General features: G+C 42.7%; 6 protein-coding genes, 1 long non-coding RNA gene and 2 pseudogenes across 40 annotated transcripts; 4 read left to right on the top strand and 5 right to left on the bottom strand.

Moving 5' to 3' along the window:
• Positions 1–4,446: 4,446 nt before the first annotated feature.
• On the bottom strand, positions 4,447–112,380 carry LOC108168726. Its single transcript, XM_017319361.1, has 5 exons — positions 111,773–112,380; positions 34,542–34,599; positions 18,354–18,468; positions 11,651–11,852; positions 4,447–4,629 (listed from the first exon to the last, which is right to left on the bottom strand). The coding sequence occupies exons 1-5, from the start codon at positions 112,346–112,348 to the stop codon at positions 4,447–4,449; spliced, it is 1,134 nt and encodes a 377-aa protein (XP_017174850.1). The 5' UTR covers positions 112,349–112,380.
• Positions 131,629–132,086, bottom strand: Gm13182 (predicted gene 13182; annotated as a pseudogene).
• Gm13186 (predicted gene 13186) lies at positions 151,134–151,572 on the bottom strand (annotated as a pseudogene).
• Cdnf (cerebral dopamine neurotrophic factor) lies at positions 156,451–169,762 on the bottom strand. Its single transcript, NM_177647.4, has 4 exons — positions 169,586–169,762; positions 163,399–163,526; positions 161,670–161,811; positions 156,451–159,016 (listed from the first exon to the last, which is right to left on the bottom strand). The coding sequence occupies exons 1-4, from the start codon at positions 169,698–169,700 to the stop codon at positions 158,838–158,840; spliced, it is 564 nt and encodes a 187-aa protein (NP_808315.1). The 5' UTR covers positions 169,701–169,762; the 3' UTR covers positions 156,451–158,837.
• Positions 169,763–170,012: 250 nt separating this feature from the next.
• On the top strand, positions 170,013–193,973 carry Hspa14 (heat shock protein 14). Of its 4 annotated transcripts, NM_015765.2 has the most exons (14): positions 170,013–170,193; positions 171,573–171,653; positions 171,730–171,812; positions 180,042–180,090; positions 180,228–180,333; positions 181,689–181,779; positions 183,516–183,620; positions 184,644–184,805; positions 186,108–186,263; positions 188,227–188,329; positions 191,094–191,306; positions 191,717–191,890; positions 193,059–193,129; positions 193,758–193,973. In NM_015765.2, the coding sequence occupies exons 1-14, from the start codon at positions 170,137–170,139 to the stop codon at positions 193,834–193,836; spliced, it is 1,530 nt and encodes a 509-aa protein (NP_056580.2). In that variant the 5' UTR covers positions 170,013–170,136; the 3' UTR covers positions 193,837–193,973. The 4 variants fall into 4 exon arrangements, 2 of the variants coding, with proteins under 2 accessions (NP_056580.2, NP_001342326.1); NM_001355397.1 differs by lacking the exon at positions 171,730–171,812; NR_149715.1 differs by lacking the exons at positions 180,042–180,090; positions 180,228–180,333; positions 181,689–181,779; ... (6 more) ...; positions 193,059–193,129; positions 193,758–193,973 and adding exons at positions 173,807–174,534; positions 175,078–178,298.
• Positions 193,974–207,840: 13,867 nt separating this feature from the next.
• On the top strand, positions 207,841–227,012 carry Suv39h2 (suppressor of variegation 3-9 2). 2 transcript variants are annotated; one of them, NM_022724.4, is made up of 6 exons: positions 207,841–208,124; positions 210,180–210,325; positions 217,901–218,560; positions 220,200–220,346; positions 222,941–223,070; positions 224,098–227,012. In NM_022724.4, the coding sequence occupies exons 1-6, from the start codon at positions 207,881–207,883 to the stop codon at positions 224,202–224,204; spliced, it is 1,434 nt and encodes a 477-aa protein (NP_073561.2). In that variant the 5' UTR covers positions 207,841–207,880; the 3' UTR covers positions 224,205–227,012. The 2 variants fall into 2 exon arrangements, 1 of the variants encoding a protein (NP_073561.2); NR_027509.1 differs by lacking the exon at positions 210,180–210,325.
• Dclre1c (DNA cross-link repair 1C) lies at positions 208,616–258,766 on the bottom strand. 25 transcript variants are annotated; one of them, XM_006497453.4, is made up of 17 exons: positions 258,501–258,739; positions 257,412–257,463; positions 253,475–253,559; positions 249,021–249,080; positions 246,334–246,389; positions 245,737–245,838; positions 245,079–245,151; positions 244,735–244,875; positions 241,968–242,069; positions 239,037–239,173; positions 238,572–238,626; positions 235,665–235,753; positions 232,454–232,548; positions 229,629–229,979; positions 225,243–225,283; positions 224,038–224,136; positions 208,616–208,807 (listed from the first exon to the last, which is right to left on the bottom strand). In XM_006497453.4, the coding sequence occupies exons 1-17, from the start codon at positions 258,727–258,729 to the stop codon at positions 208,796–208,798; spliced, it is 1,779 nt and encodes a 592-aa protein (XP_006497516.3). In that variant the 5' UTR covers positions 258,730–258,739; the 3' UTR covers positions 208,616–208,795. The 25 variants fall into 25 exon arrangements, 24 of the variants coding, with proteins under 24 accessions (XP_006497516.3, NP_001349832.1, XP_006497517.3 ...); XM_006497454.4 differs by lacking the exon at positions 208,616–208,807 and adding an exon at positions 218,697–219,577 and having other exon boundaries at positions 258,501–258,737; NM_001362903.1 differs by lacking the exons at positions 208,616–208,807; positions 246,334–246,389 and adding an exon at positions 216,380–219,577 and having other exon boundaries at positions 258,501–258,696.
• A 1,412-nt stretch (positions 258,767–260,178) lies between these two features.
• Positions 260,179–273,784, top strand: Meig1 (meiosis expressed gene 1). 6 transcript variants are annotated; one of them, NM_001355205.1, is made up of 4 exons: positions 260,179–260,436; positions 269,321–269,466; positions 270,816–270,982; positions 273,504–273,784. In NM_001355205.1, the coding sequence occupies exons 3-4, from the start codon at positions 270,845–270,847 to the stop codon at positions 273,630–273,632; spliced, it is 267 nt and encodes an 88-aa protein (NP_001342134.1). In that variant the 5' UTR covers positions 260,179–260,436; positions 269,321–269,466; positions 270,816–270,844; the 3' UTR covers positions 273,633–273,784. The 6 variants fall into 6 exon arrangements, with proteins under 6 accessions (NP_001342134.1, NP_032605.1, NP_001342137.1 ...); NM_001355208.1 differs by lacking the exon at positions 260,179–260,436 and adding an exon at positions 263,698–263,856; NM_008579.4 differs by lacking the exon at positions 269,321–269,466.
• Positions 273,785–274,289: 505 nt separating this feature from the next.
• Gm39750 lies at positions 274,290–278,911 on the top strand. The gene is made up of 3 exons (XR_865936.1): positions 274,290–275,208; positions 276,798–276,989; positions 278,520–278,911. It is a non-coding gene; the product is annotated as a predicted gene, 39750 (long non-coding RNA).
• Positions 278,912–288,358: the final 9,447 nt, after the last annotated feature.

Here is a 288,358-nt window from a genome sequence, read left to right as displayed (position 1 = left end):
TTATCTCACCATCTGGAATGCTGGGATGACAGAGCTATGACTCTGCATCTGGCCTTTCAGGTCAGCTCCAGGGAAGCCAACTCAGGTCAACAGGTCAGTGTGTCTAGCACGTCTGCCCACTAAGCCATCTTCCCACTACCTATAAACTCTTGTCTTAAAATCCTGATTTTCTTCTGAACCTCTTGGCCATGGTCCCTGTTTTCATCAACCTCTCTCCCTTGACAGCGTGTTCCTAATTAGATCCAAGTAAGGCCTCAAAGCGAGCTAAGCCATTTACAAGGCAGACACCGGTGGGCCTGCTTCCTTCCAGGTACCAATTGCCACACAGGCAACTTAGGTAAATTGTCATGACTTGAACTGCAGAGTGTAAATTTTGTGAAATGACTAAAAAGGAAACTTTCCTAAATGAATGGTATTAATTCTTAAAACATCGCCACCTCATTGCTACCAAAGCATACCTTAATCACATTCCTGCTTACTGACATATCCCGCTCTGTTCAACATTAGACTGAAGGACTCCTGCAGGAGATAACAGAGGTCCTGAAAATGTTAATTAAAACGCCAGCTCATGTCTCCATAGAAAGAATGTAGAAAGAGCTCAGAATAGAAGCTAACATTTAAGTAGATTGAATCCATTTAGAGAGTTGAGCAAAGAGGGAGATGGTTTAGAGGGAAAGTCACATGATGCCACTTGCCCTAATTGTCAGAGGACAGAAACAGTTGACAGTCATGACAAAGAACAAGAGAGTAGGGAGGGTAGAGAATGTCCCAATGGTTAAGAGCATTTGTCGCTCTAGCAAAGGACCTGGTTTGGTTTCCAGCACCCATACAGCAGCATACAACCATCTTTAAATCCAGGTTTAGGGGCCTCATGTACAATTCTGACCTTCTTAGGCAACAGGGATGCACACAGTGCACATACATACATTCAGTCACACACTCATACACATAAGATAAAAATAAATAAGCTTTAAAAAAAAAAAACAAGAGAATGAATTCAGAAGACCTGGGACATCAGTTTGGAGTCTGAACCAATTTGATGTAAGCCATTGTTACTGAAGGCCCAACAGAGCAGGCTACTGGTGAGATGCTGCTGGCAGATAGTTCTACATTTCCCATCCATATCTGCCTCTTCCATTTATGTGCAACTTGGCCTGTGCAACGGTTTATCTTAATGTACTTGGGATGGGACTCTCATATTTACTGAAAAAATATCTCCACATTCCTTGGGAGATAAATGAATGAAAGTAGGACTATATAATTGCTTCCTCGATATATGTGTGTGTGTGTGTGTGTGTGTGTATGTATACACATATACATATATATGTATATATATAATCTTTTTGTTTTTTTATCAGTGCATACTAATTGCACAAAACAATGGGTTTTATTATATTTTTACAATGCATATAATATACTTTGAGCATATTCATTATTCCATTTAAAAAGTCATTTCTTAGTGATGAAATTAATTAACCAAGAGCACATAAAGATTTACTGTGTTTGTGTATCAAACTGTCAAATATATGAAATAAACACTGGGCAGAGCTAAGAGCAAAGCACAGTCTAGTTAATGAATCTGACATTTTTATTTCTAGTTTTAATTCCCATTTAAAAACAAAATTCCCTTCCCTGTGCTTATGTATTTTAATTTCAAAAAATTTAGAATTAAGTACAAATATGATTCAGTGAATAAAAATCATACTATTAATATTTTACATGTTAACATATGCAATACTTTGTGTGTTATATTTTTTGTATCATCCTAAGTAATTTGCTACAATAATAGACTTACACGCATGTTTTTAAGCTGACATAGTAAAGCCAATTTTCAAACAGTAATGAAAAGCTTAGGGAAATCTAAGATTTTGTACATCAGTACATGTGAATATATTATCTGTGTTAGCTTTATATTACAAGCCTTAGGAGACTTTTCTACAATATTTAAGGAGTTTAAATCTATAACTGTGACCAGTTATCAATGAAGAGCATAAAAGTAATTTTATGAATGTTTGTTAGCATGTTATGGAATATAATGAAATACACTTTTTAAAAAGTCATATTTTTTAATTTATTCTTTAATAATATGAATATGTTTTAAAACACCTAAGTCATGAAGATACAATCTTTGTTTGCACCAGAGACATGAACGATGTCTTCTTTGTGATTACATGCTAAATGAACTGTTTGCATCATAATAAAATACTACAACTGCTCTCTCCTCCAGCCGTGCAAGATGCCAAGGGGAAGAAGGCCAAGGGGAAGAAGGTGGCCCCAGCCCCTGCCGTCGTGAAGAAACAGGAGTCCAAAAAGGTAGTAAACCTTCATTTGAGAAAAGACCCACGAACGTCGGCATTGGGCAGGACATCCAACTTAAAAGAGATCTCACATGCTTCATCAAGTGGCCTGGCTACATCAGGCTGCAGCGGCAAAGAGCCATCCTCTATAAGCAGCTTAAAGTACCTCCTGCCATTAATCAGTTCACCCAGGCACTGAACAGGCAAAATCTACCCATCTGCTTTAGCTGGCGACAAGTACAGGCCAGAGTAGAAGCAAAGGCTACTGGCCTGTGCTGAGAAGAAAGCTGCTGGCAAAGGGGACGTCCCAGTGACGAGATCACCTGTTCTCTGAGCAGGAGTCAATACAGTCACCACCTTGGTGGAGAACAAGAAGGCTCAGCTGGTGGTGATTGCCCATGATGTAGACCCCAATGAGCTGGTGGTTTTCCTGCCTGCCCCGGTGTCAAAAGATAGGAGTGTGTGTTCTACTGCATCATCAAGAGAAAGGCCAGGCTCGGGGGCCTGGTCCACAGGAAGACATGAATCACTGTTGCCTTCACACAGGTTAACTCAGAAGACAAGAGTGCTCTGGCTAAGCTGGTAGGAGCTATTAGAACCAACTACAATCACAGATATGATGAGATCCGTCGCCACAGGGAGGCAACGTCCTGGGTCCTAAGTCTGTGGCTCACATTGCCAAGCTGGAAAAAGCAAAGGCTAAAGAACTCGCCACCAAACTGGGCTAAATGTACACTAAGTTTTCTGTACATAAATATAATTACAAAATTATCTTCCAAAAAGAAAGAAAGAAAGAAAGAAAGAAAAGAAAAGAAAAGAAAAGGAAAGAAAAAAAAAGAAAACAAAAGAAAAGAAAAACACTTCAATGGCGTTTAATCTCCTTCTACGGGTACTGGGCAGGAATAGTTTCCTTGGCTGAAGAATTTTATATCCTGAATTTTGAATCTCAGGACAATAATCAAAGCTTTTAAGAAAATATACTTTAACACTGTGCTCCAATGTAAGTCCTTTCTGTCCCATCTGCAATACTAACATGTGTTTGTAGTGTTTACTGATACTGTTATTGTTACTACAAGCCCTCCCTTCTTCCTTTTGGGAAAGTAAACCACACAAACAGGGAAAAATAGCTGAATTGTAATAATTACCACAGTAATCATTAGCAAAGGGGGGGGCTGTCCACAAATACTCACTGCTCACAAATCTACCAACAACTAAGAATTAAAATAATGCACTAAGATGTATTGAGCTCACATTTTCAAAACCATGATTTGAAAGTATTTCTCTTTCAGAGCAGTGGAATATGTATATACATAATAAAAAGAGGGCACTAACAAAGAGTCTTCAGATGCTATTGTTTGACTTATGTGAATTATAACAGTATCCGGTCTGTTTGGGATGCTCGAACTACAAGGATTTTATTACCATTTTATATTTACTTGGAGTCAACAAAACCATGACCATAAAGCCAACAGAAAGGCTTACAATAGTCATCTCCACTGGGCCCTCGTTCTCTTGTTTTGTTGCTTCCTGGATCAATAGACATGGTTTTCCAGGACAATATAATGGTCTCCTACGTTTCCCATGCTTCCTTCTTCTGCACGAATCTCACTGATTTCCTCATGCTCGGCTTGGCCACCGCTCAAGCCCCTCTTCAGCAGGCCTGCACTGCAGTCCTTTTCCAGGTTTACCAGAACTCCTTTCCTGAACCACCACCATAGTACTTCTTTATGGCGCATGTCCATGACAAGGATTCTTGCCACCCCAGGACGTGGTTACAAACAACCTTCCTGAGATAAAGATGTCTCTCTATATCAGGTATTCTGTTTCAATGGCAGAGATGGTCCAATGTGTAATTTCTGTGGTACAACTGTTAGAATCCATCTGTTTTTCAGCGACAGATTTCTTTCCTGGAGGTCAGCAGAAAATCCTCAAGAGTAGATTAGACTTGATTGTGCTTATTTAACATTTTTCTAATTTAATTACAAAAGAAGGCTGTCCTTGTAAGCCCAGGTCTGATCCTCTAATTAAAGGAGGTTATCAAGGAAAGAAGAAGCTATGGAAAGCTGACCCTCTACCTCTAACCTCTCATCCCAGTGACTGTCATTACCACGAATCCTTCTCTTTCCCTTCACAGTGAACTGTACATCTCTTAATTCTGGGCTATGGAGTCCAGTGTCAGAATGTTAGCCATTTCAACAAGGTCGCTGTATAAGCCAAAGTGGGCTCTTTCTGAGAATAAGTCTTTAGTACTGTTCCGAGTGTAACTGATGAAGGGAATCACAGGTTCCCGAACCATAGGAACCACTGGACTCCTGTGACTGGATTCGGAATTCTGAATTATGAGAATTATTATATATGAGAATTATTTCATGCAGGGATTGCAGAAGCAGCTTTTCTCAGGGACAAGGCAGATGTAAAGTAAGGCTGAGAGAAAAGGGGTAAAGTCTGAGGTAGGGACAAGGAAGGACAAGACCAAGATATACACAAGGACTGCAAGCCAGAAAGGCAGAAGACAGAGCCAAGGGGATGCAGGGGAAGAGGTACCAGATTATATGTCACATTAAAAGCATCTCCTTGAGGACCTAGGACCTAGGTCTTGCAGGTATGAGAACATGAGTTTGAGCCCCTAGGATGTACATTATAAAATCCACTGTGAGTCCCTACAGTCCCAGTCCTGGAGAGCCAGAGACAGGAGAATGCCTGTAATTGTTGTGCCCAGCTGGTCTAACCAAACTGGTGAGCTCTGGGTTCAATGAAAGACCCTGTCTCAAAAAAAAAAAAAAAAAAAAAAAAAAAAAAAGGAAGTGATGGACTTCTAACATTGACTTCTAGCTTTGACATGCATATATACATACGTGTACACACATCCACACAATATATATAATTGGGTGACGGCTTTTTTCAGGAGTTCATGTGTAATTTAAACATAAGTCTTTATTTGTGAAACTAATCAATAAAAACAAATTTACAAAATTCTTTAAGAGAATACATGAACTCCTGATTTTCAAATAATGCAAGATGGAAAGATTCCAAAGAGCAAACACAACTAAACTAATGCTCTAAGAGCTGTCCCAGGATTGTGAAGTGCCCTGAAATAATCATGAAAATCATGAGAAATGTAATGATAAATCAAATTATCTCATTGAGCTATACATAAATTAACTCAATTTGTGAACTAAATTAGTTTATTGATGAATGAGTGTATGAACACACCAGTTAATCCTAATGTACGGAATACTAAATTAGCTTTCCATTTAACAGTCTAAATATAATAATCTGTAATAGGTGATCTAACAAATATTTATTGAGCAAATGAACAAAGAGAAAATAAAAGCAAAATTTTTATTAACCCTCAGATTTCAGGAAGATGAAGCATGGCAAAGGAATTGCAAGGCTGGATCAACAGAACACAGGGCCAAGGAACTACAGTTTTCCAGCCTGAAACTTATGGCTTTTCTACACAGTATGCAAAGAAAATACCAATTCAACGGGTTTTCAGGATTAAGCTCATATCTCTCCTACTTCCAATATATCAAGAGATTTAGAATGTTTCTACTCAGTGGTCTCTGAATTTCGTGGAGCACAAGTTCAACTTAGGAAGGAGATGACACTACTTGTAACACCCACCAGCCATGTAAGAATGTTTTGACTGCGTGGATGTGTGTACCATGTGCTTGCCTCATGACTGAGGAGGTCAGAAGGTGTCAGATGTCCCGGGACTAGAGTTATGGATGATTGTGGGCCACTAAGAAGGTTGTGGGTGCTATACACTGAACCTGGATCCTCTCTAAAGGCAACAGATACTCTTAATTCTGAGTTACTCCAGCCCCAATTAGTACTGATTTTTTAAAGTGACATAAAATAGCTTTTAAAGATTTCAAAACAGGATTCACAAGATGGATCAGAGAGTAAAGGTGCTTGTCCCCAAAACTGACAGCCTGAGTTTGATATTCAGTGCCCACATGATGGAACAAGAGAAGTGACTCCCATGAGTTGTCGTTTTCTGACTTCCACACATGATGCGCTCATACACAATGAACCCCAGACATGACCCCATTGTTAGGACAAGAACATATAGCTAGACAAGTCATAGCCCTAACGCCTGGTAGTGAGAGTTTTAGTTTCTTTAAAAACCTAGTTATTTTAAGTGACTATTTGTTTTCATCTCAGGTGTTGGATAAGAAGCTACTTCATAGCAGGTGATTATGATTTACCTTGTGCACCAGCAAGGGCATGATCTCTGCCAGAAGAAAATAGTTTAAATTGGGGGACTCTGGAGAGGGTATAAGTTGGAGAACCTCGAGAGGGCCTGTGGTGCCTGCTGCTTCCCCTGATACTGTCCCAGCTGCTGCTGGTTCCCACTGCTGGGCTGGCTATTGTTAGGTTGCTGGTCTTCTGGATTACTGTATATTCTGACTACAGAGATTGGACTTGCCCTAGAAACCTGACATCCCTAATCAGCAAGAAGTAATCTAAAGAGGTCTATCTCCTTTTCCCCTCTAACCTTTCTCTCCTACCTAGTGTTGGGCTGGTGCTAGAAGGGATTAGGGTAGAATCAGAGTTGGAAAAGAGGTAGATATAAGCACCCAATAAAATAGTCCCTTCCCCCAAAGAGCACTAATGGAGCTACTACTATAATCTTCCTAAATATATCTAATTAGGAATATAGTATTAAACTAACTCCTAATTCTGACATCCTGCACCCCATTATCTAAAAAATAAAAATAAATAGCTAGCTTTGAAGGAATTTTAATTCAAAGTGACCCTTGACCTAGCACAATTACCTAAGGCTTCTACTTCCAAGCTGGCTGAGAGTCAAAGGATCTGTGGTGGTTCCCTACTGCCTTCCTAGATGAATGTGCCTCTGTCTCACAAAGAAAGGGATACTTGGCATTCCTAACCAACAGCTTTAGCAGAAGGGGAAAATGTGCTTCAGCCAAATTATGAAATAATGTAACTAACTATCAGCCAAGCCAACCAGACTCTAGTTTCTTCTCAGATAAATCGAAGAACCATATTGGCACTCTCTGTACCTAATGTATTCAATTACCAAGACGTGAGAAATGCCATTTTTTCTTTTCTTTTTCTTTCTTTTTATTTTTATTTTTGGTGGGGGGATGCTTTTTGAGATCAGGTTTCTTTGTGTAGCCCTGGCTGTTCTAGAATTTGCTCTGTAGACCACCCTGGCCTCAAACTCACCTGCCTCTATTTCCCAAGTGCTGGAACAAAAGGCAGAAATACCAGTTTTTGCAGATAGAGACATAAAACACATTTTAAGAATTTGGGGCCTCTCAGACTATGAGATTTTTGTTTGGGAAAATAAAAGTTGGTGCATTGAGCATTGTATGTGGGTTAAAGAAATAGATGTTAAACCAAGTTTAACTGGCTGATTGGCTGTCTTATTTCAGGCTTCCCCATGAAACTTGGTGTCTAGTTGGATCAAACCATAGACTCTTGTTTTCTGACAGCAAATTCCATGGCACCAGAGTTACAGGTGATTATGAACGGCCTAATGTGGGTGCTGGGACCAAATCCAGGTTCTCTGGAAGAGCATCAAGCATCCTCGCCCCATGAGCTATATCTCCAGCCTCAGCACTCTGTTCTTAAGAAGAAAACCCAAACGATACAGTGGATTACATTTCCCAAGCAAGTATAACACCTTCCAAGGGCAAAAACAAAATAAAAAATAAAAGATTATTAGATCATAAGGCTTGGAGTGCTCTTTGTGGCTCAGTGCTCCATCATCCAGCTTTAGTGCAGTTGCAACAATCCCCATGGTTCTAGTTTTTGTGCTTTTTCTTTGACACAGGTCCTGTCAGAAGTTCTTGCCACCCACAATGTTCCCCTGATTGACCCATTTCCAAAGTGCCTGACAGAGACCATAAGATCTGCTGAAATCAAGGCAGTAGCCATCAGCATAATTTTTTCCTGTTCTTGGTAAATAGTGAGTGCTTGTAGACAACTAGCTCTAACGCCTCATCTCATCAAACCTAAGAACCCAGTCTATAAGTGAAACCATTAGTCTTCTCTTTGGAACCCACTGTCTTTAGGAAGGTTAGACTGGATATCCCAGGTCTTCAAATTCTGGTTCTTTCTATCTTAAACACTTTCACTTCCATGCTTTTATATTTTACTATAAGAAACTGAGAAGAACTAAGTCCCCCCCCCCATTCAACAATTTGCTTAGAAGTTTATGCATTTGATTTCATTGTTCACAGTCTGTAGCTTCCACAAAATAGTAGAGTACAGCTCAGCCAAATTTATGAGGAGCATCTTTCCTCTGGTTTCCAATAACATGATAGATAGATAGATAGATAGATAGATAGATAGATAGATAGATAGATAGACAGAGATGTCATTGGAATATCCCCTGTGTCTGTACTTATAATAGGTTCCTCATAATTCTCCATGTCCATTAATTAACTAGTTCCACATTTTAGATGTATTTGTTACAACAGCCCCTTCAACTTAGTTCCAGAGATTTTGTTTGTCAGGTTTTTGCTGAGAAATGGAGCCAATTGGGGAGATATATGGGTAGACAGATGGATGGATGAAAAGGTAGATAATAAGTAAATAGATGGTAGATGGATGATAGATTAGATAGGTATATGGATAGACGATAGATAGATTAGATAGATAGATAGATAGATAGATAGATAGATAGATAGATAGATAGATAGACAGACAGACAGACAGTAGACAGACAAGATAGGTGGGTGAGATAGATAGTTAGATAGATAGATAGATAGATAGATAGATAGATAGATAGATAGATAGATAGATAGATAGATTAGATAGATAGATAGATAGATAGATAGATAGATAGATAGATTAGATAGATAGATAGATAGATAGATAGATAGATAGATAGATAGATAGATAGATGATAGATGATAGATGATAGATAGACAGATTTGTTGTAAGGAATATACTTGTATAATTATAGGGAACAACAACTTTCAAATCTATAATCATCATTATAGGGCGTCCATTTACCATGTCTTAGTAACAGTATAGTTCAAACCTGAAAGCTGACAGGCTTCAAGCTCAATAAAAGCCAGTTTCAAAGTCTGAGGTGGAAAAAAAGTCAATGTCTTGATTCTCTCTTACTTAGGTTAGGGGTGTTGTTTGTTTTGTTTTGTTTTTGGTAGGTTGGTTTTGTTGCTGTTGTTTTCCACAGTTCTTCAGTTGATTGGCTGAGGCCCAGCCACAATAGGGAGATCAATACATTTTATTCAGATATTAATTTCACCTAGAAACATCTTAACCAACACACACACCAAGTCACTAACCTGAATTGGACTATATCCTGAGCTATATCTACAACCCCAGAACGATATTTCACCAAGTGTCTGATAACCCCTGGCCCAGTAAAGTTAATAAATATTGACCCTTCAGGACATGAACTCTGTATTCAGCAGCAGCTGCAGGCTTCCGGATTAATTCTAGAGGAAAACTTAAGCAGCTTCAGGCTCAGCAAAAACATAAGAAAAACAGCTGATCAATGTGGGATTACTAACGTTGACTTGTATTATTTATTTACAAACTAACAGTGCTAGTAATATGGGGCTGTAGTATGAGATGGAGGTCTTTTTCTCACCCTGTTTATAGTTTTCTTCGCTTTGATTACTTCATCTTGTTGTTGCAGTAATGTAGCAGAGCTTTGTGAGACAAACTCTGAGATTGCATAATGATGTAGCAATAATAACATTAACAGATACCTACTCTGTTCCAGACACATCTCTAATTTTTAGTTCACTGTTTATCTTTTGCAGTGCCTAACACCGCACCTCCCATATAGTCTGCTTGCTATCCTCACTTCTACCTGATCAGGTAGATCTTATTATAGAGCTGAACTTTCCCAGTAAAACAAGTACACTTGAAGTGGGCGATGCATCAGGAAATGTGTGTCTTGGAAAAACATGTCCTATCTCTTGCATGCTACTTTTCACTACTGATGCTCATTAGTACTATGCTCATGAGCAAAATTAATACTGCGTCAGACAGTTTTCTTCTACATTAGACACCAGGAAGGGGGAATGTTGTTTTGGTTTTGCTTCTCACTTGCTTTCTGACCTTAAATACATCACTTGATATCACTATGACTCAGTTTTTTATTCTGTAAAGCAAAAGCTATACCTGTCCCACCTATGTTGGGGGATTTTAATGACAGATTCAAGTAAGATGATTATGAAGACATTTAGAAGATGCAGGTGCAGGTTCAGAGATAATTATGTTTTTTGTTTGTTTGTTTTTGTTTTTTGTTTTTTTTTTTTGTTTTTGGGGTTTTTTTTTTTTTTGGTAAAATACAGAAACCACCCTCTCTCTGTGTGACAGACAGGAGTTTTTCTTTGTGTTCCCACTAGCTCATCATCTTCATGCCCACATCTTCAAAGCAGAGAACAAACTTCTTGCTAATTATAGGAATACACACACACACACACACACACACACACACACACACACACCACGAAGGATGCCTGCTCTAGTAGATACTCAGGAAATACTAACACCCTTAGTTTGTGTGACAGAGCATAGGAAGCAAAGCCTGGTCTGCATCTGTCAAGTGTTATAGGGCGTCCATTTGCCATGTCTTAGAAATAATAATCAGCTATGAACTTTTAGTGTGGAATTAGATCCACAGTCAAGAATACAATTCAGGGTGGGAGGAGGAAACTGTGGAACCTGGGGAGATAGTCCTAATGGGGAGATGTCTGAGCATCCAAGCTCCATCCCCACATAACAGCCTGGATGTAGTACTGCGCATCTGTAATCCCAGCACCCCTATGATAACAGGAAGCCAAGACAGGAGAATCGTTCATAAGCTAGCAGGCCAGATAGCCTGGTGAACACTCACAAAAACAAGAGAGACGGCTTTAAAAATGAGGCAGAAAGATAAGGACCATAATCCCAAATGCCCTTTGACCTGTACATACACATGTGCATGCCCTGCACTTAAATATATATCACATACTCATGTGCACACAAGTATACCATACATACATAGCATGCATGTATACACACAGATAACATACAAACATACTGCACATACAATACACAAACACATATAGACCATATACTCATGGGAGAGAGGAAAGGAGGGAGGGAGGGAGGGAGGGAGGGAGGGAGGGAGGGAGGGAGGAAGGGAGGAAGGGAGGAAGGGAGGAAGGGAGGAAGGAAGGAAGATGAGTGGATGATAGATAGATAGATAGATAGATAGATAGATAGATAGATAGATAGATAGATAGATAGATAGATAGATAGATAGATGAAAGAGAAAGATGGTTAGTTATGCCAGAGTCCTAGCCTCAGGATTCAGAAGATAGGAAATCTTTTGGGAGGTGAAGCCTAACTGCCATTTCTGCCCTGGGGCACAAGCCATTTGCTTGGTTAGAGACCACTTTCATCAGCTGCCTCATATTCTCCACATCCTGAATCTTCACATGATCATGAGGCAGAGACAAAGTGATCAAGTCTGAAATGATCTCCCCAAGGCTTGTCACCTGGATGTCAACATCAGCCTTTAGTTTCTGCTTCCCTTTAGGCTGAGCAGACCTGAAAGGGGACACAGTGAGCTGTCTGACCTGGTCTTTTTTTCCCATGTATTTTCATTCATTGATAATTTTTTTACCTTTTCTTTTCTTTTTCTTTTTTCTGGCTTTCTGTGACCCCAATGGTTATGACTGTGACTGAGCAGTGTACTGGAAAGGCACCTCCATCCCTCTGAGAGATACAGCTAAAGAGGGAAGAGCTTGTTACTGGGGGATTAATTAGCTGCTTAGATACATTTATTTTTCCTTTTTTCACTAGAGGAAAATTATGTGGGGTGGTTGGGGGGAAGCATAGCTTAAACAGTAACAATTCAAATCCCACCCCAAGCTAGGATTCATTTTCTACTTTTTCCAGGTCGCAGATAAACGACTTCTGTTTTCTGTCACTTATGCTGACATATGTCACACTGATTAGAAACACTTCAGGAGGGTACAAACAGGACATCATGAGGCAGGGGGCTTACTGTTTTTTTATCTTGATTATTAAGAAGATAATAACAAGAGCTGGACTCACTGCATTAGAAATGAAGTCTTCTATCAACAATACAGACATAAAGCTCACACCTCTCTTCGTACTTCAGTTTGTTGGACCACTCTCAAAGAAAGGAGGTTTTATTCTAAATCACCACCATCACTTTTGCTAGGGCAGCGTGATGAAAGAGATACTTAACCCACAAGACTTACAGACAACACAGCACATTGTCTGTTTGAAACTGAGGTCTCTTCAAGGTCACGAATGGATGCGAATGAGAACATGACCCTCCTAGATATAGTTTTTGTTGTAGATATGAAGGAGAGAACAGCCAGAGACATCTGGAAGATCCCAGAGCAAGGAGAGAAAAAAGCAGATTGAACATAGCTAGCAAACCTGAACAGGGCCATGAGAGGAGAGAGAAGTCAGAGAGTGGAAGAGAAAGAAGAGAAAGAGACAAGAAAGAAGACCAAAAGAGAAGGAAGAGAGTCAAGAGAGCTCATGGCCAAAATGGCAGATTTATATATAGAATGGGAAGGCAGAAGGGGGCGGGGGGGAGCCTCTAGGCTGCAGAGCTTCAGGGTAGGAGGCTGGGCAAGAAGTGCTGGGAGGAGCCACAGGTACTGAGTGATCCTAAAAAGGCCAACGATGTGTTTTTGGCATGCTAATAGACACATCAGTTAGCCATTTATTTCTTTGGGACCTGAAAACCAACTGTGATGTTTTCATGCCCCACCCACCCACCAGACAGTACAGAGTCTCCCACTTAGGAGACACTCAGCTACCAATACTTGATAGTTGAAAGAGTAGATGGAGAGTCCACATTTAAGGGTATTAGCAGACTAGGATTCAGGATGCCATCAGTCTCAGTTACAACTAGCTACCAGCTGTCATTCAACAGCAGAAGTTGTTAAGTGCTGGGCAGATACATAGTCATCTCCTGTGAGTCTGGTGCTCTGCTGTGCAGTTGCTGTTTGAAAGTAAAACAAGGAATTTCCTGCCAGCAGGGTAAGGTATGTGTTAGAGTTCTGTGCTGTAATAGAATGCTAATATAGAAGGCTGGGGCTTCAGAAGGGACCGAACCAATGCCTCTGGTCAGGACTGTCTCTGGAACCCAAAGTAGTACAGCCAACACTCTCTAGGAGGACATTTTATCCTGTCCCATATATCTCGTGCATATTTACATTTTTATTAAGGTACTGATATAATTAAGGAATAAAAATATTTTTGGTATCAATAGAAAAATAGAATGAATGAGTGAGATAAGGATCGATCTTTTGGAGAGAACAAAAAAATATACTAAACCTTCTTAATAAATTTAGCCCTTCTTAATAAATTTAGCAAGTTTGGAAAATGTGCAATAAATATTCCAGTGTAGGAAAGCTTGGTTAAAGTTTTCTTGTCACCTCAGTCGTTTCCATTTTGGGTCAAAAGTTAAAGGGAGGAAGGAAGGAAGGAAGGTCTGAGGTAATTACAGTCTAACCAACAGCAAAATGGGCCCCAGATCGCACAAGGAAGCTGGACCCAAAGAGGAAGAAAGCCTTTGGCTTGGAAAAACTGAACCACCAGAATTTAACTGGCTAGTCTTCCCTCAGAGCATGCGCAGTCACTCTGGCCTGTTGCTGAGAGGCAACATGCAGGAGCAGGAACAAAAAGCCAGAGAAGTACTGGGCTAAGAGGCTTTCAGAGGCTGCTGTTGCTAGGGGACCACTTCCTCCTAGTTCCAAGGGCAGCTAACTCAGGCTATTCAGAAGTCCCTAGAACAACCTTTCTTAGGCTTCACCAGAGGCAGGAGGGAGAAAGACCAGCTCTCAAAGCACAGGCGTCATGGTTACCCTAAGCCAAGTTCGGCCTTTTCCAGCAGATGCCAAAGAGCTAGAGGTGCTGGGGTGAAAGGAGAAATAAACAGGTGTCTTGTTTTTGTGAAACCAGGAGACTGGCTTGTTCCCGCCTTGACCGATCTGAGTGTGCTAGGTGCAGTCAGCGACGTTCTCTTCCACTACTTTATTAACAACTCCTTGAAGTGACAATGTTTTTTTTTTCTTTTTTTCATCTTCAGATGCTCACAACTCCAACACAGTTGCACATAAATAGCTGTCCATGTTCCTTGTATTCAATGTCTCCATTCATTAAGACATACCAGGACTTGCTCAGCTCTGAGTTGGGTGCTCAGATGGAGATAAAAATACAAAGATGAGGCCAGGCATGCGGTGGCGCACGCCTTTAATACCAGCACTTGGGAGGCAGAGGCAGTCGGATTTCTGAGTTCGAGAACAGCCTGGTCTACAGAGTGAGTTCCAGGACAGCCAGGGCTATAGAGAAACCCTGTCTTGAAAAACAAACAAACAAACAAACAAACAAAAAACAAAAACAAAACAAAATACAAAGATGAGATCTTTCCTTCACTATGTCTCCAGACCTTTTGTGAAAAGCTATTCTTAGAGCATCAAAGCCATCCATCCTTCAGGAGAGCTGACTGTACAAAATAGGTCCTCGAGGCTGTCTTTTGAGGTTCCTTCATAGAAGGGGAGGATTGGGAAGGTCATTAGAGCCTCACCTAAGATTCCATTCCTTCCTTCCTACACAACCCATCCAGCTGTACATGACAGACTGAGTGTGGGAAACTTCCTTCTATACAACTATGGGGATGTCAGCATACATGCTAAGGTGAGATTTGGGGAGGGGGTGCAGCTGTTTGGGGATTACCTGTTCTCCTATAAGTAACCCCCTACACATGCAAGTAAGCCCAGTAAATTCATTGGACTTTGGGAGGTGAAATCATTACTTTGGTCCATCACTGGTCCTCTGTCTTGATTGAGTAAACATTTGTTTATATATCCCCCAGGAAGAGCTCACACAACAAGATCCTGTATAAGATACACAGTTAGGCCGGGCAGTGGTGGCGCACGCCTTTAATCCCAGCACTTGGGAGGCAGAGGCAGGAAGATTTCTGAGTTCGAGGCCAGCTTGGTCTACAGAGTGAGTTCCAGGACAGCCAGGGTTACACAGATAAACACTGCCTCAAAAAACAAAACAACAACAAAAAAGATGCACATTTAGGATTGGTTTAGCTGACAGTAGAATTAACAAGAAGCAGAAGGGTAAATGAAATGTAAGTTTCAGTTTGGGTTTCTTACACACAAGATAATACTACAAAAAGACAGACAGCTTGTCATTATTGCTTTCTGGTTATAAGAAAGGAAGATGTCTACACATTTTCTTCTCCATCTTCAGTACATGGGTTGATCTTTATGAGGTCCTGACATAGTCCCACCTGGCTGACAGGAAGGAGAATGTATGTCCCCTGAAGGAAGCATTCCAGAACCCTCAGTGTAGCAGACGATGTACCTCAGTGTAGCAGACGCGACATTAAAGGCTTTCTAAGAACAACGTTAAATCTATTTAGGAGTTATAAAATTTGTCATATCTGAATATTCTTCCCTTTTCTTCAGTTTAAGCTTGTGAAACCTCATTACCATGACCTTGGAACATTAGACACTAGTTCATCTCTAACTCCTACACTCATTTAGAAGCAGCATTCCCTGTCTACTTAGCATGCTGGGAGCTAAAGTTATAAAGGTAAGCATGTGATGTGAACACTCATTTCCTCACCTGGGCAAAGCTGGGCCTCATTCATTGTTTGTATTCTGCAGTTAATATCACAGCTCCAAATTAAACCTTACTTTTTCACTTAATATTAAATGTTTTTTTTGTTCATTTTTTGCTATGTTGATATGTTATGATATGTTATATTTTGATATGATGTTTTTGTTATAGATCACTATATATTTTAGAATAGTGTATGCTTATAGGAAAAATGAAAATAGTATTAAAAATCAAAGAAGCCACATTCCCTTGCTTACCATGCATCAGTCAAAATTTGGGAAAGGTTGGTTGTAAGTAGTAGGAACAGAAAAAAAATTGTCTGGCATTGTGGTGCATTGCAAAGTCCCCAGTACATGAAAATCCAAGTATCAATGTGATTCTTCTCTTAATAATCGTTTCTTAATAACCAACATTTGATTGGCAGTATCTCCCATGTTTTCTCATAGCTATTTCTTGTACTTGCTGATATTGATATCGTTTCCAAGCTAAAGAAGCCATATTAGAATCCCTGTATCAGGATCTCCTCACAGAGGACAAATGAAGACAAGCCTTGACAACTTGAGCTTACGTACCATTGGCCTGCCCTCTTCTGTGAAGGTGGTAGGAATGTAATTTTATAGATGAGACTGTGACCGCACACAGTGATATCAGTATTCTATGGCTACAGAAGAGAATACATATGAAGAAGAGTATGAATAATTGGCCCATCTCTGACACTGGCGATGGAACACATTCACAGTCATGAACGTCTGGAAGATACGGGCCATCCGAAGGGGTTATTGGGATTACGTCTTGCTTTATATTATCTTATCTCAGTGATACCAGAGAATCTAGCTTGGACTTTCCAGTCTGAGTGTAAGATTTTTATGGCTAAGTACATAGCAATGTGTGTAAGATTTATAAAAATAGGCAAAACTTGGACCCAAAAAGGTCAGTGATAAGCCAGGCAGTAGTTATCATTTTAAAGGCATATATATGTCTTTAGTCCCATACAGAGAGAAAAAGGCAAGTTCAGGGTGGTGGTGTATAGGGGTCTATTGCCTTTGCTTCTACTGATGTAAATATTATGTCCTGATAAAGTCAGAGTTAAACACCTACTCAAGTCCATCAAAGCTAAGTGGAAACATGATGTCTCATTTTTCTACTTTATCTTCATCAAAGCATGACATTGTTTGTCCAGAGAAGATTCTAAGAACCCACTAGACCTCAGAGTTCCCGCTTCATTGGGGGAAACTATGGGGTGGGGCTTTCTAAATGGCACCAGACCTAAAGTCTCTGCTGATAACTTTGCTAAATCAGAGGCATATAAAGCTAACCTTCTTGACGTGGTATTGATGAAACATTATCAAATCTGTCTAGAATACATACTGAATTTGAGACGCTATTAGAAAGGACAAGAGTTAAAATGCCTTTGGACTTAATCAGGCCTGGATCCTAGATTCATCCTGTTCTTGCTATGAGACCTTAGATAGAAGGACTTTTAAAGCTTGCTGAGTTATCTGCAAAGGAGAAACAAAATACCCCTATCTGTGTTACTAAGAGGATTAGATGGTCACTCTACCAAAGACATTGAGCAAGGTGCCTCACACATCCTAAGTATTCCAGGAGTGTTTTAGCTGTTGTTATTGTTGTCATGGACACCAGCTTGAGCACCTGTGCAGTCAGTCACAGTAAATCGGTTGTGATAACGCGATCCTGAAAATTAGCTGGTAGCTGGCCTCAGGATAATCAAAGGGCTAGCTGAGGAACTTGTAGTCACTTTAAGAAATTCATGTAATTGTCCACATTCTTTATGTCTTTCTGCATCATTGGAATAAACCACATACTATAGAAAAGGCATCTGTGAAAAGAATCCACATTGAAAATATTATGAAAGTTTATATAAAGTTCTGGATACATGAACTTTAAAGTTGCCAAGAATAATGGCTTTAAATGAACATAACATCAAGTATGTGAACCTGACGCCCCCGTCTTCACCCAACACTGAGCAAAGGCTCTGTAAATACTTAGGGAGCACATGGACAAGTTAAATATGTCCAGAATGGGCAGATGCCACCATATTACAACTAAGACAAATATTAGAACCAGGATTTGGTGAAATGTACATCTACTTGTTGAGTCTTTGATTCCATAGCTTGGAGGAAGCTAAGGGCAGTTTGTCCCTTTGTCTCCTTCTCCTTAGCATAACAAGCTGAAATTTTCCATGATTCCTACACACACTGGAATCGTACTTGATCAAAACTCCATCTGCAAGGTGCCAGGCACACGGCCAGATGGAAAAATTCTCCTGAGGCAATTTAACCTCATCAGCGTTTCCAAGCAAGAACAGAGGCAAGCAACTGCCACCCCAGTGCCCTCAGAAGTACGCAGGAGCCTCTCCCTTCTCTAGAGAAGCCCAGGTCCCAGGCTATCCCTGGTGACAGCTACTGCAGCATCATGATAGAGCTGGTTATTGCCAATGGTCCAGCCACACCACCCAGGATACGACTGCATTTCTCAGTGGTATCTTCAGAGTTGTGAAAGCTTTCGTAACCTTTCATCACTGAAACCAGGAAGAGCATTTACACAGTACAGTATTAGCCCCTCGTACCAAGTAACACACAACTGCAGGAAGCTGGGGAATTGCGCAAAGATCTCTGGCTTAGGTAAGCACTCACAGGCTTGGTACGGGCATTTCCTCTCCCATTTCCATAGCAACAGCCCCATACTGTCTTCTTGGATCCTTTGATAACAAAGCAGAAACTTTTACTAAAGGAGCAAAAACACACAACATGGTTCACAAAACACGTGGGAAGAGTTTCTTCTTGTCTGAAAAATGGCATGGCTTCTTATTTGTGTCTCTTCCTCAGCTCCTACTTCCTTTCACAACCTAAGCCTCTAAGCCAGGAGCTTAAGCTTCAGATGCCCTCGGCCTGGGCCTGGCAGGATACAGAGGGGCAGCTAGAGAGAGAGCACAACTGGAGTTTTCTTTAGGAACACAGGCCTGCTTCTCTTACTTGTTGCACTTTCTGTAGAAACTGGAACCTGGAAACTGAGCTTTTTTTTTGTTTTTTGTTTGTTTGTTTGTTTGTTTAAAGACTATGAGCAAACAAAAATCTACAATTAAATGGATGCGCCGGAGGGTGTTAGTCATGTAGTAAGGGTCTCTCTTTGGGGGATTTCAGAATTATTTTCTATTTTCTCAGTGGCTATGAGGAATATAGACATGCATTTCCTTTATTTACTAATTATAGCCAGAATCTGTTAATTTGCTGACAGGAAAACATTATTTCAGAACAGGCTTTAACACTTTGCTGTGTTTTATGTTCTCTTTCAACATTTGTATGAGGGATAAAGAGCCAGAGGTGTTCTTTCCCAAGCTGATTTTTTGCTGATTTTTTTCCCTCAAGAAAAGTTTACACAGAGCCAATGAGCAATTGAGATGAATACTGGGGTGCAGGTTTAGTACTGGGGTACAGGTTTAGTACTCAAAATTAAACTACACCATGATTTAAATTTATCCAAAGTCAGATCAAGCATACACAAATTGAGTTGAAATATGGGAACAGATATGCTTCAAGACAGTGAAATTAAAGATGAATAAATATCACTTCTTTTCACCAATCATCAAACATCTAACAGATAGATCAACTAGAACATTACAACTGCAAAAGACCATCAAGTATGAAATTTCGAGGCAAGCTATAATGCTGACCAATCGGGTATGAGTACTCTAAAGAACATACGTTAACTTATATTTAAACCTGTTACATGTCACAATTTTATTATTATCCAGTAGATGTTGGTCTCAAGGAAACCTGGGACAGGTCTCACTTACTACCTGTGGCTCCATTCCATCCCCTACCCTAAACCTCTCCTTCTCACAGGCTGAGCTTCTACTTCCCTTCCTCAAACCTGACGCCAATAGAACTCTGCCATTTTAGGCTATGCCAGTCTCCTGGCCCGGGTCACCTCTCTTGGTCATCAGCTCCTCTCTTGCTCTTCCTCCCTGTGTCTCCTCTCATTCCTCTGGTCTCCTCTCAAGGCCTGGTTTACTCTGCCAGCCATGTTCAGTATGGACTCTTCCCTCTGCCTGCCTTCTCCCTCATATCTACAATAGAAATCTCCACACTGTAGAAGAGTCGGGGCTTCCTCCTTCTCATCATTCCTCTGGTGCTGAAACCCGGGAGTGGTATGAAGGAGTCATTTTCCAAGAGACTCAGCCTCTCAGAACCAAGCTGCCGACTTGACTCTCCCAAGGTACACACAGATCATTTACTTCTGCTGATTTCTGCTACCCATCACATTAGATTCCATTTACTAGAATCCACCTCTTTAGCCGACTCTTCTCTCCACCCGTTCTAATCAACTGCCTCTCTTCACCTGTTCAGTAAGTGTTCTCTTTCAAATATGATACAGTAGTGTTTAATCCTTGAGTATGCTCAATGGACCCTCTCTTTTTAGGTCCTCTCAGAGCTGACCATGAGACAGACATATTGACCAGAGCAGTTGAGGCAAGAGTTGCTAGGTGTAGGGATAAGATAGGCAAGGGAAAGAATTGCCAGGGAGTTATATCCACCAGATACTCCTGAGGGTAGCACGGCTTCACTCTGCTGGGAAAACTGGGAGTGCAGAACATGCTATACCATCCTCTGCAAAAGGGAGAAAACTGTCATATTCATTCATTCATTAATTCATTCATTCATTCACTAAAGAGGAGCTGTTCTCAGAGGGGACCATTTCCAAGACAAGTAGGAAGAGACTCTGTGCAAAGGCATACAGGTGCTAGAAGTGGGGACAGTACATTGACAAGAAGGGAACATGGGCAGCTGAGATGGTTGGCCACACACCCAAACTTCATTGTTTGCCACTGCTATATTGAGGGCTCTGGAGAAACAGTGAGGACCAGTCTGAATCCCCCTGTGTAGCCATTGAGGAGATGGGTCTACTGACCCGCCTTGAGAGATCAAAACATCTGGTAAGATATCACATCTGCAAAACCGGTGGAACTAGAGTATGTATGAGAATAAATGAGCTGAATGTGGATGGCATGGTGGCACCTGTAATCCAAAATTTAGGAGGTGGTAGAAGCAGGAGGGTCAGGAGTTCAGGGTCACCTTCAGCCATGTAGAGAGTTCAACCTTTTATGAGGCCTTGTCTCAAGAAGGAAAAGGAGGAGGAGGAGGAGGAGGAGGAGGAGGAGGAGGAGGAGGAGGAGAAGAAGAAGAAGAAGAGGAGGAGGAGGAGGAGGAGGAGGAGGAGGAGGAGGAGGAGGAGGAGGAGGAGGAGGAGGAGGAAGGGACAAGAATAACCAGCAAAAATCACGGTATCCATGACTCTCTGAGATTTCTATCTTAGACATTCATGCTATTGCCCGCTAGAACTTCTAGATAATTTCTGCTCTCTGCATCCTGAGAATGGGAAGAAAGGAACACTCCAAAAAGGGAGCGAGTTAGGGGTTCAAACCCATACAGGGGGGAGTGAAAAGAGAAGTGGGCAGGACTTACAGGTTTTTCCAAGAGAAGCTTGGAGAGCCTGACTTCAGACTTCGTACGCAAATATCCCCTTCACAACACTTCCTCCTCCAAGAGTTCTTGGCCAAGAGACCACACTCAGTTTGAAGCATACAAAGAATATATTTTAAAAGGTAAAATTGGGGTCTGGAGATGGCTCAGTGGGTAAAAGTGCTTCCTGGGTAGCCTGGAAACCCAAGCTTGACCTCTGAATTTGGAAAGAGAGAAGCAATTCACAAAAGTGTCCTCTGACCTCCACATACACTTGCACACATGACTATATATATATATATATATATATATATATATATATATATATATATATATTGCATACGAACACAATAGTCACAATTAAAATCTAGAGTAGTATAGGTACAGATTTTGTGACATTAAAATTTCAGGCAGTTCAATTCTACAAATTACCATACTGAATATTTTACCCTAGATAACCAATATATCTTGTAGGTAAACTTCTGGAAATTTCCATGCCTCTACTTTCATTGTCTTAAGAGACATAGAGAATGTAGATTCATAAGAAACAGAGCCACCAGGGTATCTTCCTTGTGGACACAGTGTCAATCTCAGTTAAGGCCAAAGTGGAACCTCTAAGCCACTGTCTAGGACACAAATATCCAGTTAAGCAACCGCAGGTCAAATGGGAAAGCAGCTAAATGCAGAGGTCTAAGCCAAAGCCTCATTTTTATTATTCTTTGGCATTTTCTTATTCATGAACAATTAATGCCCCAGGGCATTTTCTGAATTAAGGAAAGCCAGTGTTTGTACAGAGGTTGCCATCTTGGTGAACTTTTTAAGTTTAGTTTAGCTAAAGAGGGGACTAAGAACTTAGAAATTCTGTGCCACTGGCTGACTCCCTTCTGGATACAAAATGGCAGTGGGCTAGAAGAATATTTCATATCATTTAAAGCAAACAAAGAAATCTCTTTCCATCCCAGACCCTGAAGGGACCATTGCTGCCTTCCTCTCCCCTGGAACATGTTACTCCCTTCTCTGGTCACTAGAGAAATGGTTCTTCTTTGTCTAAGGCAACCAGTGTAGAAGACACTAAGCAGTAATAATAATAATAATAATAATAATATGATAATAATAAACAATAATAATAATAAACAATTCTCTTCTATTTCCTATCTATATTTGACAATGCAGGATCAATAGTAAATTCAAGAAATGTTTCCTTATGAATTAGGTCAGAGTTCATGGCCTTCTGCCACATTTCACTTCCTTGAGACTGATTCCTCTTCCCACCTTTTCAGGAAGAGAGTGAAATCCAACCTCTAGTGTGTGAAACAAAGGCGAGTGGTTTGATATGTAGGCTAGAAGGTTAGATGATCAATTTTTTTCCCTTCACTCATTTGTTTGTTGAGATGCTGAGAGTTCAATGCAGAACCCAGAGCCTAGGCAAGCTCTCTACCACTGAACTACACCCCCAAGCCCTTGTTAAGACTCATAACTGCACTCAGGAAACCAGTCTTTGTTCGAAGTCATCTGAGATCCATGATAATTTTGTTTGTTGTTTGTTTTTCCTAGTAAAAGGCCTCAGAAACTGCCCTAGGTTTAAGCACATGGAAAGACAGTAAACTAGAGATAAAGGAAACATTTGGTTTCCTGGAGGCAGGATCCGAGTCTGACTCAGCTCTGACATCCTATGGAGCACCCTGAGTAACTTCTTGTTTACAGAATCCCCAAATGAGCAAAAGTCTTTACATCACTCTAATTGACTCAGTCCCTGGTTCATGATTCAGTGAGTTCTTACACATTCCAGGCATTGTGTGGGAAGCGGAAGGAAAACAACAAACAGAAGATAAAGCGTTTGGTTTCTGGCTCACCCACCTGAACTAATAGTTTAAGAGACTAGACAAACATCCCTACCTCATCCAGATACCTACTAAGCACCTGCTATGACCCAGGTTTCATTCAGGATGTTTGGCATGTTTTAGCACTCCGCCCAACCTGGCAATAGCCACGTACAAGCCTGGCTCACTGTATTAAAGGATTGTTCTGGTCTCTCTCCTCTCTCCTTTCCTCCCTCCCCTCTCTTTCTCCCCCTCCCCCTCCCCTCCCCTCCCCCTCTCCTCTCTCCTCTCTTACTCTCTCTCTCTCCTTCTCCCTTCCTCCCCCTCCCTCTCTTTCTCCCTCTCCCCTTGCTTGTAACAAATGAAGGTGGCATAGAGAAGCCCAGGGAGAACACAGTGCTGGTGTGCAGTGACGTCACAATCCATGCAAACCTAAGAGTCTTATGGATGAAGGAGTGGGGAGCAGGCAGATTTCCCTAGAAACTCACCACTAATCCCAGTAAAACCTCTTGTAAAAGGTTCGCCTAACCCTCCCTCCTAGTCCTGGGGATTAAAGCGGGAGCCTTGCACACCCAAGAGCACTAGCTAAGCAGCTGGGCTGCTACTAAGCTATAACCTCCTCCCCCCCTTTAACTCTATTTAAAACTCGGCTCTCCAGCCTCACTAAGTTGCCCAGCTGCCCTTGAACTCACCCTGTAGCCTATGTAGCTTTTGACTATGAGTTCCTATTTCCTCAGCCTCCCAAATAGCTGGAGTCACCTCTGCCACTTTACCTGTCTTTCCCCTCACCTTGGTGTGTGAGTAATTATCTACTCTCTGGCCAGAGCCTGGGGAGACTCTGGGTGGGCGACACATGAATCATTTGTGCCATCAAAGGGCATGTGTGTTTCAGATAGCTTATTTTAGTGGAGGGCTCACTTTAGACTGTTCTACAAGGAACGCAGAAAAGCTCCGCTGGGGAGGCGGCTCCATGGGCATGAGGAGAGACTCAGTAGGTAAAGTGTTGGCTACACATATGTAAAGGACAAGAGGTCAGGCCCAGAGCATACATGTAAACAGAAAGCCTAGCCTGGTGGCCTACTTATGTACTAGGGAGGCAGAGACAAGGGAACCATGGAGCCAGCTGTCTAGCTAGACCAGGCAAGCTCTGGTGGCTTCAATCAAAAGCCCCTGCCTCACTGTGTAAGTAGGAGAGTCACTGAGGAAGGCACTCCCTGCCATCCTCCAGACTCCACATATACCACACACGCATGTAAATATACATGCACACACACACACACAGAGGGAGGAGAGGGGGAGGGGAGGCGGAGGCGGAGGCAGAGGCAGAGGGGGAGGTAGGAGGGGGAAATGGGAGGGGAATAGAGGGAGGGAAGAGGAGGCAAAAAGAGAACCTGACATTTTATTTGTGTGAACAAACATGCCTTGCTATCTTTACCCAGGCAGAAGGCCTGACTCTAACCGCTGCCCAGATGGCCCTCCCCCAGGGCTAGCTTCATGTATGGAAAAACCAGGTTCTGCTCGCCAAGCCTTGGTCTCACTTCCTCCCAGGCTACAAACACCACAGAGCTTTGTCTCCTTGTGCTCACTGTGACCATTTTCGGTTGGAGAATTTTAACCGTTTGAGGTTTGTTACTTCACACTTAAGTAACCTACAAACCACAGGAAGTGAAAACTTGCCTAAACTGTGTCACCCTGCCAATTCTGAAAATTTGCTGGATCCCAATCAGCCCCAGGGGACCCTTGGCAAAAAGAGGGTGTACTCGCTAAACTCCACAGTTGCTTGGTAGCTCTAAGTTACACGGCTGACCCTGGGAATCTTTGCAACACTGACCAGAAGTAGTTGAGATCTGGATACAAGTTTAATTCGATAAGTAAAATTCCCTCTCTGCCTCTGTCTCTGTCTCTCTCCTATTTCTCACCCCCACCCCCACCCCCAGACCTCTACCCCACTATGCCCCCGGGTACTGGGAAAGAGGGGTGACGAATGACTCACTGGTTTAGAACACTTATTACTCATGGCCCTGGGATCAGTTCCCAGCCCCCACACGACTACTCACAAACACCTGTAACCCCATTTCAAAAGGATCTAACACCTTCTGACCTCTTCAGGGTCTAACACACAGGGAGTGCACGTATATGCATGCAGGCACACACATATGCACATAAAACAAATACATACATAAACCCAAAGAGTTGCTTTCTAAAATAAAATGTAAGATGAGCATAGAGGACTCAGAGGAAGGAACACGTTCCATGGACAGGCTAATAGGAAAGGAACCTACCCTGGGGAAAGTGTTCATTCTATGGGTGAACTTGACCAGGCCCAAGGCGCACAGGCTAATTTTAGGTATTTATGTCAGGATGTTTCCAGAAGGTGAGTATTAGGAAGGAGGGCTCTCAGTAAAGCCGTCTACCTGTGAAGTGGGAAAAATCATCTATGCTATAGAGAGTCGGAATGAAGCCAGAGGAGAAGCTTGTTTGCTCGGGTTGGGTGTTGAGATTTGAATATGGCTTACACGGGTACTTGTCTTAAACACTTGGTCCCCAGCTGGCGGTGATATTTGGGGAAGTTATGAAAACTTTAGACGGTAGGGATGGGTTGGAGGAAGTGAGGCACAGTCTGTAGAAAGGATTACATCTTAGTCAATGCTTCTCTCCTCCTTCTGCTCTTCCTCCTTCTCCTTCTTTGCTCCTATTCCTCCCCCTCTTCTCTCCTATTCATCCTCCTCCCCCTTCCTCCCTCCTTCCTCCTTTTCCTCCTTTTCCTCCTCTTCCTCCTTCTCTTCTTCTTCACCCTGACAGAAGGTCCTCTGCCACATAATTCTACCAGGATGAGGTTCTGCTCGAGTGTGTGGGGCCAATCAGTCACAAACCAGACCCTCTGAAACCCAGCCAGAGGCAACAGTTCTTCCATGAACATTTTTAGATGAGGTGTTTCGACATCGAGGCGAGAAGAACTGAGGCAGTGTGAAAACTCTTCCATTGACCTTGGGTTACGATTTGACACCAGTGGCTCCTTTGGTCTCAGGCCTTCAGACTTAGAGTTATACTACCAGCTTTCCTGGGGCTGAAGTTCACAGTGACAGAGCGCAGGCTATATTAGCCAGTCCCTCGTCAAACATCTCTTAATCTATAGCCTAGTGGCTCTGTTTCTCCACCCTGATTATTATAGTCAGAGAGGGCCTCGAGCATAGAAGTTTCTGAGAAGTGGGGTTGTTCTCAGAAAACAAGACATATGCAGGTTTGTCCCTGTTTTCGGCTGTTTCCAGTTATGGGCTTACCAGGCTGCCAAGCTTCAGGATGCACCTTTGTGCTGACAAATGGTTCTGTTTGGCATTGGGCCCCCTTCTTGTCACTATTAGTAAGGTAGCTCTGTCCTGCTGTCTATTAAACAACACAGTCTTGACTACAGCACAGAAGAGCATAAGTGTGGAGTATTTCCACTCACAAAGCCTCCACTGACATGCTGTGATTATTCACAAAACCAGAGTCTCAGTCTTTCTCTTCCCAGTGCATTTGTAAGCCCGATCTTACATCCTTCCCTTTATTTTCACACTGAGTACTCTGTCTAATAGATGTGATGCATCTTTGAAATTTCACCTTCCCACGGAGAATCTGACTTCATTTTTCCCTTCTTTTTAAAAGTTATGTGCATGCAAGCATGTGAGGGGCGTATTTGTGTGAAGTGAGTGTGCTTGCCCATGTTGTGAGGGATTGGGGGGGGGCAGTGCAAGCTAGAGGTTGACATCAGTAGGTCTGCATTGACAACTTGTCTACTTCATTTTTTTGAGATGGAGTCTTGCAGAGAACTTAGAACTGGCCATTTCAGCTGGGCTGGATGACCAACCAGCCCATGAGATATGCTTGGCTCAGCTTCCAACTGACACTTGCTGGCATGCTGGCCGTTGGTGTAGGTGTGGGCATTCAAACTCAGGTCCTCAAGCTTGCACAGCAAACACTTTGCTCACTGAGCTCAATCTCCCTTGGCTCTGGCTTCATCTTTGAACCGATGCAGTCTGCAGTGGTTTGAATGGCTTTGACTCCCACAGACTCTTGTGTCCGTGTCCGTGTCCGTGTCCGTGTCCGTGTGTGTGTGTGTGTGTGTGTATGTGTATGTGTGTGTGTGGTACTTGGCCCACGGGGAGTGGCAGTATTAGGAGGTGTGGCCTTGTTGAAGTAGGTGTGGCCTTGTTGGAGAAAGTGCGTCACTGTGGGAGCAGGCTTTGAGTCCTCATATGTTTGTGCTACTTGCCCTACTGTGGCACATGGTCCCCTTCTGCAGCCTGCAGATGAAGATGTAAAACCCTCGGCTCCTCAAGCTCCATGTCTGCATCAATGTTGCCATACTTCCTGCCATGGTGACAATGGAATATTCCTCTGAAACTCTAAGCAGAGCCCCAGTTAAATGTTTTCTTTTGTAAGAGTTTTCATGGTCATGGTGTTCCTTCATAGCGATGAAACCCTAACTAAGACACAGTCCACTGCTCTCAGGAAGCACACAGCCTAATGGAGCCTTTGGTGTGTTTGTCCGTGAATTTTGGTATTCCTGTGCTGGGGTAAAGAAAGGTATGGCCACGTGACAGAATTACCTCCAACAGTGTCTCCCCTACTCACCCTCCATTCCACCCACCCTTCTTTGCCTATGTGCTGATATTAAAAATAGCTTCCATAGGTTTTCATTCTCTGGGTAATTTTGAAATTTAAAATCCCACTGTAGTAATGGCTGTGTGCCTGACAGCCCACCCTTTGCTGTTCAAAAAGCTAGGAGCCAAACACTGAGGAGGAGGAGGTGATATGTGGTTGTGCTTCAGAAATAAGGCACCAGCAAAAGACTCTGTTCCAGGCAAGCTTGGTGAACCAGTGAGTTTAGTTGGAATTGCTTACAGAAGCAGGGGAATGGGGATTCACAAAAGCATGGTCAGCATATGGGCAATGATAGGAAACCTAAGTAAGAGTCTACCCACCTTGCTAAGTGTTGTGGAGGGGCATCATGTGCCCTCCATCCTTCAACAAGGGGATGTATTTATTTATTAATTTTTAAGCCAGCCTATGTGTTTCATTGCGGCATCTCCATACACGTGGCTCATTATGCTTTGTTCTCTTTGTTCTCCTTTGTCCCTGCCCTCTGTTGCCTTTCGCCTTAGGCTCTCTGCCTTTCTCTGGCTTGTTTCTTTCTTCTCGAAGACACTCTCCGCTTCCAGGTTAACATGGCATGGACTCAATTACCCTCTCTTTCCCTTTCTTCCTTAAGAGTTTCTCCTCTCGTGGTCTCCTTTCTACTCTGAGGAGCATATATGTTCCCACAAGAGAGGGTCTTGTGAGAAGACTACACCACACTGATGTGCTCCCAGCTGCTCTAGTTTCAAGATGTTGATGATCATGTGGTGGCTAAGTATACTGGGAGAAAGACCAGCAAAGAGGAAGGGGCATAAGAAGAGCTGGCTGGAGGTAAGAGTAATCAGTTATCTACCTGCAAGCCCCGCTCCATGTTCCCCTTGCTGAAAGGGAGCAGCAGTGGATAGCACTGAGCAATGCATCTCTGAGAAACAGATATTATATAAGGGGACACCTGTGTGCTAGCTAGATGTCCATGGAAGCTCAGGGAAATGACACCTGCTTCTAGGTAGGCACTGGGGTTCTGTCTACTACAGTCAAGAAACCCTTCAAGTGAGCATAAGCACTGTTGAAAACAGAGAACAATGACAGTAATTAGGATTAAACACACACACACACACACACACACACACACAGAACTGCCATTGCTTCCCAGGCGGCCCCTACACATATAGACTATAGATCTCAAGGCCAGATATAGTAACAGACACCTAAGGATTAGGTCATCAGTCCAAGAAAAGGTCTGATCTCCAAGTAGATATCACTGTGAGTAATATCGATTAAAGTAATTGGTTTTCACGTTATTAATGCCCCGGCTAATAATGTATATCTCTTGACAAACGAATTCTATATCCATCTTTGTAGCCTGCTTCATATATCATGTTCTCTGAGAAAAAATCCTGAATACCCCAGTTGGTCATGTCATCCCTTGAGAGTTCCAGTTGTCCTCTACTCTTGAGCATGTGTGCATGTGCTCATGTATGTGCACACATGTGCAAGCATGTGCATTTTTTTGTGTGTGTATAGGAGTGCCTGAAGGCACACACGTGCCAATCAGAAGACAACCTGGAGTTGTAAGCCCTCAGATACCATCCACTTTGATATTTTTGCTGTTGTTTTGACTTTTCTTTGTTTCATGTGCATGTATGTGTGGTGTGCATGTGTATGCATACATGTTCTCATGTGTATGAACACATATGTGGAGGTCCTAGGTTAGTACTGGGGATCTTCCTGTCTTGTTCTTCTACCTTGCCTTTTGAGGCAGAGTCTCACAATCAAGCACAGACTTCGTCAATACAACTACCCTGCCTCACTAACCTGCTCTGGCACAGTCCCCTACCTCTGCCTCCCAAGGCTAGAATTACAGGCAAGTGGCCAGGCCCACTAAACACTTACATGGGTTCTGGGAGCTTTGCTCTTCTTGCTTGCGTGGCAAATGCTTTAACCACTGAGTAATCTCTGCAGCTCCCTACGTTATTTTTGGACAGAATCATACTGATATGGAGCTTGACAAACAGAAGACTCTGGCTGACCAAGAAGAGCGGCTCTCTGTACCTCTGCAGCACTGGGGGTACGCACACACTCCACAATACCAGCTTTGGTTTTTGTTTTTATTTGTTAGTTTGAGTTGGGTTGGGTTGGGTTGGGTCGGGTTTGGGTTGCGTTTGGTTTTTCTAAATATGAATGCTGGGGATTGAACTCAGGTCCTTGTGCTTGCAAGGCAAACTCTTTACTGACTAAACTGTCTCCCTGGCCCTCTGTTTTTGTCTCTCATTGGACACATGCTATGTTCTGCTCTTGTTCTTGGTCCCCTGTCTCTATAAATTACAGGCTATGTTTGACTATAAGGCCCATGGCGACAAGGCTTCCTCAGCACTCTGGTTTCTCCATAATTTACATTTTACTTGTTTAAAGGTTATCATTTGTATAGTATATATTTCTTCTAATGTGTTTAATGGCTTCATTTCTTGTTGGTAGAGTGCTGTAATTATGCATTTAGCTGCCTAATATCTTCACACGATATCTGACACATAGTAGACATCCAATAAATTCTTCCTGATATTACACTTTCATAGTTTTGAAATAATTTAGCCAACACAACCTATCCACTTTGTACCTAACAGAATTTCAAAGAATGATTCACAAATATAGGATATCTCAAAGCTAAGCTAGAAATAGCCCTTCAGCAGTAAGCCCTGAATAAAGTTCTCTATAGTAAGCACGGACTGAGTAAATCCACAGAATTTTAGAAATGCTGAGACTCTGCAGCTGGAGAGATGGCTCTGGGTCCAGGGTGTCGCATCTGCTCTCGACCAGCAAGAAGGACACGACCACCAGTCCTTCTAACAGCAGTTTATTCAGCAAACTTCAGTCTTCATCTCTCTTGCTTCATCTTTCTCTCCCGAACCCTGGGCCTCTCATTCTTATATACTCTCAGTCCCCATCCACTCACAGCAGGCCGCGTCACCTCACCAGGCACGCAGCTTCAGCCAATCAGGGAGGCAGGGGCATGTCTCCACCAAATATGGACTTGTTTAAACCGCCAGCATCATGGTGCACCTGCGCAGCTCTCACGATGGTTGTGGCTTATTTTCAGGTGTATGAGGAAGTCAGGTGCAAGTCATAAGACTTAGCTGCAGTCCCTGGCGCCTTCTTGGGACTGCTGCCACACCCGCTCCTCACACCAGGGTACTTTTTTTCTTTCCCAGAGCATCTGGGTTTGGTTCCAGCACCTATACTGGGCAGGTAACAACTACACATAAAGCCAGCTACAGGAGATATGATGCCTCCTTCTGCTCACTTGTACAGAAAATCTCACACAGATGCACAAATAAATAAAACCTTAAATCTATAAATAAGTAGTAAGAGACTGTGTTTTTAGCTTGAAATTTCTACTTACAGAATAGAATTATTAGGTGGAATTTTAGGATAATAAGACAGAAGCCACGTATTCATATGTCCCAAATATAAATTGACAATAATAACAAAGAAATTGTGATTCTAAATTTCTTTCCTTTTTCCTTTCTTCTCTTTTTTTCTTCAGATAGTGTCTTACTCACTACATAGCCAAGGCTGGCTTCATGATCCTCTTGCTTCTGAATGCCAGGATGACTGGTGTGATGTACACCATGTTACCTGTCTTGGGATTCTAATTTTCAAACTAAGCATAGTTTCTCCTTTTCCACAGAAGTGTTTTTCCCAGCTGTGCTCTGAGTCCCAGTGTATTTGCTGAGAAGACTCTTATTAGGATGCCCGATTCCTAGTGACACCCTCAGAGGTCCTAAAGACCAGGACATTAGCAGAATGGAAACGAAATATTCTTCTCTCCCTAGGATGTCATGGAATTCAGTGGAGTCAATGGTATCCTTGAAAATCCTTGTACAGGGCTAGAGACATGGCCCTCTCGGTAAAATTCTTGCCATGCAGGCATGAGAACCTTAGTTCAATCCTCAGAACCCATTAAGAAAGCCAGTTCTAGGTCGGCACATAGGCAGAGCTTAGTCACTAACCAGTTGACCTAGGCAGTTTGGCAAGATCCAGGCCAGTGCAACACGCTGTCTCAAAAACAAACAAACAAATAAAAAACCAAGATGCAAATTTGGAAGAATGATTCTTGAAGTTGATCTTTGGCACCCACATGCACATGCCTGTGAATGCCTATAAACCCCTCTCACCTACATGTGTACACTCACGAAAGAAAAGCTTTTGAGTGTGGCAGTGCTTTCCCACACATATGAACAAATGCCCTCAAACTACAGTAGACACTCAGTGAACAAAGCAAATACCACTTCTACGCTCCTGGGCTCCTGATCTCCTCATTGGCTGATTTTGTGTGGTCCCAGCAATGAGCATTATCTGAGGAGTTGACAATCAAGGGCACAAGTACAAAGGGACACTTAGAGGCATTTTCCAGGACAAAGGGTGTGATGTCATCTCTGCCTTATGCCCCTCCTTTCCAACTCCAAGCATCATTGCAAGTGTCTTCAACCCCAAGGTTGACACTGCCTTCCTGGTCACAGTCCCCAGTGTGGACCAGCTGTCTCCTCTTCCCAGCAGCCAGCTGCACTTTGATGGCACTGTCATCTCATAGCATTTCTTGTGTTATAAACATATCTGTCTCTTCAACACGTTCTATTGTCACAACTACAAGCACCATGTCTGATTCTTTTTGTTTAATTGAAAAATCAAAGCCAAGCACAGAGATAGCCTTCACCAAACCATGTTCATCTCCTCACAGAAGAAAAACACTACCTTACACAAATGCACACAGGGGACTCACTACCAAGAGACTCCTAAGGGCTGAGATTGTAACTTAGGTGGAAGAGTGCTTGTCTACTATGCATAAGGCCCTTGGTTTAATCCCCAGCATCACATAAAGTGAGTATAGCAATACACAGCTGTAACCTCGGCACTTGGAGGTAGAGGCAGGAGGATTGAAATCACACTCCGATATCTAACAATTTCATTGGTAGGGGGAGACCTACCAATGACTGTTATATGTATGCTCTATGTTCCAAGTGTCCAAAAAGAAAGGCAGTAGGGTGAAAAGTGACACAGAGGAGTATGAAGTGATCAGGGAAGTTTTCTGGGGGAACAGTACATCAAAGCTAACATCTAACCAATGAGCAAGGAATACAGGGATCTGCAAGGGGAGCGTATCCTAGAAAGAGTCACTAAACCAAAGCAATGGTCATATTTGATGGGGATACAGGTATGGAAACAAGGGCTGAATAGCTGTAGAAGGAAACGGTATGCTACTGAGATAGCCCAATGCATAAACACTTGCTACCAAGCCTGAGTTCTATCCCCGAGACCTACATGGTAGATGCTGAGAACCAAGTCCTGCAAGCTGCACGCTGACCACCCCACATGCTCAATGACATGAACACATACATAAACAAATACATATAGTAGAAGATGCCATGGCTGGCTAATAGCTAACCTTTTCCTCCATCATGCCAAAGACGACTACTTTTCTTTTTCTGATTTTGCTTCATCTTTCCTTTATCATGTTGATTTTTGTAACCTTTACTGCCTGATTTCTACTAACTGATAAGCGTCTTCTAGCAACCTTCATATCTGGAGCCATCTTTCAATACTGAGTCATACAAAACACAGTGGTTGTTAGGAAACAAAGGCGGGGAGTCTTGAGAGTTAGCTTTTACTCTGTTTAAGTCTTCCCCACTAACGTTTATTTTTCCAACCATTGCTTCTCGTGATCATCACTGGCTACAGTCTGAAGTTATAAACTTTCTCATCATTTGTTTGTTTCCACATAAGCCCTGCCCATTATGAAATAAATAACTTCAGCAAAACTACAGGCTTAACTCCACACTAACATTTAGAAGAAAAACAGCCAAGGGATCCAAATAACATCTCCCAAGATAATTATAAGGATTTCAGTAAACAACTACTCTCCTTTTCTTTTTATTGAAAATAGGACCCCCCCCCAACACATGATTTATCCTGATTACATTTCTCTTCCCTCTACTCCGCCCAGTTCCTTCTCACACCCCTCTCATCCAGATCCACTCCCTTTCTATCTCTCACTAGAAAAACAAAGCAAGCTTCTAAGGGGTAACAATAAAATATAGCAAGATAAAACAAAAACTATCACATCGAAGTTGGACAAGACAAATAAAGAAAATAAAAGATCCCAAGAATCACTTGTTCCCACCCTTGGGGATCCCGTAGGAAACATTAGGTTGGATGCCGTCTTATATCCACAGAGGACCTGGTGCAGCCCTGTTCAGCCCCTATGCATGCTGCATCAGTCTCTGAGTTCATATGAGCATCAGTAATGTTGCTTTAGAGGGCCTTGTTTTCCCAGTGTCCTCCTTTCCCTCTGGATCTCACAGACTCCTTATCTTTATTCCTGACTCTGAAATCCTTCTTCACCACCATCTATACTATCACCATCATCACCACAGTCTCCCTTCTAAGTACCGCCTCATCCATAAATGTTACTAGTGCAAGAAAGAGGACAAGGATGGGGACAAGCTATTTTTGTAGTACGATGTGTTTTGTTGGCCAGGTGTTCTGCCTGGACCTCATCTCTAGTAACACTTCTAGCCTTGTTTCCAACCATCTGTAACAGGGAGATTTGCCTTTGTCACCCACAAATCTTTTGGCAGAGCCAAGCCCAGCTGTAAGTAACAGCAGCCAGCCGAAGACAAGCCACGATGACCGTACTGTACCTGATAGCATCTTCTGTTCCAACTCAGGACACTGGGGCTCTTGATGGGGTTCTTCTTCCTAAATTCCAGCCCCAGAAACAAAGCAGAGAGAATGTGAAGATACGAGTTAATTTACAGTGGCAAGTTTTTGTAAATCTGAATTCACATGAGATTAAAAGCAGAAACATTTAAACCAAGTCCTAAGTAATGGAGATTGGGCCCAGCATGGTGGCATACACCTTTAATCTCAGCAACTGAGCAGGCAGGATCTCTGTGAGTTCAAGGCCAACCTGGTCTACACAGTGAGCTCTTGGACAGCCAGGACTCTCAGGGAGATGCTATCTCAAAAAACCAAGGAGGGGAGAAGGTAAGAGCTGAGGTATGGAATTTATGTGTTCCTGTGTGTCCTGTATCTCTATGTACATGTGTTTGTGTTTATGTGTGTGGGTGCTGATGTGCATGTACTTGTGCAGGTGGGAGTGCATGGAGGCCAGAGGTCAACCTTGGATACTGTTCTTCCGGAGATAAACCTTGATTTTTTTTTGAGGAAGCTTCTCTCACTGACCTGGAGCTTGCCAGCTGGGCTAGGCTACTGGCCAACAAGCTCCAGGGATCTGCATGTCTCCACCTCCCCAGAACATGACAAGTTCACGTCTCCACATGGCTGTTTTGTGTAGTCTCTGTGGCTCATACTTAGTTCATGCTTGTAGCAAGCAAGCGCTGTATCAACTGAGCCATCTCCCCAGCTCCAGGGCTTGGGGTTTTAGATGGACAGATGTTGAGTAGGAACTCTGAGGGTGCTAGGCACCATGTCTCTGGGTGCCATTCATACCAGAGAGTCTTTGAGTGGCATGGTACAAGTCATGAGTCCCTCTGACTTAAGGTACCAACTACCTAGATGAAAGACTCATAAGTTTCTCCAGTATAGTAATTCTGGCAGTATAGTGGAACAAAGAAACTAGGCTCTATCTTTCCCAATGCTTAGTGCTGATCTTACATACTTTGGCCAAGTTCTAATCATTACTTTTTTGTCTGGGGAATGGGTATACACAATCTCCTCTGAATACTGGTTATCATAATAATGTCCTTTATTGATGATACTCTATTTTGATGAATGTGTATTAATGTTGCTCAGTGTGTTCTATTCAAGCCCAGCCTCCCTTTATCTACACTTCCTGGAGCTCTAATAGTCAATGTTCTACATGAAGCTGGCATTTTAGCTTCCAGCTATGAGAAGGAATATGTGGCATAATATATTCACTTTCTATCTCGCTGCAGACGGCAGGACATTATATCCATGGATGAATGGGACTTCTTTGTTTATGAATATCATATTTTCTTTACCATTCATCCACTGACAGGCCCTCAGGCTATTTCCATAGCTACTGAGAATAGTGTCACATGAACACAGCTATGCAGGTATGTTTTTAATATACTAATTTTTTTTGTCTTTGGGCTATGTAACCAGCAGTTGAATATAATAAATCATGATAGTTTGGTGCAGGTATGTTTTTAATATGCTAATTTCATCTCTTTAGGCTATGTCAGCAACGGTTGAATAACGATTCATGATAGTTCTGTTTTGGGTTTCTCTCTTTGAGGTGCATACATATTCTTCTCTGTGACAGTTGAACTAGCTTACACTCCCACCACACGTGTGTGAGTTTCTTTTCTGCCACATTTTAAAAATATTAACAGACACACTGAGATGAGATGGTGTCTCACTGCAGAGGCATCACAACACCTGATGCTTAAAGCATTACATGCATGTGTGGTGTGGTATGCGTGTGTTTGAGTGTAGAGGATGCCCATGGGTGTGAGTGCATGAGGAGGCCAGAGGTTAACATCAGATGTCTTCCTGCATCACAGAGGTTAACATCAGAAGTCTTCCTGTATCAGTCTCTACTTCTGAAGCAGAGTTCCTCACTGAATCTGGAAATCATCACTTCAGCAAGACTAGACAACAACATTGCAGACATCCTCCTGCCTCTGCCTTCCCAGTGCTGAACTAAGAGGCATGCACTGGTGGACTCAGCTCTTTTTATATGGCTGCTGGGAATCTGAACTCTGGTCCTCATGCTTTCCCCACTGAGCCATCTTCCCAGCCCTAAGGATTGATTTTTTTTGTTAATGAAAACAGTCCCAGTCCAGGGCCCACACCATTTCCAAAGGGTCGCTAGACTCCCCCATTGTTCAACTTTAAGACCCATAGAAGAGCATTGGATGGGTAACTTCAGGATACAAGATCCCTGCCCAGTTATCTCAAATTTATGTGTTGTAAGAAATTGGAGTGAAACCTCTTGCCGTTATCTTTCTATAAAGGGTATGAACTAACAATATAGGAAGTGGCATATGAATTATGCAATATAATCCCACCAACGCACAGCAACTCAACACAGCATATGAGTTCTTGTTTCCAAATGCCCAACAGAATTGTACATAATAAAAACAAGATGAGTTATAATATAACCACAGATCTTGCGAGATGCTAATATTATCCAAAGTCATTTCATAGATGAGACAATTCTTTCTCACTTAGTACCCATGAGACTGCTTGCTGTTTCTTGTTTTGTCTTGTTTTTTTTTTTTTTTCAAGACAGGTTTCTCTGTGTAGTTCTGGCTGTCCTGGAACTCTCTCTGTGTAGATCAGGCTGGCCCTTAACTCAGAGATCCACCTGCCTCTGTCTCCCAAGTGTGGGGATTAAAGGCATGTGCTACCCCTGCCTAGCTAGACTGCTTGCTTTTTATCGCTCTGACTTTCAGGAACATGAACAAACACAGCCCTTTCATTTCCCTCTGAACACACTCATTACACCATAATAAATGCCCCTAGCCCAGCTTCTCATTAAAGAAAATTGCTAAGCCCACAAGAATCCAGAGCAGGAGGGATGGCTGCAACCCTCTTGTCTGGGGAGTGCTCAGCACAAGCTAAACAAGCACCTGTCTTCAGTAGCATAGACGATGTTCTATTTAGAGAAAGAAGGCTGTATATTCATGCATCTCTTCTCTTGAGTGTGCCAGTGGCTGGCTTTCCCAGCAATGCTACCATGAAATGACAACAGCTCAATGGGAAGAATGTTGCAGATTTTGCTGCCTGGTATTCAGTGTGTGTCCCAATTCCCTCCTTAAGGGATCCTGTCCAGCTCTGAAGAAGCTGTGGATCCTGTGCCTCCCCTATGACTCAAGCCAAGGTTCAACAATCTATTGAACTCAGATGTCATTGATAGAGTAGCCATGTGATCCAATCAGAGCTAATGAAAAGTAACCAGGCCAGGGGAGGTAGCTCCAAGAGTAAAGTGTTTACTGTACAAAGGTGAGGGCCTGAGTTTGAATCCTGAGAGCCCATGTAAAAGCAAAGTGAGGTTTTGTGTGTGTGTGTGTGTGTGTGTGTGTGTGTGTGTGTGTGTGTGTGTGTAAAACCCCAGTAGATACAAACGAATCCCTGGTGCTAGCCAGCTAGACCAGTGAACAGGAGATCCTGTCTTAAACAATGTGGAAGAAAATTAAGCTTGTCCTTCAGCCTCCACACATATACTGTGGCATATATGACTACACACATTGACACCCAATAAATGCACATAAATCACACACAAATAAACAAAAAACAAACAAACACTATGTTTTTTAAAGTTAAAAGAGCCAAATTTTCTCTGTACTTCTGGAAATGTCTTAGACTTACCCACTGGCCCTGAAAGTGAAGGCCACTGTCCAGGTTGGAGCTGTTATTTATAGTTGCCATCCCATCATATGTATATATGAATATATGAATATTCATGTATATGTATGTATATATACATATATACATATGTATATTCTTTGAGAATTTCATGTGTATACAATGTACTTTGATTGTATCTACTTCCTACCCATCTTACAATTTCTCCCTCCTAGACCCCCTACCACAATATTCGTCTTCCCAATTTCATGTTCTTTTTATAATCAACTGGGTCCAATTAGTTGTGCCCATGGGGCATAGGCATTGAGCCATCTCTGAAGCATGAACACTTTACCAGTGGCCACAGCCTTGAAGAAAACTGACCCTCCCTCCCCCAAGATGCCATCAACAGCCAATTTCACCTCAGCTAGGGGCGGGGCTTTGTGAGTTCCTCCCCCATCCATGCTGGGATTTTGAGTAGCAAATACCCACAGTGTATATGTTTTCCTGCATGAAGTGCCCTGTCATGTCCAAAAGATGCTGTTTCTCAGATGTCCTCTTTCTGCTCCTTCTTCATAACGTCCCTTCTGTGTTCTCTCTTCATAATGTCCCATTGTACCGTCACATGTAGCTGAGACTGAGCCAAGAAATGGAAGGACACCTGCTGACATCAACTGACCTCCCAGTTCAACCATTCCTGAAGCAGGTTCAGGTCAGGGTTACGGGTTGAACATAAAATGCTCTCCATGGTCTGGTGTTTTGAATACTTGTCTCCTCACCCTGGGTAAAAAGGATAGGAGAAAGGACCGTCTGAAACTGTGAACCAGAATGAAGTTTTCAATTAAGTTGTTTCTGTCTGGCATTTGATCATAGTGATCTTGCTTCCTTCCCTTCCTCAAGTATTCATCCCAAGAACAGTCTGAGAAAGAGGACATCTGAGAAACAGCACCCGAATTGTCACCTGCTCCTCTCTACCCACGTGTAATGTGTTAGATTGTTGCTGTGAGGGACACCTAAGAGAGGTCACCTATGGGAGGAATGAGCCATTTGGGTTCACAGTTTTACAGGCTTTAGTCAACCGTCACTGGCTCCATGATTTCTAGGTCTGTGGAAGGGAGGACACCAGGGTAGGAGAGTATGAGGGGAGTCTAGTGTTATGCCATATCCACTGTGCTACCCCATGTCTCTCATCAGAATGCCACTAACATGGACATTTCTCTGTGAATGTACATCGATTGCAGTGAGTACAGCAGAAGGTTCAGGAAAGAGTATTTGGTGCGTGACCTCTAACTTTCTTTGTCCTGTGACTTCCACCCATGTGCCATAGCAGGTGCATACCTGCACATGCACTGTATTGACAGCTATGCTTAGCAAAAATGACTATAGAAGAGAGAACTCTGCAATGGAATGAACTATTGTTCCTCATTTTGGAAGGCTTCTTCAAAGAGAGATAACTGTATCTGGAGGTTTACAGAGCCCCAGGCCAAAAACACAAGACAAATAAATAGCTGTTATCACATGGTAGGACATTCAGGCACAGTTGCATGGTAAGGTTTGACAAATCCTTATGGCTCTTAGTACAAAGTACAAAGTCAAATAAGTAACCATGGCAACCAATGTTTGAATTAAACTAAACTTTCATCAAACTATTTGGGATTGGAGGAGGTAAGACACACTTACATTGTTGACTGTTCACCTGCATGGATGAATCTATAGATTCTATATGTATGTTGCACTCTGGATTATGAGAGAAAACCATGGGTTTTTCAGCTACTTATTATAACTTCTAACCTATCCATTACCCATGTATAAACACATGGACAGATGAAAATGTGAATTAATATTGTTTCAAAGAGGAAAAAGAAAAAGAAACCTTCCCTCTCAGAAATCTTCTTGCCTAACAGTGAAGAGCCAGGAAGCTATGTGTGCACACTGACTTGAGTCTGGAGTTGAGCACAGAGCTTGTCCTGCAAGGCAATATATATACAGTGTGAGAGTTGCATGGCTTAGCTCACTCAGGCTGCTGTAACAAAACACTATGGATTGGGTGGTTCTTACACAAAAGAAATATATTCTCATAGTTCAAGCTCCTGGGCATCCCAAGATGAAAGTAATGGTTTATTCTTTGTCTGGTAAAGACCCACTTCCTAGTTGGTAGATGTCATCTGCTCAGCTCCATCTCTACACGAGAAATGTAATGAGTGAGTTCCTTTGGGCCACTTTCATGACGGCACTAATCCCATTGTGATCACCCCACCCTGTAAGTTAATCTCCTAAACTTACATGTGCCTCACCCCCTAACTTCACCATCTCTTAAATTCACTCTGTGAATTATCATTTTAACATATGGATTTGGGAAAACAAAAACATTCAGACAAAGGATTATGTCAAATATTTCATAAATAATATGTGAATGAGAGAATGAAGACATTGAGGCACCATTTTTGTTCTATCTCCATATTGACTCAAGAGATAATACAATGTACTTATCTGATATTTCTCCATGTATACAATTGATACAATCAATAGTTTATTTGATTCCTTTAGTAACTATGTATGTATGGAAAGTGGAAGTCCCTGCTCCCTAAGTTTGTGCATGAGAGATATGAGTCCCACAGCCACATAATCTGGAAGAAATGCAAGGTCAATCCCTCTACGCACTGTCCATTGAAGGAGGTCAGTGAGGAGTCACAGAGCTGGCTCAACAGGTTAACACGATCAGTGCCATGCCTGATAACTGGAGTTCAATCCCACCATGCTCTACATAGTGGATGGAAAGAAGTAGGTCACTATTCAGTGATCTTCCCAAGTATAAGGTGGTATGGCTGCATCCATGAACACCTCCCACCACACACACACACACACACACACACACACACACACACACACACACACACACACACACACACACCTGCATACAATACACAGATGAATATAATAAAAAATTAACAACAACGACAAAGGAGTATGGTGAGATCGTCTCTATTGTGATTTGGGTATGAAGTATCTCGAAAAGGATTGTTTGTTGAGATTTTTTTTCTGGTCTAGTTGACCTCATTGGGAGCCAATAGAGACACGTGGGTGCATTGATTCACCGATGGGTTAATGATTTGATGGCATTATTGGGAAGTGTGGAAACTTAAATAGACCAGAGGGCATGGGACACTGAGGGTGTGTCCTGCCTGCCCCACCCCCACCTCCCCCACCCCACCCCCAACAGGGCCACCGTGAGGTGAGCTCTTCCATTACACACCTGCCACCAGGATGTTTGATCTTAGCACAGTCCAGCAGCAACAGAGCTAGCACACCAGGAGCCAAAGCAAAGCCTCTGTCCTTTAACACACTCTTCTCAGGCATCTGACAGCAGTGAGGCAGCTGACACCGCTTGCTATTGGTTCCTGTCATGTCAGCATGGAGAGTTCAGAAAGTAAGCCAAAGGGTATTGCCAGCTGCCTCAAACTTCCCCAGGGTGAGCACTCTCTCGAGGCTTTCCTAAGACTCTTAAAGATGATCCCAGACTGCTGCGTGCCACACCCTGCCCAGTCTCCCATTCAGAACTCAGTGCAAACCCTGTCATTTGCAGAAGCTGGAGTTATATCTGTCAGTAGGAGTCCCAGCCACAAGCAATAACACCCAAAACAACAGTGTTTGGTTTCTGACAGACTCTTCCAGAATAAATGAAACCTCATGGTGATTAGTTTTCCTTTAAACCTGAATTGTTCCAGCTCTTACTGAAGTTGAAGTTGTGGTGAAGTTCAGACTCCAGGTCTGGCACCCAAATACATGTCCTGAGTTTCAGTTGATAGGAAGTACAATTTGTAAATTGTCTACATGAATTTAAAGTATGATCTGAATTCATCCTGGAAGAAATCCTTAATTAAGATTCTCCAATGCCAATGCCAGTACTAGAGACGCTGGACAAGGAGGCAGAGTCTATTGTTTCCTGCCTACCCCAACACACAGGATCTTTGCTAAGCATACATCTTAAGTCAACTTGTAAGGCAATGTTATCTTGTATTTTAATTTAAAATCTGTTCTTTTAAAGACTTATTTTATTTCCTGCGTGAGTGTTTGAGGTACAAGTATAGATGCGCACCATGAGTATGCCTGGTGCCTATAGAGATCAGAAGAAGGCATCAGATTCCCTACAACCAGAATTATGGCTGGTCCTGAGGCACTGTAAGGTGCTGGGAATCCAACCCAAGTCCTCTGAAAAAGCAACAGGGGCTTTTAACTGCCGAGACATCTATTTGCCTCAACAATATTATTTTTAATGTAATTAATGTAATTTAACGTGATAGCTCTCTTAATTGCCTAATAACCATGTCGTGTAACTTGGGAATTTGCAAGAATTTAGAGTTTTGTGCTCATGACACCTGGTGAAGGTTCCCGGGATTTTAAGGCATCAATCAAATAAATGATGTATGTCCCACTAATCTTTATCAACGTTTTGTTTTATTATATCATATTTTATTGAGTTCTTGAGGTGGAGTCTTTGCATAGCCCAGGCTGGCCTGGAACTCACAATCCTCCTGCCTTAGCCTCATAAGTGCTGAGAGTACAGGCCTGGTAACCTCACTACAGAAAGACAGCATCACACAGAGGAGACTGAGAGGCAGAAGAGCCACATTTCCCCTCCAACATGGCTGAGTGAGCCTGACCAAACCTGTTCTTTCTTAGGCTTCACTTCTCCATAACAAAAATGAGGGTAACCATGGCTCTGGAACCTTGTGGGATATATCTCCAGATCAAATCCGTGGAAGAAGCATGAGACACATGCCGAGAACTCTAGTTTGGAAAGGCCATGAAGGTCAGTATCTATCTGATGGCGTTGGGAGAACTCAGAAATTCCTGAGCAGAAACCCCGAAATCAGCACAATGGACAGAATATCTGTCACTCAACACACAATGATCGCTCAGGCAATATGTACTGTTTGAGGGCTAGCCTAAGCATCCAGACAATGCCAAGAGCATGGAGAGCCTTGAGAAACTTATCGAGAAGCCAGTGGTGTTATGTGAGGAGAGGGGAAACATGACTGAAAAGTATGTCCAAGAGGTCCTGTTTTCTAGTTTGTGCTCTTTCCATCTGTGTTGCTGTGTCCAGTTCTTTTTCCTGGGTAGAACTTGACAGAGCCATTTCTAGACAATGAAGATGGAGGTGTGCCCCTCTCTCCCTTTTCATCTCCATCTCAGTCACCATCCCTGTCCTTGTCCCCCTGTTCCCATCCCCTTTCCACCTCCTCCCCTCTCTCTCTCTCTCTCTCTCTCTCTCTCTCTCTCTCTCTCTCTCTCTCTCGCACACAAACAAACATACACACTCAACACACAAACACACACCAATAGGCAACAAGCCCCAGAATGAGATTTTGATAGTTCAGCCCATTCTGGCATTGCCTCAGATCTTCCTAACAGGACACAAGCCTTTTGTCTCAGTTTCTCTTTCGTGAGAGCTTACAGTGAATTTGAGTATGGGTTTAGGAGTGTCCAGGGTTCTTTTATAATGAATCAGATGAAGTTTCCTTTCTGAAGGCATCTCCCCCTAGCCTGATCACCCTCTCCACCCACACCTTCCTGCTGGTTTGATGCTTCCCACCACCATGGCTAACATGCTCCAGATGTTCAAACCCATCAGTGTCCCTGAACAAATTCTGAACTTTAATCCAGAGAGGATTTTATTATAATCTACTGTCAACCTTTTGTCTCCAGGGAAACGTCATTCAAGCAATAAGCAGTGATATGATACCAACGCCACACTTGCTACTGAACTAGTATGAGGACCTGGTACATGGTCCTGTCTTCCAAGAGCCCCTTCAGAAGGAAAACAGTCACAGCATGAGAAGATGTGGTGCAGAGTTAAGAGCAAAGCACTTAGGGATACTGAGGGACACCTCCTCATCTGCAGCTCATGAGAGCTAAGTACCAGCACCTTGCTAACTAAGGCCAAAGTCTGACATTACCCCAAAGCCCTGGGCTTAGTGCAAAATGGCAGACTCCCTTTACTAGCAGGGCTTTTCCTTCTCTGACCTTGTCTGGGGAGTGCGAAACTCCCATACCCTCTACCTGCAGAATGCTGCATAGCCTTGGTTAGATCACAGATTTAGCTTCCTTTCTCCCAGTAAGAACCTGGTCAGCAAGCACCTGAGATTCCAGAAATGCCTTACTATGATAGTGAGGCATCTCAGCACCTTGGCCTTTGACCTTTGCCACCCTGGACATTTTTACCACTACCCAAAACTATATAACTAAGTATCAGGGCAGCCCAAGGCTGGTTTCAGAGTGAATGTCATCTTGCTACATGAGTCTAGACTATTCAATTAACTTCTCAGATACTTTATATGCCAAGTGAGAATAGAGTATGCGGCCAGTGACTTTTATGAACAATAACAAATGAAGTAGTTTACAGAGTTATAGATTTTAGAGCTAAAAATCACCTCAAAAGATCATTCCATGCAAGAGATCACTCAGGGCTCTAGAGAGCCATACAAAAGTCAGAGTGAAGCAGTCAATTTTGCCATGGTCCTCTGCAGTTTTAAAGAAATCTCTACTCCAAGGAAGCCCAGTAGTGGCTTGGTGACCCAAACCTTCTTTCTAGCAAGTGGAATTCTGTTCACCAGTTGGCCTCTGTCTCTTGAAAATTTTGTTGTACATTTAAGCAAACCTTAAAATTGTTTCGATAAATTTTAGCACTGAGAGATGGCTCCATGGGCTTGCTTCATAAGCATGAACTGAGCTTGAACAAAGCTGGGTGAGGCACACCTTTATAGTCCCAGTGCTGGGGATGCTTGGACAGGAGGAGCCCTGGGGCTCACTGGCCAGTCAGCCAAGGCTACTTAGTGTGTTCCAGGGCAGTCAGAAAATTTACCTAATTAAAAAGGAGGAGGAGGAGGAGGATAAGAAGAGAAAGAGAGAGAGAGAGAGAGAGAGAGAGAGAGAGAGAGAGAGAGAGAGAGAGAGAGAGAGAAAGAATTCTTAATTAGGTAAAAGGAAAATAAATGATGCTAAAAATTGTGAGTAGAGCCAAGGTAAACAAGAAAGGATTTTTAGAATACCTGTGTTCTTGAGATTTTTTTAAACAATCACTTATAAACACTCAGGTTAAACTATCATAGGTTTACATGCATACATGTGTTGTGCTGTACTGTTTGAAAAGTCATCTCATTTTATTTCACATGAGCTACACTGAGCCACGTAGCATCCCTTGAGGAAAATGCTGCCACACATGTCTTATTCTCTCCTTGCATGTGTTAGGACCTGTGTTAGTCTGTGTTCTCTCACTGTAACAAATGCCTGAGATCATCCACTTATAAAGATTAAAGGTTTCATGTGGCCCACAGTTTTAGATATTTCAGTCTATGACTTGCCTCATTTCTTGGGGCTTGAGGGGCATTGCACAAGGCAGTTTATCATAGGAGAAGCCCATAGTTCTATTTACCTCAGGACAGAGAATTAAGGAGCTATGGTCCTACTACCCCCTTCAGGGGTATGTCTCCAACAGTTAGAAAACCTCCCCCTAGACCTCACCTCTCAAAGGTTCTACCACATTTCACAAGTAACAAGCTAGGACCAAGGCTTGAACTCACAGGTCTTTGGGCAATGTTCTAAATCATAACTATAGCGGCCTCAATGAAGCAAGAGTGTGCAAGACTGGATGTTGATGCCTGCTCCAGCCCTGCCAATTGTCAGCATGGGACTAATAATACCAGCTCCAGGCCTGTCTGATCTCCAGCATGTGCTCGCTCTCTTGTATCCTTGCTGGCTTGTTGTGTCTACACCATGCAGAGCGTCAGTTCTCAGGAAACTAGGCTGGAGAGTGTCATGTCTTCGAGGCCAAGACAGACACATACAATTTGAACTACAAAGCATGCGTGTGGTCACCATAAAGATGCATTAGCTTATGTCACAGGCTGTGGAGTGTCAGAGAAAGGTATAGCTTAGCTGCCTGGGAGATGAGAAAATCTTCATGGCTCGTAATGGCAGGAAAGAGCTGTAGTGAAGCCATGGAAGCTGGGACCACTGTGAGCAGACAGAAGCAGGAGGTGCAAGGTGCACTGAACACTAAAGGGGAGTGTGAGAGAAAGCTAGGGATGTGTGGCACCCTGTGTAAACACTAAGCAATGGGCACTGGTCTTAGAGGAGGCATGGGGGAATAGTCTGACCCATACTGCATGTGTGTTGTCCAGAGAAACTCACCAGTTAATATTCTCACAGACTGACATACAGAGAGAGCTTTATTGTGATGGCTTAACTAAACAAGAAAATGCCCTCATAGCATGCCCAGAGACAGCTTTACCAGCAACCCTGGCATCCCTTAGTCCTGAGGAGGAGACACATAAATTAACTCTTGTGTATATTGTGGAGTATCTGATAGCCATGATGCAAACATTTACTTAATTCGTGAAGTTGTGTAAGCCTCTAGAGGGACTAAAAGTTGCCCATCCTGAAGATTTGTCTGGCAACAGTGTTGGGTCTGGATTAGGGTACTTTTTCCTGTAAGTAAAAGGATAATGGGATCACCTTAATGAGTGAACAAACAAACACAGAGATGGAACTGAAAATCATTATAAAAGTAATTCAGGCCCAGAAACCAAATATTACATTCACAAGTGGACCAGTGACTTTAATTCATGGTGTGTGTGTGTGTGTGTGTGTGTGTGTGTGTGTGTGTACATGTGAGTGTGTGTGTGTACATATGAATATGTGTATATACATGTAAATGTATGTGGACATATGAATACGTGTGTATATGTGTGTACATATGAATGTGTGTGTACATGTGTGTATGTTGTGTACATGTGAGTGTATGTGTGTACATGTGTGTATGTTGTGTACATGTGAGTGTATATGTGTGTATGTGTGTGTATGGGTGTGTATGTATGAGTATGTATGTATTGTGTGTATGTAAGTAAGGCAATAGGTTATGAAACTATAAAGCGGATTCTGAGAGATGGAAAAGAGGTCTTAAGAGGGTTGCAGGGGTGAGGGAGAGGTTACAGACATGGTATGTCATGAAGCAGAACAGAGGCTTCTGAGGAGGAGACCAGTGTGGGTGTGAATCAACAAAAACAAGGTATGAGACTGAAGAGATGCTCAGACAGTAAAGTGCTCACCACTCAAGCCTAAGGACTTGAGTTCAGTCTCCCAGAAGGCAGGTGAGAATGGCAGGCACTGGTGTGCACCTTTAGCCACAGTACCAGGATGCTACAGATGAGAGAACCCATCTGGCTTGCAGACCAACCAGCCTAGCCAAATCTGGGAGAGATTCAGCAAGAGACCCTGTCTGGTAAAAAAGTGTGGAAAGTGATAGAGAACGACCCAAAACCAACCCCTGGCTACCACATGCATGTATACACACGTGTTCACACATACTCATAGCCATACATGCATTTGCACACACAAAGGAAAGCTATATGTATGAACTATTATAATAAAACCTGTTACTTTGTATGCTATTTTTGTTGTTTAAGACAAGGTCTTGCTCCATAGCCTTGGCTGGCCTGGAACTCACAGAAATCTGCTTGCCTCTGTTACCCATGTGCTGGGATGAAAGGCTTATAGCACCTCAACAAGCTGCATACTAATTTAAAAAATAACAATTGTGGTGGTTTGAATAGGTTTGACCCCCACAGATTTTTGTGTTTAAATGCTTGGCTCATAGGGAGTGGCACTATTAGGAGCTGTGGTCTTATTGAAGTTAATATGACCTTGTTGGAGGAAGTGTGTCACTGTGGAGGCAGACTTTGTGGTCTCATATATAAGCCCAAGCTACATCCAGTGTCTCTTCTGCTGCCTACAGATTAAGAACTCTCAGCTCCTCTAGAACCATGTCTGCCTGCACACTGCCATGATGATAATGGACTGAATCTCTGAAACTGTAAGCCAGTCCCAGTTAAATGTTGTTCTTTGTAAGAGTTGCCTTGGTCATGGTATCTGTTCACAGCAATGAAACCATAACTAAGACAACAATAATAAATATTAAAGAAAACAATAAAGATCACTTTGATGCAGGGAAATCACTGACTGAAGTCAAACGCAATGCAGAAGAAAAAAAAAATCAGCTGCTGAGGAAAAATCCCAGAAGAAAGACTAGTCTTTGAAACTAAACCATTACTATAATAATATTATTTTATTTGGGGCAATTCATGGAACTTAAGAGTGTTGTTGTCATAGTGAAGGTGTCTTAAGACTGGCATTGTCTAGGGCACTTTGGGGGTTGAAAGAGCACCTGGCCCCGTTCCTCATAACTTTCTTTTTTTTTTTTTTGTTCTTGTTTTTTTTTTCCATTTTAAATTAGGTATTTAGCTCATTTACATTTCCAGTGCTATACCAAAAGTCCCCCATACCCACCCAGCCCCACTCCCCTACCCACCCACTCCCCCCTTTTGGCCCTGGCGTTCCCCTGTACTGGGGCATATAAAGTTTGCGTGTCCAATGGATCCACCCCATAATCAGCATCCAAACGCTGACACCATTGCATACACTAGCAAGATTTTATCAAAAGGACCCAGATGTAGCTGTCTCTTGTGAGACTATGCCGGGGCCTCATAACTTTCAAGACTCAAGAAATATGGAATGGAGGCTCAGTCCCTTACAGAAGCCTGAAGGCAACTGAGCGTCTATATCTGACTGGATGCAGGGAAAGGAACTAGTGATGACCTCAGAGGAAAGTCAATTTTTAAAAAGTATGTGTTCTGAGGCAATGACTCGCTGGTCAAAACGCAGGGATTGCTGCTCAGGTCCCCAGAACCCACCATATAAATGCCAGCCTAGGAAGTGGAGACGGGATTCCCAGAGCAACCTGGCTAACAAGACTGGACATGTGGGCAAGCTCTGGGTCTAACTGAAAGACCCTGCCTCAATAAATACGGTAGAAGAATGCTTTCGAATGGTTCTTACATCTCCTTCAGGCCCCCACATGCACACATGTGTACAAGCACCCACACATGAGTACCAGGTACATGTATAAGCGTGCACATAGGCACACATGAAAATGGAAAAAAGAAAAACAATTGGAGGTGCTGACTCAGACGTGGCAAACATGCTGGTTTGGTGGGAAGGAAGTTAAAGAAGCAGCCTCGTGTGTGTGTGTGTGTGTGTGTGTGTGTGTGTGTGTGTGTGTGTGTGTGTCCCGAGCTGAAGCATCGTGTGTAGAATGCTGGACTACCCAGAACATCCATCTTCTGCTGTGAGCAACAGTGACACACTCCTTCCCAGATGTTGAAACAGACTGAATAGCCATTTTCCGTTGGCAGCTCCAGCAGCCAAAGTCATATGAGTAGCACAGGCCTTAGGTACTCTACGGTCCCAGCTGGCACAGGCCTTAGACGAACTGTAGGCCCAGCTGGCCACTTGGAGGCTGATTGCAAAAAGAAAACGATGACAGAGAAAATACAGTCTTGATCTGGCTTCCCGGAAGGCACAGCACAGCAGCCAACATGCTGGGTGCACATTCGTCTCACGTCACCTGGAAGCTGGCTCCTGAGGCTCTGCAGGAGCAGGAGCTTCATCTTGACAGAAGGACCAGAGGCGGTTACAGTCATGTTTTCCCCCGGAAAAAAAGTCTCTGTATTTCTATCTTTTAATGAAGGTCTCTTGGAGTAAGAGGTTTATTCTCTGTCAGTCTGTTCTCTCTCTCTCTCTGTCTGTGTCTCTGTGTCTCTGTCTGTCTCTCTCTCTCTCTCTCTCTCTCTCTCTCTCTCTCTCTCTCTCTCTGCCTCTCTCTCTCTCTCTGTGCATGTTTTGTGTGTGTGCGGTTGGGTACACATATATGTTTGGGAGTGTGCATATGGAGGCCAGAGTCTATCCTCAAGTGTCTTACTCAATCACCCTCCTTTTAATTTTTTTTTGGGGGTGGGCACAAGGTCTCTGCTGAACCCAGAGTTCACTGACCTGGCTAGATTATCTGTCCAGCAAGTCCCTTCTCACGCCTCTACTTCCCCTGGACTGGGATTAAGGTTCACACTGCTGTTTCTGGTACTTTTAAATGGGCCTAGAGAACTGATCTCAGACCCACCCTTATGAGTCTGTGGCGAGCATTTTACCTACTGAGTCATATCTCTAGCCTGAGAAGTTCTTCAATGTTCTAATCTCACCTCAAGTTAAACAAAAGAGAGCATCCATCATCTGTTCGAAAACAGACTCTCAGGAATTCAGGGCTCCAGGCTGTGGCAATAGCTGCCCTCTTAATGGCACAAATAAAAACCCTTCTGCTTGTTTTATTTCCAATTCTCTTATGTAGAATGTTGCGTACATTTCAAGAATGTGTAGGGATTATAATCACTAAAATGATTTCGTACACATATTTCATGAAGTCCTCCTAAAAACAAAGAAAAACACAGAACTTACATACAAAACTATTATAAGGTTTGTGTCTGTCTGTCTCACTCTTTCTCTGTGTGTGTGTGTGGGGGGGGTTACACATACATGGCTATGCAGGTATGTGTGCACATTCATGGGGAAGCACACACAGGAACACACACACACACACACACACAGGAAGGCTATAAAATGAATGAACCCTAAAGATATAACACTAAGAGAAATCAAACATAACAAAGATAAATGCTGTACAGCTCTAGTCATGTGTGATACTTATATACAGACAGACAGACAGACAGAAAGTACAGAGGACCTAAGCCAGGGCTGGAGTAGACTGATTCACGGGAATAATTTAAGCTTTGAATTGAAAGAAGTTCTAGAGATGGGTAGTAGATATGATTGGAGTTACTGAACTACACCATTAAAAATGGCTAAAACATTTTATATTATGTATACACACATGGCTTGTGCATACACACACACACACACACACACACACACACACACACACACAAAGAGTTTGGTTCTCATTCACTCAGGGTCCCCCTCTCAAGTGATGCCGTAGGCTGCCATAACCACCTTTGACCTACTGTTCCATCAGGACATTCTCCTCAAGGACATAGAGAAGGACTTCCTCTACTCCTCTGCACTCAGACAGTATGTGTGTCCACATACCTGCCAAGAAGCTCTAGCTGGAACTGTGTCACCAGGATCAAAGGAATAATTATCCCCTGAAGGATGTCAAGAGACTGCAGAGGGGAAGCCCTTCCTGCAGAGAAGGAGGCTCTCCTCCTACAGCCGCGAGCTCAGCTCCAGGCATCTATTGACATTCAAGGATGCTGGTCTCATGGAGGACTAACCCTCTAGTGCCTTCAGAGGACTGTGGCAGCTAGGAGAAACTAATGGACCACTTTAGCACCTTAGCTGGGCAGTCCCCAGTGCTTTCTCTCCTTTTCTGTCTCATTCTTCAGTCTATTAAAAAAAAATCTCTTTTGCTGCTTCAGCCACAAGCATGGCTCTCACCCCTTACATCATCATATTGGTGAGATATGCAGACATTGTGAAATTTTATTTCAAAATACCTTTTAATAAGAAGTCATGAATCTCTTAGTGAGTCCCAGCATCTAGGGGCAAGCTCAAATTCATGAATAAAAATGTGCAAATCCAGACCTGGCTGTTGAAGGCACAGCATCCGTTAATAGTGACAAATGGCACAGCCTTTAGCTCCCAGTTACTGACAAGCCAGCCACCCTCGAACAGTCCCAATGCTGGCAGTTGCTCTAGCGTCTGCCCAGTCTCTTACTTTTAGGAAGTGTGAACCCCAGATCAACTTGACCATTTCCCTTTCGCTTGACTCCATGTGCATCTCAGACACACATCAGCCATGAAGACATGTCGGGGTGCTTCCCATTTATGACCAATGGTGTCAACATGCCCTGGGGAGCAGGCTTTGAGACCATTGGCAAGTAAAAGACACATTTAAACATTAGCTACCAGCCCTAGCAGTACATTTGATGAAAAAAATGAATTAATAAATTGGATTCTACTAAATTTTTCTTACTGTGTGTCCATGTCCATGTGGATTTGTGTGTGCCTGTGCCGGAGATTGGTATCAGAGGACTTCTTCAGTCACTCCTTCACTTAGGTTTTTGATACAGGATCTCACTGAACCTGGAGCCAAATGATTGAGTGGGTCTGTCTGGCCAGTGAGCCCCAGGAGATTGTCCTGTCTCCTTCCCCAGCCCTGGGGTTACAGACAAATGCTGGTGGTTTACCTGGGTATTTTATAAAGGTGACAGGAATAGAATCCCATTCTCCTTGCTTGTGCAGCAAGTACTTTGCCACCTGAGCCACCTCCCAGGCCCTAAAGTTAAAATTTTCTAACCTGTGAAAGACCCTGTTAAGAAGACGACAAGCCACAGACTGGAGGAAAATTTGCAAAACACACAGCAGGTAAAATTCTGGTGCTCAATATACATTTAAAAAAACTCTTAAAATATAACACCAATAAACACACTATTCAAAAATGGGCAGAAGACAGCGAGGCATGGTGGCGCACACCTTTAATCCCAGCACTCAGGAGGCAGAGGCAGGCAGATTTCTGAGTTAGAGGCCTGCCTGGTCTACAAAGTGAGTTCCAGGACAGCCAGCGCTACAGAGAAACCCTGTCTCAAACAAACAAACAAACAAACAAACAAACAAACAAACAAAAAATGGGCAGAAGACCTGAACAGACACTATGTCAAATAAAAAATCCAGGTAACGACCATGCAAATGGTCACTGGAGAATTGCAAATAAAACAACAATGAGATACTATGGAGGAGGGGGGCCTGGAGGGTTGGCTCGGTGGCGAGGAGCCCTAGCTCATCTTTCAGAGACCCAGAACCCACATTGGGCAAGTCACACCAGCCTGTAACTGTAACTCAATGCCCTCTGCTGGCCGATATGGGCACTGCACTGTCATACACAGATACCTACACACACACACACACACACACACACACACACACACGAGAGAGAGAAAGAGAGAGAGAGAGAGAGAGAGAGAGAGAGAGAGAGAGAGAGAGAGTTTGTTGTGTATTTTTTTAAAAACATAACACTTTAAACCTGTTAGAAGGGTTATAATCCCCCACACTGACAACACCGAGTGTTAGCAAAAACAAGAACAAGAAGAACTTTGAGTACTATTGGGAATGCAAAATGGTACAGCCACTTAACAAGACAGTTTGGCTGTTTCTTACAAAATCTACATAATCCTACAAAATCACATTTCATGTGATCCATCAACCTCACTCCTCAGTGTGCACCAAAAACAAGTGGTACCACGTCCTCACAAAACTCTGCCCATGGAGGAGACTTTACTCATAATTGCTAGACATTAGAGCCACCTAGATGGCCTTCAAAGGAAGAGTGGATAGCTTGTGGTTTCGTCACACAACGAATTATCATTTGGGAATTTAAAGTCATGAGAAAACAATGGGAAAATGCCAGCTGTAGATCAATATGTAACAAAGCTGCATGCTGTATGCCCCTAACCACGGCCAAGAATCTCTGAATGACAGGATGCGTGCCGAGAAAGTGTCACTGGGTGATGTTGTCACTGGAGAGCTGTCACAGAGTGTGCTCACATAATCCTAGGGGGTGCAGCCTGTTATACATCTAGGCTACATGGGATGGCTTTTGTTCCCAAGCCACAAAGTTGTGCAGCAAGTGCCGGTGACTGGACATGATTGTACAATGGTGTTTTGTATCTAAGCATAAGAAAGGTACAGTACGCATATAGAATAGGGGCTGGAAAGCTCAGTGGTCCAGGGCACTGTCTACTGTTTCAGAGAACCTGGATTTGATCTAAAGCTTATGCATGCCATCTCACACCATCTGTAACTCCAGTCGCAGGGAGATCTGATGCCCTTTTGTGGGCACTGGGCACACATATGGTATACAGACATACATGCAGGCAAAACACTGATATATAAAATATTAAAAGAAAACAGTACATGAGATTTTGTAAATGGTAAACTTGCATAAAATTCTTCCCACAACTAGAGCTTAAATTGGTGATGGAATATGTCACCACACACTCATTACACACACTCACACAGGCAGACATATACACAAAAATAATTTCTGTGGTGAATGTGTAGGTGAATGGAGAGTGTGAAACCCTGGACCACTGCTGTATTCTGTAGACTGTTGACCAAATTCATAGAAATTTTTTTTCAGTAGTAAATGAACCTGAACTAAGTATAAGATTTCATGTCACATACTTTTAAATTTTTAATGTTAAATTTTTTTAAAATCTCATCTATAGGTACTGCCTTTTCACTCCTCCTCTCCCACCTCTAACTCCTTCCACTTGTGTACCTTCAATTTCACATTTTAACCCTTTTGTAATAACCATTTCAAATATATCTGTATATTTTGTTTTCATATTCTATCACCATATTATTCTGAAAGTGTTTTACTTTTTAATTAAAATACAATTAATCATTTTTCCTCTTTCTTTTGTTCCCTCTGGTTTCTCCCAAATACCTTTCTCCCTTACTCCCTCTTGAAATTATTACCTCTCTTTCTTGTTAATGTTTTACACACACACACATTGTCTATATATGTGAATATATATGCATATATACGTATATATATATAATCTTCAGTGCTTTCTAAGCACTAGGAACAGTGATTGTGTTGTAGACATGTCAAAAGATAGTGTTGCATCTGAGCGGGACTATTGGTTGCTTCCTTGCTTAGAAGCTTACATAGCACCTTCCAGAACTGTGAAAGCTAGTCTTTGGGGAGGTAGATTCTTTTTTAAAGTATGTTCAGGGCTAGAGAGATGGCTCATCAGTTAAGAGCACTGGCTGCTCTTCTAGCATCCACATGGCAGCTCACCTCTAGTTCCCAGGATCCTATGTTCTCTGTGGCAACAAGCATGCATGTGGTGTACTGGTTTACAGGTAGACAAAACCCCCAATGCACATTTTTAAAAATTACAACAACAAATACGAATAGTTTTCTAGTTTTTAAGCCTTTTAAAATAAAATCTCTCTCTCTCTCTCTCTCTCTCTCTCTCTCTCTCTCACACACACACACACACACACACACACACACACACACACACACACACGACAGCATGTATCTCTCTTCTTCCTTCACAGTACACTGAGAGATCCTCAAGGATAATGAAACTCATCTCTGAGGTGACAAGGTCTTTTCCTAGCTCCCTCCAGAGTTTGTGCTTGGAGCGCTATTGAAGAATTATCATTCTGTTCAGAGATATGCCTGCAGTGGATTACTTTGCTATTTTCTGGTTTTTGTGGTTGAACTGTTTATAAGCAGACAGAGGACCATAAACATTCGATAAACACTCTTCTCAATAAGTAAAACCTTTCTGGATTGAGATGAATGTTTTCAAACTGTGTTTTAAGATTTCTTTATACTTATTTTATGTGTACAGGTGTTTTACATGACATGGGCATGTAGTGCTGAGGAGGCGAGAGGAGGGCAGAGATGCACTAGAACCAGGGTTATGGGTGTCTGTGGGCTACTGCATGAGTGCTAGGAAATGAACTCTGGCCCTCTGCAAGAGAAGCACATGGGCCATTAGCTTCTGAGCCATCTCTTTAGCCTCCCCATCTTCAAACTTTGTAAAGTATTTGAGGTCTTTAAAAATCAGCTAAGCCCTTCACTGTGGGTTTTCTTGGAAGCTCTTTTTCTTCTCCCTCAAATCTCACTTTTCCCTTGCTTTACTACACAGTTACAGTTCTAACAATGTCAGTCAGTCATCCAAAATCACCTCTCAGGGCTCCTCAATGTCATCCTGTCCACTAAAATTGCTCATCATCTCAGCCACAGCTCTGTTGAGTTTTGCAAATGTGTCTTCATCAAGTAATTCTTGAATGCCTCCTCAAGATGCCTCTCACATACTCCCTGATGACATTACCTCAATCCCAGGCAAGGCACTGAGTGTTGTCATAGATTCTGTTATTCTTCCAGAATTAATCAATGTCTTCTGAGCGTCTGCCTCACTTGTAAAAATAGCCGTAATGAAGGTTCTCCCCATGTAGCCAACCTTCAAAGCTGCTATGATTCCTCAGCCCATTGTTTGGATCAAAGAGCTATTGTTAAATGGGGAAGCTACTAGATCCTTGGAATGAAGATCATTAGTAAGAGGAGACTATGCTGGAGCATTTTTAACAACAAGCACATCTTGAAGAACATGTTGCTCTCCAAACATTCTTTCTCCATTTTTCTGCTATGGCAATTTAAGGAGAGTGTGGGCTTCTTGGAAGACATGCTGGACCAGCCCTGATTTCTTATTGCTCCACTAGTAGTGTGAGCTACTAATCTGGGGTAGAGGAGTCCACATTCTCATTAAGCCAGATCACAAAATCTCTCTATCTAGCCTGTTACATCATGCCTATTATGGTCTGGTCATGAAGTGTCTGTCCTCCTAAAAGGCTCATGCCCCTGATGCAAGCAGAGTTCAGAAGTGGCATTTGGGAAAATGATTGGCTCATGAGGATTCTGACTTCATTAATGGATAAACACAATATGGTTACTTGGGCATTTGTTACAGCGATGAAAAAAACCTGAATAGCATAGCTCGCAAGCAAGACTGTGTCTTTGTCTCTAAATCTTTTAAACCTACATTGGCTGAACCCCTTATAGATGAAAGCCCTTTCAAGCATCTCTTCACAGCATAGGAGGCTTCTCCCCAATGAAGACTGTGCTGCTCAGCCATCTTCCCACCTTCAACTCCTGGAGAGGTTCCAGATTTTCTTTAGCTGCCTTCCTGTCAGCACTTGCAGACTTGGGGAGACCCTCACTAAATCACTCTCCCTTTACACAATGAAGAATGATCCTTCAATCACTTGAGCTACCCAGAGTTAGTTGGAAAGGTAGCATCATAGCTGGGTGCAGCTGTTTCTGTCGATATCACAAACGAGCATTTCGATTTGGCTGTGTTCATCGCCATGTTGATGAGATGCTGTTTAGTCCTAAATGCAAGTCTCTAGAAGTTTCTTCATATCCTTGAATTTCTGCCAGTCTCATTGCTTTCAATGAAGCAAATCCTTTCTCACAGCTTCTATTACTTGGCTTTTGCTCTTCAGGATCACAGCTCTGGTGGGGTGGGGCATACCTGACTGGACAGGACCCACAGCTGCTTTTCCACTTTCATAGTCCTTGATCAATGTTAGCTTCATTTGCAGGTGAGCCACTCAGTGCCAGCTCATACTGGCAACACTAGTGCTGGAGATTTGGTGCTTAAGGGTCACGATGAGCAGAAAGGTATAAGATTAAAGCAATCCCAAGAGAAAAATGAAGCCATCGAGATACCCAATCAATAGGAGACACACGAAGCTGTTGCCAGCATAGCACCGCAGAGTATCCCATAATAAACATTTTGTTAAACAGGAGTGCACCCAAGAAAGGCAGTGCAAACAGATAGCATAACAAGTACATACCCAGCCGTACAGTCTGTATCATGATCAAGCATCATTTATTACACATAACTGTGTATGCTGTGCCATTTCTCTATCCCCACATGAAGCTTTATTCACCAGCATCACCACAAGCGTATGTGAAACAGATCTCACAAAGACTGTAATGGCTGTGGTGCACTGGGTAATGTGAACTCTAAGACTGTGTATGTCTAGTCCCTTGTCCACTGAAATACTATGCTTCACATGACCTTATATACAAAATTGGAAAGGAAAAAACAAATAGGTGTTACCGTAGCCTTGAAGGCAGGTGTGAGGAATCAAATGGGTGGGGAACAGGAGAATTTTAAAGCAGCTAAATTATCCAACACAATCCCATGAATTTACATTGTGTTGCTATCAAAAGCACACAGAAGAGGGCTCAATAGATGGCTGATGGCCCAGATGTTAAGAGTACATACCACTACTGTAGAGGACCTGAGCTCAGCTTCTAAGACATCTGCCTATAACTTCAGCTATAGAGGATCCAGTGCCCTTTTCTAGCTTCTGAGAGTGCTATACTCTGTATACAAACCCACACGCGGACTCATATGCAACTAAAAAATCCCACCCAGAGAAGCTTTTGACAATTGGGTTACTGGGGGAGGTCGAGTCAGTTTTCCTTGGGAATGTGGGCTGTTGGACTAGTAGGTGCTCCTATACCCACAAGCACACATAGGCAGCACTATGTGGACTCAGTGAGTTGTTCTTTGTTTCTAAGAGCCATGAAATTGGTAGGTGAAAGGTATGTAGTGGATATATAAAGAAGGAGTCAGAAGAAAGATAATAGCGATAGATTAATCAAAACACATTAAATTCAGGGATAAAATTCCCAAAACAATCAAAAAGAGATTTAAAAAAAAAACAACTTTTTTGAAGACTAGACACAGAAAATAGGCTCCTCCGAGTGAGTTCTAAAACAGTCTGGACTTTAGCCAGCCCTACTGTATCTGCACTGCTCATGGATCATTACGGGAAACGTACCCTCTGTTCACTCAAGATTTCTCTAAAAGTCTATACATTTAAAGAACTTACAGAGGAATCCATAAACAGTACTGAAGCCTAGGCCCCACCTCAGATTCTGATTAGTTTCTAGTGGCCACATGGGTTCTCCTGAGGAAGTCTGATGCTTAAATTCACAAATTATTGACAAAGAGTATGAAATCCCTACCAACACCCACTTCTGTGTTTACCGAGTTAAGAAACAAGACTTTGAACCCTTAGTTGGTCAGCATTACCTAAGCGCACAGACTCGGGCTGGAGAGGTGGCTTAGTGACTGCAACACTTACCTTGCAAGTTTGAGAACTGGAGTTTGGGTCCCTAGCACTCATTTAAATGCCTGTCTAGCATGATAGACCACCTGTAACCCCAGCATTTGGGGAGGTAAGTCAGAGGACCCTTAAGACAAGCTGGCTAGGTTAAGATTAGCAAGGTCCAAGAGCTCTGGCTTTCTGCAAGATCGTGCCTTAGACAATGAAGTTGAAAGTGTTATCTCAGAAGACACCCATCGACAACCTCTGGCCTACACAAACATGTGCACATGCACACAGAACAGAAAAATGTACAACCATAATACATACACACTTATGCAGAGCTCCACAGACTTATTTTACTAATAAAAGGTCAAAGAAGTACAAATGAAATGACTAGAAGCTAAGATCATTGGCACAGGATCTAAGGTTTAATGAGTTACCTAACTGGTCGCAACATTGCTGAAAAAGGCTTAGGGTGCAAAACTGTCAGAGATGCTGAGGGGTGTGTGTGTGTGTGTGTGTGTGTGTGTGTGTGTGTGTGTGTGTGTATGTGTGTGTGTGCATGCTCGCATACCTTGAAGTTATTTTTATTGGCGTGATCAGAAAGAACTTGAACCCAAGTAAGGGTTTGTTTGGCAATCTTGCTTTAAGCAATTTCCTTAAGAGCGGTGGTCACTAAAAACTGTGTTCAGTGGGCATCTTAGGGAAGTGGTTCCCAACCTGTGGGTCACAACATGAGGAACTGTATTAAAGGGCCACCGCATTAGGAAGGTTGAGAACCACAGCCTCAAGGCTTCCTATCTTTTTCCTGCACTTTCTTTCCTGTCTTCTGGATTTCTGCTACAGCCCAGTCCTAGGAAATGGAGTTTCAGGGTGGTCTTGTTTCTCCATGTCATCTCCCCAACACCAATCCCCTGCTATGATTTGCCTCAGTGTACAGGTTTAGGGTTTCATTACAATCCATGTTCTCACCTGGCTAATTGGGTTAAGCAAACCACATTAGGGTAATGGAAGATAATGGATTATTGTGTTACCCTTCTCTGCAACTGACAACATGCATCAAATGTCTGCACAATGCTTCTGTCCATGGCCCAGGGATTCCACAGAAGTCTGCAAGCTTTCTCTATAAGTGTGTTTGCTTTATAGTATGGACAGTGTAACACAGAAAGCAGGTGATTCCTCACACAAAAAGGTTACTGTAATCATGCGCCATTCTGGCTCCAAGGTGAGGGTTGAGGGTGCCCACTGAAATACAGAGGGCAGGGCTCATGCTGATCCCTTGCTGTTTCTACAATGAGAAAGTGGGGTACAGGGAAAGTCAGGCTTCATGCTGGTTTTCCCTGTTCCATATCAACTCTTTGGAAACACAACATGTTAAAAGTTAAAAAAAAAAAAGAAGAAGAAGAAGAAGAAAGGAAGGAAGAAAGGAGGAGAGGGAGAGGGAGGGAGGAAGGAAGGAAGGAAGGAAGGAAGGAAGGAGCACATCCCAGGACCAAGAATCTGAGGCAAGTAGATCTCTGTAAGTTCAAGGTCAGCCTGTTCGATAATGAGTTCCAGGCCGACTAGCTCTACATAATGAAACCCTCTATGGGAGGAAGGAAAAGAGGAAAGAAGGAAGGAAGGAAGGAAGGAAGGAAGGAAGGAAGGAAGGAAGGAATTAAAAAGAGGAAGAAATGATGGTGGAGAAGAAGGAAGGGGAAGAGGGGTGAGGAAGGGAGGGGAGGGAAGAAGAAAAGAGGAAATGATGGCTGGTAGAGATCTTGACTCAGAATGAATTAGTAGCTAGAATTTTAAAACAAGATAAAAGTGGCTGGGACTATAAAACCCAGGCTAGGGTGGCTCAAAAATCCCTTCTGTCACACCTCAGTGGTCTATGACATCCAGCCTGGCGGTCTTTGATAGAAGGCAGAGGAAATTCAGATGGTGTCACAGGGAACTCACAGCCTTGAACCAGCACCACAATCCTACCTGAACATCAGACTCACTCCCAGGATGGGGAGTTGGGGAAAATAAGGCAAATTTGAAACATTGAACATTTATCCAAACAAACCGACTTTAAAGACTATTTTGACTGCAAAAATCTGGGAAATGTTTCCTTTCCATCTCAAAATAGTGTTAGAGGTCAGAGGAATACGATTATAGCAGTCCTTGAAAATAAACTCTGTTTTATGACTTCTCCTTGGTAGATATGTTCACGACAGACCAAAGAACTGATTCTGTCCAAGTCCAGGGAAGTGATGAGTCTGTTGGGTTAACTTTCAGGAAAATGAGTAAGGAGTTACTCACAAGAAGATGGGTGACTCGAAGACAACCGCAGCACCTAAAAGGCTGGCTGATAACTCACAACAGCTGAGGCCCTAGAGCTCTGTCCTGCAGGCAGCTCCACAAAAGATTAGCATCGTCTTGAACAACTGTGAAGGGTTCCCTGATAGGCCCGACACAGCAAGCATGGAGTTGGCAGGTCTTCTCTTTTCCCCTTCCCTCTTCCGTGCTAATCAGTCAAGATTCCATTCCTAAAGCTAGCCCCCAAGGTCCATTTCCTTATTTTGGCCACTTCCTTATTCCTAACACTCCAAGGTCCAGCTATCAAGATTCATATTTTGATTATACTGGCTAAACAGGACTTACAAACTTACCCTAGCACAGACTTCCCTTTTCTCCTTAAAAAACTCACTGCTTGAAAAAACAAACAAACAAACAAACAACAACAACCCTGCTGCTTGCTGTCTGCTTGCTGTCTGCCTTTGCCTGTCCCAGAGGCAGAGCCCAAACTTGTACCAACTGCCCTGCTTGCCTCTCCAGGGTAATAAATCTCACTTGTGCTTAGAACTTGGTGGCTGGAAGTATTCTGAGCTGCTGAAGTATAGATCAGTATCATCCCTTCAAACCATGTGCTACTTTTATAAACTTAGGGCATACCCTTGTGAATCCTGTTACCTTCATGGAGTTCCTGAACTTCCTAAACTTCCTGAGCTTCCTGGAAGGGATCCTTTTGGCTTCCTGGTACTTCTGCACCTTCACCCTCCTTCCACAAAGGAGTGCTTCACTTTGGAGGAACTAGCTATAAATTCCTCTCTCTTCCTTCAATTGAGGGGTGCAGTGTTACATTTCCATGGTCATCAGATTATTCACACATGTGGCCAAGTTCTTCCTCAAGAGTGAATGAAGGATCCTTTCACAGAGCTAAACCAGAGAAAAGACCGGCAACCATTGCTGATGGATGGTTACAGTAGGAAGGCCTCTGTGTGCCCATCATCCGACTGTAACATCATAAATAAGTAGGCACACCCTAGAATTCCCAGTCTCTGTTTTTGCCTCTTCTCTTAAGGGTGAAAGCTAGGACCAACAGACACTTGACATGGCTTTGGACACAAGAGAAAAGGGAGACATGGGACTCAAAAAGACCCAGATGATCTAAGGAATCAGATGTGGGGAAATATTAAAGATTTGGTAATACCTTCAGGGAGAAGTCTCAAACCAAGGAGAGGTGACCTACCAATAAACAACCAACTGAAGAGCACCTTTAGAAAATAAAAGTCGTTGAAGTTAAAATTAAATGGGGAGATTAAAAGAAAAAAATAAGAAATAAGAGAAAGGGATAGAGAAGAGAGGAGAAGAGACGAAGACAAAGATTTGGTAGGTCATCTAACACTGAGCTAGATGCTTCCTGTGCGGACTGTTCAGAATGGTAGTGAAGACTCTGGCTTCCCCATGGGTCACTTCTTGGCTCACTGGTAGAAGGAGGCCCTTGTCCCCCATTGTATGTGTCTCTCCAAGAGCTGGCTGTGTGTTCTCCTGACCCAGCAGCTGGCCTCTCCCAGAGAAAGCAGTCTGAGAGAGAGCAGAGAGAAAGACTTCATGTTTTGTGCTATCGTCTGATATATGTAAAATATCAGGTCTGGCCCAAGGAGAAGGGTCAAGAAAGATTTCACTGTAGGGAGTCAGCTCACAATGGTGCCAGACGCCTAATGTGCTAAGGTAGGAAGAGTAGAAAATCTGGAATCAAAAAAATCAGGGTTTGACTCTTGGCTCCTCTACAGACCATTTAACCCCTTCCGTGGTTTCCTTCTCTGTAAAGTGTGGTGCACCTGTCATTGCTCACAACTCCTTTGAATGCAGATTATTTAAAAATGACTGTTCATGGAGACACCAGTAAATCGCAGTTGTCATTAATACTGAGAAGGCTTTTGGTACAGTATGTGGTTTATCCTGCAGATCTGGCAAACCAGAATTCAGCAAGATCCACTTAACAGTCCCAGGAACAGACAGCTAAGCAATTGGAACACAGTGCCCTGTCACTTTTGAATGACAAATGAGTGTTTGCTTATAGTCCAGAGAAATCTGGAATGCAAATTTTAGGAACTTAGAGGAGATGGAGAGCTAAGAAAAGCCTGTTGTAATTTTGATTTCTAGCTTTTTTTTTTTTTTTTTTTTTTTGAAGCCTTTGCCCAAATCCAGGAAAACAAACACATTGGAGCGTCCAGTCTCACAGTCTCATCAACGGCCTGAATTAGTGAGTGTTGAGACGAGGCAGCCTCACATCAAGACTTCGCTAATAGTACAGCATCCAGGGGAAGCAGATGCCATATGAAGAAGTGAGTCTCCCTGGGTGTGGTGGCTCACTTGTACCCCACATCTGGGGAAGAGGAGCCGGAGGTTGTTCTGACAAGCACGTCATGAGACCCTATCCCAAGACGCAAAGAATGCATCCCTTATTTATCGTCTACCTGCCTTCTATAAAGCAGGTGCTATAACTACGAACACCCTGTGGGACGGCTCCCTACTGATCTTACTAACTGTGGCTACAGTTGAATAAGAAATAAAATAAAATAAAATGAGTCCAATGCTGACCATTAGGCATCAATTTGTTTTAGCATCTAACATCTCCCTCCTTCAGCTTTTCTTACTTTTGACAAACTTTAAATACTTACTTAGAACTGATCTATAGTAAATATCCCAGAGTCGTTTTTAAGGAATAAAAACCAAATCGATACCTCACAAAAGTGCTTCATAACCTTGCATAGGGGTCCATGTTAACTGGAGATGTTACTAATGCTAACATTTATGTATAACTTTATGCAGGAATATATTACAGTGATATGTGCTTACATGACTCTTCCTTGCCCACAGAGGAGTTATCTATCCTTTAATTATATACTGCTCACGTGCCTATGATATGTCACACACTGGGCACAAACACAACACAAACACAAAACATTCCTTAGCAATATGGAGGTCACAGAGGCTAGTGGTCTGCTTATACAGGCTTTCTATATGTACATATGGCTTATCTACTAGTGTGACATTAAAAAAAAAAACATCTCTACTGTAGCAATGATCAGCACTAGCCGCTGTCTAAAGTGTGCACCCACAATTTTGCTTGTAAGAAGAGAACATTTTCTAGCAGGACTTTAGATCAGAGTCTTCAAAGTGTAAGACCAAAAGTCAATCTGTAAGCCCCACCTGCCCAAGGACCAGGTAACTTCCTGGAATGCTGGGAGTTGTAGTTCTTGAAAAATAACACCACATTGGAAAATGCCATGGCCAAATAGTTTTGTCCTTAATAAAACCCTACAATATGTGTCACATTGCCACTCATAGGAATTCCAGAGAGTGGTCCTGACCAAAGTTCCTCCTGGTCAGGAATTAAAGCTTGCTTCAAATTTGGCTCAGAATTGTGGAACTGGTTTTTCTCTTGCAAATCTCAGGAATAACAGAAGGTAAAAAACCAGACCCAAGCAAACTTTATACAAATCCCCCAGAGCCCAGTCACAGAACACGCAAGAAGAAAGCCGAGGGAGAGCAGAAACCTATGCCCCAGGAAAAGTGATGTGCCCAGGCCATGAGACTCCACTGTCTTCTGCGGCACAGTCACTGGTTGCAAGACAGAATAAGAGCCTTTCTAGATCTCATTTGGGATAAAGCTAGAAAATAAACGTTTGCAGAGTCACCCATAAAGCTCCCTTAACTTCAAAAGACTGCAAGAGAGCAGCATCCCTTGAATTCCATGTCAGAGTCAGACACGCAGGATTCAGATTTCATGAACATAAACACAACCCCACGGGGGAAGAGAAGCGGCACCTGAGGGCCAGATGCCCTCGGGGGAAGCCATGTGTTTATAAACTCTCGAGCCTGCAGGAACTGTTGAGGCCCTCAACTCCCCCACCCCAGTCTCTCATCCATCTCACGGCAGAGCCAGGTTAACGAGGATGGTTTGAGAGCTTGGCTGGTTTCAGAAAAACTAGACTCTACTTGCAATCAGAGACACAGGGAGTCATATCGGAGGGGAACAGAAGGGAAGGGGAAGGGCAGGGGAACGGAGAGGAAAAGGAGGAGAGGGAGGGCAAGAAGAGAATGGGGGGAGAGGATATGAAGGGGGAAGGGAAGGGGAGGGAAGGAGAGAACAAGGGAAAAGAGAGGGATGCAAGAAGAAATTGGGCTTTCTCCTCAAAAGGTAAGCGCTATGAACTCCGGACTCCATGTTCAACTAAAGTGTCTAGCTTAGTCAATTTGGGCTATGGAATCAAATATTCCTTAGGCTAGGTGACTTAAACACCAAACGCGTATTTCTCAGAGTACTGGAGGCTGTGGCAGACTTCCTTCTGCTTTGTAGATGGTTTTCCTCTCACTGAACCTCACAAAGCAAAGACAGACTTTCTACTGGAGTTATAAGGACACAGTCTCTTCATGGGGGCTCCACCACCATGACCTCAGCTGATGCTAATGACCTCCAACAGATCCAACTTCCAAATACCATTACATGACATCTAGGCTTAGGGGAAACACAGTCATATCTGAAGAACAAGAATGCCCAATGATGCTAAGCAAGAGCCCTCTGTTGTATCTGGTACACCGGTTTAGTTTGTGAGCAAGGTGGGGAGTGGGGGGCAGGGGGCAGTGGGAGGTTGGACCTGTAGCATAAGACAATAGACAGCCAGACTCTAAAGACACAAGGGGTTCTTTGAGGGTGACAGTGGGTGAGTAACATCCCAAGGTTAGGGGTAATAGCATCACACTTCCCCTAGAAGTCACTCCTTGCCACATGGTAGCTAGAGATTTGCACTTCCAATTTCCAACTCTGCACAAGAAATACTGCCCCAGAGGACCTGGGCCAATCACCTCTCTCAAATTTCAGTTTCTATCTGTCTTCTTTTATAAATGAATCATTTATATTCTTTCTTTAATGTTCAAAACCAGGTATGTGTCATTCTACAAACCGTATGTTGGGGCTACACATACTTTGGTAACACTGCCCAAGCCATGAATACGGTATCTTGTTCTTGTCTGTTAGGAAGTGTTCCAGGATGGGCTTCCAGGTATCATCTGAGGCTCCTTATATCAGAGGGCTTCTGAATCAAGAAAGATGGCTGCCTGGCACCCTGCAGGCTGATGGGGTAATTATCACCTCACAGTCCCCCACTGTTGCCCCTTAGGATCAGGTATATAAAAGCCCACCCTCTCACCCTCCAGCTGGATACCTCCAGGAGGTGCCACCATGGTATTACACCAGTTATCTATTGTGCCAGTTCCCTGTCACCAAATTCCTTGAGAACTTGAAAGGGAGAAATTTGTTACTTTGGATGGTGGAGATGCCAGTCCATCATAGTAAGGAAACTGTGGCAGAGCTGAACCGTCCAAGCTGTGACAAGCAGAAGGAGAGGGCGGTATCACCTTCATTCTTGTCCATCTGTCTGAGAGCCCAGCTGGCCAGCTGGTGTCACCTCCTCAGACGACCCTCTTTAGTAGCACACAGATACACCCAGAGATTTGCCTCTCTGATCTCCTAGGTGATTCTAGATGCAGTCAAGTTACCAATGGAGATGGACCACCACAGCCACTGTGAGAAGTGATTTCATAACAGGTTTCCTCCATGGGTCACAGTCCTTCTCCTACTGAGCCTTTTGGAGAAACTCACAATAAAACAGATACTCAGAGGTCAGCAAGATGGCTCAGCAGGTGAAGTTGCCTGTGGGCTAAAGCTAACACCCTGAGCTCAATTCCTTGACACATATGGTGGAAGAACAGGAACAATTCCTACAGGGAGTCTTCTGACTTTCATGCACATGCCATGCCCTCCCCCCAAATAAATAAATACATTAAGAAAAACATACTTGAATGCTAAGCTAACGCTTCATACTTGAACAGTCACCTCTCTTCCTAATAATTTTAGGCAAGAAGATGTAAAAGACCAATTTTAGGTAGTTATCTGTAAATTTTCAAAGTTGTAAACAGATGCAAAAGGGATGAAATAGCCCTAGCAGCAAGCTCTTAATTCCCGAGCACAAGCGCCTGGACTGGGCTAAGCGTGATAGTCACTGTCATCTTCACAGACTGCTGTCCCCTCACTTCACCCCCTCTGCCTCTGTCTCTGTCTCTCATTCACTGTCACCCAGCCTCGTGTATTTATGGGGAAGCCTAATGAGCAGGTCAAAAAGTAAGACAGAATACCCTGACAGCAGAATGTGAGTTAGTGGGTGGTCTGAGACCTGGGCTTAAAGCCATGGCTCAGGTCATATTTGAATTTTTAAGATGAATTGCATCTGAGTCATTTTCTTTATCCAAAGTTTTTCACTGATCAGACTTTGCTTTAAGACATCAAGTTTCTAGAAAAAAATAAAAATAAAAAGGTAAAAAAAGTATCTGTCCCCCATTTCAATTAATTTTTGATAGTATGATGTATATGAGTGTCTGTGTGTGTGTGTGTGTGTGTGTGTGTGTGTTGTGATAAAAGTCATAATTTTTAGTAGTCAAGTCATTGAGAAAAAGAGAAAGCAGACCACAGTCAAGGAAAGGCTAACAAGATCTGCCCCCTGGGTATGGACCCTGGGCCAGCAGGGGTAATTTATGTGAGCTTGCATGGAGATGACCCCATTCCTTCCTCTTTGTCAGTTGCTTTCCTGCCCCATATTTCCTTATGGACCAGAGAGGGAGGTCTGTATTTGCTGCCTGATGATTTCTTTGCAAAACTCTTAGTCTTGGCTAGGCTTGCAAAGCCATCAGCAAACACCACTGAAACTCATCTCCAGTCTACCTCTGAGCATGGTGAGCCATGAGCTCTGACCTCTGAGCACTGGTGAACAGTGAGCTCTGACCTCTGAGCATGGTGAACAGTGAGCTCTGACCTCTGAGCACTGGTGAACAGTGAGCTCTGACCTCTGAGCACTGGTGAACAGTGAGCTCTGACCTCTGAGCACTGGTGAACAGTGAGCTCTGACCTCTGAGCACTGGTGAACAGTGAGCTCTGACCTCTGAGCACTGGTGAACAGTGAGCTCTGACCTCTGAGCACTGGTGAACAGTGAGCTCTGACCTCTGAGCACTGGTGAACAGTGAGCTCTGACCTCTGAGCACTGGTGAACAGTGAGCTCTGACCTCTGAGCACTGGTGAACAGTGAGCTCTGACCTCTGAGCACTGGTGAACAGTGAGCTCTGACCTCTGAGCACTGGTGAACAGTGAGCTCTGACCTCTGAGCACTGGTGAACAGTGAGCTCTGACCTCTGAGCACTGGTGAACAGTGAGCTCTGACCTCTGAGCACTGGTGAACAGTGAGCTTTGACTTCTGAGCACTGGTGAGCCGTGAGCCGTGAGCTTTGATTTAGACTTTCTGCATGGCAGTAAAGCAAGTTAGTAGCCATCCTAGTCCAACTCACTCTTGAGAACTAGGTTAACCTCATTTGTTTCAGGAACATTTAAGTAAGGAAAACACTAATTAAACTATAGACAGGCAGGCAGACAGACTGATGCACCTCAAAAATAAATATAGGGTTGGGGGGTCTCAAAAACTAACTAAAGGAGAGGTGATGAATTAACTGGGGGACATGGAAGGAGTTAGAGAGGGGGAAAGCATCCCTCTTATTTTTGACAAGAGGCTTGGTGAATATTTGGATATGGCTTGAGTCCCCAAATGCATGCAGAGTTTAAACCCCAACTATTATGTCAATAGTATTATCTACGATTGTGCAAAACAGCACAAGGAGTAAGGGCCCTTCCCCTAGACTTCACAACCTGGTTTGTCTTCCTCTAACCTTCTCACATGGTGGCATGAATGTACCCTCACCCACATAAAATAAATAAATAAATGTAAAAATAAATTTAATACTATTAAGATTGAGACTCAGTTTGCTGTGGTAGTTGGGGGGGAGGGTGGGTGATGTGGAAACTTACAAGAAACTTCTTTGGAAAGTCCTTGGATGATGTTTTGCTGGGGCAAACCCATGAAGGAGAACTTAGCTGATGTGGACACAGGTCTACCTTACATTGTGTAGTTGAGAGAGAAATACACCAAAAACCTTCTAGTGGTGTGCTGCAGTTTCTTGCTGCTTTAGCAGACTCAGGCTGATTGGCAGAGTGATGTCAACTGATGCGGATATAAGACACACGTTGAGGCAAGATATTTAAAGAGTGTACTAGCTAGTTTTGTGTCAACTTGACACAGCTGGAGTTATCACAGAGAAAGGAGCTTCAGTTGGAGAAATGCCTCCATGAGATCCAGTTGTAAGGCATTTCCTCAATTAGTGATCAAAGGGGAAAGGCCCCTTGTGGGTGGGACCATCTCTGGGCTGGTAATCTTGGGTTCTATAAGAGAGCAGGCTGAGCAAGCCAGGTGAGGCAAGCCAGTAAGGAACATCCCTCCATGGCCTCTGCATCAGCTCCTGCTTCCTCACCTGCTTGAGTTCCAGTCCTGACTTCCTTGGTGATGAACAGCAGTATGGAAGTGTAAGCCGAATAAACCCTTTCCTCTCCAATTTGTTTCTTGGTCATGATGTTTGTGCAGGAATAGAAACCCTGACTAAGACAAAGAGAGTATAAAAAGGACTCAACAGACAGTGGTAAAGGTTGAGCTTGACTTGCTTATAGAGCTAGCTGTGCAATGCTTGTGGGTTTCACATCTTCGTTGATCTTCTCTTCCCTGAACACCCGGCCAAAGAACCTTTCTAAACATGTCCACTCCACCCACCCCCCACCACCCTTTCTTTTCCACCACCTCTGGTGGGTGGTGAGCTACAAGAGAGGTTAAAGCATTTAAAAGCCATCATTAAAAATCAACTTTGAAGCCGGGCGTGGTGGTGCACACCTTTAATCCCAGCACTTGGGAGGCAGAGGCAGGCGGATTTCTGAGTTCGAAGCCAGCATGGTCTACAAAGTGAGTTCCAGGACAGCCAGGGATATACAGAGAAACCCTGTCTTGAAAAACCAAAAAAAAAAAAAAAATCGACTTTGAAAAAAAATTAAAGTTATAGGTACATGCTTTGAGAAGTGATTAAAGTCATTGGGCTGGAACCCCATACATCCTGGTAGCTTTATGGGGATAAAGAGGCCACATGATATGCAATGCACACATGCCTCTGCCATGAGATAGCTCAAAGGTGCTTTGCTAGAGCCTATATAGCATTGTTTGGACTTTGTGACTCTAGAGCTATGATCCAAGGCAACCTTTTTGTCTTTATAAAGGAACCTGCTTCAGGCATTTCACTATAGCAATGAAGCAATAACTAATATAATGGAGCAAGGTCAGGAATATCCTCTCTTGCTTATCTGTCCCCAAATTAACCAGAGAAGTGCAAGCCAGGCACATGTGATGCTAATGTTTAACTCTCTGGGATGTGGAGCAATGAAGCCTCTTGTGGGAGGGATAAAAACAGCGCCATACTAAGATCAAAAATTCAGGTGACAGCAGATGCTGGCGTGGATGTGGAGAAAGAGGAACACTCCTCCATTGTTGGTGGGATTGCAGGCTTGTACAACCACTCTGGAAATCAGTCTGGCGGTTCCTCAGAAAATTGGACATAGTACTACCGGAGGATCCAGCAATACCTCTCCAGGGCATATATCCAGAAGATGCCCCAACGGGTAAGAAGGACACATGCTCCACTATGTTCATAGCAGCCTTATTTATAATAGCCAGAAGCTGGAAAGAACCCAGATGCCCCTCAACAGAGGAATGGATACAGAAAATGTGGTACATCTACACAATGGAGTACTACTCAGCTATTAAAAAGAATGAATTTATGAAATTCCTAGCCAAATGGATGGACCTGGAGGGCATCATCCTGAGTGAGGTAACACATTCACAAAGGAACTCACACAATATGTACTCACTGATAAGTGGATATTAGCCCAAAACCTAGGATACCCAAGATATAAGATACAATTTGCTAAACACATGAAACTCAAGAAAAATGAAGACTGAAGTGTGGACACTATGCCCCTCCTTAGAAGTGGGAACAAAACACCCTTGGAAGGAGTTACAGAGACAAAGTTTGGAGCTGAGATGAAAGGATGGACCATGTAGAGACTGCCATATCCAGGGATCCACCCCATAATCAGCATCCAAACGCTGACACCATTGCATACACTAGCAAGATTTTATCGAAAGGACCCAGATGTAGCTGTCTCTTGTGAGACTATGCCGGGGCCTAGCAAACACAGAAGTGGATGCTCACAGTCACCTAATGGATGGATCACAGGGCTCCCAATGGAGGAGCTAGAGAAAGTAGCCAAGGAGCTAAAGGGATAGGTGGAACAACATTATGAACTAACCAGTACCCCGGAGCTCTTGACTCTAGCTGCATATATATCAAAAGATGGCCTAGTCGGCCATCACTGGAAAGAGAAGCCCATTGGACTTGCAAACTTTATATGCCCCAGTACAGGGGAACGCCAGGGCCAAAAAGGGGGAGTGGGTGGGCAGGGGAGTGGGGGTGGGTGGGTATGGGGGACTTTTGGGATAGCATTGAAAATGTAAATGAGCTAAATACCTAATAAAAAATGGAAAAAAAAAAAACAGCGCCATAGGGAATAGGGAGAACCATACGATCAGGAGCTTCGCTCTAGACTGCACAATAATCAGCTTTAACTGCAATGCCTCGGAGTTTAGAGATGGATAAAAATGCTTGCTGTATAAATTCGAATTCCAGTACCCGCATATTAAAGGCTGGGCATGACCACGAGAACATCCATAACTCCAGCACTGTGCAGGGTGGAATGAGACAGAAGGATTGCTGGGGTCAGTGAGGGACCCTGCCTCAATGTACTAAGACAAAGAGTGCTACAGTAGACCCCTAGCATCCTCCTTCAGATTATATACATGTATATCTTCACATTCATGCACATACCACACACGTATATCACACACGTGCTCACAAGTTCTATAATGCTCGGTCTCATAGACAGACAGGAAATGGGTTGACACAGCACGGATGTAAGGAACTTTTAAAGATTTCCAGGTGATTCTACCACAACATAAATCTGAGAGCCACCGAGCTATAATAAAGCCACCTGGGACCAGTGACTCATACCACACAGAAGTCTTAGGTATGGTTTTGAAGGGAAAATTATAGGCTGAAGATATAGTTAAATGGAAGAGTGTTTGCATAGCACGCATGAGGCCGAGTTTGGTCCCTATAGTCATACTGTGACTGCATAGTAAACCAACACAATTCATAAGCAGTGATCTCATTGTATGACAGCCTAGAGAGTAGAACATATACTGTGTTTGGGGACATCAAGAAACCAGGGGAGCAGGCAAGGACAAGGCTGGTGGTGAGAGCCAGATCAACGTGGTAGTTTGTTGAAGGATTTTCACCAGAAACAGGATCTGGTTCTCGCTCACAGAGAGTATTTTGGCAACTCTGTTGGAATAGACTGTAGGAAACCAAACGAGAGGTGAAGACGCTTCTCCCAAACACCAGGCAAGAAGTTACCTGGTCTTACCTAAGGTGGCCTGCCTCCGCAGCTTGCCTGGAAGTGTCCCGACCTTTGCATTTAAGTTCTGGTCTCAGGCAAACAAGAACAGTGTAACTATGGGTTTTCTACCTGGGCCCCAGTTCCTGAATATCGACCTGACTAGCTCATAACTTAATTATCCTATTTATACTATTCTATGTCTGCCATATGGCTGGTTATTTCTCTGCAGCTTCATATATCCAACTTCCTCAGTATCTCAATGTCTCGATGGTGAATAGTCAGGTAGTCCTCCCTGACTACCTGACTATTTCCCAGAGTTCTCTTGTTCTCTCTCTCTCTCTCTCTCTTTGTGTGTGTGTGTGTGTGTGTGTGTGTGTGTGTGTGTGTCTTTGTCTCTCTGTCTCTGTCTCTCTCCCTCCCCTCCATGTCCCTCCTTCTAATATTGGCCATCACATTTTTATTGACAGGTGACGCTTCCACGCCATACACAAGAGATTGTCCCTGCAGGACAGTCAAGGCCTTCCTTGCAGGTCGTCCATGAAGACCATAACAGTAGTAGCAGAAATGAGCCAAAGATTCATGAATAGGATTTAGAGATGTAAAAAGTTAATTGGCTTGAAGAGTAAGAGTTCAGAGAAAGGAGAAGATAAAACAAGGAGAAGGAGGGGGAGGGGGAGAAGGGGGAAGAAGGGGAGGAAGAGGAGGGGAAAGAGAGGAAACAGCAGTGTCAGCAGCAGCAGTAATGCTGACTCCCCAGTTCTAAGCATGGCAACTGATAAATGATTTCTCACCACGGCAGGGACAGGGGGTGAGGGAGGAGGTTTAGTAGGTCCAGGTGCTATTTTAGGCTTTGTTTTAAACCTGCTCATTTTGTGGCATCTAAGCAACAACAGAGCAGACTCACAGCATTTAAATGTCAATGAATATACCAATTCACTCACTGAGCACTTACCAGGCACCAGGAAGTGAAAAGGTAAAGGTGTGCTTGCCTTAGGGAGCACTAACTCCATGGGAGAGGAGGAAGCTGATGAGTCCATCACGGTTTCCTTTTAATTTCCCATATTCACCTTGGTTCTTGCTGTTTTCTTTTCCTGTCCTAATACTACCACGTACAGAATGACCAAACACCTGCTCTCCCTGGGGAGGTACCAATTCACACCTGCTGTCTCCGAGTAATTTTAAGTAACGTCCCTTCTCCCTCATGGGAGCATCCGGTTAAAGTGTGTACTGAGCTAACTCTCACCAGCCTCTCTGTATCAGTTCTAGCATGCTATTGATTTTCTGTGTTCATTTTCTGACAATAGCTCTCTTTCTGCACAGATGCCTTTGTTCAGCAGGTATTGATTGCACTCTGAAGAGCACGGCTGAGGAAATGAAGCAAATCTCTCTCTCCACTCTATAAAGCATTCTCACCCAGAGACTGACAATTAATCAGCCTGCCAGGGAGCTGGCTCTGGGCAGTGGGAAGATACTGATTGGCAGAAGGCAAAGCTATGCCAGTGTGGTTTTACCAGTCAGGATGACGTCATTCATCTATTAGAGTTTCAATAAATGGCCTTATTTTCTGAGTGGATAATAATATCTGCCTAGACTACTTTAGAGTATTTTCAGAAGCAAATTTTGGAAAGTTTTCCAAATTTTAAAATGCCATATAAATATTATAAATTCTTTTTCTTTCAGTACTGAGTTTAAAAGAGGAATTCTACACATAAAAATAAAAGCATAAGCCGGGCGGTGGTATTGCACGCCTTTAATCCCAGCACTCGGGAGGCAGAGGCAGGCAGATTTTGGAGTTCCAGGCCAGCCTGGTCTACAAAGTGAGTTCCAGGACAGCCAGGGCTATACAGAGAAACCCTGTCTCAAAAAAAACAAAAAAACAAAATAAATAAAATAAAATAAAAGCATATGTGCAGGTGGGTGAGATGGCTCAGCAGGTAAAAGTGCTTGCTATTCAAACCCAACACCCTGAGTTTCATTTCCAGTAGGATGAATGAACCAGCCCCAATCCCAAGTTGTCCTCTGGCTTCTACATGCATGCTTGTGGGTAGTGGACGCATGCGAGTAGGTAACAATAAATGAAATAGTCATATAAAAATTTAATGCACTTGAGAATCCATTTATGATTGCATTGTAAATGCAAAATGTAACTCTTGATGATAGCAATATATAATGTGCATGCAAAGTACATACATTGTGGGCCAGGGAAATTATTTAGCCATGCACACATGAGGACCTGAATTCAGAGTCCCCAACAGCCATGTAAAAGGCCAAGTGGAACGGCACGTACATGTGGGCCTAATGCTGGGGAGGCAGGAGCAGGAGGATCCCTGGGACTTGCCGATCAGTCTAGCTGCTCAGGACAAGACTCATCATCAGTCTCCCTATGCATGTACACAGAGCATCCTCACACACAAATATGTGCTCACATGAACTTTAAAGCACAGAAGCATAAAAGCCATATGTACTAATGCTTTATCAGCATTAGTTAGTGGTATGACATATGACATTAGATGTTGTGGGAAATATTAAAATAGATGACAGCATTTTCCTGTGCTTCACCCAGCTACTCTCAGCCCCCCGCAGTCTCACTGGCCAGTTCTTTTTTCTTTCTTTTTTTTTTTTTTTACTTTCTTCTTCTTCTTTTTTTATTAGATATTTTCTTTATTTACATTACAAATGTTATCCCCTTTCCTAGTTTCCCCTCCAAAACTCCCCTATCCTCTGCTCCCTCCCCTTGCTCCCCAACCCACCCACTCCTGCTTCCTGGCTCAGGCATTCCCCTATACTGGGCCATAGAGCCTCCCCTCCCATTGATGACCAACTAGGCCATCCTCAGCTACATATGCAGATGGAGCCATGAGCCTCTCTCCTTGTGTTTTCTTTGATTGGTGGTTTAGTCCCAGGGAGCTCTGGGGTTACTGGTTAGTTCATATTGTTGTTTCTCCAAGGGGGCTGCAAACCCCTTCAGCTTCTTGGGTCCTTTCTCTAGCTCCTTAATTGGGGACTCCATGCTCCATCTAATGGAGACTGTGAGCATCCACTTCTGTATTAGTCAGGCACTGGCAGAGCCTCTCAGGAGACAGCTATATCAGGCTCCCGTCAGCAAGCTCTTGTTGGCATCTGCAATAGTGTCTGGGTTTGGTGGTTGTTTATAGGATGGATCCCCAGGTGGGGCAGTCTCTGGACGGTCCTTCCTTCAGTCTCTGCTCTGAACTTTGTCTCTGTAACTCCTTCCATGGGTATTTTGTTCTCCCTTCTAAGAAGGAACGAAGTATCCACACTTTGGTCTTCCTTCTACTTGAGTTTCATGTGTTTTGCAAATTGTATCATGGGTATTCTGAGCTTCTGGGATAATACCCACTTATCAGTGAGTGCATATCATGTGTGTTCTTTTGTAATTGGGTTACCTCACTTCCGATGATATCCTCCAGATCCATCCATTTATCTAAGAATTTCATGAATTCATTGTTTTTAATAGCTGAGTAGTACTCCATTGAGTAAATATACCACATTTTCTGTATCCATTCCTCTGTTGAGGGACATCTGGGTTCTTTCCAGCTTCTGGCTATTATAGATAAGGCTGCTATGAACATAGTGGAGCATGGGTCCTTATTACAGGTTGAAGCATCTTCTGGGTATATGCCTAGGAGTGGTATTGCTGGATCTTCCGGTAGAATTATGTCCAGTTTTCTAAGGAACTGCCAGACTGATTTCCAGAGTGGTTGTACCAGCTTGCAATCCCACCAGCAATGGAGGAGTGTTCCTCTTTCTCCACATCCTTGCTAGCATCTGCTGTCACCTGAATTTTTAATCTTAGCCACTCTGACTGGTGTGAGATGGAATCTCAGTGTTGTTTTGATTTGCATTTCCCTGATGATTAAGGATGTTGAACATTTTTTCAGGTGCTTCTCAGCCATTCGGTTTTCCTCAGTTGAGAATTCTTTGTTTAGCTCTGTACCCCATTTTTAAATAGGGTTATTTGGTTTTCTGGAGTCCAACTTCTTGAGTTATTTATATATATTGGATATTAGCCCCCTATCAGATTTAGGATTGGTAAAGATCTTTTCCCATTCTGTTGGTTGCTATTATGTGTTATTGACAGTGTCCTTTGCCTTACAGAAGCTTTGCAATTTTATGAGGTCCCATTTGTCAATTCTTGATCTTTCAGCTCAGGCCAGTGCTGTTCTGTTCAGGATTTTTTCCCCTGTGCCCATATCTTCTAGGCTTTTCCCCACTTTCTCCTCTATAAGTTTCAGTGTCTCTGGTTTTATGTGGAGGTCTTTGATCCACTTAGACTTGAGCTTTGTACAAGGAGATAAGAATGGATCAATTTGCATTCTTCTACATGATAACTGCCAGTTGAGCCTCACTGGCCAGTTCTTATCTTCAGGAGACTCTGACTCAGAGCTCCAAAATCTCTCCACCCAGTAAAAATTCCCACTGGTGGGTTATTACCATGCCAGCCCCATGCTTCAAAACCTATGGCCTTTATGGTACACATCTGGCAAACCCACGCTTTCCTGCCATACCTTTCTCTCTTGAATCTAGTCGAACAGCCCCACGAAGAAAAACACCACGAAAACTTAGTTCAGAAACAATGGTAACTCAGTCGCTGGGTGCAACAAATAGAATGTTATTCTTGTAAGGCATATTAACTCTAAATCCTCTGGTGGTGAGTCCTGGAGGATTTGCCATTTAAGCCAGGAGACACTAGTAGCTACATCTTACCATCTTGTTATCCCCATCCAAAAGGCCCCTAACTCTCCTCTTCCCCTCTTCCCCTCTTCCTCTCTTCCTCTCTTCCTCTCTTCCTCTCTTCCTCTCTTCCTCTCTTCCTCTCTTCCTCTCTTCCTCTCTTCCTCTCTTCCTCTCTTCCTCTCTTCCTTTCTTCCTCTCTTCCTCTCTTCCTCCATTCAACCCAGAAGTCTCGCCTACTTGCCCGGTCATTGGTCCCTTTATTCATTTGAGAAAAGGTTCATGAGAAGTCACCTGAGAATGTAACTTATTCCTTTTTCCAGACAACCCCTCTTGGGAAGCAGAATTAACATCAAAATTCAGGCATCACCAGGACCATTCACAATAATTAGAGACTACTTTTATAAATATTTTATGTAATACTATCTAACAGAACATTACATGTAATAACATAGGTTATTCAAATTATCCACAGCATTTGGACTAGCCTCCATCACTCTTGATTGCCATCATGGTGAAGAAAATGAGCTGTGGTCCATCAGCCAACCCCTCCCCCACCCCACCTCTCCCCCGCCCCACCCCCATCCACACACACACACCCCTTTTAAACAGCAAACAACCCCAGAGACAACATGAATTACCTGATTCAGTTTTGCCAACAGACATTGTGTTTAATTTCAAGTTTGTCAACTTTGTATGAAAAGAGCACTCTGTATTTTGCTAGTAAAATCTCCTTGTATTTCATGTAAGCCTGATAAAAGTTACTTTAAGAAGAGATGATATTTAGAAAAAAATAGTATTATTTTATCTATGACCACAAACAAGTCTTTTAGTATAGAATAGTGGGAAAACAGCGTGTCTCGTGTTTAGGAAATTAAACTGGAAAATAATATATTTATCACTTGGCTCTAGAAGGAAACTTTAAACTAGATATACACAGCCCTTGAGAAATTCCCAACATAGTAATAATATTAATTATCTATAATAATGAAAGGCTCCTATCACCTAACCTGTTTACCACACAAGTCAATGAGTCACATTTCATAATTTCTACTTAGCAATAAGAAATCTGGACTCGGGCTGGTGAGATGGCTCAGAGGGTAAAAGTGCTGACTGCTCTTCCAAAGGTCATGAGTTCAAATCCCAGCAACCACATGGTGGCTTACAACTACCCGTAATGAGATCTGATGCCCTCTTCTGGTGTGTCTGAAGACAGCTACAGTGTACATATGTATAATAATAAATAAATCTTTAAAAGGAAAAGAAAGAAAAAAAGAAATCTGGACCTGGGAAGATGGCTCAGTGAATAAAGTGTAAACGTGAGCATGAGGACCAGAATTTGGGTCTCCAAAATTCATGTAAAGGGCCAATGGGCTCCATGGCCTGCCTGTGATATGATCAGGAGGCAGAAATAAGGAACCCATAGTGCAAGCTGGCTAGCTCAAGCTTCAACATGAGATCCTGGCTCAAGGTAAAGTGGAGAGCCATTGAAGAAGACATCTAACATCAGCCTTGGGCCTACACACATACACACACACACACACACACACACACACACACACACACAAGAAATCAGTGTCTCAGAGAACCTATGCAATTTGCCCAAGAACAAATAGCAAGCTAGTAGCTAAGACCCAGGTTCAGAGTCAAGTCTAACTCCAGAATTCCTGTGTTTTTTGTTTTTGTTTTTGTTTTTATTTTTTTTATTTATTTTTTTATTTTTTTGAGGACAGTCATTTCACTTGCCAGCATTTTCTTCAATCGATTTCCTTTTTATTATTATTAACTTATTATTATTTTCCTTTTATTGAAAATAGATTTTTTTTCTCACATAATATATCTCAATTACAGTTTCTCCTCCTTCTGAGCCTCCCAGTTCCTCCCCACCTCCCCTTCCATTCAGATCCATTCCCTTTCTGTCTCTCATTAGAAAAGAATGGGTTTCTATGAGATAATATTAAAATATAACCAATTAAAATATACTAAGGTAAAGGAAAAACTAGCACATCGAAGTTGGACCAGACAAACCAACAGAGGGAAAGGGCCCACGAGAAGGTACAAGACTCAGAAACTCACCTGTTAGCACACTCAGGAATCCCATAACAACACTGAACTGCAATCCATAATGTTTATGCAGGTGTCCTGGTGCAGACCTGTGCAGACCCCGTGCTTGCTACCTCATGAACTCCTCTCATGCGTCAACAGGTTTCTAATCTGTCAATGTTAGCAGTGTAAATCTATGAGGTATCATTTCAGTGAATATCCTTGGTGAGAGTGTCTAGTCACTTTGTGTTTAGAGATGACTCTGTGAGGACTGGTGCCAACCAGTGTTGGCACTGGCCAAGCTCCTAAAGTGAATAAAAGAACTGCTGACTAGGACCACGTGTTCTTCAATGGAGAATTCTTCCGTGAAATGACACCAATGATTTGAAGTAAGCCGAAAATGTTGAGTTAGCAAGGAGACTAAATACCCTGCTATACATGAATCAGAGGTCAAGGGTCAAATTGAGTCAAGGGGCAGGCTGAAATCCCTGAGAATGAGTGGCATGCTCACCAACACCAACATCTTTCTACCCAAGCTGTGCCCCTATAACACGGCCTTTATATGGACCCATCTTGACCTATGGGACTGAAAAGTATCTACAGGATGGCTATAAGCATGATTATTAAGAATTTGCAGACTCTGTGCTCCAAAGCTTAGGACATGTCCCCATAGCTCAAGGTGCATGACAATTCATGTATATAAACCCAGTATTCCTGGCGTTTCCGTATTGCTCTGTGCTTTTGAACACTTTATTTGTCAAGACCTTGGCAGTGAAATGAGGAGGGCACAGTTTTTATAAATCTGTCGAAGAAAACAAATGAATGTACCTAATCTCCTCTGGCAGCACACAGATGCCCATCTGTTCCTGGTTAACCTGCCAAGTTAGCAGAGTCTCAGACCAGCCCTTTTTGGCTCCCACACCTGCTGGTGTCCAGTGAGATGTCACCCACACACTCTCTTGAGGTAGGCTTCCATTGCAAAATTGGACTGTATTTTAGCATTCCACACTCTGAGCCCTATGCAACCTCAAAGTAAAATTAAGTAGAACTGGTCCCCCAAGGGGTGATGGTCCTGTGTGATAGGTCAGATACACATCATTCTGAGGCATGTCATGGTAGCCTTGGCTGAAAGCAAGGAGGGTAAGGCGTTCAGAAGGTCTGCCTTCCCAGGAAGTAAGGGCCTTATATTCAGATCCATTTTGTTGTGATGTATCTTTAGTGCATCAGTAAGATAATTTAGGGCAACAAGATAGGATGCTCTAGAATTCCTCAACTGTAGGGGATAAGGCACGGGAGTATTCGCTGGGGACATGGGAACCACTGCCTTTCAAAGCATTTAAAGCACAGGGGTTGAGGGCATGAATTTAAGGGCCTTCCAAATTCACTTCTACAGATGAGAGCTTGTCCCCACTTCACCAAGTGGACTTAGAATTCCTGCCTAGAAAATGTTGCCATATTAAAGCCTAATATTTAATATTGCTCTAAAATTTCCTAGAATGTTAATCCATCCCTCATATCAAATATTGTTTAATTTGCACATATCCTAGAAATCATGAATCCTATTTCAGCATTACAAGAAGTCATTGAGGAAGTGGGACATGACTACAGGCTCCGGGTGATAAATTACACAGGAGGCTTTGTTTAAGGTGCCTGCGGAAGGAAGAGCTAAGGGACAAGTAGGGAGCAGACAGTTGTCCTCAAAGAAAGTTCCTCTATATGGCAAAACTTCTAGAACATTCTGTGAGGAACAGCCTTAAAATGGGCATGCTCAATGGGGTCTGGATATATCAACCAAGCTAAATCTCTAGTACTTGAGTGAAGAAACAAGCTCACTGATTGGAAGTGAGAAGGTCAAGTTCATACATCAAGAGAAAGAGTGAAGGCTGGAAGATACAGCTCAATTAGCAGATCATTTGCCTAGCACACATGAGACCCTGAGTTCAAGCAACACAGGGTGGAGTCATGTGTGTTTGTGATCTCAGAATTCAGGAGGCAGAGGCAGGAGGATTAGAAATTCAAGGTCATCCACACCAATCCAGAGTTTGAAGACATATATATATATATATATATATATATATATGGAGAGAGAGAGAGATGGGGAGATAAAGAGGGGGACAGAGATAGACAAACAGAGAGAGTTGGTGAGACAGAAAAGGGGAGACAGACAGACAGACAGACAGACAGACAGACAGACAGACAGAAACAGGATGAGTTGGGAAAATGGAGAAGGGGAGAGAGACAGATAGAGACAGAGGCAGAAAGAAAGAGAGAAGGGGGGAGAGGGAGAGAGAGAAAGAAAGAAAGAAAGAAAGAAAGAAAGAAAGAAAGAAAGAAAGAAAGAAAGAAAGAGAGAGAGAGAGAGAGACACACACACACAGAAAGGGAGACAGAGAGAGTTAGTTTGAGGTCAAGCTGAAGAAAAATACAGGTGGAGTTGGGAATGTTTTTGAAAGCTTGCCCCAAGCTGAGGGATAAGCTGAAACCTTTGGCTAGCCTTCTTGTAGACTCATGACTATCCCTCCAGCCATTTTTCGTTTGTATACTCTTCAGCTTCCTACCATACTGTAGTGAATCATAGTTTTTGAAAACACACAAAATCCATTCTTATAAGAAAACATAAAATATATATTATAACTCAATTTGCTGCCCCCGCCCCCATCTCCATCAATCAGTGCTAGTTTCTAAGTCTAAGATACACTAAAATCCTCCACTAAGTAGAAACATCATGAATCATTAATTGGTCATTTCCAAAAATTATCTTAACTCTGGCCAGGAGTAAATGTTATTCCTGAATAGTCAATGATAGAATTTTGAAAAGGTCTTCTAAAAATAGAATTTAAATAGTGTAATGGTATGTGTTGCCAACAAAACATAAGAATCACGGCTAAGAATCACAGTGCAATAGAATGGAGCCTTGATGATATTGTTCAAGGCTCTCAGATTGAAAATCGAGACCAGGTGGCCTCTTCATTTCATGCACCAGACCTCATTGCCCGAGAGAGGCAAGAGAAGAGTTTATTTGTGAAACCACAGATGGGGAAATGAAGGAGGCAGAAAGGCAAGTGAGCCAAGAGGAGTTCCTGGAGCAGAACAGAGCTGGAGGTCTGAGAGCTATCAGAAAAAGCCTCCATTTGTACCTGCCTCATGGTGGGCCCTTTGGCATCATGCATGTGGCTTCTGTTATCTGTATATCATGGAATTATAGAGGGATGATGAGAGAGGAAAAGAAAAAGAGAGATGATGGGGGAGGAAGGGAAAGAGAAAAAGAGAGTTGTCCTTTTCTGCCAACAATAAAAGTATTTTCTTCCCACAGGTAAATGCCCTAAGGTCTCGGTCTCTCTCTCTCTCTCTCTCTCTCTCTCTCTCTCTCTCTCTCTCTCTGTCTGTCTCTGTCTCTGTCTTTCTCTATATCTCTGTCTCTATCTCTTCATCTCTCCATTTTAAAATGTGTGTTTCTATTATTTACTTGCCTATCTGTGTGTGTTTGTATGTGCGTGTACACATGAGCACAGGTACCATCAGATTCCCCAGTTATAAGCATTTGTAAGCAGCTGGACCTGAACACTGGAAACCAAACTCTGGTCCTCTGCAGGGACAGCAAGCTCTCTCAACCTCTAAGCCACCTCTCCTGTCACCTAATTTTTCAAATTAGCATTTAAGATAGTAGATGTCTATCCCCCAAGTCTTTTCCTTTCTTTCTTCCTTTCTTTTTTTCTTCCTTTCTTTTCTTCTTCCTTCCTTCATTTCTTCCTTTTTCTCTTTCTTCTTTTGTTTCTTTCTTTCTTTCTTTCTTCCTTTCTTTCTTTCTTTCTTTCTTTCTTTCTTTCTTTCTTTCTTTCTTTCTTTTTTCCTTTTTGGTTTTTCAAGGTGAGTTTTTCTGTGCAGCTCTGACTGTCCTGGAACTCCCTCTGTAAACCACACTGACCTCAGAGATCCACCTAACTCTGCCTTTTGAGTGCTGGGATTAAAGGTGTTCACTACTACCACCCAGCTAAGTCTCTCCCTTTTTCATGTCCAATATGCCTTTGCCCCACTCGCATCTTTTCTCCTTACCTATTATTAACCCCTCTTGGTCTCTTTTCTACTTTTCTAGGCTTTACCCACACTTATACACACAATGTGTATGTATGTCTGTGTGTGTCTGTGCATATGCCTCTATGTGTATGTATGTCTGTGTGTGTCTGTGCATATGCCTCTGTGTGTATGTATGTATGTGTGTGTGTGTGTGTGTGTGTGTCTGGCTTTATATTATACTTTCCAGATCTATCCATTTTCCTTCACATTTCCTGATTTCAAATTTTTTTACAGCTGAATAAAATTCTACATTTACTGGCCAATCTCAGACCAAGTATCAGTTTGATGATCATTTTTTCTTCCTCTGCTTACAAAATATAAATTCAACTCCTGACTGATAGCAACCTTATAAAATATGTAGAATATCTTGGGACAAACATTCCTCATGGACAAAAATTCTGTCCTTGTGCTTTTCAATGTCTGACATCAGAAATACCTGCCACACCACCCCCTGTGGAACACTCAATTTGTGCTAACTCTGTAAGCACAGTTCACATACATGAACTTTTTGAATTTAACAGTATTTACACATTCAGATGTGCAACAACCAGGAATAAAGGTTCTCCAGTTGTTCTACAGCTAAGAAAACATAAACTCAACAAATTTGAGTAACTTTCCCAAAGTTACAGTGGTAACAAGTGTTCAATGTATTTACACCTGAAAATATATTGAAACACAGAGCCAGGCTGTCTTCAGATAGCCTTAAATTAGATGAGATAAGGAAATAGGAACAGTAACTCAGTTGTAGATGAGAAGAACTAAGAGAAAGATAAAGTACAGCTCTAAAAACAAAACACTAGAGATTCTCCATGCCACACCCAACTTACACAAAGACATCACTGTAGGCTGGAAAGTGATATCCCTCTTGGGTTACAGCTGGGCTTTTCCTCCTGCATTTCTACTTGAATTCAGCCAAGTCCCCTGACCTCTTTAGGTCTCTAAATCTTAGCTGCACAATGAGATGGTATCTTGGGACCTTTTCAGTTCTTAAAGATCCCCTGAGGATTCTTGGCAATAGCCTACTTCCACGGAGCCTGAAGCATGCCACACACCACCTGAAGAATTAGATTAGATGATTAAATACCTGCAGGACCACCAGTAGTTGCAAGGAGTCTGCTTGGTAAAGTGAGTAGATTCATCACACCTACTGTGTGCATGTGCTAAGTTCCCACCACAGGGATTATTACATTAGCTTCATCCTAACAAGCAACCTCCAGACTGCAGCTCAAGGCAATTTATTTTATTCACAGTCTCGGGTCAGGGATTTAGAAAGACTCCTAGAGCCACTCAGAGACACTGGGATAAATATCTATAAAAGAATGCTACAGCTAACCCAGGAAGAACAGGACAAGTGAGAGCTAGAAGGACTAAGCGAGGGTCCTGGTGACATCACTAGATATCCAGCTGGCTCAGGAAAAACTCAGCCAAATGGCTGAAATCTGGAACACTGAGAATACCAAATTCCAGTGAGGACATAGAGCAAATGAAATTCTTGTTCATCACTGTTGGGAGTGGAGAGTAGCAGGATTATTTTTCAGCACAGCTTAGCACTCTCTTATAACAGTCCACAAAGGCCTCCTGTCCAACACATCAATAGTGCTGATTTACCCAAATTAACCAACAACTTAGACCAACACGAAACCTGCATTTGGATCCTGATGGCAGCTTTATCAAGAACTTTGCAAAATTTGGAAGCAATCAAGATAACCACCAATACCTGAGTGGATCAATAGGCTATTATTCAAGTATTTTTTTTTAAAATTACTGCCAGGTATGGTGGTACACACTTGCTATCTTAGCACATAGCTGGAGTAGAAGAATCAGCATAGTGAGTTCAAGGCCCACCTGACACACCCACTCCAGTGAAGTTTGAGTGACAAGTCCAGAAGCTTGGCTGCAGTCCTGAGGCAAAAAGTTTCACAGAAACTTGTCTCCTGGAGAGTCTCTGGCATCCCATAACCAGATTTGTCCCTGCAATCGTGTGGAGGGTCTTGCATGCTTTCTTTCAGTATTTTACTGGATAAGAGCTAGAAATCTCAGGGCAAGTTCTACAAAGTAAACTTAGAATTACAGCCAAGTCACCCCCATATGCAGGAATTTACAATGGTCTAGGAAGAAGGAGGGTTGTGGTTTAAGGAGGAACTAGAGAAAAGGTTAGCAAGAGCAAAACCCCCTGGTTGTGGGATAAGCAATAGACTAGAATTGCACCTGGACTATTAGCCCTTTCACCTGGCTCCTAAGAATAGCTGACTTTAGATAGGGCTGATCTTATCTCAGTTGTAAACACTGTCTGGTTCCTGCTAGTCCTTTATGTATGCGTTTCTCTGTTTTGTATCATCATACATCGGATAACTTCAATGTACCTTGGTTTATGTAACACCTAACTTCCTTGTTTTCTTCTGTAATATAAGTCTGATGTTCGCTTTGAGAAATTACATTCAGATACAACACTCCCTTGTGTCATGTCTGTTTGTCATTGTCGACTCCTTGACCACCTGAGCACCGGGATCCTGATTCTCCCACGGGTTCAGGGACTGACTGAGTCCAGCCCCTGGCACCCACCTCATTATACAATGGAGAAAATAAAAAGACCTGGGGTGTAGCTCAGCATGAGAGTTCTTGCCTAGTGAGTGCAAGGCCCTAGGAAAAAGGAGGGCAAGAGAAAGAGAGAGCAAAAGGAGAAGAGGGAGAGGAAGCAAGGTAGACAAGATAAGTAAAAGTATCACACTAAGCAGTTACCACTATGTGGCATTCTGGAAAACATTGAGCTTCAGAAGCAAAACAGTAGAACTTCCAGAGGTTAACGAGGGACACTGCATATTTCTAGGGCAGTTTAAATGTTGTTTACACTACTGTTAGAGTAGATACAATATATATATATATATATGTGTGTGTGTGTGTGTGTGTGTGTGTGTGTGTGTGTGTGTATGTATACATCATATATATCATATATACTATATATTATCTCTACAGTATATATCTATATTGATAGAGTAAACACATTGATACATTTTCCCAAAACTGTAGATTCACACAATAAGGAGCCTTAACCCTGATCTAAATTATAGACTTCAATCAATAATGATAGGATCAACTTAATTATAACCATGCTAATGCAGAAAACTAGTAGGGGAAACTGAAGGAGGGAGAGAACTGAGAAGATGGAAAAATAAAAACTTGCCATAGTTTCAATCAACTTTTCTATAAACCTAACACCACTGTAAACTATTAAATCTATTTTTCAACAATTAGATGGGATCCTGAGGATACTATTTCTCACATGCCAGAGTTAGTCTGTCTCAGGACAATTTGATCATAACTAAAGACAATTGGACAAAGTCTATCTTTTTAGTGTAAGTGAGCTTTATTCTGAGAGACAGAGGGGGGAAGGAGGAGGAGGAGAATGAGAACGAGAACAAGAACAAGAAGAACAAGAACAAGAAGAACAAGAACAAGAAGAACAAGAACAAGAAGAACAAGAAGAAAAAGAACAAAAAGAAGAACAAGAAGGAGAACAAGAAGAAGGAGGAGGAGAACAACAACAACAAGAAACAAGAAGAACAAGAACGAGAAAAAGAACAAGAAGAAAAACAACAACAAGAAGAAGAACAACAACAACAAGATGAAGAAGAGATAGAGAAGAGGAAGAGAAGGAGGAAGAGGAAGAGGAGATATCCTCAGAGGTCTTAAGAGAAAATTCCATGTGGTGGCTATCTTACTTAGGATATCTAATGTTGTGCAGAGACACCATGACCAAGGCAACTCTTACTAAGAAAAAACCATTTAATTGTGGGCTGTCGTACAGTGATGAGGTTTAGTCCGTTGTCATCATGGTGGGAAGTATGGCAGCATGCAGGCAGACATGGTACTGGAGAAGCAGCTGAGAGTTCTACATCTTGACCCAAAGGCAGCAGGAAGAGAGAGTGACACTGGGCCTGGCTTGAGCATCTGAAACCTCAATGCCCACCCCAGTGACATACTTCTTCCAACAAGGCCACACCTCCTAATTAGGCCACTCCCTATGAGCCTATGGGGGGCATTTTTACTCAAACTTCCAAAGTGGCTGAAAAATGATACATGAAACTCTTAAGAGCATTCAACTGAGTCCCAAGAATAATCAGCAAAGGATAGTAGGGCTTCCCAACAAGCAAACAGCACAAGAATGGAAATCTCCATTATGGTGGCAGTCAGAGATGTGGTAGGCAATGTGACAGTCAGAATGAGGTATTCAGTGAGGGCTTAGGTTATAACAGTGGGCTGGGAAAAAGAGGAAAGAGAAGACCAGGGCAGGAGCTGAGGCACCAAGCAGACCACCAGAACAGCCTGGTCAGGGAACAAGGCAAAAGCAAGGTACAAGAAATGGGTATGTCCTACTGTTGTAAATTAGCAATAACTATAGGCTCCTGGGGAAAGAAAGAGAGAGAGAGAAGCTGAGACAGAGACAGATGACAGATGGATAGCCTGTCATCCCAGGGAGCAAGAAGTGGAACAGGCACAAAGCCATGTTTTAGGCTAGACAGTGTTGGAATAGCCCTCAAGGAAGTGGGAGGGGAAGAAATACTAAGTAGAGATCTCAGTATCTCCAAGAGGGACCAAGGACACCCTTTTCTACCCAAAATACAGATGCTAGGTCTGGGTTCCATGGAAACCAATTTAAATACAATCTTATGAACTTATCAACCCCTGGTCCCAGAACTAGTTCTTGTCAGTTTGTAATTCTGAGAATTGCACCTAGTGTTTCCTGTTTGATAGGCTAGCACTCCACCCAGCAGTTTTGTTTCAGGAGACAGGGTCTCACCACGAGGCCTGGGGATTGGAGTCCTCTTGCCTCGGCTTCCTAAGTAGCTGGGATTCTGGCCTGCACCACAACAGTCAGCATTTTGCTTAGTTCAGGGTTGCATTTTAAAAGACAGTATTTTTCCTTTTTTTTTTTTCATTTCCCCAAATGATTCCTTACCTTCCTAAATACATATTGTCCAGGAATTAAGGGCCACAGAACCATCCGGAAGCCATGAAATAACTGCTCAGTGAGGCACAGGCAGCAAACAGAAGCTGGCAGTAAGCACTAGGCCTGCTCTGATGTCAGATAGCTTAACGATGTATGTGATTGATCCTTATTGTCATTAAACACTCTCTTTAGGGAACCTAACATGTCTTCTTTTCTTTCTCACTAGTGACTTTGGTTCAATAAGCTGGGGGTAATATTTAGAAAACTAGTGTAGAGCCTCCCTACACATACACACAGCGTGCGCTCGCACCCACACCCACACCCACCCACTCACCCACACACACACAGCATCTAATATGTCAATAGCCTGTCATACAATAGGGATTCCCATGCAATAGGAATTTCTCTTATCTTGTCCTACCTGTTTTTTTTTTTTCTGGGCACTTTATAAATCTCTGTCTGTCTAGCTATTAGACTCACACAGAGAACCTGAATTTCATGAGATCAGCCATCATTGTCTAGTTCATTCACTAATAATCCCCAAAACAGTACCTAGAATATGGAAGTTGCTCACGAGATAACTGCTAAATGTTGGATGAATTGTTTCTCTTTCCCTCATTGGCCAAGGTAATGGGGTTGGAAGTGGGTAGGGGAGACAGTAGATTAGATTTTATGCATGCAAAGACTGGTATTTGCCATGTGTCTCTATTCCTGCACAAACATCATGACCAAGAAGCAAGTTGGGGAAGAAAGGGTTTATTCAGCTTACACTTCCATGCTGCTGTTCATCACCAAAGGAAGTCAGGACTGGAACTCAAACAGGTCAGGAAGCAGGAGCTGATGCAGAGACCATGGAGGGATGTTCTTTACTAGCTTGCCTCACCTGGCTTGCTCAGCCTGCTCTCTTATAGAACCCAAGACTACCAGCCCAGAGATGGTCCCACCCACAAGGGGCCTTTCCCCCTTGATCACTAATTGAGAAAATGCCTTACAGTTGGATCTCACGGAGGCATTTCCTCAACGGAAGCTCCTTTCTCTGTGATAACTCCAGCTGTGTCAAGTTGACACAAAATTAGCCAGTACACCATGTAAGAAAAGGCTGCCAGAGTATTGGTAGTCAACCATTCTCCAATGGAAGGTCATACATCCAAGAATAGTCAGGTAATGGGAATTGGTCTTGAAGAATGTAAAAGAGAACACAACGTTGGGTAGGGTAGGGAAAGCAGATAGAAGTGGGTTGGGGGAGGGGTGGATATGATCAAAACACATTTCATGAAACTCTCCAAGAAATCATTTAAGGTTGGCAAGATAGTAATGACCAGATTTTAGCCCTGTCTCCCTTAGCTCCAATCCTATCTCATTCTTGTCCTTGGTAATCAAAGCCCATGCAAAGCATCCCCTTCCTTCTCCTTCCACTGTAGTGACTTTCTCTTCAGTTTCCTACACACCTCGGGGATATTCCTCCATGTTAACAACTCTCTTAAGGTCACCATGGACATCATTCTACCAACACCAGATAGTTTTTTAGTGCTTATGTTTCTTGGACTTTATACTCACTCTTTAAATTTTTCTCCTTGGCTTTTCTTCCTGCTTCTAAGTTAGACTCTTTCAAGTTCCCTCATAAGCTGCCTAAACATTGTAATTTCTCTGTACTTGCAAATTACTTAGAACTATGGAGCACAGCTCTGTCTCCTGTCTTCTCATTCTGGGTCTGTCTATGACTTTATCAGAGACTACATGCTAATCTTCTCTGTGTTTACTACTTTTTGCAACCGTGGCAAGTATCTGAGAGACAGAACTTTAAAGAATTTAAAAGAAAGCTTTTTCTTGGCTCATAGTTTTGGACCGTAAAATCTGTTGTTGACTAGCTATATTGTCTCTATGCCTATATAAGGGTAGGACCATTTTTCAATGGAAGGTCATACATCCAAGAATAGTCAGGTAATGTGAATTGGTCTTGAAGAATGTAAAAGAGAACACAACGTTGGGTAGGGTAGGGAAAGCAGATAGAACTGGGTTGGGGGAATGTCAGAAGGGTTTGGTGAATCCTAGCTGCTCACCACCCAGCAACCAGGAAGCAGAGAGCGCCAACCAATGTTTGTTCTTACGTTTCCTTCTTTCTTCTTCTGTTCCACACAAGCCTGCCCATACTCAGAGTGGGTCTTTCCCTATCAGTTCTCATGCCAATCATCTCTGAGAATGCCCTCATAGACACACCCAGAGGTGTGCTTTACTAATGTTCCCAATCTATTCCAGTTAGCCACCACTCCTATTCCCAATGTAGTCTACTCCCTGATGTTCTGACCCACAGCTCCACCTGCCTGTAATTTATCTCTATTCAGTGCCTCATAAGCATCTCACACCCAATATAGCTTCTCTCCCCTAAGTTTAATGTTATTCTTCACATAGGTGCTCAAGCAATGAATTAGCTATCATCTGTGACTTTCTGTCTTTTACATCCCACAATTAGCCAGTTACCATGTGAAATCATCATTCTTGAATCTTTCTCCTCCAACTCTCTACTATCAACGACTGACTTCTCTGCTCAGCTGTCGGCCCTATGCCATTTATTTTCCATAATGAGGCATTATATATAAAATGATTTGCCTTAAATTTCTGTTAATGATTTTTCCATAATCTTAGACATAAAATCCAAACTCCTCAGAAAGGCATGAAAAGCTCTCATGATGTGCCTGTCCCTTCACTTCAAGCTCTACCAGATCCCATTTTGCAACAATATTTAGCTTTAGCTCTTCCTCTTATGCCCCTACCCCTCCAATACCCTGACAATTAGTTCCTACTTATCCATCTGGATTCCATGTCACCTCTCCTGATGACATATCTCAGGGTACAGTCCTTCCATACACTCACTGCCCCATACTTCATTTTGTTGAACTTCCCAACTAGATTATTGGCTTCATGGGAAAGAGGTCATTCTCAGAAGAAATAATAATGACTGATTCTCAAGTACTCAAGTATACACTGAATGAGAGTCCTTAAGCTTGGAATCAGTACACAGAGGTCGAGGACGGATCTATTGGAGGAAGGTGGGATCTGTGATTCTTTTGAGAGACCTATTATTTATACCTTTCTCCACTGCCTAGAGGATTTCTCATTTGGGGTTTCAGGAAGGCAACAAAGCCTACTCAGGTCAAGCATGCTGAAGAAATAGTAGTTCAACATTCCATTCTTTCCCACGTCTATGTCATTGGCCCTAACTGGAACTCCTAAGTAAGATTCTTAGCCCATTATCAATTGGCACTGAATGAGAAGCTACCAGTTTAAGGTAAATAGAATCGGGAACTCTGTACATTAAGCAAGTTTGTATTCCCATGCCAGCAGCAATAGAGATGCTTGTATAATAGGCAGCAGAGTCCAAGGATTCAGCGGCAGTGTGTGCACTTTCAGTGGCAACATAGCTATCTTCCTAGGCTCATTCTGCAGCCTGGTTTGAAGTGGTGTCCCCAGATACTACCCCCAAACCCAATTCTCTAGCATCCTGATGGTTCTGTCCTTGTTTCTTATGACTACAACACCTGACTGAGACTCAGACTTCCAAATGGACAGCTTTTAACTATGATTTAGCGCAAAGCAACCTAGGTAACTTTCCAGGGCCCTCAAAACCTGAACAGTCCCAGTGGGAGCAGGTGGCCTGCTTGCTCAAGTGCCATCTGGCCTGGATTTTACCCCTGTCCTTTCTTGAAACAGGATGTAATAATAGATCTGATTATGCCTTGGGGGCCTAGTGTGACTTTCTTTTAAAATAATAATAAAAAAAAAGATCCCAAGTGTGTGTCATGGTCAAGGTCCATGTATTATCTAGTACACTGTGAGATTAGCACCAGACGAAACAAATAGAGAAAGGTTGGGTCCAGCCGGTCTTCAGGAAAGGAGGAATCACTGAGGTGAAATGGCTTGGGTTGTAAGCCAGGGAACGATGCCACGAGAGAGAAACAGAAGCCCAGACCTTGCCTGCTAGCTTGAAAGCTAGCTTGTCAGAGGATGCTGAAGTTGAGTGACACAGAGGGATAGTGGCTGATGTGAAAAGTTCTTTCCCTGCCCATGTGACCAAATGGACTGCTTGCTTGCCACCTCCTCTGACAACAACATCCTGACCTTTCCCTGTGGTCCCCATTCTTCTCAAGCTACCTGGCATCTGAGCTTCCAGTGCCTCATCCCTTGACCTGGTTCAATTCTACTCTGCAGATGAAAGCTAGACTATGAGGTCATCTATTTAGTAAACCCACATACTACGTGTCATTGTTTCCCTGTCCAGTGAGTGACAGGAGGGCTTTTTGGAAACTAAGGCACAATCAAAGGCCACTCTCTGCTCCTGGTAGTGTGCTCCAGAGATGTTCAAGTCAGCAGCATAGGAGATACCAGTCTCTCACTGGCCTAGAATGCTCCAAATAGGCCTGGCTGGCTGTCCAGCAAGCCGCAGGATCTGCCTATTTCTGCCTTTCCAGTGTTGGGATCATAGGCACATGCCACTATATCCCATTTTCTAGTGTGGGTTCTGTGGAATCAAAGAAATGTTCCTGTTTCCAAGGAAAGCACTCTGCAGATGGAGCTAACCCCCGAGACCTATTTGTTCTTTCTACAATAGGACATGATTCCAAAACTACCTCTATGATACCACAGATCGTATTGGGGAGGGGATCACACAATTATGGACTCATGCCTGGATACGTTTAACAGCCAGGGCATGGAACATGACACACAGACTAGACACTCCAAGATACAGATGTGAAGTGCCCCAATAAAGACAAAGTATGTAGAAAAAGCACATAGGGGCAAAACCAGAAGGAAAAGCCATTGATAGGATCCCCGAGGCCCTTCTTGTCAAAGTAGAACTGTACTCTTTCACAAAGTAAAGCCTTCTGAGTACTTCTTTCCCAGACAAGTACTCAGTATAGCCAAAGCCAGTTCCCAGGACTTGGGACATCAGTGAAAACTAAAAGCTTCATCAGCATGGAAAGACATGAAAATAGAATTCTCTTGAAACCCATTGCAGAGTAGTGCAAACATACCAAACATAAGAGCATCCAGGTCTGTGTAAAACACAGCATACAAAAGAGCAGTGGGACACCCTTACTCATGGTGCACTGGGGAGACTGCAACTGAAGACCTGGAATCTAGCCCTAAGACCCAGACCATCTGTGTCTCTCCAACACTTTGCTGGAGAGAACCGCACTTCAGAAGACTTCAAGGCAGTACTCCTTCAACCTCCCTACCCTTGCCAGATGATGATCCTCATACTTGGTACCCAGAAGTTCCTTGCTCAAGCCACCAGAGTTGCACCCTCTTCCTTAGCACTGTGCTCCTGATGGACCTCACACAGAGTATGTACACATGTCCAGAAAGGCATCCTGGCTCTTTGGAGGCATGTGATAGGTAGAGGCAGGGCCTGAAGGTGGAAAGATACCTGAGTGTGTACTAGTGGCCCCACAGGGTATAATGAGAAATCAGGGACAGCACAGGAAGAAGGCTTAGACTCAGCTTCATCATGCCTACACGAGCTCTGCAGATATTTGTTGCTGTCTTGCCTCCAGCACTACCACTATGTCAGCACATTGTGAAGGGAGGGCCTGGTCCCATCTGCTGCTGGCACAAACTAGGTAATAAGAGGGAGGAAGAGGATAACAGCACCATCTGTACGGAAGGGTCTCACACATCTGCTTCTTCACTTCTGTATTATTGTCCCCAGAAAGAGATGGAATCCAAACACAGAGACCTCATCCCAGCCTTCCCAAACAAGATGATGCTCCAAAACAAACCCTCAAATGTGAATTTCTAAAGAAATTTCTTTAGCTATGAAGGATAGGAGGCATTCTTAGGAAACCATTAAGTATTTGTGTAATTTCTCCCATATAGGGTTCTGGTACTACAGCAAGGAGTTGACTGAACACCCTCTAACATCATGGCTGGTCCTCTCCACCCCTTTGGGAGCTGAGCAGCTAAGGCTGGGAAATGGCATCAATGAAGAATGACCAACACTGGACATGGCTCCAGACAGAAGGGTACGGAAGTGAGTTTGTATGTGAAGTCTTTGGAGAGTGAGAAATCCCAGGGTATCCCCAGTCCTCAAGGCCATGACCAGCTGCCTACAGACATGGTCCTGGGTATCAAGGCCCTGGCCTCAGGCTATTAGAGTTAGAGGACAAGAGGACAAAGATGATCCATTCTTAGGAGAAGACTGTAAGTCACCCAGGATGAATCCTAAGGCTGCCCTGAGCCCACTTCCAAAGACAGTCAAGGTGGTTAGCAGGACTGGAGAGACCCCAGTGTCCAGAGGACATTCATCCCAGAGACTCTCCCTCTGCATTCCCAATGTTTTTTAAACTAGTTTCAAGATTTCCAAATACTCCTGCTAGACTTGCTAGGTGAGGGAGGAATTTCCATTTCAGATTAATATCACTTCCAGCCTGCAGTTTTCCAGCCATCCCATTACACACAGGCTTTTACAGAGAGACTGACCATTGCTCTGGTCTGAGCAGCTAGACGTCTATCTATCTTTCCTGGTTTTATTGCAACCTGAGGGGAGGGGGACTTGACAAAGGGTTATGACCCCTTTCCTGTCTCATCTGCCTGGCTTTGGAGTCTCATCCACTGTCTCCCTCACTCAGCTTTACAAAGGTGGCCTTCAAGTTCATTCAGCTGGGAGAAGACAGAAAGGAAGCCCAGCTTTAGCTCCTCTATACTCAAATGTATCTGTTGTACTTTCATCCACCAGAAAGTACACACCATAGCCCAGAATGGTGGGACATACCTGTAATTCCACCACTTAGGAGGCTGAGGCAGGAGGATTGTGAATTTTATGCCAGCATGGGCTATATAGCAAGACCCTGTCTAAATAAAATACAGCAAAATAACCAAAAACCAAGTTTCAGACCAAAGTGTCAAGGCTTCTTCAAAGCTTTGAACAAATAGAACCATACCAGTTTTAACAGCTATTGCCTGTGAATAAGAGGAGTTTTGTATCAGATATATACACACCACTTACTTTTGTATATGATAACAACCCACACTAATGGGAGCAAATTTGTGCTGTGATCTACGTTACTGTGTATGATCTGATCAATGTGTTTGGCAATGTCTAAGCATTATATTTGTGTGTATATGTGAACACAGGTATGCTCTCACATGTGGGCATGCACATAGAGGTCAGAGGTTGACGTCAAGAGTCTTCCTCAATTGCTCTCTACCTTGTCTTCTCAGACAAGGTCTCTCACTGAGCATACGGCTAGAATGTCATGCTAGAATGTCAGATCATCAAGCTCCAGGAACTCACCGTCTCCAACCCCTTCCCCCAGACCTGAGGCTATGGACACACACACTACCATGCCTGGCTTTTATGTGGGTTCTGGGGATTTGAACTCAGGTCCTCATGGTTTTGCAACAAACTCTTTATCCACTGAGCCATCTTCCCAGCCCCACTCTTGCATTAAGTAAATTTTTATTAGCATACAAAAAATTGATTTAATTGTGACCGTTCCATACATACATGCTATACTTTGCTCTTATTTGCCCCTCCCCCATGTCCTTCACCACCATGACCATTACCACCACTGTTGCTGGGCCCTTTCCTCTAAGTAGCTCCCTTTCTATTTTCAGGACATATATATTCCATTACACTTTCTTTTCTTCTCTCTCTCTCTCTCTCTCTCTCTCTCTCTCTCTATATATATATATATATATATATATATATATATATATATATCTGTCTGTCTCTCTCTCTGACACACACACACATGCGCACACACACACAAATACATTTATATATTCATATGTATATATAAATTCTCTCATTCACATATGAGAGAAAACTTAGCCATGCAAATCAAATATTATATAACACAATGTTATCCCGGAAGTACAAAGCTGACCCTGTAAAGTATCTAATTCAAAAGAGAGGTATGACATTATCATAAAGGTGGTAAAAAAGGTAATGAATAATAGATGTCAATTTATACACACATCAACTTGTGCGTACACAAATATATGAACACACACATGCACATATATACAGAGTAGGCTCTTCATGTACACACATGTTGAAGGGAACCTAAAAGCAGTTGAACCTGTTACAAAACAGAAAGAGCTCTGGGACTGCCCCACCCGGGGGTCCATCCCATAATCAGCCACCAAATGCAAACACTATTGCATATGCCACGAAGAATTTGCTGAAAGGACCCTGATATAGCTGTCTCTTGTGAGGCTATGCCAGTGCCTGGCAAACACAGAAGTAGATGCTCACTGTCAGCTATTGGATGGAACACAAGGCCCCCAATGGAGGAGCTAGAGAAAGTATCCAAGGAGCTGAAGGGGTCTGCAACCCTATAGGTGGAACAACAATATGAACTAACCAGTACCCCCAAGAGCTCGTGTCTCTAGCTGCATATGTAGCAAAAGATGGCCTAGTCGGCCATCATTGGGAAGAGAGGCCCCTTGGTCTTGCAAACTTTATATGCCCCAGTACAGGGGAAACACCAGGGCCAAGAAGTGGGAGTGGGTGAGTAAGGGGGGCAGGGTGTGTGTGGGGGGTAATAGGGGACTTTCGGGATAGCATTTAAAATGTAAATGAAATAAATACCTAATAAAATATGGAAAAGAAAGAAAGAAAGAAAGAAAGAAAGAAAGAAAGAAAGAAAGAAAGAAAGAAAGAAAGAAAGAAAGCAAGCTCTGGGTGTTATCTTGGGGCCACTGTGAGAAGATGCCATAAAGCTAGCCTCAACAATGGGCTTTTTAACCAATAAGAGTTGTATAATTTAATTTTTTATAATTGAATAACAATCACATTTCATCTGAATTGGAGCATCTGAGATACAAGCATCTGAGTTTTGCCAGACATCACAACTGCTGTGTGTCTGTAATAACCATATGGATACTTTATTTTTCTTACAACCCATCATATCTGGAACAATTCACGAGCTATCCTCTCTTAAGGTTATTTAGTCAAAGATAATACACAGGCCTGGGGAGCATGAAAAATGTTTCTTAACACAAGGGCTTGGATGTGATCCCTAGCTACAGATTTGAGACAACTCTGCTCTCAGAGGCCAGGCATGAATTCGGAGCCAGTTTAGTGACAGTTTAATATATCTGACAACATTCTCACTGCCAAGGGAAGGGAAACACATTTCAAAGGAAACCAACCATCTGAACCAAGTCAACAAATGTATAGACTCTGTGGCTTGACCTTCTCAAAGTTGTGTTCACCGCCAGCTTATCTCTAAGCTAAAATTAGATTATATGAGAGAAATCCTTGAGAAAAAACTGGCTGTCATGGTGGTAACCACTCTGGGTTGGGTCTCAGATTAGAGTTCTCAGGAACAGAGTCAGATCCAGTGACTGGCAGATCCAAGCACAAGGATCTTTGTTGCTCTATGACAAGAAAGCTACAGCATTGTCCTCAGCTTCAACCCCTCCTTCAGTCCCCTCAAGATGGCTGCCACTGGGAGCCATCTTAAAAGTTCATTTTTCATCTGCTTCTCTCCAGTGAACACTTCCTCACTGAGTTACAATTTCCTAGCACCACATCTATAGCAGGGGGCACTTTCTCTTTAAGATAGGAAGAAAATCATTCCGAAAACTGAATTAACTTAAAAGACTCAGAACTATAAAGCCAAATGGGATGTTACTACCTTGGAAAGTTCCTGTCTATTGTCCCTCCCCTAATAATTTTCAGAAAAGGTAAAATTGGGTTCTGAATGTTTAAGAAATGGTCTTAAGAACCATTTAGCAATTTGGGACTAGAGCTCAGGAGTTCTGGATACAAAATCCAAGACTCTTTTTCCTTTATCAAGTTCCTTGAGTGTCAACTTGGGCAGGCTATACTACCAAGGTATTTAATCAAACAGTAATCCTGGATTGCTAGGGAGGTCATTTTTGAGGAGGGTAAAATCTACCATCAATTGACTTGAAGAAAGACTGCAGTCAATAAACTAAGTGGATATCATCTAATCAATTATAGGCCTTCAGAGCAATTAGTAAGGTTCTGAAAGAAGAAGAAAGCACTCTGTGTCTAGGCAGCAGGGGCTAGGTATTTTGTAGGGGGCAGAACTGCACTGTAGATTTTGACTTTGTTAGTGTCAATGAGTACATGAGTCAAACCTTTAAAACACCTCTACATCCCTTTCTCTGTACACACACACACACACACACACACACACACACACACATTCTATTGATTTTGTTTCTTAAGAGAATCCTGAGTTACAAACACTAACCTATTAAGTCAATGAGAATATGTGGCCACTCAAGAGAACATGTTGAATACTATTAAGTATTTGTTGGATAAAAGAATGATTAGGTGGAAAATTTTCTGACTTGAGGCCTACCCAAGTAATGCCAAGTTTTACTGTGAAAACAGCAATCAACTGCGTAGAGATGGCTCCATGAGCATCCCCACCATTCATGAGAATCCCTGCAGTGGGTATCAGTACTACTAAGATGCTGGAGAGAAAAGGCCAGAGACTTGCCAGTTGTGTGTTCTTGAAAATAAGTCAAGTTCAAAGCTCCCTTAGTGGGTCATTCAACAGATAGTCTTTAAAACTTGCAATAGCGAGTTTTCCTGGCACTAATGGTACATGACAAGCAGGTCTATCCAGACCATGCAGAACTGAAAAACAAAAGGATCTTCTACGATTTGACTGCTGCCACCAAAAGTCATATTGAAGTTGAGGTACTAAGAGATGGGGTCAGGAAATTGCTCAATGAGTAAAGTGCTTACCTCACAAGCACAAGGACTGGAATTTCCATCTGCAGCAGCCACATAAGTGCCAGGTGGATATGGTAGCTTGTCTGTGATCCCAGACACTTGGGAATTAAATACGGGGTATCCCTAGAGCAGGGTGGCTAGCTAGACTAGCTAAATCAGTGGTATGGATTCATGTGAGAAAACCCTGTGTCAACATGTAAGGTGGAGCATGTTTGATGAGGATATCCAATGCCACACACCTATATCCACACATGTGTGAACACACACACACATGCATTCAGAATGGTAAGGCCTTTGAGACGTTGTTGATTCACCTGGGCTCTACTATCCATCCCCCTGATAGATATATTCATGTGTTATTTTCAAACTGGGACAGTTATACAAACTAATTTGGCATTTGTGTGTGTTCTGTTTGCCATGTGATACACAACAGCACCTCAGAACTCCAAATGAAGTCCCCGTGAATGAGCAGGGTGTCATCTATGTGTTCCCTTGACCCTTGGCTTTCCAGTCTCTAGCACTACAAGAAATAAATGCAGTTTAAAATAAACTACTCAGTCTTAGGTGGTAGTTTGCAGCAACTGAATGTGGATTAGGGCAGAAAGTCTCTTTAGATTGGAGCACTGGTTATAGTAACTGTGTTGTGAATGTTGCAAGAAAACATGGATTTTTGATACTAACCAAAACAAGAAGTTGGGAAAAAAAGAGGTGAGAGTAATAAAGTGAGGCTGTGATAAGACTCCGATGTATAATCAAACTCAAGGTCATGGAAAATTCACTGGAAGAGAAGGGAAAAAAATGCTTAAAACCATATAAATGCCTTTTGCCCCAACTGCAGAGATAAGTGCCATTTGACTGCTTTTTATTGTGGCTGTTCTTTGCCTGATTGCTGGCCTGGTAACAACAACTCAAAGGCAAAGCCACCCTTTGTTCTTCAGAGTCAGTGTCCTAGTGCCTAACACTAAGTACTGCCCCTGCTCATTCCAAGGACGTGGGGAACACAAACTTTAAAACTTCAAACTTAGACTTGACACCAATTACTGAAAGCACAGAAGAAATGACATATTGATAGTTTTGTTTGAAACTATTTGTTTTTGCTGAGTCAAACCACTTTTTCCTATTACAGGCATCCTTCTGCATCCATAGACACCAAAGCCCAAGATGTTCAAGTGCTTTATTTAATGGACGTAATATGTGCACATAATCTACCCAATTCACCCATAAAGATGATTTCAAGTCTTATTTGGTTACTTTTTACTAAGCATAGTGTAGATCTATGAAAGTCTAGTGTGGTAGCACATACCTGTAGTCTCAGCACTTTAGAAGTTGAGAGAAGAGGAGACCAAGTTTGAAGGCAGCCCAGATTACATAGCCAGACTCTGTCACAAAAAGAAAGAAGAGACAAATTTGGGGGAGAGGAAATAGAAAAAGCAGAGGAGGGGAATAAAGGAAGGAGGGAAAAAGAAGATGGAAAGAGAAAAATAAACAAAGGAATAAAGAAAAAGAAAGCAACAGAAAAATAATGGAAATAAAAGGAAAGGAAAGCTATATAAATAGTTGCTGTATTTACTCTTAGGGGATAACAAGAAGGACAAACCTCTCTACCTGTTCAGGGCAGATGCAAACATCATGGACTTCAGTATACACTAAATGATCCTTAGTTGGCCAATAAATAGTTGCAGTATTATGGGTTCTGAATACTGACCTTAGCTAAACAGAAGCCCTTGACTGACTAGTCTTCAATTTTAGAAAGTAGTATGTGTAAGTACAAGAGTATTTATTTCATACTTCAATCAGATTAGCCAAAAACATCTTATGGGCATCAAGTTCTCTTAAAATCAGGGGGCAGGGAATTCAGAATGTTGGAAGTCCAGAATTATGTGAGAAAATGGTAAAAGCACTCCTGGAATTGACCCTGTGTCCCTCAAATAGCTCAGAGCCTTGCTAATGTGATCAGTAGCTGCCTATGCTTCTTGGTCTGCTATTAAAATCATGAGGAAAACATGGCCCCTGTTTTCTTCTGTTTCTGTTGTGTGTTTTTCCTAAAATGTTTAAAGTTCTACGCAAGTAGTTGCTCTTTCTGAAACAATCTTGGGATCCTACAAGCTACTATACGCATACAGAAAAACCAAAGCATAAAGAGTTTAGTTTATATCAGGCAACAAATTGCAACGGAATATACAAATTAACTAGGGAGTTGAAAAGCACATTTCCCTCTGGCTAAGTTCACTTGAGAAGGAAATTTTCTTAGTCTTCCATCTTAAGCCTGGTGGACATGCAGTTGATTCTTCCAGAGAAAAAATATCTTGACTTCTACCCCTTCTACACAAGCTTAAATAATTTCCATGAATTTCTAGAAAAGGGAATAAATCACAAAGACATTGGCAGTATTGAACAAAGACTAAATAATAAGAATATATACAAATAAGCTCTGTATCATAAGTCTGCCCCTTGATATTGGTTTATTGGCTGATTCGTCTTTTCATATATTCAAAAATATTATAAAAGCACTAGAGAGATGGCACAGCAGTTAAGAGCTGGGTTTGACTCTCAGCACCAACATGGCAGCTAACAGCTATATGTAACTCCATTTCCTGGGAATCCAATGCCCTCTTCTGGCCTCCAAAAGCAATGTGTATACATACATAGTGCACAAACAAAAACAAAAGACTAATATATACACATAAAATAAAAATAAATTTAAATATATATTATTAAGATGCTGGAGGTGGGACTCAGAGATAGAATATTTGTCTAGCATGTTTGAGGCATGAGTTTGATCCCCAGAACCATAAGACTGGGGTTTGCATCCCCGGAACCCATGAAAATATTGGGTGAACATGATAGCCCACTTATAACACTCACAAAACAGAATCCCACAAAGTAGGGGACCCACAGAACAAACTGGCTAGTTGGACCAGCCTGTGTGAGCAAGTTCTGGGTTTGACTAATAGACCTGCCTCAAGGAATAAGGCACAGAGCAACAGGAAAGATTCCTGATGTGACCCTAGGGCCTCCTAATGCTCATGCATACATGTGCAATGACGCATATGAGCACACACATACAAATGCTTATCCCATGTGCATACATATGGAACATAAAGTAAACTATCATATTCATAAAGGTATGCATTGGTTTTGTCAAAAATAGAACCTCCTTGTAAAGTCAGTTTGTGACTTGCAAATTGTAGTTTGTGGTGGTTGGAATAAGAAGGTCCCCATGGGCTCATACGTTTGAATGTTTGGTCCACAGTTAGTGGTACTGCTTGAGGAGGATTAGGAGGCCTTAAATATAGGCTGTGTGTGTGTGTGTGTGTGTGTGTGTGTGTGTGTGTGTGTGTGTGTGTGTGTACACAAACAGCATGGCCTTATAGGGGGAGGTGTGTCACTGAGAGCTAGCTTTGAGATTTCACTTCCAGTTAGCTCTGTCTCTCCCCTGTGGCTGTAGATCAGAGTTAGCTGCCAACTACTGTTCCAGCACCATTCCTGCCTAATGCCATGCTCCCAACCCTGATGATCATGGGCTTGCCCTCTGAAACTGTAAGCAACCCCCCAGTCAAAGGTTTTCTTTTAACAAGTTGCCTTGGTCATGGTGCCTTGTCACATGGATAGAGTGCATGACTCTTGATTGGCAATAAGTTAAAGGGGACCCAGATTCCTCCTACTGTTTTTTGTTTGTTTGGTTGGTTGGTTGGTTGGTTTGGTTTTTTGAGGATTTGATGTGTTTCCCTATATATTCATTCATTAGTATATGTATACACGTATCTGTGCTCATGCTTAGGAACAGAGCCTATCTCCGTTGAGTCAGAGTCTCTCACTGTACCTGGGGCTCACCAACATTTTTGACAGGACTGCTAGCAAGCCACAGGGATCCTCCTGTTTCCACCTCCCAGCCTGGGATTTCACTTGCACAACCATACTCAGCATTTTTAAGTGGGTCTTGGGGATTGAACTCAAGTCCTCGTGCTTGCAAGGTTATCACTATACCAACTGACCTATATCCTCAGCCCAAGATTTGAAACTTTAAGTTACATGGCCTGATTTTCCCCCCAGGCAGGCAGCATCTAAAGAGGAATTTCTCCTTACAACAGACAATCAAATAACACCTGTGGCTTAGGTTCCAACTGAACTGTCATTCTCCATTTAACTAAACATGGTAGACACATACTGGATTTTCAGAATGAGACTGTCCACACCTCCTGTCTCAGCCTTAGTGGCTCTGGTGGAGGCTTCCCTTCCTCTAACTGCCTCCTCTTTCCAGCCTCTCACTTCCCCTGGTGCAGAATTACAAAACCAACTGCATTGAGAGCATATTGGAAAAAGCGTTAAGTCAACAAGTTATATTTTCTTTGGAAAGGAAGAGCAGCGAGTGGAAAATGAACAACAGTTCAGATCAGGTTAACAGAGTCCTTAGCTGGAAAAAATCCTCTCCAGTTTCCCATGATGGATACAGCACATTCATTCAGCTGCCCCCTGTGGCTCCTGGAGCATAAGACATGTTCAAGTTTCCAGCATATTCAGCAAGTGTGGTGGTGGAACAAAGAGGGTTTCAGCTGAAGCATGCATGACCCCAGGTTATATAATGAAGAAGACAGGAATGCCAGCTAAACAGATGCAGATATTCTTGGGTCAGAGTCTTGTCAATTACAATCTCCTTTGGTTAGATGGTCAAGAGCATTGCCTATAAAACTTATACTTACTCTGTAAAAGTTGGGGTTAGAGTACGTCAAGGACATGGCTCAGTTGTCAGAGTACTTTCCCAGCATGCATGAAGGCCAGTGCCCAATAGCTCATAAACCTGGTCTGGAAGCACAAAGCTGAGAGCTTAGTACCATAGAGGTGCAGGAAGGCGAATCGGGAGTTCAAGGTCATCCTTGGCTAAGATAGGAGTTCAAGACCAGCATGGGGCTACACAAGATCCTGTCTTTAAAAAATAATGAAGAAAGAGTACTAATGAGTCACAAAGAGATACTAGATTCTCACTGTATAACTGGAAATAGGTGCTACTCAAACATGGGAAAACCTCTTCCTCTATACCTCTCTCCCTCTGACATGCCAATCTTGGTTGGAATGGGTATTATTTTAAACTGAGTTGTTAAGCAGCGGTAACCTTGCTTGAAAGCAGCGCTTTCAGTTTTTATTAAATCATACACGTGTGCCTTCTTTCCTGGTTTGAAGTGTGCATTCCCTTCAGCTCTACAGGGTCTGAGAGTTCTGCAGATTTGCTGGCCTCTGGAGTCTTCTATGGAAGATTTCCAAGAGCCAAAGCTGTGCAGTGTAAATTTCACGGTTTTATGAGGACCATTCATTTTACTTCATCCTGAGAGGAGCCAAGGAGCTGTTTCTCTTTTTTTCCAGTTGGCATTCAACTGAATATCTGACTTAGAAAATTCCTGACTGAGTGTATAGGTGTTTCGTGCACAAGCCCATGCTATGCTCAACAGCTTTTGAAAGGAGATGCCTGGCATGAAAAATTACCAGTGCTTAAATGGAACGGGATGGGACCTGCTCTATCTCGTTCAAACATCTTCTGTGTCTGAGGAAGTGAAAGATGGTTGTCTTGCTCAGTACATAAAATGAAACTAGACAACTTACAGTGATTGTGTGAGTTTCTAATTTGCTTTCGATTCAAACAATATGTCAGGAGAGTTCATACCTAGAATATATAAATAATCATAAAAATTAAGTTCCAATCAACAAATTAGCCAATGAGCTGAAGAGACAGTTTTCAAAAGAAGAAACACAAATGAAAAATAAGTACTTGAAAAAGTGCTTGACACCCTTAACCACCACAGAAATGCACACTGAAGTTGCTTTGAGCATCCATCTCACCCCAGTCCAGATGGCTATCCTGAAAACAAATGGTAATGCTGGCCAGGATGTAGATAAAAGAGGATGTCGGATGAAACTACTGTGCAGATTCCTTAGAAAACTAAAAGCAAGACTACCATATGACCCAACTGCAATATTTCTGGATATACTGTCTGAAAGTCACTAAATCAACATAGCACACAGACATTTGTGTTTATTGCCACACTGAAAATTCATGATCACTAGCAAAAGGAAGCAGCTGAAATGTCCATCAGTGGATGAGTAGATAAAAAAGCATGGTGGACATGCACACATTGGGGTTTTATCAGTCATGAGAAGGAACAAAATCATGACCTTTGCAGCAATGCAGATGGAACTGGAGATCATTGTATTAAGCAAAATAAGATTCACAAAGACAAATACTATATGTTTTCCCTCACATTCAGGCTCTTAGTTTTAAGTATGCATGTGTGTGCATGTGTGTGCATGTATGTGCATGTGTGTGTGTGTGTGTTATGAAAGTAGAAATAGGGGTGAGGTAGGGAAAGCAGAGGCTTTAAGGAAAGAGGAGAGAAGAGAAAGCAGGAAGGACCACTACACTCACGAACTCACAGCACCTGAGGCTGCCTGGCCACAACCTGTGCAAGATCAAGCTTGTCAGCATTCTAGTATGGAGTGTCAAGGGCTTCATAAGCCTCACCACCCCACCTTCCCATCTGAGAAGCTGTGTACAATTCATGGTGTGGAGAAAAGAAAGTAGTTTGTTAAGGGAGTGGCTCATGGGAGATACCACATGGCCTGTGCCCCACAGGGGCACAGAAATACAAAGACAACACAAATCAGAGTTGATAAATTTTTATATAGTAGTACATGAAATCCAGAAGAAATGAGGGTGGATCTCAGTTGGAGGTAGAGGAAAACTTGGGGATAAATATGATCAAAATACATTGTAAGAAACTCAAAATTAGTTAATAAAACATTTAGTTAACTAAACAAAGAGAAAGGGAGGAAAGAAATAGAAATGGAGCGAAGAAGTATATGTAACATGTAAGCAGAAGAGGGTGTGGTTCAGGAAGAGAGAAAGAACCCAGCAGGAATGACATAGAAGAGCTGGGGAAGGAAGGCAGATAAGAAGTCACCATGGCATATACATATATTTAAAATGCTGTCATGACTCAGTGTGTGAACTGGGACGTTTATTAAAGATCACATCAAATCATATGTTCAGCAGGAAGCATCCCTGACAGCGCACTCGCTTTTATAGCTAGCTTAAGGTTCTTTAGACCCATTAGAAAAAGATGCAGTTCTCATTCTAAAAAGAATGCAAGCAAATTAGTTTGTACAAAAAAAAAAAAAAAAAAAGCAATATGTAGCCTAACAGAGTTTCTCCCAATGGCACTGCCTTTGTTGGATTTTGTTACTAAGATAAAAAGACTCTAACAAAAAAGCAACTAGGGGAGGAAAGGGTGTGCTTCAGCTTACAGTTCCATGTAACAGTTTATCACTGAGGAAATTCAGGGCAATAACTCAAGTCAGGGACCTGGAGGCAGGAAGTGAAGCAGAGACTGTGGAAAACATCACTTGCTGGCTTGTTTCCTGGCCCACATTCAGCTATCTTTGCTACAGCCCAGGTTCACTGCCCAGAGTGGGCTGAGCCCCCCCACCTACTTCAATTAGCAGAAAGAAAATGCTCTGCTGACATGCCCACATGCCAACCTGATCTTTATGTGTGGTGTGTGTGTGTTTCTGCACATGTGGGTGCACACGTGAATGCTGGTGTGTATGTATGTATATATGAGAGCATACACATGTGTGAGAACATGTATGTGAAAGCCAGAAGCAAACCTCAGGCGTCATCCCAAGGCATCTACTTTGCTTTTTGAGACAGGCTCTCTCACTAGCCTGGAACATGATGACCACACTAACCCCAGGGACCCACCTGTCTCTCCCTTTCCATCACTGGGATTATAAGTGAGCACCACCATGTCTGTGAGCACCACCATGCCTGTGAGCACCACCACGCCTGTGAGCACCACCACTCCTGTGAGCACCACCATGTCTGTGAGCACCACCATGCCTGTGAATTAAGCTCAACTCTTCATGCTGAAGCAGCCACCACTTTACTAAGGCATTCCCCTGGTCCCTACTTATAATGTTTTAATAGAGAGCATCTGGCTTGGTCTGTCCAACTCTGACAATTAATTCCCAGAGTCTATGATGAGACAGACATTCTAACTTACACACTTGGCTCTTCAAAACTTTTATCAAGACTGTGTTTTGGATAAAGAGGACAAAGGAAGATAGCTGTCTCAAAGGCAGCAAAGCCAAGGTCTATGCCCTGAGAAACGATGACTGCCCAAGTCTCGGCATCCTTCCTTGGGCCATTGTGAGACTGCAGGCCTGGCTTGGTTGCTGTTCTATGTCTGACTGCAAAACAAGCTTGTTCCAAAATGCCATGGTCATTCTAAGGTGGACCCTATTATCCTGCATTTTTATATCATTGACTTTTTTTAGTTTCAATACACGAAGGCATGATTTCCTAGCCACAATTATTCCCTCTTCTGTGTCAGACTGGTTCACCACCCCCCACCCCACCCCCCCCACACACACACATGGAGAACTAGATTTTAAAAAAAAAAACATTGCTATATACTCTCTCAAACATGAAAAGTACTCTAAAGACCTTAGCCACTTGCAGCCTTTCTTTTCTTATTCTGTCTACAGTGCCAAGATGACGCAGGATAAAGCACTCCCTGCCATATGGGAAGGATGCAGTGTGGGGTGGAAACCTGTCTGTCAATCTTCTACCAGCTGCCCTATCTCCCAATCTTCCCAAGGCCCCTCCTGAGTTTGTAAGGCCTCCAGACCTTAGCCTTCTCATGCTCTGCTGATATTGCCAGCTTCTACATCTGTCTCTCCCTCTAGAATGCAAACAATTTAAGGGGTTGTCCATTCATCTGCAGGTCCTAGGGCCAGTGCTGAGTTTCCACAGAGGGACATCTCAGCAACGTTCAGCTAAAGCAATAAACAGAAGCATTTCCTCACTCCATGATCTGTCTGTGATTCCACCAATTATGAGAGGCTTCACCTGTGAGACAGACAACCACTAATGGAACATCATGACTCCCAACTCTACAACATGTTCCAATTGTAAGCTTTTTACCTTGATTTCAAGCATGAAACAGGAAAGGGACACACACAAAAGATGTTGAAACCAAGCATGGTAGTGCATGCCTTTAATTCCAGTACTTGGGAGGCAGAGGTAAAGGCAGAGAGATCTCCATGAGTTCAAAGCCATTCTGGTCTACATAGTGAACTCTAAGCCAGATCTACATAGTGAGACACTAGTTCAAAAAAGAAGGAAGAGGAGGGGGAAGAAGAGTTGAAGTCTAGTTAATATCACTTATAGTTTTCAGATAACTTTTCTTTTTCTTTCATTTTTTTGTTTTTTGATTGGTTGGTTAAGTTTTGGGTTTTTATTTTTGGTTTTGAGACAGGGTTTCTCTGTGTAGCTGCCTTCATTAGCTGTCCTGGAACCCACTTTGGAGACCAGGCTGGCCTGGAACTCACAGAGATCCACCTGCCTTTGCCTCCCGAGTGCTGGGATTTAAGGCATAGACAACCAACCATGTCCAGTGGTCAGATAACTTTTTAAATTAAAAAAAATGGTTTATGCTTGTGTGCTGTGTGTATAATGTAGGGGATAAACTCAGGCTGTCAGCCTTGAGCAACAAGCACCTTTTCGCTAGACAAGCATATGCCTTTCTGCAACCCAGATAAATGCTTTTGCCTCAACTTAGTTTATATATTTATGACTTTCAGCTTTCCACTCAGACTAGAGTCTGTGTCAGATTGAAATGATCCTCCTTCCCTTCTGATCACCAGGGTAACGAAAGACACCCCAGGGGTGTCTGTCTTCATTTCAGGTTGCTCTGAAGCTGAACTTCAGAAAGAGTGTAAGTATTATTTATGGTTGCTAACAAAGCAGCTTCCAGAAAGAGGATCAGTACACCTAAAGGGGAAGTACATGAGCCACCGGGCAAGGCTGTAGGAAAGCTAGCTCATTCACCATCCACCTAGGGGAACACGTCGCTGAAGACGTGCCAGGTCACAAAGAAGCTGCTGGCACTTTTAATCAGAAGTTCCCCCACGGCCATCAGCAAAGCTTTGTCTCTGACAAAAAATGAAAAATATCTCTTTCCATGGTGATACACGCCTGCCACTGTGGCAGAAAAAAAAGTTATGCAAATTATTTTTTAAACTAATAATTATAATCATACACATATATGCATTTATAAATATACATTACGGTGCTGGGGATTGAACCCAAGGCTATCTAGCCCAGCTGCTACATTTCCATGTGCTGCACAGTTTTATAAATACACTCCATATATGCGTTATGTGGAGCTCTAATTGACTTGAAAAGGAAATGACCTCGTATAGGACTATCTGGTTCTAAGTCTCAAGCATCAGGAATAGAAGCACCTTCTATTTCCAAGGGTGGACTTGGGAGTTGGGGAGAACTCGACTCTAACCCTGAGTCTGTCATTTCCTCCCTCTGTGGACTTGGGACCGTCTCTAGGGTTAGACGAGAGCCTCCGTTTAATGCGTTGAGAAAGGCTGGCAGAAGGTAGGTGCTCTGTGCAGGTGAGCCCTGGGCTTTGGAACCACAACAGAAGCCCACTCGCCTCCTCTTTGCACACTCTCTGCCCCTTAATTTCATTTGCTTTCAGCCTTCCCAAGGTCAGCGGCTGCATCTACTTCTGCCTGTAGCATCCCCTACTCGTCCTTTTATGACTGACCCAGAACCGAGGTACTGAACCAGCTTCTCAACTCTAGCCCGCCCCAGAATCATAGCCCTGTCCACGACATAGTTCTGCACAAAATCCCCAAAGCTCCTGCTGCTGCACATCTCCCTGTAGCATCCCAGATGCTCCTCTGTGGGCCTTTGGATCTTTCCGGGCGCTTCTCCAACTTACAGCCTCGTTTTCAATCACTCTGATATACCTATTCCTAGGCGGTATTGAATGTCTATGGGTGGTCTGTAGTCTTGGTCACATGACTCCTTAATCACACGGTCCTTCCCTTATGTTTTAACAACTAAGGCTGGAGCAGGCAAGATGCCTAGGTAAGTGAAGGGACTTGCTACTTGCTACTAACCCTGATGACCCAAGGTTGATTCCTGGGACTCCCACTGTGTTACACTGGTCCCTTGTGTCACAGGAACCATTAAAACAGAAAATCAGACCAAGCCCTTCTCATTGCTCCTAAGCTCAGCAGTGGAGGGTGGAGGCTGGCTTGCTGCCCTCCCTCCTTGACAGAATGTATGCTTCTAGCCTCATCAAGGTAATGTAGATTCATCTTTTGGCCATGTAGCTTATATGAACTTGGCCATGATGTGTACTCAGATTCGCTAAAAATATCTCAATTTATACATGGATATGCACGGAAAACTAAACAAGTATATTGGGTTTTATTGCTTGTTTGAGGGTCGACTTAACAATACTAACAAAAAAAAAATTAATGCTATTAAGACAGGGTTTGGTGAAATCTTCTGATCAATTTCAGAATACCAGAATTCAAACAATAAAGTTTCATTCCCTGGCAGTTCTAGGGATGGAATCCAGGTTCTGGTGCATGCTAAGCAAATGCCCTGCCACTGAGCTATGCTCCTAGAGCACTTAGCATAGTGCTATATTAAATACACTCACTTAACAGAGTGTTGTAGACCAGTGGTTCTAACCTGTGGGTCACAATCGCTTTTCAAGGTCAAATGACCCTTTCACAGGGGTAATCTAAGACCATCAGAAAACACATTTACATTACAATTCATACTAGTAGAAAAATTTCAGTTATGAAGTAGCAGTGAAAATAATATTATGGTTGGGGTCACCACACCGTGAGGAACTGTACTAAGAGGGCACAGCATTAGGAAAGCTGAGAACCATTGCTACAGACTGCCAAACTGAACTATGTTTTAAATTATGTCTTAACTCTATCTTTGCTATCAGGCAAGTTGTAGTTTTTATTGCTAAAAAGACTTAGTCCAAGTAAGCAAATCAAACAAACAAACAAACAAACAAACAAACAAACAAACCTTTTATTTAATAAACTAGCTGAGAAAAAAGGCTTTAAATCAGAACACCATATTAATGAATACTGAAAAACGTTCAGGCTCTTTAGCTCTGGTCCTAAATTACTTGGGCAAGAAATTACCACCACCAACAACAAACTGGGCAATAACATTTTGGGGGTTATATCCTTTAGAAGTCTCTTTCTCAACTGCCCCTCTTAATCAGGATTGACAAGGACTATGAAATGGTGTGTACATCTCAAACAATTCAGAACATTCAGAAACTAAAATCCAGTAATGCCGAAACAAAGGCAAGAAAGCAGTAACTCAAGACCAAGCCCCAGGAGAGCAGGGACGCCAGCTTTCAAATCCCTCCTCTTCCTGTCTTTAAATCTTAAAAGTTAGACAGGCATCATCCCTTATTTATGAATACCATTTTCTGCCAGTTCCTTTCTGCTCTGTACATGGGGCTGCTTATCATTTCCAACTTCCCCCATCATTCCCAATTGTCCAGACAGGATACATTCTAACTGCTAAAGACAATTTCTGAAATTCCATGGTCAGACTTCATATTGTGGATTTTAGTAGATAGAAAGTTATAGATCAGTTTTTTTAACTATATGCAAGTGTTACATGCACACACATATACGTGTGTGTGTGTGTGTGTGTGTGTGTGTGTGTGTGTGTGTGTGTGTGTGAATAATATATACATCTTCTGATCTTTTGTTTGTTTGGAGGCATTATAACCAGTTCACTAAAGTCTGGTTTGCCATTGTGACAGCTCCTGAATTCTTTGTCATTTCTCTATATATATCTTCAGCGAACACGCTGAAAATTTAAAAGGCTTTCCACAGTTCCTCTCACTAGCAAGAGAGAATTCTGTGTGTCATATACAGTAATGAATTTAAACAAGGATGTTTGCCAGAGTTTTTCCAAAAAATGATAGAACGTTCCCTAACACAGCCTTATCTGTAACAGCAGTGGGAAAGCTCACTCACCTTTGGCATGTCAATAATTGATGGTCTAGGGATGGACGTCTGGAAAGTAACGGCTTCACAGTCTACTTCCTCATTCAGGGACCTGGCAAAATCCTCAGGGGTCTCTACAGGCTGGACAGCAGTGTGTTTGCTGTTATTGCCATTTGCGGTGCCATTTTGCTCCAAGTGTATACCAGAATCTCGCCTTTTCTCTGCAGCTCTTTCTTCCACCTTTGGGTGACTTGGATGTGTGCCTGCTTTGGCCATGGGCTGGACATAGATGGCAGAGTGAGTATCCGCCGAGCTGGACTGATCAAAGGTAGCATTTTCCCTGGTATTGCCAAAACAGGACAGCAAAGCCGAGCATGGGAAGGAGTGCATCCTTCGAGACGGGAGCTTCAGGCTTTTGGTGAGCCTCGATTTCCACGTGGACATGGCCTGCGGCAATACATGGCAGAGTTCAAAAGAGAAAAAGAAATCTTCCAGAGGTTTCCTTCGAGTATTTGTTTCCGTGCCTGAAGAGAACACACTAGTGACTGTTGCCCTTACGTAGAAGTGGAGATGGCAGGGCCATCCTCTCAGAGAGTCGCTCAGCATCGGGCCGCTTGGAAGGATCCATCTGGGGGACTTCACGCTCTCCCTTCCTTTCTTGCTGTCAGTAGCTAAAGAAGCCTCTGTAAGGCAGGCAGTTGGCTCGGGTTACAGTCCCCAGCAGGGCAGACGCTTCAGGGTAAGGTAGTGCCAAGGCAATAGACAGCTGCTTCAGGTTACCTTGGAGGCATAAAGATAATGTAGCCTGTTAGCACCCGCCATAACAGCATCAGCCTGTGTATCAATAACATCATAACCGCCGCAAAACCTTCTACAGTTTCCCCTTTCAAATATTTATTCCCCCAAACAAAACAGAAACCACCCAGTTAAGTGTGGCAAACGAAGACCCCTGTGAGAGGCCACAACCCTGGCACCTGCTTCATTATTAAAATAGAAGGCACACTGGATATTTCATCCAGAGAGATCCATGTTTGTACCTAAGGTCATGAAGGCTTCTCTGGATCATTCCTGAATCTTCCCCCAATACAGTGGCCTGGCTTCAGGGTCCATGTTGGATCTGGTAACTATAAATGGGTGTTTATTAATCTGTTTCCTTTCCACCAACTTCCTAATTGTTTTTTACACAATACAAAAATAGAGCATACTAACAATTACAATTTTGTAGTAGACTATGCTACTGAAGATACTGTGTATGTGTGGAGTGTTATTCAATTGACACATAGGTGTTGTCTAATTTTTAAAAATCAATTTCTGTTCCACTTTTCAAGCCATTTGTATGGGGATGGAGCTGGGTGTGGTGGCAGATGCCTGGGGAGCCTGGAAAAGTGTTTCATTTCTCACTTGCCCCTTTGCTACAGCCAGTTTGGGCAGCATCACTCCATGCTGCCTTCAAAGTACTTCTAGGTAAGGGCGGCTCTGATGTTTACTTAGCACGGATCCCGGAAGCTAGGCAGTAACAGGAAGACACTGAGACAATTCTTTTTCTTTTTTGTTTTCTTTTTTGGTTTTTTCGAGACAGGGTTTCTCTGTGTAGTCCTGGCTGTCCTGGAACTCACTCTGTAGACCAGGCTGGCCTCGAACTCAGAAATTCACCTGCCTCTGCCTCTCAATTGCTGGGATTAAAGGCGTGCGCCACCACTGCCCGGCTTGAGACAATTCTTAAGTCTAGCTTTATTCACTTGTTCATTCAGGTGCACGGGAATCAGTGCCTAAGTGGCAGATTCAGGATTAACAACGCCACTTTCTCTCTTTCCTTTGGAAAAGGGGCCTCTCTGGTACACCCAGCTGACCTCAAGCCCTTGGTCATCCTGCTTCCATCTCCCGAGTGCTGAGTCTGCACAGAAGCACATCCGAGTAAGCCAGCGTCCCCGTCTTGGCCCATTTGGAATATGAACATCCCACTAGAGTAGTTGCTGAGTCTGAACTAGAATACCATCCACACACGTGAAGCTCAGCAGATTCGCTCATTTAATTCTTATAACCCTAGCAGAAAGATATGGTTCCCATCCTACCTACCCATTAGCAAACAAGACATAGAAATGTAAGTAACTTGTCCAAGGCCACTAAACTAATAAAGAGGAAAGGCAAATCACAAACCCAGGCAGCCTGTTCCAGAGTGTACACTCCTAATTAGTGTGTAATGCTAGTCCCCCCATACACCCCACACACACACTTTAAAGGGAAACTTTCCAATGCTCTTCCATCTTTATCTTACCTCTAAGACTTTATTTCACATGTGTGTGTGTGTGTGTGAGAGAGAGAGAGAGAGAGAGAGAGAGAGAGAGAGAGAGAGAGAGCATGTGTGCATGTGTGCGTGTGCAAAAGGAAAGTGTTCATAATAACAAAGTTTAAAGACATAGAACCCGATGCTAGTTGGCAGAAGACAAGTTACTATATAAGAAGCCATCTGGGTATCACATGCCTTTAACTTCAGCTCTCAGAAGACAGAGACAGGCAGATCTCTGTGAGCTTGAGGGCAGCCTGGTCTACAGAATAAGATTCAGGACATCCAGGGCTACACAGAGAAACTGCCCCCCCTGCAAAAAACAACAACAAAAAAAAACCAATGTGTGTGTGTGTGTGTGTGTGTGTGTGTGTGTGTGTGTGTGTGTAGCCATCCACACAAAAATATTACACTGTAATCAAAAATAAGGATGCAGTAATTTCTGGTATAATGTAGTGTACTAATTAGGCATGTGTATATACAAACTCTGCTGTGTAAGAAATCAATACAACCACATTAATGGAATTCTCTTCAAGTTTAAACACTAAAAAGCATGAGAAGATGGTCATCAATATACCAGAAAACTCAACAACTGTTATTAGACGCGTTCTCACGACCGGCCAGGAAGAACACCACAGACCAGAATCTTCTGCGGCAAAGCTTTATTTCTTACATCTTCAGGAGCCAGGGTGCAGGAAGCAAGAGAGCAAGAAGCAAGAGAGAGAGGCAAGAGAGAGAGAAACAAGAGAGCAAGAAGCAAGAGAGCAAGAAGCAAGAGCGAGAGAAAACGAAACCCCGTCCCTCTTAAGGAGCATTCTCCTTCGCCTCGGACGTGTCACTCCCTGATTGGCTGCAGCCCATCGGCCGAGTTGACGTCACGGGGAAGGCAGAGCACAAGTAGTCATAAGATACCCTTGGCACATGCGCAGATTATTTGTTTACCACTTAGAACACAGGATGTCAGCGCCATCTTGTAACGGCGAATGTGGGGGCGGCTCCCAACAAACAACCTCCTACAAAAAAACAAAACAAAACAAAACAAAAAAACCTGTATGTAACATTGTTAATGAATGATTATTCATGAAATGAATTAACTAATTGTTATTAATGAAAGCAGCCGGGGGGCTGGTGAGATGGCTCAGTGGGTAAGAGCACCGACTGCTCTTCCGAAGGTCCAGAGTTCAAATCCCAGCAACCACATGGTGGCTCACAACCATCTGCAACGAGATCTGACGCCCTCTTCTGGTTTGTTTGAAGACAGCTACAGTGTACTTACATGTAATAAATACATCTTTTTAAAAAAAAGTATGAAAAAAAAAGAAAGAAAGAAAGCAGCCTGAGTGCTTCCAGGATCATGTGGGTGCCCTTGATCTGGGCCCTAAGCATCAGATCTTAATAGTAGGTCTAAGAACAGGATTAACTGTTCTAAGTATGAAAGGCAAACCCTTCTAAGTATGAAAGTCAGAGTTGCCTACATCTATCTATCTGAAGATAACATACACATAAAGTCATGATGAAACCCCAAATACAATTGATTTACTAGATTTAAACCAGCACATTTAAAATCTGAGGTTTAAATCTAAAAGAAGAAGGAGGGGAAAGGAAAGGGGGAGGAAGACAACAATGAAAAAGGTGGTGAAAGGTGGAATAGCTGCTAGCATCTTTGAAGGGAGAGTTCACCCAGTTGAACCAACATAGAGCAGAACTTAAGGACTGTGAAAGAAGGCTCACAACAACACTTCTAGATCAAGCGTTACCTGCAATACATCTATGGCCAACTTCCCTGTTCACCATGAAAGCAAGTCCTTTTCCTTTGCTTCTCCATGTGCTTTGAGTGGAAGTTTTAAAACTTGCTACTCAGTCCTAATCAACACAAGCTCACTAAAAAAGACTTACTAGGGATGGCCACAGCAACCTAAAATAAGGGGTGTCACTCCAAAACATCATCAGGTCTTAAGATTACGCATCTTCCACAGAGCACTCAGAGTTGATGCTCTAACACTTCACTCATTTCTGCAAACAACTTATGAGAGCCCACAATAGGACAAGCAGGCTCCCATCTCAGTGCCTCAGCCAGTGGGGCATCTTGGAAGGGAGTGTGTTGTAAGGGAAGCAGGGTGACTCCCAGAAGGGAAAGTGGGCTGACCTCACATCCCTAGTTTCACTCTCTCCTTGGATATTCTGCTAATCACTGTCCTGCCACAATGGCCTTTGGCTGCACTACCCTATACTTCAGGAGTCCACCCATGTACATGTATAACTTCTCCTTCTCCTCCCCACTTCAGCTGATAATAAATTATCCATGATGTTTGAGCAGGCATCATTGAATAGAAAGGAGAATGTAACTTCCTCCTCCTCTTCTTCCTCTTCCTCTTCTTCCTCTTCCTCCTCCTCCTCTTCTTCCTCCTCCTCTTCCTCCTCCTCCTCTTCCTCCTCCTCCTCTTCCTCCTCCTCCTCTTCCTCCTCCTCCTCCTCCTCCTCTCCCTCCTCCTCCTTCTCCTTCTCCCTGCCTGTTTCCCATGCCATCTCCAAGAAGAATTGACTATCCTGCCTTCTCAGGCCCATCTGGACTCCTGACCATTGAGAGCTCAGAGATAAGACTTTCAACTCTCCCCCTCCTTTCTTGTCATTTCCTACTCCACAGTTGTGGATACTGGATATCCTCTGCCCTAAGAAAGACCTCTTTGTCACCAAAACTTAGATTATATCCTGTAAGACATGCACAGCTGTATTTAGGAGCCCAGCATAAGCTGCTGAGAATGGCAGGAAAGGCCATTTCCTTCTAAGTGTGAAAGAAGAAAGGAAGGTCACCCAAGACAGGAGGGCAGATGGGTGCCAGGAACCCATCAAGAACCGTCAAGAATCAGATCTCCATAGTTGTAGGTAATGTTTTGCTGCTGTTTGGTTTTATATCCCTCTTTTCTTGTAAGTAATTATAATTCAAAGTGAATTAAAATGATATTATACTTTTTATTTAAAATGTTTTGGCAAGAATTCCTCAACCATTTTTGAGAAGATGGGAAAACATTTTAATTTGTTACAAAACTAGATTTGAGGAGTGCTCAGTTTTTTTTCTTAAACAGAACGAACCTATCTACCCATGCTAAAATTATGTTTATTAGTGCTAGGAGATAGCTCACTCGGTGAAGTACTTACAATGCAATTGTGAAGATCTGAGTTTGAATCCCCAGTACCCATGGAAATATATAGTAAAATATGCCTGCAATTTCAGAGCCCAGGAAGGCAGAGACAGGAGATTGCATGGGGCTTACTGGCCATCTTGTCCAGGCAGCGAGCAAGTTTCACGCAGTGAGAGACCATGTCTCAAAAAAATAAGGTAGAGAGCTGTGGAACCAGGAGTGGGCTCTCTCTCTCTCTCTCTCTCTCTCTCTCTCTCTCTCTCTCTCTCTCTCTCTCTCTCTCTCACACACACACACACACACACACACACACACACACACACACACTGATAAAGTTCAATAGTTTAACTCACAAAGGTTTATTTGGGACTAGAAAGATCATTCAGGAAGTAAACCCTTGTTACACAGACATGAGGCCCTGAGTTTGGATCCCCAAGCGCCCCACAAAAGCAGGATGCAGTGGTGTGGTCTGTAACCTTAGCACTGAGGGGTTGGACACAGGCAAATTCCAGGACACTTAATAACCAGCCAGTCTAGCCATAATATTAAGCTCCAGTTTCAGTGAGAGCCCTGTCACACAAAACAAACAAACAAACAAACAAAAAACAGGAAGATATTTGGAGTTGGCGTCTGGCCTCCACATGCACAGGGAAATGCCCTTATGTACCACTATACATGTAAACACTCCCCTCTCTGTCTCTGCCTTTCTTTGCCTCTGTGTCTACCTGTCCCCCTCCCTCAAAGGCTTGTTTGTTTTTCATGGCCCCATTCACTGTCCATGTTCCACATACATCTGCTATGTTCTGTTCCTAGGAAGGACTCAATGGCACCCATAGGTTTCGTCTATTAAAAGTACTGTCCAAAGGCCAGGCTGTGATAGAACACACCTTTAATCCCAGCACTAGGAAGCAGAGGCAAGAGGATCTCTGTGAGTTCTAGGCCAGCCTGGTCTACAGAGAGAATTCCAGGACAGCCAAGGTTACACAGAGAAACCCTGTCTAGAAAAGAAAAGTACTGTCTGATACATGCCTAACATGGTGACAAAAATAGAAGACAGGGATGGAGGGTCACCTAGGATTCATCAAAAACTAAGTTTACATGTGCCTTCCATCACTTCTGCTATGCATTGTGTAGAACATAAATTCATAACCCCCAAACCATTACAGCAGAGTCTGGGGAAATCCAGAGCTGTGCACCCTAGGAAATGAAATAGGATGGACACATACCATTAACTTTACCACAAGAAACAAAGTGAGTTTGTTTGTTTGTTTGTTTGTTTTAATACTTTTTATTAGGTATTTTCCTCTTTTACATTTCCAATGCTATCCCAAAAGTCCCCCATACCCTCCCACCCAATCCCCTACCCACCCACTCCCACTTTTTGGCCCTGGCGTTCCCCTGTACTGGGGCATATAAAGTTTACAAGTCCAATGGGCCTCTCCAGTGATGGCCAACTAGGCCATCTTTTGATACATATGCAGCTAGAGACAAGAGCTCAGGGGTACTGGTTAGTTCATATTGTTGTTCTACCTTTAGGGTTGCAGATCCCTTTAGCTCCTTGGGTACTTTCTCTAGCTCCTCCATTGGGGGCCCTGTGATCCATCCAATAGCTGACTGTGAGCATCCACTTCTGTGTTTGCTAGGCCCTGGCATAGTCTCACAAGAGACAGCTTTATCTGGGTCCTTTCAGCAAAATCTTGCTAGTGTATGCAATGGTGTTAGCGTTTGGAAGCTGATTATGGGATGGAACCCTGGATATGGCAAGCTCTAGATGGTCCATCCTTTCGACACAGCTCCAAACTTTGTCTCTGTAACTCCTTCCATGGGTGTTTTGATCCCAATTCTAAGAAGGGGCAAAGTGTTCACACTTTGGTCTTCGTTCTTCTTGAGTTTCATGCCTTTAGCAAGTTGTATCTTATATCTTGGGTATCCTAAGTTTCTGGGCTAATATCGACTTATCAGTGAGTACATATTGTGTGAGTTCCTTTGTGAATGTGTTACCTCACTGAGGATGATGCCCGCCAGGTCAATCCATTTGCCTAGGAATTTCATAAATTCATTCTTTTTAATAGCTGAGTAGTACTCCATTGTGTAAATGTACCACATTTTCTGAATCCATTCCTCTGTTGAGGGGCATCTGGGTTCTTTCCAGCTTCTGGCTATTATAAATAAGGCTGCTATGAACATAGTAGAGCATGTGTCCTTCTTATCGGTTGGAACATCTTCTGGATATATGCCCAGGAGAGGTATTGCAGGATCCTCTGGTAGTACTATATCCAGTTTTCTGAGGAACCGCCAGACTGATTTCCAGAGTGGTTGTACAAGCTTGCAAACCCACCAACAATGGAGGAGTGTTCCTCTTTCTCCACATCCTCGCCAGCATCTGCTGTCACCTGAATTTTTGATCTTAGCCATTCTGACTCGTGTCAGGTGTAAGGTGGAATCTCAGGGTTGTTTTGATTTGCATTTCCCTGATGATTAAGGAAGTTGAACATTTTTTCAGGTGCTTCTCAGCCATTCGGTATTCCTGAGGTGAGAATTCTTTCTTCAGCTCTGAGCCCCATTTTTAATGGGGTTATTTGATTTTCTGGAGTCCACCTTCTTGAGTTCTTTATATATATTGGATATTAGTCCCCTATCTGATTTAGGATAGGTAAAGATCCTTTCCCAATCTGCTGGTGGCCTTTTTGTCTTATTGACGGTGTCTTTTGCCTTGCAGAAGCTTTGCAATTTTATTGAGGTCCCATTTGTCGATTCTCAATCTTACATCACAAGCCATTGCTGTTCTATTCAGGAACTTTTCCCCTGTCCTCATATCTTCGAGGCTTTTCCCTACTTTCTCCTCTATAAGTTTCAGTGTCTCTGGTTTTATGTGGAGTTCCTTAATCCATTTAGATTTGACCTTAGTACAAGGAGATAGGAATGGATCAATTCTCATACTTCTACGTGATAACCGCCAGTTGTGCCAGCACCATTTGTTGAAAATGCTGTCTTTTTTCCACTAGATGGTTTTTGCTCCCTTGTCAAAGATCAAGTGACCATAAGTGTGTGGGTTCATTTCTGGGTCTTCAATTCTATTCCATTGGTCTACTTGTCTGTCGCTATACCAGTACCATGCAGTTTTTATCACATTGCTCTGTAGTACAGTTTTAGGTCAGGCATGGTGATTCCACCAGAGGTTCTTTTATCCTTGAGTAGAGTTTTTGCTATCCTAGGTTTTTGTTATTCCAGATGAATTTGCACATTGCCCTTTCTAATTCGTTGAAGAATTGAGTTGGGATTTTGATGGGGATTGCATTGAATCTGTAGAATGGTTTTGGCAAGATAGCCATTTTTACAATGTTGATCCTGCCAATCCATGAGAATGGGAGATCTTTCCATCTTCTGAGATCTTCTTTAATTTCTTTCTTCAGAGACTTGAAGTTCTTATCATACAGATCTTTCACTTCATTAGTTAGAGTAACACCAAGGTATTTTATATTGTTTGTGACTATTGAGAAGGGTGTTGTTTCCCTAATTTCTTCCTCAGCCTGTTTATCCTTTGTGTACAGGAAGGCCATTGACTTGTTTGAGTTAATTTTATATCCAGCTACTTCATTGAAGCTGTTTAACAGGTTTAGGAGTTCTCTGGTGGAATTTTTAAGGTCACTTATATATACTATCATATCATCTGAAAAAAGTGATATTTTGACTTCTTCCTTTCCAATTTGTATCCCCTTGATCTATCTCCTTGTGTTGCCTAATTGCTCTGGCTAGGACTTCAAGTACAATGTTGAATAGGTAGGGAGAAAGTGGGCAGCCTTGTCTAGTCCCTGATTTTAGTGGGATTGCTTCCAGCTTCTCACCATTTACTTTGATGTTGGCTACTGGTTTGCTGTAGATTGCTTTTATCATGTTTAGGTATGGGCCTTGAATTCCTGATCTTTCGAAGACTTTTATCATGAATGGGTGTTAGATTTTGTCAAATGCTTTCTCTGCATCTAACGAAATGATCATGTGGTTTTTGTCTTTGAGTTTGTTTATATACTGGATTACGTTGCTGGATTTCTGTATATTGAACCATCCCTGCAACCCTGGGATGAAACCTACTTGGTCAGGATGGATGATTGTTTTGATGTGTTCTTGGATTTGGTTAGCGAGAACTTTATTGAGGATTTTTGCATCGATATTCATAAGTGAAATTGGTCTGAAGTTCTCTATCTTTCTTGGGTCTTTTTGTGGCTTAGGTATCAGAGTAATTGTGGCTTCATAGAATGAATTGGGTAGAGTACCTTCGGTTTGTATTTTGTGGAATAGTTTGTGAAGAACTGGGATTAGATCTTCTTTGAAGGTCTGATAGGACTCTGCACTAAACCCATCTGGTCCTGGGGTTTTTTTTTTGTGTTTTTTTTTTTGTTTTTTTTTTTGGGGGGGGGGGGGTTGGGAGACTATTAATGACTGCTTCTATTTCTTTAGGGGATATAGGAGTGTTTATATCATTAACCTGATCTTGATTTAACTTTGGTACCTGGTATCTGTCTAGAAACTTGTCCATTTCATCCAGGTTCTCCAGTTTTGTTGAGTATAGCCTTTTGTAGGAGGATCTGATGGTGTTTTGGATTTCTTCAGGATCTGTTGTTATGTCTCCCTTTTCATTTCTGATTTTGTTAATTAGAATGCTTTCCCTGTACCCTCTAGTGAGTCTGGCTAAGGGTTTGTCTATCTTGTTGATTTTCTCAAAGAACCAGCTCCTTGATTGGTTGATTCTTTGAATAGTTCTTCTTGTTTCCACTTGGTTGATTTCGCCCCTGAGTTTGATTATTTCCTGCCTTCTATTCCTCTTGGGTGAATTTGCTTCCTTTTGTTCTAGAGGTTTTAGGTGTGTGGTCAAGCTGCTAATGTGTGTTCTCTCTAGTTTCTTTTTGGAGGCACTCAGAGCTATGAGTTTTCCTCTTAGAAATGCTTTCATTGTGTCCCATAAGTTTGGGTATGTTGTGGCTTCATTTTCATTAAACTCCAAAAAGTCCTTAATTTCTTTCTTTATTCCTTCCTTGACCAAGGTATCATTGAGGAGAGTGTTGTTCAGTTTCCACGTGAATGTTGGCTTTCTATTATTTAATTATGTTATTGAAGATCAGCCTTAGTCCATCGTGATCTGATAGAATACATGGGACACTTTCAATATTTTTGTATATGTTGAGGCTTGTTTTGTGTCCAATTATGTGGTCAGTTTTGGAGAAGGTACCATGAGGTGCTGAGAAGAAGGTATATCCTTTTGTTTTAGGATAAAATGTTCTGTAGATATCTGTTAGATCCATTTGTTTCATAACTTCTGTTAGTTTTGCTGTGTCCCTGTTTAGTTTCTGTTTCCATGATCTGTCCATTGGTGAAAGGGGTGTGTTGAAGTCCCCCGCTATTATTGTGTGAGGTGCAATGTGTGCTTTGAGCTTTACTAGTTTCTTTAATGAATGTGGCTGCCCTTGTATTTGGAGCATAGATATTCAGAATTGAGAGTTCCTCTTGGAAGATTTTACCTTTGATGAGTATGAAGTGTCCCTCCTTGTCTTTTTTGATGACTTTGGGTTGGAAATCGATCTTTTTAGATATTAGAATGGCTACTCCAGCTTGTTTCTTCAAACCATTTGCTTGGAAAATTGTTTTCCAGCCTTTCATTCTGAGGTAGTGTCTATCTTTTTCCCTGAGATGGGTTTCCTGTAAACAGCAAAATGTTGGGTCCTTTTTTGTGTGGCCAGTCTATTAGTCTATGTCTTTTTATTGGGGAGTTGAGTCCATTGATATTTAGAGATATTAAGGAAAAGTAATTGTTGCTTCCTATTATTTTTGTTGTTAATGTTGGCATTCTGTTTTTGTGGCTGTCTTCTTTTAGGTTTGTTGAGGGATTACCTTCTTGCTTTTTCTAGGATGTGGTTTCCATTCTTGTATTGGGTTTTTTTTTCTGTTATTATCCTTTGAAGGGCTGGATTCGTGGAAAGATATTGTGTGAATTTGGTTCTGTCATGGAATACTTTTGTTTCTCCATCTAAGGTTATTGAAAGTTTGGCTGGGTATAGTATCCTGGGTTGGCATTTGTGTTCTCTTAGTGTCTGTATAACATCTTGCTTTCATAGACTCTGATGAAAAATCTGGTGTAATTCTGATAGGCTTGCCTTTATATGTTACTTGACCCTTTTCCCTTACTGCTTTTAATATTCTATCTTTATTTAGCACATTTGTTGTTCTGATTATTATGTGTCTGGAGGAATTTCTTTTTTGGTCCAGTCTATTTGGAGTTCTGTAGGCTTCTTGTATGTTCATGGGCATCTCTTTCTTTAGGTTTGGGAAGTTTTCTTCTATAATTTTGTTGAAGATATTTGCTGGTCCTTTGAGTTGAAAATCTTCATTCTCATCTACTCCTATTATGCGTAGGTTTGGTCTTCTCATTGTGTCCTGGATTTCCTGGATGTTTTGAGTTAGGATCTTTTTGCATTTTGTATTTTCTTTAATTGTTGTGCCAATGTTCTCTAATGGAATCTTCTGCACCTGAGATTCTCTCTTCCATCTCTTGTATACTGTTGCTGATGCTCGCATCTATGGTTCCAAATTTCTTTCCTATGGTTTCTATCTCCAGCGTTACCTCACTTTTGGTTTTCTTTATTGTGTCTACTTCCCTTTTTAGGTCTTGGATGGCTTTATTCAATTCCATCACCTGTTTGGTCGTGTTTTCCTGTAATTCTTTAAGGGATTTTTGTGCTTCCTCTTTAAGATCTTCTACCTGTTTAGCAGTGTTCTCCTGTATTTCTTTGAGTGAGTTATGAAGGTCCTTCTTGATGTCCTCTACCATCATCATGAGATATGCTTTTAGATCCAGGTCTAGCTTTTTGGGTGTGTTGGGGTGCCCTGGACTGGACGAGGTGGGAGTGCTGGGTTCTGGTGATGGTGAGTGGTCTTGGTTTCTGTTAGTAAGATTCTTACGTTTACCTTTCGCCATCTGGTAATCTCTGGAGTTAGTTGATTTAGTTGTCTCTGGTTAGAGCTTGTTCCTCAGGTGATTCTGTTAGCTTCTATCAGCAGACCTGGGAGACTAGCTCTCTCCTCTGAGTGTCAGTGGTCAGAGCACTCTCTGCAGGCAAGCTCTCCTCTTACAGGGGAGGTGTACATCTGGCGTTAGGACCTCCCTCCTGGCCGAAGATGAAGGCCCAAAATAGGACCTGTCCCGAAGCTGAGTTGCTTTGGCCTGTCCCAGAAGCTCTTAGCTTCTGTATTCTACACTCTTACCTGTGCAGAATACTCTCGGAGGAGTCCTGGAACCAAGATGTCTGCAGCAGATGCTCAGGCCAAGAGCTCCCAGGCCGGGTGGACCCCTATCCTCTGGCCGGGAAAGAAGCCGGATGTCTAGGGCCCGAAAAGGGGGCTGCCTTAGAAGCTCTGTGGCTCTCGCCTGTCCCAGAAGCTGTTAGCTTCTGTATTCCGCACTCTCACCTATGCAGAATACTCTTGGCAGAGTCCCGGAACCAAGATGTCTGCTGCTGATGCTCAGGCCATGAGTTTGTTTTTTAAAGATGTAACATTTTTAGTCCTGTATCCTAAAGAACCAAATTTACTATCAGAGGTTACCCAGAACCACGGGTTGTAGGAAGGGACGTAGAAGACTCAAAAAGTTTGCCAAAAAAGCATCAGAAGATTTTAGGGTTGATGCAAATGTTCTATATTCATTTTTTTAAAACTCACAGAATTATATATATTTTAAAGGGTGCATTTTATGTATTTAAAATGCATACTTTAATAAACCTGGCTTAAAATGTTTAAAGGTGTTATTTGCTCATGACTTCTCTAAAAAGCAAGAAAATCAAAAGATTATGCTGTTATAAATAACATTAAAATGTCCTCATATCCTCCCCATGACTACATGTGGACATCCTGAGGAACAACCCATCCATTAGCTTACACCATCAACATGCATGCAGCCACGGCTTCTCATGGTTCTTTATTCCCACAGCTCTGTACGTTGCTGATTTACAACTTTTTTTTTCTATTTTCACATCTATGTCAAATGTATATGTGTGTTTATGTTTGCATTTGGACAGGTAAAGTGGAAATTTCTGGTTTCTTTGGAGACTCTGTTGTATCATGTGGTGTTTTTCTGGAAGCTGTCTTGTGAAAGGGCATGGGATGTTTTGCTGAAGCAGACACTTGAGAGGGCAAGTGATGTTTAGAAACAGTGTTAGTATAACCTAATAGACAGTGAATGACACTCTTGCATTGGTTTGCCTTGCAACACTCTGTTGTTCTTCACTGGTCTTCACTTGTCCATGACTTCATAGAGAGAAAAGCGCCAAAGAACTTCTTGTGGTATTCCAGCTGTCTCTTGCCACTTCTGAGGACTCATGTTGATTCAGCGGAGCCTTGAGGTCTCTTCTGGATAGAGCCACTAATGAGTTATGTTTGGTGTTTGCCAATTAGACTAGACTGCTGCTACTAATTCATGTTTAGAGTCACCCCCAAAAAACTACTTCTAAACAGGTCCACCTTCCCTTTGTCCTATTAACCATTTTTCTCCCTACCTTTGGTCAGTGGGCTAGATGGGAGCTTGAAGTGTTTAAGAACTCTTTTTAATCAGGTTTTGAAAAATCTAAGCTTACATGTGGGTGCATGCATGGGGGTGAGATGAGCATGCATGTGTAGTCCCAAATTATCCTTAATTTCTCTTCTGCCTTCTTTGAGGTAGGATCTTTCAATCAAACCCAGAGTTCACTGATATGTCCAGTCTTGTTAGGCTGCTTTCTCTGAGAATTGGCTGCATCTTCCAAAGCCAGAATTACAGGCTGGTCACCATACTCACAGTTTTTAACTTGTGTTCTGGGAATGTAGCTACTGTTCATAAGCTTGTGCTGCAATGGCTTTGATCACTAAGTCACTTCCCATGTCCTACATCCTGTTTTAATCTTGGTCTTATTTATCTCCTTTCCATTTTACTACTCCAGTCAAGTAACTCACTCTGACTATGTTGATCTTCTCTATGACTTCCGTTCTTTAGTTCCTTGATTCTGATTTTTGTCTCTGTGAGATAAAGGTTTTAACACTGTGGGAATTTTTGAAATTTCAATGAATGCATTTTGTATTATAAAAGAACCCTGTTAACTTATGGGGACAAGAGGCATAAGGCTGCAGCTTAAAGGTGACATATTTGAGTGTCAAGATGACAAAGGTTGGAGTTATAATGGTTAATCTTGGTTGTCAACTTGATGGGATTCAGGATTTAGAATGGCATTTAAAATAACTTATGGGTTGATCTTATTGGAGAGTCTCCAGATTTGGTCATCTAAGGTAGAAAAACCCACCTTAACTGTGGGCAACAATGTTCCATGAGATCATCTGTGTTTCAGACATGAATTAAAAAGAGAAAGTGATGACACCATTGCATACACTAGCAAGATTTTGCTGAAAGGACCCTGATATAGCTGACTCTTGTAAGACTACACCCGGGCCTAGCAAACACATAAGTGGATGCTCACAGTCAGTTATTGGATGGATCACAGGGCCCCCAATGGAGGAGCTAGAGAAAATACCCAAGGAGCTAAAGGGATCTGCAACCCTATAGGTGGAACAACATTATGAACTAAGCAGTACCCTGGAGCTCTTGACTCTAGCTGCATATGTATCAAAAGATGGCCTAGTCAGCCATCACTGGAAAGAGAGGCCCATTGGACTTGAAAACTTTATATGCCCCAGTACAGGGGAACACCAGGGCCAAAAAGTGGGAGTGGGTGGGTGGGGGAGTGGGGGTGGAGGGCATGGGGGACTTTTGGGATAGCATTGGAAATGTAAATGAGGAAAATACCTAATTAAAAAAAAGAATATGAAAAAAAAAAAGAGAGAGAAAGTGAGTTTAACTCCTGTATCCCTCACTCTGACTGTGGATACGATGTGACTAGCCATCATCCCTTCCCTGACATGATAGACTGTGTCTCCTGAATTGTAAGCCAAATTTTTACATTTCTTTTGTTGAGAGTTTGTTAGCTATGAAACAAGTACCTAATATAGAAAGTTTGTTTACATATCCTTTTGTTACTAATTTACAACAATTTTTCACAATGATCAAATCATTAGATTTAGAATCTGTTAGGTTTTCTCACCTGGCCTGGTTTGTGTTCTGTTTTTGTATATGTTTTATGTGTGGTTGAGAAAAGTGTGTGTGAAATTAGAATCAATATCAAATGATATTCCCCAAAGATACCTTTGCCCTAATACCTAAAAGTTATGAATGGTTTATATAAAACCAAAGCTCTTAGTAGGCTTAGTCAAGAGTTAAGCCTATCAAGAATCTTAAAGGGGACAGGTTATTCTAGATGAATCATAAATGAAACCTTAAGCATCCTTCTAAGAGGGAGGCAAGCGAGATGTGGACACAGAGAAGTTGCTGGCCATGTGAAAGTTGAGTAGTGTCACAGAAAGCCAGGGTAAAGGAGACAGTTCTCCATTCAAGCTCTCAAAAGGAACAAAGACAAAATCAAGAGCTTGGCTTTGAGTCCTGAGAAGATGGTGCAGCAGTTAAGAGTGCTTGTTGTATTGTAAGGAACTCAGGTTCAGCTCCCAGCATCCACACGGCAGCTTCTAACCATCTATAACTCCAGGTCTAAGGGATCTGATGCCCCCTTCTGGCCTCTGCAGACATCAGGCATGTACATGGTACACATATACACAGGTACACAAACACTCACACACATGAAATTTTAAAAAATAACTAATTTTCTAAATGCTTGGCTATATCTTCAAAAATTCATTTGGAGTTTTTCTAGAACTGTGAGGAAATAAATCTGTGTTGATTTCAGTCACAGATTTGTAGCAGTTTATAGCAACAAGAAAAAAATTACTACAGCAGCTACAAGCTTAAGTTTCCTAATGGCACAATTCTGATCTATATTTTTGCTTATTTTAATCTGTTTATTGATTTCTATGTTGGGGGTCTAAAAAATCCAAAACAACCCAAGCAGTCACAAGAGCCCATTAAAGCACAATTTTTTTCTGAATTAGCCAGCAAAAACTGATCAGTCAGGGACAGCAGCACTCAGCAGCTCACTTCATTTCTGAACGTTCACCTTAGTATTTAAGAAGATGACAAAATTTTATTGTACAAAGGCTGCTACTGATCGATCAGGGCTACAGAGCAGATTCTGGAGCTAAACCACACCACCCTGAGCCAGAATGGTACAGAGTTTTAAATCCTGAAATCCACAACATTTGTGCCAAGTTACAGGTACATTTTCCCATCAATCTGATTTTAGGGATAGGGGACTTCCTCTGGAACATGACTTCAGTGGTACACTTATTCCTGTTCCCTTTGGTTAGGTTTTGCAGCTTCGGCAGGGCCACTTGCCTAGCTTTCATATCTCAATCTGCCAACCAGGATGCCACTTACCCATGTACATGTGTCTTTCTGCCAAGCAGGATGTCAGTTACCTTTATTTGACCCTCTACTCAAAATGAAAGTTTTATTCAAAATGGCTTCAGTTTGGTTTCTTCTTACTACTAAAATAATCACATTTAACCCTCCAGTTATACTTTTGGCATACACATTTCTACTTACACTCTCTACTGCTTCATATACTTTGAGCATATGTTGTTAGGTCTATTTATGTTCTTAATGTTCTGTATTTGCTCCTATTATCTGTATATAACAATCTTTGTTCCTTAAGGTACTTTTACCTTTAATATCATAGTAGATACTAACATTGTTTCCAAAGTTAAAAGTATGATGTCTTTGGCTACCTTCACACAGCTATGTAATATATGTATGTGTGTGTAATTTTATATACATATACATAAAGAGTTTTGCATATGAGTGTAAATGTATACATGTGTCTATATACTTCATAATTGCACCATTGAAAAAACATAAACCATAAAGCCAGTAACATTTGATGATAATGAACAAACTTAATTTTCTTTTTTTTTACATTTTTTTGTTAAACTAATCAAATTTATTTTAAAATGTACAACTCAGTATTGACAATTTTTTTCAAAGTTTCAACATATTTTATTGACAGGGGCCAAACATGGCAACATTTGGTCAGTTATGAAAGGCACCTCATTGAGAAATACATCACAGTATTGTCGGGCAATCCCAGTCCCAGGATGTGAGGGTGAGAAGGACAACCCTTGGATGATTTAGCTTAAGACATTTTAGCTTTTCCCCCAACCCTTCCCTGTAGAGGACTGAAGCCAGGGCTTTACAGAGCCAGGCACACACACGCCACTGAGCTACACTCCTAGGCCTTGTTCAGTTATCCAAGTGTCCCGTGGATGAATGAAGGCAAGGTTTTAAGACTAGGGAGTGCTGAGTGGCTGAAGGCTTTGTCACTAGAATAAACAACTCTGAAGTCCTAAGTGTGGGATCTGTTTCCCCTTGCTCCCCACAATTCCAGGAGAGATGGTCTGCTGAGCGGCACCCATAACCTCACACCCCGTCTCTTCCATCCGCGCAGGTCAGTCTTCTCGCTTTATGGAATGGGGAGCCACCGGCAGTCAACAGACATTTTTAAGTCATCAAAATAATTTATAATAGTTAATAGTTATTGATAGTTAAATTTGAAGAGTATTGGTATAAGATTTTATTTGAAGGTCTGATAGAATTCTGTACTAAACCCATCTAGTCCTGGGCTTTTTTTGGGGGGAGGGGGTTGGGAAGCTTTTTAAAAAAGATTTATTTATTTATTTTATGTATATGGGTACACTGTAGCTGTGCAGATGGTTGTGAGCCTTCATGTGGTTGTTGGGAATTGAATTTTAGGTCCTCTGCTTGGTCCAGTTGGCCCGGCTCGCTCCTGTCAACTCCACTCACTCAGTCCCTGGTCACTTCAGCCCAAAGAATTTTTTTTATTATGTACATAAGTACAATGTAGTGGTCTTCAGATGCACCAGAAGAGGGGGTCAGATCTCATTACGGATGGTTGTGAGCCACCATGTGGTTGCTAGTAATTGAAGTTTAGGACCTTTGGGAAGAGTAGTCAGTGCTCTTACCCTCTGAGCCATCTCGCCAGTCTGGTTGGGAAATGTTTAATGACTGTTTCTATTTCTTTAGGGGTTATGGCATTGTTTAGATGGTTTATCTGAGCCTGATTTAACTTTGGTATTTGGTATCTGTCTAGAAAATTGTCTATTTCATCCAGATATTCCAGTTTTCTTGAATATAGGCTTTTATAGTAGGATCTGATTTTATTTTTTAATTTCCCCAGTTTCTGTTGTTATATCTCCCTTTTCATTTCTGATTTTGTTAATTTGGACACTGTCTCTGTGCCCTCTAGTTAGTCTAGCTAAGGATTTATCTATCTTGTTTATTTTCTCAAAGAATCAGCTCCTGGTTTTGTTGATTCTTTGTATAGTTCTATTTGTTTCTACTTGGTTGATTTCAGCTCTGAGTTTGATTATTTCTTGCCATCTACTCCTCTTGGGTGTATTTGCTTCTTTTTGTTCTAGAGCTTTCACGTGTGTTGTTAAGCTTGGTAGTGTGTGCTCTCTCCAGTTTCTTTTTGGCGGCACTCAGAGCTGAGTTTTCCTCTTAGCACTGTTTTATTGTGTCCCATAAGTTTGGGTATGTTGTGCCTTCATTTTCATTAAATTTTAAAAAGTCTTTAATTTCTTTCTTTATTTCTTCCTTGACCAAATTATCATTGAGTAAGGTGTTGTACAGCTTCCATGTGTATGTGGGCTTTCTGTTGTTTTTGTTGCTGTTGAAGATCAGCCTTAATCTGTGGTGATCTGATAGGATGCATGGGATAATTTCAATCTTCTTGTATCTGTTGAGGGCCTGTTTTGTGACCAATTATATGGTCAATTTTGGAGAAGGTACCATGAGGTGCTGAGAAGAAGGTGTATTCTTTTGTTTTAGGATGAAATGTTCTATCGATATCTATTAAATCCATTTGGTCCATAACTTCTGTTAGTTTCAATGTGTCTCTGTTTAGTTTCTGTTTCCATGATCTGTCCATTACTGAGAATAGGGTGTCGAAGTCTCCCACTACTATTGTGTGAGGTACAATATGTGCTTGAACTTTACTAGTTTCTTTAATGAATGTGGGTGCCCTAGCATTTGGAGCATAGGTATTCAGAATTGAGAGGTTTTCTTGGTAGATTTTTTCCTTTGATGAGTATGAAGTGTCCTTCCTTATCCTTATTGATAACATTTGGTTGAAAGTTGCGTATATTCATTACTAGAATGGCTACTTCAGCTTGTTTCTTGGGGCCATTTGCTTGGAAGTTTTTTTCTCAGGCTTTTACTGTAAGGTAGCATTTGTTTTTGACACTGAGGTGTGTTTCCTGTATGCAGCAAAATGTTGGGTCCTGTTTATTGTATCCAGTCTGTCATTCTATGTCTTTTTATTGGAGAATTAAGCCCACTGATGTTAAAAAATATTAAAGAATAGTGATTGTTGCTTCCTGGTTTTGTTTGTTTTTTTTTTTTTTTTTTTTTTTTTTTTTTTTTTTTTTGCTCACATGGGCAATTTTATTAAAAAACAAAACAAAACAAAACAAAACAAGAACAAAAGACCAAAACATCACACAGAAGTTCACCCCATAGAAGGAAGATCCCTGGGGCTGGACCGCTCTCCTTTGCTGCTAAGTGTCCTGCTGCTGCACGAAGGGGTTGGGGATGGCCTCCATGCCGTCCTGCGGGCAGATGAGCACCACCGAGGTGCCACGACATACGACAAGCCCCAGCTGCCGAGTGTCCTCCGTCAGCTTGTACTGGTCATCAGGGTCTCTCATGTACTCCATGGTCCCATCCAGCACCAGGTTGAGCAGTGGGTCAAAGCCCTTCAGGATACCGCTGGTTTCCCAGCCACCCTGGAACTTCACCCGAATGGTCTTATCGATGTACTTGGAAAGGTCCAAGATGCTTTCTTTCTTCTTTTTCTCTTTGTCCGCCATCTTGTCGCCTCGCGTCCGCTTCCTGGTTTTTTTTTAATGTTATTTTTATGTTTGTGTGGCTAAATTCTTTTGGGTTTGTTGAAAGAAGATTACTTTCTTGCTTTTTCTAGGGCATAATTTCCATCCTTATGTTGGCATTTTCCCTTTATTATCTTTTGAAGGGCAGGATTCATGGAAAGATATTGTGTGAATTTGGTTTTGTCATGGAATACCTTGGTTTCCCCATCTATGGTAATTGAGAGTTTTGCTGGGTATAGTAGCCTGTGCTGGCATTTGTGTTCTCTTAGGGTCTGTCCAGGATCTTCTGGCTTTCATAGTCTCTGGTGAGAAGTCTGGTGTAATTCTGATAGGTCTGCCTTTATATTTTATTTGACCTTTTTCCCTTACTGCTTTTAATATTTATGCATTTGGTATTTTAACTATTAGGTGACAGGAGGAATTTCTTTTCTGGTCCAATCTATTTGGAGTTCTGTAGGCTTCTTGTATGTTTGCGGGCATCTCCTTCTTTAGGTTAGGGAAGTTTTCTTCTGTAATTTTGTTGAAGATATTTACTGGCCCTTTAAGTTGGGAATCTTTACTCTCTTTTATACCTATTATCCTTAGGTTTGGTTTTCTCATTGTGTCCTGGATTTCCTGGATGTTTTGGGTTAGGAGCTTTACCCATTTTGCGTTTTCTTTGACTGTTGTGTCAATGTTTTCTATAGAATCATCTGCACCTGAGATTCTCTCTTCTATCTCTTGTATTCTTTTGGTGATGCTTGCATCTATTATTCCTGATCTTTTTCCTAGGTTTTCAATCTCCAGCGTTGACTCCCTTTGTGATTTCTTTATTGTTCCTATTTCCATTTTTAGATCCTGGATGGTCTTGTTCAATTCCTTTACCTGTTTGGTTGTGTTTTCCCGTGATTCTTTAAAAGGGATTTTTGTGTTTCCTCTTTAAGGACTTCTAGCTGTTTACCTTTGTTCTCCTGTATTTCTTTAAGGGAGTTATTTATGTCCTTCTTAAAGTCCTCTATCATCATCATGAGATGTGATTTTAAATCAGAATCTTTCTTTTCTTGTGTGTTGGTGTATCCAGGGCTCTCTATGGTGGGAGAACTGGGTTCTGATGATGCCAAGTAGCCTTAGTTTCTGTTGCTTATGTTCTTGCCCTTGCCTCTCCTCGTCTGGTTATCTCTGGTGTTAGCTGGTCTTGCTGTCTCTGACTGTGGCTTGTTCCTCCTGTAAGCCTATATGTCAATACTCCTGGGAGACCAGCTCTCTCCAGGAGGAGTTTGGGTATGGAGAGCTATGGCACAGGGTCAGCTTCAGGGTGCAGATGGAAACTGTAATGCTCTTTTCCCTGGCTGTTTCTTGGTCCTGTGTTCTGATGGTTCTGGGTAGGTCCCTCTTGGGCCAAGAATTTGAACAGAAGTGGAGGTCTCACCTGTGCTCACTGGTGTGTTGGCACTCCTAGAAGACCAGCTCTCTCCCGGAGATATTTGGGTATGGAGCACTGTGGCACAGGATCAGCTCTGGGTGCAGATGGAAACTGGGAAGATCCTATCCCAGGCTGCTCCTCGGTTCCTTTGTCCTGGGGTCTCTGGGTGGGTCCCTTGGAGCAGGAGTGGTGGTCTTACCTGCGTTCACAAGCTTGTCAGTACTCCTGAGAGACCCACTCTCTCCTGGTGGTATTTGTGTATGGAGCATTGTGGCCAAGAACACTTAATTTTTATATCTGAATTTCTAAATACTGCCCTCCAATGAGATGAAACCAATTTCTTCAGGACAAAAAAAAAAGTTTTGGGGCTGGAGAGATGGCTCAGCGGTTAAGAGCATTGACTGCTCTTTCAGAGTTCCTGAGTTCAATTCCCAGCAACCACATGGTGGCTCACAACCATCTGTAATGGGATCGGATGCCTTCTTCTGGTGTCTCTGAAGTCACATACAGTGTACTCATCAGATAGATAGATAGGTAGATAGATAGATAGATAGATAGATAGATAGATAGATAGATAGATAAAATCTTTGAAAAAAAAGTTTCAGGATGAACTTAGAATCATTTTGCAACAACACTACAATGTGAACACAGGGAGTTGTGACTTGCTAAGAGTCAACATGAAAGGGTCTACTGTGGCCATTCCAGAACAAAATAGGAGAACAAAATAGCAATGATACAATTAAAACTGAATTGCCATCCAAACTATAACAATAGAACATACTAATATAAAATGGGGAAGAGAAACAAATACTTCTTACAGAGAAATGCAGATTGAGATGGAATTTATAGAAAACTAATATTAGATGCCCATGTCATCTGAGATTTACTTCAAAATAATGGGTTTTAATTCTCCTGGGAGAAAGATCAGCCATTATAACATTAATATCTTCTGAGGCCATTGGCATCAGGTGATGGATTACACACTACAGGTTTGTATTAAAGATGACATGATGGGGCTGAAGAGATGACTTAGGGATTAAAAGTACATACTGCTTTGGTATCCAAGCAAGCTGAGTTCAGATCCCAGAACTCACTTGTCATGCCTGGCTGTAACTTCAGCTTCATGGGATCCCTCACTCATATCTGTCTGCTGCATGTACCTGCACTCCCATATACATACTCATATCCAAATGCATGTGCATATATATAATTTAAAATAAATAAAGCATAGTGAAGGCCTATACCCATAAATATAGGCAGAATAAGGGAACCAAAACTAGTAGGCAAGGCATTCCTATCCATGGGAACTCCGTGGGGAGGGTGGCATGAACCCAGGTACACAAAGCTGGAACTTGGGGTCAGGGAGATGGCATCTGCTGCACAAATGTGGGGATCTGAGTTTAGATCACAAGAGCCCAGGAATATTTAGATGCAATGGTGTGTGTCCATAATCCTACCATTCCTACGGCAAGATAGGAGGTGGGGACAGGAGGAGCCCCAGAACCTGTGAGCCACCTAACATTGCCAGCTGTGAAGAAGAGACCCTGCCACAAACAAGGCAGAAGTTGACACTGGAGGTTGTCTTTTGATACCCACTTGTATGCCATAGCACATGACTATGCACACATGCATAAATACATACATGTACATTATGCAGAAAGAGAGAGGAAAGAGCAGGGTACAAAGAGAGAGACAGAAAGCTGGAACTCTGGAAGCAGGCTGCTGACTGACTGGCTGCTTACTGGTCAACTGCTGCCCCCTCATTGCTCAAGCCAAACAAGGAACCAGATAAAGGAATCCAGTAGGTACAGCCCGCAAAGGTCAGCTTCCTGAGATGCACAGTGGAGCAAGAGTCACATAAAACTGTTCCAGAGGGGCAAACAGCATGTATGACTGCCTACATTATGGCAAGATGGCAAATTTTAATTTCTGTCACATAGGGGAAAATGAACTGATGAAACTCATCATTGTCCTGGTAGGCTGTTATTTCACCTTAGGCAGGAGCATCTTAAAATCATGCAATTTTAAGAAACTGAAACCATATAATCAATCTCTCAGGTTTTGGCATGTGCCGCACATTCAGAGAGAATGGGCTTTGTGTGTCTTATTCATTTATGCAAGAAATTGGCTGGTGCTGTATTAAGGATATTCACAAAAAAAAAAAAAAAAAAAAAAAAAAAAAAAAAAAGATATTCACAACTGCACCTGAGGATGGAGCTCAGGGAGAGGGCTTGACCAGAATGCATGAGATCCTAGGTTCAGTTCCCAGTAGTGCCAAAAGAAAAAAAAAAAGTAAGAAAAAATTTGTCAGCAACTAAGCTAAAACAGTTTTTTATGTTTATTCACAGTGAACCAGAAGATGAAAATATTGTTTTGTTATATCTGTTCTCCTTATCCTTTATCTGATAAGATGTTTCTTTGTCTGCATTGTCCTGTACTCCCTGATAATTCAGAGAGGAGAAAATCTGTAGAGATGTCTAAAGCAACTGAGACTGCACCTGCTGCTTCTACAGAGTAAGAAACTAAACCTGGGAAAACCAGCTGGCCCGCTCGACAGACCGCCACCTGCTGGTGGCTATGTACTATGCGCTGTTCCTTGGATTTGGTGATGTGTTCAAACATGCAGGGGGCTAAAAGTCAGAGACCTTGTGTTCTAGTGTCAGCTCTGTCACCAAATGACAAAATGTCCTTGAGCAAACTGTGTTGCTCTCTTGGCTTCTGTGTCTTCAGAGGAAAAGCAAAAAATCTAAAGCTGTATCTTTACTATCAGACATGTCTAAAAGCTTTTCTAGTATCAATGAGTTCCAATATTTCATTAACTTAATGAAATGATTTCATTTTAAACATGCATCCCTCAATTGTTGTGTGTGTGTGTGTGTGTGTGTGTGTGTGTGTGTGTGTGTGTGTGTGTAAGTTGTGGAATGCTAGTGTATATACAAATTATCAGTTGTTTAACGAGTGACTCAGAATGGCCAGCAGTCCATGCTGTGTGTGTCAGATCACTGAAGGACAGCTCATAAGGGGCAGTTCTTAGCGGTTCCATGAGCTTCCCTCTATGAAGGCTTAGGGAGATTCTAAGTCACCCTTAGAACACATTGTAACTAATCAGTCAGTCTCACTAAAACTACTTTCTTATCACCTTCAACAGCTGGGCTCAGAATGATGACAGAAACCTCCCTGTGTGTTTCCCTTCCTTTATCTAAATTAGTTATAACCAGAGATTACTCTGAGATCTTCAAGACTCACATAGCAAGAAGCTAACAGGCCACAAGAGGATGTACCCCACACCTATTAGATTCCTCTTAGTTCCTCTTCACTGTCTCCCAAACCCCTTCATCACCATCTTCCTGAAAGTAGATGTTCCCATCTGTGCATTGGGAAGGTTATTATACCAACTTAATAACATCGCTTATCTAGGTTATGGTAGCAAAGGAGTCAACACAAGACAAAATGCTTACCTAAGGGGATGCATCAATGGCTTTAGGCTAGGTAATGCATGGGCTCAGATGCTTGTATACTTTAGAAGCAGTGTCACTGAGAACACTGGGAAAACTTCTTCTATAGCCCCTGAAGCATTTAGCTTCCTAAACTACGTGGCATTTATTCTGAGTCCTAAGATATGCATAGGAATGAATTATACAGAAACAGAGGGACACATGGAGATGGGAAGGGACATTCTATGTAGAAGTAGAAGTACACAGTGAAATCTAGAAGCCAAAGAAAGTGCAGTTCCCTTAAGACATACCAGTCCTTCATATGGCTAAAAGGTATAGAGGTGAGAGGTTGCATCCTGGCTGTAAGCCTCAGGGGAGGGGAAAGTGGTCCTTCTCTGCCACACTAAAAAGATGAGCTTCATCCTGAAGGCTCTTGGGATGCACTGGAGAAATAAAGCAGCCTAAATACTAGAAGATATTGTGAAGGCCAAGGCCAACATTGTATGAATAAAGAGTGGCCAGTCTGAACATCTGGTTCCACTAGACAGATCAGCTTAGAATGGGTGAATATCCAAGCACTTCTCCCTGAGATTCTGTTTTCTCTAGATACTCTCCAGTCAGCCATTTACATAGAATTCATCAAAGCTCACACTTCAACAAGTAAAACACTCCAAAATTTCTAAAAGTAACATGATAGTGTTAGAAGAAGAAAAAAATAAGAGGAAGAGAAAGAGAAGAGGAAGGGGAAGGGGAAGAAGAAGACAGTATATGGCTTCTTGTTGAGACTTTAAAATATCTACATAGTTAAAATATACATTCTATATCATATATAGGCACATATACTTAAATAAGGTAGCATTGCCTCCAAGTGTGGGAGTCTGGGAATACAGATAGTATTCAAGATATTTTGCTGTGAGGTAGCGACATGGGGCCATGGTTAGTGAATTGGTGAATCTATCTTAGATTTTGTTTTCTTCCTATCTATAGGTAAGGAGAAATAGAGCATATTCAGATGTTTATGAGAAGAATTAAAAAGAATGAAGAAGACCCAAGTTGTAGGAGAGGGAAGGATTGAGACAAGTTTTAGAGAAAATAAAAATCACTGAACACAGCTATGTAATAAGAGGAAAACAGCTCACACTCATAACACTGGGAGAAGTTAGTGGGAGTAGTCAAAGGTGTTCTTTTGTGATGACTTCTGGTTTTTAAATTAGAGTCAAGGCCATCAGCTAAACATCATCAATGAGACAAACCAATCAGAAGCTACTGGACTTCCAGGAAAAAGCAGAATATGGACAAGGTCCTTGTTAGCATTTCCTCTAGGCTCTGCCCAACAGTTAACTAACAATGGCCAGGTAGGTACTAAGAGCCAGACATATAAGGACTGCTTTCCCTTCCCTTCCCTTCCCTTCCCTTCCCTTCCCTTCCCTTCCCTTCCCTTCCCTTCCCTTCCCTTCCCCCCCCTCTCTCTCCCCCTCCTATTCTCTCTCTTCTTCACCTGTCCCCAGCTGGTCTTTTCCCTCTTTCTCCTCTCTCTGTTCTTCTCTGTGCCCCATTCTCTGCCTCTACCCTCTTCCTTATGTTCCAAACAAACTCCCTTTTATACTAAGCCTATCCTAAAGCTGATTTCTCAGAGGGAATGCTTAGGCATGGGCCCACCCAGGCTCCCTTCTGCCACTACACCATCGCCTTTAATAAAACAGAACAGTCTTCTCTGAGTATAGGAGAGCTAAATAACTCAGAAAACAAGGAAGGACTACCAGACTCACTGAAGACTCCCTAGGATGAGGCACAGAGTTGGTTACAGACAGTTCTCATGAGTGGGAGCTTTTCTCCATCCATGGCCAGTTGTCTGGGTGTCAGGGAAGTCTAGGCAAAAGGTAGATTCTACAATAATTCAGTAGGGAAGTACAGGGCCAAAGCCTGGTGCCAGAGGTTGCAATGACTTTAATATTGCTAGTCATAGTGAGAAGGAAGTAAGGGCATGGGATAGATGGGTTGGTGTGTTATAAAAATACTAGGTGCCCACATCCAAATGCTAGCTAAACGATGAGATCAACATGCTTCACAAAGTGGCTTTGTGTCTTAGGGTTTCTTTGCTGTAAAGAGACAACATGACCAAGGCAACTCTTATAAAGAAAAACATTTAATTAGGGCTGGAGTATAGTTTCCAAGGTTTAGTCCATTATCATCATGGCAGGAAGCATGGCTGAATCCTGGCAGACTTGATGCTGGAGGAGCCAAGAATTCTACACTTTGATTTGAAGGCAGCCAGGAGACTATCTTCTAAACTGGGCAGAACCTATGTGTAGGAGACCACAAAGCTTACCTACATATTGAGACACGTCTTCCAACAAGGCCACACCTCCTCCAACAAGGCCACACCTCCTCCAACAAGGCCACACCTCCTCCAACAAGGCCACACCTCCTCCAACAAGGCCACACCTCCTCCAACAAGGCCACACCTCCTCCATCAAGGCCACACCTCCTAATGGTGCCACTATGGGAGCCAGACCTATTCAAACCACCACACTGCAGTGATGTTTGGTTTTACTTTCTAGGTCACTTCTACCATCTCCCTCCTGTGTTCCTCTTGTCCTTGCTGCCATCCAGTTGTTAGCACTGAGCTGGTATCAACTGATACACAACAACAATTTCGCAGGAAAATCCCAAGGGTTGTTTTTATTGGTCACTTTTTTGAAGAGTGTATGGACACATTAGACCTTTATGTTGGCATTCTGCACCATGCCCCTCCCCCACTGCAGTTCTTAGAGTCCTTCTGTCTCTTTCTCCATGGTGTTTCCTAGGAGTTAGGGGTGATTAGATACTTTCATCTTGATGAATTAAACTTTCTGGATAGGGGTCTCAAATATTTCAAGGTAAAATTTTGAATCATTTGCAAATAGCAAATCACAAAATTTGGGCAGGATATTTACCACACACTAATATGGTTTCTGAATGAAATGAAAATTTAGGCAGTGCCAGAAGAGAGTCCTACTGATGGAGTGGGTTTTTTTTTTGTTTGTTTGTTTGTTTGTTTGTTTTATGTCCCTTTTGGAGATTGTATCTTACTGTATAGCCCAATTCATGACTTTATTGCTCCGTGATCCCAAACACTACCTTTATAATCCTATGTCATGATGCCTGGCTGATCCAGTGACTTTTGACAGACATACGTGATGGGTACATCCACAGATCTTAGAGTAAACTTGACCTTGGAGTAGTATTTTCTTCATTGGTGGTGCAGTAAAAATTCCAAGATAAGGCTATTCTCCCTGCTGACCAACTGACTCAGTGTCAAAGGAAAGCCAGAGACCTGGGATGCCCATGAGTTGGTGTGTCTATAGCTCAAGTACAGTGGTCTCCTCCTGCCTAGAGTACACATACACACACACACACACACACACACACACACACACACACACACACACACACCTCCCAGTCTATTTAAGAGCTGTGCTTATAGAAAAGGCCTGTGCTGTGTTTCCTCAGGGATCTGGACTCTAGCCAGCTTCCACAGGAAATACCACAGAGTGACAAACATGCTCCCTGGCCTTCTCCACCTGGAAGATAGGTCCCATGGGAAGAAGGTGCCCCAGACAGAAGCACCCATCAGGAGGGGTGCATGTTTATACACTACACAGTGTCCACACAAGCTCTGCTGTCACCAGTGCTTTGGAGGGGATATTGTTGTACTGAGTTCAGCCAGCCAATGGACAGGAGGGGCAGGGAAGACACCCCATGGGGAACCTGGTTCTTTCTTCACACAGAACGGAGAGAACAGGGAAGGAATGCCATCACATAAAGTTTACATTCAATGTGCAAAGAAATCAGTCTGGAAAGAGCGATTTCAAAATGTAAACAGCAGTTATTCTTGCCTAATGGAGCTGCCAGTAATGGCTGTTAGCTTTGCTTAGCTGAGTTTTATACACTCTCTTCAGTGAACAAGACCTGCATTTGAAGAGGCATATGAAAGCAGAGTGGAAGGCATTCATTAAATTATCTCCTACTCCGTGCACTGGGGAGCCTCACCTCATCTGGTCCTCACTTAGTTCTCTGCAACAGGCAAGCCCACGCACGGCCCCATCAAGTTGAGAGGAAGGAGAGTGGAGACCCGGACTTACATCACTCTGTGATGGCTTATAGTTTTCCTGCTGGGTGTTTCCCTCTCGCTTGGCTGAGATGTCTGCCCTGAAGTTCCCTCACAACCTCCAGCTAATGACTATTCTTCTGAGACAAAGATTCATACTCAAATCAGGAGAAGGGGGGGCTGATAACTGCTTTGTCCCTGTTATGGCTTTTCTTTGAACAGAGAAAGTTTAGATACTAGAAGACATTAAGTAATTTGCTTAAGACTGCCCAGTCATAACGTGGCAGGGATGTTGCATAAGCTAGACCATGTGCTTGTAGAATCCTCACACTTAACTGTGAGTTAAAGCCACCTCGATGAAGTAGTCAGGACTCCCTGAAGACAGCATGGATGTGGCGGTCTCAGCTCCAGAGCTGTGGTGAATCTCTCTGTACCTGGTCTAACACTGGCTAATGTGTGTTAGAGGCACTGGCATTGAGAAGAAGCTTCAATGACTGTAATATTGACTGTGTGCAAAAGAATTAATCAAAAGTATTGATAATGGAGGCTAGCATTCTCTGCTGACAAAAAAAGCACAATATTCTTTAATAATTTATATGATAAGGGGCATTAGAATGAATGCAGTGATGTCAAAAGATTTAGATACAGAAACTGATAAAGTATGTGTGTATATGAGGATGTGTGTAGCCCTATCCCCACTGCTGGGGTCAGTGTGACCCTAGACAGAGTACTGTTAATGCCTAAATCTCAGTTTCTCAATACCATTTTTAATTAAAACTTACTGAACATAGCTGAAGATACAGCTCAGTTGCCTGTCATGAAAGAAGGCCTGAATTCAACTCCAGTGCCACATAAAACTAGGCATGATGGTGAATTTCTGTAACTGCAGCACTCAGGAGATGGGGGAGGGAGAACCTAAGAGTCCAGGACTAGCCTTGGCTATGTAATGAATTTGAGGTCAGCCTGGGCTACATGAAACTCTGTCCGAAAAAAAAAATTACTATAACGTTCTATAGAAATAACTGACTGAAGCAAGAAACATAACAAGATAAGTTATAGAATTTCTGGTAACAAAATTAGGACTTTTTCTTTGTTTCTTTTTCTGATGGGGTCCAGCAAGAAGCACCAAAGCCAATGTCAGGAGGCTCCTGCTGGCCAAATCTAAGACAGCTCGAGAATTAAAGGAAGTAATGTTGAAACAGACTGTGATTCATTCTACAAAGTAAGAACCCACCAATCAACAATGGCTTAAATAAATAACTACACTTTGAAGTAGAATGCTAAGTGATCATTTTAGAAGGAATGGGTTGCATTTTATAATTATTCATCAATATTAATAATTGGCCTAGGTAGATGAAAAATTAACAGGTGATGGCTCACTGAGACAATAGACATGGACACAGTCTCCCAGTCTTCCCCACAGAACACTAATCACATCCTAGTGAATTGTTATGAACATATGCCAATGCTTATTAGATGCTTATTAAAATACCTTCACAGAGACTTTAATGAGCATCTCTGTGGAGAAACTGGCCAGCTACCCTCTGTACCACATGAGAAAAGTTTACATGAGAAGAAATAGGTTTCATCATCATCATCATGTGCCTTTGATACTATGTATTAAGATGAACACATTGTCCTTCCTGTGACATTCCGATGACATGCATGGAACACACATAAGCTAATGACGGAACCTCAGACAACCTCGAACTGAAACACATTCGTCCTGCTAACAAGGATGAACTTCAAGAACAGCAAAGCCATGAAACATAGCAAGACTAAATTCCTGTTTCAGATTGAAGGTGACTAAAGAGACTTTTTTTTCTTTTTCTTCCCTCCTTCCTTCCTTTCTTTCATTCACTTTACACCCCGATTGCTACCCCTCCTCTCCTGTTCCCTCCACCCTGTTCCTTCCCCCATCCCCCATTCCCCATCTTCCTTTCCTTTGGGAAGGTAGAGACCCCTTGCCCTCAGCCCCAAGCATCTCCCTACACAGGCACATCTAGTCTCTGCAGGGCCAGGAGCATCCTCTCCCACTGAGACCAGATGAGGCAGTCCAGGCAGGGGAATGTATTCCACCAATAGGTAACAGCTTTAGGGATAACCCCCGCTCCTATTGTTCCTGACTCATTATGAAGATGGAACTGCACATCTGCTATGTATGTGCGGGCGGAAATAAGGGTGGGCTATATTCTGTACCCTCATGAAGATGGAGCTGTAAAGTCACTACATATGTGTGGGGGAGGGGAGCCACTAGGTCCTGCCTGTGTATGCTCTTTGGTTAGTGTTTCAGTGTCTGAGAGCCCACACGGGTACAAGCCAGCCAATGAAGTGCAATGTGTGGTCCTAACCTGGATCTTGATCCTATAAAAACCAATGATGCCAATTAGTCAGCTTTACACTCCTGTAACCAGGCATCTGAAATTACAAAATTACATAGAGCTATGTTTTATTTTGTTGTATGATCTACTTTGGGAGCTTTAACTTCAGCATCAGTTGGGGTAGATGCTTTAGACCTCTGATGTCCATGAAGGACGACATTGATATGTGTTGGGGTGAGGGAAAATGACACAGTACAGCTCACCCCACAACCAGGAAGTGAGTTGTGTACAGCTCCCAAATCCCCCTCAGGGGCACACCCTTAGTGACCTAAGGGCCTAAGCCTCTTCAACATGCCCTCCTAATAAAGGTTTCATCTCTTCCAAACAGCACCATCATCAGGATCAGTCTCTTAACACGGGACCCATTTGGAGGTCCAGACCATAGTATCATCACTGAGATCATTAGTGAAATCTGAATGGAGATATGTTGATAAGAAGGTAGTGTGATATCAATGTTAACTTCCTGATTTTGTGGCTATGCAGTAGCTATGCAGGATGCTTCCTTACTTAAAGAAAATGAAGCACTGTGCCTTTAGCAGTTTCTCAAGCAGGTAGGGAAATATAGATAAAGGTAGAGGAAGAGCCAAGCGATATATGAGCATTCAAGCATTAGCAAATCTGGGGAAGGGTTTATAAGATTTCTGGGTACTATTCATGAAATTGCAAATGTTGAATTTTAACTTAAATATTAAAATTACATTAATGAAATCATGAATAAGCCAAGTTATTTTAAGATACATTATTTGAAAAACATATATTAAAAGTCAACACCACTGGGGAGGTGGTGCTGCATACATTTAATCTCACGAAGCAGAAGTGTGTCTGTGACTTTGAGGCCAGCCTGGCCTACAAAGCTAATTCCAGATCTGCCAGGGCTACAAAACAAAACAAACAAACAAACAAAAACAGTCAACACCAACTTTTATCAAAATGAATAATGTACATTATGGAAAAAACAAAAGAACATTATTGAGATACACTTTTCTATAGTTATGTACAAATACAAGTACTTTGTTGCTGTTGTTTAAAAGACAAAGAATCAGGGGCTAGAGAGACCACTCAATGGTTTAGAATATTTGCTGCTCTATCAGACAAACCAATACTGATTCCATCACCCATGTTAGATGGCTCTCAAACCCTATAATTCCAACCCCAAGAGTTCCAGTGCCTCCTTCTAGCCTCTATGATCACCTGCATAGACAAGTCAGACATACACAGATACACACAAACAATTAATAAAAATAAAAATTAAATCAAACTATTCTGTGTGGCTTGCTTTTTCTTTCCTTTTTTTTCTTTATTTTTTCTTTGTTTTGTTTTGTTTTGTTTTGTTTTGTTTTGTTTTGTTTTGTTTTTAAAGAGAGGGTCTCACCATGTAGCCCTCCCTAGCATGGAACTCACTATATAAACCAGGCTGGCCTCAAACTCACAGAGATGTACCTTCCCTTTTGCCTCTGCTCACCAAGTGTAGGGATTTAAGACCTACACCACCACACTAAATCAATGTGGCTTTCTTTTTAGCTTAAAATAAGTCATAGAGATCTTTCCACGTTGGTATAGATCAATCTACACTGTTTTTATCTGCTGCATAGAATTGACACCAACTGATAACCTATCACTTTTAAGCCAATTCCCAATCAAAAGATATTTACATTGTTCTTTAATATTCCTTACATGTGAATGTGCAAAATGTATATGTTCATTTGTGTATGGACACAGTATTATGTATATGTTCAAGTGTGTGTGCACACAATATGTATGTATATGTTCAAGTGTGTTGCACGTGTAGGACAGAGGCTGGTGTCAGCTGTTTTCCTTAATTGCTTTCTACGTTCTTTTTTGAGATAAGGTCTCGCTCTGTATGTGTCTCTCTGTCTCACTCTGTCTCTGCCTGTCTCTTGCTGTTTCTCTCTGTTTCTCTCTGTCTCTCTGTTTTTTTCTGTGTGTCTCTGTCTCTGTCTGTCTGTCTGTCTGTCTGCCTGTCTCTCTCTATAGATAGATGATAGATAGATAGATAGATAGATAGATAGATAGATAGATAGATAGACAGATAGAGATATATCTGTCTCTCTATCATCTCCATCATCTCTATCTCTATCTCTCTTTGTCTCTGTCTCTATCAGTCTCTGTCTCAGTCTCTAACTCTCTGAATCTGGAGCTCATATATTTGGCTGGGCAACAAACTCCAGGAATCCTCCAGTCTCTATTTCCCATTTCCACCCACTCCCAGTTTTGAGGTTACAAAGTGCTCCTGTGCCTGGCTGTTACGTGGGTATTGGGGACCCAAAAATCATGTCCCCATGATTGCATATCAGGCACTTTACTCACTAGGCCACCTCCTCTCTCTGCTAGTCAACATTCTCTAGAACACCTAAATGAATCCTGCTATATTATATGACGGACTCAAAATCAGGATAGAAACCACCAAATGCCAGAGAAAGGAAGTTCTTCACACTTGAATTACTAAAGGATTCACAAGTAATGAGAAATCCAAGGTAAATGGAGCCTATGATCCCATACATCTACTCCCCAGCACGGAAATTGGCAAATCTCAATGTGTGTCTCCACCTTATTTCTTTTTAGAAATCTACTCAAGTTCAAGACTCTGTCTTTTTCCCCAAGTCTGTTTCTGTTTTTTAATTATGAGTCTCTGTGTGTATTTATCTGCAAGTGCTTATGAAGGCCCGAGGTACAGGATCCCCTGGAGCTGGGGTTATAGGGGCGAGTGGGCTGGGGCCACTGGGGACTGACCTTGGGTCCTCGGTAATAGCAGTCAGCATGTGTTCTTCACTATCTAGCCATCTCTCTGGACTCTATCTGATTTAGACTGGGAAATCTTTGTTAGCCTCACAAGGAATGAGGATTGGCACCTATCTGCCTTTATAAACCTGGGACTGATTGTGGCTCTATTACAGAAGGCAAACATGTGCAAAACTATCCAACCATACTCAAAATCAGCAAGACTAGAATCCAGGGAAACAAGTTCATTGTGCCTGTTGCTAAAGAACAGTTGAGCTCTGACATCTCCACGCGACAGAATTTTTAAGTATGTAATACAGCATGGTTGCCATATTGGGAATAGCAAAGTTTCTGCAGACACAGCATTGTACCATGTTATTCCCCAACTCTTCTGGGACTGGAAGAGATCACTTATCAAAGAATCTAACATTCTAAAGGAATTGAGGCTGAGCCAGTCGTGGAAGCAGCCCTATCACCCTGGCCCGAGCTAAAACAGACCTGAGCCACAGCAGGACCGGTGCTGAGGCAGGCAAGCACCCAAAGCTTAGGTGCCTCTCTTGCAAAACTGACTGCTCCTGAGAACCACCAGAAATACATGGTACAAGTTATAGACGCCAAGAGAAAATAAGTTTGTGTGTTTTATGAGGCTTCTGGGTGAAGAGGTGCCCTAGGATCATTGAGGATGCCATCATCAAAGAGTCAAGCTCACTGGAGTTGGATTGTGTGAATGTTACAGCCACAACCCTGGTGCTTAAGCCATACACGATGGCCACCTTAAAATACCAAACTATCCCCTACTCCCCACAGTAGCTGGACAGCACAAACTGGATTGTGAGAAGAAGTGGGAAAGCTCAGGGTTGTGTTACCAGAAGGTGAGGTGGGAAGGGAGGCTATGGGAGGAGTTGGGGTAAATATGATCATGTTATCCTGTATGAAACTCTCAAAGAACTGATAAGAAATGTTTTTTAAAGTAAAATTATATACCCCTCAAATACTCCATGTGAGTCAACTTCAATGACCAGCCAAAGCAATTTTATTTAGTCAATGAACTTACTCAGGAAGGCTTGGACTTAAAACCAAGATGTTAAAAAGGCATTTGACCAAGACGAATCATACTGCAGATACTCCTTGTTTGTTCCAATCACTATATTGAGCATTTTTCTTTCTTCCAAAAGAGACATAATTTCAGGTGGACACCAGTAAGTATAGTTAGATAGAAATAATTGGTGCTACTATTTTAAAAAAGAAAGAAAGACAATTCATTTATTTTCTAGCAATGTAAGCAAATAGGAGAAAAATCTTCAAGTTGAAACAATTGACTTGTTTTTCTTTTAAATAGAGCCGTGCTTTGCAGCTCTGGCTGATCTTCCACTCAGGATCCTCCTGCCTCAGCTCCCACACAGGGGTACACCACACCTGCCCTAGTACTTACTACCTTCACTGCCTCATAGAAAAAAGAAGAAAGAGGGGGTGGGGAGTGCTTAGGTGGTTAGAAACACTTGCTGCTCTGGGAGAAGATCAGAGTTCAGTCCCCAGCGCTCATGGGGGACAGCTCACAGCCACCTGTAGCTCAGCACCAGGAGACCCAGTGTTCTCTTCTGACCTCCAGGGGCACTGCACTCACCTATACACACAGTTAAAAATAAGTATAAATATGTAAGGGAATAAAAAGGAAGTAGCTCAACTTGGCCTGGCAGTGGTGGTGTACGCCTTTAATCTCAGCGCTTGGGAGGCAGAGCCAGGTGGATTTCTGAGTTTGAGGCCAGCCTGGTCTACAGAGTGAGTTCCAGGATAGCCAGGGCTACACAGAGAAACCCTGTCTCAAAAAACCAAAAAACCAACCCCCCCCCAAAAAAAAAAACAGGAAGAGAGATGGAAAAACTAGTTCTACTAATTGAATCTCAAGAGTGTTAATGGAGATATGTGCCAGTGAGGCCATTTCTCTGGTGTTGCTAGAGAACTGGTCTGTGTGCAATAAAGAGATCCATAAACATAAAGAATGATTCTCTATGTTGTTGAACCAACAGTTTACCTAAATTATCCCGAAGCTACCTGATGCAATAGTGTTACAGAGGTGTGTTGAACAGAACTAAAGAATGTTCCAGAAACATCGTGTCACCCACCCTCTTGCCACCCCCAAAAAAAGAGAGATTCCCTAATAGTTCATAGCTGCAACCCAGAACACACTGTACTGGCTATCTATTGAGTTCCTGCCTCATTAGGTCATAACAACACAAGGCTGGAGCATTCTTGCTTCTCAAGGATCACTTTTAAAAGCTGATTTCTATGCCGTCAAACTGTCAGCCTTGAATTTCTCAATCTAAACATTTCCAGTTTAGGCATCAGCTGGACCAAATTCATTGCTGGACATCTGTTGGCAAACCTCTGAACATCTCTGTGCCCATCTTCCTCATCTATAAAATAAGTTGGCCAGAACTCACCATGCTTTCATATCATATTCTCTCAGGGCAAGCAAAATCTTCTAAAGAAACATACCATGCAGAGTTAGTGTCGTGGTGCACACTTGCAATCTTAGCACTTGGGAGGCTGAGACAGGAGGATGGTGAATCCAAACCTAGCCTGAATTACACAGTAAAATCACAAGGAAAAAGAAGGGAGGGAAGGTAAGAGAGGGGAGAGAAGAGGGTGCAGACTCAAATGATATCTACTGAGATACTGAGATATCTGATTGATGCTATGTACTCAATTGTTCATTTTGCTTATATCTTTCATTTAGTTTTCATAATAAGCCCATATTGTACATAATGACTACATTCTTAAGATGCAACACCAAAGCCTAGAAAAGTTGGCTATTTTTTCTCCTCAGCTGGTGCAACCAGCCATATGCAAACCTAGAATTTAAATTTTAATTCACCTTTTTTTTTTCAACTTCCTCTTTTCATCAGCATCTTCAGATATTCTGGAGGCTGTGATCACTATACGGTTTCCCTCACAGAATGAAAAGTCTAGGGATCAGATCACTAACAATCAGAAAACCTACTGTCTGAGTCTGAGCTGGACGTGGAGTGTTTTCTGTACAAGGTCAAGGTACAATGGCACTGTGAACATTCTGGGGGCTTGGGGTGGAGCAGATATAACCTGTGAAGGAGAAAACAAAGAACCTCCTATTATAGATCAGAGAAGACTGGAGGGGATGGGATCACAGCTCTGGAGCTGGGGAAACAGCTCCCTGGGTAAAAGTGCTTGCTAAGCTAGCATGAGGGCCTGAATTCAAATCTCCAGTAACCACATGAAAGGAAAACATGACTGTGTGCAACTACAGCACTGTGAGGGAGAAAACAGGCAGACTTCTGGGGCTTGATAGCTGCCAGGCTATCTCCAGGTTCAATGAGAGAGTCTGTCTCAAGGTAATGCAGTGATGAGAGACAAACCAGGACACTTGAGATCATCTTCTGGCTTCCACATCCAAACACACACATATGCACTTGCATCATATACTTTACACATGCACACATACAAAGATGGGAGAGACGTAAATACAGCCTTAGCTACTGGGAGAAGATCTGAATTCCCCAGATACTAGGCATTCTGAGATGGTACCCAGCAGAGAGGTGAGGTTATGTCCTAGTAGAAATTGCACAGCTCAAGAGCCTTTTTGCAGTGTATTTATAGCTGCCCTGTGACTAAGAAGCCAACATTTGATCTGTTCTTTCCAAAATGGGTTTTTAAAAATGCAAGAGGAAAATGAGTAGGAGCCCAGTGAGCAGCATCTTCTGCAGCTGGCTGTACACGGGGCAGCCTGAAAGACTATCTGAGGATGGGTACCAAAGGCTGACCAGAGAGCCTGACTTGTAATGAGAGTGACATTCTGAGGGTGGAGGCTGCAAGAAGGGGGAGTGGCTGCTCCCTTCTTGGCTCTCATAACTAGTACAGAAAACCATCCCTGATGACATTGTTGGGAGAGGGAAAGTGGATTGGTGAATGTATTTCCTCTGGAGCTATCTGATACTTAAGCTTCTCAGAGTGCTATGAAAATAAGCAACGAAAGCAGATAGATACCCCAATCCCTGCTTTTCTGGTGGCCTCAAATACCTTTAAACTTCTAGAAGCCATGGAATGTGGGAGTTTTTATAGAGGAGTGCCCAGTATGCTATTTAAGGATTGAGTCTCACCTAGACCAGAGTTACCATAGAAACACCATCTGTCACTCACTTATTATCCTAGTCGCTTGTTCCAAAAAGTTCTGATAATCATAAGTCCCTTTGTCGATCTCATTGGACAGCAAAGCCTGACGTGAATTCTAGTGACACTGTCTGGCCTGGACTTACAAAAGGTGTTACAAGATGGTGCTTCAAGCCACTAACAGAGGAGAAATTGTCAGTAGTAGTAGTACATGTACTGGCGTTACAGCATTTACCTAGCAGAGTGAGCCTCTGAGTTCCATTTCTTGAAGTTATATATCAGTACTTCTGTGAAACATATTATTTATAAACTTAGAAATATTTTTGAGTTCCTAGAACATGCATGTTTCTGCAGAGATTTCAGTGCCGGGATGTGAGACTGTATGTTACCAATATGTGCTTTTTCATCTTGCGTCTCAATGGGGTGAATCAGTCTGTTACCCAGAGTGGTGGTCTTTGCTTAGAATCACCGTGGAGAGACACCTCTGGGAGCATCCATAGGGAGTTCCCAGAAAGGTTTAGCAGGACAAAGAAGACGCACCTTGAATGTGAGTGGTACCATCCTATGGGCCAGGGTCTCAGACGGAAAAAGGAGCAAGTCAGCTGAGCGCCAGCTTCCATCTCTCGCTGCTTCCAGACAGCAGTGCAATGTGACCAGTCGCCTTATAGTCCTTCCACCACGCCTTCCCCATCCAGATGGACTATACCCTTAAACTGTAGCCAAAATAGATCCTTGCTTAAGTTGCCTTGCCAAGAAATTCATCACAGCTATGATGGGTAACTGTCAGGGTGTAGACAACTAAACCAAGTTGTTTGTTTGTTTGGTTCGTTGGTTGGTTGGTTGGTTGGTTTGGGTTTTTTTGGCAAGCCACTTTACTTTACACCTTTAATGAAGTCTGTAATTTCTTGAAATGTCTCCCCTTGCTCTTGTTCAGAGAGTTTACAGTGTCAGTCCTCATCATCGGGAGGGATTCCCAGTTCTTCATCTGTCCACTGTGAAGGATCTGGATATGAAAGGTGACCCAGCACAGCATCTGACTCATGCCAAAATCACCAAAGAATCCAGAACCACATGAGTGAGCTTAAGAACTCACCGTGGATCACCTGGGACCAGGTAAGCTGGGGAAACTCCCTGTACCAGGGCTGAATATGTACACCACCGCCAGCATGACGGACTCCATGGTCTCCAGCTCCCCACAGGCGGCAGCCCCAGAGCAGGAGGCCTCCGACGGGACCAAAAGGTACCAAGCGGGTCAGCGCAGACATACTAGCAAGACTGCAGTTCCCACCCCTGATAAACCAAGTATCTTAATGACTGGGTGTTTGTCCGCAGAAAGTACACCACACACTGTCCATGTGTGTTAGCTCTCAAGGTCAACCATCAAACTTTAGGAAAGCCAAGCTGCCCAGGTGAGCTTCACACATCGGGTCTCCTCCTCCCTGGAAGGCAGCTGCCACCATTTCAGGCAGAGTACTTAGGACAGTGACTCCCCAAGCTCAGCATCACACTGGAGTCACCTAGGAGTGACACTTTTGAGATTCTCTCTTTCTTCATCCAAAGACTGAAAGGAACTACTCTAGGATGCAGCCAATATTGGGGATTGCTAAATTATCTCCAGGTGCCTCTAATACAGAGCAGAAGGTTTTAAAAAAAAAAAAGATTCGCATTTAGAGCACATGCCTTAGGTCAATACTTTCACTTACAATTAATGGTCTGCCACTGTCAACTACTATATTTGGTTTTTTCCACTTTTATATGTCTGTGGTGTGCATTTGAGTATATGCTCATTTGCATAGTGTGGACATATGTGCATGTGTATGAGGATGCATATGAAAATCCAAGTTGGTGGCAAGAATTATCTTCAATCTTTCTTCTAACTTATTAAATCAGTCCCACAGTCTACTAGAAAGAATGGTAAACCAAGGTCTAGCCAGGCCTACCCAACCACAATTCTCCACATTTTTATCAGTGATAAGAATAGCAAACACCTTTTAACAGTATCAGCTGTCTTAATTGGGTTTCTATTGCTGTGATAAAATGCTAAATGAAAGCAATGTGAGCTTATTTTGGCTTACAGTTTACAGTTACCATTGAGGGAAGTCAAGGCAGGAACTTGAGCAGGAACTTAGAGGCAGGAACTGAAGCAGAGACATGGAGGAGTGCTGCTTACTGGATCATCCCCTCTGGCTTGCTCAACCTGCTCTTTTATACACTCCAGGAACACCTGCCCAGGGCTGTTGCCAGCTACATTGGGCTGGACCCTCAGACATCAATCATTAATCAAGAAAATGCCCCCACAATCTTACAACTGGGTCAGACTTATATAGGCATTTCCTCCATCAAGTTTCCCTTTTCTCAGATGACCCTAGCTTATGTCAAGTTGACAGAAGAGGAGGAGGAGGGGGAAAGGGAGGAGGAGCATATATATATATATATACATTCCATTTTCTACTGATCTTTATTTTAGGTTGTCAGAATGTGTGTGTGTGTGTGTGTGTGTGTGTGTGTGTGTGTGTGTGTGTGTGTGAAATAATAGCTTGATGCAGCTAATCACCTAGTATATTTGATATTACAAATTTGATACCCACACTATAAAAGAAAATTTATAGGTAGTCAGAAAAAATATTTCTATATTCAGAATGGTCATATGCCCAAGAAGATTTTTCTTAGGTGGAATTTTTTTTCAAATATATTTTGAGAGGATAGCCACCAGCTATCCTCTCTTTCAGATGGGAGTCTTGAAAAGTCACAAATTTGGGTGTCTGTCCTTCCCTCTCACCTCATTTCTGAGGCAGGGTCTCTTTGTAGTTCATCACTGATTACTCCAGGTTAACTCTGCCTGGAGCTTCCCAGAACTCTCCTGTTTTCAGCTCTCATCTCGTCATAGCACAACTTGAATAACACATACATACATACATCAACATACACAGCTTCACGTGGGTTCTGGGGATCCGAACTCGGGTTCTTACATTGTAGGACAAGTACTTTGCCCACTGAGCCAATGCCCTAGCCTCCACTCATTTTTTAGTTCAGAATTGTATTGCTTTTTTTCAGATTGTATACCTTCTACATCTTCTGTGCTTATGAATTTTTCATTGACACACGTGGGAAATGCACATGCAAACACACACACAATGAGAGAAGTGCACACACAAACACATCCACAATGAGAGAAGTGCACACACAAACACACACACAATGAGAGAAGTGCACACACAAACACATACATCCACAATGAGAGAAGTACACACACAATGAGAGAAGTGCACACACAAACACATACATCCACAATGAGAGAAGTGCACACACAAACACACACACAATGAGAGAAGTGCACACACAAACATATACATCCACAATCAGAGGAGTATACACACAATGAGAGAAGTGCACACACAAACACATACATCCACAATGAGAGAAGTGCACACACAAACACACACACAATGAAAGAAGTGCACACACAAACATATACATCCACAATCAGAGGAGTACACACACAATGAGAGAAGTGCACACACAAACACATACATCCACAATGAGAGAAGTGCACACACAAACACACACACAATGAAAGAAGTGCACACACAAACATATACATCCACAATCAGAGAAGTACACACACAATGAGAGAAGTGCACACACAAACACATACATCCACAATGAGAGTAGTGCACACACAAACACACACACAATGAGAGAAGTACACACACAAACACATACATCCACAATGAGAGAAGTGCACACACAAACACACACACAATGAGAGAAGTACACACACAAACACATACATCCACAATGAGAGAAGTGCACACACACACACAATGAGAGAAGTGCACACACAAACACATACATCCACAATGAGAGAAGTACACACACAAACACACACACAATGAGAGACATGCACACACAAACACACACACAATGAGAGAAGTTCACACACAAACACATACATCCACAATGAGAGTAGTGCACACACAAACACACACACAATGAGAGAAGCAGCAAGTTAAAATGAAGGAGAAACAGAAAGAGAATACGTCTTCTCAAGCCAAAAACTATAAAAGAAGCAGAGCTATTGCCACTTACACATATGAGCGATTGAAATGGCCAGGAGAAGGCTTACTCAGAGTACATAACGCAGAATTACAGCCTAGGAAACGAGGAAGGATTTATGCCACTCCGCACACAGGCTCTGTGCTCACAAACTATTTCTCCCTCTCGTCTCAGTAGAAACCTGATTTGATTTGGACAGCCAGGCTCTGCACCAAGAGACATGATTTCCCCAGATCCCTTACAGCTGAGTTCAATGATTCAGTTCTGGTCAATGGTGTAGAAGCAGCACATGGGATGGGGGTGGGACTGGGGTCAGGTCAGAGGCAGATCGCCTTCTGTAGTGAGGGAGTCTAGCAGTCAACTTAGACCTGGGGTCAGCAATGAAATCAACCATCACTAGGATACAAGGAATCAACTTTGAGCCCCTCGGAGCATTGTAGCCACTAAATTTACTCTGAATTTCCTACTACTGGACTATTTTCACACCAAAGAATAAACTTTCTGCATTTCTGATGTTCTTGATATATTGAAATTTTATTGAAAACCTAACTGATTGAGGATTAAGGAACAGCTCGGTGAGTAAAGATCTTGACACACAACTTTGAGGGCCTGAGTTCAGATCTCCAAAACTTACATACAGCCAAGCATTGGCTATGCATGCCTACAGTTTCAGCGCTGGAAAGTAGAGGTCAGCCAGCCTAGCTGCAAAGTACAAGCTTCAGGATCAGTGAGAGGCTCTGCCTCAGGGGATAAGGTGGAAAGTTACTGCACAGGACTCTTGACATCCTCCTCTACCCACGGCATGCATAAGCACCAGCATGCATATGTGCATATCCAGCATGTGCGCGCGTGCACACACACGCGCGCACAGAGAGAGAGAGAGAGAGAGAGAGAGAGAGAGAGAGAGAGAGAGAGAGAGAGACCCTGCCTCAGACTCACAGGATAAGAACATGCAGTGTAGTAAATGTTCCTACTGCTCAACAGAAGCAACTTCAGAAGTTTGGGAAGCATTTCTATAAAATCTCTTTGAGCAAAACAGACTAAGGCCATCACTTGAGACGGGGGAGGCGACTTCAGTGATTTGAATGGCCTACTAAGCAGTGTTCCCATTACCTAGATTCCTGGGGGTGGGGGGGGGGGGCTATGACACAAAAATTTGATCTCATTTTGAAATCAAAGAGCTAGATTATTTCCAAATGGCAAGATCCATGATAAATAAGTTCAAAGTACAAAATAGAAACAGATTGTAGAGGTTTGAGTAAGAATGACCTCCTAAGCTTATATACTTGGATGCCTAGTCACCAGGGAGTGACTCTATTTGAGAAGAATTTGGAGATGTGGCAGTGTTGGAGGAGGTATGGCCCTGTTGGAGGAACTGTGTCACCGTGGGTAGGTTGCACGGTTTTAAAATCTCACACCAAGTCTAGGGTCTCCTCTTCCTTCTGCCTGCAGATCCAGATGTAGAACTCTCAGCTAGCTCTCCAGCACCATGTCTGCCTGCAAGCTCCACACCATGATGATAATGAACTAAACCTCTGAACCTGTAAAGCCAGCCCTAATTAAATGTTTTCCTTTTTAAGAGTTGCTGTAGCCATGGTATCTCTTCACAGCAATAGTAACCCTAAGACACAAATGTAGTGTTTTTATAAAAGGTTTTACTTTTTAGCTTTGGTAGTTTTGTTTTTAGTTTGTGCATATATGTGTTGCCTGCATGTGTATTGCTGGATCCTCTGGAGGTCAGAAGGTGTTGGAGTCCCATGGAAATGGTGTTAGAGATGGTTGTGAGCTGCCTTGTAGGTGGCTGGGAATTGAACCTGGGTCATGTGGAAGAGCCAGTGCTCTTAAACACTGAACCATTTCTACAGTCCAACGTTGGTTATTTCTTATGTACAATTCAAAATGAAGGAGACTATTCCCACCTGGTGAGAAAACTGAATTCCAGAGACAATAACCACCGTGGACCGTCTGTTCTATTAGTATTTTTAGTTTCATTTTGCGTTTGCGCAACCTCCATATCTCCTTGGGAACCACTACTTCTCTAACAAACTCACGTTTACCCCAATTGCTTAGCTGAAAATGCATTCCCTTGCACCATTTAAAAATAAACCTTATTCTGTCAATGTATATTTATTATCTGAATTTAAGTTATTCTCTACTCTACAAAAAAGATGGCTATGAGTACATTTGATTATTTAAAAGAACAGTTGCTTTTAATCAATTAATTTTGGGTAATTTTCAAATAGCTCCTACAACTTTTTATGAAATAGAATTGATGTACAATAGAATACCCACATCTTAATTGTACCTCTATATCAATATGATGATCATATCTCTCACCTCCTGCCTTGATAAAGTACAGTCCCATCACCCCAGAAACTTTAAAGAGAATGCTTTCTTGAGTAGCCACACCCTGACCTATTTCCCAAAGGCAACCATTTAACCATGTGCTTCTTATTGATCTATGGACAGAGAATGGAGCTGAAACATTGCCTGCTTCTTAAGACTGATAGGCTAGCATTAGAAACCACAAGCGCCCCTGCTGCCTGCACGTGGGGAGCATGCTTTCATCCTGCCTGACACGGGGCAGTGAAGAAGACTCTGAGCTTGGGTCACGTGGCAATTCAAGGTGGTTACAAGCCGGGCGTGGTGGCGCACGCCTTTAATCCCAGCAGAGGCAGGCGGATTTCTGAGTTTGAGGCCAGCCTGGTCTACAGAGTGAGTTCCAGGACAGCCAGAACTATACAGAGAAATCCTGCTTCAAGAAAACAAAAAAACAAAAAAACAAAAAACAAAAAACAACAACAAAAAAAGGTAGTTATAAATAGGCCAAGCACAGACTTTTTATGGATTGCTGATTTGTATTCTTCCGATCAGTTTTCTTTATATGAGAAACGGAAACTTCCATTCGTGCTGTGCAATGCTTAATCGCCATTGTTAACTTGGTGGAATTTAGAATTGCCTAGGTGACACATACCTCTGGGCACGAGTGGGAGGGCGTTGCTAGAGAGAGTTTAACTGTGGAAGGAAGACCCCATCCTGAATGTGAGCAGTGGCATTCCCGTGCTGGGGTCAGACTGACAGCTAGCAGAGCATCTACTTCCATCTCTGCTTCTAGGACATGGATGAGTTTGACCAATGGCCTCACACTCCTGCTGCCGTGATGAACTGTAATCTCAAACCATGAACTAAATTAACTCCTTTCTCGATTGTTTTTTTAGGTATTTTGTCTCAAGAGCCTATAAAGTAATGAATGCTTCCCTCCTTGCTGTGCAAAAGAGAGAAAATATTTAGAGTGAATGAAGTTTTTTAAAAAATCTATTTTTAAAAAGCAAAATGAAACAAGAACCTTCTGAACTATGTTAGGTGGTTATTGAGATTGAAGTCGCACATTAGATAAGCTATAGTTTCTGTTATGCACTCTTTTTAAAAACCTTGACCAAAGAGATGCCTCTTGTCTCTTTCCTTCCTTAAAATGTATTATCCCATCATATCCATAGCACACTTGAGTCAGTAGTGATAAACTACATTGTCCTTCTGCTGTGCCTTGGATCTGAACTGTCCTCCTCCAGCTCAGTTTTTTGTTTGGTTTGGGTTGTTTGGTTGTTTGGTTGGTTCATTGGTTGGATTTTATTTTAGTGTTTGTCTGTTTGTTTGTTTGTTTGTTTGTTTTTCAAAACAGTGTTTCTCTGTGTGACCCTGGCTGTCCTAGACTCACTTTGTAGACCAGGCTGGCCTCAGACTCACAGAGATCTGCCTCCAGACAGAGTGCTGGCATTAAAGGCATTCACCACCACACCTGGCATCGGTTTGATTTGAAGGTTTGTTCCCTAGCTAGTGGTAATTTGGGGAAACTGTGAGGTGGGTGTCTGACTGACAGAAGTGGATGAATAGGGCTATCCCTTTGAAGGTTACAGCCTTATCATTATTTGGACATCACTTTCTGCCTCTCTATAATCACAACAGCCTCTATGACAAGCTCTTGTCGCCCTGCTCTGAGCTGTGCTGCCCTTAGCTACCCTGCTGTGATGGACCAAATCCCTGAGCCCAAGTGACTCTTCCCTCCCCACACTTGTTTCAGTTACCTGGCAACAGCAAGGTAGCCCAGCCCACTATAAAGGGGGCTGCTTGGCCCTTCCTCTCTCTCTTTAAGCCCTCACCTTTCTTACTCTCATCTCTAGCCCTCTTTCTCTCACTCCCTTCCCCCTCTCTCCATGTGGCCATGGCCAGCCTCTCTCAATAAGCATTATTGTCATAGCAATGCAAAGGCAACCACTGCATCCTCCAAGAAGGATGAGAAAAGCACCTTGAGGTCTCTGTGCTCTGCAATTTTAGCGACCATGAGGAAGCACGGGTTGATCATATGCCTAAACAACACAACTCCACAATACAACAGCAAAACTGACGGCCAACTGGGCAGTCCCTGGTTAGCCCTAACCAGCACACTCTCATCTTAGACAGTCATTTTCTTCTAACTGCAGTCCATGCTTCCTGACAGCCGACGGGGTCAGAGCTCCGTTTGGGGGTATATCTCTACATATTTGGGGGCCAGCTCTCTAATGAGGTTCACGTAGTCACTTTTCTCCGCACATGCCCTGCACTCTTCCCCCCATCTCTGAAGGATCTGCTTTAGCTCTGCCACTCTCATCTTCCACAGGTCCACCGACGCCAAGTCCAGCTTCTTCCCTAAATGCCAAAAAAGAACACACAGTTGAATGACAAACCCAAAATCTCATAAAACTCCATTCCCCTTCAGTGTGAGACAACTCCCTTTCCCATGGGGACCAAGACATACCCAATGAGAATGTGATATCACCAGTCAGCCTGCACCCTGGGTTCTCAGTGCTTAAAGGCTACCAACCATAGACCAACAATATTCAGGGATGAAAATGCCAAATCTGTGTTAAGCATAGACAGAGGTTTTTCTTTTTTCTTTATCTTTTTGTCATAAACCACTTAACAACACAGTATAACAACCATTTGCTGGCTGGCAAGATGGCTGGCTCAGTGGGCGAAGGCACTTGCTACCAAGCCCAAGGATTCTTAGTTGAATCTTCAGTGATTCCACACACTGGAAAGAAGGGACTGACTCCCAAGATTGTTCCCTGACCTTCACATGCTATGCTGGGGCACAAATGCACTCACATACATATACATGCACAAGAGTGTGGGCACACATGTACATGTACACACACACAATGTGTAATGGAAAACTATTTACATAACATTTACATTGTATGATATAATGATCGCTATCTGGAGATGATTTACAGTTCAGAAGAGGATGTGTGGGAATTCTATGCAAAATTTATGGCGTTTTATATTAGGAACTTGACTACCTGAGGCTTCTGTTATCCTCAACTGTATAAAGCTACTAGGAGGACATCTGCCTCCAGCCATCCCTCTAAAGGCCTATTCAGGCTTTAAAACAAGGGGCTGGATACTTCGCAGAGTTCTCAAATCTGCATTCCTGAAACAAACTTAAACTCTTCTCCAAAGGTCGAAGACAGAAATTTATAAACAAAAGCCAGTGTCGTTGGCAGGGCCTTTATTGTGGCTAACAAAAAGACACAGGTCATAACTAACCAGCAGGTTATAGTGTAGTTCTAAAAGAAAATACATCTTCAACAATGTATATGTACGTTATAGAGGCTCCGTAATAAGGTAAAGAAATGAGAGCTGGAGAGTTGGCTCTGTGGTTAAGAGCATGCACTGCTCCTGCAGAGGGACCGAATCAGAGTCAGCACCCACACCAGGCAGCTCATAACCACCTACAACTCCAGCTGCAGGGAGTCTGATAATAAGCCGAGAAGAATTTATAACTACTGAGAAAGTCAAGAGAAACATAACTTAAATGACAGCAGTTTCCTTGGTATTTTTCTAGGGGGAAAAATGGCATCTGACACTAAATTTGAAAGGGGGAGTGCCACAATACTCTTAAAAGTACAAGAAGGAAGTCAAAAATAAAAATGAGTTTGTGGCTTCCAAAGGTTCCCTGATGACCAGTGTTCCCATGTACAAATAAATATTAATTTCCTCTATAATATCCGATACTTGTTCCAATATTTAAAGAGTCATTGCATGTACACGTCTTTGTTGAATGAAAGACTCAGTACACAGTTTCCCCTCTGTGCGCATGGTTTGTATGGACTCAGGACATCATTGCTCCTTTGAAGCCTATAAGAAGGGGCATTTAAGCCTGGCAGTGGTGGCACACGCCTTTAATCCCAGCACTCGGAGGCGGAGGCAGGCAGATTTCTGAGTTCGAGGCCAGCCTGGTCTACAGAGAGAGTTCCAGGACAGCCAGGGCTACAGAGAAAGCCTGTCTCGAAAATACCAGAAAAAAAGGGGGGGGGGGAGGCCATTTGCCCATAATCACTACACTGCAAGTCAGGGCCTGTGCTGAACAAAGAACTAGGTTGTTGTTGGGACCTTTCAACCTTAAGCCTGTTTCACATCTGCTATGTAGCTGTGGTAGATGGACTCATTACAAGGTTGTGGGGAAAGTGAGCCAAAATTATTCCTTAGGTCATTTACAATGTGTGTGTGTGTGTGTGTGTGTGTGTGTGTGAGAGAGAGAGAGAGAGAGAGAGAGAGAGAGAGAGAGAGAGAGAGAGAGAACAAAAACTTATGTCTTAGAGGAATTTCAGACGTGAAGGATAGCTGAGGGAAACTTTCCCAGCCTTTAATCACACTGATTCCACCTACGCAAGAGGCTGGCCCAGATACAACCCTTCAGTGTAAGAATAGGTTTAACCATGTGAAATTTATAAGGCCAAGGACAGAGCATTAAATAGGACATCACCTTCTTTCCTTACTGATTATTTTAGGCACCTCTGATAAGCTACATCACGGGGCAAAGCCTGATTGATGGAAAAGCCCAGCTCCTAAGAGAGACATCTGGCAGAAGGGTAAACTTGCCAAGGAGGGAAACAAAGTCATATCACGACTTCAAGGTCCTGCTGCCATTGGGCAGACGCACCTTGAGTCTTTGTAGCTCACTGAGAGGACCTCCAAGATTCATTTTCAGAAAACTTCCAGACACTCACGGTTGACATCACCTTAGTAAATTAGGAACTTAAGCTTTAGGCTGGGGGTTCCAACTTAATACTGATTATCCATTATTATCCAGTAGTTAGTATCAGGTTCTTATTAGTTTATTCATTTCCCTTCCTTTATAGGAAGGAGCTCAGCTGACAGGAAAACACCAGCCTGGCATTCCATCAGTGAATGGAGAACCCCTTCCCTCCAATGTTGGCTCTGTAGATAACATGGCCCAGGTTTTCAAAGCTTGACAACACATGTGACATTCTGGGAAAGACAGTTGGGTCTCTCGTACCGTATTTCAGCTCACAGATCTGGCTGTCCATCTTCTTTAGCTTCTCACAAATCTTCACGGCAGGTATGTGTACACTCATGGGACGAGTGACTTCTCCTAGGATCTTGGTGGCTGCATCTGTGGTGGCCCCCAGATAATAGCACTGAGAAGAGAATGGTAGGAAATACGGGGCTGGTGAGACAATCTAACTGCATAGGCACCTGCCGTCAAGACCCACTTTAGTGTAACTCCTGAGACCCACATGGAAGAAGGAGAGCACCGACTCTGGCGAGTTGTCCTCTGAGCTCTCTATGCACGCCATACACATGGACACAAAATAACTAAGTGGAATGTGGTTAAGACAGTGTTCCTGACAATGAATAAAAGCAAGCAAAACAGTATAAAGAAGGGAGAAAGAGGTTACCCTTGTTCTCATAGACCAGATATTTAATTTTAGCCCCAGCAGGCTGAGACACAGCAAGAACAGTGACTCCAGCCTTATCATCAGGCTAATTAGATGCGCTTGTCTCTCATCATCATGGGGATTATTGGGTGCATCTAATTAGCCTGATGACAAGGCTGGAGTCATTGGTCTTCTGGTGCCTCAGCCAGTCAGAGTCCAGTGGTACACAGAAAGATGACCACTTTAGGCAAAAAAAGAGAACTGGTGGACTGGTTCCTGAAGGATAGCTCAGTGGCAAAACACATGCTTAGCATGAACAAGGTTATGGGTTCAATACCAAGATGGAACAAAAGAGGATTTGATTTGAAATTGTCTTTATGGTGGGAGAGAATAGGGGATTTTCAGAGGGAAAACTAGGAAAGGGGATAATGTTGGAAATGTAAATAAAGAAAATATCTAATAAAAATATATTACAAAAAAAGTAAAATTCAGAAAAAGACATTGTCTTTATTAATATAAAAATATTGAAATAAGACATACATTAAATTCAGGAAACATAATCTTAAAAAGAAAATATAAAAGCTTCAATCATTACATGTAAATGATACTGAGATGATTGATGGGTTCTAGTAAGTGTCTTGGTAGCAGATGCAAAAGCCTACCCATTCACATAATAGTTAATCCTTGTCAGCTTGACGACTCTGTTTAAGGAAGTGGGAAATTGCTTGCACATGATTTACTTAGAAAGGAAAACTGGACAACTTATAATAAGAATTCACAGTGAATGGAAAAAGAAGTAAAACAGGAAGGACATGGCTGCTCCAAGATGCAATGTAGGAGAAGGTTTACTGTAAAAGGGAGAACATGGCCAGGGGTAAGGACATCGTCTGGGAGAGTCCAGAGTAGATGGGACCCTGAGTCAGGCAGTGGGGGGTTGGGCAGAAAGGGGAGAAAGGAAGCCCAAAAGAGGAGAGAACCAAAACTGCTGGATTATATAAGGAAGGACATCTGGAGGAAGGGCAACCCAGACCCTGGGCTGGAGAGGGGTAGAGGTAGGGTATGCCAGCCAGGAGGACTCTATAACAGGTAGGGACTGAGGGATGCTGGGAGAACCTGGCAGCCAGGTCTGCTTTGATTTGTTAAACAGGCACCTCAGCCATTTGTCTCAGGGTTTGAGACGTAACACACAGGACCTTGTTTTCCAGAACTGGCTTCTGCTCGCTGTCTACACCACGCATGTTCAGAGCAAGCATGGAGGGAGGAAAGCACCAGCTCCAAGTGCAAAGGGGAACTATTAGTTGTTTTCTTGAAGCACAACGAAAAAAAGGAAAATGAAATGTGTCATACCAGGCGGTTTTCTTTTCCTTTGGCATCTGAGCAAAAGTTGAGCAGCTCTTTCTCTATGGTGTCCGCAGAAAAGTCTATGCCTCTGCTTAGCAGGGAGTTGTAGAATCGGTCTAAGAATTCTTTACATACTAGAAGGAAGAGAGAGTTGAGTCTGTTACACATTCTACCTCGACCACATTTGTGCTCATAACTCATCCACCGAGTGAAAAAAATACAGATATAATTCAGGAGAGGTGGCTCAGCAATTAAGAGCACATGCTGCTCTTATAGAAGACCCAGGTTCAGTTCCCAGCACCTACAACTTACAAAGCATATGTAACTTCAGCTCTAAGGAGCTGATACCCTCTTTTGGCCTCCGTTGGCACCAGGCACACTTGTGGTACAAATGCATTACATTCAGGCAAACACTTATATGCATAAAATCAGAATAAAAATTTAAAATATCTAGATGTGATTCAATGCATTATGGCCATGGATTCAAACCCTAAGCATTCTTTGGGGTTCTGTTCCTAAAGCCATCAATTCATTAGACATTTAATATGAGCTTACAGAATCCACCGGTCAGTCTTTAGAACTAAGTTTCACCTGTAATGAAAACCTTTGTATAGACATTGGCAAAGCCTAAAAGGTAAGATAGCTTTTTTATAGAATATGGTCTTGGGTATAGCTTTGCTTCAGGCATAGAGAAAAATCTGAATAACTACAATACCTTGAATGAAGCTCTTTATCATGCACAAGTATTATGTTCCACCATCATGAGACTGGGTTTGGTGGAAACCTTAACTGTTGGGTTTTTTTTTTTAAACCATACTTTATGCATATCAGTAGTTAAATCCTAACTTGAAGAACCATACTCAGTCCCAATTCTTTTGAGCTGGGAGACAGGACTCAGGATAGGCAAGGCATGAGCAACCACCATGTTAACATTTGGCAGGAGCTGGCAGGAGCTGGCAGGGGCTGGCTATGATGCAAGCATTTCATATATTTTAACTCATTCAAGTTTCACAACAAAGCTATGACATAGATACTTTATTATCCTCTCTTTACAGATAGAGAGACTGAGCCAAAGAAACATCACCTGACCTGCAGGGTCAGCGGTAGAGAATTTGATCCTCCAGGCGTGGCCCCTGGTCCACGTTCTCCCCAACTGTGGGAGGAAGAATAAATCTTTCCTTCTTTGAGTTTTAGTCAGGAATTTGGTCACAGCAAATGTGACATCACTAATGCACACATCCTCTCTCCTGACCTAGAATTCAATGAATGTATGTTGGAGTTTTCTTTCTCTTTCTCTTTCCCATCTTTTCCTTTCATCTCTCGGTGATACATTCTTGGCCATCTTTCGATTTATAATGGGATGTAGCTTCATTGTAAGCTAAAGACTAACACAAACGCACAGGTGTGCACACATGTGCATTAATATATTGGTTCTGTTTTGTGACGAATTCTGGCTAATTCATAATTCAAGCAGAAACAGTGAGGAAGCCTCTCAGTACAGCCATACATCTCCTAATAATAGGGACGCCATCTGAGTTATGCTGCTAGGTGACTTTGTTGTGGAAACATCAAAGGAGTTACTTACAGAAACTTAGATGTTACCGCCTGCTATATATACCTAGGTCGTATGGTACAGTTCATTGCTCCAAGTCTACAAGCCTGGTAGGTATGTTCAACCTTTTTATAATGCTACATTGTCATCTACAAAGCTTATGCTTAAGAGCCATGTAATTGGGTTACAAGAAATAAAAACTTCATACATTCAAAATCTTACAATGTCCCATGATTCTGTGTTGACTTACATCCATAGCTATCCTGTGCCATACGCAGCCTGCAGCTACAAGGTGATCATGCCTGTGTGTAGAACATGTTACCATGCTGAGGGCTGTGGGTAAGTTTCACTGAACTTTAGGTATGTAAACATAAGAGAGTTGCAGTGAAAAGATTGTATTACTAATCGGGGCTGGACCACTGGCTCAGGGGTTAGGAGCACCTGCTGCTCCACCAAGTTCAGTCCCCATCACCCCTGCCCAGTGACTCTCAAACTCCTGGAAACTCCAGTTTCAGGGGATCAAGCTCCCTCTTCTGGCCTCTGAAAGTTCCTGCACACATGTATCATACATACCAAACAGAGACACATACATAAATAAAGGTAAGTCTGCAAACTAGAGTTCTAAAATGAAACAGTGTACCTGCATATGGCCCTTACTATGAGTGGAGCCTGTTGACTTAGGAGCTGAGCTGGGGGAGCCAACATGAAGGCCGAGAGGATAGTTCACACTGAGGAAGTCACTATAGACTGCAATCATTTACAGACTATATGAATTTTTTGGAAAAAATAGCTTATTTCTTCCATGATAAATAAACTTTAGATTACTATAAGTTTTCCACCATATAAATTGTTTAATTTAAAAAAACTGTTTGCCTGTCTTGTTATGACACTTAGCTCGAAACACAAACATACTGCAGTGCACCTTTCTTCTTTAAACCTTTATTCTTTAGGTCACTTATCTATTTACTTTTAAAACTTGATTGTAAAAGAACTAAGGCACAAAAACATGCGTTAGCCGAAGCCCACACAGGATCCAGATGACGGTACCACTGCCCCCCACCTTGTCCCACTATGACCCTTTCAGAGGCAACAGCACACATGGATTGGGCTTGTGTAGTAAAATTCCTTTTTTTCTGGGATACTTGGGTTGTTTGTTTATTTTTGCTTTGAGACAGGATCTCCCTGTGGAGAACAGGCTGGCCTCGAACCCACAGAGATCAGCCTGCCTCTGCCTCCTGAGTGATAGGATTAAAGGTCTGAAGCAAATCCCTCCCTTCCAGAATATTTTCTCAAGTGCCTGCCTGAGGCTAGTTGACACTTTACCTTTTCAATTAAGAAGAATCCAAGCAATGATTGTTGAAGGTAAACAGTAAATACTGTGCTCTACATGTTATATTGCTGTCATTCATAAGACCGGCCATTTCCTGGGTCTGTTGGATCCAGACCAACACAAACGATTGATTAGAAACAGGGAATTCAATATCATTGAGCAGTAGAATGTTTTCATAATCCCATAGAACCATGTTAGTGCACATGGTCCATCATTGACTGAAATGTTGATGAGACACATAACTATAAATCTGAGAATTAGGATGCGGCCCAGGATGGTATGTAAATGTGTAATTCATCATATTCAAGCAATAGTCAGACGATGAGACCACAGAACAAAGGGAGCTGGAGGAAGAGCAGGCCTGGGGACCACCTTCAGGAAACGCCAACGTTTAGAGGTGGAGAATGTGAGACAGAATGAGAAAAGGACTCGTAGGAACAGCCAGTGAGGTAGGACAAGATAAAGGCCCAGTGTTCTCCCCAGAGGCAATGACAATAAACAACAACAACAAAACAAACAAAAACCCATCTAACTGATCACCAGTGTTATGAGCCACCAATAGAATGAAAAATGTCTTCTGACGTATCTTTTACTCATCTTAATTATCAAATACATTAAGTCTACAAAGAAGACACCTGCTGTCATGATCACTGTTGTGAGCAGGAATTCATCAGTCTCTAAGCAATCTCCCATCTTGTCTTCCTATAAGAGAGATCCAGTCTTGCAAAGGTCTCATATCTCTTCCCCAGCATATCCTCATTTGATTTCTAAACATCTCTGCCATTCTGACAAGGAATCATCAATCCAAATGAGGAAACTCAAGAACTCTAACTTTTGTTTTTAAAGATGGACATTTGTCTCACCAAAACATGCATGAAATTTTGCCACAGTGCATATGTATCCTTTATCAGTACTCTGCCTGTTGAGTATAATAACAGAGTTTTAAATCCATGGGATGAGAGACATCATCTAGAGAGACTTTTTAAAAGTACATAGCTGCGTGGTGTGTAGTGAAATGATTTTTTGAATCTTCTGAGAAACCGTGGGGGAGGGGGAGACACTACCTGGTGGAAACTGGAAAAACATTAAATCCAGGAGAACCTGACAACCCTCCCAGAGATGGGGCAAGCTACAGGATGGAAAGACACCAAGACAAGGCAGTAGACCTGGGGAAAAAGAAAGGTAGAGAATCCATAGGAAGGTAGAGTCAATAGACAAGCAATTGGCCAGCAGAAAGAAAGAAAGAAAGAAAGAAAGAAAGAAAGAAAGAAAGAAAGAAAGAAAGAAAGGAAGGAAGGAAGGAAGGAAGGAAGGAAGGAAGGAAGGAAGGAAGGAAGGAAGGAAGGAAGAGGAAATACAGAACAAACCAGTTAATTTTGTTAACCTCATAACCTCATAGCATAGGAATAAGTTCCATTTGAGGATTACTTTTTAACTACATCACGTTTTTTGAATACTTAGTCACTCCATAATCACCTGACAGAAAATATGTCCGGAACTCTGGGGAGAAGGTGGCTTGGATACAGAGATGTAGAATTTACTGGACAGTCAGGCAGATTGATTTTTTTTTGCACTGTATGCAGACTGATAATAAATACAGAGGGCATGACACAGAAAAATTCCAACAACTAAGCCATGGCTAGGCCAAGCATTGATGGCACGCATCTTTAATCCCCACACTGGGGAGGCAGAGGCAGGCAGATCTCTCTGTGAGCTTGAAGACAGTGTGCTTCATAGTGAGTTACAAGCCATTTAGGGCTACATAGTGAGACCCTGTATCAAAAGGAAGGAAGGGAGGGAGGGAGGGAGGGAGGGAGGGAGGGAGGGAGGGAGGGAGGAAGAAAGGAAGAAACAAAAAACAGAAGCCAGCCATAGCCAAAGGTTGAGAAGCACATGAACAAATCTGGAAAATGTTTGCCGTGATGGAGGCAAAGACAGAGCAGCGGCAATGTCAAAGTCATCAAGGCAGGGACTTCAGGAAAGAAAAAATTCTAATACTGTCGGGAGTCACAGAGAAACCCAAGTTCAACCCTTGGATGTCCTTGGATTAGTCTCTGATAACCTCAGCACAGATGATGGAGCTAGTAACTTAAGGGTCCCCATTTGTGTGCATTGGTGTGATGTCAAATGTGTGTGTTACATTGTTGTTATTTAAGGTTCAGGGTTTTCTTTGTTGTTTTGTTTTGTTTAAGGTTTATTTATTTTATATATGTGAGTACACTGTCACTGTCCTCAGCCACACCAGAAGAGGGCATCAGACCCCATTACAGATTGTGAGCCACCATGTAGTTGCTGGGAATTGCACTCAGGACCTCTGGAAAAGCAGTCAGTGCTCTTAACCACTGAGCCATCTCTCCAGCCCTTTTTTGTTTATTAAAGTAGTTTCATACATCAATCTATAATGATTTCAAAATAGTTTGAAGTTCTATAATAAAATCCTGCTTGCCCAAGATGAGATCTTTAACTGAAATTATAACTGTTAAACCAGTATCTTTAGCTACAGAAATTTTAAATAACATCTAAACTTATTTTAAATTTCTAGAGGAAGGTTTGATAATTGCTGATAGAAAGCTGGACTCCAACTACTATTAATACTATTTACTTACAATAAGACTCAACTGCCCATTCCACATGAATCTTGTCTCCATTTTCTGTTCAGTACATCTGCTCTCAAGATGAGAAGATATATGTTTACATCACTTCAATAAAACAAGAAGTGCTACAGTGGTCCCAAAGGGACTATCAAAACTGTTCATCTTGGCTCTTGTTAACAGTCCTCTACAAAATACACTGTTTTTTTGTTTTGTTTTGTTTTTACAAAACCTAGGTACTATAACACCCTCAAAACCAGGTGGGATGGTGGAATTGAAGGTATGATCGCCAAGTCCACAGAAGAAAACAGGCGTCTATTTTATCGTTCTCTAGGAATTAATGTGCTCCTTTGTAAAGCAGCTTGTCTATAAAGTCCTAGTCAGCCGTACCCTTGTCTTTGATTTCAGCAACCCTAACGTATTGCCATGTTTTATTTACCTCCTAGGAATGGCAATTAGTTTGAACCTCAAAACATGTCTTCTGAGCAGAGAAGCAAGTCTCCTCGGTTAGGAGCAACAAAATCAAGTTGGCAGCGGAGACCATTTGCACAAAATCTAATACGAATCCTATTTCACTCCTTTTTCTGCGCCACCTTAATAATGACAGCAAAAGCAGAAGGGTGAAATGTTATTTACAGCTTGGGCCGGGAGAAGCTGCTTAGGCAATTGCTAGGCTGAGCGCGGTGTCGCCGCCATGCAAGCAGGTCACACACCGCTCACCTTCACAGTCAGCCCTCGGCCCCACACCGGCCTCCAGGCCCTGCGCCAGCACAGGGTTCGAGATACAAAACCCGGCGCAAAAGGTCACCAGAGCAGTTGGACTGATGCACCGCATGCTGAGCCTGGGACCCGGAACTACCCACACCTTCCTTACTGTAGTGGGGGCTGCCTCGTGAAGCCGGAAAGAGGCAGGAAACAAGTGACGCAATCTCACCAGGCGTTCCCATTGGCTCTGATGAACGGCGCTCAGGAGAGGGAGGAGCTAATGACCCTCTTCCGGGCCTTTCCGGCTTGAGCTTGAGCAGACCGGCGTTTACGCCGGGCTCCCAAGGAGCGCGGAGTGATGCGCTAAAACTATTGGCTAACCGTTCTGATGAAAGGCGGCATCCTTATGTTGATTGGCTGCGACTTGGGAGGCCGGCGCAGCAGACCGGACGCAGTAGGCGGGCGGGAACGTGAAGTCTCCGCAGTGCCTGATGGGCTTGTTCCGAGGAAGCTAGCTGAAGCTGCTGAAGGGTCCTTCGTTGAGCTGCCGTGGTCTCCGCCGCCTTATGGCGGCGATCGGCGTGCACCTGGGCTGCACATCAGCCTGTGTGGCTGTCTACAAGGTGAGCCTGGGAAGCTGTCTCCGGGTTCCGTGGCGGCCACCCTGTTTTCTGGGCTCCGGGTCATCGGCCCGGGAACCGTGCGTGCAAGCAAGTGGCAATGTTGCGGGTTCTCGGCTCTCCCTCCAAGGCCAAGCACGCTGTGTGGAGGGTGGATACAGAGAGCCGGATCTTGGATACTCCAGGGTATCCTGGACGTCTTGGCTGTTTGAGGAGTTTTAGGGACGAAAAGGCCTCAAGCATGCAGGGTGCACTTAGGAGACCGGGCCATAGGATGCCCAGAAGAGTTCAAAAGACGTCAGGGCTCCAGGATGCCTGGAGTCCTCGGGGCGGGGGACATCGTTCTTGTAAAGACGCCTAGAACAAACCTGGATGTCAGGACCCCCTGGATGCTAGAGAAGTCCTAGTGACAACTGACCGCAGAGTCCCTAAGAGGTCACGGTGACGTCACTGGTTCGGGGTTCCCGGAGGTGGGAGGTATTTGAATTTCTGAGCAACCAGAGCACTGTGTAACTGCCCTCGAGAGAAGGGTTCCTAGTTAAGAACTGACTCTTGCTGTACACACTTGATTCTAGAACTGAGAACTTAACAAGGAACTATAGCTTTTTCCTCCTCAATATCGATGGAGAAGGAACAATGTTAAGGAATTTAACCGATGCTATCTTCGGTTTTAAGTCTCATTCGATTTATCAGGAAAGTCCCAGGGGAGTAGCTACTTCGTTTGTAGGGAAGCAGGTGGAAAAGCTGTATTTGTGGGAGAGTCGTGTAATCATGCTTGCTAGGTATAGAATGTTGTATACATTTGATCCAGCTTACTGCACAGATCTAAACGGGAAAATGCATGGGCTAGAAGAAGCCTTTTATTAAACTATAAGAAACAAATAGTGGCAGTTAAAAGACCAGTTTATGAGGGACAATCTAAGAAAGAGAGACACTGCCAACCTAGTAAGGTTTTGCAAGGTGGAGTAGTCTGAGGACTGAACTCGGGTAGCCTTGTGCTTTTATTGATTGTTACGAAAAAAAGGCCTTTTGGCAAGTCAATTACTGAATACCAGAATGTCTTCTCTGATCTCGTTGTCTGAAGGACCCATTGCCTAAGCAATTATCAACCATTGCAAAAATTCCTGGTTTGCCAAGAATGTCTTGCTACTGAGGTTATGCAATTCCTCAGTTTGAAATTCCCAAAGGAAGAGCAACCCCATAAGTCCCATCACTGATTATTTACAGAAGATGACTTTAAGGCCTGAATGGGTGTCACTCAGGCACCTGAGTGAATGCCAGATACAATGGCATTTCTAAAATTCCATTACAATCTGCAGGTATATTCAATGAGATTGTGCATTCCAGTGTGAGAGAACTAACCCTCTCACATCTTTCCTTAGGATGGCCGGGCCGATGTGGTTGCAAATGATGCAGGGGATAGAGTCACACCAGCCATTGTTGCTTACTCGGAACGTGAACAGGTACGGTCGAGTACTCTCATCGGTGGTTCTTGAAAATAATGCAGAGTCTTGTTGTTAATGTGCAGTTCTTTTTCAGGTGGTTGGACTGGCAGCAAAACAAAGTAGAATAAGACATGTTTCAAGCACAGTAGTGAAAGTGAAACAGATCCTTGGCAGAAGGTATGGCATAAAGTACTTTAAGGTATGGTAGCCAAACATTCAAACCATGCTTGCACATTCTGGGCAGAATGCTAAGGAAACGAGAGACACTCCAGACTGTTTAATGGCGGTTACTTTAGGGAGAGCCCCAGGGGGGTTGTTCAGAAGTTTGCTTCTTGCTGACAGGTCTCATAGTATTAGTGAATGCCAGCACTCACTTCTAGTCATTTATGCCAGTCACAAGTGGTTCTTTGGCCTTTTGCATTCTTGTATCTCCTTGAACTGAGTGAACTAGAATTATTTTGTTGGAATTGGATGATTTCTCTGCATGGTGGTTGAGTTTTGTAAAATCTCTTATCACTGGTCATAATTTCTTCAGCTACTATTGATTTTCCTCCTTGGCCCTTTGTGACACTTTCTGGGAACTAACTTTTCCAGTTGACTCACAAATGTAATCGCTGGAGAAACAGTTTAATTAATATCTTAAGAAGCAGGTCAGTTATCTGTTATGACTTTAATTAGAAGATTCCAGAGGCTTGCTTCCCCAGACTTCCGTCTGTTCGAATCATAGATTATCCTAATAAGTAGGGCCCTTTCATTTCCTCTGGAGTGTGGTGCTTGGCGATGTTTGAGTGTTTTCACATCTATGATGCTATTGAATCCTCTCCATCCCCATAAAAACTGGTTGGCCAGGTATCAGGAGGTCAAGGCACCCGGAATTTGTGACTTTCCCAAATTACAGTGGTGAATTAGATAAGCCTGCAGGTGGGGACTTCTAATCCTTAGCTCCCTCTGCCTTTTCTTCTTCATTTAAGTAGGATGTAAATATTAGGCATTTCTTTGTATTGAATTTAAAACTTGGGGATTGTTAATTAGATTGAATATTTCATTTACATAGGCATGTTTATTTCATGAGCTCTTGACTGCTTACACTAAACTTGATATCACTCTATTAAAGAATGAATTCAGATGTTTTTGTGTGATTATAATCCTATATTCATTAATGTTGGTAGGTGTTATTAAGCGTATTAAAATGTACTGGTAAGCATATTAAAAATAAATTGGCAGCCAGGCGTGGTGGTGCGCGCCTTTAATCCCAGCACTCGGGAGGCAGAGGCAGGTGGATTTCTGAGTTCGAGGCCAGCCTGGTCTACAGAGTGAGTTCCAGGACAGCCAGGGCTACACAGAGAAACCCTGTCTTAAAAAAAACAAAACAAAACAAAAAATTGGCATAAAATGTTTTTGAATTGTAAGTGGGGGTATATGAAAGATCTCAAAGCCAGAGTCATTGAGGAGCCAGGAATTGTTAAGTAACCTTCCCCCTTTGGAGATAATTTTCGTTTCCTGTGAGAGAATGAAGGTGACCAGTATATTATTAGATTCACCGTTTCTGTCAGTGATATTGTCCTACAAGACTATAGTTGAGCATCGCAACCAGAACACTAATGTTGATTCAGTCAAGACAGAGAGCCTTTCTGTAGGATCCTCTCGAAGCCAGTAGTGTTTGGATTTGTTTCCTTTATGCCTCCAGAACTGTCACTTTTCAGATTATGTACTTTGTATCAGCAGACCAGCTTAAGCTTGCTTTTCTGGCCTTGAAGGTTAAATCCTTTTAGTAAGAATGCAGCAGTGAGTCCAATGGGTAACACACAGGCACACCACACTAAATGGATGCAGCCAGTAAAAGGCCAGTGCCATTCAGACAGACCCAAGGCCATGGCTCTGCTAAGACTTCTCTTGAGTTAGCTGCCTCATGGTCGGGTTGTTTCCTTCTTGACCTAACCAGCCATGGTTATCTTGGGTCTCAGCCATGGATGCGCTTAGCCCTTGTAGAAGAGCGAGTCCTTTTGTTATCAAGCCATTAAACCCACAGTCCATCACTTCCTATGGGCGGATGAACTCCCAAAGTCTTGACCATATGCTGCGGAATCTGCACACAGGTAGCACGGCTTCTCTTGCTGCCAGGATGATCCTCACACCTGCCCTGTAACTCTCGTTCCCCTGTGGCCTTCCAGCCAGAAGTGTGGTCCTCAGACCTGCCTTCTCAGCAGAGTGCCCTGGGAGGAAAGAACCAGCAGGCTCCTGGAAACATGCTGAGAACACCCAGAGCTTCCCCACGCCTCGAAAACTGTGCCCTGCTGCCTGGGAGCTTGCTTCAGTAGCCTTCCTTCCCTGCCCACCATGGCAACCACTAATAGCAGTGCGGGCATCCGGTGGTCCAGACAGGAGACACGAACTCTTCTCTCCATCCTAGGTGAGGCAGAGTACATCCAGCGCCTCCAGACTAGGCATCACAATGCAGATATCTATCAGGCGGTGTCTAGGCGAATGCAGCAGGAGGGCTTCTGCCGCACCGAACGCCAGTGCCGCTCCAAGTTTAAAGTTCTGAAGGCATTGTATTTAAAGGCCTACGTTGCCCATGCCACAAGTATGGGGGACCCACCGCACTGCCCATTTTATGATACGTTGGATCATCTTCTTCGAAACCAGATAGTGACTGACCCAGACAACTTAACGGAGGCTGCTGCTTGGGCCAAGCACTGTTATCAGAATTTGGTAGCCTCTGACAAGCCAGGGCAAGAGGGCACCAGCATTCGGGAAATGAAAAGGACACAGACAGCTTGTCATCATCGTATTTTGCAAACAGTTAAGGAATCAAATGAGGATTGTCACCTAAGAATCAGTGACCAGACACAAGAAGCCAGTGACCTTGAGGGCTCCTGGGATGACTCCTTGGGTGCAGGTAACTCCCAAGCATGAGAGGGACTGGGTCTTAGAGTCACTTGGTCCTAGATAGTGTTAAAAGATTGGATAGCGCTCTCTTGAGCATAACTCTCATTTCTGTCTCATTGAGCCCCCTCTCTAAATACAGTACTCCAATTTCTTACCTATGACCCTGGTATATAGTCAAACTCTTCACACGTAAAGACATGGTCTTTCAAAGCATCCTAGTTTGGGCATTATTTGTGCATGCTAGGCAGATGCTACAACCCTGAGTGACTTGTCTGGCTTTGGGCATTATTTGGAATGGGTACTTAGGAATATATGGGGGGAGGGGTTGTGAGTAGGACAGCCACATGAAAAGCGTCTTGGGGAATATACTGCCATTTTTATAACTGGTTAAAGAAGCCAAAATGTCCACATTATAGAATCATTTCCCTTTTATCCCCTTGTGGAAAGAGGCCTTCCCAAGAATTACATATTTTTGTGTCTCAGCTCTGCTGCTGGCTGCAGGCATTCCCTTAGCGGAATGTCCTCTCTGCAACGCTGTGGCTTTGTTTTTCAGGGTGCTCTCAAGGGACCCCCAGCTACAGCAGCTCCCACCACCTTTTCAGAGGTGCAGTTGCCCCCTGTCAGAGCAACCCCATGACCAGACTGGGTGTGTCGAGGGAGTCAAGTCCCTGCACCAGCACCAGCCGCAACCCTCCTGGGGCAGCCTCCACACCACAGCCTCCAGGCTCTTCCTCAAGAGTTGCTTTTCTCTCTGGTGGGGATAGACCTCTGACCAGGGAGCCCTCTCCAAGGTGGGCCAGGCGAAGAAGGCGCTCAGTGGCCAGAACCATTTCATCTGAGTTGGCAGAAAACAGGAGGTTGGCGCGAGAACTCTCCAAGAGAGAGGAAGAGAAGCTGGACAGGTTGATTGCTATTGGTGAGGAGGCCAGTGCCCAGCAAGACACTGCCAATGAGCTGCGCAGGGATGCTGTCATCGCAGTCAGACGCTTGGCCACAGCAGTGGAAGAAGCAACTGGGGCTTTCCAGCAAGGGCTTGAGAAGTTGCTTCAGAGGTTGATTTCAAATACCAAAAGCTAGGAACTGATTGAATGGACACCTTTCCCAAACTGGTACAAGTCTGTTTCTAACAACCACCTTCTGGAACCCTGGCTCCTTTCTGTGTCTTCAGACAAAGGAACAGATGAACTGTTAATACGCAGAAGAGTAGTGAGTTCTTTTTCCTAAGATTCTCCACTAATGGAAAGGCCCTTGAGGAATGAAGAGTGGCCTGGTAGAAACCAGAAGGAATCAAATCCAAGAGCTAGTTTGTTCTAGCTTCCTCACAGTGTGGAGCAATTTTCTTTACCTCTACCACGATCTCATCTGTCAAGGCAGATCAGTAGTCATTCCTGCCCTGCCTACCTCACAGGGTTGTTGTGAGGATCAAGTAGTTTATAGATGTGAAAAGGTTTGAAAGTTTGAAAGCACTGTATAATGTAAGTTATTAATGCATTTGCCCTTGGCTAAGGGGAGCTGGGGTAAGCACATTCGTTTACAACATACACAGGTATAGCAGTGTCCTGTGACCTCATTGCTTGAGTCTTTATCTGTTTAATTTGTTGGCCTCTTAGATAGAGGTCTCAACTTCTTACATCTCTCTGTGGCTCCCTAGTCTAGGCACAATTGCATTTGTGTCTTTGTCTCTTACATTTTCACTGCTGTATCCCTGACCTACCTACTAGCAAACACCCCTTGGTCCAACCAGGTTTCTCTCTTTCATTTTACTAGTTCCTGGTCTCTATAGAGATGAGCTATTTGAGCACTGTGGGAGGTAAATATCTCATATTGATAGATTTTGATGAGGTAAAATAGTGACTTTTATGAAGTAGAAAATGTAAGTAAATTCTTTGCATTTAGTATTATCTGAGGCTCTTTAAATGCATAAATTGTGTGTTTACATTGTGGTTGGCATTTGAACATGGAAATAATTTGGATTAATGCATTTGCATCAATCCATTTCCAATCTACTTGTGGCTGATTGACTTTGTTTCTGTTAGTGGGTGTTTTGTTTGGGCCCTACCATGTAATTGAGGGCAAGCCTAGATCCAGAGGAACTTTTTTCCAAGTGATGTAAACAAGAGTTGGTAGGGTTAGTGCCTGTGATGATAGAGAGCAGCTCCCTTTGCTCTTGAGCCTGGAGAATGCTAGAAGTGGTAAAGACCTCTGCCCAGAGATGGTTCTCTTCAAGCTCACGCCCCGAGCAAGTACACTCCCCTGACCCAGGCACACGTCCTGGAGAGGAGTTGGTGACAGTAAACCACAGCCCTGTGAGGTTGTTGGCCTTCAGTGAACTGGTTCTTAGTGGGTCTTGTAGAACTCTAGAATCACAGGTAAGACTCTGGGGATTTAAATGCCACTCAGAAGCCGGGGAGAAAATGAACAGGTGTTGGGAGAGCTTTGGGATTTTGGAGTAGGGCGGGGGAGTGTCACATTGTAGTCAGGGGCTTAGTGGAAGCTGGACATTTGAATTAGTAAAGAAAAGGACAAAAACAAAAAAATGGTGGGACCTCATGGAACCAGGAGTAGGTGGCAAAGGGCAAGCTGTAGAGTGAGCGCTGACTGCCTGAGCAGTGTGTTGTGGACTTCGCTGGAATCTGGCTAGACCACCCAACTCCAGCCCCGTCCCCGCCACAGCTGTTGGCATTGGGGGCAACACTTACCCTTTTTGTGCCTCGATTTCTTTTATCTCCAAGTTGAGGAATTTCTACTACATTTTTATAGTATCTTTCAGTTCTAGAATTTTAAATAATATGGTAAAGGTAAAAATGAGGTGAGCTATTTATAGTATTTTCAGGCAGTGGCTGTTAATGTACGTTTGAAATACTGTTTATGGCTGTATTTAAAGGCACCCTCTGTAGTGTGGACATTTATCACTGTGCTGGTGAGAGCTCTAAGCCTTGTACTGGATGGACACCCACTGATGCCTTTCTTTCCTTGAAGTGGATATATAAGTGTGTGTTGTCTTTTGTTTGAGGCCATGATGTAGAAAGTACATATCTGTTGTAACCAAATAAAGCTAATGTAGACCATAGTATTCTGGAAACAACAGAAAAGTATTTAACTACCTAGTAAGGATCTAACGGTGGCAGTGTGTGGTTGGGCCTCTACCTGACGTGAGAGACAGGCTGGAGCAGAGATGGAGTTAAAGTTGAGGTATCTTGAAAACCCTGATAGGCAGAGTAAACAAAATAAGGAAATAAATCTCAAGGTCCTGAAGAGTTATTAGGAAAACATGCAAAGTGGTAGAGGAGACAGTGCACGGTGCAGGCCATGTGCAGGAAGGCAGGCTGGAGTCCTGCCTGAACTTTAGCCCTAACCCAGTACCTCCTCCATCAAGTTACCTCCTCCCTTTCACCATTCTGTAACTCAGGTTCTTCCTTAAAATGGGAACTAACGATCGCCCGTCCTACCTACTTCACAGGGGTGTTGTGAGGATCAGTGCACAGATGAACGAATGTTCAGTTAGATTTGTAGACACTGGGGTTTACCAGGAGTGGGGAAGGAGAACCCACAGCACGTGAGCACGGGTGTTGCCAAACCCAGGGCCACTGTAAGAGATACTTGAGGATAAGGTGGGCATGCATTGCTGGGTTGCTGGTAAGAACTTGTGGTGCAATGGGAGACTAGACTCCTCCTGCAGGGCATGGTGTGAACCAGGTGCTGTGCAGACCAGTTGCCCATCTTTGTCATGTAACTTAATCCTGCTGTAGACAAATAAAAGTTTTGACTGGTGTGGAGTTGTGGGTTTGTCTACTTCTTTCTCATGGTAACTGACCCTTTGTCACTTCCGTCCTGCTTCCTCTGTGTCTACCTGTGCTAGTTATGTATGTTATCCCTCCTGTGCCTATGTGTGCATCCTATACCCAGATGAAGAAGCCCTCTCTGCATGACAGCTAAGAAATGAATTTCTAAAATTCAATCAATTCCAGAAAATACCTTTCTTGAAAATAACCCTATGTTATCAGTTAATAACTTACACTCTCTACAGTCAGTAGATATTCCTGGCCAGTTAAATTCTGTTCTGAACACATGAGAATTATGTGGAACTTAGGGCAATGGTACAAATTCCTACGCTGGAGATGTTTTGTCTTTTTTTTTTTTTCTACCCTCCCTTATAATATCTAGGATGAGATCCATATAGTTTGGAAAAAATGAAGGCCAAGAAATTTCATGAAAAAAAACATTTCCTAAACCCTACACTGTAGGTCTGGTTGTTGGCCAATTACACCATTAATTAGCTTTGACGCTTGGGGCAAGCTTCCTACCTCTGGCCTCTACTAATTTGTTCTCAAATTAATTTTTTGGTGATCTAAGAAAGGTAAGATGAACCTGCATGTGATTCCAGAGTTCTAAACCAAATGAGCCTATTCTTAGATGGCAGAGGTCAAGGTTCTCAAATGACTCCTGGCCCTCTGTTGTCCACTATTAATTTTCAGCTCCTATTAAATTTTTAGGACTCTGTAGAGAAAGGCCACAGCTCCTTGGGAGTCTACTAGAAAGGTGCTGACTTGCATTTTAGTCACTGTGAAATTAAGCCAAGGATCAGAGTTCTTTGGGGAACAGAATTAGAGTGGTCATTTACCATGTTAGCAGAAGGCTGCTGAGGTATAGCTGGGGTCCAGTCCTGGCTTTGTCCCTGTTAGCCTGTAAGTGACTCCTGGCACACCCCAGTGTAAGCCCCTCTGTACCTGTGTCTAAAATGATGCACGCCTAGTAATGCAGTCCCACTCGGTATTATAAGGTCTAGATGGGTGGTAAGTTGGAAAATAGTGACAGTTGCATCCATTGGTATTAACATCTTAGTAATATGCCCATTTTTTTTATTTCATACCTTTAGTTATTTGGTATTTTATTTGAGGCATTAGTCTATAATTCTTAGTGTATGTATACCTAGAGTACAGCTTTCTATATACAGTGCTCATACTTTTGCTCAATTTGGTGTTGGGCATTAATTTTAAAAACCAAGCAACAAATGTGAGTTTAGTGTTACAAAATTCCTTTGTATCTCAGTTGGTTGGGTCTTCAGGATTGTAGGTATGAAAATGGAGGGTATAAGATCATTGACTGTGCCGGGCGTGGTGCCGCACGCCTTTAATCCCAGCACTTGGGAGGCAGAGGCAGGTGGATTTCTGAGTTTGAAGCCAGCCTGGTCTACAGAGTGAGTTCCAGGACAGCCAGGGCTACACAGAGAAACCCTGTCTCAAAGAAAAAAAAAAAAAAAAAAAAAAAAAGAATCATTGACTGTGTTCAAATTCAAGGTCTGAACAAGAAAATTAATACTTTCAAATATGATGAGTAAGAATTACAGCTGTTGTAAACCCTCCATTGAATTCAAGCTTCTGAGTTATTGAGCAGCTTAATAATTTTGTTGGCATATTCTTTATCTGTCCAGTGGGGTGAAAAGTACAGACTTCACCTTATGTGTCTACAATATTAATTTTTTAATGCTGAGATATCTTTATATTTCCCCATGAACAGCTCTGCAGATCCACAAGCTCAGAAATACATCTCAGAAAGTAAATGCTTAGTAAGTATGGTTCCTTTACTCTCTCCCCCTTATTCAAAGATTAATTACTAACAGTCATGACATAGAGTGTTAAACTGAGACTCATCTAAAGTTTTATTTAAATTATTCTATATTTGGTATAATTATAATTTTTTTAGGTCATTGAGAAAAATGGGAAGTTGCGGTATGAAATAGATACAGGAGAAGAAACAAAACTTGTTAATCCAGAAGATGTTGCCAGACTGATATTCAGTAAAATGAAAGGTACTGCACAGAAGTTAATAACTTACTTTATTTTGTTTTGCAATTTCTTAAAAATATTTATTATTTATTTACATGTACCTGTGTATGTGTCTGTATCTGTGCATTGCCTGAGGTTAGAAACATCCCCTGAAACTGGAATTAGAAGCAGTTGTGAGCTGCTTGAGGTGGGTGCTGGGAATTGAACTCAGGTCCTCTGGGAAACCAGTGCATGTCCTTAACCACTGAGCCACCTCTCCAACACCTGACTGATAACTTTAAATGATCCCTTAAAAGAGTGGGGACAGCAGTTCCCAGTGCTGAGGAGCTGGAGACAGATGTATGCTTGGGGCCTGCTGGCTGCCCATTTTGGCCTACTTGAGTTACACACACACACACATACACACACACACAAAGATTTGAGGAGAAACAATGAGCGATTCCACGAGTTAGCAGTTAGACTTTGCTTGGGTCTGACCTTAACCTTCCCTGTAAGGACAGGTCATGCCTGAAATGCCTGGGATCAGGGCTATATACAATTTCAGGGTTTTTTTTGTTTGTTTGTTTGTTTGTTTTTTAATTTTATTTATTTATTTATTTATTTATTTATTTATTTATTATATGTAAGTACACTGTAGCTGTCTTCAGACACTCCAGAAGAGAGTATCAGATCTCATTACAGATGGTTGTGAGCCACCATGTGGTTGCTGGGATTTGAACTCAGGATCTTTGGAAGAGCAGTCAGTGCTCTTAACCACTAAGCTATCTTACCAGCCCCCCTCAGTTTTGTTTTAAACTTGGGGATATTTACCTAGAGTCTGCCAGTTAAGAGTCCTAATTCCCAGGTGGTGGCTCATGTGGGAGTTCGAGACCAGCCTGGTCTATACCGTAAGTTCTAGGACAGCCAGGGCTACTCAGAGAAACACTTTTTTTTTTGTTTTTGTTTTTGTTTTGAGACAGGGTTTCTCTGTGTAGCCGTGGCTGTCCTGGAACTCACTCTGTAGACCAGGCTGGCCTTGAACTCAGAACTCTGCCTGCCTCTGCCTCCCGAGGAATCTTGAGAGGCAAGGTAGTCCTTACAAAGGGTCTCGTCTCATAAATGAATTTGGAACTAGTTCTCTGGACCCAGTCTCATGTAGATTTTTGATAGCCCAAAGCTGAAGAGCCAAGCTCTTGGACAGTACCTGGCCCGTGTCCATCATCCATCATGAGACCCACAGGAATCACTGAATAACCCAAGGGCCACAGGAGGGAGTGGAGGGGCGGCAGAACCTGGACCTCTGGTGAGAAAATCTCAGGCTTAGGAAGCTAGGAAGAGCTTTATTGCTTAGCATGTGTCATCACGATACATGTATTTGTGTTTGCTCTTGAATGTACAGAAACAGCGCATTCTGTCCTGGGCTCAGATGCAAATGACGTGGTTGTCACTGTCCCATTTGACTTTGGAGAAAAGCAGAAGTCTGCTCTGGGGTAAGTGTAACTGTCTTAACATGGTTAGTTAAAATACAGATTACACTCAGTAATAGAATATGACGCTATCTTTGGACATAGCTTAGGCAGCACATTATTTCATGGTATTGTAAGTATCTCATGGTAATGTCATTGATGTTGTGTGCCCTCTTGCTGTTATGATGGGAGCTGTTTTACTACCAGGTTATTAAACTGTTGTTCAGGCATCATTTTGCCTGTCTCATGTCGTTGAGGCTTATATGGGAAATACATAAGAATGTTGTTTTTTAAAAAAAAAAATAATTATTGAATGAAATGGGTGCTGTAAAGAAACCAAAATAGCAGCTTCATAGGTAAGAGGGAAGTTTATTCGGAACCATTGAGGTTGTCCCTGGGAAAAGCAGAGGGAAGGAGGGGATTCCCAAGGCTTTAAGGGAAACGTGTGCCTGAGAGGAAGGGACCCCATGAGCCAGCTTTGAAGTGTGTGACAGAGCCTAGAAGCCAGCGTAGACCTTGATGTGCTATTACGGGCTATGTCAATGGAAGAGCCCGAGATAAGGAGCCACTTCTTTTTATTGGGTAGAAGTTATTTTCCTAAGTCCCTGAGCGGATGCTGGCTTTTGTCTAAATGACAGACTTTGGGAAAGGATTTCTGAAACTAGACTATTATTTCAGTTTAACATCGAAACCAAAGAACATAGATTCTGCCCTCACAGGTGTCATGCGATGCGATTCTTAGCTTGCGGGTCCTTACTCTACTCTGTACAGTTCTACCTGTGCTTTGGTAAGCAGAAAACTGCTGTGTGCCCAAAGGAAAGAAATTGAACATTTCCATAATGTTCCAGACATTTTATTACTTCCTAAACTTTATAATCATGGGCGTATATTCGATTTCTTTATTCAGTCAAAAATTACTGATGTTTTTTACCTCATAAGGTCCAGTGTATTCAGGTACAGTGCACAGGGGTGCATGGGTGTGGCTCTGACCTCCCAGAGCTAACTCTAATCCTGACAGTGTGCTCATTGAGTCAGGAGAATGTTCTGAGCAACATGGAGGCCAGGTACTGCTCCTAGACTTTCAGGGCCTAGAGACTGCCCAGAAGAAGTGAACCTTAAAAAAAAAAAAGATCCTTTGGAGAGCTATGTTTTGCATTTCTTTCTGTTTGTGTGTATCTGCACATGTGTGTTGCATATGCATCTGCTGGGACTTGGGAGGCCAGAGGGCCCGACAGGTATCCTCTGTCACTCTACCTTATTTATCTCGTGAGAAAGGCTCTCTCACTGATCCTGGCGCTTACCACTTTCCTGGGCTGTCTGGTTATCAAGGATCCTGCCCTGCCACCTGACTTGATCATGCAAATGCATATGTGCGTGTGACACACCCGGCCCCAGCACTGAAGTTACAGGCACGCACCCCCACACCTTTGTTTTATGTGGGTGCTGGAGATTCAAAGCTAGACCCTCAGGCTTGGGTAGAAGGCCTATTTACTGACTAAACCACCCATAGCTCTAACAGGTTGTTGGGGTTTTTTTCTTACTCAATATAAATGCAAACCATTTTATAGAAAACACTGGCTCTGAACAGTGCATTTTTAGACAGGAAGTCGGTTCTAGTCACTTCCTTTCCACGGGTTCTGCTTTCCCGAGCTGTGTCTTCTGGAGGATCGTTTGCCAGAGCATGAGCCCTTCAGCACAGCTACAAGTGCAGGGCTGGGTATGTTGTGACCCACAATTCACTGAGAGCAAATTGTTTGCAGGGAGGCGGCTGGAGCTGCTGGATTTAACGTGCTGCGGCTGATCCATGAGCCGTCTGCAGCTCTCCTTGCTTATGGGATTGGACAAGACCACCCTACCGGGAAGAGGTAAACCCCAGATCTCCGGCTTTCAGTAGGACTCTGGCAGCCCAGCCACGTGGTGCCAACCTTCACACAGGAAATTCTCGCCTCCCGTCATGCTGAGCAGCGGAGATGGGAAAGCAGGGAAGGAGAGGCTGAGTGTCTCCTGTCATCTCATTTCGTTGTGGAGATTGGCTAATTGTGGAGTACTCCCACCATTGATTTCACTCCCAGTGTTTAGACATGTTGTTTAGAGACAGCTGGTGTTACGTTAACAGAGTTGATGACCACACGTTAGAGAAATTCATTTAGATACAGTGTTAACCTTTCCAAATAGTTAGACCCTGTCCAAATATCTCATGGTCAAAGAAACTAATGTGTATAAATCACTAGGAAATTATTTTGAGGTAAACAGATTAATGTAAAAATATTAGAAATTATGAGTCCTGATATATATTTAAATACATGATGGGGGAGCTGGTTTCTACTGTCCTGGGTTGGATCCATAAGCTATGTTGTATTAACTTATAAAATATTTACAGGATAGCTGTATTTAATTCCTTTCAGATTTATAATAATCATGAAATCCTTGTTTGATTTACTTTGAAAACTTAGTGTTTTCAAACCTAGTCACTCAGAAAAATAGATTCTCCAGTTAACTGACTGAAAGGAGCTTTCATTTAGTTTCAGAAGATTGTAAGTTCAAGGCTTGGTCCAGCACGGGTGACTGGAGACAAGCCGATGACTCATCTGGGCTGTAGACTTTCTTCATTATCATTTAATTTATTTTTTCATGTATATGAGCACTTTTTCTGCATGTACACCTGCATGCCTGAAGATAGCATCTGATCCCATTACAGATAGTTGTGAGCCACACTGCGGTTGCTGGGAATTGAACCCTGGTCCTCTGGAAAAGCAGCCAGTGCTCTTACCTGCTGAGCCACCTCTCCAGCCCTCATAAACAATTCAAACGAATGGCTTCAAAAGTACAGTCTGGCTTTAAGATGATGTGATTCTCAGATGCTTTACCCATTTTTTTCTCTCTTGAAGCAATGTTTTGGTGTTTAAGCTTGGAGGAACGTCCTTATCGCTCAGTGTCATGGAAGTTAACAGTGGGATGTATCGGGTCCTTTCCACAAACACCAGTGACAACATAGGGGGCGCACATTTCACAGACACCTTAGCACAGTACCTGGCTTCGGAGTTCCAGAGGTGAGTATCCAGTCCAGTTTGATCAAGATTTCACTTCAAGGGTTTCTTCCTTGGTTTATTTTGACAATTTAAACTTGTCCTTTTATTTATTTTTTTTCTTTTCCTTTTCTTTGTTTAAGATTTCTGTGGCTGGGGAGGTAGCTCAGCCTCTTATAGAGTGTACTGGCTGGTTTTGTGTCAACTTGACACAAGCTGGAGTTATCACAGAGAAAGGAGCTTCAGTTGAGGAAATGCCTCCATGAGATCCAACTGTGGGGCATTTTCTCAATTAGTGATCAAGGGGGAAGGGCCCCTTGTGGGTGGTGCCATCTCTGGGCTGATAGTCTTTGGGTTCTATAAGAGAGCAGGCTGAGCAAGCCAGGGGAAGCAAGCCAGTAAAGAACATCCCTCCATGGCCTCTGCATCAGCTCCTACTTCCTGACCTGCTTGAGTTCCAGTCCTGACTTCCTTTGGTGATGAACAGCAGTATGGAAGTGTAAGCTGAATAAACCCTTTCCTCCCCAACTTGCTTCTTGGTCATGATGTTTGTACAGGAATAGAAACCCTGACTAAGACATAGAGGAACTGAACTCAGTTCTGACACTTTTAACAGCTGAGCCTTCTCTTTAGTCCCAGTGTATTGAGCTGTTCTGAGACACAGGAAGATGTGTTTCTCTTGTGGAAGCCAGGTGTCTTCATCTGTAAATTATAGTGTCCTCAGAAGTAGAGGCTGTGCCAGCGGTGCGCCTTTTAAGCCAGGCATGGCGGTGACATTTGTAGCCTCAGTACCTGCAAGGCACGGCAGAGGACACTCGGGGACACTCAAGTTGAGGACAGCTTGATTTTTAATTTTTAAAGGGTGATTTCCCACGTGGAATAAAAATGTGCTGCTTTTTATTATAAAGGTATTGCTTAACAAAACAGTTGGTCATTACTTAAAGTAACCCACACTGCAGATGAGAGACTTTAATTTTACACATTTTTGGGGGTGTGAGGAACCACCACGAGCTCAGCAGTGTTAGCACCGAGCTCCCACTGCACACAGTGTGTGTGGTGACCCATCATCTCTGGTCTGATTGGCTTGTCTGCTATAGACTCTCAGACCAAAGACCAGGGTCTCATGGTTACTTAGAAAAGCCATTCAAAGTAGTGTAAAAACACTTTTTCCCTGGAAGGACCCAGGCAATATGGGTAGAAAAGTTTAACAGCATTGAAGCCATGTTGCTACTTCTTGATTATTATTGCCATAATGGTGTTTAGAATTTGGTGACATTACATTGTAAATGCCCTAGGACCTTTAAACTTAAAATGTTCTGTTTTTAGGTTGTTCAAACATGATGTGAGAGGAAATGCCCGAGCCATGATGAAATTGATGAACAGCGCTGAAGTGGCCAAGCATTCTCTGTCAACCTTGGGAAGTGCCAACTGCTTTGTAGATTCCTTGTATGAAGGTCAAGACTTTGATTGCAATGTGTCCAGGTAAAACTGATCCCCAGAAGTTTAGCTGCTCCGCGGTGGTTCTCCAGTGAACAGCTTTCCTTTCTTTCCTTGGTTGTCTGTGGTGAGGGAACGTCCCTGTCTTCAGATTTGGAGCTCATTTTTTAAGACTCAATAGCTGCTGCAGTTTGATTCCAAAGTTCTTACTATGTAGTTTTTACTCTTCACTCAAGATTGATAGCTGTCTGCGCTTGCTGGTCTGGCTAGGCTGGCTGGCCAGGGAGTCAAAGCTATCAGCGGTCCCCCCTTACCTTCCCAGTGCTGGCACTGCAGGCACATGCCGCCGTGCCCAGTTTGTTATATGGGTGCTGGGGACTCACCCTAACCAGGCAAGTGCACTTGCCCACTGAGCCATCTCTTCAACCCTTTGTTTTGCATTTTGAGACAGGGTCTCATGTAGCCCAGGCTAGCCTTAAACTCACAGTAGTGGAGGATGGCCTTCTGTATTTACTTCCCCAGTCCTGGGACTGCAGGCATGCGCCACAGTGCCACTTTGTGCAGTAGGAGAACCCAGGACTGCATACGTGCTAACCAAGCCCTCAACCAACTGAGCTATGTCTCTAACCAATATTTTATGTTTTAACAATCTTTATGACATTTAACAAACAGACTTAAAATAAAATTGTATTTAATAGTCTTGTCTTTTAAATGACCCGACAGGGCTTACAAGTGATTGTATCTTTACCCCTAAACCCAAGGGCCAATAATTAGTTGTTTCCCCGCCTCTCCCGTTGAACATTTACTAGCAACAACTCGTTAGCCTGTTGCAATTTCCCCAAATCTGACAACACAGCACTTTGAAGCATAGTCAGTCACCTGCTCTCATAGATTCTCTTGCCTGGTTTTGGGCACCTTCTCCTTGATCTTTTTTCATAAAACAGCCTCTTTCCTTCCCTTGGCTATTCTGAAAATCCTGCTCCATGATGCTTAAATTAAAGTCATGTTGGATGAAGGAAAACATTACAGATACTTCCCAAGGAGCCTCTGTGGCTAGTGGCTAGCTCTTTAGTGTAGCCCAAAGGACAGGAGATGTATGGAAGTGCATGGAAGTCTCTTCAAAGGTTGAGAAGCTTCATGTTGTTTCTATTTCTAGGATGCCTTAGTGCTGGGTCTGTTCACACACTGGGTGTTTGCTTATTCATATCTGTGTAAAAGGAATTTATCAACATTTTCAACCATAAAGTATTTAGTAGCCGGGCAGTGGTGGCGCACGCCTTTAATCCCAGCACTTGGGAGGCAGAGACAGGCGGATTTCTGAGTTCAAGGCCAGCCTGGTCTACAAAGTGAGTTCCAGGACAGCCAAGACTATACAGAGAAACCCTGTCTTGAAAAACCAAAAAAAAAAAAAAAAGTATTTAGTATTTGTAGGTAAGAAAATTTAAAATCACTCTCACTTGCATTTAAGAAATCAAGTGAGGGTCAGCAAGGTGTCTCAGCGGGTAAAGGTGCTTATCTACCTCTGTGTGTGTACGCACCATGTGGACTCGGACAAACAAACAGTAAATAGTACACGAGCATATGAGAAGCCAACCGGCACTCTTGGCAGTTGCAGAACTTGCTATGAGTTTAATGGGGATTTCTGAGTTTTTCTTGTAACTTTAAAAAGACTGAGTGAAATGAGCCAGTCCAGCTTTCGTGGATAGATGTGTGTCAATGCTCCATGTCAGTATGCAGCCTTCTTAGTGCAGGCTCCATGTTGCTGTGACGGGATCTCAGGTGTAAAGGCTTGTAACTGGGAATGCCTGTGAAAGCTTGCACACGAGAGCGGAGCGGCCCATCAGTCATGCTAGTGGATTTACTGTCGGGCATGCTGTAGAGTTGCATATAAAGTGTCTGATAACATGCAAACCAGTTCTTGAGGGATCAGTTAGTCGTCCAAGAAGCCAGACTGCACTCAGTGTTTGCTCTGCCCTCTTCTCCATCCCGTGTTCATGCCTGCCTGCAGAGCAAGATTTGAGCTGCTCTGTTCTCCGCTTTTTAACAAATGTACAGAAGCAATCCGGGAGCTCTTGCGCCAGACTGGATTCACAGCAGATGATATCAACAAGGTAAGGCTTCATCTCTCCCCTATTTCTTTTAGGAAAAATTTCAGATTTAAAACTTAGGGAATAATGGTGTAGGAAAATATTTATGTTTTAGAACTTTTGTTAATGTTTAATGATCTGGTGAACTCATGTGTATGTGTATATTCTGTTTCTTCACACACACACACACACACACACTCACACACACTCACACAAATAAGAACCTGACTAGTTCCCTCCCAGTGTTTATCTACATGTGAGGCAGACACATACTGAAGTATGTCCTGTGCAGCAGCACGTGTGCTTGCTGGCCAGTGACCACCAGCTCTGAGGTAGGTCCTGTCATCTGCCCCAGCTTGATAAGAGAGACACTCAAGTGCAGAGATGAAGTAATTTCTAGAAGATCTTGAAATTAGTGAGGTGTAGAAGCAGGATTTGGGAGATAACCTATAGGAACATAGGCAACTCAGGGCAGCTGCATCGTGGGAAAACCCTCACCAGCAGAGATGACATCTGCTCTCCAGCATCTGCCTCCTGGAACTCCCTGTGCACTTACAGGCAACCCTACCACATTGCCTGCTGTCCCCAAGCCAAGTGTTACTCTTCTGTAACCTAGGGGCAGGCCTCGTGGGAGCTTCAAAAGTTTCCTCAGCTCCCTCAAGTTCTGGTGTCCCTCTGGGGCACTGTTTGAGTTCAGTGGAAACAAATAGCTGTACCATGACGGCTTTCTTGTGTGCATCTTACTTTCTCTCTTAGAAGATGGAGGCAATACTTAACTGTAGAGGTAAATGGTGTAGCTGATTCTGAGGGCTCCTGTCACCCAGGGAACATTCGGAAACATACTGTGGGTGATCAGTTAGTGTCGGTTCCCTTTGGGGCACTGGCATTTAACAGTCACTGCAGTATAACTCTGAATTGTTTGAATTGATGTATTCTTAAGCCTTAGACTGTTGCTGTGGATATAGGCTTTTAAGAATTTAGAAAGCCATACCTGCCTTTCGTCCGCTGCCCTTGCTGTAGCAGGTTCCGGGCCGCGTGACTAGCAGACTGTGGCTGGAGCTCTGCTGCCATGGCAGCTCCTCTGGCTTCACAGTCACAGGATGTAGGTTAAAGGAACTGCCATGAGCAGTTCTGGCCCCGTGGACTCCTGAAAGAGGATGGGCATTTGAGGACGTCTGCTACCTCTAATGCTTCAGTTTCTATGTAGTATGACAGTGTATACAGCTAGGGTCCTAGACAGGCCTGACGTGAGGCCACTCCTCTTACAGAGAAGGCGATGGACGATTAGGCTTTATAGGCATGGAAACGTTGAATCCCCACAGAAGCCCTACATGGTAGGTACTGTCTACACTTGCAGATGTTTTATTTTATAAAACCCTGACACTACAGTAGTAAGAACAGGTACTTAGCACCATGGCTAGGGTGGTGTGTGCCGTGAAGTGAAACCTAGTTTCTCGGGAGCTGACTGTCTACTCTCAGCATTCAACGTGCCACTGGGTACTTTTCATCTGAAAATGAAGCATTAAAAGCCAAAATTTTCCAGGGATTTATTTTTGGGTGGGTGGGGGGGCCCGCAGGGGAACTTACTAATAATTTTTTGTTGAATTATGTTAGCTTACAGTTTACTAATATAGCTTTTTGTTGAATATGAGTTTTTTTTTAATTCTACATTTTTGTACTGTATTTATTAGAATCAAAAATTTTAGGAAAAATTTTCTTTTTTTTTAATTAGGTATTTTCTTCATTTACATTTCCAGTGCTATCCCAAAAGTCCCCCATACCCTCCCCCGCCCCAACTCCCCTACCCACCCACTCCCACTTCTTGGCCCTGGCGTTCCCCTGTACTGAGGCATATAAAGTTTGCACGACCAGTGGGCCTCTCTTTCCAGTGATGGCCAACTAGGCCATCTTCTGATACATATGCAGCTAGAGACAAGAGCTCTGGGGGGGGGGGGGGGCGGGTTACTGGTTAGTCCATATTGTTGTTCCACCTATAGGGTTGCAGACCCCTTTAGCTCCTTGGGTGCTCTCTCTGGCTCCTCCACTGGCAAACCCACACTAAAAATCAAACACAACTGGTCTTTTTACCCCCCCCCCTGCAGACTGCTGTGGTCCCTGTCTCGTTCCACAAACTCAAGAGCACCCGTGTTCTAACTGGGCTTCAGGGACGTTGAATTTGGAGAAGCCTTCATTAAAAGATTACATAAGCAGCCGACACCAATCTCCCTTCCCAGGCTGTGTGTGTTCAGCACTCTGCATAGCCAGAGACTGGGATGATGGTTGGATGGGTCAGAGAAATCCGAGGGCTTTACAGAGTAGTTTGATATGAAGTTCTTCAGAGATGAGATTTACTCAGATTGCAGACCAAGAGCTTAACATTTCATACAAACATAAACATCTTTTCTTCTCAAGGCCCTTGCTAGTTTTCCATAGTAGAGGCAAAAAAAAAAAAAAAAAAAAAAAAAAAAAAAAAAAAAACCAAAAATCTATGGTGTTGTTTTCTTATGAAGAGATTAACGATACTGGTTATAAAAATGATGTAATGTATATACACATTTCTTTAAAAGTGTTGGAATAATACAGAATATTAATTACTTCTGTTCAATTGACTATATGATTAAACTGTACCATATTAGTCATAAGCCCGGTATCTATTGCTGTGCTATATTTATTATGTGATTCCATATCTGTTGAGAGAAAAAGCTGAGAAGCCCACTGTATATTGTAACGTTATGTCAGACATGGTCTCGTGTGGTAGGGATGGCTCATCCTATCCTGCATGTTCTAGGTTGTGCTGTGTGGTGGATCTTCCAGAATCCCAAAGCTGCAGCAGCTGATTAAAGATCTCTTCCCAGCCGTGGACCTCCTCAACTCTATCCCTCCAGATGAGGTCATCCCTATTGGTGCAGCCATAGAAGCCGGGATTCTTGTTGGGAAAGAGAGCACGTCAGGAGATGACTCTGTCATGATAGAGTGTTCAGCCAAGGATATTTTAGTTAAGGTGTGTTTAGTTTTCCATGCATTTACATAAATTTACTACAATTGCTGTAAGTTTCATTCATATTGTAACATGTAATGAGCCCTGTAACAAGTACAGGAAGAACTAGTAATTATGTCTATGGGTTCTTTATGTTGTGTCACTTAATATCTATGGAACATGTTGATTTCCTATGAAAATACAATTTTAAACACCAGCTTCTAGCATATGCAGAGAGAACTGTGTGTCAGTATGTAGTTAAACACAGGGAGGTGGGACTGGGGGTTGTACCTGTTTTTTCTCTCTGCCACTTTCCAGAGTGTCAGCGAGGACTATGTATTTCCATTACAGCAGGAGTAACGGGCTGTTTTCAGTTGAAAAGATTAACACCCCCCCCCCCCCCCCCGTGCCCTTCTTGCTTTGCTGACTCTTAGGGAGTGGATGAGTCAGGTGCCGACAGATTCACAGTACTGTTTCCCTCTGGGACCCCGCTGCCAGCCCGAAGACAGCACACACTGCAGGCCCCCGGGAGGGTGTCTTCCGTTTGCCTTGAACTCTATGAGTCTGAGGGGAAGAACTCTGCTAAAGAGGAGGCCAAGTTTGCACAGGTAAATATATAAAACTGGACATTACAGCTTTGTCTCAGGCAAATATTTCACTTTTCCTCCTGAAGTCCATTCAGTTAACATCTCCATTAACACAAAATACATGTACTCTGGTAATTCTTAACACTAAGTTGCTTCTACTTACTCGTGTTTTGAAAGTGAGAAGAAATAATTGCTGAAACAATAAGAATGAAACCATTTTGTGTTCACACTGCTTCTCTGTGCTCTGGGCTCATCTTAGTAATTTGACAACTGGAAGGAGAAAAGATTTTTCGGTTTGGTAAATACCAGATGCTGTATGAGGTAATGTTCAAACAGAACTGCCTGCCTCAAGTTGTCCTCTGACCTTTACACACCTATCTCGCCTGTGCATGTGTGCACACAAAATAACAAGAAAGAAGAATTTTGTGAAAAGAAAATTGCAGGCTGGGCAGTAGTGGGTGGCGCATGCCTTTAATCCCAGCACTCAGGAGGCAGAGGCAGGCCGATCTCAGGGAGTTTGAGGACAGCCAGGGCTACATGCAGAAACCCTGCCTTGGAAAAAGAAAGAAAAAGAAAATCACAGAAGATACATGGAACCAAGCTGGGAAGAGAATATTTCTTTGCGCCCGTCTGTTCACACACCCTTTCCAAGTGAGTCACAGGACGGGGACTTGTAAAATCATTAAACTTGATCTTGGCAGAGTCCAAGACACAAAGCCAAACTTCTAACTGGGTGTATTGGAACATCTATCTTTCAGAACTAAGAAATTACAGACTTTCATAATACCTCTTGCTGACAAATGTTACCCAAAAACTCTGTATATTTCTTTGAAATGGATAGCAGTCCGAGTATACACGGAGAGTGTGCTGTGGGTAATCCATGTTACCATGGTAATGACTTAGCATCAAAATCGTCCATGTTTTTGAGGGCAGTGCTTCTCAGCAACAATCATGTTAATTGGATATGACATAAAAGAGGGACAGATGCTTTAATTGTCTTATATCCTCCTTCCAAAGGAGATAGAAGCCTCTTAAGGCTTAACTCCTTAATTTCTGAATTCTCCCTAAATGGTAAGATAGTTTGAAAGCTGCCCTAGTTTAAAAGGTTTGTTTTGGTTAGAGCCTTGATCCTTTACAATAAAAAGTGCTGAATTACCTTTGTTTGTTTGTTTTGTTTTTGCACCAACAGGTTGTACTCCAGGACTTAGATAAAAAAGAAAATGGATTGCGTGATATATTAGCTGTTCTTACTATGAAAAGGTACAAAATGAAGTGTTTCCAATATTATGAAGACTCTCTGAAGCTCGGTCCTTTTGGAGCTTGGCTAAATTATCATTCTAGGCAAATCCTTTGTTAGATGCTGCAGTTGTTTTCCTAGTGAGAGTTTCTATTTTTGAGAAAAGTGTGTATTGAATAATTAGCAGCCTTGTGGGTCTCCTGTTGTCCCTTTTCGTCTCTGTGGGAAACTCCAAGGAATTTGTTCCTAGTTAAAATCAGCTGGCGCCGTTTGTTTCCTAGCAAGGCCATCTTGTCATTGTTTATTTCAAGGAAAAGTTCCTCATTGACTTTATTGTCTGTAAACCATATTTAGAAAGAATTTAGAGTGGGCTGGCCATAGCCTGGCTTTGAAGTTGGCATGACCTGTCTTGAGCTTTGTAAAGTCTTAAAACGTTTATCGTCTTGGATTTCCAGGGAATATAGCTATGATCTCAGAGGTCTAGAAGTAAATCTAAGAGCCTCCTAGAAAAAGGCACATGTCAAATTTAAAGACACTGAACTTGTGTTTAATTTATCTTAATAAACTTCTTTTGAAAATTTCCAAGCCCTCCTCAGGGACTTGGTGTTTGTAGGAACGAGCTTATGAAACATGGTTTTTTGTCTGTCTTAGGGATGGATCTTTACAGGTGACGTGCACAGACCAAGACACCGGCAAGTGTGAGGCCATTACTGTTGAGGTTGCATCCTGACTCTTCAGATAAACCAAGATGGTTTTTAGAACTATAATATCAACATAATTTGGTTTTGTGTATAAGTGTTGTTTATAATAAACTGCTTTTTCAATGAAGGTATAAGCTATGTTTCTATTAAAATACAATTTATTACTAAGTACTGGAGTCTTTGTTTTCTTTTTCATATAAGACTAACCATAATTAATGGAAAATAGGGATGCTCTTTAAAGTGTAATGTTGGGAGCCGCCCCCACATTCGCCGTTACAAGATGGCGCTGACATCCTGTGTTCTAAGTGGTAAACAAATAATCTGCGCATGTGCCAAGGGTATCTTATGACTACTTGTGCTCTGCCTTCCCCGTGACGTCAACTCGGCCGATGGGCTGCAGCCAATCAAGGAGTGACACGTCCGAGGCGAAGGAGAATGCTCCTTAAGAGGGACGGGGTTTTCGTTCTCTCTCTCTCTTGCTTTTTCGCTCTCTTGCTTCTCTCTCTTGCTTCTTGCTCTCTTTTCCTGAAGATGTAAGAATAAAGCTTTGCCGCAGAAGATTCTGGTCTGTGGTATTCTTCCTGGCCGGTCGTGAGAACGCGTCGAATAACAATTGGTGCCGAATTCCGGGACGAGAAAATCCGGGACGAGAAAAAACTCCGGACTGGCGCAGGAGGGATACTTCATTCCAGAACCAGAACTGCGAATCAAGGTTATAAGGTTCCCGTAACACAGACTGTTGAGAAGGATTCAACTGCCGAATTCAGAACTCATCAGCTGGGGAACGACGGTGATAAAGGTTCCCGTAAAGCAGACTGTTGAGAAGGATTCAACTGCCGAATTCAGAACTCATCAGCTGGGGAACGGAAGTGAGAAATGGCTTTACCAGGTATGTTTGGCCTTGAACTTTTTCTAGTGTTAGGAGCCCTTTTGTTCCTTTTCACATGTTATATAGTGCTTAAGGCAGGGCTGAAAATTCTAGAGGAAATTCAGGACAGTCTATCAGAAGTAAAGCGGGAAGAAAGAGTAGGAACAAAGAGGAAGTATGGTACACAAAATAAGTATACAGGCCTTTCCAAGGGTCTTGAACCCGAGGAAAAGTTAAGGTTAGGTAGGAATACCTGGAGAGAGATTAGAAGAAAAAGAGGAAAAAGGGAAAAGAAAAAAGATCAATTAGCGGAGGTCTCTAGGAGATACTCGTCACTAGATGAGCTCAGGAAGCCAGCTCTTAGTAGCTCTGAAGCAAGTGAAGAATCCTCCTCTGAGGAAACAGACTGGGAGGAAGAAGCAGCCCATTACCAGCCAGCTAATCGGTCAAGAAAAAAGCCAAGAGCGGCTGGCGAAGGCCAGTTTGCTGATTGGCCTCAGGGCAATCGGCTACCAGGTGCACTCCCGCCCTATGCGGAGTCCCCGCCCTGCGTAGTGCGTCAGCCCGTAGTGCGTCAGCAATGCGCAGAGAGGCAGTGCGCAGAGAGGCAGTGCGCAGACTCATTCATTCCCCGAGAGGAACAAAGGAAAATAGAACAGGCATTTCCGGTCTTTGAAGGAGCCGAGGGTGGGCGTGTCCACGCTCCGGTAGAATACGTACAGATTGAGGAAATTGCCGAGTCGGTTCGTAAATACGGAACCAATGCTAATTTTACCCTGGTGCAGTTAGACAGGCTCGCTGGCATGGCACTAACTCCTGCCGACTGGCAAATGATTGCAAAAGCCGCTCTCCCTAGTATGGCCAAATATGTGGAATGGCGAGCTCTGTGGCAGGAGGCGGCACAGGCGCAGGACCGAGCAAACGCTGCTGCTTTAACTCCAGAGCAGAGAGATTGGACTTTTGACTTGTTAACGGGTCAGAGAGCTTATTCTGCTAAACCTGATAAGAGGTATCAATGGAAGGTCTTACCACAGGGGATGTCCAATAGTCCTACAATGTGCCAGCTTTATGTGCAAAAAGCTCTTTTGCCAATGAGGGAACAGTTCCCCTCTTTAATTTTGCTCCTTTACATGGATGACATCCTCCTGTGCCATAAAGACCTTACCATGCTACAAAAGGCATATCCTTTTCTACTTAAAACTTTAAGTCAGTGGGGTTTACAGATAGCCACAGAAAAGGTCCAAATTTCTGATACAGGACAATTCTTGGGCTCTGTGGTGTCCCCAGATAAGATTGTGCCCCAAAAGGTAGAGATAAGAAGAGATCACCTCCATACCTTAAATGATTTTCAAAAGCTGTTGGGAGATATTAATTGGCTCAGACCTTTTTAAAGATTCCTTCTGCTGAGTTAAGGCCTTTGTTTAGTATTTTAGAAGGAGATCCTCATATCTCCTCCCCTAGGACTCTTACTCTAGCTGCTAACCAGGCCTTACAAAAAGTGGAAAAGGCCTTACAGAATGCACAATTACAACGTATTGAGGATTCGCAGCCTTTCAGTTTGTGTGTCTTTAAGACAGCACAATTGCCAACTGCAGTTTTGTGGCAGAATGGGCCATTGTTGTGGATCCATCCAAACGTATCCCCAGCTAAAATAATAGATTGGTATCCTGATGCAATTGCACAGCTTGCCCTTAAAGGTCTAAAAGCAGCAATCACCCACTTTGGGCAAAGTCCATATCTTTTAATTGTACCTTATACCACTGCACAGGTTCAAACCTTGGCAGCCGCATCTAATGATTGGGCAGTTTTAGTTACCTCCTTTTCAGGAAAAATAGATAACCATTATCCAAAACATCCAATCTTACAGTTTGCCCAAAATCAATCTGTTGTGTTTCCACAAATAACAGTAAGAAACCCACTTAAAAATGGGATTGTGGGATATACTGATGGATCAAAAACTGGCATAGGTGCCTATGTGGCTAATGGTAAAGTGGTATCCAAACAATATAATGAAAATTCACCTCAAGTGGTAGAATGTTTAGTGGTCTTAGAAGTTTTAAAAACCTTTTTAAAACCCCTTAATATTGTGTCAGATTCCTATTATGTGGTTAATGCAGTAAATCTTTTAGAAGTGGCTGGAGTGATTAAGCCTTCCAGTAGAGTTGCCAATATTTTTCAGCAGATACAATTAGTTTTGTTATCTAGAAGATCTCCTGTTTATATTACTCATGTTAGAGCCCACTCAGGCCTACCTGGCCCCATGGCTCTGGGAAATGATTTGGCAGATAAGGCCACTAAAGTGGTGGCTGCTGCCCTATCATCCCCGGTAGAGGCTGCAAGAAATTTTCATAACAATTTTCATGTGACGGCTGAAACATTACGCAGTCGTTTCTCCTTGACAAGAAAAGAAGCCCGTGACATTGTTACTCAATGTCAAAGCTGCTGTGAGTTCTTGCCAGTTCCTCATGTGGGAATTAACCCACGCGGTATTCGACCTCTACAGGTCTGGCAAATGGATGTTACACATGTTTCTTCCTTTGGAAAACTTCAATATCTCCATGTGTCCATTGACACATGTTCTGGCATCATGTTTGCTTCTCCGTTAACTGGAGAAAAAGCCTCACATGTGATTCAACATTGTCTTGAGGCATGGAATGCTTGGGGAAAACCCAGACTCCTTAAGACTGATAATGGACCAGCTTATACGTCTCAAAAATTCCAACAGTTCTGCCGTCAGATGGACGTGACCCACCTGACTGGACTTCCATACAACCCTCAAGGACAGGGTATTGTTGAGCGTGCGCATCGCACCCTCAAAACCTATCTTATAAAACAGAAGAGGGGAACTTTTGAGGAGACTGTACCCCGAGCACCAAGAGTGTCGGTGTCTTTGGCACTCTTTACACTCAATTTTTTAAATATTGATGCTCATGGCCATACTGCGGCTGAACGTCATTGTTCAGAGCCAGATAGGCCCAATGAGATGGTTAAATGGAAAAATGTTCTTGATAATAAATGGTATGGCCCGGATCCTATCTTGATAAGATCCAGGGGAGCTATCTGTGTTTTCCCACAGAATGAAGACAACCCATTTTGGGTACCAGAAAGACTCACCCGAAAAATCCAGACTGACCAAGGGAATACTAATGTCCCTCGTCTTGGTGATGTCCAGGGCGTCAATAATAAAGAGAGAGCAGCGTTGGGGGATAATGTCGACATTTCCACTCCCAATGACGGTGATGTATAATGCTCAAGTATTCTCCTGCTTTTTTACCACTAACTAGGAACTGGGTTTGGCCTTAATTCAGACAGCCTTGGCTCTGTCTGGACAGGTCCAGACAACTGACACCATTAACACTTTGTCAGCCTCAGTGACTACAGTCATAGATAAACAGGCCTCAGCTAATGTCAAGATACAGAGAGGTCTCATGCTGGTTAATCAACTCATAGATCTTGTCCAGAAACAACTAGATGTATTATGACAAATAACTCAGCAGGGATGTGAACAAAAGTTTCCGGGATTGTGTGTTATTTCCATTCAGTATGTTAAATTTACTAGGGCAGCTAATTTGTCAAAAAGTCTTTTTCAGTATATGTTACAGAATTGGATGGCTGAATTTGAACAGACCCTTCGAGGCTTGCCATCATTCAGGTCAACTCCACGCGCTTGGACCTGTCCCTGACCAAAGGATTACCCAATTGGATCTCCTCAGCATTTTCTTTCTTTAAAAAATGGGTGGGATTAATATTATTTGGAGATACACTTTGCTGTGGATTAGTGTTGCTTCTTTGATTGGTCTGTAAGCTTAAGGCCTAAACTAGGAGAGACAAGGTGGTTATTGCCCAGGCGCTTGCAGGACTAGAACATGGAGCTCCCCCTGATATATGGTTATCTATGCTTAGGCAATAGGTCGCTGGCCACTCAGCTCTTATATCCCATGAGGCTAGACTCATTGCACGGGATAGAGTGAGTGTGCTTCAGCAGCCCGAGAGAGTTGCAAGGCTAAGCACTGCAATGGAAAGGCTCTGCGGCATATATGAGCCTATTCTAGGGAGACATGTCATCTTTCATGAAGGTTCAGTGTCCTAGTTCCCTTCCCCCAGGCAAAACGACACGGGAGCAGGTCAGGGTTGCTCTGGGTAAAAGCCTGTAAGCCTAAGAGCTAATCCTGTACATGGCTCCTTTACCTACACACTGGGGATTTGACCTCTATCTCCACTCTCATTAATATGGGTGGCCTATTTGCTCTTATTAAAAGAAAAAGGGGGAGATGTTGGGAGCCGCCCCCACATTCGCCGTTACAAGATGGCGCTGACATCCTGTGTTCTAAGTGGTAAACAAATAATCTGCGCATGTGCCAAGGGTATCTTATGACTACTTGTGCTCTGCCTTCCCCGTGACGTCAACTCGGCCGATGGGCTGCAGCCAATCAAGGAGTGACACGTCCGAGGCGAAGGAGAATGCTCCTTAAGAGGGACGGGGTTTTCGTTCTCTCTCTCTCTTGCTTTTTCGCTCTCTTGCTTCTCTCTCTTGCTTCTTGCTCTCTTTTCCTGAAGATGTAAGAATAAAGCTTTGCCGCAGAAGATTCTGGTCTGTGGTATTCTTCCTGGCCGGTCGTGAGAACGCGTCGAATAACAGTGTAAGTTTGATTTGATTAAAATAAAATGTACTGAAAATTTTAGAAGTTTCAAATGTTCTAATTTGAATAACTTCTGTTAGTTTCTTGATGAATAAGAGCGAGCATTTAAATCCCCTTCATAGTAATTGAGAATAGTTGTAGACTATAGTGTATTAGCATCCTCCTTACTGTGACAGAATGCCTAACAAAAACTTAAGAAGAGGACACATTTATTTTGCTTATGGTTTCAGAGATTTCTTTCCAGTGTGAGGGTGTGGTACTACAGCTCACATCATTTTAGACTGGAAGCAGACAAGGAAGGAGCCAGAGCAAGATAAATTTCCCAAGATACTTCCTTTAACTCTGCTTCACTCACCCCTTACTTCCCACTCAGTTCCCTATAGTGCCATCATGGGGGTGGGGGCACTCCTTTGATCTCAGCATTCAGGAGGCAGAATCAGGCAGATTTCTGTGAGTTTGAGGCCAGCCTGGTGTACAGAGCAATTTCCAGGACAACCAGGGCTACACAGAGAAACTCTTGGAAAAGGAAAAAAAAAACAAGTTTACATATTTCCAGCACACTATGGTATTGAGTAATATATTTATTTATTCCTAAAGAAATGCAGGCATAGAAAGCCTGACCAAACCTACTAAGACAAACACTAAATACTTTTGAGGCCTTCCTGGACTACAGAGTTCCAGGACAGCCAGGACGATACAGAAAATACACAGAAACCTTGTCTCAAAAAAAATGGGGTGCCATGGAGGACAAGGAAGCCCTATGTGAGCAGAGTGCCTCGGGTTCAGCAAACAGATTTTCACCTGTGGGGCTGCAGTAGATGGGTCACGATTCCTGAGGTGGCATCAAGTCATTTTTCTTATTTGTATAAAATACTTGGCTTCTTTTTAATAATCTAATCTCTTAACAACCCTACTTTGATTCAATTCCTATTTTAATCAAAATCTTATTTTCAGACCTTTCTGTACTTTTCTTCCCATTCTTAACTATAAATATGACTAAAGGCATTGAGCAAAAATCACACCATAGTATTAGACTACGTTAATTTTTTTCGATGAAATTTATTAGCAAATCACTCTTTAATTCAGCCTCATACAAAATCTTAGGACACAAGTAAGGCTGTAGACAAGCGCTTTGAGAGGAGGTAGGATCTAACACACCTCCCAGTAGAGGTTCATTACCATCTGTACCCCCTGAGCCACACTACTGTCCACATTCAATCTATGTTCTGGCCTTCCAAGTCCCCAGAAGAATTGCCCATCTAACTGCTTACGCTACTCTAGCCTTCATTTCTACATGTTTACAAATTCCTTATGTACTCCAATTCCAAGGTGAATTACATCATTAGGTAACAATACAATGACTCTACCTTAGTACTAGTTTTCTTTTAGTTTTCTCAGCAGTGTGACAGAATACCTGAGATTACCACTTTAAAATGAAGGAGGATCTACTTAGCTCATGATTTTAGGGATTTCAGTTCATCCTCCTTGGGAACAATGAAAGGGCCGTCACGTGACAGACAGGAAGCAAAGAGGATTCTGCAAAGAGCCAAAGAAAGATGCACCGTCCGTCCAAGGGTCTGCCACAAGCTCCTATTGGCTACTCATAGGACCAACAGTCACAGAGTGTAAGGGAGTAATTATGTATTTTGGCTCTTGGATTCTGAGCTCATGGGAGACCAAGATATAACAGAAAGGATTATAGAGAAGTGACTACTAACCACATGGCAGTGGGCAATATGTCTAGATTTGTACCCCCAAGAGAAGAGTTTACAACCTTTCCCATCGGACATGGTAGTACGTATCGCAGTTGGAGCTGTTGGGATGCTAAGTAGGCAGGATTAGAGACCTACCTGGACAGCATGATGAGAGAACCTGTTTCAAACAAGCTAACAAAACCATAACTCCATAGTAAGTTTCTAAGCTATATTGTCTATAACTTCTTCAAACCGTATGGATGTGGCTTATTATTAGAAATCTTTATTGAGGAGATGGCAGTACCCTTTAGAAGTTCCTGAAGATGCAGAAGGCAAAGGTAAATGTTTGCATGATAATTTTGTATCAAATCAGTAGAAAATGAATAGAAAGCATATCTTTAAATAAGGAGACAACTTCAAGTATAAATTCCTGACTAAGTACTTTGCTGCTTCTTGTGTAAACTTATGTGATGTTGAAAGATTATATCTATATATGAAAGATATCTATATATGAAAGATATCTATATATGACATCTGACCTCAGGACTAAGAAAAATGCCAGGTGAACCGGTTCAATTCCTAATATAAAATATTTGTGCTTTGGAAAATATTTTAGGATTTTATTTTATGGTTATTGCCTTTAGTGTTTTAAAAGAAATCAGGGGTTGGTAAACTTGAGCTTATAGGTCAGATCTATCTTATACCTGTTTTTATAAGTAAAGCTGTATTAGAACATAGCCTTGGTCATGTGTTCTCTGTGGCTATGTAACAGGATGTGTGATCCACAAAGTTAAAATATTTACTGTCAGCCTGGCAGTGATGGCGCACGCCTTTAATCCCAGCACTTGGGAGGCAGAGACAGACGGATTTCTGAGCTCGAGGCCAGCCTGGTCTATAAAGTGAGTTCCAGGACAGCCAGGGCTATTCAGATAAACCCTCTCAAAAACAAAAAAAAAAACAAAAGAAAGAAAAAATATTTACTGTCTAGCACGCTGCACAGTAGGTTTGAAGGTCTATGAGATGCCTTAGTGTGGCAAAGCAGTTGCTCCTAAGCTCAATGATCTGATTTAGATCCCTGGAGCCCACGGAAGAAGGAAAGAAACCTTTCAAGTTTTCCTCTGACTTTACATCATAACACATGCATAGATAGTCACATACTAAATAGTAATAAATATAATAACAATGGTCTGTTAATTCAAAGTAGATTATTTCTATAATAAAGTATATAAAGACTTATTTGAAATTTCCTTTCTTCCATATTAATTTCATTTACATTTAAGTCAAACTATAATTTACTTGTGTGAGTGTGTGCCCCCTATGTGAGGCCAGTGGTATTTTCCTTCATTAATCTTCATGTTCTTTTCTGAAATGAAGTCTCTCAGTGAACCTGTAGCTCACTGACTGGCTGACCACGGAGCCCCCAGTTACTGGGTCTCAGTGCTGAGAAGATGGGTGTGTCTTAGTCACTGCTCTATTACTGATAAGAGACACCATAACCAGAACAACGCTTTTTCTTTTCACTTTTTTTTCCCCCCCGAGACAGGGTTTCTCTGTATAGCCCTGGCTGTCCTGGAACTCACTTTGTAGACCAGGCTGGCCTGGAACTCAGAAATCTGCCTGCCTCTGCCTCCCAACTGCTGGGATTAAAGTCGTGCGCCACCACCGCCGGGCTTTTTTTTTTTTTTTTTAGAATTATTTATTTTATTTATATGAGTAGACTGTGTCTTCAGACCAACCAGAAGAGAGCATCGGATCCCATTAAAGATGGTTGTGAGCCACCATGCTTGATCTCGGGACCTCTGGAAGAGCAGTCAGTGCTTTTATTATTATTATTATTATTATTATTATTATTATTATTATTATTATTATTATTATATGTAAGTACACTGTAGCTGTCTTCAGACACACCATTAGAGGGTATCAGATCTCATTACAGATGGTTGTGAACCACCATGTGGTTGCTGGGATTTGAACTCAGGATCTTTAGAAGAGCAGTTGGTGCTCTTAACCGCTGAGCCATCTCTCCAGCCCCGCAGTCAGTGCTCTTAACCTCTGAGCCATCTCTTCAGCCCCCAGAACAACTCTTATTAAAAAGATGGGGGGAGGGGCATTTAATTAGGGCCTTGCTTACAATTTCAGAGGTTAATTCATTATCATGGCAGTTTGTAGGCAGAATGGTGTTGGAGAAGTAGCTGAGAGTTCTACATCCAGATTGGTGGGGGTGGAGTGGGTGTAGGAAGAGAGAAGGAGGTCTGACATGGGCTTTTGAAACCTCAAAACCCACCCCTAGTGACATTTTCTCCGGCAGGGCCACACCTCCTAATCCTTCTAATCCTTTCAAATGGTGCCACCACTCCTTAGTGACTAAGCATTCAGAATATGAGCCTATGGAGGCCATTCTTACTCAAACCACAACACAGGTGTGAGCCACCAAACTTGACTCCTTTCTTAAACCCGTGTGCTGAAGATCTGATCTCAGAGCCTCACAATTGTAGAACAAGCACTTTACTTACTCAAGCCATATCCCCAGCCCATCAAATTATAAGTTTGCCAATGCATGACCCATGTAAAGGTGTGTAAAGGATATAACCAAATATAGAAATAGGAGAACCACAAGTCCTGGGATCATAACCAAGAGTCTCTTTTACGGGGATGCAGCTCCATCAATGAGGGCTCTACTTTTGTGACCCAGTTACCTCCAAAGGCTCCTTCCTAAGTATACATATTGAAAAGTGGAATTTTAACATGTGATTTAAGAGATGAGAGGATACAAGCATTCAATCGATATTTCATTATAGGTTGATAGCTTTGACATATGTAAAAATTCTTAAGTGCTAAAAGGAAAATCAAAACAGGTTATTTGGGAAAAAAAGTCAAGTTATCTAAAATGACAGTGAGTGAACATTATAATATCTATACCTGTCTTAGGGTTTCTATTGCTGCGATGAAACCTCATGACCAAAACAACTGGGGAAGAAAAGGGTTTATTTGGCTTACACTTCCACATCATTGTTCATCATCAAAAGAAGTCAGGACAGGACAAAAACTCAAACGAGGCAGGAACCTGGAGGTAGGAGATGGTGCAGAGGCCGTGGAGTGATGTTGCTTATTAGCTTGTTCAGCCTGCTTTCTTATAGATCTAAGGACCACGAGCATGGGATAGCACAACTTGCAAAGGGCTGGGCCCTTGCCCATCAGTCACATCATTGAGAAAATGTCCTACAGGCTTGCCTACAGACTGATCTTATGGAGTCATTTTCTTAATTGAGGCTCTGTCCTCTCAAATGACTCTAGCTGGTGTCAAGTTGACATAAAGCTATCCAGCACAATATCCAACAAATGCTACTCTTCATCTGCTTTAATTCATTATTACGTCATGAGCCTCACCACAGATCTGAGTAGCAACGCTGGGTAGAGAGTAATATGATGTATATTGTTTTTGTTTTCTAGTAGTGAAATAGATTTTAGAGTTTAAATTTTTCTGTGTTACATAGTCTCAGTTCTGAATAATTGGTGAATCTTTGTTTTGTTTTGTTTGTTTTGTTGAGACAGGATTTCTCTGTGTGTAGCCCTGGCTGTCCTGAAACTTGTTCTGTAGACCAGGCTGGCCTCACTCACAGAGATCCCCCTGTTTCTGTCTCCTGAGTGCTGAGGTTAAGGGTATGCAGCACTGACCACTTAGTGAATTTGAGACTAATATTCAGATTATTTTTTTGAACTTATATTTTTGTCAACTTAATATTTTAAGTATATTATATGCTTATTTAAATTCACTTTTTTTTTTTTTTGGCTTTTTCAAGATAGGGTTTCTCTGTATAAGCCCTGGCTGTCCTGGAACTCACTTTGTAGACCAGGCTGGCCTCGAACTCAGAAATCTGCCTGCCTCTGCCTCCCGAGTGCTGGGATTAAAGGAATGCGCCACTACCGCCCCACTAAATTCACATTTTTTAAAAAAAGATTTATTTATTTACTTATTAGATTTATTTATTTATTATATGTAAGTACACTGTAGCTGTCTTCAGACACCCCAGTAAAGGGCGTCAGATCTCATTACGGATGGTTGTGAGCCATCATGTGGTTGCTGGGATTTGAACTCAGGACCTTTGGAAGAGCAGTCAGTGCTCTTAACCGCTGAGCCATCTCTCCAGCCCTAAATTCACCTTTTTAATCTAGTGTGCAGTGTACTCTATTTCTCAGAGAACATTCAAGTTGGAAAAGACAGGCTCCGCAGTTCAATCACATTTTCAGCAATGGTCATGAAAATTGAGGCGTATCCTAATCTGTTCCTTCTACCCCAAAGAGCATGATGCCTGCCTGCACCCCCACCCCACCCCCCGCCAGCAACTTCTGATTTTCTTCTTCCAAATCAATCGATAGCTGATGTTTACCATGACCCTCGGTTGAATCTCAGGACCTTTACCTTCTTACAAATTCTTTTGACCAAGCAGTATGGCCTTGCCCTGCAGTCTAGGTTATTTAGGAAGCTGAGGCAGGAGGGTCATTTGAACCCAGGAATTCAGAAATAGCCTGGAAAACTTGAGGTGATCCTGTCCCTTAAAAAAGTAAAGTTGATAATCCAAAGAGCTTTTGTTTATAATATATACAACTTCTTAGACAGTTAAAGAGTTTTCAAGTTATTCAATAGATTTTTAAAATAATTTTATTTTGTTTTGTTTTGTTTTTTTGAGACAGGGTTTCTCTGTGTAGCCCTGGCTGTCCTGGAACTCACTCTGTAGACCAGGCTGTCCTTGAACTCAGAAATCCACCTGCCTCTGCCTCGCGAGTGCTGGGATTAAAGGCATGCGCCGCTATGCCCGGCTAAAATAACTTTAAAATGTAAAAAGTAATTGAGCACGTTCTTCATGGGAATAGCATCTTTATAAAAACTTTTGAAACAGAAGCTCTAGCAGGAAGTGTTTGGTATTGTGTATTCTTTTCAAGCCTCTTAACATCTTGCTTGACCAGGAGATAGCTATGTTTTAATATATACTTTCCTCTGTTAGGATATGATACATGTTGTATGAGTTCTGGAAAATTACAGTACATCCATGAGAAAAACCACAGAGATCAAATGACAGGGCATTCCTGGAATCCGGGAGAAAGTGCTTGGTGCCATTCAGCGAGGAGGACATGTTCTGAGAGGTGTGTTTTGTGCAGGTTAGTGTGTAAAGATCACAGAACACTTGCAGAGCTGCTAACCATGTCACCAGGAGACAAAGTTGTTACACAGGGAAGACTGGGGTTCTGTGTTCATGGGTTTCCTGAGAGGCTTCGGGCCTACTCTTCTACACTCTGAGAATAGAGAGTAGACACTGAGGAAGGTTGGAGTGGCTGGCTCTACTCTATGCCCTAGAATTAAGAAAAACAAGGGAGCCAGGCAGTGGTGGCACATACCTTTAATCCCAGCACTCGGAAGGCAGAGGCAGGTGGATTTCTGAGTTCGAGGCCAGCCCTGGTCTACAAAGTGAGTTCCAGGACAGCCAGGGCTACACAGAGAAACCCTGTCTAAAAAACAAACAAAAAAACACAGAGCCTTGGATCTATCAGACAACTGCTATTCCACCAAGCTATCCTCTGCTTCCAGCATCCTTTGCCAATTTTTAAAATAAAACTTAGCAAGACCAAAAATATTTGTAAGACTCTACCCTGACCGTTTTTTGACAAAAGCTTTTAAAGAAGAGCTAGAGAACAAAGCCAGACAGAATGCCTGAGTGGCCTCTGAAGAAGTAACATTTGAGTTAAATCTAGTCACGTGAGAGGGAGCAGCACATGAAGGGGAGTCAGTCAGTTCTTTGATCTAGACCGTGATTTCCAGTTTAAAGTGTTTATTGGGGGAGAAGGGAGCTTTGGCTAGCACCTGTAATTCCAGCTCACCAAAGTGGAAGCAAAAGGGTCAGGACTTGAACATGCTTCTCAGACAAAGCAAGTCTGAGGCTTGTTTCATTTTCTGTTTTAAAGTCTCCTTAGCTGGGTGGGAAGTGGCTGGAAGGGGAGCAATGGAGAGGTCAAGGCAGCTAGGCTGTTTTGGCTGAAGAGAAGACAGGCAGTATGTGCTTGTGAATAGCATTGACATGACTGGCTTACAGAATTGCCGATGGTCTTTTGTGTATAATGGTTCCTCTTACAAGTTTTCAGATTTACAGTGGTAAAACCGAGAACGACCTGACTCTCCCCAAGCATATATGGCTAAAACCTGCCCTCAGCTTAAGTCTGTTAATGTTAGTAAGTCCTTGTCCTAAGTGTACCTTTTACGTTTGCCTTAACTAAGAGGGTTCTTGGCGGGGTTGGTTGGATTCTCACAATTGTCAGGCTTTTCCTTTGAGTCCAGCTGCTACATGGCCACATCAACTCATCAGAATCTCTTTGAGTGGTTTAAACAGACAGCACCTCTCCAGGTGAACCCAACATGCAGTCAAATTTTAAGATCCTGAGTCCTGGTGGTGTGGAGTGAAAGGAAAAGTAGTGGGGCTTCGTTGGGTTGAAGTGCTGAGGAACAAGAGTGGGAAAGGAGCTACCTGCGCACACTAACCCCGCACAGCCTATTTTGCGTTTTGTGGCGGGCACGTCAGGTCTTTGTGAAGCGACTCAGGGGACCGCATGAAGAATCATGGCAAGCGACCTCCGAAGTCAAAGCGAGTAACAAGCCAGCGACGGGCAGGGCCAGTTTCCACGGAAGGCCCCGCCCCTTCCCGCCCCCACCGTGCGGCGCAGGCGCGGTAGCTACCACCGCAGGGGTCGGTCTCCGCTGACGTCAGAACGCCTCGCTCCTCTCAGCCTCCCCGCTCCGGAGTCCCTGGCGGGCCGGGGCGGGGCGTGTGGCCAGCTGAGTTCTTCGGGCTGACCGCGCCAGTTTGAATGAAAGCTCCGCAAGATGGCGGCGGCCAGGGCCAAGGCACGGGGCAGTGAGGCAGGAGCGCGGTGTCACCGGGCTCCAGGTCCGCCCCCGAGGCCCAAGGCCAGGCGAACGGCGAGACGCCGCCGCGCGGAGACCCTGACGGCGCGACGCTCGCGGCCGTCTGCGGGCGAGAGGCGCGCCGGCTCCCAGCGAGCGTGGTCCGGAGCTCCGCGGGCCGCGGTCTTTGGCGACGAGTGTGCACGAGGTGCCTTATTCAAGGGTGAGCAGGAAAGCACACGCGCTGCGGCGGTAGCGGTCGCCACCTCCGAGCCGGGGGTTGGGGGTGGTGGCGGGGCTGAGGTGCGGTGCTGGAGAAAGGGAATCCCCTGGTGCCTGCGTTCGAGCGGGTCTGGCCTCGCCGTGAAGCGCCTGCACACGCAGCCCTGAGCTCCGGGAAACTTTGGGGGGCCCGGCTGGAACTTGCAGGTTATTTCTGTGGATGCTGAAGCCGGGGCACGCAGTGCGCGTGCGTGCGCTCGAGTCGCGCGCCCTTTGAAAGTCTGGGTTGTGCAAAGCCTTCTGGAATGAAAAGGTTGTTCTCCAGCTCTTTCCTCCGCTCCACCCAGATGGTGACACTATTATTCCCGTAGGTAGCTCTTGCCTCCTTGAAGCGTGGTGGGGATGGGATGGTGGAATGGTTTTTATAAACGGGATGTTATAATCTAGACAATGAGGCGTTTTCCTCTCATCATTTTTGGCTGTGGGATTTTGTAAACCAAGTGTTGGCAATTTTTCTTTTTAACATTTCGAGATGCCCCCAAAATGTAGCATTTCTGTTGCGAGGGGCGGTGCATTGTAATTACACGTAACGCTTCGTTATGACGTTTTCATACGAATATATGTACGTTGATCCTCCGATTCAACACCACCCTCCATTATAGTGTTGTGTTTTCAGATTCTCAGCTAGGGGTAAAAATTGAAAAGATAAATAAAACAGCAAACAACTTGGTTACATAAACAAGAGGACTCTCCTTTGCAGATGATTAGCATAAGGAGATTAGCATTAAGACAAAACAGCCTTAAGATTTTTAGAAGCGATTTATGAGACGTTTTTTACAGCTTTCTTGTCTCCAAACCGCCACACCTAAGCAAATAAATGTATTCTGGCAAATTTGAAGGAAAGTCTTTTTGCAGGTGCCAGAAATATGAGTTGTTTGCAGTCACTGGAGTTCGGAAGCTATCCTCACTGGTTTCTGACAATGAAGTCCTTACTGGGAAGGATGAGGAAGGACTGCGGGGAAAATTTGAGCGGTTACGCTGTCCCTTCCTGGAAACTTACCTTAAAAAGGTTTTTGCCCACCACTTCGGAGAACTAAAGACAGCTTGATGAGTTAGAGATACATTTTCTTTGGTCACCTCTGTTCTCAACAAAACACACTTTTTTCCAGTGAATCCCATACACAAAAAGATTGGGACTTTCCCAAAGTTGTGTAGCTAGGTGACCCACCAACGGGTAGAGCAGAGGACTTTTGATCATCTTGTATTTATCCTGATAGTAGGGGTAGTGAAGTTTGTTACATTTTTCTAGACATCAGTTGTGTGATTATATTTTTAAATCCAGGATGTAATACAGTTCATTTCTGGCCTCCGTACGGGTATTGTTTAGTATGTCTGATTTTCAAGTCTGGCTTATGGAATATTTCCACCTTGTATTCTGTTTTGTAACTGCTGGCTTGAAAACTGTAGGAAACAAGTATTACAAAGCTCACTATGCTCTCCACTTAAAGTAGAATTCTCTGGCTTATGCATGATGAAAATACATTTTACCATGCACAAAATAAATGAAGCTAAAATCTCTCGACTTTTTACAAAATGGAAAAAGTAGGATATGGATTTCATATTTAAATTCTTATCATCTGACTAAAAGAAGTGAAGTTACTTTTAAGTTGTGGCCATTTTAGAATATCTTTTAGATATATTTCTAACAAAATGTCTTAGCTGTTTATTAGGAGAACAGTTTTATTCTGTGTAAAAAAATTTACTTCATTTTACCTTCGCATTTATATGTAACCCTAAGAAATTTTAGATGTGAAATATTTTAATTAGCCAAGCAAGAATTAGGCAATGTGGGTAAAAGTGGGATAGATGTCCACTGGAAAGTAAACCAATTTACCAAAACTAGTTCTTTATCCTATAACTTTTTCTTAAACACACATATGTAGCTTCTTGTTATATGTGTTTCTAGACTATAACATTGTCAGTTGAGAGGGTTTTAAGTTTTTGTTTCAGCCTAGTAGCTATTTTATTGGTAAAGAATTCTATTTTCTTATTGTAGCCTGGTGTGTGCCTTGCCTAGTTTCACTTGATACTCTCCAGGAATTATGTAGAAAAGAAAAGCTCACATGTAAATCGATTGGAATCACCAAAAGGAATCTAAACAATTATGAGGTGGAGTACTTGTGTGACTACAAGGTAGCAAAGGTAAGGCAATGTCCAGCCCCTTGGCAGAGACCTGTCCACACTGCAGTGTTTCATGTTTCTCTAACATAAAAAGAGCCTCAATATAAGTGAAGCTCTTCTTGTTTAACGTTGTAAGATATAGAGTTACTCGGTCAACACTGAGGGGATTCTGAACCGTCAAATGCTTTTGCATTAGAATATTTAGGGTGTTTATATCCTGCATCCAACTCTTGACTGTTTGCATATGGATTCCCAGAGCAAATTTGTTAGGCCTGATTGGTTTGTCCTGCAATTCGTGTTGTTCCTGAATCCTATTTCCTATCACTGGCAGGAACCCAGGTTTCAAGCCAGCTCTAGAATATTGAATGTCCTCTAGGAGAAGCAGCAAGCATCCTGCATTCTGTCTGACTCGGTGCCCTACAGGTGTGGTGTGATAGGATGGACTGACTTGTGTGATCATTTCAGTCCACTGTTTCATAGCTTACAATGTGAGCAAATTAGTTCTTCCAAGAATCTATTTTACCTAAATCCCATAGTTATAGTTTCCATAATCCATTTACTTGTAGCCTTCCTCTGAGAACTGGCCAGTAATCTAAGATCTTACAGATAAATAATCAGGAGTCCTACATAAATTATGTGATTTTTTTTTTTTTTTCATTTCTGCTGAGCTTAAGTGCATTTCATCCTTTGAAATGCTGTCTTCCTGTGGTAGCATTGCCTTCCCCAGCACAGAGATCTTGGTCTAGCATCTCTCCCAACACCCTCAGCATCCTGCTCGTAAGTAAAAGAGCCTAATCATGTGCCATCGTGGTTTACGAGCCCTAGACTGAGCAGTCCAGCTGAGAGTATCGTTTGATCATATGCATTAACTCCATTAAGCTGTGCCTGCTGGACCTGGTAGCCCTGGAATCCCAGCGACTAGCAAGGCTGAAATAGGAAGCTCATAAGTTCATGCCCATCTTGCGCAACTTAGGCTCCTTAAAACTTAGTTTTAAGAACGTTTTTAAAGGAAACTACAGCTCCGTGTTAGAGCCCAGCAAACATAAAGCTCCAATCATGCTTTCAGTCCACACGTGGAAAAAAGAAAAACAGCAAACCCCCAAATTTCTCCTGTTCTCATGTTGCTCAGTTCTACTGGACAGGGTTTTCCCTGTTGCTTTTTTCTTGTGCCTGGTTTTCCCAGTGTTTGTTACTATTTTGGTTCTTTCCTCTCCCCTTACTTTCTCACACTGAGCTGAAGGCACCCCTCCTTCCATTAGTGTAACCTTTAACATTCAGCTCACCTCCATCACTAGTTATCCCTGTCCTCAGTCTCTCAAAAATGTCACCATTTTCTCACTGTCTACTTCCTTAGGGCTTTGCCTAAACCTCTGGTTTCTGTTCTATTTAGTCCCAGGCTGACCTTGAACTCACAGCTACCATGCTCTAGCCTCGTCAGTGCGGGCATTATTTGCATAACGTATATTTCCAGCTAGTGTCTTTTTAATACTAAGCTCTTTCTGAATCAGTAAACTGTATTTACATCTTTTCTGACCTTTGGGTCCCTTTGGCCTTCCTTCTCTACTCGCACAGCTAGTTCTTTTATTTTACTTCTAATTCATTTAAAAATAGTATTTTATTGAGATATAATTTGCTTAAAAGTACACAGTTCAAATCTTGGTTTATTCACAGAGTCAGTCAATTTTAGAGCATTCTTTCATTACTCTAAACAGAATCTCCAAACCTAACCACTGCTGCCCAAATTTCAATTACTGACCCTAAGAAACTGCTAAGTCTATTTTCTGTTTCTGTAGAGTTTTGGGGCTGTCCCATCCCCTTCTTCCTCTCCTCCAGCTCTGTGTTCCAGAGAAGGACCTCTGTTGTTCTGCTTTGTCACTCTGCCTGATTGCTTTGAGACCTGGTCTTTAGTTGAACCCTGAGCTAGGCTGGGAGACCGCAGACCTCAGCAATCCTGTCTGTGTCCAGCAGCACTGGGATTAGAGGTGCATGCGACTTTCCTTGGCTTCTTATGACCTTTGGGACTGGAACTTGGGTCCTCATCTTTCTGGAGCAGGTGCTCTTCCACAGTGATGCATCGTGTTCCTGTCATTCTCAGTGTATGTCTAATACCTGCATCTTAGTTACCAGTTTCACTGATGGAGCATGAACTGGGTAAGTGCCCTACCACTGAGTTATAGTCCCTAGCCCTTAATTTTTCATTTTGAAATGAAGCCTTGCTAAAGTAGCACAGGTTGGCCTTGAGCTCACTCTGAAGCCCAGAAGAGTCTTGAACATGGAATCCTCTTCATTTTAGCCATCTGAGGAGCTGAGATTACAAGTCTGCACCACTGGACTCATCCTTGGAATAATTTCTTTTTTCTTTTGGTTTTTCAAGACAGGGTTTCTCTAGGTAGCCTTTTCTGTTCTGAAGATCAGGCTGGCCTCAAACTCACAGAGGTCCACCTGCCTCTGGTTCCAGAGGCCTGGCCTGGAATAATGTTTTAAGGCTCTCTCAGGTAGTGTAAGATCTTACTTCTTCCCTTTCTGTGCCAGATATGTTCAGTTGTGTTGAGGCATCACATTTATTGTGGGACAGACAAATTTTGAGTTGTTTCCATCTGGGGGCTGTTATAAACAATGCTGTTATGATGTTCATATGCAAACTACTGTATGGACATAGTTTTCATTTCTCTTGGAGTGGAATTGCTAGGTCCTTAGATATTTTTGTTGAACTCTTTTTGGGAACTGCTAACCTTTTCCAGAGCTCTGCACCCTTATGCTTGTACCCCAGCAGAGTATGGGCATTAGTTTCTCTGTAGCTGATTGTTGTGAGAAGTACATCTCATTGTGGCCTTTAGTTACATTTCTCTGGAGGTTAATGATGTTCAACATCTTATCATTCTCTTACTGGACGTTTGTATCTGTTGTGATGAACTAATTATTCAGATCCTTTGCTCATTCTAAAGATAATTTTCATATATTTATTTATATTGGGGGGGGCGGGGTTCTGTGAGCACGCGTGGAAGCTACAGAAAGACCATCCATCTTAGCCTTATTCCTCTAGGACAGGATCTCTCACTGAGCCAGATGAATTCCATTTGGGTTATGCTGACTGGCCATTGGGCTCCCAGAATCTGCCTCTCTGCCCTTCCAAACCTAGAGTTGCAATATGTAGGGTTCAGAGGACAACTTTGAGTTGGTTCTCTCCTTGCACCATGTGGGGACTAGAGATCAAACTCAGGTTGTCAGGCCTGGAGTTGGTGTGCCTTTACCTGCTATGGCATCTTCCTGCCCTGACTTTTTTTAATAGATGTTGTGTTGTCCAGACTGGAACTTATGATCTCAAATAATCCTCACACCTTTATCTCTGGAGTAGCTGAGACTATACATGTGAACCACTAAACCCAACTGAGGGAGTATTTGGGATTGTTTTGTGTTGCTGAGAATAGAACTCAGGGCCTTGGATATGTTGGGCAAGCATTCTACTATGATGTTACCCTGCCCCAGCAGCCAGACTTTGTTATAAATGGAAGGTTGAACCTCTATGTAGGCAGCAGGGGAATTTGCAAGCAAAGCACAATAGAGCAGTAAGTGGTTCTATGGATTTTTTGTTTTTATAAAATAAACCTTATGTTTTCATCATGAAGGACAGATTGGAGAATTACCAGTTTGGAGGCAGGGAGACAATCTGGAAGATTAGTATGATAATCCAGATAAGAACTGAGAGCCAAAAGTAACTAATCTTCTGTAATGGAGATGGGTAGGAAGAAGCCCATCTCTAATGAGACTTGATGATAGACTAGATTAGAGAGAAGGAATTAAGATAGCCTACCTGCTTCTCAGCTTGTGTCAATAGGTAGATAAGGGTCACCTTGATGAGTCATACAGAAGAGGGTTTAGGAAAAGCAGGTGAATTCCTGAGCATGGTTGGGCGTCAGGAGACTGTTGACTATCTGAGCAGCAGGTAAAGTCTGGGAATCATCAGCATATGATTGTTGTATCATAGTGAGGTGAGAAGGCTGCCCAGAAGGAGTGTTAGAGCTGGAATCTCAGTGACCTGGAGTTACCCGAGTTGCCTGTGTGACATATGGCTTTAGAGTGTTTCTCAGAGTCTCAAAAACAGAAACAAGTATCTAATACAAAGAGGGACCAAGAAGCCATGGCCATAAAGAAAGTAGAAAAAAAACAAAAACAAAAATACAGAGAAAAATCATACATTGCCCCTAAGGAGTGTGAGGTTGTGGCTACTGCTGTAGAGAGGTCAGGTCAGAAGACTTGGTTGGCTTGGCAGTTAGATTGTAAAGCGGAGTGAAGTGCACTTGTACTTAAGGTTCTCAGGGACCATGCTTTCTAAGAATTGTAAGAAGTACTGGCGTGGCCAGCAGTAAAGTTGAGGCAGGTGCCTACGGTTGTCCACAGTTACTTGTTGGCATAGCATTGTCCTTTTCACATTCTCAGCTGAAAACTAGACACACCATCTCTTAACTTTGGTTTTTGTTTTTTTTAATGCTTCCTTACAAGCCACAGGTTTTGCTTTTATCTAGCCTACTATGTTCCATTCATAAAAATAACCCGTCAGTCTTTGACAGTATAGTTTTTACTACTTTCCTCTGTACTTTTTAAAAATTATGTGACTTAGATTTTCTTCTTACTGTTTTAATGGTATGGCTATGTTATTTTGGTATTTAATATTGAAACGGAAGCATTAATGTCTATTTCACATACTGCCTTACCTCCCAGAGGGATTTTACACCTTGTAGTTCATCAGACCTCCTAGATCTGATAAAAGCCAAAGTTTTTTAGCTTTTATTTGGAATTGTAGGTTACTGAATTAATTAAATTTGCCTAAAAGTGAGTGGTTTTTATAAAGCAATTTTATTTTTCAAAGTTAGAAATCTCTTTCAGATTTTAAAAACAAAATATGCTTATAAAATAAGGCTACAAACCAGAGATAAAAAAAATTTCCAAAGTGTTTGTCAAAATCAATTCTGTATTCTTATGCTTATCTATTCTGTATAAGTATAAATAAGTATATTTACGGTACAGAAATTGAATAGTTACCAATGTGGTAATATATAAGCCTTGGTCATTTTAAATACAAGTGCCTTATCCAAGATTAACCAGTGAGGAAGTCATCTGGGCAGTGAGCCTCAGTGGTGGTAAGTTTGATTCAGGTGGTGACTTAGTTATGAACTTGGTGTCAGCACTTAACTTGTATTGTTTTCTGCAGTAAAAGAACCAGTGTGTCACTGCCTTCTTCTGAGGTCAAAAGTCAAACCTTAAGAATTACAGAGAGTTAAGACAATGCCAGTTGGCGCTCATATCTACTTCCGTGTAAGTAGATCTAGTACCAACAGTTCCAAATTATCATTACCTGACTAGAGGAAGAACTCTTTAGGCCTTAGTGAGGCTCATCTTGACACACTGTTGTATAGTGAGGCTTTCCATTTCTTCTCTCAGAGATGATCATACATACTTATGTAAATATAATGTATATGCTACATTATACTCACATCTTAAACACATTTTAACAGAAAAAAACCCAATATATTATGAACAGTTTCCCAAATAAAACTGAGTTTTTCAATTCATAAGAATTACTGACGGATGAGTAGGACATAATAAACATTAAGGTATTGATAGTGACGATAAAGTAAGTTCACTTGTGGATGCGCAACATTTATTTATTTATTTATTTATTTATTGTTATTTCATGTGCAGTGGTGTTTTGCCTGCATGCATGCTGTGTGAGGATGTCAGATCCCCTGGAACTGGAATTACAGACAGTTGTGAACTGCCATATGGGTGCTGGGAATTGAGCCTGAGTCGTCTGGAAGAGCAGCCAGCTCTTAACTGAAGAGCCATCTCTCCAGCCCTCTGTGCAACTTTTTTTTGTTTTGTTTTTCTGGGTTTTTTTTTTTGTTTGTTTTGTTTTGTTTTTTCGAGACAGGGTTTCTCTGTGTAGCCCTGGCTGTCCTGGCACTCACTTTGTAGACCAGGCTGGCCTCGAACTCAGAAATCCACCTGCCTCTGCCTCCCGAGTGCTGGGATTAAAGGCGTGCGCCACCATGCCCGGCTGTGCAACTATTTGTGAACCCAATTTGGGTTACGGCTGGGGTTATACCTCAGTATGGATGTGTGTCAGGCCCAGAGTTTAAGCTCTAGTAATAGAGTGTATGCTGGGTAGGGGTGGGGGTGGGGTAATTAATAGTAAAAAAGCTATTGTCTATCCCTGCTTTATGGTAAAAGTTACTGAAATTGTCATAGGCAAATGTATTACAAATATCTACAAGTTCAGAAAATAGCCACCAGCTGGATGGCCTTTGCCACCAAGGTGGACAACCTGAATTTAATCCTTGAGACCCACTGGTGGACGTAGAGAACTACATCTTACCATCAGCCTGCACTCCCATACCATGGACACGAGCACCCACATAAGTATATACACAGAAATAGATGTCATGTTAAAAAAAAATCTAAATGATGTTCAATCACTTCGATATTTATTTCATGTGCATTGGTGTTTTGCCTGCATGTGTGTCTATGTAAGGGTGTTGCAACTGGAGTTTCAGTTGTGAACTGCAGTGAACTGCAGTGTGGGTGCTGAGAATTGAGCCCAAGGTACTCTGGAAGAACAGCCAGTGTTCTTAACCACTGAGCCTTCCCTCCCCCACCCCATATACACACTTTGATATTTCAAGAACATTTCTGGCTTTACTCTGGTCCTGTGGATATGTGCTTGCTATCCTGAGATGAAGAACTGATTACTGAAAGACATCACTTTAGAATTCTAAATAGCAATGGCATCTGCTGACCTTGAGGAAAGAAAACAGCCACTGTGTGTAAAGAGATTTCAGAAACCATAATGGCCAGTACATAGGTGATAAAAAGTGGATCTTTGCTGTCCTTCATGCCTGCTAGCTACTTAAGCCACTCATAACTTTTACTAGTCAGCATTCACTAGAATATTAATGACTTGTAGAAACATGTGTACTGCAGTGCACATTTATGGTAGCAATTGGTTTCAGTAATTGATTCAGTATCTATAAAATATTTCAACATACAGTCATTTTTAAAGGTAAAGATAGTTTGCCCTCACCCATCTATTTTCTTGAAATTCAGTACACTATTTATACACAAAGTCTATCATTTGAGAGTAGCCACATTTCAGGTTCTCATTAGCTACCTGTGGCTAGCAGTAACTTACCCAGCTTATCTTTAGAACAGCTAAGGGATACTTGGCCGTGACACTGAAGGATAGAAGTTGCCACACCTTTAGAGAATGCATGGAACTGTGCTAGCCATGAGCTACTAGCCTAGTGTTTGCTCTGGGACCACCTGTTTCCATGACCAAGGTAACTACTTTGTTTGACCTAATACTGTTGGTAAAACAGTCATAGGTTTCAGTGCCTTTATCTCTCCCTGGCTAGGACTCGTTGGCCTGTTGTTAGTTGTTACAGTCCACTAAATTCTATGTTTCACATAGCATACAAAAGTTTGTTTTGTATGACTCGCACTTTTCTCTTAGAAACTTGTGACTCTGTGCAGTTTGAATTAAGAGAAGTGCCATTATAGAGACTGCCATAATCTGATTTGTGTTTTCTTCTCTACTTTAAGGGTGTGGAATATTATCTTGTAAAATGGAAAGGATGGCCAGATTCTACAAACACCTGGGAGCCCTTGAGAAACCTCAGGTGTCCACAGCTCCTGCGGCAGTTCTCTGATGACAAGAAGACTTACTTAGCTCAGGAAAGGAAATGCAAGGCTGTCAATTCAAAATCCTTGCAACCTGCAATTGCTGAGTATATTGTACAGAAAGCTAAGCAAAGAATAGCTCTGCAGAGATGGCAAGATTACCTCAACAGAAGAAAGAACCATAAGGGGATGATATTTGTTGAAAACACTGTTGACTTGGAGGGCCCACCTTTAGACTTCTACTACATTAACGAGTACAGGCCAGCTCCCGGGATCAGCATAAACAGTGAAGCCACCTTTGGATGTTCATGTACAGACTGCTTCTTTGACAAGTGTTGTCCTGCTGAAGCTGGAGTTGTGTTGGCTTATAATAAGAAGCAACAAATTAAAATCCAACCAGGCACTCCCATCTACGAATGCAACTCAAGGTGTCGATGTGGACCTGAATGTCCCAATAGGATTGTACAAAAAGGCACACAATATTCACTGTGCATCTTTAGAACTAGCAATGGCTGTGGTTGGGGTGTAAAAACCCTTGTGAAGATTAAAAGAATGAGTTTTGTCATGGAATATGTTGGAGAGGTACATTAAATTCATCCTATGCTTATGAGCTTTGTACTTTCTAACTTATTAATGTAAATACTTGATATATTTTGATGTTGTCATTTGCGGATATGTAGAAATCCATTTTCACGTTTAGGAGAAGGGTTCATTGGCATAGTTAGAAATGTAAAACTTTATATGAGCAAATAGATAATATAGTAATAGTTATCATTCATAGCCACTGACCAAAGCATATTTTTTAAATATAATTTTAAAATATAACAACTATATTTATGCAAAAGTCCTAAGAAGGAAGTCATACATGCTACCTACATACATGGTGACATTGAAACTTAGAAGTTACATTTATTTCATTACTTAGCCCAATATAATGAAATTTCTTTTCCTATTTGGTATCAACACGATGGGCATTATTAAGTAAAACATGCTTTATGGATATTGTGAAATATGTACAAAAGCATTTATTATATCAAAAAACCACTAAGCTAAACTCTGGCCACTTAGAGCTGCAGACCATTCTCTAATTACCAAATACTAGCATGTTTACTTTGATAAATATTATATGCATAGATACTAAAGTAGTACTCAGGATGGGACACAGCTGAACATCTTAGTACATTAACTTTCTAGTCTTCAACTCTATGGAAGAACAGTTCTCTCCGTTATTACCAATGAAGAAACTGAGGCACAGAAACAGCACCCAGATTTAGTTGCTATGTTTCACTTGAGCACTGTTGGAGTCTTCAGCTGAACTGAAGCTGTGGTCATAAGGACAGCAGCGCGGGTAATGTGGTGACAGGGATGGGCCTGGATGTCCTCCTGCGCTGTGAGTTTTGAGCTGAAGCAGCTCCCGACTCTCTTGTGAACAGTAAAGCTTCCCAGACAGTTCACCGCACGCCTCTTATCTAACCAGCCTCCATCTATTCTCGTCCACAGATAGGAACCGTATGCCTTTAGAGCAGTTGTTTTCAGCCTGTGCGGTGTTATCCCTTTAGGAGTTGAGCAGATCTTTTACAGGGTCGTATATCAAATGTCCTGCACATCATATATTTATATTACAATTCATAACAGTAGCAAAATTAGTTATGGAGTAGCAACAAATAATGTTATGGTTGGGGGCAAGCACATCATGAGGAACTGTATAGGGCCGCAGCACTAGGAAGGTTGAGAACCTGTGCTTTAGAGCATATTGAGAGTGTATACTCTTATAAAGGTGGTCTTCTATTCATCTCTGTCCTGCATAGCAGAGGTGGAGAGCTTGCACAGTCTGATTATAATGAAGTACCATATTTCAACTTACCTCAAATTATACTTTTAATCTCTCATCCTATCACTTTCCCTCATTTTTAATACTTTTTCCTATATATCTTTTATTTAAATATTTAAATAATAAATAGATAAATAATATAAGATAGATTAAAAAGAAACTTGAATTTCTTTTTAAATATTTGTATCAGTGTTAATAGTTTGTTTCTTTGGTTCCACACTACTGTACTATTCTGTGGTTTTGGAGAACACAGGGTCACCTGTGGTCCTATGTGAGAGGCTGAGGGAGAAAGACCTTTTGAGTCCACAGGTTAGAGAGATCCTATCATAAAAAGAGACACTGTAAAGCTATAGTTGTCCTGTTTTGTTCTGTTGTTTTGTTTCTCCTTAGGTGATCACAAGTGAAGAGGCCGAGAGACGGGGACAGTTCTATGACAACAAAGGGATCACCTACCTCTTTGACCTGGACTACGAGTCTGATGAGTTCACAGTGGATGCAGCTCGATATGGAAACGTATCCCATTTTGTGAATCATAGTGTAAGGAGCACTTAGAGATAAGATGGTTCAGATTAGTGCTGCTTGCATGATTCTTTTCCTCAACTGAAGGACAATCACTTACACAGCCATTCACAGTATTTTAGTATAGGGCTTCTGTTAAATTGGGGTATTTCCGCTGTAATAGGAACTTATTTATTGAGGTGATTGACAATTACTACATTCTATAACAGTGTTTGTATCTCAATTCAGTTACATTTTCCAGGCCCTTTATAGGATAAATAGATAACTTAATAGCAGAAGAAGGAGATTAATAAGCAAGGGAGTTAAGTAAAATGTTTTAAGAATATTAATAAAGTTACCTTAATGAGGTTAATACAAAAATTTTTAAGTTTTTAGTAGTCCTTCACCTTACCCACAATTTACTTTCCACAGTTTCACTTGCCTACTTAGCTCTGGTCCAAAAATAACCAGTGGAGACTTCTAGAAATAGTTCACTCTAAGTTTTAAGTTGTTTGTTATTCTGATTAGGAGTTGAAGTCTCCTGCTGTAGATATGATCCATCCATCCCTAGTGTATATTCACTCGGTATGCTACCTGACAGTCACTTAGCAAGCCTCTGGATTATCAGGCCAACCATCAGAGAGTTACATGTGGTCAAGTATCCCTGTTTTACTCAGTAATTGTTCATAAGCACAAGATTAGTAATACTAGCAATTTGGATTTGCCAAGATGTTTCCTTGAAGCCACAAGGTGAAAGTACAATAAGATATTTTCATAGAGTCAGGCCACTAATATAGCTTTAAATAATTCAGTTTTTGTTAGTAGTTAATCTCTTACTGTGTCTGAAGTAAAGTTAACTTACTATAAATATATATGTATAGAACAAAACCCTGGGCTGGAGAGATGGCTCAGTGGTTAAGAGCACTGACTGCTTTTCTGAAGGTCCTGAGTTCAAATCCCAGCAACCACATGGTGGCTCACAACCATCTTTAATGAGATCTGACGTCCTCTTCTGGTGCATCTGAAGACAGCTACAGTGTACTTAGATATAATAATAAATAAATCTTTAAAAATGTATGTATGTATAGAACAAAACCCTAGCATATATAGTGTTTGATACTCAGGACAGTTTCAGGCATCTACTGAAGATCTTGGACAATCCTCCCATAGATACAGCTTAAAAGTAACAGGGTTGAGCTTTTGTGTTTGTTTGATTTTGTTTTTAATGTCATTGTGTTAACATTTTAAAGTAAAATGTAAGGATTTCTAGATCATTTGAGCATTTAGGATTATTTCCCTAAATTATAAATTAATATTCTTTAATTTTTAGTTGATGTTTGGAAAACTTAGATCTGCAGTCTTTTTAAAGATGTATGTGTGGTTAGAGTAATTATCTTAAAATAAAATTGGCACAGTGGAATTCAAATTTTATATTGCATAGTTTCATCATTCAAGTACCAGGCAATAAGGGCAGGAGGTTGGTACTATCATCATTTTATATCTACATGACAGATAATGAGATATAGCTTAGAGGATATATCACAAAGCTGATCTTAAAAGATGTAGCCAAGTTAACTGTCTGGTAGATTGTTTACCAAAAGTTTGTGTGTGAATCACAGTGAAATGTAAGAGACCGTCAGGACTCCCTCTTTGGTTGTGTGATTTAAGTGCTTGTTTTAAGTAATTTCTCCTGTATCCCAGGGATTCATTCCAGCACTTGCTGCAGATACAACATTCTTACAAGTTCCTTACATTCAACTTGAGACCTCATAGCCACATAGCCTCTTTTATACTTTAAATCATCTATAAATTACTTCTAATGCCCGATGGAATACAAAGTTATACTGGACTAAGGGCACGAACACTCTGTCTGTACATGGTCAGGACTCTGGTGTGATTTTCTTTTCAATAGATACTTTTATAATCTATAGTTAGTTGACTCTGCAATTGGTTGAGTCCAGATGTGGGATCCTTGAAATCTAGATAGAAGGCAGCTCTACTGCCCAGCACACACGTCATCCTACCTGGCCGGACTTGTTACAGTTTCTTGCACGTGTGTAGTGTTATTGAAATACTGAACGATTCCAAATCAAAGTTTAAGTAATGAAATTATGCAGTATAAAATTTGAGTTCCATGGTGCTAGTTTTATTTTAAAATAATTATTCTAGCCATGGTGAGCCTTTAACCTCAGCACTTGAGGCAGAAGTAGCTAGGTCTCTATGGGTTTGACACCAGCCTGGTCTCAACAGAATGAGTTCAGGATAGCACAAGGGGTACACAGAGAAACCCTGTCTCCAAAACCAAAAATTATTCTAATAATTAAAGTATATATACACACACATACCTTATTGAAATAGTTATAAGTGAAATGCCCATGTTATAAATGGAAATTGGATTAAAATTCTCCAGGGGAAAAAAAGCTGAGACAAAAATCTCATTAATTGTGGAAGCAACATATTGGATATCTGACTTCTTGTATCTTTTTGTTCTTGTATGGATGATTAAGATCTTCTTATACATGAAAATTGTATTTAAAATGATCCTGTGGGCAGTTAACAGATGTATATGGTTCATGCAAGGCGGGCACCTTCCTAGCAATTTTACTTGACCAGATTTTATTGTTCTTTTTTAGTGTGACCCAAATCTTCAGGTGTTTAGTGTTTTCATCGATAACCTTGATACTCGGCTGCCCAGGATAGCATTGTTCTCTACAAGAACCATAAACGCTGGAGAAGAGCTGACTTTTGACTATCAAATGAAAGGTATGGTTTTTAAAAATAATCTTACTGGTGTTGCTTTCAGTACAAGAATGCAGGCAAGTCTTTGGGTCATGGAGCAAACTAACATTGAAGATGAAAGAAATCAGTACGGAGGCGGATCAACAAAACAAACTATGTGTGGAGAGGATAAAAATCTTTTTAAACATGAAAGAAATTGTGGGATAAGTCATCTTATTTAAGGTCCAGAGCCCATCCAACAACTAAAGCTAGCTCTTGGTCTTTCTTCCAAGTCATCTCAGCCTGACTTTTCTCAGGACTTCCACTTTGGAAGCTTGACTTATAATAACACTAATAAAAATATGGACTACAGTTTTTGAGCTTTTACTAAAAGATATGTTGACAGGATTAGAAGTATCATTTCAATCAATATGAATTCTATTTTTTCTTGAATCTGGCTTTTTAAAGTTCTTAATTCTGTTGGCTGATTGTGATCGTGAATATCTTCTGTAAACACTGTGCTTTTCCTGCTGTGACCATTTCACATCATTGTGCTCTTGGTGATGTGTAAAAAGAACGCTTGTGCACTGGATTTCTCAATGAATGTCATCATGGCAGGCATTCTGACTAGTGCATACCATCTTTCAAGAAAGCTCAGAACGAAATGTCTCAGAATATTCACAGAAATACAAAACTATTTCCTTGGGAGTTAACCAACATTGACTATGTAGCCCTGGCTGTCCTGGAACTCAGTGTCTAGACCAGGCAGGCCTCAGACTCAGAGATCCACCTGCCTTGCCTCTACCTCCCAAGTGCTGAGATTCAAGGCATATGCCATCATGCCCAACTAAAGTAAAGTTTTGGTTTTTTTTTTAAAGGTAAAGATTTGTGTGTGCGCATGTGAATGCAGGTGCCATGGAGGCCAGAAGCTGGAGTTTGAGGCTAGGGAGGTGGCTAGCTTGAATGTTGGGAGTGAACTCTGGCCCTCCAAAAGACCACAGCTACCCTTTACCTGCCCAGCCATCTTCCAGCCCCTGTTCTCAAATATATGTTTCTCTTCCTGTATTTCCAGGTTCTGGAGAAGCATCTTCAGACTCCATTGACCACAGCCCTGCCAAAAAAAGGGTCAGAACCCAATGTAAATGTGGAGCCGAGACTTGCAGAGGTTACCTCAACTGAAGTGTCAGGAAACGGAGCTCATGAAGAAAAAGCTCATTAGAAGAAAAACAAAACAAAAACTAACAATTGAAAAAGTATTTGGGACTCCTTTCTATTACCTACATATTGTATTATATGATGTTAATATACAGTTCATGGCTCAAGTCATTGCCAAGTATATTACTGTTTATTCTGAAAAGGACTGCGGGGCACATAAACGGTAGATATTTGGTGGTTAAATGGAAAGTGAACTATGTATAAATCACTGTTTGCTTACTTGAGAAGTCGGAATAGACAATTATTCCCTTTAGTGTTTGAAAAGTGAGGCTACCACAGTTACTATGAAACCTTTTATCTTGACTCAAACAGATAATCCAATTTAGGCAAATGTATAAATTTTATTTTTTTACTATATTATTTCTGTTTAATACTCACTGATCAGAGACAAATAAGTGCTGAATTTTTTACTATATTTTCTACTTTTACATAAAAACATTGGCATCTTAATGATATATTTCAGGTGTAAAAATGTGAAAGACTTACTTCTAGCTTGATCTTATTTTGAAGCAATAGATACCATTACAAAGGTTGTATATCTGAACCTGAAATTCTTAAAAGATTTTTTTTAGTTGCACAGAAGAAAAGCCCCTAATCACCTTCTCTAGAAGTCTATAGTGGCTGGCCATTGTGCTTCTTTGAACACACAGAACAGTGACTAGGAGGGCCCATTGGAGTGCCAGGCAGAGTGAGCCACTCAGCGAGTGGGAGGTCCGCACTGAGTATCTCATCTGAGCAGGAGTGAGATCCGTGAGGGACACAAGCCCCGATGACAGTGTAATTCAGGTCACTTGCAGGCACTTTTAATTACTATCCACTACATTTAAATAATTTTGTATTTTGTGCATGCCCTTTTGAACAGATACTTGTTTTATACAAGAATTTTTTTATAAGATAAAACTTAGCTTGGCCAGAGTTATGTCTGATTGAATTTTTATTAACTTCTGGGGATTAGATGCGGTTTTTCCCTGTGTAGTAAAACCCAATAAAGAAAAAACTTACTTTCATCTTTCTGGGTCTGGGAGTTCTAATCATGGTGTCCACTGTGAAGACAAAACAAATGCAGCAAATAAAGCAAGCTTTTGGTTTCCTAAGAGTTCCCCCGGCTCACTGCTCCAGGCTTTAATAGACTATGATAAGCGTCAGTAAAATGAACTGAATTCAGGAGCTCAGCATTTCCTTTATCTTCCTAACTCTTGGCCTGGTTTGAGAGAAGCTACAGTATTACTCAAAATCACCTTCATGGGGCTGCTGTTCACAACAGTACATGCAGAATATCGCCTTCATGGGGCTGCTGTTCACAGTACATAGTATTCAGTGTGCATATTTGAGGCCTTGTAGTATGTCTGCTACCCAAAGATTTCCGAATTTGTCAAGAAAAAAGTATAATTTTAAATGGCATTTCTTTTGTTTTGAGAATCTTAAAAGCAACACGGGTATCCCGTCCCATCCCCCCGTCCCACCCCCTAACAACCCCTTGGCCAAGCTCACCTTGAATTATTCTCAGGTTTAAAGATTAAAAAAAGACAGACAAAACCAAAACCCAGTGTTTGACTGTCTAGATATTTGGTCTTATTTACTGTTAAGGTTAAAAGGAAACTTAGGAGGGCAAGAAGGAAAATACTGTTTAATAAATATGTGGCTTTGTTTTGTCCTTACTAATAGAAATTTAATGTGCCCTTAAGATTTTGTGGGGAGTGGGTAGGCCTTTGGACAGAGTATCTGTAGCCAGGTTAGCCTTGAATTTACTGTGTAGCTGAGTATTATCGTGAACTCCTCAGCTCTGCCCCCCTACGGCCCAGCGCTGGGATTGCAGACACGTGCCACCATGCCAGCCTGGAGATTTTTACCTTTAAACACAAACAGACTTCACTCTGAGTGCCACACATGTAATGGTCATTGCTTCCCTTCACTATTCCATTACTCTTTCCTGCCTCTCAACATTCCCCCATTACATCCCTCTCAGACTGTCACCTCATGTTAGCTATTTATACAGGGTATGTGTATGTGTGTGCACATTGTTGTGATAAAAGTGATCAATTCAGCTGGAGCCTGATTCCTCACGTCACACGTCCCAAGTATGTAGTGTCTTCAGCAACATGTCCTTGGAAATAATCATGACAGGAACTTGAGCAGAGGCTGGAACCATGTAGGAAAGCTAACGCTGCTTCTTGGCTTACTCTCAGCCAGACTCATGCTCAGCTAGGTTTCTTAGATAGCCCAGGCCCCTCTGCCTAGGAATGGTACTGCCCACAGTGAGCTAGACCCCGCTACATCAATTACAATTAAGGAAATCCCCACAGACATGCCACAGGCCAATTTTGATGGAGCCAGTTTCTCAAATGAGGTTACTTTTTCCCAGGTGACCCTAGGCTTGTCAAGTTGTATGAGAAGGTATATACAATCAGTTTGCATTTGATTCTTCTCTGAAGTAAAAGTGGCTAGCCTTTAGGATTTTGTGATGTATCTTGGCATTTTGAAATGTTTTTAACTTTGCTAATTTAGAACTCTTGAAGAATGATGTAGCCACTACAATCAATGCTGCCCGTTTTAATGCTTTATGTAAAGAGCTTTCCTCATACAGCAGAGTGCTCGAGCATGGACTCTAAAAGCTTCGGGGTGTGTGTGTCTGTGTGTGTGTGTTGCTTACTAGCTATGTGAACTAACCTTTGTGCCTTAGTTTCATGCCTACCTCAAAGTATGGTTTCATAGATTAAAGCTTTATAAAGTGGGCTTTTTTTTTAATAACAGAATAAACACCATATGTAAAGATTTCCTGTTGTTCTGTATTTGAAACCTAAGCTGATAAGCATGTATTCTTAGCTCTTGACCTTTGCCAGCCAGTGTTCATGCCAGACTTAAGATCTAAAACATGAACATTACAATGATAAAATGTTAGAAATACATTGAGAACAATGTTTACAGGCATGTTACCTTGGATCATGAAATATTCTATTAAAACCAAGTTGGGTTGAGTGTGGCTCAGGTCAAAGGAAACAAAATTAAAATTAAGTTTTGAGTATTAGTGACTACACAAATGGAGAGTTATATGTACAGATATTCTAAGTCCAATCACCCAGCAGGTTGGGTCCAGTAATTCTGGATCTAATTGTGTAGCAGTTATGATCTGTGACATGCAGTTTAACTGTCAAATTGTTAGACGCCTTTTAAACTTATGTGGTGTGCCTACATCTTTTCCCTTGATTTGTAAAATGTCATCATACTCAAGTACTTATGAAAATGCTTATAAAGCTTTATTAATCCATACACATCAATACAAAAGCATTGTACCTTAAGGCACTTTAATAATTCACAGAGCATGTATGTTAAATATTTAAGTATTTTCCTTTACATCATTGCATTGGGAACAGTTTCATGTACTGAAACAAGCTCTTGCTACATACATTGCCCAGGCCTGACCTCCAACTCAAGTCCCTCTAGTCTCAGCTTGTAGAACACAGCCTTGCCTAGCCTGCTGGTAGCTTTTAAGGTTTATTTTTATATATGAGTCTTTTGCCTGTATGTATGTATGTGTGCATGGATCCCCTGGAATGGGGTTACAGACAGTTAAGAGCCACCATATGGGTGTAGGGAACCAAATCTGGGTAACCCACAAAACCGACAAGTGCTCTAAACTGCTCCAGCCCTGCCCCCCCACCCAGGTCTTTATGTGATAGAGGTTAATAAGGTCCTGGTTTACCCCCTGCTACCAGTTTACTAAAATAGAGCCCACCTTTATTTTTCTAGACTGCTTGTAGTGATTCAAGATACAGTGTATCTTGGTGGAGGAATGGTCCTTGTACATTTGAAGAGATGTATTCTGCTATGAAGTAAAATACTCTTGTCTATCAGATCCAGTTACTGGTGGTCAGTTCTCGTCTTACTGCTTTCCTGTGTGCACTGGTTCTCTAGGAAAGCGTGTTCCATGGCTTGTATCTGTATTATTTGCTCTTTTGTGGAGGGCATGGCACTGTACTGTACTGGAAACTGCAGCTAGGCCTTCATACAATCTAGGCAAGAACCTTACCATTACATCTTCTTGGTGAGGTAGACATTATGTTGGGGAAGGTGCCTGCTCCTACTGTATCATTCTGGCTTTAACATTATTTATGTGGTCTGCCCTTTACCTTCAACTTTTACATCACTTGAGTTGTGTTTTCTAAAAACAGCACATAGTTGGGCAGTGTTTTTCCTGTACTCTGTCTTTTTGTAAATCTTTTTTTTTTTCTTTTAAGATTTGTTTATTTATATGTAAGTACACTGTAGCTGTCTTCAGACACTCCAGAAGAGGGAGTCAGATCTCGTTATGGATGGTTGTGAGCCACCATGTGGTTGCTGGGATTTGAACTCCGGACCTTCGGAAGAGCAGTCGGGTGCTCTTACCCACTGAGCCATCTCACCATAAATCTTTTTATATCATTTGCATTTAATGTGATTATATGTTTAGATTTAGTTCTACCATCTCATGCAATGCTGGTTTTGAGCCTGTTTCTCTTTCTTTTAGGTCACTTGAGCATCCTTTAATATTTCATGTTGATCTTATTATATAGATGTGTCACTCTGCAGATTTCTTGTGGTTGATCTAACAAGTGTGTCTACCCTCCAGGCCACATACATCCACAGCTATGGATATTGCCCAGGACTTTTATGTATAGCATTGTATTGCAACATCGAAAGGCTGGACATCTTTGCTAGAATGAGAGGGTTTTTTTTTCTGTTGTTGTTGTTGTTGTTTTGGTTTTTCGAGACAGGGTTTCTCTGTGTAGAGTTTTATTTGTTAACTATCTAAAAGTGAACATTTTCTTTTTTCGACAACTATACTTTGACCTGTTGCCAGTTTCCTGTATAAGCACTGCAAATGCTCTGGCGTAGGAAGCTCCGCTTCGGGAGTTGAGGGGATTTCAAAGTCAGAGGAGCTCTGTGAGTCTGCACGTGTGCTGCTTAGCAATGTCTTCTCAGGTGGAGACTTCCTGCCACTCAGGGTGTCTAGTTCTACAAGACAAGGGGCTCCATTTACTTCAGCTCTGCTTTTCAAATCACAGTGAGTATCTTGTGGACACAGTGCATCCTGTTCTATTTGAGAGGCAGAAATACTCTCTTTGAGTTTTGGTTTGTAGGCACCCTTGTTTAAAGAGGTACTATCCCCACCACTTTTCTCTTGGGAAGATAACAAAACAGTATCACACTGGCTGTCCCAGCCTTGACTTCCTTGATCTGTTATATGGGTTGACTGAGATGAATTCTGGGAAGAGATATGGGTGGAGTCTCCATCAGAGTCACTGCAGAGCTTTGGTGAGTCACTGCAGAGCTTTGGTGAGTCACTGCAGAGCTTTGGTGACTGAGATCCCCCTGTCTCTATGGAGGAAGGTAAGTGTTCCAAACATTCACCTGTGATTTCATCTCTTCTTTTGAAGAAGACTTCCCACTGTGGTATGTCCACATCCGGATCAGCATTTTGCTGGACGAGTGTCGAGGGGCCCAGACCTCCCTGCAGTGAGGGTGGTGGGGTTTCTAGCTCTTCTCCACTGTCGCTGTTGGATTCTTCACAGTCTATGAAGTTAGCCAAAGAAGGGCTCCACACACTCTCTGCTTTGCAGCCTCCTGGGCTTTGTCTCAGTTCAGGCTGGTCTAGTGGCAGTGCCTTCATTGAAAACAGCTCAGGCTGAAGAGTTAGCTGGTACGGAACTTTGTGCCTTAAAGGTGTCGGTAGAGGGTCATCAAAGAGATCATCGTCTTCCTCTGAAACAATGAAACAGGCATGCATGTACAGAACAGGGAGAGGGGAAGAACAAATGAAACAGGCATGCATGCACAGAACAGGGAGAGGGGAAGAACAAATGAAACAGGCATGCATGTACAGAACAGGGAAGTAGCATTTACCTAGGATTTTAGTCTGGGAATTGTGTAAAACACAGGTGCCAACAATCAAAGAGGCTGCTATCTGCTGAGAATATAGGCCAAACTTCTCAAACTTGAGTAACCACTAGATTTCACAGGGTGACATATTTAAAAGGGATTTTATTTCTAATTATGTGTATGTGTGTATAGAAGGCTTGCGGTGCTATATCCCTGGAGTTGGGGTCAGAGGCTGTTGTGTGCATGCTGACTTAAGACCACCTGTGTGGCCGACCCATAGAACATTTTAAGAACTAAAGGATATGAAGGCCTGGTTAACAAACTTGTAGAGAATGAGCTGTAAGCCCACGAGTCTAGTTCCAGTCCTTCTGCTCTTGAGCCCTTTTTGTGAATGTGCCCCCTATCCTGAGTAAGTGTAGCTTCCCCCACCCCATCAAAAAAACCTCTGTACAGCAAATGGAGACCATCCCAGAAAAACCACAGCTGGACACAATGCAGAAATAACAGATAATGGAAAGCACAACCCCATCAGATACCTACATCACAGCTCTGCAGCTCTGGCTCAGGGAGTATGTGGAAGGGGGTGCAGAAAGACTGTAAATGAGCCAAAATACCAGAAAGTCTGCTGTGAAATAGTCTCTCCTAGAAATGGCTGTGTGAGCAAGATGGGATGGCAATATCAGTTTCCATGGTAATGTGGATGGGGAGATTTTGTGGTGTCCTATGCTTAGACAAAGAACCACAGACAACTAAGGGCTACTAGGAAGGATAATTAGCCTCCAGAGATGAGCCAGCCCCCGTATTATCCAGTGCAAAGTTGTCAGCCCTGACACCATATCTATGAACAAAACCAAGTTTTATTTCTATATATTTGTGCATAGTTGTGTATGTGTAATAAGAGGCTATCAACTCGAGGGGGATACGTGAAGGGCTGGAGAAAGGAGAGGGAGAGTGATGCAATTCCAATTAAAAGCATGTTTTAAAAATACAGTTTAAAACCTACTCAATAAAATCAATGGCATGCATGGCCTAAATTACACATATTGCTTCTGTTATGTATTATAAAGTGTCTAGTAGAGAATACCACTAGGTTGTTTAGCACCTGTAAAGAAGTGATGTGAATTATCACTGTACTACACAGTAGTAAGGCATGATAAGCATAGGCGTCTAGAACGGGCAGAAACAAAGGCAATAAACATGGAAAAGAAAAACCACAACTAGAAATGAGCATTAATCAAATACTTAAGCCAGTATTTCATTCCAAACAAAATTTTTAAAAAATATTAAGAGATCCGGCAGGTGCCTAAAAAGAACAGCTTTCCTTTTAAGGAGAAGGCTGCTGGGTCCAGTGCGCCTCTAGGAGCTGCTGGAGACCTCAGGTGGGACCTGCGGACACCTGTGGAATCTTCATAAAGCAGCAGAGGCCTCCAGCTCTCATGGAGCCTCTCTCCACTGTGTGCACCCATAAAGGGAAGGCCATGTAAGGTGGCCAACTACAAACCATGAGAACCACCTCACTGAAACCTACATTACCAGTCTTTTGTTCTTAGACTTCCAGGCTCCAGAACTATAAGAAATCTGTTGGACTGGAGAGGTAGCTTAGTGGTTAAGAGCACCTGCTCTGGCAGAAGACCCAGGTTTCATTCCTAGCACCTACATGGTGGCTCACAATCACTGTACTTCAGTTCCAAAGCCTGATGCTTTCTGACCTTCGAGGGCCCCAGGCATACATGGACAGACACACTTGCAAGCAAGAGTCATACACGTAAAAATATCCAAGGTAATTTGAAGTTAGAGTACAAATATAAAAGCAAAATTGGAAGACAGGGCCTGGTTTAAATCCCAGCCCTATCACTTCCTGCCAGACTTGCGGAGGGGTTGGGGGATCTAAAGTCCAGTGTTCTTTTTGGCAAAGCCAGATTGGTGTCACTTGTTTGTTTACAGGTTAAATAATATCTGGAGAAGATGGAGCTTTAAGAGTTGCTTGCTCTATAGATAACATCCTTCTCCAATGAGGATTCACTTACGGCATTCCACCAAAGGATGAAAATCTGAAGTTGTAACCACCAAGTGTGGCTGCTATAAGCCAACAAAGCTTTGTCCAGAGTCTGAAGTTCTCATTTCTAGTCAGGGTCTATCTGTGTTCTCAGCTACAAGTGAAAGAGCATTATAGGAAAGGAGGAATGGACGGAAGAGCTGCTTGTATATCCTCACTGCTCTGGCTGATCAGAACTAAAGGCAGCCAGGTCTCTCTTCATCTGCTAATGTAGCAAAAATGCCCCAGGGTGACAACACAGCTTACTTCACAGCCCACACCCATCACGGGCTTACGTCAGGAAGCCCAGAACCATTCTTACCCGAGTCAAGATGGATTGTTCTGGCTCTCTTCAATTTTCCAAGCGGTTTGTACTTTGGCTCAACACTTTGGGGAGACCGGCACAGAGGCTTTAAACTGCCATAAATCAGAACATTTGAAAAGTTGACTTTTCTACTGAGTTACTGGGGAAAGCCGATAAAGCATGCGCATTACTTATAGAGATGACAACAAAGCCATAGGGATCATGTGAGCGTGTAGGAGACAGGGGCACTGCTTAATAAAGAGCCTGCAAAACAGGAAAGTGGGCCATGGAAGCGCTTAGAGACAGCAAATAGATCTCGGATCTATGGAGGGGGCTGCCTTAGCAGATTAAAGGCAAACTTGATTGTTTGCTCTTACAGGTCAGGAAAGAACTCCCCCAAGACAGGGTTGAGTGCCCAGTGACACCTGGCGTGCAGAGTAGAGGCGGTGCTTCTTCCCTGTTCACAGCTTATTTCCCTCTTGGAAGAATCCCACAAACTTCATCTCCTACTTGCAGAGCCACAAGCTGAAGGCTAGGACACAGAAATGAGACCTGAAGGGTTTGCCCTCACTGAGGCTGCATTCCCTTCTTTCCTTCTGCCAGAAGCCTCGAGGATCACAGCTGACATAGCAGATGATGACAGCCCTGAAGCTCCCATCCTGACACCTAACTCAGCCAGACTTCTTTCCATTTGTCATCTATTCCCATGTCTATGAGATTCTGGAATCTGCTGGTACTGCTTCTCTCTGGAGCCATTCCATGCGTTCTCTTTGGGTAACTCTCCACCCACCCACTCACCTGCCTACAACAGATTGCCCCAGTAGAAATCCAATATAGGAGGATATACATTTTAACAAGCACTCCAAATGATTCTAAGTATATTCCCATTTAGATCTACAAGACAATCTTAAATCTCAGCTAGCAGATCAAGTTCTTAACTCTTGCCTTGCTAGCCAGCATGTTGCTTTCTTTGGACTACCATGCTGTTTTGGCTTCTAACTCACAAATCTACTAAAGCTGCTGTGAGCATTCACAAGTATCTCATTACCAAGGTAACCAGAGACATCACAGTCCCTGCACTAGGTTACTCTTAAAGATTTTGTTTTTATTTCTGTATTCATGTGTTCCATGGAGGACAGAACAGGGCACTGGGTCCCCTGGAGCTGGAGTTACAGCTAGTTGTACACCTCTGGATGTGGGTGCTGGGAGCCAAACTTGGGTCCTCAGGAAGAGCTTTTAACCTGAGCCATCTCTCCAGCTTACCAGAATTGGCCACTAATACCTCCTTCCTCCCTGCCCCTCCTACCCCTCCCCTCCCCCCACTGTCAGAACCTGCATCTCACTTTCTGGCTCTTCTCTGGTTCCCTACTGGAGCTCTGCTCTCAGAGTGGTTAGCATTCTTCATGCTTTCCTGGTGATTTGTCTTTTGGATTTCAGTTACTGCCCTCAGTACTGACTCTAAATCTGTGCTTCCTACCTGTCTGGTCCCAAGAAAGCCCTTTTCCCAAAGTTTGGCTTTTAGACAAAAGCCATAGCTTCTATTTGCTAAAAGGAAGCTTTTTTTCTGATTTTTGGCACTTCTGGCTCTTCCATTAACACACCTGGGTGCTTGTTAGCACATCAAGGTCCATGCTGGCTTCTGGCCTCTCCTCAGTCTCTAGTCAACAAGTCACAGTCCCTTCCTCCCAGGTACCAGGTTCCTTTTAAAATCCTGGGTATCCTCACCCCCTGTCCCTTCTCTCGATTTTCCCTAGAGACAGACAGCCCTGCTTGTTCAAAATAAACTTCTTTTTTACTTATGGAGTAGCATTTTGGATTCTTCACTGCACCTATTTCATTTGAAAGGACAACATAAACCCCATTTGTCTCCATTTAAGAACCAGGCCTTAGTTTGGTCATCAAACTAAGTAGAGAAGGGGCCCCCTGGGAGAAGGGGCCCTTGTTCCTGTGAAGGGTCTATGCCCCAGTATAGGGGAATGCCAGGGCCAAGAAGCGGGAGTGCGTGGGTTGGGGAGCAGTGGGAAGGGGGAGGAGATAGGGGATTTTTGGAGGGGAAACTAGGAACAGGGATAACATTCGAAATGTAAATAAAGAAAATAATAAAAGAAAGAAAAAAAAAAAGCACCAGGCCTTATTTTGGGAAAAAGACCTTAAGGCACCAGTTCCAGGAACAGACCATAAATTCCAGAACAAGACCATAAAACCCCCTGGGGATAACCACAAAAATGGGGAAATACCTTATCTCAGGATGGGCCATCTGTGCTGGCCAGCCCTATTTTATCATATAGTTAAATGTTCATGACATTGGAATGCAGACCACCTGTGGACAGCCCCCCACCCCCAGGACCCACCAATGAAATTTTAAATTACCTAATCCTGCTTGGGAGGTTCCCCAGCCAGTTCCCTGTGAGAAGGCCTGCATGGAGTCATCCTTTTAGAGAATGGATGACCCCACATGCTGGACGGTTCTGCAGAATAAATGCCCTTTGCTTTGGTGTACTATCTAAGTCTGGCTCTTCCTTCCTCGACTTTCAGACCCTTACACCTTCACCTCCTAGACCTCTCTCCAGAGACTGGAGCCTGTTTTCCATCTAAGCATGGTGATACAGTCTTCCTCAGTCTCAGGGAGAATCCTGAACACCAGGATGATTTCCGTCACAGCTCTGGCACTCGCATCCCCACACACACATGCATGTACACACACATGCATGTACACACACACACACACACACACGTAACATGAAATATAAAAGTCACATAAAGTGGTACCAATAAAAGACAGCTAACTATTACATTGCCTGCTCTCCCATTCCACAGATACCTTGACTGAACCTATAGGCTCTCTGCCAGGTGCTTCTCATAGTTATCTATAGATCCCTGAGAACTCCAAAAGTAGGCAAGAATGAATATCCATTGATTTTTTTTTTTTTTTGGATTCATCTGATCCACTGAATATTTGTTGATTTGTGGGTTAGATATGACTGGTTCTGAAGTGATCTGACCAAATTCACACTGCAAGTGATGGGTGAACAGGATTCCACCTAGGACAAACTGACAGTACCCATACATTCTGCCCACTAAAAATGATAGGAAGAAGTGGAAATAAAGGGAAGCTCAAAGAAATGTTACCACAGATGGGCTCTAGGGTCACAAGTTTTCAGAGCACTCTCATGCTTCCCCCTAGCACCACCACCAGCAACACAAGCCCCCCAACCTAGAATCTACTCACACGTCCATGACCTTATCCACAGTGAGGCCAACTGGGATGACATTTGGATACACATTCACTGGGCAGATGTAGCTCAAAAAATCTTTAATCTAGAAGGAATACAGAACATACCAGTTACCTATATGACAGGAAATGAAGTGTGTGTCTATTCACAGATCCCAACATACAGAACCAGTCTAGACGCCTATCTCTGGGTGAATGAATGGTGAAACACCATGCAGAAACAATGGCATTTTCTCTGGTTATAAGGAAAGCATTTTGTCTCATGGGGATCCTATATAAATACACACATGCATGTACAGATATGTGGCAGGCACATACATGTACACACACATGACAGGAAAGCAGACAAGGAACTATGTGGGGGAAGGGAAGGAGGAATGAGAGGATCAGATGGGAAATCAGATGATAGTCTAGTCTGTTTTCTCTCCGGTGGGAACTAGATTTAACCATATATAATGAGAACCGATGGGGACTGTTTGGGGGAGAGCAAGGGGACCAGTGAGGAGGAGGAGAAGGTAATGGTAGCATATAAGAACAAGTATGAAGACCTATTTATATGAACATATCTATTGTATGTGACCACCCAGGGACACATGCAATGCTTAGGCCTCCTTCCCTAGAGCCTCCCAGCACTGGGCTATGGTGGGGCTGGACACTTGCACATTGAAACTTTGTTCAGGTTCCAGCTCCACAGAAAGTTCCTGGGTTCCAGGTAAATGGGATCTAAAGATTCTGTCTTTTACACCATGACGTCCACTCCTTTCTTCTTTTGTCCAAGGCCAATTGCCTACATGTGCAAAGCTGCTTCCATGTGAGTCAGAAAACAGCTGACTTGTTGTGGGGCAGTAGACCCTGTTCCAGGACAGGAAGGTGGTCAGGAGTAGATTTAAGCACCTACCATTCTCCATTATGAGAATTGCCAGGGTTCCTGAGTCTCCTCAACCTTAACAGGTTTTCTGTCTGGTGGCATGGTCCACTTATTCCACAACTCCTCCTCTTTGTGACCACTATACACACAAGACGACAAGGTCTTTAACCACACCTCTTTCCATGGACCATTAATCATTACGAAGGCAGCTGCATCTTGGAGATTCGTTCTAATGCCTATTTTTCTGGAGTCAAATAGCACACAGCGGGGACACTAAACTCTTCTGCCCCTTCAATCTTAGACTGGAGTCATTGAGGTAAGCAACACAGTTGATTGATACAAGAGCACATTACATACAGAGCCCAGAGACAGAAAGGGTGCAGGTCTCTCCTGCCTTCGCACAAACCTGCCTGTGCACGTTCCTAGGGCCAAAGGGCCCCTTACCATTAGTCTGAAGCACAAGGCTGCTAGCAGGGCAGGTTATGTGTATTCTGACTGAAACTTGCAATTGGTTGGAAGTGTTCCAGGTCCAAGACCGTCTGTGTGTGTGTGTGTGTGTGTGTGTGTGTGTGTGTGTGTGTGTGAGCGAGCGCGCGTAAGTGTGAATGTGTGTGTATGTGTGACTTGAAATACTATAAATACAATCTCATTTCCTAACAATTCTCAACAATGATAGTTTAAAATATTCACAAGTATCTTGGTTTTTTTGTTTTGTTTTGTTTGCCATGTTGAGAATGCTAAGCAGAGGGACCCTGTCAGTTCTACAACTCAGGCAAAGCTCACTTAGTAGATCTTGGTAAACTGATCTCAATCAGGTCAAAGGCTCAGATTCTTCACTTACATATAAATACATGTAAATGCTGGCTCCAGAACAGAGCTGATAGTGACAATGCAAAGACCTCCATCCGCTGCAGAGGGGGTGAGGGATACAAAGGAATCAGTATCTAACTCCAACTCAAAGGATCAAACGAAGACAGACCGCCAGGGATCTCCAGTAACCAAGAAAACAGTCTAACTGCAGAATATCTATCCTTTACACACTTTTCACAATTCCTAATTATACCTTTAGGGAGATATGTCAACAAAAACAATGACCTGCCCCCACCCACCTCCTGCTGGACTTAGAGAAAACTGTGACTTCTAAAGGACTGACACAGGAAGGGCAAGCCTCTGTCAGAATGACTCAGTACACCTTAGAGAAGAGGGAGCCACAGGAAGACAGGAGACAGTCAATAGAGAAACATCCTCTTTCCATCATTCAAGGTGACCTACCACCAAACACTTGCCTAAACAGCGTACATAAACACCCTCAAGCCTTGTTGCCGTGGTTTCTACAAGACACCCCCTGACTGTCCCAGAACTCACTTTGTAGACCAGGCTGGCCTTGAACTCAGAAATCTGCCTGCCTCTGCCTCCCAAGTGCTGGGATTAAAGGCGTGCACCACCACTGCCCAGCTCAAAATTACTCTTTAAATTAGTATATAAACTATTCTATATCATTATGACATTTTCAAGAGGTTGTGTTTTATTGATTCTCCTACCATCCTTCTATTTTGCCTGTATACAAATACTTCACTTTCAGCTGACTATTTGACCCAGTGCCTACCACTGTAACTCGAGTCTGACAAACCTTACCAGGCATTTGTGTTTTCCTGAACGAGACAGGATGTTAGCATTATGACTATAGTAGCGAGCAGGCAAACACAGAAATGTGGACTGGACCAGTAAGAACCATCATTAAAAAGCAGTGAAAAGAGGGCTGGGGAGATACTTCTGTCAGAAAGGGATGAGGATTTGAGTTTGATACCCGGGATTGTGTAAAAAACGTGGGGCACAGTAGTACACATTTGTAATCCCAGAGAGCCTAGCATATGGTGAGCTGGCTTGGAGCCAATGAGAGAAGCTGTTGCCGAACGGTGGGACAGCCTTCCTGAGGATGGCACCTGAGGCTGTCCTCTGGCCCCCACTCCCACTCACCCACCTACACGCACATACACATAGCCTGGCCCGAGTTAGAAGCTGACAGGAACACTTACCTCACTGAAGGAGGAGTGAAAAGAGAAGCAAGCTCTGTATGAGCTCTCTCCAGTCCTGAGGGGAAAGCAGAACACAAAAGGACGCTGAGCAAAACTAAATGGGGCCCAGGCTTGAACTTCGACTGGGCTGCTCTGGGAAGCGTGGCTTCAGAAACTGCTGCTTGAACAGGAGTCAGCTTCTTCAGATGTAGAAACTTGCTACAGGCATTCTGAAGAGCCCAAATCAAGGAGGTCTGGCTAAGAGTCCAGCCGTCTTGTCTCACAGAGGAAGCCCCTGGCTATACCAGCCAATGTACTGCCATAGTTTGGAAGAAACACCCCTGGACTTTAAGTCATGTTTAAGTGAAAAGGGTATTTCCACAATTCTAACACATCCTCTCCTTGGGCTTGTGCTGATGTGTGTGTAAACCACACTCAGCTCAACACTTCACCTCTAGTTTCAGAAGACCAGGGCGATGCACTTACCTAACGATCACGTTGGTTTTTCTGGTCCTCTCTCCAAACCACATGGTAGATGGCTTGATGCTGATTGTGTGGAGTGCAGTTTTGTTTTGGGAAGTTATACCACAGGGTAGTTTATTCCACTGAAAACACTCTTCTGCCTGAAAGCAAAACAAACAAAACAAACAAACAAACAACCCCCCAAAGCATATTTGCTTTAACTTGCAGTTACATATTTTTAGCAAGGCTTCTATAGAATGAATCTTAAAAGCAATTGCAGATGAGGTTTTGGACATTAAAAAAATAAAGAGACAAGAAAAGAAGCAGGTCAGCTTGCCTGGGAGCCTGGGAGCTTGCCTACAGAACACGGGACCTGAGCACTTCACCATAGTCCACATGAGGGAAGAGAGACAGAACGCTGGAGAATAGGTTTGTAGCAAGAGAATCCTCAGGTTCATGGCGAAGAAGGAGGAGGCACATGGCTGGAAGATCATGAGTTTGAGCCCAGCCTAGACTACAGCAACCTGACCCTGTCTAGAGTGAAGACTCTCAAGAAAGAAAATCAAAAGCAAGCTACTCTTTGAGCTGGGTAAGGTGGCACATGACTGGATGAAAAAAAAAAAAAGTAAATAAAAAGGAAAGCAAAGAAGACGGGTCCCAGGTATGCTAGAGGAGAAGGCTTACTGTAGATCCGTGGGAGAGCAGAGCCAGAGGCAGGGACATCCTGGAAAGTCCAGGACATGATCAGACTAAGCTGGGCCGCAAGGGGGAGAGGGGAAGGGAATCAAGTGGGGAGAGAGCAGGAGCCAGGAGGCCCAAAGGAACAAGAAGAGCAGGTAACCCAAATGGATCATATAGGAAGGGCAGCCCATGCCACGCTCTGGGCTGCAGAGTTGAGGGTGGGGGGTGGTATATGCCAGCCAGGAGGGCCCTGTAACAGGTAGGGTCTGAGTGATGTTGGGAGAAGTTGGCTTCCAGGTCCAATTTGATAACATTAAATAGGCATCTCATCCAGTTGTCCTGGGTTTGAAACCCAACAGTGACTTGAGAAACAAAGGCAGGAGGATAGAAAGTTTTAGCCTAGCTTATGCTCCAATAGCCTGAATATACCCAGACCTCTCAGTTTACATTTTACCTGCATTCTTTTAGCCATCCAAGAATCTACTGGATATGTAGCTCCATATGATTAAATACAAGCATGCATGTTAGAATATGTAGTCTACCTATCACTAGGAGTAATTTCTAATAAAAGATCTCTTTTTATTTATACTTATATGAGTGTGTCTATATATGCATATATGTGTGTGAGTACCCAAGGAAGCCAGAAGAGGGCATTAAATCCCTGGAGTTGGATCAATTGGCAGTCATGAGCTGGGAAGCAAACCCAGGTCCTCTGAGAGAGCAACGGGAGCTCTTAACCACTGAGCCATCTGGCCCTTCTGAGGCCCTTCTCTTACAAAGGCTTCTGTCAGGACATAGATGAAGCAAGGCTGCCATCTCAAGAGAGTGCTACATATGTAAGCTCGTGTCACTGAGGGGACTATGCTGAGGCGCTTCCCATTTTAGGGGAAAATTGTGGACAGGCTCATAATGTATCTGAAGGTGACTAGGTTAACTGCCTTTATTAAATCTCAAAGACTCTAGTTGGGAAGAGGCTACAAATCAGAGGGAGTAGGAGAGGGGCAGAAGACACTGGAAGTAAATGTGATTAAAAATGCATTGTACACATACATGAAAATGTATACATGAAAGGCATTATCAACAGGGGGAAAATGTCAAAGGCAAATTCAAAAGGCAGTCTGGCACTCAGTAACTCGAGAGGCTATGGGAGAATTACAAAGAAATTACCAGCGAGCAGCCAAGAGACTGAAGTGCTTAGGAATTGCACCAATAAGGTAATGCCTTTGAAGTTGGACGGAGGTTATGTCTAGACATGTATTTTAAGCAAGAAGGAGAAAAATACAGTTTATAAGCATGCACATTTTTCAAGTCTCAGTGACAAACAGTAACCCACTATGAATACATATGCTTAAACGATAAGCTGGACATAGCACACACTGGCCTCCACAGCAGTTACCTCCCTCCATAGGCCAGGGCAGCTCTCAGACCGCATCAGAGAAGTTTCTCTGTGCAGTGGACAATGGTTAACAGAAGAACTGACAACTGGTCCGAATGTGGAGATGTGAAGGAGTAGTGTTCTGTTACACAGGAGACATCTATATCTCATCCCCACCCCTGAAGCTCAGGGTCATCGTAGAAGTGGGCACAGAGGGACTGTGAGAGCCAGAGGCCAAGCAGTGTCGTGTAGACATGACTAAAGTGCTGCACACTTACTGCAGCTGTGGTTCTCTGCACAAGAGCAAGCCAGACAACACTTTAACACAGAGGGAGAAGTGCTCACGAGCCCCGACTCTGAGACGCTTATGAAAAGACAATGGCTTCTAAGAGAAGTCAGTTTTCTTTAAAGGTGAGGCTCTAGCAGGTCAACTGCACTCCAGTGGGTGGTCCCACAGCCAGGAATATATGGGGAGCGCAAAATGAACTCTATGGGATATTAAAACCAACAAATAAAACTATCAGGGCACACGACGGTGGGTCAGTAGGGAGATGGGGGTGGATCTGCGAGGATCTGGGGAGGAGGGAAGGGTAAATATGACCAAAGTACATTGTGTAACATTCTCAAAGAATTAATAATTTGCTTAAATTATAAGCTAGGATGATTACTAACTTCATTATAAGTAAATTGTCTTTCTCATGCTGAAGAATCAATTTTATGTAAAAAAAAAAAAATTATCTAAGAACCCGTGCCCGTCCCTCACTCTGAAGTCCATGATCATGGAATACAGGTACGCAGAGCTGCATGACTCTAACTAACAGTCTAGATCACAAAAAGGCTTGGAAGAGTATTTCTGGGCTGCCTTCTTGCTGTCAATCTCTCGGGTGTTTCCCCAGTACCTTTGGGTGGCGGCAGGCGTGGATCTGGGTGTTTCTGTCCGTTGTGAGATGGTGCAGGATATCAGGCATGTTTTTAAACATGTCCAGCTTGTCCACATGAACCTGTGCATAACAGCAGAGGAAAGCACGTTGTCTGAAATGAATTCCTAAGAATAAATAGTTCTGAGATCATTAGTCAGGTGCACTGTCCAGCATGAATAAATCTTCAATTTTCTCTTGCAATTTAGTTCTGGACTATTTCAGTGAGTGGTAGTATCCTGCCAGGATGTCACTAGGAAAAGGGATGGGGAGACGGGGCAGCCAGAAAAGTCTGCCTTGTAAGTATAAAGAATTAAGTTTGAACCCCATCTGGTTGTGTTAATACTGGCCTTCAAGAATCACTTGGTTCATATTGATTATGCATCTACTGGATATCAAACTCAGTTCTAAAGCCTAGTAATATATATAGCAGGGAACACGGAAGACAGAAGCAGTAACGAATAGCTTACTGGGCTAGTGTGGCAGCTCAACGGGTAGAGAGAGGAGTGTTCAGCTGGGTGATGTGAATTCAAGGCCCAGAACCCACAGAAAGGAGGAAGGAGACAAACTCTATTACTACGTTGTCCTCTGACCTCTACAAGCACTCTGGTGTGCATGTCACCCCCAACAAAGTACAGCCCATTGTAATGGCATGCAACATGCCACACAGAACAGCAGGACCTGGACTGTCCTGTCTCACAAAACTTAACTGTGCGAGGAGAGAAAGATGTAAGAAAAAAACAAAAAACAAAAACCCCCCAAATCGGGCTGCCCCTAAGAAGTTTACGGCTAATAACAATTTAAAATATTAAAACCAATTATGTCAGCTTGACTAAAAACTTGTCTTCTAGTTCTTTCAAAGTAAATGATATTAGCTTAAACTGATACTAGGATCATGAAACAAAATTAAAATAGTAGCATTCTATGTTATGTGAGGCCAGCAAACACACAAAGTCATGTCCACGCTCTATGTTATGTGAGGCCAGCAAACACACAAAGTCATGTCCACATTCTATGTTATGTGAGGCCAGCAAACACACAAAGTCATGTCCACATTCTATGTTATGTGAGGCCAGCAAACACACAAAGTCATGTCCACATTCTATGTTATGTGAGGCCAGCAAACACACAAAGTCATGTCCACATTCTATGTTATGTGAGGCCAGCAAACACACAAAGTCATGTCCACATTCTATGTTATGTGAGGCCAGCAAACACACAAAGTCATGTCCACATTCTATGTTATGTGAGGCCAGCAAACACACAAAGTCATGTCCACGCTCTATGTTATGTGAGGCCAGCAAACACACAAAGTCATGTCCAATTGCTGCACTGGCCTATACCTAGGCAGGGTGCAGAAAGTACTCAGCACAGCCACTCACTTACCACATGGCCGCTCAGCTTACAACTGACTTTCTTATGACCAATAAGAAGGGAAGGGAAGGAATGGGTGAGGTGGAGGGGGGATAGCCACTAAAGACTTCCTTGCAAGCATAAGGAATTAAGTTTAACCCCCAGAATCCATGCCCCAAAAAAAAAAAAAAAAAAAAAAAAAAAAATCCTGTCTATGGTGGCCTGTGCTTGTGATCCCAAGGGAGGAGGTGAGAGGTGATCCCCTGGTCCTCACTCGCCAGCCAGGTTAAAAAAAAAAATTAACTTTTGGTCTCTAATATATATACAGTCACATGCACATTATTTACGCATACACACACAGAGCAAACATACAGAGAAAATTTAAGAGTTACGCCAGGTATAGTGACCGGACTATAACCCAGCACTTGGAAGACTGAGGCAGGAAGATCATGGGTCAATGTAGCTAGAGTGAATTTTCAGACCAGCCTGGGCCATGCACCCGCTCCTCTCAGAAAAAGATGAAATAAGAAGTAACAGTGACTATGACTTCCCAGACTCTCTACAAAGAAGAGGAAGGAGGCAGAGTGAGCGGCCCAAGAGAACCCTCCTAGGAATGCCTGGAAAGGCAGCTGCAGGCCATTCCTGAGCTACCCTAGCTGTAAACATCACGGGTTCCTCTTTGTGACTGCCTGATCTAGAACTGTGCCCATCTCTGGCAAAGGGACTTAAGGAAACTCTGGATCACCATCAAACGCCTCTCCCTAAAGCCCTCCTCTGCCCTTGGCGTCTTTCTCCTAGGGTTCAGAGAGGTAGCTTCCACTCTTTAGACACCCCTAGAATTACACCGCAAGTTTAGGGGAGGCAAATGCCACCTTTATACATTACAGAGACAAGGTGTGAAAAAAGAATGTAAAAGACAAGTAATTCAGATAAGTGTGTGTGTGTGTGTGAGAGAGAGAGAGAGAGAGAGAGAGAGAGACAGAGAGACAGAAACAGAGAGACAGAGAGACAGAGAGAGAGATGTGTGAATATTATCACTACTGTGACTTTAATTTTAAAGGACAATACTGCTAATACCTTAACTGTATGCAATACACTCAGATATTAATTGGTTCAAATTTACTTTTGATACTGGTCACAAATCATTGTATTTATTTCACAACCCACACTTTGGAAAAAAAAAATACTTTGTCTCTTGGGCCCTGAAGCCTGTTCTGCCCTTTGTGGGCTGTGACATCCTTTTGTGAGGACAGGCCCCTACAAAGATGAGAAGAGCCCCAGGGGGCCAGCCTCTGCTGCAGCTGTGTCTAGGCAAGCTGCTCCCACATCCCTGGTTTCGGGGGATTTGGGGGAGGGGAGAGGAAGGGATGGGAAGGGCCTGGAAAAGAACTGGTACCTGAACTCCCAGCTCCTCGCTTAGGTTGGTGAATAAATACTCGTAGCCATAAGCTGCTTTACAGTTCAGCCACACGACGTGGTGCGGACTCCTAGTGACCCAGCTCCGAACCAGCTCCAAAATGCCCCTCAAACACTGCTCCTAGACACCAACAAAATGTGATACTGTGAAGAAACGCACATAACCTGTTTCCTCTGTGACATTCAGAAGTAATCACACCCCAGGGGACAGCTATACCCTCCCAACAAGACAGTGGCCACACCCCAGGTCACCACTCCAGGCAGACCCACTACCCCAAGGAGACTCATCACCCCAGGCATATCTGTCACCCCAGGGAAACATACACGACTTGGGATCTGATAAAACCTTGGGTCACAGAAAGTCGTGTCTAAATACACACTTTGGATGTCTTTTACTCTGAAAAGAAAAAAAAAATAGTGTTAACCATTTTGTGGGACATAATTGTGTATAAAATGAGATAGACCCTCAGTTATTTTTGAGGTGTTCCATCTCACTTGCAAACATTTTGTTCATCAACTTTACTGATAAACAATTTCTATACAATAAAGTACCCATGCACAAATGAATAAAACGTAAAAATATTGGCTTTTGCACACCTGATCCAGTGACTTATATCGATTTATGTCGCCATCATTCCATTCTGCGTAGAGAACACTGCATGACCTCATTTTAAAGAGGGAAATTTGTGCTACTATTACAATTTTTATTTTTTAAAGATGGGGTCACACTTCGTAGCCCTGGTTGTCCAGGAACTCAGGCTGACCTGGAACTCAGAGATTTGTCTGCCTGCCTCGGCCTCTCAAGTGCTGAGATTAAAGGTGTGTATGCACCACCACACCAGCTTCACTACAACTTTTACAATCAAATTGATATCTAATCCGACAAAAGCTTGGAATGATGGGGCCTGTGTGCTCACACATGCACCCACACATATTTATTCAACTCAAGGTACACAGCCAAGAATTACAGAAAGTGCTATACCTGCCTCCAGAGTGCAGAAGCTCCATTCTGGAAGCTTCTCCTTTTGCCAGTCTGAAGTCTCCTGTGTATAAGACAGTTCCATTACTGCCCTGAAATAAAAACCTGAAAAATAAGTAAATCTCAATGACTTCCAAATTACAAAGTCCTAAGAAAGCAAGCAAAGGCTAAAATCGCAGCAAAGGCCTCCTTGCCCAACACGTCCCTTCCAGTGTGGAGCTAAGCCCAAGTAATGCCACCTTTCCCCATGAGATAAATACAATAAATGGCAGGGTGGGCGAGCACTAGGTGTAGCCTGTAATAGTCTAACACTTCATACATACACTCAGATCATTGCATTCCAGGGAGAGAGACATGCCCATGAGAAGACAGGCCAAAGTCACAGGGGAAATATCAATTAAAGGCATCCACACTCCATATGGCCTTCATCTCAGTTTCCTGAGCTCAATTTTGAAATAAAGATTAAAGGCACTGCCAGAAAAAGAGTATCTATTTCTGTTCATATAATACCTTTAAATCCTAAAAAGCTATTTCTACAAATATGATATGTATATATATATATATATATAGAAAGAAACAAAAACAGATGGGCCCCCTTACATAACTGATCCTGGGCAGTGACCAGCTGGTAAGAGAGTCACAACAACCTCTTCCTTCTAAAAAGAAAACAAAAAACAAAAAACAAAAAAACAAAACAAAACAGGAATGGAAGTTATCATTAGGAAGTGGCTAAATTCACAACGTATCACAAGAACATACCTCTTTCTTACTCCCTCATGATCCAAACCCAGAGAAAGTGGAACCCTTGTCTACTCCCGTAACAGAGCTATGACAGGACCGGGTCTCTTTCTAGGTATGCACTCAGGAGAATGCCCATACAGACATTTCTTTACAGATGTCCATTGCATGATTACCCACACCAGCCCCAAAGCAGAAACACTTCAAAATGTCTAGCAGCCAATAAACAGATAAACAGCATGAGCTTTGTTCACACCATGCAATACCATTTGGCCATAAAGATAAATCTATACAAGTATGCCACCCATATACACGAATGCCTCTTGAAAAACACTCAGAGAAAGAAGTCGCATGGTGGAGAATAATTCCCCAGATAGGCTAGTCCAAAGAGACAGAGAGGAAATGGCAGTTACCAGGAGCTGGGACAGGAGGGGTAGGAGTGCTTGGATTAGGTCCAGGGGTCCTGAGTGATGAGATTACTCTAAAATTGACTGTGGTGCTGTAGAGATAGCTCTGTGAATGTACTGAAGCCATCAAGACTTCAAATGGGTGAACTGTATGACGATAAATACTGCAATGGTGCTATTATTGACTACGGGAGTAGACACAGCCTGATTCCAGTCACCCGGTACATGGCATTGTCCCTTTAGGACAGAGCCTGGACTCTCCAGCCCTCCAAGAAGGGGACAGAGCTCTGTCTGTAACAGTTCACTGCCCAATAATAACCCCTCACCCTCCACTCCCATTACTCATCCTGCAGGCCCTTTCCACAGAGGTCTTCCAGCTGGGGCAGGACACACTGCACAAAAGCCAGGCTCAGGACAAGGTACGTAACCACTGGCACAAGACTGCTCACAAGAGTTTGCCTTACCACTCACTGCTGGGTTTGGAGGAACCATCTGAAGGTGACAAGGCCAATAAAAATATCCCTCCCAAGCCACAAAGATTCAGGCCTGTTCCCCTGCCTGTCTGCCTGTCCTCCCTTCCTCCCTCCCTCCCCCCTCTCTCTTTCCCTCCTTGTTTCACATTTCATCCCCACTCCCTATTAGACCTGGCTCTATCAGGATGAAATTCTGACAAATACTTGTGACCTTCTCCGAAGGAGAAGCATCCAAAAGGTCACCTCTCTTCTGATGATGGTCACAAGCATGAATCACCCACAGAGTTGCACACAGTAAAGCCACACATGGCGGTGCTATGAGACTACAGAGCAAATGCTAAGTCAGCTGCCAGAAAACAGAAAATCCCTTTTACACTTCAGTGTCATCTCCGGGGGTGGGGGTGGGGGCCTTTTGTTTAAGGTAGATCTGCAGTCTTATTTACTATTAAAACAATACATTAAAAAAGTACTAGTACGGGGGCTGGAGAGATGGCTCAGCAGTTAAGAGCACTGATTACTCTTCTAAAGGTCCTGAGTTCAAATCCCCGCAACCACATGGTGGCTCACAACCATCTGTAATGGGATCTGATGCCCTCTTCTGGTGTGTCTGAAGACAGCTACGGTGTACTCATATGCATAAAATAAATCTTTTTTAAAAAGTTCTAGTACTAAATTTAAAGTTGAAAAATAAATTTTATTGACTTGGGCAGAGACTTTATTTATTAAAGAATATTTATTTAATGTATGAGTATCTGCAAGTACACCCGTGTGCTGGAAGAGGGCCCCAGATCTCATAACTGTGAGCCACCATGTGGTTGCTGAGAATTGAACTCAGGACTCTGAAAGAGCAGCCAGTGAGTGCTCTTAGCCACTGAGCCAACTCTGCAGCCCAAGACTATATTTTAGAATAAGGAAATTATTTTAGAAGGAGATAACCATTATACTTGAATTTGCTTCAAGAAACATTAACTAACCACTACTTTATATCTGAGATATAAGAAACTTAATAAATGTGACAGTGACTTTGTGTACTATTAACAAATAGCATTCTCATCATGAGCATGTAAAACTAAAAATAAAAAAGGCAAAAAATTAAAAAATAGATACACCATGTTTAATCCTTGTAATGTTGGAAATAACTATAGCACTCTATGGCTGAATGACTCCATCCCCTGAAGCCTGGGGTTGATGAAGAAGCTGTTGACTGTGATTGGTGTTCCTACTGCTTAGTTCCCTTAAGGGTTTCACTTTAACCACTGTGTGAAGACACCAGGAAATGATAGCTAAGAACGTACAGTGAGAGACAGTGAGAGAACCCCAGGCCACTGTCAGAGAACCCCAGCTCACAGTGAGAGAACCCCAGGCCACTGTCAGAGAACCCCAGGCCACTGTCAGAGAACCCCGGCTCACAGTGAGAGAACCCCAGGCCACTGTCAGAGAACCCCAGCTCACAGTGAGAGAACCCCAGGCCACTGTCAGAGAACCCCAGCTCACAGTGAGAGAACCCAGTATATAGGGATCAAAACACTCCCAAATGTTGTAGTTATTTTTCTAAAATGTACTTCACTCATAAATCATTCCTTATGAATAAACAAGCACTCTAAATTAAAGAGAAAGTTAATCATATCAACACTAAGAAGAAAATACAAAATATTTATTATACAGTTACCTCACCCGAAGCCTCATCAACTAAAGATATCTGCGTAGGAGTTTCAATTTCAATTGTTATCTGAAAAGAGAGTAAGCAGAGAAGCACTTCTGATTCCACGCATACGCTCTGATTCCATGTATACACTCTGATTCCATGCATACACTCTGATTCCATGCATACACTCTGATTCCATGTATATGCTCTGATTCCATGCATACGCTCTGATTCCATGTATATGCTCTGATTCCATGCATACACTGATTCCATGCATACACTCTGATTCCATGCATACACTCTGATTCCATGCATACACTCTGATTCCATGTATACACTCTGATTCCATGCATACACTCTGATTCCATGCATACACTCTGATTCCATGCATACGCTCTGATTCCATGTATATGCTCTGATTCCATGCATACACTGATTCCATGCATATACTCTGATTCCATGTATACACTCTGATTCCATGCATACACTCTGATTCCATGCATACACTCTGATTCCACGTATACACTCTGATTCCATGCATACACTCTGATTCCATGTATATGCTCTGATTCCATGCATACACTCTGATTCCATGTATATGCTCTGATTCCATGCATACGCTCTGATTCCATGCATACACTCTGATTCCATGCATACATTCTGATTCCATGTATATGCTCTGATTCCATGCATACACTCTGATTCCATGCATACATTCTGATTCCATGTATATGCTCTGATTCCATGCATACACTCTGATTCCATGTATATGCTCTGATTCCATGCATACGCTCTGATTCCATGCATACACTCTGATTCCATGCATACATTCTGATTCCATGTATATGCTCTGATTCCATGCATACACTCTGATTCCATGTATATGCTCTGATTCCATGCATACACTCTGATTCCATATATACACTCTGATTCCATGCATACACTCTGATTCCATGTATACACTCTGATTCCATGTATACACTCTGATTCCATGTATATGCTCTGATTCCATGCATACGCTCTGATTCCATGCATACGCTCTGATTCCATGTATACACTCTGATTTCATATAACCATTCCTGATCTCAGTAGAATTCACAGTGAAAAATGCTGTAATAAGACACACACTTATTACAGTGGGGTTGCAGCTCAGGGTTGGAGCACTTAGCATGCACAAGGCCATAGGTTCCAGGTTCAGCACACACACAAAGAGCATACATATCCTCAGTACTCATACACTCTTAGCACACACATACTTGGTGCATACACACACTTAGCACACATACTCAGCACACACATATCCAGTGAGTTGCATACAAACACAATCAGTAAACACACACACACACACACACACGCACTAGTAACATATCACACTTATACATGAAAAGCATTGAGTTCATGATGCACCATGAAACCACCCGGGCTTGAGACTGGTTTTGAAGTGATTTTTTTTTTTTTTGAGGTGTTTAGAGATTTTTATTGGTTGACTTTCAGTGACAGCCTAGTAAAAATCTTGACTATATAGGAGGTGAAAGGGGACTAATGTTCAGATGTGGTTTGAAGAGATTTTTGATAACTTTAATTTTCTCTACTTTTTCTATTTGCATGAATATGTGTGTGGTGACACGCATGGGCATGTTAAGAACTCTGCCACTGAGCTAAAGCAGCAGAACTAGCTAGAACTCCTGGGTTGTACGTGTGCCTGTGCGTGTGCCTGTGCGTGTGCCTGTGCTATGGAAGCCAGTGGTTCATGTCAGGTGTCTTTCTTGATGATCTTTTTCTTCTCTGAGACAGCCTCTCTCAGTGAACCTGGTGCTGGCCAGTGAGCACCAGAAATCCCCCTGTCTCCAGTCCCCCAGTACTGGGATTGCACTTCCCCAGCCAGGGGCCAATGTAAGTATAACTCATACGCAGGGTCAAAGCAGACAATCGGCATCGAGGCTCGAGGGAGACTCTGACAGGGCAGCTCCCCCAGACTCTAGATGTCTGAATTCCAGCTTGTGTCTGGTCTTCCTCACTCCTTGACTGCCCCAGACAGATTAATTTATGGCAACTACGGGGCCAATCCCAGAGGCAAAGGAAGAGCAGCCTAGCTGCCATGACAGGTTTGGACAGACATCCTTCAGTTGGCAGATGGGATATGGAGACCAAACATGCATGATGAAATGCTCCTCCTAGCACAGGATCCTCTGGGAGCAGCACCCAAGCAGAATGAGGGGGCTTCTGTGGCTTTAGAGATGGGTATTGGCAGCTGTTTTTGTTGAAACATAATGTCCACATATACTTATTGGATACAGAGTCACCTTTGGTTTGTGCTGTCATGATCAAGTCCAGTTATCAGAATTCACCTCCTTACCTAGTCATCCTTTGGACTCTATTATCACTACAGACTGTAGTAGACTCAGTCTACAGAAAGTCATTTTGTCTTTTATTTTTAAAAGACTCCTCCTATTTAATCCGTGACTGTGCAGTGGCGGGGCCCGTGAGCACTTTGAGGTCAAAGCTGGAGTCTGTCTCTCCTACTGTATGAACCCCGGGATCAAATGCAGGTCATCAGGCTTGCTGGCTTTACCCGCTAAGCTGTCGTACAGGCTCCTGTCGTACTGTTCCATTGCTTTGGTAGCACTAGGGATCAGACGCCCAAGGCTCACATGCACCGCCTCCGAGCTGCACACCTGGCCTGTGGTAAAGGAGTGCGCTTGGGCTTGCTTGCTTGCTTTGATCTTACTTTCTTTTTTTTCCAGAGGCAGGCCAGATGTGGGGCAGAGGGGACAGAAGAGAAAGGATTTAGGCTGTCATCTGTCAGACATCAGCAAGATGATACCCTTCATGCAGACTTTTATTAAGTCCTAACTCTAATCCTTCTCTGGTGGAGCAGCAGACAGATGGATTGCAGCAGTCAGTACGTTAGGAGTCAGAGGCATTTTGTTGAGGGATTCCATGTTCATACATGTTCATACCCTCTCGAAACAGGAGATAACATCCTCCTTGGATGTTACGCAGCTCTGTTATTTTTGTTGTTTGGCTGTTGTATTTTGTTGGTTGGTTGTGACCTTAGGTTCTAGTCTATATGATGGGAAAACAGCTACTCTGGCACTTTGGACTTCTGTTTGGTATATGTTCTTCCTTCCCTTTCTTTCATTTTTTTCCTCTTTCTTTTTAAAATCAATCCTTTTGCTTTATCTATATCTAGATTAGCACTGGTCTTCCTTTGGGCTTTCTTAAAGTTTTTAAGGCGCCTCAACTGAGATGTCTGTCCTACCTAAAGTAGGAAGGATCATAACAGGGCTTTTCCTGTCACATTGGCATTTTATATGTTGCAGCAATTTTCTTCTGACTACTTTCTGGAGGAGAGATCTATTTAATTTTTCCACAATAAAAAGTTATTGATTCTAGACCAGGCATGGTGGCACACACATTTAATCCCAGCACTGGGGAGGCAGAGGCAGGTGGATCTCTGAGTTTGAGGCCAGCCTGGTCTACAGAGTGAGTTCCAGACTAGTCAAGGCTATATAGTAAGAGTCTCTCTCCTCTCTCTCTTTCTTACTCCCTCCATCTCTCTCTCTCTCTCTTTTTCACACACACATGCACACACGCACGCACGTACTCACACATACACACTCTAAGTTATCCATTCTATTTCTCATTCTTTCTTGCTATGTAGGTCAAGATGACATGAAACTTTTGTTCTTGGGGCTGGGATACAGGTCAGTGGTAGAGCACTTGCCTGCCACACACAAGGCCTTAGGTTCACTCCACAGAACCACAGAAAAAGAAACTTGTGATCTTCTTGCCTCAAACTTCCAAACACTGGGACCACAGGCCTGTAGTACCACGTTTGGCTCCATTCTATCTTTATTTAATATTTAGTATTGTTACTTTTTCCCTTTTTTTAAGATTTAATTTTATTTGTGTGTGTGTGTGTGTGTGTGTGTGTGTGTGTGTGTCTGTGCATGCACATGTGTGTAAGAATGCCACCTGTGTGTAGGAGCCTGTTGAGGACTGAGAAAGTCAGATCTTCTGTAACTGGAGTTACAGGGGGTTGTGAGATGCCTAACGTGGGTGCTGGTACCCAAACACAGGTCCTCTGGGAGAGCATCAAGTGCTCTTGACCATTGAACCATCTCTCAGCTCCGACCCTTTTTATTATAACCTTTAAAATATGTTTCTTCTTCCTGAGTTAACCTGTGATTTAAAAACTATAATCAAGCACATCTTGTTTGTACTTTAAGTCCCGAGAGTAAATTAAGACCTAAATCACACTCTTGAGGAACAAGTATCGAAAACCTGCTACCTCCTAAACTGCTGAGTCACACCTCAGACACTATTCTAATTCATGATGAATTCACATGCATGAAGAAAGGTGGTTTGAGTAATTCCAATGATTTTTCAAAAGATGCCTCTAAAAATACTCCCCATGTATACAACAAAGGGGTGCTATTCAAAACTTACAACTTTTTGAATTACAGTTGACTTACAATTCTGTTTTCCCAGAATCTGTACTTTGGGCTAGTTAACAACAGCTCCTTAGTGACTGGAGAACAGTACAGGAAGACCTTCAAGCTGAAAGCAAAACACAGAAACAGAGGGGAAAAAAAGCTTGTCTCAGCACAATTCAAAACAAGCCACTTTGCTGAGTCTGCAATGCTCTGTGCAGAATGTCATTTTTCTCCAGCAAATAACAATCAGTTGACAACAATCTGACAGTGGCTCCCAACGCACCTGCCGTGATTTGGAAATAAAATCCCCTCCAAAACCCAGTGCTAAGGCTTGGATCTCCAGTGTAATGTTCAGAAAGAGGTGGCGCTTTGGAGGTACATGAGGCCTCTGACCTAATCCATACATTAATCCTGTGATAGGCCATGAACTGACAGCGTTCCTGGAGGTGGAATGAACAAACTTCACTGTCTCCAGTCCCTTCTGTCTCTGGCTTTCAGCTTCATGTCTGCAGGAGGCGAGCAGTTTTCATCTGCCTTGCCCATTGCTATGCTCCCACCTCACCAGGAGCCTAAGAGCAATGGGACCAGGCAACCACAGCCTGGTTGTGGCAAAGTAAATCGCCTTTTTAGATTGCTTTTCTAAGGTGCTTTGCCACAACAAGCACAGTACCAGTACAGCATCAACTATTTCTCTCAGCCCTGTCCATGGTTCAGGAGTAGGGGACACGTAGGGGCCTTCTGCTTCCTAAGAAATACCACCACTTGTCTTATGCCGTGCTGGTAAGCACACATATGTACTGGGGGCTGGAAGTGTAGCATCAGAAGAAAGTAAAAAAGAACAATGTTTATGTGAGTTCAGGTACATCTAGAAAGGATACCGCCAAATGCTAATCTGCTTCTAGAGAACAGAAAAGGGGTGCTGACAACAGAAAAGTCTGCTTTTTGCTTCACATAAATCTACTTATTTATGTATGCAAAAGAGCAAAGCCAGAGCCTTGCATAGTCTGGTCAAGTACTCTACCACCGTGCTATACATCCAGTCCTTGTATTCATATTTCCAGTGAATTAATTTCACATTAAATTCTAAAAAAAAAAAGGTATAGTTTGGAGATCAGGAATACACCACGGTAGATTATATTTCCACACCAGTATAAACACATCTGTTTATATTCTTAGAAAATGGACAGCAAAATCCTTCATTAAAACTGTGTGGTGTTAGGCGTGGTGGCGCATGCCTTTAATCCCAGCACTTGGGAGGCAGAGGCAGGCAAATTTCTCAGTTCAAGGCCAGCCTGGTCTACAGCAGAGTGAGTTCCAGGACAGCCAGGGCTACACAAAGAAACCCTGTCTTGTCTCAAAAAACCAAAAAAAAAAAAAAAAAAGGTAAAAAACTGTGTGGTAAGCACATGCATGCTACACGTTTGAGGCAAGTTTGATTGAGCCAGAGCTATATAGCAAGTCTGATACACCCACACATTCCCCCAGGAACAGGAAGAGAGGACTTATATCCCCTCATGTGAACTGGGTAGATCTCTGTAAGTTCAGGATTTTTTTTTTTTTTTTTTTTTTTTTTTGGGTTTGAGACAGTGTAGCCCTGGCTGTTACTCTGTAGACCAGGCTGGCCTCTAACTCATAAAGATCTACCTGCTTCTGCCTCCCACATGCTGGGATGAAAGGCATGCGCTAGCACACCCAGCAGCTGTAGGATTTCTTCACCACAGAGTTTCTCTGTATGGCACTCTATCCTAGAACGCGCCCTGTAGACTAGGCTGGTCTCAAACTACCTATATCTCTGCCTTCTGACTGTTGGGATTAAAGGCATGAGCCACTGCCATCCCAGCGAATTGCAAGAGTCTTAAAGCTTGCTTAGGGGAATTTGCCTGCCTCCTGACTCTCTTGGGGTTTAGCTTGTATGTTTGTTTATTTCAATGCTGACTCACTATGTCACCCTAACTTGGAACTTGCTATGTAGACCAGGCTGGCTCCTAATGCACAGAGATGTGTCAGTGCATCTTTCTCGTGAGGACTTTCACTGAAAGCACATTCCTCCATGTCTGTCCCAGGACGAACAGTTTTAAAACCTAAATTCTCTATTAACAAAACCAACCGTCCCAGGTTAAAGAAACCTTTCAGAGACAGACAAGCTCAAGAAACCGGCTATTCTAGGCCTTGTTGCTGTTATGTGTGTCTTCCCAGGTTACAGAATTATCTTCAGATAATTTCAGTCTTGCCTGATGCTAGGCAGGCAGAAACAAGAAATTCCCACTATGCACTGTCATAATTCCCCAGAGAAACTGGAGGCTGGGTATCATTTGAAAACACTCTGTTACAAGGTAATGTGTCACACAGCAATAGAGTGGATGCATAGGCTCAGACCTGGTTAAAACCCTGGTCTCGCCACACCCTGCTTCTGTGACACTGGGCAACTAATTTAACCTGCCTGGCTTCTTTGTTTCCTCATCTGTAAATTAGAAGTAATAAGAACAGGTATTTTAAAAGTTACCAAGCAGTTCTAATGAGGACACCAGCTCCAAGTAGACAGCAGTAGAATTCTCGTAGGATCATTCTATCTAGGGTAAACATTAGAATGAAATAGTTGTTTTTTCCTATACCCAGGGTGGGCATCAGAATGAAGACTTGTTTCCTAGAAGTACTTTGACCTAGAAGAAATCACTGTAGAAAACAGTGATTGTTTTCTGTTATCTATAGTTATTATTCTGAAGGAAGTTTCCATCCTTTGCATGCCTGGAGTGTCTTGCATTATTGAATACTGCAAATAGTGCACCCTAAGGGTAAAAGCCGAAGGGCAGGATGATCTCCTTCACAAAACATCTACATTAGATTAGGGGCTTTGGTTGGAGGAACTTTTGTGTAGTAATCCGTAACGTGCTTCCGGTGAGGTTGTTTGACGTTCTGTTCATCAAGGCTGCTCCTCCCTGTTGTATCAGAGCCTGATTACACTCTGGAGTGACCCTCTTTGACTGACCCTTGACTCAAAACTCTGTCCGACAGTGAACTACTACATTCTCAACCTCTATCATGTCTGGCCCATCGCAGCAGCCATCGCTCACCACTGAGCCACCTCTCCGGCCTAGCATTCTTGCTAGCAGAACCACCATTTACACACATAAACATACTCTTACAAAAACAAAGGTACAGCCGGGTGTGGTGGTGCACGCCTTTAATCTCAGCACTCGGGAGGCAGAGGCAGGTGGATTTCTGAGTTCGAGGCCAGCCTGGTCTACAAAGTGAGCTCCAGGACAGCCAGGGCTATACAGAGAAACCCTGTCTCAAAAAACCAAACCAAACCAAACCAAACCAAACCAAACAAACAAACAAAAAAAACAAAGGTACATCAGCTAGCAACACAGACGGATCACAGAAATACAATAGTAAGAGCTAGACAGGGCTGGAGAAATAGCTCAAGTAGTTAAGATGGCTGCTCTTCCAGAAGGCCAAGGTTTAATTCCTAGCACTCATAGGACAGCTACACACAGGTAAACAAGCATACATGTAAAATAAAAAAATAAATAAACCTTTGAAAAATATTGAAGATGTCTTAATCTATCCAGTATATGATCCTGTTTATTTATTTTCATTTGTTTAAGACAAGTTCTCACTATGTAACTCAAGCTGGCCTTGAACTCACAAATCCTCCTGATTCCTCCATGTTGTGATTAGACCACCATATTAAGCCACCTGTTTATATTAAAATTCAAGAATATCCAAAGTTAGCTCATTGTGACAAAAACTCAAAATAGGAAATACTTCTTGGAGAAGAAGCAGGTAAGACTAGACAGGGGTCTGGGACATGGTAGTGTTCAACTTCTTATCTGTGTGGAAGCCACATAATGTTTATATAAGCTCATAAAGTTTATACAGGCTACCCTGCTAGGGTGTATGTCCTGTTCTGCCTAGGTGTTATCTCTCAGTTAAGATATCTACTTAAATACAAATAAGTAACAAAGCCAATTACCTGCATTCCAGCCTTCTTTTCAAGGAAGGAGCCCTTAATCCTTTCATGTGATCTACAAGGAAAAGAATTAGAAATCATAACCATGTTTTGTTTGATTTGGTTTTTTAGAGGATTTCTCTTCCCTGCAACAGCTGGGTTGTCTTTGTAAGCTTCCTACTGTGAGAAACTACCTAAGGCTCACCATTCTGAGCAAATAGATTCCCACAGGCCTTTGGCTCTTCTGCACATGACGAACCTTTCAGAGTAGGGAACAGGAACCACTAAAAAGGGTTAGACCCTGAGCTGATGAAAGCTATTCAAGTCCCACCTGGGTCAGGGGACATACGCAGGAAGATCAAGTGCGAGTATGAGAACCTGGGTGGGCTGATATGACTCCACCTAGGATACGTGAAGCTCTGCCCCACAACCTAAAATAAGTAAATAATAAAGAAGAAAAATGGGGGACACTTGGCCAAGCTTATCGACTGGTTGTACACACACACACACACACACACACACACCCAAGAGTATAGTGTGAGAAACATTTGTGTGTGTGTGGGGGGGGGGGGGTTAAAGGGAGCGAGGGAGGGAGGGAGAGGGAGGAGGAGAGACAGAGAGACAGAGATAGATGTACAGATCGATCTTGGGCTCTTGCCAAATATCTCCGGGATGTAGAACTTCTGAAACACGTGCCTGTGTGAGAGAGGGGCATTTCGCTCTTACCTAATGTCTTTGGGTGTAGACGTTCTGAAACGTGTTTTCCTTACTCGAGATAAACGAGAATTAGGGAAGTTTGGGCATGAGCTAATTAATTAAGCCTTACCAAACATACCCTCCGCTGGGACAGCAACCAGCACTTCTAACAGCTCTGCCTTACCACAGCGTCCAGGTCTGATTGCAACCGGAGCTGGGGTTAGGAGCTGGGGTTACAGAGGTGGTACAGACCAGGAGCTCAATAAAGCCAGAGGTTAAGCGCCAACTGGCATTAGGAGTGCTTCCCAGTGCCTCGCGGAGTCCCAGCCTGTCCTCCCCTCACCAGGTGCCGACCTCTGCCATTGCCTCTTCAGACCATAGCGCCCCTGAAATAGGTAACGAGAGGAGCTCACTCACCCTTGTGACAGTGCGAAAGGAAGTAGGCACGGGCTTTCAGGTTCTCCCTGTCGAAGCGGTCAATGGAGATGGTTGGATACTCCGCCATCTGTCCCTGGAAGGAGCTCATCGCACCCGGGAACACTAGACCCAAAGCCCACCTCGGAAACAGAAGCACACACTGACCCTGGGCGCCACTTCCGGGAACCTGCGCACCGCCTACCCATAGGCCGGCAGAGCTCAGCCACATCCAATCAAAGGACCCTTGAGGTAGGGGCGGAGCCAATGGGCATCCAATCCTGATCCAGCCTCCCAAGTCCCTTGGTTTAAATAACTGCACCAGCTGGGCACGGAGAAACAGCTGTGCGTAGTTTGTGGGTAGCACTGGCTGGTCATGGAAAGTCACGTTCCTGCCAGAAAGCAAGAAAAGACACCGAAGTGTTTGTTGCGCAATGCAGATCTGCCCGCATCTGTGGAGGAACCAAGGCAGGAAACGAAACACAACTGAGAATGGAGGCCAGAGAGCTTCCCTTTTCTTAACCATATTGCCTTGCATTTCCTCAGATCTAGTGAAGATCGAGTTCTTTTCACTTTTTTAAAAATCTTATCCCAATTTGTATTTTATAGGGTAACCACGAGGATTGGATGAGTCATTGCCTCTGACTCTTGGTTAGTAGATTCCATTGGTAGTTGCTCCCTCTTCTGTATTATATAAGCTAACTATATTTTGAAGGCTACAATTCAGACATAGATTCTTAGAGCAGGGGTGGGGGGAGTAAAGATTCCATTGATCTGCTGGCCTCCAGTAATCATTTAAGTTGTACTTTGAGGAAGTCAGAAGGATATATAAAGAGACAGAGGGAGAGGATGGGGGGCAGGGTGGGAAAGTGTGTAGTAATCATACTAAGATCCACCAAAGACTTTGTCAGTGGCATTTATTTTCTCCTTCCTAGCAAGTTCTCCTCAGATACTCAGCACTGTTGATCAACTGGAACCTCCAAACCCTGCTATGCAGAACACTTTGGCAAGCCTTGTGGAGGTAAACAGGAAAACTGAAAAGAAGCAGTGTCTGCAAAAACTGAGCGACTGGTTTTAGTACTGTGGGGAGATTAGAATGTTGCAGATCCAGAAGCGAATTATCGTATCTTGAGCTAGTTCTAGCCCTTGGGAATAGCCATCCCTTGTTTATCTCTGTTGGAATTAACATCTTGTGAGTAACAGATGAAAACCTTTTGGAATCTCCTAGTTTAGCAGACCACTATTTTCACCTAACCCAAAAATTAAGAACGTCATCAGATAGCATCTCGGGCCTATAGAAAAGCTTTCTCATCTTTGCTCTCCGATGTACACTAAATATGACCTGACTTAAGACTTTCTTCTATAAAACTGTGAAACTCTTTCCTTGTTGGAACATGGAATTTAGGATGACCCAAATCTCTGTTCCAGCCCCAAGGTTATTAAAAATGGCCCCAGAATAAACTCTCTTTTTCCCTTTAAGATGAGGTTTCTCGATCCACAGTGGTTACATGGCTAACTCTGATGTGCCATCCGAGTTCAGCACATTTGAAAAGCCACAAAAATGAAGAATATGACAAGAATATTTTCACAGAGGCAGAAGTGATCATGGGATGATGCCAGGAGTAAGCTCTGAGCAGAGGGGTCGGAATGCCAGGGTCAGAGAACATCTGGTTACTCTTGCAGTCATAATACCTGGTTCTATTCACATTCAGATATTCATAAGGAGGAAGCAGGGAAGTAGAGGGAAGTGTTCTGGATATACACACCAACTTATACATTCCACACAGTAGTACCGGTAAAGCCTTGGTTTTGTATAAGATGGTCTTTCCTAGACTACCGGAGGACAATTGCTGTGGATGGGTTGTCTCTACAGGACAATACATTCTGCACTGAGTCTGGTCGTCGACAGAATTTCTCAGAAGTTGGAGCTCCTTGAGAGGCAAGGCAAACTAAAATTCACTCTTACTTACTTGTTCGTTGCTTTTCTCGTTACGACGTACACAGTAGGAAACAGTTGTGAGAATCAAGTTGTCACTGTAAGCAACATGCATGCTTATATTCTTATGACTGAACTTTTTCCGTTCGAGACCCCTTTCCTTTGAGAAGTTTTACACAACACTGGACACATAAGTATATAAAACAGGCATGCAAATAAAAAGTTTGCTGGTAATAAGTCCTAAAGAGATCTATTTGAAAACAAGTCTTTGGTATACATATATTTAAAAACCAAATCAGTCTACTAATGGATGGGCAGGTCTGTTTCTTTTTACAGAAAGAATTAAATCTTGACAATATCTGGTGCTTCAGGATGCAGAATAACTTTAGCATTTTGTTTAGAGTCAATTGATACTAATTTTATAATCATCTGTGCAGAGACTATGGCCTTGCACAAATGAGACAACAAACAAAATGGCAGATGGATATTTACAACCATTTCAGAAATTGTTGAAAATTCTGTTCTATTTCCAAGTAAATTTGATTTTTTTTTTTGAGGTAGGGTTTCTCTATGTAGCCCTGGCTATCCTGGGCCTTGCTCTGCAGACCAGGTTGACCTCAGACTCTGAGATCTGCCTGCCTCTGCCTCCCGAGTACTGGACTCAAAAGCATGCACTACCATGCCCAGCAATTTTTTCTTTTTTATAAAGCTCAAATCAGCATCTAAAAGGATAATTTTGGAAATTGAACATTTCAACACAATACAACCCATCCATATATACTTACACGCTGAAGGATAATGGTAGGAAAATATTAAAAGTCTTTGCTTTCCATAATTAAGTCATTGTTTCTATGTAAGAAAAAAATGCATGTACAGCAAAAATAATTGGAGTTCTTGAATGTGAGGTACTTCAAGCAGTGTTTGTCAGTGTTGTGTGCCATGACAGCTTATGCAATGTGGAGTGTGTTTTGTGTTTAGAATTGAGCCTGGCAGGTGTGGTGGCACAAACCCTTTGTTCCCAGCACTGGGGAGACAGAGGCAGGTAGATCTCTGTGAGTTTGAAGCCAGGCTGGTTCACATATCAAGATCCCGGTCAGCCAGAGCTACATAGGGAGACCCATCACTAAACAACTACAGCAAACACTAGAACAGAGACTTCTGTGTTGTTTGATACAGACATACACTGTGGTATGATCTCCTCAGATTAATTATGTGTTTGCTTTTGAGTTCATTTTTGGCCATTTTGGGTTCAGAAATTGTTTACTCTCTTTACAAACTAAGACAGGGAGACAAGTCATGGAGGGTGAAGGGGAACTGCTAGGGTGTTTGGAGAGAATGAGAGGGAGAGGTGGGTGTGGCTATAATTGAAGGACATTGTTTAGGACTGGAGACACAGCTTGGTAGTTAAGACTTTGTACTGTTCTTGCAGAGAGACCACCTTCAGTTCTCATCACCTGCATCGGGTGGCTCAAAAATCACCTGTCTTTCTAGTCCCAGGGGATCCAACACCCCCGGCCTCCATGAGCATCTGTACACAGGTGCATATACTCACTGAGACATACACATGTATATGCATGTACAGACACAACACACACACACACACACACACACACACACACACACACACACAAAGAGAGAGACAGACAGACAGACAGAGAGACAGAGAGACAGAGACAGAGACAGACTTTTAAAAAAAAGTTACAACGTTTACATGCATGAAATCTGAATATAGGATTCTATGGAGGTTTCAGGTAAGGAACCAAAGAAGCCCACTGCCATACTCTAGGAAATCTGATGGTCAAAACTCATTTATTTGTTCAACAAGTAGTTATCTGCTCTCTACAATGTTACAGCTCCTGGGCAGAACACTAAGGCACAGTGTAAAGCAGTCAAAGAACCCTTGTTCACAGAATGACTACCCCGCATAATGTGTTGCCAGCACTTGGGGAGTTCCAGATGCTGTCTGAAGTGTCCTGTGTTTAGTATTTCTGTCTCACAGCAACCCAAGCAGACAGGCTCTTATTGTTCAGTTGTTACATTGTTATGTAAATTGCACAAGGTCTTCTCAGTAAACAGAGTCCAGACTTAAATTCAAGGCCTGTGTTCTGAAGTGCCTTCCTCGTAGCTACCTTGCTTTTCCTGCTCATAGTGGCAGCAGCGGCAATGTGATGGTGAAATATATTTCCTCACTTTGAGCATGCTGCATACACATTTGCATGCTAGGAGCTGTTCGGCTAGGTATGGCTGGTGCAAAGTGACCCAGGATTACCGAGGAAGACAACAAACCTATAAGAGTCATATGGAAATTTCAAGGCTTTACTGACCTTATAAACCTCTGAAGCTTTCGTTGTTTATTTTGTTTGTTTACTGTGAATAAAATAGAAAGCTATTACAGGGTCACAGCCCAAGCCCAAGACTGACATAATCTTACTTAGATTTTAAGTGTCTGGTGCTGACTGTTGTGTGGAGAACAGGCTATGGGGGTGGGGATCAAGGTTGGGAATTAGTGTGGTGGCCAGAGACTGCCAAGAGATGGCTTTTTGGACTTGGGTGGGAGCTATTAAAGCCAACAGGTCTTGCTGATGGATGGAATAATAGAAACAGAGGATTGTAGGTAACAGCTAGTCAAAGAGGAAAATGTGTAAGTAGAGTTTCCTTTGTTTGGATATGGAATATAAACTGTTTAGATAGGTCTAAAGTTCAGAGATACATCTTGGCTAAGGAAATTAGAGAGTTATAGATCCGTTTTTTTTTTTTAAACTTAAAACCTCTTTAGTGTTAAATGACACTTTTAACTAGGACCTTGCTGAATTTGATCTGTAAAAAAATATGGCTTGTGTTTAACAACTAGTTCACAGAATCCCTGCACTGTTAAGTACTGGTTCCGGGGCTTTTCAATGACTTGGCGTTGACCTTTTCCCTTTCACCCTCGATTTATTAGACAATCATCGTGACTCTCGACTCAAAATACGGATCGTTAATCACTTTTCACCGAAATAGGTGATATATTAACTATCCGTTTAGATACTAATGGGAAAAAAATCTATAGATGGTAACGTTTTCATTTAGTGATCCAAGCACACACTTCTATCAGGATTCTGAACCTGTAAAATGTCTATTCTCTCAAACGCTTTCAACAGCGAGCATTAGTGAGCAGCGCCAACCGGGGAATCCCCTCTGCAGAGAACTCTTCGCCCAGCCTGGCCCTTGTGCATGCGCACAAAGACCCAGAAGCGGGGGGCGGGGTCGGAGGAAACTGGGCTTGGCTCGCTCACGTGGACCGGCCGAGCGGCGTCACGGCGTTGCTAGGAGACGCGCCGGTTACACCGGCCGTAACAGTTGGCCCCTGGCTGTCTCAGCTCAAGATCCCGAGTAGAGAACACGAACACCGCTGCGCCCTCCTGCGAGGCCGGCTGAACGAGGGTAATCGCGGATAGCGGGAGCCGTCCCCCCCCTCCCACACACACACACACTGTATGTATGTGTATGTGATGCCAGGGCTCAGATGCTAGTTCAGTTTCTTCCAGCAGATTATACCTTACAAACATCGTGATATATGGGGGGAAGAAAGCGGTTTCTGGCAGACAGCATGCTAGCTGTGAGAACACTCTTACGGGGTGGCTTTACACAAACGTGGCACACCTAGACCAGAAGGGAGTGCTTGACGGTGGGGGGTACTTTCGTCTTTAAAATGAACATCCGTTTTGAGGACTGTGTTCAGAAAACGATGTTCGGACCCAATGTGAGAACTGAGTTCAGAATACAGTCCCAGTATGTTCGTTATCTCGAACAAGGTTTACACGTAGTTAGAGGGATCCTGCCACCTGCTAGGAGCACAAATCATGATATAAGGTGAGGAGATGGGGATTGGAAGATTAGGCATGTTATCTAATTACGGGTTACAAGGCAAAAGCTCCAGCGACAACACGCTGGACTTGGCCACCCATCCCAAATACACCAATTAAGGAGACACACAAAGTGAACAGTAGAGAAAGATGTAATTAACATGGTACACTAGCGAGGGTAATAAGGAAAAAAATCCTGGGGCCCCAGGTTTGTGTTTGGGGGGCTGGTATGAGCGTAAGGGTTAAGTAGAGGAAGAAACTAAACAGGGCATAAAAGGTATTCATAACGGTCTCATTTAAGTTGTGAGTCCAGGTTGTAGTGTCCTTCACCCCTGTGGTGTCAACTCTCATGCTACAAGGCACCTGGTGGAAATCCAAGATTTCTCAAATTCTTGGCCGCCTAGATCTTCAGCTTTGAAGGGTGGTGAGATAGTTTAAATAGACAGACCATGATTGGATGGTTAACATCCCGGTGCAGATAGGCATTCCTCTGACCCAAAGTAAAGGGGTCAGACAAAACCAAGGCGAAGGTACCAGGCTTCAGCCTCCTTTTGGGTTACCTTGTGGGTCTAAATGAAGAGTTTCTGTGTTATGTTTTTGTAGTCGTTTCTAAATGGCTGTTTGAAGGCTTGAGGTAGTAGCTGGCTCCAGCATAGGTGACTACGGTTACATTAGAACTGAATGTCAGGGACCTAAGTACATACATAACTCTTAATAGTGCTTAATGAAATTCAGTTTCTAAAAAGTAGACATTCAAGCCTTGCCACTTCCTGTTTATAGTGGTACACACACATATGTATGATAGAAATTAAGTGTGTTTTATTATATAATTATATTTACTATGCATATAGTATGCATGGGTACTTTATCTGAGCAAAATTAGAAAACTGATTTACAGAGTCTTAACAAAAACAGAAAGAAATATGTAATTGTAATTTAGTGTCTATTTAAAGAGTAAAAATTAATGAAAAAGTTATGTCTTTCACAAAAGAATTCTTTTTTCTGGCAACAAGTTAACTATTAAAGTATCAATATTTTTATATTGTTTAGATCTTATGCCATTAAGGATGTTAGTCTTGTTTTGCAGTTATGAATTTTAAAATGATTTTGTGCTACTTCAAATACACCCATTCATTATAAAAGGCAATAGCATAAATGGCTTTTAAAAAATGCTTCACAGCCGGCGTGGTGGCACATGCCTCCCAGCACTTGGGAGGCAGAGGCAGGCAGATTTCTGAGTTCGAGGCCAGCCTGGTCTACAGAGTGAGATCCAGGACAGCCAGAGCTATACAGAGAAACCCTATCTTAAAAAAACAACAACAACAACAACAAAAAAAAAACCAAAAACCAAAAAACAAAAAATACTTCACTAAAGAATTTGAGGGAATAGCCATTTTAAAGATGCATCATGCCTGAACATTAGCCAGAGAAGAAGACAACTAAATAATGGCCCCCAATTTATTGGCATACATTGATACCAGCATCCCTTAAACCAGGTGTGATTCAGACATCTGAAATTCCAGCTCTAGGGGAGGAAGCGGGAGGACCAGAAGTTCAGTTCATCCTCAGGGAGTTCGAGACCATGGTTAGCCAACATGAGACCCTGCGTCAAAATCTGCACACAAAGCTCCTACCTGGAATTTTACAAGTCATATCTCTAGCATAATAAAACTGCCCACAGCTAAGTTTCACTACAGTTTTTCATTCTTCCTATTTTTGTGCAACCAGTTCAGACTATTAGGTTTAAATTCAGCGACACCAACCAGTCCAAAAGCAGCGAGCGTCCTTGTCAGAAAGAAGCTGCAGCAGCACTGCCACAGTCGGAGTTGCCCATGGTTTCCAGCATCGCATTCCGAGGCGAGCCTCTGCCTCCTGAAGCCTCCGGAGCTCTCTGCACCTTAGCTCCCTGCATACATTGTAACTTTAGCAGGAGTGGATGCAGCAGACTACACTGACGCTGAGGCTCATCTGCACGGGCTCAGCAGTTGTGATTTTCTTACTCATCTGTTTGTAACCTGCCAATGGGATATTTTGAAGGAGTTCCAGAAGATTCCACTGAACTGAAAAAAAAATATGATAAAAATACCTTGGTGGAGACTTAAAAACCACTCCCTGTAGCGTCCAGTTGAGTAGGATGCACACCAGTCATGCTGAACTCCTTCGTTGCCCAGAATGCAATGTTGGGTGCAATGAAGACCTGTGCTGTGGTCCACTATTTTAGTACCATAGGCTACCTACCCCAGGGCCACCTTGTTCTCTTCTTTCACTGTGCAGTGCTGTAGCCTGTTATCTTCCCAAGGTTTCCTCTGAAATGGCTGTGATATGTTTTTATCAGTTGGACTTCTTCAACAAGATATGCTTCTGTCCCAGCATGCTAGGTGTCTGGTCAATAACTCTGCCAACAGTGTCTGCAGTTGTAACAGCTTTAAGGATGTTTGGCTTTCACTGACTTGTGAAGATCTGTCTTCTGGGATTTGAAGATCTTAAAGAAGGGACTGGACTAGAGTCAATGCTGTAGATACCTTCAGTTTCAGTGTGCCTTTTTTTTCATACATGTAATAAAGAGAGTAGTGATTCAAGGCAGGTCATTTGAGTTCAGAAAAATCATGATCAGAAAATTGTGTAAAGAAACATGAGTAAGCACAAAAGTTTATGTAAATAAACAGAGTAGCCCTTTCCCAGAACTCTTTCAGGACAGAGCAATGTAAACACAATAGCCTGGCCCTGCTATTAATTATATCTAGCACGAAAGCAATGCAGAAGGCCATGTTCAGATTCAGGGAGATTAAGGACAGCAACTCAGCTGTATGTTTTCACCAGACTGGGTTCTATAGCTAGGTACCAACCTCCAGTAAGTTGTCTTATAAATTGAATGCAGATATTTAACACAAGAGGCATGAAATCAGGTCCAAGGACAATTCAGGAAACCCAATGCACTTGAAGTAAAAGGCCCTCTGTCTTTCTTCCTGGGGCTTCTCACACAGTTCCCCCAAGGCATGGCTCACCTTGTGACATTCTTTTGAGTGTGTTCTGACATTCCCCACCCCCTTTTTTATTTTTAACGCATTATAGAATGTTTATATTACACACACACACAAGCACACACATACACACACTTCACACACACATATGTTTATATTTTAAAAGTCAGAGTGGTAGATAAAGTTGATTGCTTTCTGGCCTTTATACTTGTTTGGAGCCATGGACATCTTAAGTGCAGCATGAGAAGACATAAGTAAGTACAACAGTCATAACTCGATGCATTTGCCAATTATATTGTGAGGACGTGAGACAGGCAGGTTAGTACAGAGCAGGATAGTGGCTTCTGCGGATGTTTGATGTGAAATTTCTTAGCTTCAGGACTGGTGAAAGTAGTAGTCAGCTAAATACTACAATCTGATAGGTTTTCCTCCAAGCCATAAATGTGTGCACCCGAGGAGGGCCCCAGGTGACTGGCTGTGCAGGTCTCCAGCACAGGAGCTTCAGGGAGCTTCGGCTCACAAGGCTCACGTCATTGTTGGTTTTCATTATTTTTAATAACTAGAAAGAATAGAATTTGAGTCATAGCATGGTCACCGCAGGTACTAAATTTGCCTTTTCTGTTATGGTGAGATTCACATTAAAGTTTCAAATGTCTGATCGTGTCTTTAAGATGGGTGGGTACTCCTACTGAGAAAAACAGTAATTTCCTGTAACTTCAACTAAAGGTAACGTCTTTCCCACCCGTATATAACATGTGGCATTTTTATATGCATAGTTAATGTAATTGCTTAACATCAAAGGGATTTGGCGACCCCGGCATGACCCTCAGGAGAGTATTTTTGAATGATACAAATAAGTCAAAATATTTGTTATCCATCAAACAGCTGAGCCTAGAGTAGGCATGATGGGGGAAGGAATACTGAGCCCCGAGCCACTGCCCTGAGGATGAAACCACTTTATCTATAGAAGCACAGAAGCCACTCAGCCACTAACTCCATAGAAAGACACGACGAAGTCTGAGTATTTTAGAAGGCTTTATTATTTAAAATTATTTCCAATGAAGTATTCATGTGTGTCTATGAGTTCATGTACAACTGAGTGCAGTGCCCAAGGGGCCAGTAGAGGGCAGTGGTGATCTTGTCTCCTGGAGCTGGACATAAAGGTGGTTGTGAGCGCTTGCTAGGTGCAGGGAAAGGAACTCCATTTTCTGCAAGGACAATTAAAAACTTGAGCCCTGAGCCATCTCTCTAGCCACTTGACTGATTTTGTTTTGTTTTGTTTTTGTTTGAGACAAAGGATCTTACTATGTAGCTCTGGCTGTCCTGGATGGAACTCCCTATGTAGAACAGCTGGCCTTGAACTTACAAAGATTTGTCTCTGTCCACCAAGTGCTGGGATGAAATGTGCACACCACTACACCCATTTTGAATGTATTTTTAATATAGTGACTCCACACTTTTCCTTGTTATTCTTCATATCATATTTTCTATTTTTATATATAATTCATCTCCCCTATATAAGGGGGGTAACCAACCTCTACAAGTGTATGTCTAACTCACTTGTTAGTCATAGCTAGTGCGTAGTGTACTGGTGATGTGAGGGGCTTCACAGTGAAATGAAGGAAATTACAAAACAAGAAACTGGTTTGTTGTTTTGTCACGCTTTCCAAAATCCTTACAATCCTGTAACAATAAAATGAATAAAATACAACATGAGCTGGAATCTAACAGAACTGAGAGGCAAAAGTTTAAAACCCACATGTTAACAAAAATTTCATTTTCTCTAGTCTAACCAAAGTGTGCGTCAATTTGCACACTGGAAAAAAAATGCCAAAAGCAATTCTAGTGATTTGTCTGACATGTCACTGATTTCATCAGAACTGAAATTACACAACTCATTTAATTTAATTTAATTTAAATCTGGAGCTAAATTAGAAAAGGTTAGACTATGATTTGCAAATAGAATGGAAACAGCCTTCTATTTGGGATGTGATGGTGTAAGTAATGTAACAAGTCGAGAGGGAAGAGAAGGAGCTTGGGCAAATTGTTTGTCCTTCCTAGGCCCATCGTTAATACTTGTGTGTGACTGATCTCAGAGCTAAGCGGAGGGCTTGGCCTCCTGACCGTCTCTCTCTCTTTCATTAACTGTGAGAAGAAACTTGGAGGCTACATTTTTCACACTGAGGAAATTCAAGGAAATTCGGCAAGTCTGTATTTTTTCCTTTTCCTATTTTTCCCTCCACAAAAGTAAATTTAATGCATTTGTAAAGGCATTTATGAAGGCATTTGTTGTGAATCTGCTCATACACTCCTGATTTAGCCTATGTTTGGGATAATGTTCACCCAGTGGCAGGGAGGGATATTTCCAATTGATGCAAGAATGATTTTATCTTTTCTATCATTGCATTTTAAATAAATTAACCTAATGAGAATTTGTTACAGTCAGTGAAGAATACATAAATTCCCTCTGGAACTTCTTTATGAAGTGACAAACTCCTTTATGCTTCAAACAAAAGATATAGGTTTAATAAAATGGATTCAAGGAATCATGGGGGAAATTCTGGGTACTTTATGTGGAATATTTTTTGTAACAAAATAAGTATTATGAGAAAAACAAATACAAGACAATATCTTTGAAAAGCTAGCTGTGGTGTTGGGCATGTAGCTCAATGGTAGAATATTTGCCTAACCCTCAAAAAGGTCTCAAGTTCAATGCCAGTAACCAGGGTGAAAAGGAAGCAATAGAAGTTTGGTAAGAGAATAATTAATGTGAACTGGACTCGAAGAGCTGAATGTCCTTGACCTACAGTAACCACCTGAGTCATTAAATCACTGATCTAACACAACAGCCAAGCAACTAGTGTGGGACGTGTGCAGTTGTCTTCAAACGTTGCTCTGCTAGAGGACGGTGTGACACCGTGACCCAAGAAAATAAGTTATGATGTCTTCAGAAACCTAAAAATAGACCTTATAAGAAAGTGAACTGAAAGAGAAGAGTGTCTATTCTTTTGATTTCTAAGCAGCCCAGGACAGCCTTACCCCAGATTCTTCTGCCCTGACCTCCCAAAGCCATCACCATACCTTGATGAGAATCATTATTTTCACATTTGGTTTGGTTTTTTGTTTGTTTGTTTGTTGTTTGTTTTTGTTTTTTTAAGGAGGGGGAAGAGAGTGAGAATATAAATCAATGGAATAGTGGTGGAATATTTTGACAATATATTAAGCAGATAGAAATGACAGTATATTTTCTTAAATGTACACTACCTACTGCCTAGCCTCAGAACGGGAATGTTAGAACATTACTAAATAACTCCAAATGCAATTTTATTTGATGATGAAATTAGCTATTCTCTGTACCTCCCAGGGTTTAGAAGTAGTTTAATGTGTATCAGTTTGTTTCCCAAAAAATAACAGTATTGGAAATGAATGTTAAAAATGTAAAGTGTTCACTCTGAGGATCTCTCTCTCTCACTCTCTCATCATTTTTGTTCATTCCAAAGGTCTTGAAAACTGTAATCATCATGTTGCCTATTAATATTGTTCTAACTTCTTTCAGAAATAATTGCTAATAAGGCCTCTGTAGCCATGGCTACTTCTGACGTGAAACCAAAATCAATAAGTCGTGCCAAGAAATGGTCAGAGGAAATAGAAAATCTGTACAGATTTCAACAAGCAGGATATCGGGATGAAATTGAATATAAACAAGTGAAACAAGTTGCCATGGTAAACTTGCTGCTTTTTATAATATCAGCTGATAAACTCCTTTGTTTTGATAAACATTTTGCTTTTGATAAGCATTCGCAGATGGTGAAATATTTTTAAAACAGCAACAAAATGTAACTGAAGGGACGTCTCTGACACTATTTGAAGAGAGGGAGACAGGCCTATCCAGGTGGTCTGCCCCTTGGTAACAATGTGGTTCCTTGGCTGGACACTCAGTGAACTACAGAGTTCTCACACACAGGATGAGTCTTTCTCCATAGACCACAAAAACAGTCCTTTTTCTTACTTTGGTAGCTCTATTATCACATGCTCAGTTTGTAGCAAGATGTCATTTCCCCTCTACTATCTGGACTGTGAATTAGAAAGAAGTTGCATATATTATTTTCTTCTTTTCCTTTTCAGGTGTTCTGTGTTTGTTTTGTTTTGTTTCTTGAGATAAGATCCCACTTTGTGACCAATGCTGGTCTTGACTTCAGTGCACAGATGAGAGCATCTGTCTTCCCGCCTCTTCTTCCCAAGCAGTGGGATTACAGATGCAAGCATTCTGTCCGATGTAGCTACACTCTACAATCAACTAGCTTTCATTAATGGATACCAAGCTAGAAAACTCACACCCCTGAGTACCTCCCTGTTTGACCATCTACCTGTCCTACCATGAGTTTTTCCCTCCAGAATAACCTTCCAGTTGATGCTTATCAGGTGGCCTTGAATATTCTGAAGATCTAGTGCACAGTTTATAAATAGCACAATTATCTTTGGAACAAGGAAAAGGTATAAGAAGCTATCCCAGAGACTTGAGGACACTCCTCTGTCCTGCTGATAACAGCTTTGATTTAGCCAGAAACATTTGCTATTTTCCTAGGGAGTAAATGTAGCTGGACCTGCCACGCTGATCAACTGAGCTGGGTTCTAGTGACACAGAAATAAGCCATTCAAGAGAAAATGTAAAATCCATGCCTAGTGGCCCATGCCTGAGGTCCCTGTAGACTGAAATAGGATACTAGGTTTGAGGGTTTCAGGCTTGCACTACATAAGGAGAGTTTGTCTCAAAGAGAGAGGAAAGGAACAGAGAGGAAAAAGGAAAAAAAAATATTAACAGAAAATAACAGGCATAGTTCCTCAAGCAATAGGCACCATCTTTTCTTCCATTGCAAGCTGTGATTTATAAGAGCAAAGTGAAAATGAATACTACCACTCTGGAGTGGTAGTTGGAGAAAGGGGCTCCATTTTCCAATATCTGGTTTGGACTTTTGATAATAAGTTATATCACACAAAATTCAGAAAGAAAAAATTTATTAATAATAAGAACACATTGGATCCTAGAATACATTGTGGTAAGTCATGAACCAAAGAAAAGTTATTTCTTGAGACTTGACAAGTTCCTAAAAGGACACACACACACAGACACAGACACACACACACACACACACACACACACACACACACACACACACACTGGGGCTCTCCTAGCATGCGAGAACCTGCCCTGCCCTGGGTTCTATTCCCAGCATCACATAAACTAGGCATGTCGGTCAATGTCTTATAATCCCCTGGCAGAGGCAAGAAGGTCAGGAGTTCAAGATCATCCTTGAGCGGTGTGGCACCAACAGCAAATTCCATGAAACACCGAAACAAACCCACACAGCACAGCCACCACACATCGACCTGGCTGAGAAAGCAGAACACTGAAACTGGAGAAAAAGTAAAGCGAACATACAAATCACGGCACGTGAGAGATCAAACACACAGAGAAACACAACAAAGAGTAGCAGGGAGAAGAAAGGGGTTGTTCAAGACTGTATTTATGGTTTCAAGTGTCCATCAATAATTGGGCTCAGTGTTGAACTTGAAGCTTGGTTGGAAGTGCATTGCTGCCTCTTCAAGGAGAGTACCTTCCTCTAGTCCAGTGGCTCTCAACCTTGCTAACGCTGAGACCCTTTAAAAGTTCCTCATGCTGTGGTGACTCCAAGCATAAAATTATTTTCATTGCTACTTAATAACTATAATTTTGCTGTTATGGGTTGTGATGTAAATATAGATGTTCAGGATATCTGACATGTGACCCCCTGTGAAAGGGGTCCCGACCCACAGGCAGAGAGCCACTGATTTAGTCCCTGCCTCTGAAGCCTGTGATCGACATAGGTGTTTGAGCAAGGGCCCTGGACTCCTCCCAGTGTCTCCTTGGGTTTGTTATTTTAGAAATGACAGTGTTTTGAATCACTTAGAAACATAAGAACAATGAATTTTGATTTATTTGTCACATGTCCTCAGTCTTGGCTATAACGTAGACACTAAAACCTTAAATCTCGACTCTAGAGAGAAGCACTCAATTTAGTACGAGCTCTCCAGATTAAGTTGGAAACTGAGTTTGTGTTACGCGTGTACTCCACGCTCCAAGAGGGCAAGGACTTTAAAACTTAATCTCGGATTTTAATTTTTGATGCAAATTGTCAGACGGTGAAACGTGACGTAAAATCATACTAGCGTGGAATTCATCGGTCCTCTCCTCCTCCCGGTGCAGGTCGACCGATGGCCAGAGACAGGGTACGTGAAGAAACTTCAGCGGAGGGACAATACTTTCTTCTACTACAACAAAGAGAGGGAGTGCGAGGACAAGGAGGTCCACAAAGTGAAGGTTTACGTCTACTGACCTTTTCCTTTCTTCGGCTTGGCAATGCTCCTTTAAGAATTGGTTGTTTACATTCTTCCATCGTGTAAATGTCATTTTACAAAACAATTCACAATTCTGTCTTTAATTCATGGTGTCTTACACAACATAAACACCCACCTTGAAACCTTGAATTGTCCAGTTATCTTGTCTAGTTGTGAAATGCAATTACTGAGAACCTTAGGATCTGGCCCTCCCCTCCACCTCCTGCGGAGCACATTGGTGACTCTCTTGGGAAACCAGCCGCTTAGAAGCAGCTTGGAATTAGGACTGTATTTCCTTAGAGCACATTTGTGCTCCAGGCAGCACCCCCCTCCTGGCATTTCCCTGCCTACAACAGTACTTGCATTTTTTGGCCTGGTGGTTTTGGTTTTGCCTCTCAGGTCCTTTGCCTCTTGCTGGACATACTGGAAATACAAAGAATGTCATTTTACATTGCAAGAATGAGGCACACCCTGGAGGAGCCTTCTACAAATGTAGAAAGCATGCATGTCGCTGTGTGTGTGTGTCTGTGTGTTCTGTGTGTCTGTGCGTCTGTGTGTATAGGATTAGCCCCCAGCAACACAAGAAGATAGACAGGACCTCCCCCCCCCCCCCCCCCCACACACACACGCACAGAGAGCCAAAGAGCCAGAGAGAGTAAAACACTTTTAAAGTTAACATGTAATGATGCATTTACCAGTTCTGGGGATAAAATACAAGACCTCACAAATTGTAGCCAATCACTCTCCCGCCAAGCTATAGCCCTGGCGTTGGCTTAGTCAGTAGGCTAGGTAGTCCTGAAACAGGGTCTCCCTGTGCTCCCCGAGCTGTCTCTGAACTCATGATCCTCTTGCTTCACCCTTCCCCTCCCCCACAAGCTCTGGGTTACACTACAATTTCTAACCCATAGGTTCTCAGCAGTTAGGCCTGAAGGTTTGTGCTGATGGCACCCAGTAAGCATCCTGTCACATGCTTTCAGCTGAATTATGTATATCCAAATTCATCTAAACCCCGCTCCACCCCCTCAGCACCTGTGCGTGTGATGGAAACTGGAGTAAGGTCTTCAGGGGAGAAATCAAGTTAAAGCGAGATCATTTAATGAGTGGGCCCTGGCACTGCTATCATTGAGGTCTGAAGACAAAGAAATCTAGGGAGGAAGTCACAGGATCAACGGAGAGACAAGTTGGAGTGAAGAAATCTCGAGTGAAGGTCAATCATACATTGCCAGCAAACAGAAATAACAGGGAGTGGGCGGGAATTGTTGCTCAGATCATTGAGAATGAGCCTGGCTCTCCAGACACACTGACTGGATGACCCACCAGCTTCCAGAGCGTGGAGAAGACGTTCTCTGCTGTGGAAGCTGTTTGATTTGTGGTATTTGCTCACAGTGACCCTAGGAAATTACATCACCCACGTCATCCAAAAGGAGGAAGGTTTGTTCTGGTTCATAGTTTACAGGATTTTGTTTTGAGGTTAAATGGCTTCATTGCTTCTGGGCAGGACCATGGGGATCATGGATGGAGCAACACAGTTCACCTTGTAACAACTGGGAAGCCGGGAAAGAGCAAAGGACAAGGTGACTTTCTCCCAATAATGCCATCATAGTATGTATGACTCCATGATGAATGGGATCACTTCATTGACTAGGCAGAACCTTTAGGATCCACTTTTTAAAATCCCACCAGGAGACAACGGAACCCCGTGCATAAAAATCTGTGAGGGATTTCATATTCAAACTATAATTTTTATCTAGTGCTGGCAGCAGATGTAAGACACCTCATCTTACCCTTAAGTAAGAACGACAAAAATCCTCTGACCACAGATATTTGATTACTTGGTTTCCAGTTGATAGCACCATTTGGGGGAAATTATAAAAACGTTAGGCAGTGAAACCTTGCTGGAGGATGCAAATCACGGGCTTTGCGAGCTTATAGCCTTGCCCAACTTCCAGTTACCTCCTCTCTGTTTGCTTTGAAGACTCGATCTTGTAGCTTCCTGCTCCGAATTTCCGTTGCCACTCCTCCTTCCATCCTTGGGAACTCCTCCTCTGAACCATAATCAGAAATAAATTCCACAAGTTCCTTTTGCTTATGGTATTTTACCACAACAATGGAAATGTAACAAATGCAGACTAATGTATGCGTAAAGGAACTAATGAATAGTGATGTAGTGCTGTGGATTCAACTTCTGACCTGAGGTTAGAATCACTCAGGCAGCCTTTAACCAGGATTATTTAACTTGCAGAAAACCAACTCTGTTTACAGGTCAACTTTCTAGACACCTAAAGTAAATCTGAGAAAACACTAATTCCATTCTCTCTCTCTCTCTCTCTCTCTCTCTCTCTCTCTCTCTCTCTTTCTCTTCTCTCTCCTCTCTCTCCTCTCTCTCTCCTCTCCATATCTTTTCAGTCTGCTGTTTGGTTTTACCACACTGACAGTTGAGTATAGGAAAGTTGGGGCTTTTGTTTTCATGCTTGTTGCACGATGGAGCTGACCAGTTAATGGCTTCACTCCCTGCTCTTCCAATAGGTGCCTTTTTTTTTTTTTTTTTTTGGTCCATGCTACACAGTTCATTTTTGGACACCATGATGCCCATCCCAATCAGCTTGGGATGGAGTGCCAGGCTCCAAGGTAAAGGGGTGGGGGGAACAACCGTTCTCTGACCTCGTGTCCTAAGATGTTCTCTGCAAGAGTGCTCGTATGAGGCTTCCACCTACTCTGTGAAATAGGCCAGAATACATTGGTGCCTTCCCCAACAGGCCCCAGAAATCCATGGGCCCCATTGTCACAGGAAAAACTAGAGTCAGAATTAGTTTAGTTAGGTGACTCTAAGATCTCCCCCCCAGCTTGCATCCTGATCACGGAATTTATTCCGGTATCATCTCTTATTCCTTATTTCTCCTTGGCTTCTGTCTGCCTGGCTATCAACTATTCTAAGGCTTCAGAAACCTTCGAGTCTATGTTTCAAAAGAGCAAAGAAAGGATGAGGAAGACTCTGTGGGTGTTTGGATGTTTTATTTAGTTCTTGGCCATGGCTGCTGGAAAGGAAAGGATCCACACAGCACTTACAATGCAGTCACAGGCATAATCAGAATGAGGAGGCTTTCAATACTCCAGGCTGTATTAACTAAGTTCAAATGGTCATTCTCTGCCTCTTATCTCTTAGCCTCCTTCTCCATATCACCATCTTCAAAGAAAGGAAGCGGCCAGCAATCTATTTCCCACATGGGCATCAATTACTACAGTCAGAGACCTTTACAAGGACAAGGTCTCCACGACTACTTCAGACACGGACATGTGTCCCATGTTTCCCTTCAAAGGTTGATGCCTCTTGTGCGTCTCTGACACAAGGCACCAGGTATGTTGCTGTGTTACTAGATACCACAGCAATTGTAATTCCTCACACTAGAAAAGCAAGGTTAAATCAGTTGTGACAGACAGGAAAAGATTACCTCAGGGAGGTGTGACTGTCATAATATTGTATATATCTCTTTAAGAATAATTCCCTCCAACATGCCTAAATCCTGATAGACCATTTTCACAACATATTAGAGGGCAGTTAACATCATATCTAATCCCCCCCTCCCCTCAGGGAGCTGATATGGTGAACTATCAAGGGCTGGTTTAAACCTCCAGGGACAATCAGGCATTCGGTGTCTAGTATTTATTTATTTATTTTGGTTTTTTTGAGACAGGGTTTCTCTGTGTAGCCCTAGCTGTCCTGGAACTCACCCTATAGACCAGGCTAGCCTCAAACTCAGAAATCTACCTGCCTCTGCCTCCCAAGTGCTGGGATTAAAGGCATGCACCACCTCTGCCCAGCTCTGTGTCTAGTATTATATTGGCTGTATTCATACATGATGAATTGCAGTCGTGTCTCTGCCCTTGCTTGAGGAACCTGTCCGTTTTGACTTGTAGTTTTGGAATTGCAGTTGGGTGGTTGTGGAGTTGCTATTAGCTTGTCTTGTTGAAGGCTTTCAGTTAAGACATCTCAAGGCTTGGTTCACTCTTCATACAGTGTGCACAGGTCTGTAAAGCCTGCTTTAGGAATTCGCAACTGAATGAGCCCTGCTCCTGCATGATTATACAGCAGTTCCATAGTATGTCTTGGTCACAGGCCCACTGTCATCCCTCATGACTTGTGAAATGAGTCCTTTGGTAACTTTCTATTATGGGGGGGTGGTCTATACATCAAGTTCAACCTAGTGAGTTCTGACTTTCTTTAAGGTAGTTCTAGCGTGCTGACCTTTCTCTTAGCTTAAAGGACTGGTGTGATCTTATCTGCTACCACTGCACGGGCATATTTCCTGTCTTAAAGTCACTCTCTATAACTCCCAAGCACTTTGGGTACCACTGAGCACACACTGCTGACAAGAGTGAGTACTGTCTGTCATGCTGAAGTGAGCCCCTGGTGCAGAGCACTGGCCCACATATTTCTCTAGCTTCCGTGTTAGATTCAGCATTGCAGCCAGAAGGCAATATACACCTTCAGCTGGGCTTTTTCAAGCCATTGGATCCTCCAGCCAAGCCAAGCAGCAGGGCCACTTTTAGGTGATTATAAAGACTGGTGAGCAACAGAATCTAACACAAGTTGTTTGTGTTATCTCATGAAGTTTCCACAAACCTTGCCCCCACAGAGTGTAACTATTAAGGGACCCACTGTTGAGTCTGCTACCAAGGAACCTACAGTATAGGGCTCTTGAAAATGACCCAACTATCAATGCATTGAATTAATTAGGGTCTTCTTCCCTTGTTACTAGGATCCATACGGATTGGGATTTGGCTCAGTGATTGCTGTGGCCCTAAATCTCAGCATCGCAGAAGTTCTCTGTCTTTGGAAGGTAGATTTCTGCCCTCTATTTTAACGGGTTTTTCTCTTCACCTACAGGTGTGTCCAGTCTGGTAGTTCACAGAGAACTCCACCACATGTTATGCCCTCATATGTAATGGAACCCAAAATTGTTACTGTTCTCTACTGAGGAGGAAGTATTATCCACCTCTCATAGCAGTTACTCTCTCCATTTGACTGAGGTACTCATATGGGCAGTACCTATCCATGGATGAGTTTGCATTTGGTGTATCCAATCTTCAAGATAGTCTGGTCCTTCTTTGCATACAAATTGCACACTGGTGATCCTCCTGCTTCTGCCTCCTCCAGCAAATCCTGTGCACCACCTTGAGTTCCAAACAAGATAAGTGTTGACTTTAGAGTGTATCCATGCAGTCTTTGGATTGTTTGTTTGTTTGTTTGTTTGTTTTTCTATTGGCTATTTTATTTATTTACATTTCAAATGTTATCCCCTTTCGCAGTTTTCCCTCCACAACCCCCCTATTCTATCTCCCCCCTGCTTCTATGAGGGTGTTCCCCACCCACCCACTCCTGCCTCCTACCTCCCCAAGGGCCTCTCTTCCCATTGATGCCAGATAAGGCCATCCTCTGCTACATATGCAGCTGGAGCCATGGGTCCCACCATGTGTACTCTTTGGTTGGTGGGTGGTTTAGTCCCTGGGATCTCTGGGAGTCTGGTTGGTTGATACTGTTGTTCTTCTATGGGGTTGCAAACCCTTTCAGCTCCTTCAGTCACTTCCCCAACTCTTCCATTGGGGTCCCCATGCTCAGCCCAATGGATGACTGCGAGCATCCGCCTCTGTATTTGTCAGGCATTGGCAGAGCCTCTCAGGAGACAGCTATATCAGGCTCCTGTCTGCAAGTACTTCTTGGCATCTGCAATAGTATCTGAGTTTGATGTCTGTATATGGGATGGATCCCCAGGTGGGACAGTCTCTGGATGGCCTTTCCTTCAGTCTCTGCTCCACACTTTGTCCCCAGATTTCCTTTAGACAGGAGCAATTCTGGGTTAAAAAATTTGGAGATGAGTGGGTGGCCCCATCCCCTACACAGGGGCCTTGAGTAACCTCTGGATATGGTCTTGACAGGTTCCCCTCCCCTTTGTTGGGCATTTCAGATAATCTCATGCCCCGTTGAGTCCTGGAAGCCTCTTGCTTTCCTGGCATCTGGGACTTTCCGGTGCCAGTTCCTCAACCCTCCATTGCTACACATCTCTGTTCAAATTCCTAACCCTCTGTATGTCATCCCACCTCCTCCCAGACCTAATCCTGCCCCCCTTTTGTCCCCTTCCCCTCCTCTCTTCCTCCCAAGTCCCTCCAATCCTCTACCTCCTGTGAGTATGATTGGGCTATTTTGACATTCATTTTGTTAGAGAAAGATTTTTTAAAAAAAGCATTTCCAATTACAAAAATAACCCAATAAACAAACAAACAAACAAACAAAAAAACAAATTGCAAACTGGAAGTGCTCAGAGAAACTTTGAATAACTATGAATTGGGTCAGTTTCATCAAAACTAGAAAAGTAAAACCTTAGCTTTTCTTTTTCCAAGTAAGTTTATGCAGCTGTCTTGCTTGGAGATACATCCCAAGGAAACAGCCTTCCAACTTGGACCCTTATGTCTGGGACTGCCTCTCCACACCTTCCCAGAGTTCTCATGGTATAGAGTATATTTATGACCTTATATGGGGCCTTAGTGTGTACCATTTCCCACATCTTACTGAGAAGAAAGACACTCAGGGAAAGTTGTTCCTTGTGTGGTTCCTGCAGGGTAAGAAAGTGTTAACAATGAGAGGATTTGGCAACTCAGCCACCTTGTTTAAAATGTGAACCAGTGGAAGCTTATTCTTGGGAAAAGCAAAGACCAAAACCAAAGCAGGAGAGGCAATTTTAGGTAAGCTGTGCTTTGGGCAGGGGAAATGACTCCATTCTCCTGCGAGTACATGGCTCTCCATGCGTTAGTTCAGGATTCAGCCTCTACTGAGAGAAGCATGAAGATCCAGAGCAGGGCGTACTTCAGAACAGCCCCAGACCAGTCATGAGGATGCTACACTGTTTGTCCAGAGAAGTTCAAGAGCCTTCATGGTTCACGGGTGTTCTCTTCTAGGTCTTGGGGTTGGGGTCCCTTGGTTTCATGCTGGAGATATGAACCCCGCTGTTAACTGCAAACAATTTGGCAATCATGGAGAGTACTTAGGTGTCGGGGTCCAGCCTCAACACAGGATCAGAGTTCCCAACTAGAAGCAGGGATATCTGGAAGGCACATAATAAACAGACACAAACTACTTTTCGGGTACAAACTGACAGGCAATTTTTTTAAGGCTTAAAGTTGCTTTCCTCTCTCTCTTTCACATGCTCACAGCTTGAGGCTGCACACACTCTGCATTCTCCTATGCACTCTGTTTTTCTCCTGTGCACTTTTCTTTTCTCTAACTCCCACACTCCTACACACCTCTGTGTGTTCCCCTTTCTCACACACTCTCTTCACACACATCTCACACACACCACATGCACTCTTCTTTCACACACACACATACACTCCATACACACGTCACATTCTCTCTTCATTCACTCTTCACATTCTTTCCTCTCTCACTTTTCACATGCTCTCTCTCTCTGTCCCCTCTCTCTCCCACACCTCCCCACACTCTCTTCTCCTCACACTCTCTCCACTCACTCTTCACTCACCTCATGCCACCTTACTCGCTCTCCACCACTTGCTCCTAGCCTTTTTCTTGCCCTAGTCTTTCACTGATACTCCAAAAACAGGTAGAAAAGAAGACATTGTATAATCATTGCCAAATCAAATTCAAAAGAATAACTACATCCCACAAAAAATTAAGAATTATAATAGGTCCCTAAAGTTTCAAGCTTACCCTATTCCCAGGCCTGTGGTCAAAATAATAATTGCAAACATCATTATTTAAACTTTAACTTTTAACTTATTATACTCCAATGCTCAGAGCTCTGAGATCAACTACTTGAATTTTCCTGTGAAGCTCTAATGATAAATGACATGGGCAATGGCCAGAAAGTATCAAGTTAACCCTTAACTCAGCAGTTATTCTAGCTTTCTGATTCTGTACACTGCACACAATGACTCTCCTAAGAGTCCTAGTGTTTTGAATTAGTTTTACTAATATATAATTTTATGCATTCTATAATTGCCTATCCAGGATCCACTCTCAAATGTTATGCAAAACTTATTTCATAACTTCAATAACTTTTTTCTTTCTTGGGGTCCCAATGTTGGCTGTATTTCAATTTTCTTATCATTTCTTCAAACTTTCTCTGCAAGTCAAACATTAATCTGGAACTACCATTGTGCAGTTACTGCATTGTTTCCAAGAAGAGAACGCACGGCATGCACCTGGACCATGAGGACTGTGCTGTGCCTCATCTTGGAAACAATGTGCCCATGCCTCAATTTTTAATTGTTTAAGAATCATTACATCAAGGAGGATCTAGTTTCACAGAATTCACTGGAGCAGAAGGAGAAAGAAATAGGAAAGTCAGATATAATAGAATAATTATGCACACCAAGGCCAACTGAAAAGCAGTCACGCACAAATGAAATAAATCTATACAGCCGTAGTCCAGGCTAAAGTTAGGAGAGATGGGAGATGCTGTGAACTACAGAGATGTTTCCAACCTGGCCTACTGCAGGCAGTCCCTTATTTCAGATGGTGGATCCCCTGGAGGGATGTCTCCAGGCTCCCAGAAACCATCCTCTTTCACAAAAAGCTGCTGCAGACTTCTAAGATCTATCGTGGCCTGCTGCAGGTAGCCCCTTGTCATGGTGTGCTGTCCCCAGCACTTAGGGCCACTTGGAAATGTCTGCTCCATTGAGGACCCCACTGTTCTATAGGTCTGTCTTCTTAGATATTAAGGAGGACCCAGTTTAGGGTCCACAGTCTTTCAGGTTAGACACTTTTGGCTGAGTACAGCCTAGTTTCCATTTTTGTATAGGGTTTACTGGATTTGCTTTAAGTTTATTCTATACCTGTTCCTATGAGAAAGGGCCTACTAGCCAGTAACTCTAGGGGCTGAACCAGGCATTAGACTTTGAAGTTGTTCTAACTCTTAAGAGGATGGGTAACAACTTTGTTGTTGTTGGTTTTTCCCCCAGAGCTTTCTTGTCAAAGCTTTTCTAGAAGCTGCCTAATAGTTTGGTTAGTCATTTCAATTTTTTTCCTGAAGACACTGATCTCCAAGCAGAATTTAAATAATATTTTATTTCCAGAGCCATAGGTATAGACCAAGTATTGATGTAAATGATGGGCATTTGTCACCCTCTGTCACCCCATGACCTGTTGTCACTCTGTGTTGAGTAGGTAAGATCAAATCTCAGTAAGGTCAAGCCTCACTAGGCAAGGTCAGACCTCAGTAGGCAAGGTCAATCCTTGATACAACTCTCTTTAGGGTAGCCCTTACCATTATAGTCAGCCTCAATCCAGCCAGTGACAGTGTCTACAAATGCCAACAGATACTTGTACCTGGCACAGGAGGGCATACGAGTCAAATGTATTTGTCAGTTCTCCTGTGGCTAGGTGTTTTCCTTGGGATTGGTTCATGGATCAATGGAGGATGAAGCTGGCTGGAGCTGTTATGTATGCAGAATAAACATTGATCCTATCCTGATAGATATTTTTCACTGTGTCGATCAGTCTTCTTGGAAGAACAGTTGAGTTATTATGTAGAGAGTAGCATCTTTTTCCCACATGGAAGGAGTCACGTCTTCCCTTATTTTCCACTGTAGGGCTTGGGATGATAGTACTGTATTTCTGCTGGCTGAGACGGCCAGAAGAAAGACACCCAAGTGCCTGCCTGGGTCCTGCTGGGTCAGGGGTGCCCCCCCCAAAAGACACTAGAGTAGCATACTATGGGTGCCAATACAGGGAACCAATGTGTGATGTAGAAATGAGAAAGATGGAGTGTGTGGTGGAGAGATGGAGGAGAAAGTGAAGGTGCAGGGTTCAGACACATTTGCGAATGGTGGAGCTGGAGACTCGATGGTGCTGAGGCACAGGCAGAGGTGTCGCTTTTAACCCAAAGAGAAAAACAAATTCAATAAAATTTGGCCATCCCTGAATTGATTGAAGCTTTGCTGTTTGTTTTTGGTAGAACAAATTCAATTATGCCAATTATGCCCAAGGCAAGGATAGTTACCATACCTCAGTAGTCAAGACATATCCTAAGTATTATATTTCCTGTTAAGTTACTTGGGTCTTTTGGGGGAGAAATCTTGGAGCCCTAATAGGCCAGGAAGTTGAAGGCTTTGATGGTATTTTGATCTGAGATTTCTGTAATAGGAATAAATATATAATACATTATTATCCTAGAATGACTCCTTGTGTGAAAACAAGCTCTCTAAGATCCTTTTCTGATGCCCAGGCAAAAGTCTGGGATGTGCCCCTCAAATCTTGAGGAAGGCATGGGCAAGGATACTGCTGATTAACTCTAGTACCTGGGTGTTTCTCCTCAGAAGCAAATGAGTACCAAGAGTAGAATGTAAAGGAATCAAGTATATCTTTCAGGTCTAACATTGTCAGGCACCCACGATGGAAGAATCTCATTAATAAGCTTCATTATGCTTGGTCTAGGGTGAAGAAGTCCAGTTAGCAAGTTGATTTACATAGCTGTCTGCTTGGTTTGACTACTGGAAGGACTGGGATGTAACAGGGTTGGGGTGGTAAGAAAACATCAAGTCATGATTTAAGATTTATTCTCCCACCCCTTTTAAAATTATTTATTTATTTCATGTATATGAGTACACTGCCACTGTCTTCAGACACACCAGAAGAGGGCATCGGATGCCATTAGAGATGGTTGTGAGCCATCATGTGGTTGCTGGGAATTGAACTCAGGATCTCTGGAAGAGCATTCAGTGCTCCTAACCACTGAGCCATCTCTCCAACCACTTAGCTCCTCTTTTTAGTGGAAGTTATTTTTGATGGAGATAGTTCATCGTCATTATAATGGTTAATATTCGTTGCCCACTTAAAAGAATCTACAATCACCTAAGAAATAAGCTTTAGGGTATGACTGTGAAGAATTATCTAGATTAGATGATCCTCTTGGATGTCTAGGAGTGATTATGTAGATTAGGTTGATTGAGGTGGGAAGATTCACCTTTCCCTATAGATGCCACCATTCTACAGGCTGAGATTGAAAGGAAGCTCAGACTCCTTTGTCTTTCTGACCAATAGGACAAGCTCCATTGTTTTACTGACAAATAAGACAGGCTTTTCTTCTTTCCTTGGTTAGCCACCATGATCTCATCATAGTCGACAGTTTCTTAGTGCAACTTTCACTCCTGCAGCGATATTTCTATCATCGCCCTACACAGATGGGTTCCTGGTGAGTTGTTATAATCCAAACATTGGGTTACTGATCTGGGAACACCCATACACTAAGCAAATGGTCATTAAGACTTTGATCAAATACCTCATTTTCATCTCTATTAGCTTCCTCCCAGATCCCGTGTTTCCTTAGAGGTACAGCACAGAGCCATGACTAAATATGTCTTTCTAGATGAGTTTCTAAGCCAAAGTGAAGTCTGACAGTTACTGTTAAATTAGGACAATTCACTGCTAGTATAAATCAGAGAAGCACCCTGTCTTTGCCTTGTGTTGTTGAGGGTTCATGATTGAAAAAGAGAAATGGACTCTTAATTATCCCTAAAGGTCCATACACTTTGCATGTACAGAATGCTTATGCATAGGGGTAGATGGTTGATAGGAAGCCCAGCTCCTTGTGTGTTGCGCGTGCCCAACTGGCCAGGAAGAACGATGCTACAACAGGATCCTTCTGCACACGTTTATTCAGTCCTGTTTCTTCTTGTTTATATCTCCCTTGTTTATATCTCTCTTGTTTATATCTCCCTTGTTTATATCTCTCCCAAACCCTGGGCCTCTCACTCTTTTATACTCTTAGTTCTCATCCACGCACAGCAGGCCACGCCACCTCACCAGGCACGCAGCTTCAGCTAATTAGGGCAGCAGGGGCAAATCTCCATCAAAATGGATTCACCGGTATCCTGGTACACCTGCGCAGCTCTCAAGATGTTTGTGGCTTATATGAGGAAGTCAGGTGCAAGTCATACGACTTAGCTGCAGTCCCTGGCGCCTTTGGGACTGCCGCCACACCCGCTTCTCACACTTGTGTGCCCTACAGGCCAGTGTATTTGTTACTTTCTGCTGCTGTAATAAACCACGGATGAAAACAATTTGGGGAGGAAAGGTTTTGTTAGATTTATACTTCCACATCACAGCCATTGCATCAAGTCACACCAGGAAGCAAGCAGGAAGGAACCTGGAGGCAAAGACTGAAAAAGAGATCGCAGAGGAGTCCTGCTTAAAGGTTTGCTTTTCATGGCTTTTTCTGTTTGCTTTCTTATACAACCTAGCCAGGCATGGTACCACTGACAGTGAGCTGGGCCTTTTTTTTTTTTTTTCAATTTTTTATTAGATATTTTCTTCATTTACATTTCAAATGCTATCCTGAACGTCCCCTATACCCTCCCCCTGCCCTGCTCCCCTACCCACCCACTCCCACTCCTTGGCCCTGGCGTTCCCCTGTACTGGAGCATATAAAGTTTGCAAGACCAAGGGGCCTCTCTTCCCAATGATGGCCGACTAGGCCATCTTCTGCTACATAGAGACATGATCTCTGGAAGTACTGGTTAGTTCATATTGTTGTTCCACCTGTAGGGTTGCAGACCCCTTCAGCTCTTGGGCACTTTCTCTAGCTCCTCCATTGGGGTCCCTGTGTTCTATCCAATTGATGACTGTGAGCATCCACTTCTGTATTTGCCAGGTACTGGCATAGCCTCACATGAGACAGCTATATCAGGATCTTTTCAGCAAAATCTTGCTGGCATATGCAATAGTGTCTGCATTTGATGGCTGATTATCGGATGGATCCCTGGGTGGGGTAGACTTTGGATGGTCCATCCTTTCGCCTTGAGCTGGGCCTTTCAACGACAAACTATTAACCAAGAAAATACATTTCAGGTATGCCCACAGGCCAATCTGATGGCGGCAGTTTCTCAATTGAGGTTCCATCTTCCAAAGTAACTCTCTATTGTGTTAAATTAACAAATAAAAATTGCAAGCACCATTAAACATGGCATACAGACACATCACTATTGAACCATAATCCTTCCTTTCTTGTTTATTTCCAAGATCTTATTTTAACAACACAATATAAAACATAGTATAAGCCGGGCAATGGTGGTACATGCCTTTAATCCCAGCACTCAGGACTCAGAGGCAGGTGGATCTCTGTGAGTTTGATGCCAACCTGGTCAACAGAGCAAGTTCTAGGACAGCCAGAGCTACAAAGAAAAACCATGTTTCAAAAAACTAAAAACCAGGGCTGTTGAGATGGCTCAGTGGTTAAGAGCACTGACTGCTCTTCCGAAGGTCCTGAGTTCAAATCCCAGCAACCACATGGTGGCTCACAACCACCTGTAATGAGATCTGACACCCTCTTCTGGTGCATCTGAAGACAGCAACAGTGTACTTAGATATAATAAATAAATCTTAAAAAAAAAAAACTAAAAACCAACCAACAACAATATAATATAACTTTAAAGGTTCCACAGTCTTTAAATTTTTCATCATTTTGAAAGTTAAAGTTTTCTCTTTAATAATCCAGTGTTTTCTTTTATTGTGGGCTCTTGAAAATAAAACAAGTTATATATTTTATTCCAAGAAAAAAGTACCAGGGCATAAAAACAACGCACTTAAGCCAAGTCCAGCAGCTCCAAATGCTGTAGCTCAATGTATGATCTCTGGATTCCTGATCTACTATCCACAACACACACACACACACACACACACACACACACAAATTTATCTAACAGATTCAGGCAGACTCCACTCCCCACTTGCTGAGGTCCTTGGTGGTCATTCTATAGTCCTGGAATTTCCAATATACAGGGGGTTCCACTGTAACCAAGGCTTCATTCATAGCTCCTCTTGGTTCTGTCCAGGGTCACCATAGCTCCTCTTGGTTCAGTCCAGGGTCTCTGACCCTGCCCTATGGTGCCAAGCCACAGCTTTTCTCCAAGGCCCCTTCAACCAATAGATTTCCACTACAACTAACGCTGTACTTTCACCATTGGCCTACTGGCCTCTCTGCAGGGACTCCACTGTAACACAGTGACAAACCTCCGCTGTCACCATTACTCTTTTATGCCTTCAAAACAAGTCCCATGTGGAAGGCTTTCTCTTACACATTACCAAGTTCAGCTATCGGCTTGAAAGGTGTCCTTGGCCTCTTCACGAACCACAACTTGTATGTGCTGACCCTGAGAATATGTCCCATACGATTTCACCTCAATTGTTCCAGTCTGTTCCTAATTCTGATTCTATTTAGCTGATTCTCCAGGCCCAGCTAAATAGCACTGATTGTCCCTAGCAAAGGCTTGACTTCCAGGGATTCTTAATTCAAGTCAAACCATACAAATGACCCTAATAGAGTCTTTGCTTCCTTCTGAGATCTTACAAGCCAGGCGTCCAAAGTCTATCTATCCTGCAGCATTCCTACCTCCCAAGATCTCACAATAGTTGAGTAAGCTCTGAAAACTCCAGTTCACAGCTCCAAAATCCATCTACAGACCCTAGGGGAAAAAACCAGACATAATCAGGCCTTTCACAGCAATACCTCACTCTCTGACATTGATTTCCATGTTAGTTTTTACGTTTTGTTCCTGGGATAAATCATTGACCAAAACCAATTTGGTGAGATAGGTTTATTTTTTATTTTTAATTTTTAAACATTTTTATACTCAGCCTTCTACATTACAGATTGTCACGGGGGTGGGGGTGGAGCATGGACTGTAAGCAGGAACCACAGCAGAGACTGCTGAGGG

Source organism: Mus musculus, chromosome 2 (assembly GCF_000001635.26).
Source record: "Mus musculus strain C57BL/6J chromosome 2, GRCm38.p6 C57BL/6J".
Classification (NCBI taxonomy): domain Eukaryota; kingdom Metazoa; phylum Chordata; class Mammalia; order Rodentia; family Muridae; genus Mus; species Mus musculus.
This window is presented reverse-complemented; position numbering and strand designations above follow the sequence as displayed.

Coding starts and splice junctions, on each gene's coding strand:
- LOC108168726 (XM_017319361.1), bottom strand. CDS start 112,348: ATGCTGAGCGACTCTCTGAGAGGATGGCCCTGCCATCTCCACTTCTAC. Junction 34,600..111,772: donor CAATTATTGACATGCCAAAG/GTGAGTGAGCTT, acceptor GCTGGAATTTAG/GAAGAAGAACCCCATCAAGA. Junction 18,469..34,541: donor GGAACAGAAGATGCTATCAG/GTACAGTACGGT, acceptor TCCTGGTTTCAG/TGATGAAAGGTTACGAAAGC.
- Cdnf (NM_177647.4), bottom strand. CDS start 169,700: ATGCGGTGCATCAGTCCAACTGCTCTGGTGACCTTTTGCGCCGGGTTT. Junction 163,527..169,585: donor GCCGAGGGCTGACTGTGAAG/GTGAGCGGTGTG, acceptor TCTTCCTTCTAG/TATGTAAAGAATTCTTAGAC. Junction 161,812..163,398: donor AAGGAAAAGAAAACCGCCTG/GTATGACACATT, acceptor TTCTCTTCTCAG/TGCTATTATCTGGGGGCCAC.
- Hspa14 (NM_015765.2), top strand. CDS start 170,137: ATGGCGGCGATCGGCGTGCACCTGGGCTGCACATCAGCCTGTGTGGCT. Junction 170,194..171,572: donor CCTGTGTGGCTGTCTACAAG/GTGAGCCTGGGA, acceptor ATCTTTCCTTAG/GATGGCCGGGCCGATGTGGT. Junction 184,806..186,107: donor CTGGCTTCGGAGTTCCAGAG/GTGAGTATCCAG, acceptor TTCTGTTTTTAG/GTTGTTCAAACATGATGTGA.
- Suv39h2 (NM_022724.4), top strand. CDS start 207,881: ATGGCGGCGGCCAGGGCCAAGGCACGGGGCAGTGAGGCAGGAGCGCGG. Junction 220,347..222,940: donor CCCATTTTGTGAATCATAGT/GTAAGGAGCACT, acceptor GTTCTTTTTTAG/TGTGACCCAAATCTTCAGGT. Junction 223,071..224,097: donor TTTTGACTATCAAATGAAAG/GTATGGTTTTTA, acceptor CTGTATTTCCAG/GTTCTGGAGAAGCATCTTCA.
- Dclre1c (NM_146114.3), bottom strand. CDS start 258,609: ATGAGCTCCTTCCAGGGACAGATGGCGGAGTATCCAACCATCTCCATT. Junction 242,070..244,734: donor GCGAGGAGCTGGGAGTTCAG/GTACCAGTTCTT, acceptor TGTTATGCACAG/GTTCATGTGGACAAGCTGGA. Junction 229,980..232,453: donor AACAATCCATCTTGACTCGG/GTAAGAATGGTT, acceptor TCATTGTTTCAG/AGGAAGACGATGATCTCTTT.
- Meig1 (NM_008579.4), top strand. CDS start 270,845: ATGGCTACTTCTGACGTGAAACCAAAATCAATAAGTCGTGCCAAGAAA. Junction 270,983..273,503: donor AAGTGAAACAAGTTGCCATG/GTAAACTTGCTG, acceptor CTCCCGGTGCAG/GTCGACCGATGGCCAGAGAC.